The sequence below is a fragment of the Pleurodeles waltl genome, chromosome 6 (assembly GCF_031143425.1).
Source record: "Pleurodeles waltl isolate 20211129_DDA chromosome 6, aPleWal1.hap1.20221129, whole genome shotgun sequence".
Taxonomy (NCBI): domain Eukaryota; kingdom Metazoa; phylum Chordata; class Amphibia; order Caudata; family Salamandridae; genus Pleurodeles; species Pleurodeles waltl.
Window position 1 is genome coordinate 700,398,986 of NC_090445.1, and position 288,358 is coordinate 700,687,343.

The window sequence follows — 288,358 nt, forward strand, 5'->3', positions numbered from 1 at the left end:
GCAACTATGATGCCGTCGGCTTCGCAGCTGAAAATCGATTCTCGCCTGCAACGCGACCGGAAGATTGATGCCCGCGGCTGGAGAAATGACATGCAGCATCGCTGACGGAGGCTGGTGAGATCGCAACCTGCGCTGCATGGTTTTCGGATCACTGTGCCGCTGGATTTCCGACGCAAACACCGCTGGGTGTGTAAAAACGACGCAAAGCCTGCCTGGACCCGAGAGTGCTGACCTGATCGATGAATTGCTCTCCTGTGGAGAGAAGAAACGAAGCACGCCGAGCCAACTAAAGAAGAAACGATGCAAGGTCTCCCTCGTGAGTGGTATTGATGCATCGCAAGCCCTTTTTAATGCACAATCGCCCGTGCAGGGTTATTTTTGACCTGCCCAAGGTCCATTGTTACGTTAACAGCGTTAGCGTTGTGTTTAAAATTACATCAAGACTCTTTTTTCATTTTTAGTAATAACTTGACTTGTGTATTGTGAATTTTTGTCGTTTTGGTCTTGTTTTGTTTATATAAATATTTTCTATTTTTCTAAACCTGTGTTGTGTCATTTTGTAGTGTTTTCATTAAGTTACTGTGGGTGTTGGTACAAATACTTTACACCTAGCACTCTGAAGTTAAGCCTAGTGCTCGTGCCAAGCTACGAAGGGGGTAAGCAGGGGTTAGCTGATGGTGATTCTCGTTTATCCTGACTAGAGTGAGGGTCCTTGCGTGGACAGGGGGTAACCTGACTTCCAACCAAAGACCCCATTTTCTAACAGTATGCAAAGTTAGTATGTAATCCAGGGATCTTTCTAAGACAGTTTCCCAGTTGGCACATAAAAACCATCAGTGCCCCTTCCCCTGTGTTTAACCCCACTCCATGACCCATCCTGCTCCTTTTCCAACCCCAACAACCAACCCTACACCCCTGACACTCACTCACTAAGTGACAAGTTTTCTTTGATGCGGCAGCTCTCCAGCTTCCTCCGGCAGTGTCCGCCAGTCCTCATTCCAGGAGTCAAGGATCTCGTCCTGGTCGGCAGCGTCTTCAAATATGTCAGTTGCACTGGATGACTTCTCCCTTCTTTGTGCCTCGGTTTCTCCATCTTCTTTTACAGTTCTCCTCTTGCTCTCTGTCCTTCCTGTGGTTTTGTCCTTTTCTCCTCCTCCTCCTTTTTTGGATTGGTCCTGGCCAATGGTAATTCTGCCTCTCTGCTCAAAGACATGGTAGTCCTTTGCTGGTGTCAATTGTTTTTTCCTTCGGTAGCTTGTGGAGTCAGCGATGTAGACTTGATGACAAGCGCAAGGTAAGTACGGGGGGTCGAGGCAGGTTTCCTTATGGTTGGGTAGATTTGATAGGGGTGAAGTGAGGTGGATTGGAGTGTTGCAGATTGTTTTGGATTGGAAAAGGTTTTTTGGTACTGGAGTGGGGCAGGGTGGAGTAGTGCAGGTTGGAGTGGGGCAGGTTGTTTGGAATTAAAGCAGGGCAGAGTGGAATTGGGAAGATTATTTTGGATTCGAATGGGGCAGATTGGAATGGGGTAGATTGGAGTGGGACAGATTGCTTTGTATTGGGTGGGGTAGACTGGAGTGAGGCAGATTGTTTTGGATTAGAGTGGAGCAGATTAAAGTAGGGTAGATTAGGTTGGTGTAGGGTGAAGTGGATGGGAGTTGAGTGGATTGTATTGTGGAGAAGTGGAATCTACTGGAGGGGTTGAGGCAGACTGGATTAGCGTGGGTGTATTGTTTCGGATTGGAGTCTGGCAGATTGGAGTGGGAGGATTGGAGGGGACAGATTGTTCTGGAGTAAAGTGGGGCAGACTGGAGTTAGGTGGATTTGGAGTAGAGCCAATTGTTTTGTATTGAAGTGTGGCATGTTTGAGTGGGAAAGGCTGTTTTGGATTGGAGTGGGGCAGATTGCTTTTGATTAAAGTGGAGCAGATTGGAGTGAGGTGGACTGGAGTGGGGCAGAATATTCTGGATTGGAGTGAGGCAGATTGATTTGTATTACAGTGGGATGGGTAAGAATTGGCACGATTGTTTTGGATTGGAGTGCAGCAGATTGCAGTGGGACAGACTGTTTTGGATTGGGGCAGATTGAAGTGGGATAGATGGTTTTGGGTTGGCGTGGGGCAGATTGTTTTCTATTGGAGTGGTGCAGATTGAATAAGGTAGATGGGAGTGGGGTATATTTCTTAGATTGGAATTGGGCATATTGTTCTAAATTGGGGTGGGGAAATTTGTTTTGAATTAGAGCGGCCACATTGTTTTGGAGTGCTGCAGATTGTTTTGGATTAGAATGGGGCAAATTGAAGTGGGGTGGATTAGAGTGGAGTGGGTTGGGTTGGGAGGATGGAGTGGGGTGGGTTTGACTGAATTAGGGTGAGTGGGTTATATTGGAATAGGGTGGATTGGTATGGGGCAACATGGTGAAATTGGAGTGAATTGCAGTGGGGTGTACTGCATGTTGGAAAGTACCATCTTGCCTGGCATGTTACCCCCATTTTCACTGTATGTATGTTTGTTTTTGCCCTTGTGTCACTGGGATGCTGCTAGGCAGGACCCCAATGCTCATAATGTATACCCTGTATGTGTTCCCTGTGTGGTGCCTAACTGTATCACTGAGTCTCTACTAACCGGAACCTCAGTGTTTATGCTCTCTCTGCTTTCTAAAATTGTCACTGCAGGGTAGTGACTAATTCTACCAATTCTCATTGGCACACTGGTACACCCATATAATTCCCTTGTATATGGTACTTAGGTACCCAGGGTATTGGTGTTTCAGGAGATCCCTATGGGCTGCAGCATTTCTTTTGCCACCCATAGGGAGCTCAGACAATTCTTACACAGGACTGCCACTGCAGCCTGAGTGAAATAACGTCCAAGTTGTTTCACAGCCATTTCTCACTGCACATAAGTAACTTATAAGTCACCTATATGTCTAACTCTCACTTTGTGAAGGTTAGGTGCCAAGTTACTTAGTATGTGGGCACCCTGGCACTAGCCAAGGTGCCCCCACATCGTTCAGGGCACCATTACACGTGCACTACACATAAGTCACTACCTATGTGTAGCGTCACAATGGTAACTCCGAACATGGCCATGGAACATGTCTAAGATCATGGAATTGTCCCCCCAGTACCATTCTGGTATTGGGGGGACAATTCCATGATCCCCGGGTCTCTAGCACAAAACCTGGGTACTGCCAAACTGCCTTTCCAGGAATTCCACTGCAGCTGCTGCTGCTGCTGCTGCCAACCCCTCAGACAGGATTCTGCCCTCCTGGGGTCTGGGCAGCCCAGTCCCAGAAAGGCAGAACAAAGGTTTACCTCTGGGAGAGGGTGTTACAGACATCTTGGATTCAGAGGTGCTGGGGGCACACTGGACTGCTCTGAGTGGCCAGTGCCAGCAGGTGACGTCAGAGACCCCTCCTGATAGGTGCTTAACTCTCTTGGTAGCCAAACCTCCTTTTCTGGCTATTTAGGGTCTCTCCTCTGGGCTATTCCTCAGATAACGAATGCAAGAGCTCACCAGAGTTCCTCTGCACTTCCCTCTTCGACTTCTGCCAAGGATCGACCGCTGACTGCTCCAGGACACCTGCAAAACTGCAACAAAGTAGCAAGACGACTACCAGCAACATTGTAGCGCCTCATAATGCCGGCTTTCCCGACTGTTTCCTGGTGGTGCATGCTCTGACCCTCCTTTTGTGACTGTGAGTTCACAGATCTTCTAAGTGACTGCTCCGGTACTTTTGCAGGTGCTGCCTGTTTCTCCGGTGGCTCTGAGTTGCTGAGCGCCCCCTCTGTCTCCTCCTCCAAGGAGCGACATCCTGGTCCTTCCTGGTCCCCAGCAGCACTCAAAAACCTCCACCACGACTCTTGCAGCTAGCAAGCCTTGTTTGCTGTATTTTTGCCTGGAAACACTTCTGCTACATCCAACACGCCGTGGGACATCTTCCATCCAAAGGAGAAGTTCCTAGCCCTTTTCGTTATTGCCGAATCTTTGGCTTCTTCCACCCGGAGGCAGCCCTTTTGCACCTTCATCTGGGGTTTCCTGGGCTCCAGCCCCCCTGGACACTATCGCGACTCTTAGACTTGGTCCCCTTCCTTTACAGGTCCTCAGGTCCAGGAATCCATCTTCAGTGCTTTGCTAGTACTTGTGGTTCTTGCAGAATCCCCTATCACGACTATTGTGTCTCTCTGGGGGTAGTAGGGTAACTTTACTCCTAATTTTCAGGGTCTTGGGGTGGGGTATTTTGGAAACCCGTACTGTTTTCTCACAGTCCCAGTGACCCTCTACAATCTCCCATAGGCCTGGGGTCCATTTGTGATTCGCATTCCACTTTTGGAGTATATGGTTTGTGTTGCCCCTAGGCCTATGTCTATCTATTGCATCCTATTGTGATCCTACATTGTTTGCACTACTTTTCTTACTGTTACTTACCTGTTTGGAGTTTGTGTACATATAACTTGTGCATATTACTTACCTCCTAAGTGAGAGTATTCAGCCTAAGCTGCTTTGCCATATCTACCTTCTATCAGCCTAAGCTGCTAGAAACACCTCTATTCTACTAATAAGGGATAACTGGACATGGCACAGGGTGTAAGTACCACAAGGTACCCACTATAAGCCAGGCCAGCCTCCTACACTGCACAAATGTCATAAATTGCACATAATAAGGTAACAACATCGCATGGCAATATTTCAATCTAGATAATCTTCAGAGAAGAGTGCCCACTAGGAAAACCAAAATCAAACATGAGTGGAAATTGAGAAAATACGACCTGGCAAAATAAAAGAAAGTTCGCCACAAAAATGAAAACTTTACAATTTTGTCTCCCTGGTCACATTTGTGCCAGGTACAAGCCCTCTGCTTGCAGGGTACTAGAAGATACTAGAAGATAGAAATAAGAAAATAGTACCTTGATTACGCTGGGAGCAGAGAACAGGCATTGATTAATTTGAATCAATCAGTGTTAGGTCCCTGAGCAAAGAGAGGAACAGAAACAATGCCAGGCCTGAAGTGGATGAATTATGAGGCTGCAAAGAAGAGTGCCAAGCAAGCCAACAAATGGTGAGTGACAGGTGGGCTCCAAACCCTCTACTGCACACAGCAAAGTCTCACAAGAGAGACGCATGCACTAGCAGATGTCCTCGCTGGCTCCACCCTAAAAGTGTGCGATAGGCTGCACCTAATTGACATAACATACTGAAAAAGTTGAGTACTGTTAACAAAGTGCATTCCATCTAAGGGATGTTTGTTTAGGGCTAAACACAGAGATAGTAGAGCAAACCTATTTTCAGTGAGTGGTGCTTTCCCCCCTAGCTCCTCAAATATTAAATGTAAAGTGTTCCAAACCATATATACTGCACATGCGGCAGTAGTGCAAACTTCCAAAACACACAAGAATGGCTACAGCTAGAGCAGCACAAGTATAATTGTTTCCTAAAACACAAACAACGTATAGCAGTGGTTGCTGTATTGCAAGTTTCCATCACATACTAAAGAAGAATATTATGGGTGACAGTAATGCCCACTTTCTTCACAGGAAAAGCAAGTATTGCAGGAAAATTAGAAAGATAACTACAGGGTCAGAGGTCTAATGTGGCAGCCTCTAACCAGGAACGTGTATGCATGCAGTTGTGGGAAGCAGAGCCTTTGGCTCTCACTATCTGCATGAGAAGGATGGAACAGAGCCTTCTCCGGGAAGTCTGGCACTAAAACAGCATGCTGTATAGAGGGCAGGGAAGTGCCCTATTTTTCTTTAAGATCAGGGGCTGCTCAGAGCTGTGGCTAGATTTTAGGCTCTTTGTTATCCCCAGACATATCTAGAATTGTTTTTATCTTCTGCATGTACCCAGAGGTCATAATCTGGCCACTGGGAGTTCCTCAGACTGAACTATGTCACCATCAGTCAGCACTTAAGATGACCTTCAGTTTGCAATCACAGCTTATGTGTTGGCTTAGCTGGCACTCACATTATCTTGCCTAGTAATCACAATCCCCCATCTAACCCTCATAGACGTTCAGATAGTCCCTAACTACCCAGGCATACCACACATGTTCCTAGACATGACGCCAGCCAACCAAAATCAGTACTTTGGACTCTGCCAGTCCGGAGGCACTCAAAGATCACCCACAAACCTCAAGCACTACAACTGAAAATCCTAGGCATGACCTCAGTCAACCACAATCAGGACTTTGGACCCTCTGTCAGTTCTCAAGCACTCAAAGATCACCTCCAAAATTCAAACACTAAAACGGCCAAGTAAAATCTTTTAGCTAGCTCTCAGTTTATCCATCGGCCTTCAGTCACACACAATAGATGCTCAGACCAAATCAGTCAGTGTTCAAGCTGTCAAAACCCCATCTCCCAGCCTTCTTCACAGATAAACCTAACTTTCAGCCTATAATGGGTCACTTGATGCCAGTCTTAGAAGACTCTAAAGACCTTTTAATGTCCAGAGGCACCCTTATCAGAAACCTGAAAATCCCTTAGCTAGCCACACATTCACTCTGCCTATCCTTGTTAACTACTGGATGGCCTACACAGGCTCAAAGTAAGCTCTAGCTGTCTCGCTTCCCTACCTTTCCATCATTTAAAGCCCAAGAGACCTTTTTTCTCCCTCTTCTGGACTATCATCTTCCCTCAAGGATAGGTCAGCTGGCTCTCAGACTCCTTTTCCCAAAGAGCATTCTTAGATCACCTGTTACCTTTCATCTCCTTAACTTGAGTCTTAATAAATGCATGGCCCGTCCTTTAGGTAGTCATAACACAGGAGACACCATATGTTTGTCCCCAAATCCCCTTTCCTAGTCTTCACAACCCACAAGGCTCTTATCAGCAGACAATATCCATGGCCTGTGCTGATCAGTATATACAGAGTGGTCGTAGAGACTTGCTCAGTTGAATTTCTTTCCTGCTTCAGTCTTGCATTTCCAGGCACGTTTGGCGTGCAATAACTGTTTGTGAACCGCTTGTTGTGAGGCTTCATAGCTGGAAAGTTTGCAGTATACGAAATGCCTAAGTTAATTCTGGACAGACTGCATGTTCCAAAACACTGAGAGGTTATCATGAGATTGGCAATGGTAGCAGCCCTCTTGTATTTATGAAATATAATAAGTTTGAAAGTTTTCTTTACTAGACTTTCAAGAATATTAGTGGCTGGAGTCAGAGTCTTGGTGGCAGAATTTTGAAAATCATTGTGCTTTCATCTGGAATTATCAGAGATGTATTGGGTAAAGAGAAGTACTTTAGGACAACACTAGAAGATTTTGGTTTGCACAATAGTACTGGAGTCATCCTTTCTAATGACTATAAAACCCTAGTTTACTCATTATTTCACAAAAAAGCCAAGAGGAATCCTCAGCATCTGTAGACGTTATTTGGATTCTGTTATGAGAAATGAATGTTATCAAGGTGTTATTAGATATGGGGAAGGAAATGTATAATGCCAGAAAGAAAATAACACCATCAACATCCATTACATTGTAACTGATTACCTTATTAGATTGAGAAGCATTGAGATCACAGACTTGTTGCAAACATCACTGTGGGAGTTGTCTCTATAGAAATGCATATATGAGTTCAGAATATTTCATATAAATATCAAAAAGCCTTGATGTTTCAGCATTAAGATGTCAGAGCGCTTCTACCAACCATATAGAGTTGGTTATAAAGAGATTGTCATAAGATATATCATATTTAGATTACAGAACTGGAATGGAAATGATGAAATACTATGGCTCTCATTATGACCCTGGCGGTCGGAGGAAATATGGTGGAAAGTACTGTCAACAGGCTGGGGGTATTTTTCACCATATTATGACATTGGCGGTTTGGCTGAAGCCAAACTGTCAATGTACCACACCGACCACCACGGCAGTAACGGCTGCCGGGCTGGAGATATTAATCTCCAACCCACCGGCCATCACTGTACCACCTGTGGGATTATGATCCCGCTACCGCCTTGGTTTTCATGGCTCCCTTACCGCCATGAAAACTCACTGATAGAGGTCTTCCCCACCCACATCCCCCTCCCAGAGTCCCACCACCCCCCCTTCCTCTCCAAATCCCCCTTACATTCACCCCCCCTTAACACAGGCACACATGCAAACACACATCCAATCTCACATTCATCCACACTTGCATACATCCATTCACACACACATCTGCACACTTTCATACAGACACGCATTCACAGAACACAACATACACGCACTCACACCTCCATACATGCACACACATTCAACAAGCAACACACACACACATACGAGCACGCACAAAAATACACACACATACCCACACACACACACAACAACCCCACCCATCTCCCCTGTCGGAGCACCCAATTACCTGCCTTTAGAGGGACCTCCAGCAGGAGACGGGACGGGGCGCTGCTGCCAGCAGTAGTGTCCGCCAGCAAAACACCGCCAGGCCATATTATTGGTCATAATACGGCCGGCGGTGGTCTACTGGCGTGGCGCTGCTGCTGGCAGCGGTGCCACATTACAGCCATCTGCCGGCATGGCCACAGCCGGGTTTCCGCCATACTTCTGGCGGAAATCTGACTGTTGCCATAATACGGCGGACAGCTGTTAGCCGCGGCGACGGTCTTTTGGCGCCCATCGCCATGGCGGTAGGCGGTTTTACTGCCACTGTTATAATGAGGGCCTAAGTGTTGGTTCTTGTTGCAGATATCGATGTATCTCTTTAACAGAAAAGATTAAGGTATCCTTTATTTGTCTTTCCCTCTCTTGCCTGGGTCTACTGCTGACCAGCATAACTGTCCTGTGCATGGTTGTAAATGGGTTCAGGAAAATGTGATATTAGCATTGGTCATGTTGGATCTGGTTCCAAAGTTAATGCAATCCAGACACTACTTTATCAATAGCACACAAGCGAATTGAGCTTCCAGTCTCCTGAATGTGTTATACAGGCATGCCCTTCAATAATCTATAGCTGTAAGGGTACCATCTTAGTTTAAATTAAAGTTGGAGAGTTAACCACAAGATAATGATGTGCCCCTTTTGGGCAACATTTATCACACCTAGTATATAAATATATGTGCACACAAATACACATAGGGCTTATTTATATATATTTTTTTCATTGATATACACCTTGTTACAACAATAGCCTTAGAATGTCATGTAATTTTTGCGTGAATATGGCCTACTGGGCATAGGTTTAAATCCTTTGCAGAACTCAGTTAAACTTTTCCTGTTATAGCAATGAAAAAAATAATGCGATTGAGCTTTATACAAATATGTTAAGAGCCACAAACATTTTGTATTGTGGGCAATGTCACTGATTGCATTTATTCATTTACATACATTATATATTATAGAATGGTCATTCTATTTTGTAATATCAATATTATTCTAATTTTCTTTGTAAATGATTTGTCTTTTTTGATACATGTTCATATCCAGGTTTATCACTTACCCTGCTTTTCAAGTGACACTCAGGACCCAAATGTGTGTTGGGTGGCAGAGTAATTCAGGATGCGATACTGCTGTACCCAATTATACCCAGCTCAGTGGACCCAATTTTACTGGCCAGAAATTCCATCTAGTAAAATCATATTTTTTGGACTGCAAGTGCAGTTCAGCCTTAGCACTAACACCCCTGCCACCCCCATCACCCCGCAGAACAAGGGGATCTCTAACACATCCCCTTGTCAACTCACAGCATCTGCTGTCCCGTCTTTCAGCCTCACATTCTCCATCTGCAGCACTCCCTTACTTACATTTACTCCCTCCGCAGAGAAGGGGGTGAATAGAAGGAGATTTCTCCATGCTTGGGGATTTAGCCCACGTAATTCCAGGCACACATGTTATTTCCTATTCCATCGTAAAATCTTGTAATAGACAGATTTCTGTGTGGGGATACTGGCTGGAAAAAGTATTTAGGCCAACATGGTATCAGCACACATAAATCTAGCCATCCTGTAAACGGGGACTCTGGGTACATTTGTTTTTCTTCTGATGATCTGCTAAGGTTGGCTGTTAGATGGAAGTGATGCCTTAAAAAACCTAACCTTTGAGAGAGCGTAGTTTAAATAATACATATATTAAAAAGAAATGCTTATATCAATGCTCAATGATGCTGCATAGAAAACGATAATAATAGTGATTATGCTTAAAAGTGCACTTGAATTATGACTATAATGTGTGTGGCAACCAATGTATACGCAAACTAATGACTCATAAATAAAATTATTAATGCTATGGTTAATTAAGTTATATTAACGATTACGATATTGCATTTATATTGAAAATCTCATAGGCCTTAAGTTAGCGTGAGCTGTGGGTTTTAGCTGCCTGGCTCTCATATTAAAAGCATTTTTCTGTTTTTCAGTGTGCTGACTCGCAAAGTGCCATGACCCAGCAAATGTTCTTTTCTTCAACTTGGAAGATGAATGTATCATTACACTTCTGTTCTCATCCGCATACTAGCTACCTTAGTTTATGTTTTATACACAAGATTGAAACAAATGTAGATTAATGTGATGTACAAGGACGTTTAAACCATGGACAAAGGAACTCATGACCCGAGAAGACGTGCCAAGATGTGAAGTAATCCCCGGATGTGCCACCTCCGAAGACGTCTATTATGAAGACCAATCAAAGTGTTATGAATAAATGTGGGATGACCATTGGAATTGGTGATTTTGAGACTTATTAAAACCATCCTCACCCATAGACTGCCCGATTTTACACTTCTCCTCCTTACGAGGGAAGTGCCCCCTGTTCCTTTAGTCGAGTTTAGACTGATGGCGTTTTGATTGATGTCCTGAAGACGAAGACTGATCCTGTGTGCTGACCTAACCTTTGGAGGGTAATTATGACAATGCAATTTGTAATTTGTCTGTTTGCTTTTCCTTTCTAGGTACCAACTGCTCATTTTGATAGAGACCATAGCTAGAAGTTTTCCAAATTGGTGTTCTAAATTCTTTTGCATGAAGCCCAACATGCTGATGCTAATTAGTGGTTAGGATAGGAGTTCACTTCGACTGACGAAGATAGACAAATGACTGATGTTATGCTATGCTGAACTGACACATATATGACATTTTCTGTATTCTGATCTATGTTTACGCCGTGTTATGTATTGATGTTTGTGATTCTTGCATTAATGAAATCTTATCACAGCTGCCATATTGTGACTATGCTGTTATGCTTCTTGGTATTGAGATTAACTCTTTTGCTCGTAGATTGTAACCAATAGGGAATAAAATACATAAAATTCTATTAAAGGTGTGGTTATTCATGGCTGAAAGGTCATGGTTGCGTCGACAATTTGATTAATGTCTTTAGCCAAAGTAAAGTGTATTGTGGTGATAAATATTGATTACATTATTGATATATTGCTTGACGTATTGATTAGTTATCTCGTCCTACGGTGTCTCTCCACTGGGTCACAAGATTCATTGGCCTAAAACAAGTCCTAATGTGTAATAAATTAACATAAAAGGACGTGTTATCACCTTTAAAACCCATTGATGTAGAGCAATCAAAGAGAGGACAGGGTTTTTTTTTAGTTAATCCTGGGTGTATTCTAAAGGCCTATCCACAGTTTTTAACTGGTAGCAGAGTGACGGTTTTGGCCCATGGGGCACTAGGACGGAGAATCATTGTTTAATTTGTTTTTTTGTGATAATGCAAATTGGAGGTATGATCGGTTTCTAAGTTCACCATGACTTTCCTGGGATCTTGGAGCCTGCCTAAGTGAGTTGGGGATGTTCTCGGTGCCATAATGTGTGTGGTTTAGGGTTCTTACGCTTGCTTAGCTTATGCCTTTTTTCAGGTGATCGTGAAATTTGTGTGTATCTAGGCCAAGTAAATGTTGTTTTAGTAGGAGTGGGCGTACTCCGCAGTATGAGAGTAGGGAAGTCGGCGTACTTCACATGAGTGTGGCGCTTGATACTCAAAATTATCCACGTGGTTGGTTGTTTATGTACGGACCCGTTGTGGTCTAAGACTCCGGAGTATGTTGACAAGTGTAGGAGACACTTGGATTTATGTTGTAATCTGTGCGGTTTAATAGGTCAATCGGGCATGGTTGACAAGTCGAGTTTGAGTTGAAATGTATGTGTGAAACCTTCGATCGAGATTTGGCAAATTCTAAAGTGCACTAGGATGAGCCATTGACAAGTCGAGAGTAGGAATTGCGGGTCGACTTCTACTTGCGTATGCGGGAGCTGATGAGGAGAAAGTAGCGGCTGAGGCTTCAAGTGAAATCTCTGTAAAATTCTGAAGCGAATGAGTTACCCTTCCTGTAGTAAACCGGCAGATTTGTGTTGTCATTTAAGGTGCTCGCAATCATTTACATTAGTTTGTGTGGATTCATTGAAGAGCGGACGAGCCGCAAGACTTTGTCAGCTGCAGTGTGTATGAATGTGACGTCAGTGGTGCTGCGCTGAGATAGGTCAGTTGTCGAGAAGGGTCGCGCACGGATTGGCTGCCGTCCGTGAGAGGCAATAGGTTGAGAAAGGTGGGTGAAGAGTGTCCTGGGAACTAAGTCACTTCTGATTAAAATACAAATAAGAGAAAATTACAAAATGAATTTTGTCAAGGCATTTAAGAGCACTCTGAAAGGAGACGCATATATTGTAGCAACTGATGGGGAGCCTACACCACCCGAAGGTACTCCTGCTTATATAGTCATGGAGGAGAAAGGTGTTGCGCCATGCTTATGGATGAAACAGTGGCGCAAATTGACAGAGAAAGAGGGATGTTTAGCATTCCCAGAACATGGGACGTTCAATACGAGGGTGCTAGAGAATTTGAGGTGGATATTAAGCATACAGAAACCACCTCCGAGGCCAGCTGAGTATGAAGCTTTAGCGGTTTGGGATCTAATGGCTCTTAAACAAAGGCAAGAAAAGTTTCAGAGAAGACTGAGAAGGGCAGAAAAATCCTATGCCGAGGCTAGATGGGATAACGAGAGTAAAATGTGGAGAAGGGGAATTGTTGACGGACAGGGAGAAGACACACAGGGAAAGAAAGCCTCCTGTAAGACAGATAAAGACTCAAAACAATTCTAAAGAAAATAAAAGACCTTGGGAAGAGGAAGATGATTCAGATGATGAGGAATTCATGGACAGGTTATTACATGATCGCCCGCCACCTTATGCGGTGAGCGACAGTGCTCCAAGCACTAGCATGGATCCTGGGAACCAGACGCAGGAAAAGGGAGTTGCTGATACGGTACAGACTAGTGATACGGTTTCGATACAGAATGGTATCAGTGTACCCACTGCACCAGACATACCGATACAGTTGCAGCCTCCACCGCAGATACAGAGAATCTACCCAGACGTCCCAGTACTTGAGACTACTACAAATCTGATAGTGCCGCCAGACCTGATATATACAAAATCAAAGTTAGTGCAGATTGAGTCAACTCCGAAATTGCTGTCCCAGCCACAGCCACAACTGATACCAGGGCACGACCCAGTAGCTGGTCCGCCATTAGTGCCTGTCCCAGGTACTTTGGAACAGACCTATGGAGTTACTGCTCCACGGAGTCTGGGACCAGGTCAGACACCTGCTGCCATATCATTACCAATTACTGTGGGTCCACCAGTGCCATTGTATGCGCAAGGCAAAACTGGCGTATGTGACCAGGGAGTAATGACTCAAGATATGATAAGAGGAGGGTCTATGGGAACTCCTCAGATAATGGCCCCAGGAGAACAAGCAGTTGAAAATCCGAGGTCTTTAATAGACCTTAGTCCAGTGGGAGCACCCATAGAAGCAATGCGTCAAGCAGGGCTAGGGGTTTTAACCCCGCAGACAATGAGAACAAACACTTCACAGTCACCAATGATACATGCAGGGAACATCTCACTGCAGGGTTTCACAGTGCAACAGCTAAACGAATGGCTAGAAAGGACTTATACTTCGCAAAAGGCTGCAGTGAATACAGTCGAGCCAGAAAAGGAAAGGCAAGTTGAGTACCTAAACTTTGTAAGGTTAGGGGCAGAAGCTGCTGAATTAGTGGAAGGCACGATGGGAGTAAATAGATTGGAGTCATACACGGAAGCAGAATTGAGATTCCTGTGCCCCAAGATTCCCAAAGAAGTAGGCAAGGTGTATCAGAAATTAGCGAATCTGGCAGATAAATACAATATTGATATCGGAAACACTAAACACCTGAAAAGAAGTTACAGATTAGATTTTGACTCTAAAGATTTTGAGCACATGAGGTCTGCGGGAATAAGGCACATTTGAAAGAATTGTTGCAAAGTGCACAAATTTAGGGTGCACTGGAAAAATGGGAAGGCAGATGGGCAAAGAAAAGAGATAAGGAAAAGGGTGACAGTCCAGGGTCAAATCAAGCCAAGGCCTCACCCGATGTGGAATCAGTGAAAATATTACCCATGAGAGAAACAGCTGGTGGTGTCTTAGTTCACGTGCCATGGTCCAGAGGAGACATCCTATCTTTTACTAATGATTATCCTAGATTGAGGGAGAAACCGATCGAGTGGTACCAACAGACAGACAGGTTCGTGAAACTTGCAAAGTGTCTTTGGGAATACTTGAATACTTTATTTGAAATAATTGTTCCGCCTGATTTGTGGCTTGAGTGCAAGTAAGGAGTAGTTTGGCCGACGAAGGAGCCGGCAAGGGATAAGGTGACGGGGGCAACCTCTGAAGAAGTGATGAAGTATTATCATAAGGTGATTGTGTTTTTGAAACAAAAGGTGTCGCCGAAGGTGACTGTTTGGCAGAAGATCGACCGGACCTCTCAAGAGGTTAAGGAATCAATACATGCTTACTAAGAGAGATTGCTAAAGGCATTCATACACTACAGTGGTACTGATACTATTGAACCGAAAGACATGAACCATCTTGTGTTTAGGTTCGTCGAAGGGTTGAGACCAGAAGTTAGCGAGATGATTAAGAATCATTTGATTTGTTGGCAAGCGAAGCCGATTGATGAAGTGTTGCAGTATGCAAAATACTGTAGTGATGAGATTGAGCTGAAACAGAAAAAGCTGAAAGAGAAAGTGATGGTGATTCAGATAAGGGCTGCACAGGCAGGAATACAGGGAAATGGAGTTCAACAAATGATACAGCAACAACCGCAAATTAATGGTGCATTTTAGACACTGCCGAGAGGCCGAGGTCGGAGGTTTGTGAATCACGGTCCGGACTTCAATACCGTTGTGGTTCAAAATGATGTACAAGGGGTGAAAAGGATGTCACCATGTCACGCGTGCGGGGGCGTGGGGAACTGGAAACGGGAGTGCACGAATATGGTGCAGGATGGTGTTGTTCAGCAAAGTGCTAATGTTGGTACATTGCAAAATGTAAGAGGCCCAAAAATAAGACACCAAAACCCGAATTTTCAAAACAATCTCGTACAAATGCAAGGGGTACAGCCCATGCAGCAGATGCAAATGCCATGTTCTCAGACAGCGCAAATGCAACCAGTACAACAGCAGATTCCCATGGTACCTAGACAGCAAATGCAATTACCAATAGCTCCGATGGGACAGCAACAGGCGATGCTTCCTCAACAGGTCACAGGTCAGGTAATGAGCCAAAATAACACAGTACAACAGTTTCCATTACGAGGTGAAAATGGCATGAATGGAGAGTGGTCAGATGATAGCTCAGACAGCGAAGAATGTAGGCTTGCAGCATCCTTAGAGGTGGATCAGAGGGGTCCATATGTGGAAGGAAAGGTGATGGGTTACAAAGTCTCATTTTTGGTCGATACCGGAGCTACACGCTCTACGGTCAGAAGTGCAGAGGTTCCAAAATTACCACTTTCGGGACGTACCATAAGGGTAGTCGGAGTAGCAAACCAGTATCTGACAAACCCGATTACAGATCCAGTACAGGTTGAGATCGGCAACTTCCAGTTCGTAGTCTGTGATTCAAGTCCAGTATCCCTACTGGGAAGGGACTTACTGTGCAAGACAAAATGTTTGATTACCTGTTCCAATGATGGAATCAAAGTACAGACAAATAGTGACGATGAAGGAGATGAAGGTCAGTTTTCAGAGGAAGAGACAGGAACAACAAATGAGGATTATCCTTTAATTACCTTGTTCCCAATGCTTACAATGATTGATCTACCTGCCGAGTTGCAGGGAACTGTGACAGAGAAGGTGTGGGATTTGACAGGAAAGGAAGTGGGACTAATAAAAGGCGTGGACCCAGTTAGAGTACAGGTAAAGCCGAATGCAGTGTTTCCCCAGGTGCCACAATATCATATGGCACAAGATGTCCTTATCGAAGTGTCTCAGATAATTGCAGACTTTCTGAGACAGGGAGTCCTGAAAGAAGTCTTGAGCAGTCCATGTAATTCTCCAATAATGGGTTTGAAAAAGCCCTGTAGAAAAGTTCGAATTGTGCAGGACTTGAGAAAAATAAATGAGATTGTGGTAAAATGTTGCCCTATAGTGCCTAATCCAGCAGTGATCATGTTTCAGGTTCCATGTGATGCTGAATGGTTCACCGTTATAGATTTGTCACAAGCATTCTTTTCGATACCCCTTCATGAGTACAGTCAATTTTTGATCAGCTTCAAATTCCTGGAAAAGTTGTACAGTTGGTGCAGAATTCCTCAAGGGTTTTCCGAATCACCGTCCATCTTTAACCAGATACTGAAAAAGGATTTGGAATCCTTAGTACTGCCCTTTACCTCAACCCTAGTGCAGTACATTGATGATTTGCTGATTGCATCTAAAACTAGGGACAACTGTAAATACAATACCATTGCTTTACTGAATCATTTGGGAAAGAACGGACACAAGGTGTCACCTAAAAGCTGCAATACTGTCAGAAAGAGGTGAAATATCTAGGGCATCTGATTGAAAAGGGGTCCAGGAGAATATCAAAAGAAAGGATAACAGCCATTTTGCAGATGAACCCTCCAACGACAAAAAGGGATGTCAGGATGTTTCTGGGAATGGTGGGCTACTGTCGCCAGTGGATACCCAACTTCTCAATCATCTCGAAACCTTTAATAAGACTGACAGGCAAAGAAACCAAGGATGAGCCATATACCATAGCCTTGTCCAAAGAAGAGCTTGAGTCATTTATGGAATTGGGACAATGCATGTGCAGGGCACCAGCGTTAGGCATGCCTGATTATACGAAACCTTTTCTACTGTTTCGTCATGAACGTGATGCTTGTTCTTTGTCTGTTTTGACACAGGTCCATGGAGGTACAAATCGCCCTGTAGCATATTTTTCAGCTACCTTGGACCCCGTCGCAGCAGCCTTACCGGGTTGTTTGCGCGCAGTTGCAGCAGTTGGTCAGAGCCTTACGCAGTGTGAAGGCATAGTCATGGGATATCCCCTAACAGTAATGGTTCCGCATTCAGTTGAAATTTTGTTGACTCGAACCAAAACTCAGCACATGACAAATGCTCGTCTCACTAAGTATGAGACAATCATACTGGGGTACCAAATGTCTCACTAAAACGATGTACTGTATTAAACCCGGCAACTTTACTTCCTGTTGAGAATGCTGAAATCAACAATGAAGAAGAATTCGAACATGACTGTCTTGAGGTAACAGAATTATGTACCAAACCTCGACCAGATATTCAGGACACACAGCTAAAAGAAAATGACTGTATCATGTTTGTCGATGGGTCCTGTTTAAGAGACTCTGTTGGAACACTGAGAGCTGGATATGCCGTATGCACCATAGCTGGTATCATTCAAGCCTCCTGGCTCGAGAGAGTGTTCTCCGCACAAGTAGCAGAATTAATTGCCCTTATTAAGGCATGCCACGCAGCTGTGAACTTGAGAGTCACTATCTATACTGACAGCAGATACGGATTCAGAATTGTACATGATTTTGGCCAACTTTGGTCACAGAGAGGTTTCATGACCTCTTCTGGTTCCCCTGTGAAAAATGGTGAACAAATAAAGGATTTGTTACATGCAATTCAGTTACCTCTTGAAATTGCCGTGGTGAAATGCAATGCTCATGTTAATTCGCAAGACTTTGTGTCCATGGGAAACGGTTATGCAGATCAAGTTGCAAGGTTTTGCGCATTGAACTGCATATCGTTCCAGGATCAGTCGGAATTGTTACCGCAAACTGAAAATGACACATGTTTGAACCTTGCATTAAGGGTGGTTGATACTCTAGATGAGTTAAAAACATTACAAGGGCGTGCAAGCAAAGAGAAAAAAAATTCCTGGCAGAGATTGCAATGCGTTCAGAGGGCTGATGATTTGTGGGTCTCAGAGGAAGGAAAATTAGTCCTGCCAAACAGTCTTCTGTTTCAGTTTGCCAGACTATATCATGGACAGGCTCACCTTGGGAGGGATGCAATGATCAGGTCATTTAAAATTGACTGGCTCAACCCAAAATTCAGACATGCTGCCAAGGTTATTTGTCACAGGTGCATCATCTGTCAACAGATGAATGCTGGAAAGGGGACGGTGGTAACTTTGAGCCACATTGGGAGAGCTGGCGGTCCATTCAGCAAAATGCAAATGGACTTCATTGAAATGCCTGTTTGTGGAGGATTGAAGTACGCGTTGGTGATTGTGTGTGTTTTCAGTCACTGGATTGAGGCATACCCCACACGTAGAAATTACAGTCTTACAGTTGCAAAGCTGCTACTTAGGGAACTAATACCAAGGTTCGGGTTTCCGGTCTCTACAGAGTCAGATAGGGGCAGACACTTCGACAATGAGGTGATTAAACTGCTGTGTGCCGCACTAGACATCGAACAAAAGCTGCATTGTAGCTACCGCCCTGAAGCATCAGGACTAGTAGAGCAAATGAATGGTACTTTGAAATCGAGAATGGCAAAGATGTGCGCAGCTACCAATATGAAATGGCCAGATGCATTGCCCTTAGTGCTGATGTCAATGAGAAATACCCCTGACAAGAAAACAGGACTATCCCCCCATGAGATCCTCATGGGTAGAGCTATGAGGTTTCAAGCAGTACCTGCAAATGCTCTAGTGAATATCACAGATGATATGGTGTTGGACTACTGCAAAGGTTTGGCTGATGTGATTCGCTCTTTCTCTCACCAGGTAGAAGCTAACACATTGCCACCCATTGGAGATCCAGGCCACACCCTACAAGCCGGTGACTGGGTGGTTGTCAAGAAGCACGTGAGAAAGTTTTGTTTGGAACCACGCTGGAAGGGGCCATATCAAGTAATCTTGACAACTACCACTGCCCTGAAGTGTGCAGGAGTTCCAAATTGGATACATGCCAGTGACACAAAGAAAGTGACATGTCCTGCTGATGGGGAACTTGAAGTTTCCGGCACAACAGTCTCAGAAAGAGAAGTCTCAGGGCCAGAAAACAGCCAAGAAGGAACTGAGACTACAGGAGAGCCCACTGAGAACAGCCTCATCCCTCAAACAGTGCATGAGTTCGAGAGAGGTGACAGAGTGCCTATCTCAGTAGAGGCAGCAGGAGAACTAAGTCAAGGAGCGGTTCTCCCAGAAGTAGACAGATACGGGTTAGAACTTGAACCTGTTACAGATCAAGAAGAAGAAGAAGAAGAAGGAGAAATAATAGAAAGAGATCAGAGTGTGCCAGCATCCCCTGAGCCAGCTGCAGGTCCATCAAGTGAAAACACCATATCACAAGAGGAGGGTGCTGTCCAACGTCCTGAAAAGATACATCAAAAGAAGACGCATAAGGGTGATAACTGGCCAGAGAAACCACTCTTAAGAATAAGAAACATACCAAATGAAACAATAACAGAGGAGAACGATACATCCCGAGTGGAAGACCTAAGTGAAGGAGAACAGCAAAGTGAACGAAGGCTGAAAAGAAAGAGAGTCACAAACAGAAGATATACAGGTCCTGAATGGGCATATGCTACAACATCTGAATGGCAACAAGAATTCCTAGCATTCTGTTTTGATCGAGAAGTACCAGGCCAATACTATGGTACCTGAACTAATCCAGAGGAAAGACCTGGTTAAAATTGAAAATCTGAAAACTGAAAAAAAGGGACTTATAAATTACCGAATGTGACATTAGAACCGGATTCAACTTTAGAAACCTGATTATGACAAGCTGCTAACCTGATTTGACAAAGGGGTCCTGGAGTGAGTGAAGACGCTGTAAATATACGCAAAGAGCAAGAGAAAAGTTTAAATCATCCTTAAGTTGATTATTGATCTTCTATCTGATTCTATACAGACATGGCTTACAATAGAGGTAGTAACAAAGGGAGTAAGGTGTGTGGTTGGCTAGGTCTTATAATAGGTATTGTGTGTACAATAATAATTGTGGTAGTGATTGTGGGAATGCCATGGTTAGAGAAAGAGACTATTAACATTACTTCAAAACCTGAAACTACAACACTAACACCGTGGGAAAGATTTGAGCAGGATGTAAGACACTTGCATGAGGGAACTAATTCAAAAGGGGAACTTTCTACTAATGTCTTCTATCGCTTACTGAATGAGTATGTGGAGACCATGGATGCAAAAAACTGTTATGTGTTCACCAAGATTCCTTCATCTGTACAAGAAGGGGTTACCTACCATAGCCTTCCTTTATCTTACGGGATTAGCTGTAGTTTACTACTAACCAGATTCTACAATCAAGAGCATGTACAGTACTTTTATTCAAATTTGGATGTTGTGTTTTCTTTTGTGCCTGTGATCGAATTCCTGAACAAACTAGCTAAGGAACATGATATAAAAATAGTTAGAGGATTCTTTGAGCCGACGCTTACATTCGGGACCGCTTATGCACATCGCAATAATTTGACTTGCTTACTATCACCTGTGGAGAAAAGCTTTTTAGATCATACTGATGATAGACGCAAAGCATTGAAAGAAAGATTAGAAAAAGGATTAGAAAAACGCACATATGCAAATGATTATGATTACACTGCAATTAAAACACAAGGCAATTTAGCTATAGATGCATTACATGTAGTCAGGCTTTGTATATATAGGCCAAAATCTGAGCAGGACAATTTGTTTGTGGGAACGAGTGAATGCAGACATGAATTTTTGTTTCAGAGCAAGTGGACATTGATGTTGAATGGACAGGATGCAGCTATCCCTGGGATCTACTACATCTGTGAGCTTAATGCTTATTACAGTCTCCCTAAGGGATGGTATGGGACATGTTATTTGGGAATAGTTTTACCAAAGATTTACCAGATTGATGACTTAAAACAAATACCTAAAATGTCTGAATTAGAACATGCTAGACAAAAACGAGAATCAGTGGCTGCTGTCATTGGTGACATATTTTAAGCTATAATCCCTTCAGTGGGGGTTATCTTGAATTCTATGAAGATTCAAAAGTTGTCTACTATCGTGGATAACATGCTGACAAACTTCACAGGGGCTATACTCCTGATGGATACTGAACTTGCTGCAGAAAGAGCTATGACTCTTCAAAATCGGCTTGCTTTAGGCATTCTTTTAGCAAAGAGTGGAGGGGTCTGCAAAATGCTCAACGAGCGCCATTGTTGCTCGTTCATTCCGGATAATAGCAAAAAGATTAGAGGTATGCTTACTAACCTAACTAAAGATAGCGTGGATTTGAAGGAACCTGGTGTGTGGGACAATTTTGGAAAAGGAATTGCCAGAGTAGGGAGCTGGTTTACCAATATTTGGAATGGGGTACTTGCAAAAATATTAATGGGTCTGTTAATTGTTCTGGCTTGTCTATTAGGATTATGGGGGGGCATGCAAAATCAATGATAACATCAAGAAAAACTGGACTAAAAGAACCAGAAGAAATGAAGAAAGTGAAAGAGAGAAAATGTTCAATGAGATTTGGGAAAGTTCACATAAAGGGCAAGATGTTGAAATGCGCATTATGCGCAAAGTGAAAAATTAAAAATGAAAGGTCAAAGGGAAAGGTTTGTGTGATGACGAGCGTCATCAGAGGAGGGACTGAGAGAGCCTAGTTAAAATAATACATATATTAAAAAACTACTGCTTATATCAATGCTCAACGATGCTGCATAGAAAACGATAATAATAGTGATTATGCTTAAAAGTGCATTTGAATTATGACTATAATGTGTAGGGCCACCAATGTATACGCAAACGAATGACTCATAAATAAAATTATTAATGCTATGGTTAATTAAGTTAACGATTACGATATTGCATTTATATTGAAAATCTCATAGGCCTTAAGTTAGCGTGAGCTGTGGGTTTTAGCTGCCTGGCTCTCATATTAAAAGCATTCTTCTGTTTTTCAGTGTGCTGACTCGCAAAGGGCCATGACCCTGCAAATGTTCTTTTCTTCAACTTGGAAGATGAATGTATCATTGCAATTCTGTTCTCATCCGCATACTTGCTACCTTAGTTTCAGTTTTATACACAAGATTGAAACAAATGTAGATTAATGTAATGTACAAGGACGTTTAAACCATGGACAAAGGAACTCATGACCCTAGAAGACGTGCCAAGATGTGAAGTAATCCCTGAGTGTGCCACCTCCGAAGATGTCAATTATGAAGACCAATCAAAGTGTTATGAATAAATGTGGGGTGACAATTGGAATTACCTAATGTATAATTTGATAGGTGAAAGATAGTGGGGTATAGTAAATGTCCAATAGAATTTTGGGGGAAGGTATTACGAAAAAGGGATAAAAACCCATGTCACAGAAAGGTCGAGAGAAATAGGTAGGGAATGCTATTGATTGTATCCAGAAACTCTGTCACTCTGTTTGGTGATTTTGAGACTTATTAAAGCCATCCTCACCCATAAACTGCTCGATTTTACACTTCTTCTCCTTACGTGTCACGACTCACGTGCTGCTGGCGCCTGGAAACCGCAGATCTAGTGGCGTAGGTCTTGAGGGTTCGGCTTTGGCCCAGAAAGGGGCGACTCTTTCTAGTAGCCACGGTGCTGCAGGCAGTGGAAACGCCAAGAACAGACCGTGCCCTTTAGAATTAGTGCCAGAGGGAAAAAACCCCAATAAAGGGGAAAAAACCTCCAAAAAATGGATTCCTGAAACGAAAACAAAACCAGGAATCAAACAGGAACAAAATGCAGGTAAATGCAAAATTGAAAAGATTCAGAACCGAAGGCTAAGAATCAGGAGCGAAGACACAATCTGAGCAGAAAGTGATGCAGCGCAAGGAAAGGGAGAAAACAGAGCCCTTATACACCAAGAAACAGGAAGTGACCAACAGGAAGTAAAAAGACACCATTTTAGATAGGGAAAAAGTACATAGGATAGAATAGAACAGGAACCATAGAAAATAGGGGCCAAGGAATGCTGGGAAGAAAAAGGTAACATGGGAAGGGGGAAAGACATAAAGAAAGGACAAAAAATGCCTCGAAAAGGTAAAGAAGAAAAAGTAGAAGAAGAAAGAAAAAGAAACAGGTAAGGAGGGGTCAGGGGAGAACAGGGACACCACAGAAGGCAGAGCGAGGCCCAAAATAATATCTGGGGCCTCGCGCTGTACAAAGAAGACTCGGGGCGCGCCGCGTCCTGAGAACGCGCTGCGCGGCGCGAGCCGAATGCTCAGCTCGCGCCGCACCACGCGGCGCAACAGTAGGTCCCCCCCCCGAAGGTCCAGGTTTGAAGGGAAACAAACGATGAAAACGAGAAATCAAAAGAGGGGCGTGAACAGAAGAAGCATCTTCCCAAGAGCATTCACTAAGAGGATAACCCTTCCAGTGAATCAAATACTGAAGACGCCGGTGAAAAAGGCGAGAGTCACAAATTTCGTGAACCTCATATTCAGGGACATCATTCACCAACACAGGAGGAGGACAAGGAAACTGACGAGAGAAAGGATCAGGGACATAAGGTTTGAGTTGGGATACATGAAAGACCGGATGAATTTTCCAAGTATGAGGCAAGCGAAGACGAACAGTGACAGGATTGAGCAACTGAAGAATACGAAAAGGCCCATAATAGCGAGGCGTGAACTTATTCAGAGAAAGACGAGAGGGCAAGAATTTGGAAGAAAGCCAGACTTTATCCTGAGGGTGATAATCGGGAGTGGGTCCACGTTTCTTATCAGCGATCTTCTTCATATACCTCTTAGTGTGCAATAAATTAGATCTAATGAGCTTATGGAGTTGCAGGAGACGTTTGGAAAAAGATGTAATGGCAGGCAGAGGAGAGGTAGATTGAGGTGCAGTAGGAAAAGAGGTCGGATGATAGCCATAGGAACAGAAAAAGGGAGTGACCTTGGAGGCACTATGGACAGAATTGTTGTAGGAATATTCAGCAATAGGAAGATAAGTGTTCCAGTTGCTTTGGGTGGAATTACAAAAACAACGAAGGTATTGTTCTAGTCCTTGATTCAAACGCTCAGTTTGTCCATTGGTCTGAGGATGGAAACCGGATGATAGTGCTATATTGATATTCAGTGTCTTGCAAAAATGTTTCCAAAACCGGGAAATATACTGGGGACCCCTGTCAGACACAATGGTATGTGGAAGTCCATGGAGACGGAAAATATGGTCGATAAATATCTGGCTCAATTCTTGGGATGTTGGTAATTTCTTTAGAGCAGTAAAGTGGGCCATCTTAGTGAAAGAATCAACAGTGACCATGATAACCTGGTTTCCAGCTGATGGCGGAAGTGAACACATAAAGTCAGTGGAAATAGTATGCCATGGCGTTGGTGGAACTGGCAAAGGCTGTAGTAATCCTGCAGGTCTGCTACGGGGAATCTTGACTTGGGCACATATGGGACAAGCCTGAACATATCTTTCGACATCTGATTTCCAGGTAGGCCACCAGAAAGATCGCGAAAGAAGTTCTTGTGTGGCCTTAATACCTCTATGTCCAGCAACCGGTGAATCATGGCACATCTGTAATGCTTTGTCTCGCACCCTGTTAGTAGGGAGGAATAACAGCTTCTGATGAAAAAAGAATCCTTCTTTCTTGCATAAAAAGGTTCTTAATTTCTCTATTTCGCTATTAGACAGGCTGGAATACTCCAGTTGTACCTCATCCAGAAAAGATTGAGCAACTCCAATGATCTTACTAGGCTCCAGTAGAAACTGAGATGGGGAAGGAGTACAATCTGGATAGCGTCGAGACAGAGCATCAGCCAGAATGTTTTGAGATCCAGGAATATAGGTGATGTAAAAGTCATACTGACTAAAGAAAAAGGCCCAACGCGCCTGGCGACTATTTTGGCATACAAAATTACGTAGACATTGCAGATTACGGTGATCTGTTCTCGCCTCGAAAGGCTCCTTGGATCCCATCAGAAACTGTCTCCATTCGATGCAGGCTGTCTTCAGAGCTAACAACTCTCTTTCTAGTACAGAGTAATGTTGTTCAGCTGAAGAGAGAATATGGGACAAATAGAAAACAGGATGTTCAAGACCATCATCTTCTTGAAGTTGAAGCAAGACTGCTCCAATAGCTTTTTCGGAAGCATCGGTAACTACGATAAACTGTTTATTGGTATCTGGATGTCTCAAGATGGGAGCTTGAGTGAATGCCTTCTTTAATTCTTGAAAAGCTGTTTCAGCCGCCTTGGTCCAGACAAACCCCTGTTTTAGATTTTCCTTCTTTAAGGTATGGGTTATATGGCTGGTCTGTTTAGCAAAGTCTTGAATGAACTGTCGGTAAAAATTTGCTAATCCTAGGAAACATTGTGTTTCTTTGATAGAAGAGGGAGAAGGCCACTCTAGAATTGCTTGTACCTTTTCTAGGTCCATAGCTATGCCGGTGGAACTTAAATGATAACCCAGATATTTGACTTCCGTCTTATCGAACTCACACTTTTCGGGTTTACAGAATAGTTGATGTGCTCGGAGTCTGTGAAGGACTTGTTTCACATGAGAAGAATGGAGTTCGGGGTGTCTGGAAAAAATAAGGATGTCGTCCAAGTAGATTACGAGTGTCTGGTTCAAGAGATCGGAAAATATTGAGTCCATAAACCTTTGAAATATAGCAGGAGTGTTCGTAAGACCAAAGGGCATGACTTTATATTCAAAATGACCGAACGGTGTCCTGAATGCTGTTTTCCACTCGTCTCCTTCTTTTATACGTAAAAGGTGGTAAGCTCCCCGAAGATCCAACTTGGTAAAACGTTGAGCCCCTCTGACTGCCTCTAAAATATCCTTAATGAGGGGCAAAGGATAACGATCCTTTATAGTTATCTTGTTTAGGCCTCGAAAGTCTATGCAAGGACGAAGATCTTTGGTCTTCTTAGGTACAAAAAAGAGAGGAGCCCCTGCTGGAGAAGATGATGGAACAATGAGACCACCCTGTACATTTTCCTCCAGATACTCCTTAAGAACTTCCTTTTCAGGTTCCGTGAGAGAATACATCCTCCCAAAGGGAACGACTGTTCCAGGTTCCAAAGGAATAGCACAATCGTACTCTCGATGTGGAGGTAATACAGGTCTGGATGGTTTTTGAAACACGTCTTGGAACTCTAAATAATGTTCAGGAACCCCTTGGACAGTGTTGATGGAATACTCCGTAGCACTCTTCATAGGTGTTAATCTGTTTGGTGACCAATATTTATCGGAAGCAAAGCAATTTTCTTGACAAAACTGTGAGGATAAAGAAATTGTCCGGGTTACCCAGTTCACATATGGGTTATGTCTAGTAAACCATGGAATTCCGAGAATAATGGTATGGTTGGGAGATGAAATGAGATCAAAAGAGAGGTGTTCTTGATGATTACCAAACTGTAAATTTAACATCAAGGTCGTAGTATCGACTGGACCTGAGGATATTAAAGATCCATCCACGGTGTGTACTTGTTCAGGAATGTCTTTGGGTTGAGTGGGAATTTGCAGATGAATGGCCCATGTCTTATCCATGTATATACCACTAGCACCACAATCCAATAATGCCATAGTTCTTTCTTGGCGGCCATCAGGTAGTTGTAATATGACTGGTAACACGAACAAGTAAGTTGTATTGTCGTTGAATGAGCTGATAGAAGGTATAGCCGATGATCCCGTCCCCTCCCTTCTTACAGAGGACGGGAGGTGGCGTTTCCCAAGGGTCTAGGTGGACGTACAGGACATGTACGAAGCAGGTGACCAGCAGAACCACAGTAGAGGCACAATCCCTTCTTCCGTCTGTCTTCCTTCTCACTAGCAGAGAGTGGCCCTCGAGCAGTATCCACTTGCATGGGTTCCCCTTCTATATCTTTAGCAGGAGGACGAGATTCCTCAGGATGAGGTGGATACATCCGTGAAGAGCTTGGCTGAGACGCTCCTCTACTCCTTCTCTTCTCCATTCGTCGTTCTTGAAGACGATACTCGATGGAAAGTGCTTGATCCATGAGGCCACGAAGATCTTCAACTCTGGTGGAATGTACTAATTCATCCTTAATTTCTTCCTTAAGTCCTCTGCGAAACAAAGTTACCAGGGTACGCTCCACCCAAGTGGTCTCTGCCGCTAATTGACGGAAACGTGTAATATATCGGAGGACATCCTGGGAACCTTGCTGGATATCACATAATGCTTCCTCTGCCGAGGCTTCCAATCCTGGGCGACTAAACATTTGTTTGAAGCGGGTCACGAAGGCAGAATAGTCCGACAATACTGGATCGTTGGATGACACCATCGGGGTTGCCCAGGCCAAGGCAGGACCGGATAATGCACTAATAAGATATCCCACCTTTGTCCTGTCATGAGAGAATTGGCTAGGTCTGAAGGCGAAGTAAACCGTTAATGCATGCAGGAATTCACGCAGTTTAGTTGGTTCACCAGAGAAGCGAGGCGTTGAGGCGGAGATAGTCGGAACATCGCCACTGCGGAGGGCCAAAGCCTGTCGTAAGACCGCATTCTCGTTGCGCAATTGTTGCAATTCCTGAGCTTGTTGTTGAATAGTAGTCAAAAAAGATGAATCAGGATCTGCAGCCGCCGCCACTGTGTCATCCATAGTATCAGAAGATGTCGGAATGGTTTGGCGCTGCATTCTGTCACGACTCACGTGCTGCTGGCGCCTGGAAACCGCAGATCTAGTGGCGTAGGTCTTGAGGGTTCGGCTTTGGCCCAGAAAGGGGCGACTCTTTCTAGTAGCCACGGTGCTGCAGGCAGTGGAAACGCCAAGAACAGACCGTGCCCTTTAGAATTAGTGCCAGAGGGAAAAAACCCCAATAAAGGGGAAAAAACCTCCAAAAAATGGATTCCTGAAACGAAAACAAAACCAGGAATCAAACAGGAACAAAATGCAGGTAAATGCAAAATTGAAAAGATTCAGAACCGAAGGCTAAGAATCAGGAGCGAAGACACAATCTGAGCAGAAAGTGATGCAGCTCAAGGAAAGGGAGAAAACAGAGCCCTTATATACCAAGAAACAGGAAGTGACCAACAGGAAGTAAAAATACACCATTTTAGATAGGGAAAAAGTACATAGGATAGAATAGAACAGGAACCATAGAAAATAGGGGCCAAGGAATGCTGGGAAGAAAAAGGTAACATGGGAAGGGGGAAAGACATAAAGAAAGGACAAAAAATGCCTCGAAAAGGTAAAGAAGAAAAAGTAGAAGAAGAAAGAAAAAGAAACAGGTAAGGAGGGGTCAGGGGAGAACAGGGACACCACAGAAGGCAGAGCGAGGCCCAAAATAATATCTGGGGCCTCGCGCTGTACAAAGAAGACTCGGGGCGCGCCGCGTCCTGAGAACGCGCTGCGCGGCGCGAGCCGAATGCTCGGCTCGCGCCGCACCACGCGGCGCAACATTACGAGGGAAGTTCCCCCTGTTCCTTTAGTCGAGTTTAGACTGATGGCGTTTTGACTGATGTCCTGAAGACGAAGACTGATCCTGTGTGCTGACCTATTATGACAATGCAATTTGTAATTTGTCTGTTTGCTTTTCCTTTCTAGGTACCAACTGCTCATTTTGATAGAGACCATAGCTAGAAGTTTTCCAAATTGGTGTTCTAAATTCTTTTGCATGAAGCCCAACATGCTGATGCTAATTAGTGGTTAGGATAGGAGTTCACTTCGATTGACGCAGATAGACAAAAGACTGATGTTATGCTATGCTGAACTGACACATATATGACCTTTGCTGTATTCTGATCTGTTTACGCTGTGTTATGTATTGATGTTTGTGATTCTTGCATTAATTAAATCTTATCACAGCTGCCATATTGTGACTATGCTGTTATGCTTCTTTGTGTTGAGATTAACTCTTTTGCTTGTAGATTGTAACCAATAGGGAATAAAATACATAAAATTCTGTTAAAGGTGTGGTTATTCATGGCTGAAAGGTCATGGTTGCGTCGACAATTTGATTAATGTCTTTAACCAAAGTAAAGTGTATTGTGGTGATAAAGATTGATGACATTATTGATATATTACTTGACATATTGATTAGTTATCTCGTCGTACGGTGTCTCTCCACTGGGTCACAAGATTCATTGGCCTAAAACGAGTCCTAATGTGTAATAAATTAACATGAAAGGACGCGTTATCACCTTTAAAACCCATTGATGTTGAGCAATCAAAGAGTGGACAGGGTTTTTTTTTAGTTAATCCTGGGTGTATTGTAAAGGCCTATCCAAAGTTTTTAACTGGGACCCCTGGTGAGCGTGCATCACATTTTAAAGACCACTACTTTCGCACAAAAACAAGATTACATAAAGTGCTACTTCACCCGAGGCTAGGCCTCCGATGTCTATAGATGCACTGTCCTGTCAGGTCTCTCAAATCAACTCTACTAATTATCTTCTGTTAGCCACTCCCTGAAATTGCAAATGTGCCCATATCTCCTTGTGAGAGGAGTTTAGTTGCAGGCAGACAATGGCATCTTGTTACAGTGGGTGCTCTACTGTTATCTTCATTCAAACAAAATTAATTGATTTATTAATTGTAAAGAGAATAACGTTGATATGATTGGGGAAGCATGCTTCTATGATTTTTCAAAGTCTTTATTGTTTATATGTTCTATTTTAACAATATGGCATACAAGTATTGAATTAGTAAAAACTGCAGTTTTGATTAAAATACGTCTACTTCTTAACACTTAAAATGATTACTCAATTAATCAATGTCTTAAATCAAGGCTCATTGCAAGGAGCATTATAGGTTGAGATTTTCATTGCAAAGGGGTGCCCTTGTATTTTATTACAGCAGTGACTTGTGATTTCGAATGTAACGTCATCATATTTGTAATGAAGGCAGTAGACAATCAATTTATGTTTAGCTATAAAGGAGCTTCATTGTTCACATCAGATTCAAGTAGCTGAACATTAAGTATAACAGTCCATGCAGAGAAAGGTTGATAATATAGGGAAATAGAACACAAGTCTTCAGTGCTTTAAGGTGGCACACTAAAGCCACAGATGTACTTGTCTCTTCTCATCAGTGGATAATTTGTTTCATTACATTACAATAGATCACTTATTGTAAAGCCTGTACAGCTCCTTCTGGACGTTGTGGTAATGATCCTCCAGGACAGATTTCCATCAATAACGGCAAGGTGTGGTATATTTGCAGATAAATGGAAACTTTTGATCACAGTGTTCATCATTCCAAAGACCAGGAGCTGTGAAAAAAGTACAGTATGTTTTATTGGTCATTGTTTTACAGACTTTTTGTGATTTCAGCATTGGTGTTGACGGTTAACATGAACACGAACTATATATCTCCAAAGAACTTTAAAAAAAACACTGGACATGTCAGTTGGATCGATAGTTACCACCTAGGGATTGCAGATATAAAATAATCTTACTACCATAAAACTTTACCATTTATTTCCGGTGATATATTACCTCTAGCAATGTCAGGGCAGTTATCAGTTTGAGGGCTGAATATTTCTTTTACAGTTTGTGGGACAATTCAAATATATAGTTTCATATTAACCCCTGAGTCTACAAAATTGTGCAGATAAACATGAAACCATTATGATTCCATTATAAATATAGAGCTAGACATCAAGGGCCTGACTTATGAAGTGAAAGTGCCGCCTTTACATAATTATTTGACGCAAAAGCGGCGCAAACTTACAAAATATAGTAATATAAGTTTATGACGCTTTTGCGTCAAAAAATGACGTAAAGGAGGCACTAACGTTTCATAAATAATGCCCCAAGTGCACAATTCACAAATGTGAACTTAGACCTGAAGTCTAATGGACAATTCCCAAAGGCAAACGTAATACTGAAGTCTAAACTTAGACCTGAAGCCTAAGTTTAGACCTGAAGTCTAAGGGCCTGATTGACAAAATTAAACTTTGATTTGAGGATTTTTCTCAAAACTAAAAGTAAAAATAAATAGCCTGTTCTCTGACTATATTTATTGGTGTTAAATGAACCTGTAGATGCAAATTGTGTTTGCACTTATTTGTGTTCTAGTTAGTGGTCATCATGCATAGCTATCGCTGCATCTCTTTAAATGTTTACCATTCCTAAGCATTTGTTAGGGACCTTATACCGCACATTGTTTGTTTCCTCTCCGTTTATTTATACCTTCTGCCTACTTTACTCTCGTTTTTCTTATAGTGTAGCATATTTTGCTGTTTTGCTTTCCATGACAAGCAAACTCTTAACACCTACTACTCCAATTTGAGTACAGATGTGCTGTTTATAAGACTGATTCCTCACCCCCCCTCTCTCCCTCATTCCCTCAGTCCTCTCACATGTGAGGTCTGGCACATTATACAGCCCTCCTGAAGTGCTAAATAAGCCACCAGTATATCATACAGTATTACTCTTGGTTCATGTGTATCAGTGACTGAGTGGCAGGTGGCCTGTGTTATTGAGAGACTATTGGTCTGTGGCCATGGATAAATGTGTGCCTGGTCCTTGTGCATGTGTTTTTGTAGGCATTTTGGTCTGTGTGTGCCTGGATGTCTGTAGTTGTTTTATTCTGTTAGCATATTTGTAGGTATTTACCTATTTTGCAGTTTCAAATTGAAGGTTAAACCATACTCAAATTATCATCCTCAGAAGGATGAAAGACTGTGTTGCCTCTGTCCGGGACATATACTAATGACCTATATTTTGTAGTAGTCTCAAGGGGTCTCAAATTATACCTGTTTAAATAAAGGAAAGAAAATACATTATTGGCTACATTAGGTGTTTTTTCTGCTAGCATTTAAAATAGACTGACTGCTATTATTTTCTGTCCTCAATGACGATGTTGAACCTGTTCAGCACAACACACATGAATCCCTAGATTGCACGCATAAACAGAAATTATGTAACTATTGTTCTTTTCATTCTTACGTTCTTTTTTAATGTATAATGATGCACCAATTTCAAATACAATTTTTAAAAAACAAAACCTTGCCACTGTTGTACATCAAAAATATAGTAATTCTGTTGTGCATATCATAATTTCTGTAGGCCTGCAAGAGAGCCAGGAATCACATCTACTAGTGCTTCTTAGAGATCAAATAGATATGCGTCCATGTTGTCCAGCTACTTGCCAGACTGTAAAAGGCACCTATCCACAACATTAAAAATGACAGAGGAGAAGGAGATAGAGAAAGACAGGGAACAATGGAAGAGATAGAGCGGAAGCAACAGTGAGTGAAGGGTTAAGGGTAGGGATAAAAAACAAGAGAAAAAAGAACAATAGGGAGAGGCAAAGTCAGATAAAGACAGGGAGGGATGAAAAGTAGAGACTAGGAGAGTGAGAGAAAAATATATAACTAGAGAGAGAGAGAGAGACAGAAAGATGAAGAGGTAGGGAAAGATGGTAGAGAAAGAAAAAAAGGAAAGGCAAAAAGATGATCAGACCGAGAGATACAGCAGAAGAGACATGGAACAGTAGAGTAAAAAAAACAGACAGAAAAGTGTTAGAAAGAAATCACGAGAGTGAAACGAGGAGGCAGAAAAAGCCATGTGGACAGAGATGCTGATCGGGAAAGACAGATTAAGGTGGAGTCAGAATACGATACAGAGAGAGAGAAATACAGGAGACCTAATGGTTAGAAAGACAGTGAGAGACATAGACATACAGAGAGAAAAGTTTAGAGAGAGATGACAAGAGAAAGAAAGTCAGACAATAAAGACAGCAACAGAGACAATGGCTAAGGAGAGAAATGGTAGGAGAAGCAGGGGAAGACAGGAGGAGATAGAGGTGACAGGCAGAGAGACAGAATATGGAACCTGCAGGACAGAAAGTGAGAGAGGGAGAGTCAACGGTATAAAGAAAGAAGGTCGGGAGAGCTAAAAATGGAGGGATTGAGGAAGAAACAGGAAGAGACAACTGTTTCTATTTTCATCTAGTTATCTGCCTATCTATAATATAACTACCTTTTTTTGTTTGTTGATATGTGTCTGTATCTCTATCATTCTCTTAGGGCCTGATTTAGATATTGATAGACAAGTTACTCATCACAACAGTGATGGATATCCAGTTTGCCGAAATCTAAATCCCATTACATCCTGTCGGATTTGGATTTTGGTGAACAGAATATACGTCATTGTTGTGACAGAGTAAATCATCCACCAATATCCAAATCAGGCCCTATATCTTTTCTGTGTTGGCATCTGTATCTATATCTAACTGTATGTCTGTCCATCTATCACTAGTTGTATATTCATGTATATCAACCTGCTCATCATAATGGTGGCCCCCAAACAAATCATTGTCAGGACCACTAGAATGATGTGGCAAGGTTATTTAAATTATGTAGCAAAAAAGGGGAATTATGCTGGTTTCTGGTAGTATTATTTAAGATCGTTAGGCTAGAAACCATTTTTGTGAAATATGAAAATTGTGAAATGATGCAGCAAATTAAGTGGCAAGCATGGTAAATGTATAATTACGTTGTAAATGCTGAAGCCTCTAAATTGAAAAACTCCACTGATCCTTCCAATTGCCTTTTTAGCTCTTAATTCATTAACTCTAAACCATAACATTTCCTTTCTAATCAGTGGCTGTTGTTAGATACACTTTGAATCACAAAGGTTTTTCAAACCAACTCTTCAAACTACATAAGGGATAACATCTAGGTAAGTCGGGGCTCCGACATGGGAGGGGTTGTGGGGTGTTGTGTGTGGGGGGGTTGTGGATGTGTGTGTAAGTGTGTGCGTGAATGCGAGTGTGTGTTAAGTGTTGATTGCGTGCGTGAATGCCGGTGTGTGTTTAATGTTGACTGCATATGTGAATGTATGGAAGTGTGAGTGCGTGAATGTATGTAATTCGGAATGCATGTCTTCAAGTATGTTTTGAAGTGTGTGCGGATGTGTGTGTGATTGGATGAATGCATGCATGTATGTATGTGTGAATGAGTGTGTGTCTGCGTGTGTGTGTATTTGAATGGGGGCGTGGATGTAGAGGGGTTCTGGAGTGTTTGGAGAGGTTTGGTTTGGGAATAGGGTGTGTTTGGAGAGGTTTGGGGGTGGGGGCTTTCTATCAGTGACAGGGAATGAATTCCCTGTCACTGATAGGGCCTACCGCCATGGTTTTCGTGGCATTACGAATGCCACGAAAACCATGGTGGTAAGCGGGGTCATAATCCGCGGGGTCATAGTTCGATGGTTATCTCCAGCGCGGCAGCTGCTACCGCCATGGCGGTCAGAGTGGTACATTGGCTGAAGCCAACCCGCCAATGTTATGATGTGGTGGTAAGTAACGCCGACTGCCGGGGTCATAATGTCCCCAATAGTCTTTTTTTACTATTGCAGGGTTCTGATGGCATTAAACATTGAGGTTTATAATGTCACCAAACTCCCCCCCCCCACCAGTATTGGACCATATTACTCAGATCTGCGCAATAAAAGAAACAGGGAACTCTAGGTAGTTCCCAAGTTTAGGTGGAAAGCAGCTCCTTTAAATTTAAATGGGATTTGATTTGCACCCTTCAAAACCACAAACATTCTGAATCTGCTCATCTCGAATGTCTGTTTCTTAACATCATTTTTAATTATAGGGTTAGCATAGTGCCATCCACAATAAGGTAAAAGGTGCCAAAGTCTTGTGCCATTTTTCAGCAAAGTCTTTAAGCGAAGGGATAGCCAGAGCTACCCATGCCAATTTGAAAAATGGCAAATGCCTTTTATCACACCAGGCACTGTATTGCACTTTGGATTGGTAAAATACCTTTCAAGACAACCAGACATGAATACATGTAACTCCTGACATGTTTCATTTTTGTTAGAGCTATTTACTCCCCCCTTTTTCTATCTATTTAAATCTATATAAATAACCATCTGATGCAATTTCTGTGATCTAGGAATATTTTGCCCCCAGATTCACACCAAATGGGACTGCAATCTTGATCTATTTACACAACTTAGGAGAAAAGATACACTGAGAAAGTGACTTGCTCCCATGTTCCAAATAATCTGCTTCCATCCTCATACACTGCATGGACTGTAGTTTGGGCCCATTGACCAGAGCTTATTCTTACTGCTTAAAGCCCAAACAGGAGAGTATTTCTCAATTCTTTAAAGGACGCCTCTACAATATTGTGTTTCAGTCTGGTGACTAAACCACCTTTTTCAAGTTTAAGGGCCATATATGATTTTTTTGTCTGTTTCCAAATATATACAATCAATATTGGAAATCAAAAATAAGAGACATACTTTAAGAAAAATTCCACATACTTCTACCATAAAACATATATACACACTAAACACACTATTACAACAATAAAACATTATAGACGTAACAAGAAGGTAAACAAAGAAGTAACCAGTAAGTCTTATAAAACACACATCTATATATTTTTTTTTAACTCGGCAATACTCCCAACTAACTGTTACCACGAATAATAGTATTGTTTTTAATGGCTTTAGCCATATTTATGTTCAATGCAATATTATCCTTTCCATAGTCGGCCTGTGCCATTTCATTTGTGCATAGTCACCAAAAAGGTGAGTGTATATATGTTTATATGGTAGAGGTATGTGGAATTTTTATTGAGGTATGTCGCTTATTTTTTATTTCCAATATTGATTGTATATATTGTGGGTATCCCTTGTCTGTATGTTAAGTTACTGGTTAAATGTGATAAGTTAATATTAATTGTTTTATGTTTGTGTTTGAATGTATGATTTCTATGTGGGTTCATAAGGTAAGGGTACTACATTTCTTGTATTACAGTCCTGAAGAACTCCTGTTTTGAGGATGAAATGCGTTGGCTGATGTTGTTATAAATATGCTTTAATTGTGAAAGAAAAGAAGAATAAAGAGAAGACAAAAATGAAATGACATTGATTGATTGGACTTTCTTAAATTTATTGAAATTGGAGCACCATCGAAAATTATATACTTTATAGTTCCCTTTTCAAGGATTGTACTTTGGCAGCAGGTGCTGTGATGTGTGCATACATAAGCAAAAATCCAACTTGTGACTTTTTTAAATATAAAACAGGTGATAGGGGTTAGGTGCATGTTTTGTTTAACCCACTGCTATTTGTATTATTAGTACATCATCTGAAGTATTGTTTCAAGTGCCCGAAAGGATGCGTGGACAAATGAATATGTGGTAACAGCAGACAATTCTGAATTCATTGTGCATGGTGAAAGCATGTTAAATGAATGGATTCTTAATTGTGGGTCATGATTTGATGGACTGTGAACAGCCACCTGGTTTGCATTATGAATCATCAGTGAGACAGCATTGCCTCTCAGCACATACTACATGATTCACAAGGCTTCCTCTGCTCACCATGACTGCATAGACACCTCTTTGATTTGGTATTACTATTAGCTCACTGTATCTTCTAGCGCTCTGAAGTTACTGTTAGAGCCATGTAAAACAGCTAACTAAAATTAAATGGTTGTGCACTAGGGAGGAGCAGAAAACTGGGTTTCAGCAGACCTCGCTGTACACTACGGCAAATGGAGATATCATGTAGGGTGCCCAGATGTCACATAGTTGCTGCAATAGTCCCCTTTTTAATTTGTCCTTGTGTCCTGACATTTTTCACGAGTTGGTTTTGTAAGGTCTGAAGAGCACAAAAATGATGTGTCTCACACATCTATCAGGCCTGATTTCATACTCAGCAAAGTGAGAGGATGAGTATCTCTCTACTGCAGCCCTACCAATTTTCCTAGGCGTGTGCATGACTAGCTGCTCTAGACTAGATTTTTTCTTGGCATTCTGGTACTTTCAGTCTTGCTGATCATATTGTAAAATGAGGGCTCAAAGTCACAGAATGAAAAGACAAAAACTGGTGTTGATCGCCTAGTCACATATGGACCGGGTACAAGCAGAGATGCTGCCTTTTGGAACCATTGCTGCATAAAAGGGTGAAAACTGAGCCTGCTAAACATTTGTGATTTGCTTTTCAAGTTATGTCATTGCAATTATGTTTTTGTTTCATGCTATGTTTACAGAGTGTTAGATCGCTGGCGAAAATGACTAAATGTGAGCACACAGAAAATCAGTGCAGGTATTATACTATTCCAAGCTCAGCAGATTTCATAAACCAGGTTCCCTTACAACCCTGACAACCCCATATGTCTGTGCTGAAATGATAAATTTTAAAGCAGTGTCCAACCTTTTCAATTACTTTTTTTAGTATTTCATTAGCAAAAAACAATATTAATGCCCCTAGAGCTGTTTAACACAATAGTGCCTGTGCTCTCAGTACTCATTGTTATATTCATATGCTAACACATCCTGCCTGTTCTAGTTTTAAAAGCCTGGTGATCATACAATTAGAAGAAATAAATGTGGTCTAAACCCTTACTGGGAGTAACAAGATTGGGACAGGCAACCTCAGAATCATGCCTGTGTAACATCTCCCTCACCTAGTGACAGGCATGATCCGGTCAGTGCTTAATCTGACTCAGTGATTGTAGGTTGAGGCCACCGGCACCATTTGTGGGGATGGCCCTTCTTTTTCCTCAAAAGATTTTGATTCAGGGCAAGAGAAACAAAAACACAATGGGGAAAAGTAGGATGAGGAGGAAGATGGAAGAACAGTATCAAAGGGAGAAAGAAGGGTTGAAAAGAACTCTACATAGCCTTTCTTATTCAGCACCCCAACCTTAGTGCTGGCTGTGGGCTTCTGAGCAAAATATTGGACCCACCACTTATTAATATACAAATTATGCACCGGATAGAGCTAATATCAAATAATGTATTTTGCTATACTTGTAGCACTCTGCGCATCACATAATAGCTTCAAAGTATTCCGAAGATACCACCAGTTTAAAGAAACAGCAGAGCAAGCCATGGTGGGAGTGGGCTTTGGCAACCAGTGACACTACCTGCTGCTTCTGGTTGTACTGGTGAGAAAACTGATATAGGTGAGCCACTAAAAGTTGAAGCCACACTTGTGCTAGATGATCTTTATTGTAGCTTCTGCCTTCACCCCTTCTTTGAGCCAGGCACCAAGAATTAAAGCCAACATATTAGCCTTTGATGAAAAACTGGTGAGATAAATTCCTATCTAGGGGCTATTGTAAAACTACTAAACACAGGTCATTCTTAGCGTCTTCACCTGACCAAATTCTGTGATTGTAGACAAAGACTTTGTTTCACAGTGCCAAATTTTTCTTTATTATCGCATATCAGAACACCTTAAAATATGGGATCTCAGTATGCGTGTTATAAAAAACCTACTGTGTTTGATTGAGTAGGCTATAATGTTGCTCCACACACAACAAGAAGATAGAGCAATCAGGACAACTGACTTACCTCTTAGTGTTTACTAACAGCATTGTCATCTGGCCATGGGGCAATAATGTTTACATTGAAGTTTTAATAAATGCCTCAAAATCCAGTGAGTAAAGAGAATCTCTTCTGCTTTCCAAAATTGAGAAATAAAGGCAAATCATCAAGCATTAATGTAAAACAGACAGATGAGAGAAAGATATTCCCATCTAGCTTTTAAACAGCCCATTGTAAAGCTATGAAGCCTGAGATGAACCTCGGCTTCTCCACTTCATCAAACTGTTCAAAAACCTCTTGAGCTTGATTTAATTTATTAGGCCATCATTTTGCTCCATCTATAACAATATAGGGCACATATCACAACTGACTTGACTCTTAGGGCCTGATTAGGAATTCGGTGAGGTTGCTGCCACACTGGCTCCCTCCCCACCGGATCCATTAAGAGTTTCCCACTGGTTCGTGTACACTAAGGGCATTGCATCGGTGGGGAACAAGTGGGGGCTCATTAATGTTTCTAGTTTGAAGTTAAAAATCATAAGTTTCAACAAATTCCTCTCACTGCAGAGATGTAATCTGATAATTTAAAGGTGAAACCCTTTAAGCATGTTTAGGAAATGCACATTTTTGACATAAAGTATCATATTTTTATATTGCTGCATATATTTTTATGGCTCTCTGCTCAATTTATTGGCTCATCCACCTCTTATGAGAAAGGGGTCCTTTCTCATTTTATGTGTCCATGACTTAATTGAAAAGTAGGAGAGGGCATTTGTTAACCAGTTCTACACTTCCAAGGGCCTGGCCGCAGATTCCTTGTTCGGCTGCAGTGCCTTCGCTGCCCAAAGCTGCCCTTGTTACTGGAGCTCCAAGCAATATCATGCAGGTGTACAAGGGGGTGCTGCAAATACTACAATGACAGCTCCTGTAGGACTTAGGGGGATCAGGTCAAGGCAGCCCTGCAGCTCTGTGCCAGCAGAAAGCAATGCATGGATGACAAATGCTATAGGGAGAGGGGGCTCTGGAAGCTGGTGGAAGGTGATATGCTGCATACACGGGCCAGGCCATAGGTGTGTTAAAAAGCAGCACCGGCTTAGGGTCCTCCAGGGAAACTAGCTGTCTCTGAGCTGTGCAGCACACTTATACAGGAGTTGCACATCCAGGATGATGATTTCATTGCAGGCTTGCAAGCAAGGGTCATGGAGGGCACGTCCCACAGCTCCTCCTCTGCCTCTCCTCAGTTTGTATTCTACTCTGGGACCAGAGGGAAACATGCATGGTTTCACTGGCCTTTCTTCAATCTTGGAGGCCAGTCCCCACCCAGCCTGGCCCCTTACTCAATACCCAGAGTACTTTTTAGGGAGGGAGGCACAGAAGAAACATACACTAGCCGGGCCCCACTTGGACCCAATGCAGCAGGTACTAATTTTAAAGCAGCACTTTCTCACATCCTAATCACTCTCTTTCGTAATTTAAAAAACATCAGATCACACACAGAGTGTGGGAAAGTACCATCTTGCCTGGCATGTTACCCCCATTTTCACTGTAGTTATGTATGTTTATTTTTGCCCATGTGTCATTGGGATCCTGCCAGGCAGAACCCCAGTGCTCATAATGTATGCCCTGTATGTGTTCCCTGTGTGGTGCCTAACTGTATCACTGAGGCTCTGCTCAATTCTAATTGGCACACTGGTACACCCATATAATTCCCTTGTATATGGTACTTAGGTACCCAGGGTATTGGGGTTCCAGGAGATCCCTGTGGGCTGCAGCATTTCTTTTGCCACCTATAGGGAGCTCACACAATTCTGCCACAGGACTGCCACTGCAGCCTGAGTGAAATAACGTCATGTTATTTCACAGCCATTTTTCAGTGCACATAAGTAACTTATAAGTCACCTATATGTCTAACCCTCACTTGGTAAAGGTTAAGTGCCAAGTTACTTAGTGTGTGGGCACCCTGGCACTAGCCAAGGTGCCCCCACATTGTTCAGGGCAGAGAGTGCGGGGACACCATTACACGCGTGCACTGCAGATAGGTCACTACCTATGTGTAACTTCACAATGGTAACTCCGAACATGGCCATGTAAAATGTATAAGATCATGGAATTGTCACCCCAATACCATTTTGGTATTGGGGGGGCAATTCCATGATCTCCAGGGTCTCTAGAACAGAACCCGGGTACTGCCAAACTGCCTTTCCGGGGTTTCCACTGCAGCTGCTGCTGCTGCCAACCCCTCAGACAGGATTCTCCCCTCCTAGGGTCTGGGCAGCCCAGTTCCAGGAAGGCAGAACAAAGGATTTCCTCTGAGAGAGGGTGTTACACCCTCTCCCTTTGGAAATAGGTGTGAAGGGCTGGGGAGGAATAGCCTCCCCCAGCCTCTGGAAATGCTTTGATGGGCAGAGATGGTGCCCATCTCTGCATAAGCCAGTCTACACCGGTTCAGGGACCCCCCAGGCCTGCTCTGGCATGAAACTGGACAAAGGAAAGGGGAGTGACGACTCCCCTGACCAGTACCTCCCAGCAGGGGTGGTGCCCAGAGCTCCTCCAGTGCGTCCCAGACCTCTGTCATCTTGGATTCAGATGTGTTGGGGGCACACTGGACTGCTCTGAGTGGCCAGTGCCAGCAGGTGATGTCAGAGACCCCTCCTGATAGGTTCTTACCTCTCTTGGTAGCCAAACCTCCTTTCTTGGTAGCCAAACCTCCTTTTCTGGCTATTTAGGGTCTCTCCTCTTGGCTATTCCTCAGATAACGAATGCAAGAGCTCACCAGAGTTCCTCTGCACTTCCCTCTTCGACTTCTGCCAAGGATCGACCACTGACTGCTCCAGGACACCTGCAAAACCTCAACAAACTAGCAAGATGACTACCAGCAACATTGTAGCACCTCATCCTGCCGGCTTTCTCGACTGTTTCCTGGTGGTGCATGCTCTGAGGGCTGTCTGCCTTCACCCTGCACTGGAAGCCAAGAAGAAATCTCCAGTGGGTCGACGGAATCTTCCCCCTGCCAACGCAGGCACCAAATCTCTGCATCACCGGTCCTCTGGGTCCCCTCTCATCTTGATGAGCGTGGTCCCTTGAACACAGGAGCTGGGTCCAAGTGTCTCCCACAGTCCAGTGGCCCTTCTGTCCAAATTTGGTGGAGGTAAGTCCTTGCCTCCCCACTCCAGACAGCAAACCTGTGTGCTGCGTGATTTGCAGCTGCTCTGGCTTCTGTGCACCTCTCCAAGGATTCCTTTGTGCACAGCCTAGCCTCGGTCCCTAGCACTCCATCCTGCAGTGGTCAACCCGCTGAGTTGGACTCTGAAGTCATGGGACCCTCCTTTTGTGACTCTGTGTTCACAGATCTTCTAAGTGCCTGTTCTGGTACTTCTGCGGATGCTGCTTGCTTCTGCGGGGGCTGTCTAAGTTGCTAAGCACCCCCCGTCTCCTCCTCCAAGGGCGACATCCTGGTCCTTCCACCCAAAAACCTCTACCGCGGCCATTGCAGATAGCAAGGCTTGTTTGTGGAATTTCTGCGTGGAATGACTTCTGCAACATCCAGCACAACGTGGGACATCTTCCATCCAAAGGAGAAGTTCCTAGCCCTTTTCGTTGATGCAGAATCTTCGGCTTCTTCCACCCAGAGGCAGCCCTTTTGCACCTTCATCTGGTGTTTTCTGGGCTCCTGCCCCCCCCTGGACACTATTGCAACTCTTGGACTTGGTCCCCTTCCTTTTCAGGTCCTCAGGTCCAGGAATCCGTCTTCAGTGTTTTGCTGGTGCTTGTGGTTCTTGCAGAATCCCCGTATCACGACTATTGTGTCTTTCTGGGATAGTAGGGTAACTTTACTCCTACTTTCTAGGGTCTTGGAGTGGGGTAATTTGGACACCCTTACTGTTTTCTCACAGTCCCAGCGACCCTCTACAATATCCTATAGGTCTGGGGTCCATTCATCATTCACATTCCACTTTTGGAGTATAGGGTTTGTGTTGCCCCCTAGGCCTATGTTTACCTATTGCATCCTATTGTGATTCTACATTGTTTGCACTACTTTTCTTACTGTTACTTACCTGTTTTGGGTTTGTGTACAATTAATTTGTGTATATTACTTACCTCTTAAGTGAGGGTATCCTCTGAGATATTTTTGGCATATTGTCGCTAAAATAAAGTACCTTTATTTTTAGTAACTCTGAGTATCGTGTTTTCTTATGATATTGTGCTATATGATATAAGTGGTATAGTAGGAGATTTGCATGTCTCCTAGTTCAGCCTAAGCTGCTTTGCCATAGCTACCTTCTATCAGCCTAAGCTGCTAGAAACACCTCTATTCTACTAATAAATGATAACTGGTCCTGGCACAGGGTGTAAGTACCACAAGGTACCCACTATGAGCCGGGCCAGCCTCCTACACAGACCAACGCAAATTAATTAATAAAACAGGTATTTGAGGCATTTAAATGTCTGAACAAATAATATTGCTGAAATAATAGGCCTGGAGAAGGACAGGGATACAGTTAAGCTTAAAGATACATTTTATTAAGATAAATTCAGTTAATACAGCCAGCTGAAATAGATCCCTTTGAAGTGCCCGTGGCATATTAAAACATAGGTACAAATTTCAAGTGGTTCAACAAGAAATATAAAAGTAGTTCCTCAATCACAGTGCATTTAGTGAAAAGACTGCAATCAAGCTGAAGCAATCAGTACATGGTCCATGCTCCAACTAGAAAAAGAGAAAGTGAACCCAACATGCTCGGGCCAATTAGAAGGCATCAAATGGGAGATACAATGAAGCAAACAGATGTAAAGCAATGGGGGGGCTGCAAGCTACTTGTAGTATACAATATTTCCCATAAGCGACAGCAGATGCAGCACATGTTTTGTCGCAGATGAGACCTAAATATTGTTTTTATAGACGGACAGAGCAGAAATGAAGTTGCCATCAATGCAATGCACTTTCAGTGCTCAGGGTTATGAAAATGGATGAGGAGGAGAAGCTTCATGTAAGGGTGTTGTGTAGCCATTTTAGTTATAGCTCCATGCACGTTATTTTAACACACTAGGCCGCTGTGCAGTTTAACCTAGATATATTTTATTCAGCTTCGTCTTATTATTGTTACAATAACCATTTTTACTGTCTTTTTTTATTTTCCATTTATCTAACTGTTTTTGCCTAGGCCAGCGCTCTGTTCTCAAACAAGACATTCTTGATCACTCTGTGCTTCTTCCAAGGCTACAGCACGGTACATTGCCGGTGAACGTGGTAGAAGTTTAATCTCCAACATTCATAGAAAACACACATCTTTACGTAGGGACATTTTCTCAGAACATTAGCTGTGTTATTATAAAAACACTTCCTTGTCTCTTACAGGTTAGAGGGAGATTCCAGCCAGAGAACCACAACTGTATGCTGATTTCTGAATGCTTTGCTACAGATGCTAATGCAGACTGCAGGCCTTTGCTCAGGTATGGGGGTTGATGTCGTCCCAGGGGAACCTGAAGGGCAGAATTAGAGCTTAATATGTTGTGCTCTATCATAGCCTAGGTAGGAGCTAGTCCATTGATTTTAGTGACAATATGATAGTGTTATTTTTATGCTTCACTCTTCTCGTCACAATTCTAATACTGTCATGTTGTGTCGTCCTGGTTATTGCAGCTCACATTTTGCTATCTAAGATGCAGTTGTTTTATTAAACTCATTATTGAAACATATACTGCTTCTGTTCTCCATTTATACATGGGACTAAATTGTAAATGAGAGAAACAGATGAGACCTGAGTGACCACGACTTCCCTGCGAAGCTAGGTATGTCATGCGCTCGGCTGCGCAGTCATCCCTATCCTCAGGTAGAGATGAGGCACTGCTAGTTAGCCTGAGCAAAACCCAGATTAGAGCGACTAATATCATCCGCAGAGGATTAAACTTAGTCTCCCACACTATGGGCGATTCTGCCACTCAAAGTCCAGTAGTCTCATCAGAATAATGAAAACCTATGGGACATGGCGCCACCAACGTTTGGTCATGCTCTATTTTCGGGACCTCCGGAGTATCTCTGTCTCATAATATACAATGACGCCTCAATACTGTATACAGAGACATCCGTGGTGCTGAGAATTTCCACCCCAGCTACGTAGGTTACCCTATCTGAGGCTGGAGGTTGTTCAAGCTTGAACTAAGGAAAACCCTATTTGGTGTGCCTTCTCTGAACATATTGTCTGTCTATAATGTCTACAGCAGATACAAATAGCAGTTAATATGAGACAACCTTTGACTGCACATTTATTACCAAATGGCCTAACAGTCCGGTGGGTCCAGTTGCATTTGTGGTGGATGCCCATGCAGTTGATAGAACAGAACAGTTTTATTCTTTGGTCACATTTCCAGCAGTTGATGGGAACACAAATACATTTCATCATTATACACTTGCAAATACACCTGGACAATACAGAGCATACGCATATTTAGAAATACCATTATCTTATCAAGAACATAATAATTAGCTTGATGGCGCCATTCCCCACACAATTTTACCAGTAAGGTTAGGTCCTCTAAGTAACAACGGTCATACCTGGCCTTTATTGGCCACCTGTACACCACATCCTGCAGATGCTAATTTAGCGGTAGCTGAGGTTCGTCGCTTATATATAGAATTAACAGCGATATATAGACGATTAGTACAATTCGTAATTGTAGGAAAGTCCTTTTTTTTGCCTGATCACCCCCACTCTTTCTGGATAGGTACTGGTGGTTACTGACTCTTGGCTGTGCCCTGGGTACTGCTTACCAGTCCCAGGGCCAGTGCTCTGTGTAAAATGGATATGCAAATTAGGCTAATTATAATTGGCTAAGTTAACCGACCTATAAGTCCCTAGTATATGGTAGGGCATGTAGGTTTAGGGACCACAGCATAGGTGGTGCACACCTAGGTGCATTGCTGAGGTGCCCAGTGTCATTTTAAAAGCAAGCCTGCCTTGCTGGCTGCTTTTAAATTAAAGTTATATGCAAATTCGACTTTGGAATTAAAGGTACTTCCAAAGTCTTAAGCTACCTTATTTTTACATATAAGTCACCCCTAAGGTGTGCCCTATGTGCCCCTAGGGCTGGGTGCCATGTAACTATAAGCAGGGACTTTATAAAAATAGATTTATAAGCCCTGGTGAGGTAAAAACAGCCAAATTCGTTTTTCCCTCATTGAAGTAAATGGCCTTCATAGGCTAGAATGGGCAGACTTTATTTAAAATTTTAAAGTCTCCTTAAATGTTACATACCAAGAATTTGGTATCAAATTGATTGTTATAATAAATCCCACAACTTCCAGTTGTTGGATTTAATATAACTAGTGCAGGTAAAAAGTTTAGACTTTACCTAAAAAGTTGCCAATTTCAGCTCTGCATTGTTTTTGCTGCTGTGCTCTGATTGGCCAGCCTGCAGCAGCTTCTGCCAGGCCACTTTAATGAGGTGTGAAGTGGCCTGGCTTCACACAAAGGAATGTGCTTGGGGGAGAGAATCTCCCCTCAGCAGATGGTGAGGCAGGAAGGGGGAGGGCTGCCAAACTGGTCTTCAAAGGCAGAGAAGGACATCTGGAGCACCCAGCAACACCCCCACATCCTGCAACCCCAGACAGCTAGGTGCCCCCTTGATTAGATTAGGAGAGGGCAGGAGAGGGGTGTGTTTATGATTTTTAGCCACACCAGTGGGTGGGCTCAGCCAGATCTCTCCTCCAAAAATCAGATTCATCCATTTTGGATTTTTAGAGACTGTTGCCTTCTGGGATGGATTTTTGCCACACTTCCCAGGAAGTGGTCATCACAGGGGGACGACCCTGTCCCTGATTGGAGAACCAGGGCCCCCCTGCTTTTCACCCAGGAGCAAGGATAAAACTGGCAGACCTGCACCCACGCCTCAGATCCCCACCAAATTTCAAGAAGAAAGAACTACAAGGAGAAGAAGGACTGCCCTGCTGGACCCCTGGCCTGCACCTGGACCCTGCACTCAGAAAGACTGCACCAGCTGCACACTTGGGCTTCACCACAAGAAGGACTTTGCCTGGCTTCCACTGGTTCAAGGAGGGACTCCCTGTTTGCTACAGGTGAAAAATTGCTATCCAGAGTCCCCTGCACCAACTCCTGAAAAAGTGACCAGCTGACCACTGTCCAGTGGCCAAAAAGGAGTTTGCGCCAGGTGCATTCTGGGAGTTGAAGTCCGCACTTCCCAAGGACCATCACAGAACTTCTGGACCCTTGGGGTGAGCTGTGGACCCCAAAAGAACCTTAAAAGAACATCTGGGTGAAGCCCCAGAAGTTTGGAAAAGATTGGAGAATTTTTGAAAAAAGCTCCATAAAGTGACCGACCCGACGCGGAAATTCTAGCCGGCTTGCCTCAACCGCGACCCGGCCTGACTTCGTGGTTCGTCCCGGTGAAGAAAAACATCCAAAAAAGAGACTAAGTCCGAACGTAAAAAGTTGACCGGGACCTTCCAGCCATCGTATCCGAGAAGGGCTCCACGGACGTCGGATCAAGATCCAGGTTTACCCCGGTCGAAGGATTTTCATCTCGAAAAAACGACTAAGTCCGAAGGTAAAAATCACCACCGAGGAAACCAACTTCGCGTATCCGGACAAGGGCTCCAGGAGGTCGGATCCAACTGGCAGGTTCGTCCCGGGGAAGAAAAACATCAAAAAAGAGACTAAGTCAGAAGGTAACTTTTTAACCGAGGCCTCCCGCGACTTGTAGCCGAGCAGGGCTCCATCGCGGTCGGCCTGAAAGTTTGACTTTGCCCCGGTCCTGGTGCAACCAGATGACCCGATTGGCGCTTTTTGTTTCTAAGCGCTAGAAAATAATAATACTTTAAAAATTCATATCTCCGGTTCCCCTGAACCAATTTTAATCGTTTTTGTGTCATTTTAAAGATAAAAATATAAGCTATTTTTATAAATTGGTTTTGGATTTTTAAACTGTTTCCTGTGTTTTATTTAATTACTGTTTTGTGATATTTGAATGCTTTACACTTTGTCTCCTAAGTTAAGCCTTGACGCTCGATGCCAAGCTACCAAGGGTAGAGCTGGGATTAATTTACTGAGACCTAACTGTACTTATGTGGAGGTTTGTGGCTTGTTGCTAGGTGTAGGTACCTACCTGCCCTACCAATAACCCATTTTCCAACAGTAATGCAAACATTAAATACAAACCCAGCACATGCTTCTCCAGCACATCCCCATGCAGTAACGCCAGGTATAGACCATGTGACTTTACATTCAATTATGGGTAAAGTACCCGCCAAATGAGAGGAAACTCCGTTTTGGTTAGCACAAAAAATAAATGCACTGGAAACAGTATTTCCTCATACGGGACCTCAGGATAAACATATAATTCTAATGATGTGCTTGCCATTTGGAATGGTCCCTACAGTAGATAACTGCAATACTTGGGGCACGGTATTTGCCACACTCTATACTACTGCACACGGTACACCGACACATGCCAATTTACCCAAGGTGTTGAAACAAATTCAAGATGAATACAGGGCTGCCCCCGCCCTAGATTTGGGGATGTAATTGATGGGCAATTTTGCCACAGTATCCTCAATCATTCTAACTAACCTTAAAGGGGAAGCGGTTGCACTGGCAATGCGCATGCAGCTCCGTGACATTCCGCAACAGGATCAGGAATGCGAGCTGCCTAAGATTATCGCAGCGACCTATTCGAGCATTGGTCGAGACAGTTTAGGGGCCAGACCATCTAAAGCACAATTTCAGGGAAAATCTAATAAAGATTTTCCCAAGTAAGCTCCTGAAGGTAATAAGAAATGCTGGGATAAAAAACAACAAACTCCTAAAAAAGAGAGGGGAGAATCTCCACGGATGGAGACCCCACAAAATATATATAACCTCAGAAATAGAGATAATATAAAAACACCTGATAGATATCAATATGCTAATACAGGCCAATCTCATTCCTTTCAGGACTCATCCGAAAAAAGAAATGAGAGATGTGGGCGGTCAGTGCGAAAAACAGAGTATGTGACACCGAGCCAGGAATCACAACGCTCATCGGAGGTTTCTGTTAAAAAGGAAGAGAAACCCGCCCAACAAAAACCTCAATTCAAAAAGAAAAATGTGGCAGTAGTCGCAGTCCGACATGCCACTCAGGAAGAGGGTCCTCCTGAAGAACAAGAAGTGGGCACTAGCACTGCTAGACATCGCGGCAGAGGTCACAACAGTACGCTGGAGTCTTCTAGAGCATCTGGAGGTGAAAGCAACTGATGACTTTATACAAGTAGAAACTGCAGACATGCGTGTCTCCACGCCTGATAGGGTGTATACAGTAACGCTACAGTTAGAAGGAGACATTGAGCACATAATAGACGCAATCTTTTGGGATCGCATAGTAAACATATATGATGTTTTGTTGGCTGAACAAGATTGGCCACCTGAATTTGTCCGTACCTGCCCATATGGAGAAGATGTCACTAAGCCTTCCTTCTCGCCCCTTGCTTCAGAGGAACTCGCTGAATCCTATGCCATCGATTGGGCTTTGGCACAGGCACCTGCATTATACTGAAATCACATAGGATGGGATAAAGAATCCCCCTACCATGTTGTTCCAATCAAAAATGAACCTCAACCTCAGTACCCAATAAAACATGAAGCAAAAGCACCTGTGAGAGAAATACTCACACAGTTAGAGTACCAGGACGTGATTGAACCTTGTATCTCCCAAATGAATAATCCATTGTTCCCAGTAGCTTAACCAGACCATTCATATAAAATAGTCTTGGTCTACAGACACTTAAACAGCCATACACGCACTTATGCTATACAAAACTCACATAGCACAGCACTAATTAACAATATAGGGCAAGATGTAGTAAGCTGTTTGCATGGTGCAAACTGAGAAAATCGCAGTTTGCGCCATGCAAACAGCCTTCTGCGATGCACATTCACAATTTGCGAGTCGGTACCAACTTGCAAATTGTGAATGCGACTCGCACATAGGAAGGGTTGTTCCCTTCCTATTTGCGACTCGCATCGCAATGCAGAATTGCTTTGTGACCGCGAATGCAGTTACCACCAGTGTCACGCTGGTGGTAACTCATTCGCAAAAGGGAAGGGGTCCCCATGGGACCCCTTCTCCTTTGTGAATGTTGCCCAAAATGTTTTTTCAGACTAGGCAGTGGTCCAGTGGACCACTGCCTACACTGAAAAAATGAAACCAAATGGTTTCGTTAATTTTTTTATTTTGCAACTCGTTTTCCCTTAAGGAAAACGGGCTGCAAAATAAATTTAAAAAACTGCTTTATTTAAAAAGCAGTCACAGACATGAAGGTCTGCTTACTTCAGCAGGCCACCATCCCTGTGAGTGCAGGGACTCGCTATGGGGTCGCAAAATGCGACCTACCTCATTAATATTTATGAGGTGGGTCTTTGCGACCCACATAGCGAGTCACAGACGGTGTCTGAGACACCGTTCTGCATCTGCATTTGCGATTCGGAAATTGCAAGTCGCACATACTCACAATTTACGAATCGCAAATGCAGAAGTTGCTACATCTGGCCCATAGTGCATAAAAAATACAAAACAACACTGGATATTTCCAATGGTTTCTTCTGCCAGAATATGGCACCTGAGAGTAACTTAAGACTTAACAAGTTTCAGTGCACTAGGCTCCGAGAAAAAAATCTGTTGTTTACCTCAGGGGTATAAGAACAGTCCAGGACTGTTCACAGCTCATGTGACAGCAGTTTTGCACAAGACTGAGTGACAGAACAGCGCTTTGCTCCCACTGAGAAAATTCTCACTGCTGTACAGATGGCTGTCATCAAAGAGCAACCTCTTGCCCAAGGAAAATGCATTATTGTCCTTTCTCCGATCCCAGCCCTGGAGGCTGTTACAAAAGCCAGTGTTCCAAATGCAAAAGCATTACTTCCACGCTGGATACGGGCTATGTTCCTGACAGCCACTGATGTAGACTACATCTTTGACCCAAAATTACAAACTCCAGAATTTTTGCAGTATGAAATAGAATACCCAGTTCCAGCAAATACATTGCCTATTGAACAATATCATAGAGTCATGTACACCGATGGCTCAGCACAACCTGCAATTGGCACTAAACACCAATATTCTGCTGCTTGCGCTGTCGTAAGCGGCAACATGGAGGACAATAAATTTTGTCCCCTACATACATTTACGCAAACCCTAGGGGATTGCACAGCACAATTGGCAGAGCTAAAAGCACTGTTGATGGCACTGGAACATACGGATCCTGCACAGCCTACGCTGATTCTTTGTGATTCATATTATTTTGTCAAGTCCTTCAAAGAATATCTGCATTACTGGCGCCACAATGGGTTCAGAGATTCCAAAGGCAACACCATTAAACACAGTCTTCTGTGGGGGAAAGTAGCAGGTCTGAAAGAGACGCTACCAAATGTCCATGTTGTACATACACTTGGACACCAGCGCGTTGGGATACACATTGATGAAAATACATTGGCTGATGAAGCCGCAAAGTCAGCAGTGGCTGTGGCCGCTGTAGCTGCAGTGACTCGTTCGAGTTCAGAACCGGACACAGACATATGGGATGCCGTGACAGCTACGGCTGATGGTACGCCCTATCCAAAAGGTTTTCCTGACAAATATTTCTACCGAATGGGAGGTATGCTGAACGCGGAGGTTAAGATACCAGGCATAGGGGTACGAGACATTCCCAATAGAGATATAAGATCACAATTGATTAAAGCAGCTCATGAGGGGGTGGCATCTGCCCATGCTGGTGTGGCGGCTACAATTTCGATCTTGTAAGCCCATTATTGGTGGCCAGGCCTCTATAAAGAGACCAAGCAGTATGTCCTTTGCTGTGACATCTGCCAACAAATTATAGTTTCCACTGCCCAGTGCCCGCCGTAGACACCCCTCTTATTTTCAAACAAACCATTGCAATGTGTGTACTTGGACCATTGCGGTCCCCAAACACAGTATAGTGCATACAAGTATATATTATTCACTGTTGATTCATGCTCCAGATTTATTTGGGTGTGGCCACAATGCTGCGCTGATGCTCAGACTGTTATTAAAGATTTGTGAGTCTTTATCGGTGCATATGCGGTTGCGGCTTTTAGTCGGACCAGGCCCCTGCTTTCACCTCAAGGGCATTCAGGGACGCCATGGCTTCATTGGGGGTCCAACTCCAGTACTCGTCTCAATTTCATTCCGAGGGAAATAGTGTTGTGGAGTGTTTAAATCGTGATTTAAAGCAATCCTTAACAGCCAGAGTCTTAGGTATGGGTCGTGGTTAGCTTAATCACCTGTATGGAGTCCAGAGAGCACTTAACAATCTGCCTAGAAGGTCCCTGGGGGGGTCATACTTCATATGTGTGCCTGTTCGGAACTCAAATGTATGTTCCAGATTTTGATGGTCCTGGCGTGGAGGCAGCAGAAACATCTTTTGACATAAATGAACGTGTCACTGTCTTACATGAATTGCAACAGTTCATTGAAAATAATTCTTCTATCAGTGCTGCCTCCACAGGAATTAACGATGTACCTGTAACATCTACCGGGTGGATTCCCAGTGTCGGGGATCTTATACGTAAAAAGGTTGCTGTGAAAAATGGAATTTGGCCCTTCTTTTAGAGCACCAGTCCCAGTATAGGGGATACAGGGTACCAGAACTGTAATTCTACCACTTTTGCCAGGTGCCAAAGAAAATCGTTTTGTCTCCATCAACAATGTCAAACTACACCATGTGGCCAATTCTGCACAGCAGACCAAGAGGAACATCCAGTAGTTTCTGAATCCCTCTCACTACTGGTCAAGAAGTCCCTCTACATGTTGTTTGCACCAACACTGACACCCCTCCGAGCTTTGGGGGGGTAGAAGATGATCTTGCATTGGTTCCACTAACATTGAACAATACAGAAATAAGTGACAGATTAAATTTGACTCCAACACAAACAGATGGTGCTCTCTATTGTGTGCCACCATGGGAAACACCGACTCCACCAATGACCATGACTCCAGCCTTTGCACGTACTGCTTCTGGATATTTTGCTGACTTTAATGATGACGTCTCAGACTCATTCACCTCTTCGACACCTGAATTGTCAAAAACACGTAAGCTAACGAACTGCCTTAAAAAAACATATTTTATTTTTCCATGGAACTATCTATGGCTTTCTTGGACTGCCCTAGCCTTTCTACTTTGGATTGGTTTTGTTATCAACTTTTTCTTGTTAATACATGTTCATTTTCTCCCTGAAAAATCAACAGTCGGATTGGTGGAGGAGGTCTTAAAACCACATTTTTCATCACATAAGGTCCGAAGAGACTTATCATTTGTGCACATTTCCGCAGTAACAATTCCTGATGGGATTGTTTGGGACAGTAATATTTTATGTATATGGTCACGCACAAGTATTTGAAATACCATATGTGTTCAAAATATCACTGAATGATATTATAATACCAGGCATTGTTTCTGATGATTAGGAAGTGAAAACAGTTGATTATATGATGACTGAATTGCAGTATTATACTGTATTTGAAAACAAAGATGTTTATCAATCTAAAGGGAATTATGGTGATATGTTTTGCTAAAATTATTATGGGCACCATTTCATACATAGAGCGAGCAGTCCCATAACTGTTTTTAACTATACACAATGGGAACATTGTCCGACTCCACCACAAGGGAGTTCCAAAACATATTTTAAAAAGTTTACATATTTTTCTGGGCACAATGTAAAAAATGCTGAGTCATTTTACTTTAAAGTGCCACCTACTAAAGATATACATATGCTATTGACAAATACTAAATTTATATATTCGGAATCCTTTGTTTCCCGATTGTCTATAGAAGGCTATGAATATTGGCTGAAATCGATTGATTTGAAAAGTGTCTGGGGAACTAGACATTGGCAAATAAGGGGAAAGGAAGCTTTATTTAGAGCATGCCTCATACCTGTACAAGTGATATTCTTAAATGAAATAGTACAACAAACAAGTTGTTTAGGCTTAGCTAAAATTAAGGAATTAAAAATGCCCAGTATACCTGCTCCTGCAAAGTTTTATAAGTGGCAAAAATATACAAATGCAACTGAAGATCAGCTCGATGAATGGGTCCAGAATGGTACATTTAGGGGGTCATTCTGACCCCGGCGGATGGCGGGAGCCGCCCGCCTGGAGGGAACCGCCAGAATACCGCTGCGCGGTCAAAAGACCGCCGCGGGTATTCTGGGTTTACCGCCAGCCCAGTGGGAAACACCCCTCCATGAGGATGCCGGCTCCGAATGGAGCCGGCGGAGTGGAGGATATGCGACGGGTGCAGTAGCACCCGTCGCGAATTTCAGTGTCTGCAAAGCAGACACTGAAATTCAGAGTGGGGCCCTCTTACAGGGGCCCCTGCCAACGGCATGGGCACTGCAGGGGCCCCCAGGGGCCCCACGACACCCCTCACCGCCATCCTGTTCCTGGCGGTCGGAACCGCCAGGAACAGGATGGCGGTGAGGGGGTCGGAATCCCCCATGCCATGGGGGACTCCCAGGGCAGCGGAAAACCGGCGGCAGACCGCCGGTTTTCCCTTTCTGGCCACGGCTGAACCGCCGCGGTCAGAATGCCCTGCGGGGCACCGCCAGCCTGTTGGCGGTGCTCCCGCCGAACCCGGCCCCGGCGGTCCTTGACCGCCGGGGTCGGAATGACCCCCTTAATGTTTCACTGACACGTCCTGGCGGGTGGTTATTGTGGCCAGTAGATACCAATTGGTGTCATCAACGTTTTATTAACTCCTCTGGGTGTCTTAGAACTAGTAGACCGGACCCTCGCTATATATCATCAGAACATGCGGGTATAGTTACGACATATGGGGGGTCATTCTGACCCCGGCGGTCTCAGACCGCCGGGGCCAGGGTCGGCGGGAGCACCGCCGACAGACATTCGGTGCCCTGCAGGGCATTCTGACCGCGGCGGTTCTCTGACACCCCCTACCGCCATCCTGTTCCTGGCGGGTCTCCCGCCAGGAACAGGATGGCGGTAGGGGGTGCCGCGGGGCCCCCGTAAGAGGGCCCCACAAAGTATTTCAGCAGACACTGAAATACGCGACGGGTGCCACTGCACCCGTCGCACCTTCCCACTACGCCGGCTCAATTCTGAGCCGGCGTCCTCGTGGGAAGGTTGATTTGCCCTGGGCTGGCGGACGGCCTTTTGGCGGCCGCCCGCCAGCCCAGGGCAAATCCCAAAATACCCTCAGCGGTCTTTAGACCGCGAAGCGGTATTTTGGTGGGGGAACTTCGGCGGGCGGCCTCCGCCGCCCGCCGAAGTTAGAATCAGGCCCATAGTGTAGGGAAATTATGCCACAATGATTAAGAACTTGCTCACTAGATGCGGTTAGAGAAAACATCAGTCTCCTGTCCCATAACACCGATTTACAGGACTTCCTGTTTGGCCCCAGCAAACACCGTAGGAAGTGTTTCTTTTGTGCAGTATATAATGAAATTTGGAAGCATTCCCAACAAGAAGCAGCTGCCTAGTTAAAGCAAATAGACCAGGAAAACTTGAAAAAGGCATTAGCTGTTGTGGATAATGGGATTAATACCTTGACTGACCGGATATATACTTTAAGTAACATTGTTTCTTCTGCTATAGACATCGTACAAACAGATATGTCTTCCTTATATCATGGACAAAGTCAACTAAGGTCCATTATGCAGTTGGGTTGGACACTTCAAACAGGATTTGAGCGACAGGTGTCACTCTCAGTAGATTAGACTTAGGGCCAGATGTATCATCAAGGCCGTTTGCGATTCAGTAATAGCAATTTTTAAGAAATCGCTATTTCCAACTCGCAAAGTGCCATGTATCACATTTGCGAATCGGTAATAGCGATTTCTTAAAAATCGCAAATGCTATTACCGAATCACAAATTGCAATACCGGCCCCATTCGCAGCTATGGGCCTGTTGGCCCATATCTGCAAATTTTTTGCATTTCCAAAATTGCGATTTCCTAACCAGAAATTGCAATTTTGGAAATGCAAAACCCCAGGGTGCGGCCCCCTCTGCTGCACCCCAACATTTTTGGGGGGACATGTAAGGTTCACACATGCCAAAAGGGCATGTGCGCTTTACATAATCACTATAATGGGTAGTCAGGGTGCAAAGCGGCCGCACTCATGGCGAGTGTACATATGAGTTATAAGTCTTGAAAGTAGGGTGAGGTGCAAGTGATCATATGCCCTACTACCCTTAGGCAACAATACTGTGTAGGGTTGGTACACAATTAATATAATACAAGAGAGATCACAGCACACAGTATACAGTAGTAAAACATCAACAAGATTAAGATATTTTGTCGTTGTATGAAATGGTCAAACAGATAAGAGTTAGAGTCTTGTCTTCAGAGAAAAGTTCATTTATTCGGAACGAAGTAGCGTTCAGTGAGACAGAAACCGTTTTTCCAAAAACAGCCAAGCAGCCAACACGTGTTTCGTCACACCAGTGACTTTTTCAAGGCTGTAAATAAACATATACATGTATACCTAATATAAGTATAGTAATTCAGTACAGAACGCAATATAAAGTGTGACTTGATAATGACATTATATACAGAGAACAGATGCGTGAAAAGTGACAAAATTAAAGGCACTGTAAAAGAAGCAAAACCTTGAACCGTAGGGGACATGGCTTCAGCGTGCACCAGATTATTACTGGAAAAATGTTACAGGGCACCCAAGTCAAAAAGATAGTCCAAAAGAAACAAACGAAGAAAAAGAAAACAGCCCAGGTGACCTAAAAGAATCGAGAAGAGAGTATAGTGAAGACAATTATCCAAATGGAGGTAGTCACAACAACTTTTACTGTAGTGGTGAAAACCCAGCAAACCAAGAGGTGTAGTGATGAGAAAATGTTAAAAAGTATATGTGTACATCTCTAAACATACCCGAGAGTTTGCGGAAAGAGTTTTGCGAGCAAAAAGTCCACTGCGTCTTAAAGCTTTATGAAGTCCAAATAATAATTAGTTTTCTAAAAGGGGGAAAAATTATATAATGAGAAAAAACAAATGGGAAAAAGTAAAAATATATGCTTTCGGTGAGAAATATTGTGATGAGCTCAAAGTATTAGTTTGAGTGGAAGATAAATAGGAAAAAGATAACTTTAGGTAGTTTTTTCCAATGCGGAAAATAGGCGATTCAAGGGAAACGAGGGAAATGATCCATCTATGGTAAGGGACCCTGGTAAGTCCGCATGTGATTTTCTATAGGTAGATAAAAGATAACAAATGCACGAGTAAAAACGGGGGAAGAGAAGGAAATTCCATGTAAGCTGAATGGAAATATGAGGCACCGGGCTTGTACCTCTAACGTTAAGCCTTACTTTAAAAAAGGGGGGGAAAGAATGATGAGAAGGTAATTCACCATTCAGTCGGTATACTCTGGGTAAATGTCCAGGTTGTGTAAAGAAACTGGTTATGATATCCCAGTGTAAATTAATCGTGATTTAAAAAAGGTAATGTTTTTAAACTTTGGAAAGGCAGTGATAGTAACATGGGTGGTAGTTGTCAGAAGATGTTAATGCTGTCCGTAATTTCACAAGGGTGTGCGGACACTTATCGTAACTATTCAATAGGACAGAGTCATATAGTCAGCAAAAAGCTGCTACACGAAGACACTCTAACAAATAGACTATAAAGATGCCTACAGGCCGACTATATGACTCTGTCCTATTGAATAAATAAATACATTGTATTTCATAATTATTTATATGGTTATTTAAGTAACCATTCTATGATATTGTTTGTTTCTACTACTACTGCAACTGCAAGAACAATGCCTTGTTTCTCTGATCCTTCTTGCATGTTTGCTTTTAGGTGCATGAAAAGAAAGAGGTATCACCCACAGTACTGCCAGACAGAAAGCCTGTGGTTGAAGTTACACGCGACCGCACTCACAACCACATGGACATCTTTTCAGCTTGTGAAACTAAGTGCTACTGCCAACTGACAGCTTCAAGACCGCCCCAAAGAAAGCTGCTACCAAGAAAGCAGCCAGTGATAAGAAGGGAGTCCCCACCACTGGTATGTCACCCAAGACCTTTTTAGACAAAGACGTGTGCCTGCCTTACCAGCCTCTGGGGAGCAAGCGGGGAGCACCACTCCTGCATCAGCGGCCCCATTCCAAACTAGTAATGTGAACAAAGAAGAGGGTCCCTAAGAGGGTGTCTCTAGTAACAAATTAACTAACCAAGGGGAATTTACAATACGCAAATGAGTATAGCTACTCTTCAATCCTACTTCTTAGATATACAATGCATAACAAAAATGAATGAATGTAATCTTGATAAGTATGTTGAAGAATGATTATATCACAAATCTGAACATATATATATGTGTATATATATATGTGTGTGTGTCACTCATCTTTTATCAATACTACAATTTCAAATGATACATTGGAACAGCCATATATTTGGAAAATATTTTATTTATAGCCATTTCCATTAATAAATGGGTCAAAACACAATGATGTACAATATTTATAAGGACAATGCAGAAACAATATCAACCCCACAAATAAAAACAGACAAAATGCTGAATCAAATCGATACCACATTCACTGGTCCTCATCTTACGCATTCAACAATTTCAATCCCAAGCCTTTTGATATTCTTGCTAGCATTGCAACGTGAAGGCTGCTCCAGGAACCGAAATATACACTCTATGGTGAAAATATAATGGTCTAATTAGACTGTGCTGTAAAATAAACTTCTGTATTGTTGACTGTCCCCAATGGATCGATGTGAAAATAACAAAATGCCAAAAAAAGAAAACCATGATGAATAGAATCAATGTCACATATTTTCCATTTTAATCGGATTAAGCATATGCAAAGCACTATACAACATATAACTATTACCATGAATTGTGCAATTTTCCCTTAATTAACCATAAAGGAAAAATCATAATTACAGATTCCATAACATTAAAAATATCATCCCTAAATCTAACTTACCATTATCAATATCATTATCCTAACCCTAGCCATACCCCTATCTCTAGTCTGTCTATATTTTGCCCTAATCCTTACCAGAGTGTCAGGTGGCCTTGATACCCTGGGAGTTTACTCCGAAGGTGTGGAGTTAATTTAATTTTTTTTTGTTCCACATCCATATGAAAGCTCTGGTGGCAAGGTACTGAAAAACGTTCATCAGATTGTCCGCTCTAAATAAGGCGGCTGGTCTGATGCACCACATTGAGATGTCAGTACAGGGTATCTACCAATGGAGCCTGCTGCGTCTAATGGTCTGCCTGACTCAAAACAGAGTGGGCAGACCATCAGTTTGGTGGCCAATGTACTCCAGTGCGTTTGTGGGAGTGTACCTTTTCTGCCAAACTCAAAAATCAGGCCCTTGTTCTTTATGAAACTCAAAATCCTCTAGTGGGACAAGGTAAAAAGCTGTGCCTTATGAAGTTCTCTCAAAGTCAAATAGTCACTGCATGAGGTCCTTTTGAAGCTATGAGTTTTGGCAAGAAAAAAGTATGACCTGGAACATTATAAAATTTCACATCTACTAAAGTTCACTCATCAGGCGGTTACTTTGCATTTCTTTATTGGTCAATATTTCTAACTTTATACTTATAGACTGATTTTAAGTTTAGTGCCCAGAGTGTTGAATATTATGTCCATCAAACTTATAGTCTGCTCAGTCTATTTTGAGTAGGGTGGACTGTCATATTTTTCACAGTGGTACTCCCAATCGCTCTGCTGGGGGAAACAATACACTGATTGTCTATGGAGTTGGTGTTGTCAGTGTAGGTGCATCAGACTAGCCACGCTTCTAAGTGCAGAATATCTAATGTACTTTTTAGGTCTCAGCTAGACAGTCATTGCACTGTCTCAAAGAGACGTGTAATGTTCAGTCAGTGGTCTTCAGCCTACCCACAAACTTTCAATTTGCTTGATCCATCCTCGCTCTCAAGTCCTTTGTTCCCATTTGTCCATTGCAGAAATACATCATGACGCTCCTGTGTTTGTCCCTCCTCCCAGAGCATGGACCAAGTACATGTAAACATCCACAGATACTATTTGAGGAACTACTTTTTTCTTTTGTCTTGTAGCACTCCATAGAGTTCTCGTATTTTCAGTTCACTCGTTCTCAGTCTTTTTTTTCCAGTACAGTTTTATACAGCGAGAACACCACTAGACTGTATTAGTAAAGCACTTTACCCAGGACACATTTGATTTGTAGGAACAGGGAGATTAAGGGGGTCATTACAACATTGGCGGTAAAAGCTACTTACCACCGTACAGAAGACCGCCAACACACCGCAGCGGCCGCGGAATTCCGCCACAGCCATTATGACCCACAGCTCAGAATCCCCCAAAATCTAGACACCCACACAAGTCTGCCACACCAAAGGTCAGTGATAAACTGGCGATAACAAAACCGACACGTCACGCCAACAGGAATACGCCCACACTATCACGACCCACGAATCCACGTGGCGGTCTTTCAACCACGATATTCCATTGGCGGTACACACCGCTGCGCTCAAAATACACACACTTTTACAAAACACTACCACATTGGAAAAATAGAAATACACACACCTGATACACATACACACACCACTCCCACACACCCAATACACTGTAAAAAACACACCCACAAACCCCTATGACAACAATTGCGACAGAAGGCCAGAGAGAGACACCACCAGAAAGAACAATAGCATCAACAGGCACTGAACACCATCACTCACACAACATTCACGTATCTCACACAACACACCTCTAAATATCACCCCACACATCACAACACACACCACCCCACACATCACCCACACCACCCCATGGCACCGCAAAGACACCCCAGGTTTTCTGAGGAGGAGCTCAGGGTCATGGTGGAGGAAATCATCCGGGTAGAGCCACAGCTATTCGGATCACAGGTGCAGCACACCACCATAGCTAGGAAGATGGAGCTATGGCGCAGAATCGTGGACAGGGTCAACGCAGTGGGACAGCACCCAAGAACTAGGGATGACATCAGGAAGAGGTTGAACGACCTACGTGGGAAGGTGCGTTCCGTGGTCTCAAGACACCAGATTGCGGTTCAGAGGACTGGCGGAGGACCCCCACCTCCTCCACACAACTCACAACATTGGAGGATCAGGTCTTGGCTATACTGCGTCCTGAGGGCCTCGCAGGAGTAGCTGGAGGAATGGACTCTGGTAAGTCAAACCTTTAACTACTTTATCCCCCTCCCTACCTGCATGCTATCACATACCCCCACCATCACCCTCACCCCATCACTCCAACTCCTCACACATGTCCCACTATCACAAACCACACATCCCAAACCCAAGCCCTTCATGTAACACCAAAGCATGGACACCCATCACCAAAGCATGGCCACTGCACAAACCCATACACCCCCTAAACCATTATCACAGAAGGTCCCACACAAGAATGGAATCACTGGGGTACAGGGTCACCCACCCATTGCACACCATGGCACACACAGATGCAATAATCATGCCTTTACACCCCTGCAGGACCCCTACCCAAAGTCACCGGACAGGAAGGTCCAGACATGTCCACTCCACCCACAGAAGAGGCCCACAGGGATGAAAGCAGCTCTGTCCAACTGGATCTAGATGACCAGCCCGGCCCATCTGGGACCTCGGGACAGTTGGTTCCCCTCACACTGGCACGGGCCACTACAGAGCTTCCCCCCTCTGGAAACACCAGTTCAGCACCCACCCAGGGGGCCCATACCTCTGTCCCCAGGACACGTCAAGCAGCAGTGTGTCCACCACTACTGGAACCCAGGCTCATCCACCACACCAACAACACCAGGGACCTGGGGGCAGTGGTAGTGGGCACACGGTTCAGGGGACAGAGGCCCAGGGAAACAGGGGAACTGGGAGGGCTGCTGTGCCACAGGGGGAGGACAGGCCCAGGGAACCCACTCTCCAAAAGGCCCTCTCCAACATCATGGGAGCCTACCACCATTCCCAGGAGAGGATGGCAACGGTACTGACCAAGTTTCAGGAGACCCAGCGGCTGCAGGAGGAACAGTATTTGGGGTTCAGGGAGGAACTCAAATCCATCAATTCCACCCTGGGCACCATTGTAGGGGTGCTGAAGGAACTCGTGAACACCAGGAGGGACACTGTGGCCCAACAAGGGGCCCCTGACACTAGCCTGGACGATGAACTGCCCACCACCTCCACCGGCGCTAGTGGACAGGAGCACCGCCACAGGACCACGACACCTGCACCCCACCCCCTGCAGATGGAGAACCACCCACAAGCGGTCCCTGAAATCCAGGACAAAGACAGAGAACAATGCCATGACCCCCGCCAAGAAACAAGACCACCCTGATTGTCATCCTTCTGTCCCACTTTGTCACCCTGTCCATACTTAAACTGACCAAGCTCCACTTCCTATGTCCCTTTGGACAATGCACCTGTGAGACTAATAGACTGGACCCTGCCATGGACATTCTTCCACCATCACCACTGACCATTTTACAACTACCTCCACTATTTACCACTTAAATAAACACCCTTAAATCACAAAGCAATCTGGAGTCAGTCTGTGCTTTCGAAAATATGTATTAGCAATGACTGTGGTAAAATGCTATATCCAATGTAATGTCAACATACCTATGTCACACAGCTCTAGTCCATGCGGAAACAAATCAGAGGTCACACAGTGGGACCCACATCTGTGAATTTGAAAGGGAAAGTGACAACTTAGTGTCCATACACTGGGTGAAAATGACAGACAGATGAGAGATAGAAGAATTAAATCAGATGTAGCAGGCAGTGTTGTCTTCTTACCTGTGTCTCACTGGAAGTATTGCTGGATCACCTTGTTCCTGTTGTCTATGTCCTCTTCTTCTGCTTCCTCATCTTCACTGTCCACAGGCTCCACAGCTGCCACAACACCTCCATCTGGACCATCCTCCTGCAGAAAAGGCACCTTTCGTCGCAAAGCCAAGTTGTGAAGCATACAGCAGGCCACGATGATCTAGCACACCTTCTTTGGTGAGTAGAATACGGAACCACCTGTCATATGGAGACACCGGAACCTGGCCTTCAGGAGGCCGAAGGTCCTCTCTATAATCCTCCTGGTCCACCTGTGGGCCTCATTGTAGCGTTCCTCTGCCCTTGTCCTGGGATTCCTCACTGGGGTCAGTAGCCATGACAGGTTGGGGTAACCAGAGTCACCTGCAAATGGTGAGGGACAACTGTTAGACACACACTAACTCTGAGGGACATCCCCTTACCCAGACACCTAGTCACACTGTATTCGGTCCATGTCCTCACCTAATAGCCACACACGATGCCTCTGGAGTTGCCCCATCACATAAGGGATGCTGCTAATCCGTAGACTGTAAGCGTCATGCACTGAGCCAGGAAATTTGGCATTTACATGGGAGATGTACTGGTCGGCCAAACACACCATCTGCACATTCATGGAATGGTAACTCTTCCAGTTTCTGTACACATGTTCACTCCTGCAGGGGGTACCAAGGCCACATGTGTCCCATCAATGGCACCTATGATGTTGGGGATATGTCCCAGGGCATAGAAGTCACCTTTCACTGTAGGCAAATCCTCCACCTACGGGAAAACGATGTAGCTGCGCATGTGTTTCAGCAGGGCAGACAACACTCTGGAGAACATAGGCTGGGACATCCCTGATGCTATGACCACTGTTGTTTGAAAAGACCCACTTGCTAGGAAATGGAGTACTGACAGCACCTGCACTAGAGGGGGATTCCTGTGGGATGTCGGATAGCTGACATCAGGTCTGGCTCCAACTGGGCACAAAGTTCCGGGATTGTGGTAGGATCAAATCTGTAGGTGATAAGTACATGTCGCTCCTCCATTGTCAACAGGTCCACCAGCGGTCTGTAAACCGGAGGATGCCGCCATCTCCTCACCTGCCCCAGCGGACGTGCTCTATGGAGGAGAACAGCGAGCAGAGAGTCAACCAACACTGAGGTAGGTAAACACAACTTTATCGGAAAATATTTGAATATCGACATATGGCTGTATTTAAGCAAGGCCTAGATATGTGTAACACAGTCAAAATTAATGCCATGTGGCCACCTGAAATGACGGCTGCCTGACATGTAATGTGGGACAAGGAGATATGAATTAACTGCGCTGGCGTTGTACACCGTCGCAGTAGGCGGTCTAAAACCGTGGCGCAGTCCTGCATTGGTTAACATTGAACCCTATTGGTCCCAGGAGCCAATGACGATGTACGCCTGCGGTGACGGAACGCACCGCCGCGGACGTCACAGCCATTTTCTCTCTGTTCAATCACTTAATACCTGATCTTCGACAGGAGAGGACCTACACTGCAAGTGCTGCTGTGACCTCAGTCTGGAAGAGACAATGGCTCGTGTGTCTGGGGAAAGGGACCCTGCCTTCAGCACGGAGGAGTTGGAGAAACTAGTGGATGGGGTCCTCCCCCAGTACACGCTACTCTACGACAAACAGGTGAGTACACTGTGAGCATGCTATATGGGCAATGCCTGTTTGGAATGGTGTTGATGAAAGATAGGGGGGGGAGAATGAGGCGTGCATGATACAACGGTGAGTGCATGTGCGTCATGGCAAGTGATTTTAGATACTTATGGGACTTTATCAAAGAAAATCCCAATAATGAATGGGCTGCAACAAGGTTATGTCTTGTCCCGCTATTGTTTGCTATATTCCTGTTTGTTTTGCCAAACATATTAAATGAGGCTGAGAGTTTATGCCCAAAAATAGATGGGTCTTTCTTGCTTATAATACGCTAATGATCTAGTAATAGTTCAGATGACAGAGTTGGGATTGCAAAGAAAATTAGATATCTTCTATAACTACTGTCATAGTAAAAAGCTTACAGTTAATCTAGGTACGATGAAAATAATGGTGTTGGTCAAAAAGAAGGGGTGTTTTCCTGGTGCCTGGGAGGTAGAAATGGATGATAAATACAAATATTTGGGTATGTGGTTTGACTCCAAATTAAGATGGAGAGAACATATTGAGCCATTAAAATCTACTGCATTATCATCAGTTCGGAGACTAAATTAATTTAGCCTGAAGTATGAAGACCCATCTCTCCGTCCTATACTTATCTCCATTAATGACATGGTGGGGCCACAATTCCAATTGGGGTGGAATTTTTTACTTTCCTTGGGAAGTTGAATCGGACGCAGTAGAGGGTAAATATGTGAAACGGCTGCTTGCACTTCCCTTTATGATCCAGGCTATGAAGGGTGAATGTCAAATGAGGGTGTGGAGTTACTTAGAAATGCAAGCAGCATTGAAGTTCTGGCTGAGACTGACTAAAGAAGGTATCCTCAAAATTGTGTGCCTCTATAAAAAGGAAATAAGGAAAAGTGACTTGAATTGGGCCTCCCAAGTGAGAGGAGGGCTGGAGAAGATTTGTGTTACTTTGGGTTTAATTGTCGATCAGTGGAACAGAGAACGTCAGATCCCTAAGCAGGAGCTGTGTGCCATGGTGTAGGAGGCTGGCCTGGCTTATAGTGTGTACATTGTGGTACTTACACCTTGTGCCAGGTCCAGTTATCCCTTATTAGTAGGTTCAACTTAGGCTGATAGAGGTAGCTATAGCAGAGCAGCTTAGGTTGAACTAGGAGACATGCAAAGCTCCTGCTTTATCACTTAGTACTATGTCATAAGAAAACACAATACTCAGAGTTAATAAAAATAAAGGTACTTTATTTTAGTGACAATATGCCAAAAGTATCTCAGATGATATACTCCCTTAGGAGGTAAGTAATATACACAACATATACACACACAAACCAAATCAGATAAGTAAACAGTTAGAAAAGTAGTGCAAACATTGTAGAACACAATAGAATGCAATAGGGAGAAATAGTCCCAGGGGCAACACAAACCATATACTCCAAAAGTGGAATGCGAACCACGAATGGACCCCAGGCCTAGTGTAGTGTGTAGAGGGTCACTGGGAGTGTAAGAAAACACTAAGGGTGTCCAAGATACCCCACCCCAAGACACTGAAAAGTAGGAGTAAAGTTACCCTACTACCTCAAAAAGACAATAAAGTCGAGATACGGGATTCTGCAAGGACAACAACTGACTGCAAAACACTGAAGATGGATTCCTGGACCTGAAGACCTGTAAAGGAAGGGGACCAAGTCCAAGAGTCACGCAAGTGTCCGGGGTGGGCAGGAGCCCACTAAACCCCAGATGAAGGTACAAAAGGGCTGCCTCTGGGTAGAAGAAGCCAAAGATTCTGCAACAACGGAAGGTGCCAGGAACTTCTCCTTCACTCAGAAGATGTCCCATGGCGTGCTGTAGGATGCAGAGTTATTTCCATGCAGAAAGACCGCAAACAAGCCTTGCTAGCTGCAAGGGTCGTAGTTGAGGATTTTGGGTCTTGCCAGGGCCCAGGAAGGACCAGGAGGTTGCCCCTTGGAGGAGGAGACAGAGGGGGCACTCAGCAACACAGAGAGCCCACACAGAAGCAGGCAGGACCCGCAGAAGTACCTGAACAGGCACTTAGAATATCTGAGGACGATGGTCGACTCAGAGCAACAAAAGAGGGTCCCACAACATCGGAGTCCAACTCAGTGAGTTAGGCAATGCAGGATGGAGTGCTGGGGACATGGGCTAGGCTTTGCACAAAGGAAGTCTTGCAAAAGTGCACAGAAGCCCTAGCAGCTGCAGGTCACGCAGTACACAGGATTACTGTCTGTCGTGGGGAGGCAAGGACTTACCTCCACCAAATTTGGACAGAAGGGCCACTGGACTTTTGAAGATACTTGGACCCAGCTCCTGTGTTCCAGGGACCAGGCTCGTCAGGATGAGAGGAGACCCAGAGGACCAGTGATGCAGAAGTTTGGTGCCTGCGTTAGCAGGGGGAAGATTCCGTCGACCCACAGGAGATTTCTTCTTGGCTTCCAGTGCAGGGTGAAGGCAGACAGCCCTCAGAGCATGCACCACCAGGAAACAGTTGAGAAAACCGGCAGGATGAGGCGCTACAATGTTGCTGGTAGTCTTCTTGCTACTTTGTTGCGGTTATGCAGGTGTCCTGGAGCAGTCAGTGGTCGATCCTTGGCAGAAGTCGAAGAGGGAAGTGCAGAGGAACTCTGGTGAGCTCTTGCATTCATTATCTGTTGGGATGTTCACAGGAGAGACCCTAAATAGCCCACAGAGGAGGATTGGCTACAGAGAAAGGTAAGCACCTATCAGGAGGGGTCTCTGACGTCACCTGCTGGCACTGGCCACTCAGAGCTGTCCATTGTGCCCTCACACCTCTACATCCAACATGGTAGAGGTCTGGGACACACTGGAGGAGCTCTGGGCACCTCCCCTGGGAGGTGCTGGTCAGGGGAGTGGTCACTCCACTTTCCTTTGTCCAGTTTCACGCCAGAGCAGGGCTGGGGGGATCCCTGAACTGGTGTAGACTGTCTTATGCAAGGAGGGCACCATCTGTGCCCTTCAAGGCATTTCCAGAGGCCAGGAGAGGCTACTCCTCCCAGGCCATTTACACCTATTTCCAAAGGGAGAGGGTGTAACACCCTCTCTCAGAGGAAATCCTTTGTTCTGCATTCCTGGGACCAGGCTGCCCAGGCCCCAGGGGGGCAGAAACCTGTCTGAGGCGTTGGCATCAGCGGTAGCTGCAGAGGAGATCCCGGAAAGTTAGTTTGGCAGTACCCAAATTTTATGCTGGAGACCCGGGGATGCATGGAATTGTCACCCCAATACCAGAATGGTATTGGGGTGACAATTCCATGATCCTAAACATGTTACATGGCCATGTTCGGAGTTACCATGGTGAAGCTATATATATAGGTATTGACCTATATGTAGTGCACACGTGTAATGGTGTCCCTGCACTCACAAAGTCCGGGGAATTTTCCCTGAACTATGTGGGGACACCTTGGCTAGTGCCAGGGTGCCCACACACTAAGTAACTTTGCACCTAACCTTCACCAAGTGAGGGTTAGACATATAGGTCACTTATAATTTACTTAAGTGCAGTGCAAAATGGCTGTGAAATAATGTGGACGCTATTTCACGCAGGCTGCAGTGGCAGTCCTGTGTAAGATTTGTCTGAGCTCCCTATGGGTGGCAAAGGAAATGCTGCAGCCCATAGGGATCTCCTGGACCCCCAATACCCTGGGTACATAGGTACCATATACTGTAGTGAATCCTAGTTCATTTTAATGGGATAGCAGGAGTTAGCTTAGCCTCTGGCTTGTAGACTCGTGCCCCATTAGAACTCCAGACAGATATACTGATTCACGTCCCTCTCGTTCCTTTCAGGACGCACCGGATAGACGTAGCGAGAGAGGGTGCCGTCAAGATAAACGTCCGGAATATGTGAAAGAAAAGAAAGACTCACCACAGTCTACCATTAAAAAAGAAGAAAAGACTCCTCAGCAAAAGCCACAGTTTAAAAAGAAGAAAGTGGCAGCACGGACAGTTAAAAATGCCAGTAGTATTGAGAATACTGTTGAGGAACAAAAGGTGGGGAGTGACTCTGTTGGACAGCGCGGCAGAGGTCACGATATGTCGCCGGATTCTGAAAGATCATCTGGATGCGACAGCAACTAGCGATTACATCGCGGTTGAAACAGCAGATGGCCACGTTCTTCCCCCGATAGGGTTTATGATTTAACCATTCAGATAGAGGGAGAGGTGAAACGCACTATTAGTGTAATATTTTGGGATGAACTTACTAGTGATATCCTATTGGCCGAGAGAGACTGGCCACCTGAACACGTCTGCAAGCTCCCGCATGGGGAAGATGTCATTTTGCCTTCTTTCTCCGATCTTGTTCCCGAAGCAGCAAAAGAAGCCTATGCTGCTGAATGGGCTTTAGCGCAGGCACCTGCACTATACCGTAATCATGTAGGTTGGGACAAGGAGTCTCCTTGTCATATTATTCCTGTTAGGTCTACACCTCAACCGCAGCCACAATACCCTGTTAAACATGAAGCAAAAGCTCTGGTGAAGGAGATACTATCACAACTTGAGTACCAGGGAGTAATTGAGCCATGTACGTCCGCAATGAATAATCCATTATTCCCCGTTGAAAAGCCAGATCATTCATATAGAATAGTGGTTGATTATCGACACTTAAATAGTCATACATGCACATATGCTATACAAAACTCACACAGCACAGCATTGATAAACAATATAGTGCGTAAAAAATATAAAACTACATTGGATATATCTAAAGGATTTTTCTGCCAAAATTTAGCATGTGAAAGTAGGGACCTAAGTGCATTTTCATTTGGCTCTAAGAAACGCTTTTGTCGTTTACCTCAAGGCTATAAAAATAGCCCAGGCCTGTTTTCAGTCCGTATAACATCAATTTTACACGAGATTGATTCCGATGCATTGTCCTATGTGGATGATATCTATCTCACTGACAACGCCCTTGACATTCATCTTGCAAGGGTCAATTGGATCATTTTGGGATTTGCAGACCTCAGTTATAAATTTAATTTTAAGAAAAGCAAGATAACCTTTCTTAGTGTGTTGTTCCTGGGATATGAGCTATCAAACGAAGGGAAGAGCCTGGCCCCGCACTTTCTAGAAAAGTGTGCTCAACTACAGCCTCCAAACACACTTAAGAAATTACAGTCATTACTGGGTTTCTTCAATTTTGACAGAATATACATTCCAGATTATGCAGAAAGCATCAAGCCACTTTATGACTTAATTCAGCCCAATTTTTCCAGCAGATGATGGACGATTGAACACACACACATCCTTAGGGACATGCAACGGGACATGCTAGAAGCTAAACACTTACACACACGTGACAATAAAACAAATTTGATCATCAGAATAATTGCTGGTGCCCTTGGATTTACTTATGTCACCTTTAATGAGGATGACACAGTGCCGATAGCACTGGGTGTAGTGAATCCTAGTTCATTTTAATGGGATAGCAAGAGTTAACTTAGCCTCTGGCTTGTAGACTCGTGCCCCTGTCAACCAAATGACTTTTATCCTACTTAGCTTGCTCTGTCTTAGCCCATTTAATTATTTATTTCTTCTAAGATGGCTGTCTTGTTTATAGTTAGGCCACTTGTTATGAGTTACATTATCAGTGTCACCGTGCCAAGGCGTCAAGCTCAAGCACCAAAGACAAACAAACAGTAGGTGTTCACACTTAGGGATTTTCCCTCTCTATACTTTATAGGGATTGTTGATATTAATTGCCGTCCTAAGCATGCCTGTTATCTATTGTTTAGGAATACACCTACGTCAGGGGACCTTGTAGATCTGTATAAATACATCACACTTTAGACAGATAATCAGAGGGATTCCGACCAGAGGGCATCGCCACCATCGCTGATACCGATGCTGCAGTCATCTTGACGCTGACCCAGTCTTCGTGTCCCTGCGGAGTCTGAGATAGAGACCTCATTCCAAGGTAACGAGGGTTTGGGGCTCCTCTCATGGACACAGCATTGGCAGATTAGGTTTAACAAACCCAGCTCTCCTTTAGGTAGGAGATTAGGCCTTTTTCTTAGGATAGTAGGGAATCTTACATCTCATATATCTTTTCTATGTATTACAAAATGGTGGGGGTCTTCGTAACAATGACTCTTGTCTTCACAATACTGTAACTTGCTATATTCATATATATATATATTCATGATTATCCTAATCATTGCAGTCCATGCAACTTATCGCAAATTGCAGTTCTGTTAAATAAAAAGCTATTATAACTTTACTGCATCTGTTTCATTGCCTGTGTTTGTATGAGACATAAAATATCTGTGAGAAAAGGGTAATCTCCGTTTAACCACGACACTCCCTGAGATGTCTTATTTTTGAGTCCATGCGTAAACGGCTGCCATAAATCACCTTTTACTATTGTGTTTCTGGTGAGGTGCTGCTAGTGAGCCGGTAAGGTTGGGATAACAGTTGCGACTTGTTGTAGGAAAGACGCAGTCGCCTACAAACAAAAGTACTGTCATCCTTAAACCAGCAGTCTTGCCCAGAGCAAGAGTCCAAACTACGACAATACTAGGGAATTACAAGGGTGTTCCAGTGTGCCAATCAGAATTGGTAAAATTAGTCACTAGCCTGCAGTGCCAATTTTAAAAGCAGAGAGAGCATAAACACTGAGGTTCTAGTTAGCAGAACTTCTGTGATACAGTTAGGCACCACACAGGGAACACATACAGGGCATACTTTATGAATACTGGTGTCCTGGCTAGGAGGATTCCAGTGACACATAGGGAAAAACAAACATACATACAGTAAAAATGGGGGCAACATGCCAGGCAGGATGGTACTTTCCTACACATGGTAAATAAAGGTGCCAGAGAAGTGGATTTATCTTATCTAGAGGGTAAAATATCTACCCAGTTAATGGTGCGTGGTTGGAGAAATTAGGATACATTTCATTATACAGAGACCCTGCCTAACCCTAAGTTCAGGAATGTGGTATTAAAATTTATGGTTGAGGTAAACTCAAGGACCTAGAGGACAGAAGCTGCAGGGAAACATCTGCTTTTTTGGCATTCCGGAACAGGCTGAGGAAACAGATGTCAGAACCTTCCTTCAAGATCTTTTCCTGACCCTCACAGGACTCAAATGTATTCCCTCTTTGGAGTTCTAAGGAGTACACAGAATGCGTCCTATATGTAGACACTTGATGGACCGGGTAAGCCCCATAATAGCATGCTTCCTCTGGCATAAACATGTGTTAGACCTGGCATGCTTGACGTGGTCTCCCCTGTATTTTTTTACCTCTACTTCCCATTTTTTTACTGTGGGCTGGACTTTACTTCTGCTGGTTTTGGAGCTCTGGACACTTTACCACGGCTGCCCTGTGCTAAAGTACAAGTGTTCCCTGTGTAAATTGTATATGTAATTAGCTTGTCCTTGATATGCATATTTGATTTACTAGTAAGTCCCTAGTAATGTGCACTAGAGGTGCCAAGGGCCTGTAAATCAAATGCTACTAGTGGGCCTGCATCACTGACTGTACCACCCACATGAGTATCCCTGTTAAACATGGCTCAGGCCTGCCACTGCAGTGTCTGTGTGTGTAGTTTTTAAACTGCCAATTCCACCTGGCAGGTGTACCCATCTGCCAAGCCCAACACTTCCCTTTTTATACCTGTAAGGTACCCCTAAGTTAGGCCCTAGGTAACCCCATGGGCAGTATGCAGTGTATTTTAAAGGTAGGACATGTACTGGTGTGTTTTACATGTCCTAACAGTGAAATACTATCAAATTCGGTTTTCAATGTTGGAAGGCCTATCTCTCTCATAGGTTAACATGGGTGCTGATTTTAAATAACTTTTAAGTGCAGTTTCCTTTTGGGAGCAGATAGAAATTTGGAGTTTGGCGTCTCTGAACTCACAATTTAAAAATATATCTTTTAGTAAAGTTGTTTTTTAGACTGTCAGTTTGGAAATATCACTTTTAGAAAATTATAATTTTATTATCTAAACCATTCTGTGACTCTGCCTGCTTGTGTATTCCTTGTTTGTCTGTCTGAGTCAGACTGACAGTTGGGCTGATTGTAAATCTCCACTAGACAGTGCCACAAAGGGATCTGGTGAGTAGCCTGCATAGCCTTATGGGCCATAGAATGTATGCAGGAGTGGTCATTTACACTCACAATGGCTGTGCCTGCCCTCACACAATGCATCCTCCAACCCCTTGGTGTGAGTCTGGAGCCAGGCCTGCACAAGGCAGGATCTGGTGAACAACGGAGACTTTCCTTTGAAGTTTGCCTATTTCAAAGGCAGAAAGGGGTATAAGTAGTGGACCCAACCCCCCCAGATTTTTAGAACACTTCTGGAACCAAGAGGAACCTCTGCCAAGGAGAAGAGCTGAAGAACTGGAGGAGGAGTACTGACCCTTTGATGTGTGTGCTTTTCTGGGTTGGCCTACAGTTGCTGCTTCTGCCTTGGAGAGGACAAAGACTGGACTTTGCTGTGTATTCTGCTTGTGAAGTTTCTCCAAGGGCTTAGACTGAACTAGCCCCCTGTTCTGAAGTCTCAGGGCAATCAACAACTTTCTCTCCCAGCCCCTGGACTTTCTACTGAAACTCCTACTCTGCCAAGAGCTGCCTAATCAAGTCCCTGGGCCCTTGGAAGGAGAAGCTGGTGAAAAACCAAGAAGAACCAAGTGAATTGACTTTGAACAACTCCGGACCGATGCCACTGCCAGATCCCACCTGCAACTGAAACCGTGGTCCTTGCTGGAGTGTGATGACCCCGCAGGCCCAATGCCGCCACAGCCTTGCTGAAGTCCATGGCTCTATGAGCCCCGAAGTGCTATATGACCGTCGTCCATGACACCCGACTTCGATGCACCATGCCGTGACCGCTGGGTATCGACCCCGCCAGAAGTGCTCAGATCCAATGTTTCGCACCGACGGTGCCTCACCCCCACAACAAGGACCAGATGCATCTGCTCTTTCGTTCTGTGCACCGGAACCAACGCTGCTCTGGATCCAGCGACACCTCGATCACAGACTTGTTTCCGCATTTTCACAAGGTACTATACCTGGGGTCCGTGTGACTCCGTGACCAGCTCTTTTAGCTTCAGATTGTTGGGAACTACTCTGTCACAACACTGTGATATCACTAATTCAAAGCATGTGTGTTTCCAAGCACTATATTGAAGTTTAATCTTTAAAAAATCATAACTTTGCTTATGTATGTTGGATTTTTGTCATTTTTATCATGTTTTACTCAGATAGATCAGATATTGGCTATTTTTCTAACCTGGTGTTAAGTCCTTTTGTGGTGTTTTCACACTGTTACTGCATGTGATTGTACAAATTGCCTCTGAGATAAGCCTGACTGCTTGTGCCAAGCTACCAAGGGGTTGAGCCAGGCTTATCTGAGCTGTGTATCTCCCTTATACTGACTAGAGTGAGAGTCCAGGCTTGGACAGAGTGCATACTGACTGCCAACCAGAGACCCCATTTCTTACAAAAAGTCTGGCAGATCACGGTAGCAGCCTGTCCCCATGGCCTGTATGTTTTCAAAGGACACAAAATACACATTGTTGTTGACTTTTCCTGTGAAACTAATGATAAACTGAGGGTGTACTTGGCCCCACGACCCTAATTGTGCCAGGTGGGTATTAGGTTTGGACTTTTTGAGCCTGCCCGGATGTGGATAACTAACGACGGAAGCTCCAGGGATTTCTTAGATCTTGATGTGCACCTCCTCTTTCTAGGTGGCCTCTCGCACCAATCAATACATCATGCACCGCAGGGCCCGTCTCCCACCTTTCATCATGTGGATACATTCATGCCGCCTTGCATCTACAAAGGCAACCAAACTTTGGAAGACACCTTCAAGTGAGCCATGGTCCTGGATCAACTGCTGAGATCCCAGGATGGCAGAGAAATGACTCTCCAAGTGATGGTGGCCCTGACTGAAGTCCAGGGTCATGACAAGTCTAGATCACCGCTGAAACCTTTGTTTACCAAGGGCTAATATGTAGCCTGCAGCCTGACCCTAGTAATGAGGCTTAGCAATAAACTGATTGTGGCCCCTGTCACCCATAGAAGGAGCACTTGAGTATATCCTTTGAATGTCATTGTCGATTTACCATGAAGCCTAAACTTTTTGACCCACAACTGATTCCTCAGGGATGCCCACTAAATGCCTTATCTTGAGACACAATGAAAATATGCTAGTTATGACTAAACCTCTGCGTACTGATGTGCGACAAAGGGGAGTGGTTCATTGGACTACTTAAGTTTGTTCATGCTTCACACTGTCCTGCCTCTTGCTAATCTAACATGAACGCTAACTGCATGGCACCCTCCAGGGACGCATTCAGGGTTATTGTAATGTATCTCTATTTCTCTGAAATGTAAAGGGTTGCCCTGCCCTGCAAATGCCTGGTTACAGCCTATCCGTTTGACACCTCCTTTGGTCACATCTGGCTAGTATTACTACTGGTGCACATGGTGCCTCTTTTGAGGGGGGGTACTGTTTGCCTTATTATTGGGATGTCCTGCTATACATCACAGCATAGCCAAATCTCTATGACCTTTTGTTAGACCACAAAGAATGGCGTACAGGGTGGTCTCCTCCCTGCTGGCATTGGTGATCCCCATTGTCGCACCTGATGCAGATCCTTCATATGAGACTTCCACATGTCGTGTTCCCAAGCTGTAACAGTGACTCATGTTTTGCTTATACATGCCTCTTCATTATGTTGGGACTTATAGTCTCATAGGATTTTATTACTGTTTTTTGTTCAACATTGTTTTCTGAACTGGTATACCCGCTGCTCTGATGTTGTTTTGTCTCATGGTGTCTGTCCGAACATCCTGAATTGTCTATGTGGCTCTGCTTGACCATTTCCCCAACACCCCCCTCCTCTCTGCAGTCTCCCCTCCTTCATATCCCTATTGCCACTTCCCCCTCTACATGGTTACTGGCCCTACCCTTCAGGAGGGTGATAGATGCTTCCTGCATGACTGACAGGCGTCCTCCCACATACCGTCTTGGTCACATCCCTCCCCCATGATTATGAATACCTGAGACCCTATCCATTCCCAGTGAACCCATCCTTTTTTGTTTTTAGTCCACATACCCAGCTCTAAAATCACTTTATTTTACCCCTGTATACCTTTGAGGCTGCCCTCCCCTCGGGGACTCCAGGAGCATTGGTGGAACAAGTCTAGACCTGTTCACAGTACCTGCTGTTTACAGTCTTTGGCCCCCAATGAGGACCTCCTAGGTCTGGTGCCACTCTTTTTCTGGTTTTCTCTCCCTTCCCCCTCCATCTTCCACCTCATTCCCCATCACCCCAGACCCCGGTAACAACAGACGCATCCTTCTCCACAGAGTCAGAGGGATCCCCTGCATGCCTTTTCTTTGCATTTTCCTCCCCTTGCCCCTTCTCTCCCTACTTGTTCTCCCCCACTCATTCTCCTGCCCCCCTAACCCCCACCAGGTGCCTCCTATCCACCCCTGGACTTCCTCCGGCCCACCAATCTTTGTTATCTCCCAGCCTGATCTACACAGCCTGTGAGCCATGTGACCACACGCCCTTGGCCAGCTCAATGGCCTCCCCAACTCCCATGGATTCCACCTTGTTGTGCACCATATACTGGAATGTTAATTGACTGACTCACTATATAAAACAGAAAAAGGGCTGTCCTACCTGCAGTCTAAACGTGTGGATGGGATTAATCTACCATATCCCTGAGTATTGTTTTTAATCATGTCAGGGGTTTCAGTATTAGAATAAATTTATAGATCTGTTACCTCTAGTCACTTTTAACTATTCTCACACCAATCCTTCATGATTTTTGACCGGTTATACATCATTTCCAAAAGATCTCCGGCAAAGAGCCCCTATGTGGGGCCTGTCAGGCATTGCAGTGCCGGCCTGACGAGGAGCTTGGCCCTATGATGAAGCATGTCACCGGTAGGTGAGTGAGGGCCCTTGCTTCGACCATTTTTGTTTTCCGTCAAATGCAGAACCATTTAGTTTGAAAGAAACTTATTGGTAATTTTTGAACCGTGTGTATCTTTTTTTGATTTATTGACTGTCGGGAGCTTTACACATGGGACCAGGAGTTCTTCCTCCGAATCTCCCACTTTCGCCCCTCCTTGTTGTTTTTTTTTAATGTTTAGCCACCTTCCCTGATGGCATATCTATCCCTTGCTTCAATAGTGATGGCAAGAAGCTACTCAAGTGGGAAATAAGCAAAACTGAGATAGCGCAGGCCATCTGTAGGCTCTCTTACCACAAAGCACCCACGAAGTTCTATAAATGGACAGGCAAGGATACAATGGACTCCTTATATGAAGCCTTCTGCGAGACAGAATGTATGGGCTCTCTGGGCTCCACTTCAAACAGAGCAGTGATATCAGTCCTACCTCTGTGAAAGCTATAGGACCATCTTTTTGCTCAATGGAGACATTAGAATTCTGGAAGATTTACTGGTACGTACAAAGGTGGGCTTCGTCTTGGGTCACTCCTGCAGAAATCATCCTGCATACCTCCAAGAAGTTGCCCTTGCACTCTCTTTAGATGCCAAAAAAGCTTTCAACAGGGTTGAGTGGTAGTGCATTTTTGCAATCCTATTCTACTCTGGGCTGCGGAATGATTTTATTGCCAAGGTTCGCTGGCGCTGTGACACACCTACGGTCCAGGTGAGCTGTGGAGGCTTTCTCTCTGACCCATTCCCGATATACAGGAGTGGACGCAACAGGGTTGCCCACTGTTGTTCCTCTCGGTCATCGAACTCTTGGCAGCCTCAATCCAACACTTGCCGCCTATACATGAAGTCCCTCTTTCAGGTGGCACATCCATGATATATCTCTATGCGGATGATATCCTACTCACTCTCACAGCCCTTCCTCGCTGCCTCCCGGATCTGCAAAATATCCTCATGGACTTTTCGGTGATCTTGTGCTATTGAGTGCATTGGGACAAAAGTGAGGTATTACCCCTTCATGAATCACTACAAGCATGGTTAATTACGGTTTCCTGTTGTGATGGACCCCAACTTGCCTTAGATATCTTGGACTACATGTTGACAGAGCCCTAGATTGAATGGTAGCGGGCAACTTCACCCCCTTGATAGCACACATGAAACTTCATTTTGAGAAATGGTCACACCTGGGCCTTTCTCTCTGGGAGAGGTTCCAAGCAGTGTGAATGGTGACATGACCATGGAATACCTACATCCTGGGCATACTGTCCCTACTGGTCCCTATACCCCTGCTCCGCATTAAAGACAAATGTATATACTCCTTAATCTGCAGGATTTCCCAACCACGCCTAGCCAGCACCAAACTCTTGGCTCATCGCATAAGCAGCAGTTTGGGAATTCCCGCAGTGGAAGACTACGGATTAGCTTTCCACCTTTCTCGATTGACCTACCTGCTATGCAGGATATAGGACTAGTCATTGTGGGTACAAGTAGAATGTATGCTTCCGGCGTGTTCCTGGGGCCTGAACCCACTATATGGGAATAGAGCCACTGTAATTCATCCTGTCAACCCAATGCTGAGTGTGATGAGAAAGTCATGGCATTGGGCCCACCACCTATTCAGTGTGAACTCCAACCTCCAGGAGCATGCCCCCCTTTGGGGCAATGGTAACCTATGCATCGGTGCCCAGCCAATGAACTGGAAAGAGTGGTGCCTAGCGGGCATAGACAGCATCAGTCAGATTCTCACTGGGGGTGCCCTTAAGTCCTTTGCATCACTTCAGGAGATGTTCAGTCTCTTGCAGCACCAGTCTTGGAAATATCTTCAGCTGCAGCACTGCCTTCACCACTGTATGAGGCCTAAACCTTGGGTCATCTAACCCTCACCAGTGGTATCCTATCTGAGAAAGTGGGGACGCTTCTGTGGAGTACCGTTAGGTTTTTACAACCTTTTGACATATCAGCTATTTTCCCTTCTCCTACAGACTAACCTCCACACTAAATGACAGACCATTTTACAGATGGACTATGAAGCGGAGGATTGGACCAAAGTATTGGAGGCCCTCGACCACAGAACGTGTGAGACTTGCATGAAATTCAGACTCTTCAAAACCCTGCAAGACTGGCATGGGACACTGGTGAAACTATGGGCAGCAGGCGTATTGCACCAAGTGAATTGTTGGTGCTGCCCCCATAACCACTGCGATTTATTTTTACCCACTGCGATCTTGTGCACATTCTGTGTGATTGTCCTCCCATCAGAGCCTATTGGGACACAGTCGGGAATATACTACGTGAGACCCTACTGGTTGCACTCACTCTCTCCTGTCATCTGATCTTTCGCCATGATATGATGGAGCCCCCAGACCTCTCATGCCTGCAGCCCCATCTACTGCACATGGCACTTACTACAGCTAAGCTCTGTTTACTTCATCACTGGTGCTCCCCCACACCCCTTTCTCGTGATGAATGGCTGTCGGCAAAGTATTGGACAGCTTCCCATGAGAGAGTCATTTATAGCCTGCAGGACAGGATGGAAGCCTTCAAATATTGGCACCCTTCCTCCGGGGTGCCACACATCCACCCTGAGCTCAGCCCAAGTCCCCCTCCATATGCAGCATCAATGGATGTGGCCAATGGATCTGACATGGTTCTGCTTAGACACATCCATCCTTTCCCTCACTGCTGCTGCAAATAAACGCCCCACCCCGCTCCTCTCCCCTCTTTCTTTTTCCCCCACCCTTCCCTTGCACTATTTCACCCACCCCTAATCCCGGCTTTTCCTTAATCCTCCCCTTACCCTCATCCCGCCTTGGACACTTACCCACTTACTTACCTGCTTACCCACCCACCCACTTTCTCACTTCCCCATGGATGCAAACACGAGACACCCCTATGTGACCACAGCCTGCTCCTCATGGCGACCCAGTGTATCCCTGTATGACCCAACCCACCCTACCCTTCTGCACCATTTATACATCCAAGGGCCGATTCAGGCATCCCTACTTTCATTACTTGACCTTCCTACTAAGCACACTGTATGTCCTACCCCCAGTTGAAAATGTGTGCCATTACAGCACCTGGACATGTTTGCATGCTGGAACTGTGATAGGATGCATCAGCTGTTGTCCTCCAGCTTTAATATGCTCCTCCTCATGTTTCTTTCTTGAATCATTACATCATTTGTTTTTTTACCCCATGTATCCCTTTGTGATGCTCCCCATAAAAAAGAATTGCAAAACGCACAAAAAAAGAAAGTACCAACAACCACTTCCAAAGCTACTCCACAGACTTGCTGGCTTGCCCCCTGTTCTTCCTGGGATCTCAGGGACATCAAAGATCTTGAGTTCAGCATGATTGCTGCTCTCTCCATTATCTCAACCTGTCTCCGGTCTCTGCTTGGTACTACCGTGTCAGATTTACAGCTGGGAAGTGAGCGTGGTATGCGCACTGTGCAGTTGCCAGTTTTATCAGACTTCAATCAACTTATTCTACTTAGACAAAGGTCCCAGCACTTCTGACCTTTGTAACGGGTGGAGCCCCCATCTTCACATCTTGCACTGCTACACACTGGAGGAAATCATTCTCCAGTGTGGCCCCTTTCACCTGCATGCAGCGAGGAGCTGTGCCTGCCCTCACCACATCAAAGGAAAACCTCCAATGCGGCCCAGTGTGGCTGAACCTGGTGCCGAGCGACATCGACACACAGACGCATTGTGGGAGTGCATGAGCGGCTTAGCGCAACTCTGGCTGTGTGCGCTTTCCTGAGCATCAACTTTTGAAATCTGACACATTCCCAGACTTGTAAATCTGGGAATGCATCAGATTCCGTTGGGTTCCATGGGTGTTGTGGGGGAATACAATAGCTTGATTGGATTTTTGTAATTTTGGTCATATTTCTAATAGATAAACAGCATCTATTTTCCTAATACTGTAGGGAGTCTTAATGGGGTTAGTATAGGTAATTAAGTTTGCACCCATGTTTATACAATAAAAATCTGTACTTACAATATTTCAATTTCATCCCAATAGATCCATATTCAAGAAGATCTGCTGGTGTCTTCCAATACCTATCCTGTGATCCTCGCTTCTTTCAACCAGTGGAGACAATGTATTTACAGATTTACCCTTTAATTAGCCCTAGGTCAACAGCACACATCTGATAACAAAATTTGAGAAATTATGCTACTGTGCAACCTTACTGGTGAATTGTGCACCCTGGATCTGCAACTGGTTGGATGCCTTGTATAATTCAGAAAGGGAGCAGGGCAAATTATAGTGTCCCCCATTCAGTATTCAATCTGCCAAGCCCAGGAAGAAAATATACATTTTAGCATCTGAATTTTAGGATTGGTGGATATATGTTCTCTTCATTTTGTTTTTTTGACTTTATATTACAAAAAATGGCAGTACATAAAAATGTAGCAATTGAAAAAGCAACAGGACTAGCTTGTTGTCCTGATTTTGATGTGCTAACTCATGCAAACAAAGGCATGCACAAATCATGCAAAAATCATGCTTGCATGCATTAGCATGTTAAAGTCAAACCTATTAGAAGTGTCAACGATGGGTGTGCCGAGAGTGAGCACTGCAAGACTCCAGTGGCTTTGGCTGTTTGTAAGTGAGTAGTACAAACCTGGATTACCATAAGCTGTTAGCAAGTATCCTGTGAGTGAGCAGATGCTTGTTATTAAGGGCCTGATTTAGAGTTTGGTGGATGGGGTTACTGTCATGGATATCCGTTCCGCTGTACTACTATTCCATAATATGCTATGGAATTCGTAATATGGCAGATTGGGTATCTGTAATGTTTGTGATGGAGTAGCCCATCTGCCAAACTCTAAATCAGGCCCTAGGAGTATTACGAGTAAGTCAAACAAGCATCATTAGATTGGAACAGAATATAGGCCCTGGCAACACACTAAAAATGGCCATCATTAGTGAATCAGATAGGTAAATAAGTGATCCATATTTAGTCATTTTTTAATTTGTAATGACACATTGGATAGGTTTTTTGCCAGCTTTAGGAGACTACATGTATTTGTGCTTGTTACAGTCAATGAAAGTGTTAATATTAGTTAAATCAACAGTAAAATCGGGCCCACAAGGCCAAAATCCTAAAAAAAAAAAAAAGGGCACTCACACTATCAGACCAGTTCCTCGGGCACTACCTGACTGCCTAATATGCCAGTCCAACTTTCCACACAGTTCAACAGTATCATAGGCTGCTACCAGATCTCCTGAGAGTTAGCAGCACTGGCCAAATCTTCTTGCAACAATTCTGTATTTTGCACTTCATTTTCTGAATGGCAAACTTTTATACATTTGTTTGTTTTGGAACCTACAGTTCCTCAGCTATGTAGCCAAGAGATTTGTAATTGTCAGTCTAAAATATTAGCAAATAGTGAGAGGTAAAGACCTTACAAGTAATATCATGGAGGTATTTCACAACATGACTAGAGAGGAGACAAAAACCATGAATTTACTGAAAGCCAGGTTGTTATTGTCATTAAACCAGTAGACAAGGGGGAGGCATAGTTGTCGACTACAACATTGAATTAATGTATAAGACTTCTTCAGTACCCAAAAAACAACAAGATCCTAGAAATTGACCCTACACCAGAGTTGAAGTTGGAGATAAAACAATTGATAGAGTTAAAAATTATAAGATTATATCCATTAAGGGGACGAAATTCCTTTATATCAGTAACCCTGTCACACCATATTCCTACACTCTTCCAAAACTACATAAGAGCAGGAACGCTGCCTCAGTAGTCTCAGGGATTGATTCAAAAGACTTCAGCATAAATGGAAGATACTTACGATCTATTCAATATATTGAAGAAGATTCAGTTTTATCCTGACCATAATCTACTAATGAGTTTAGACATTGAAAGCCTACATACAATTCTACCCCGGGACAAAACCCTTAAAGTCACACATGATACCCTAGAGCAGGGTGACTGGGAATACACAACACCAATATCTTTCATGCTAGAAATAACCAAAAATGTGCTTGAGTATGATGGCACCCTCTGCTTGCAGATACATGGAATTTCAATGAGAAGTACCTTCCCCTAAGTGTGACCTGTTATTATACCCACAATTTTGAAAGCAGATTTATTTTAAAGTCCAACACCACTTTTTAGAAGAGCATAATGTTACGGAAAATATATATTGATGCTGTGCTGGTGATCTGGTCAGGGGATCTTTTGTGTACCTTGCCTTTTTTCCTGTGGCCAAATGGTTGGGACAAGTTTTTAAAGTTTACACACACGGTCCTTGACATGACTATATTCAAATAAGAATGCAGACAAGAACTCAAAACCCTACAGATAAAAACACACTTCTTAAGTTCAATAGTTTTCACCCTCGTCCACTCAAAGAAAACCTACCCTATGGCCAATTTCTAAAGCTTAGGAGGAATTGTCGTAAGATAGTAGATTTTAACCAACAAGCCAAGACCCTTTTGGAAAAATTGTAGGCCAGTGATTACCTGCAGACCATCATTAAAAAACCCTGAAAAGAGCCTGAAATTGAGAACAGAGAAGCACTCTTGGGACATAACACACATAACACACAATGCAGCAGAGATTCCTTTAGCTTGTGTTAAAACCTTTATTGTAGTTTCCAAGCAGGTAAAAAAAAAATCATAAACAAAGATTGGTGAATATTTTACACAGGTTCACATAAATGGGAAAAACGTATGTTTTCTTATAACTGTGCAATACTTCTGAGGGATATGCTGATATCCACTAGAGTAAAGAAGTACAGGAATACTAGAACCATGGTCCTAAACTGCTGGGGGCTCCTAGACATTGCAGGGCACTATCGTCGTGTAAATTGTAGTATTTGCCACCTAACAGTCACAGCGAAGGCTCTGGATCTAGAATTGGATTATTATAAACCATACAAATTGCAGTTCTACACAAGTAATTTATATGACACCTTGCCCCTGTGGGTTATAGTACATTGGCATGACTAGCAGAAAAGTAAATACAACCTTGAATATGTGAGAACATAAGCAACATCCATTGCAAGAGAAGCACCACCAAGATGACAGAATATTTCCTGTCCACAGGACACACCACAAATGACCTGACATGGATGGTTATTGAACAACTTGAAAGTGCCACAAGGAATCCAGATAAGTTATTGTTCGAGAAACAGCAAAAATTTATTTATCATCTATCCACTCACAAAGCTGGATTAAATGAATTGGAACACCCCTTGGAACATGGTTCTAATTTAGGATGATGGTTCTAATTTAGGATGAATATACAATGGGAGAGTGGGGTTTCACCAATGTTCACTGATATTCTCACTGATTAAAGATCTGGCAGATTTTTAGCACTGTATATGATGAAGGAGTGTAGGCGTTGCAAAGTGGATAGACACCACAATCCAAACACTGCAGTTCTGTACCTTTCCTATTCTTTGACTAATATCTGCAATTCAACAATTTCCCTTTGTCTATGAATGGTGAATTGTAACACTACTGTTCTATTTTGACTCAATGCACATTTGTGATCCACACACTACATTGCGTGGATAAGAAGTATGTTTTTACACATGTTTTTTCTCATGAAAGCTGTATTGTGCTCCCAATCGTTTATTTGGTTTGATAGAGACAATGTAAAGAAATAATCAAACGCTTCTACTTTTGAGACTTAATGCCCCTGGTCTAGCTTTGGGTACCACTGCTAAGCCCACAGCATTGTGATGCTTGAAGTCATTAGTGCATTAAGACCAGCAGTTATCTGTTAGAACTGCCGTCCTCACTCTGGTTGGGAGCTACGGTTGGTATAGCGTTGCGACACAATGACACATGTAACACACTTCTCACTGCTAAACATCTCACCCAGAAGATGCTTATTAAACTCTCAACTGCAGGCAAGAGCTAACATGCACAACTTACAGGATACCAAGCAGAACTTTACTGGGCGCATTGGCTTGACGAAGTAAGTATCGGTGAAGGGATGGGGCTTCTTACAGATAGATTAGTGTCTCCGTGAGAGGCACAGGTAATTTAAAGAAAGATCTTAATCCATATACTCCATCTCCAGTGTGTGACTACAGGCGCCGTCTGTCTCCACGGCTCTATAATGATACGGGCAACACTATTTCATGTAGGTCAATTGGCCTGACTTTTTCAGCGTGGTTCTTTGAAATACATGTAATACACTGGTAATGATAAATGCCAAGATCATAAGTAAACTGCTTTTAGGAGTCCCCTTTGTTCTGTTCAAAGGTTGTTTAGGACACATGTAGCAAGCTCTCTCGTTGTTTGGTGGCGAAATTCAAAAGAACATAAGCAGAATAAACAGAAGCACAAGTAGTGTTGCGGCTGCGTAATTGAGCTATTATTGATAATCCTATATCAAAGAGTAACACAAAATTACCAAAATTAATCCTATTACTCATGGGTAATTGGCCTAAAAATGAACAGTGCAATGGATCAATGTCCAAATATTTAAATTATGCTTATCTGATGAGCAATACAGAAAATAAATAATAGTGTTGGTGGCGTGGAAAAGCACTTTATTTGAAGATATGCAGTCGGTAGGAAATGAAGACTGAACTTTCACTGCAGAACAGACGAGCTAATGCAAATTATATATTGTAATTCATCTCCTAACCATCATTTGTTTATCTGCATTGAATGGGAATTAAAATATGTGATATTATAAAAAATAAACTAACAAATAAAAGACTGACATATTGATGCCTGTGGATTTCCTGTCTGTAGTTAGGGACCCCCCAGGCTTTTTCTTTGACTTACTGACAAAGTTGAAGTCGATGCATGGCTCACGACCACCAGTGTTGCTGGGTTCCCATTGGCGCCATTTCTGATAATCCCACTGTGAGCCATCAGTCCATACAAATGATCTGTCCTAAAAGCACACAAAAAGACAATAAATGAATGAGAATCATGCTTCATACATGTGAGCATCTTAGAAAGAAGATACCAAGTTTTCACTACCCAAGTTTCAAAATCATTGACTGTAACATTTTGATCAGTCATGTGGTGCAGTCACCAATTATAATGGTGAACAAGGCCTATTAAAATGCTTTGTCCCCATGTCCTGTAATGGTGGATGCAACTTTTCAGTTAATGCTGCGGCCATCCAGTTAGCTCATTCAGTTGAGATGGGCGACAGGTAAAAGAACTCCTCTCAGCCAATCAAAATGCTATTTTTTGATGGTGGTACTGCAGGAGTTACACATATCCAGATGTGACTAACTTTTTAAACTTAATTTCTTAAAACCCGTGGAATAGATTTACACCAAACCATGTTTTTTATATGAAGATCTACATTTCTGCAAAATGTTGTGTATTTCTGTTTAGCCATTTTTTATTGAAAAAGCTTCTTAAAATATCTATGGGAGGTGGGCAAAATACATTGTTTGTTTGCCCCACCACCTGATGGATCACCTCAAAACTTTCCAACAAGGGAATGAGATGGATAAATGTTTTGGAAAGTTTGATGAACTTTGATCAAAATGCATGAATGTTTCCCATTTAGCGTCCCCCGGGCTAAACAATAAGTAGTACACCCTCTCTCCAAGCCTTACAAAGTGCTAGCTCTGTACCCTTGTCCCGGCGAACCCACCCCTAGACACAGTAATTTTACCCGTCTGCAGGATTGTGGGCAGGGATAGAAGTATGTTTCCTCCTGGCCAAAGCTTTGAAAATGCTCCCTCCAGCTGGGAGAACAATGCTGTTTCCCTGCCCATGCTCTTGCAGGCAGGGAAACTCTGATTTCTCACACTCGGCAAGAGCAATCAGAAGCAGCTGCTCCCACTGGAGCGGGAGCCATCCTGGGTCCCATGTGAGAGCCATCTTGTGCCTTGTGGGCTGCGGGGCTTCCCCTCCAGCCCCCATTCTTAGGATTTGTTGGTGCCTCAAGTGGGCACCGGGCACCAACTTAAACGAAATAAGAGGTGGAGGTTGGCTCCAGGGCCTGGCTTGTAGGAAGACTCTGCAGCCAACCGCCTATAACCACCCAACCCACCACTACACATGGACTTTGGCTGTGCGTGGTATAGGTTGGCTGCAATTAATGGCCGGCAGCCAATTCCTACAGCCAACACCCTATACAACACAACACCACTTAGAATGAGAAATAGTTACTACAAATTGAAAAAAAATGCTCTGGCAAGTAAATCTCCTTTCTCTTAGCGCCTTATATATTTGAAGATGTAAACAATTTAAAGCTGAGAAATGACAACTGACATATCTAGACTGAAACTTGCAACCTTCTGTGTGAGTGTCTGAGTCTAAATTACTAGGCCACAGGTGACTCCTTACTGTGCATTGTCCAGATATATCTATGACATTTGAGCCAAAGATTATTGATGCGGAAAAAGTAACAAGTAAATAAACACACTGCCATAGGATACCAGTATTTGAACCTTTAACCTTTTCATTGCCAGTCCAAGAATTTACCAGTATGTCTGCTGTTCATCAAAATGTAACTATAACATTTGTACCAAACATCATGGTAGTGTGATGCTTTATTGGTAAGGGCAGATACCTACACTTAGCAATAGGCCACTAACCTTCACTTAGGTCCAGTTAGCTCTCAGTAAATTAAACCCAGCTCAACCCTTGGTAGCTTGGCAACGAGCGACAAGGCTTAACTTAGGAGACAAAGCGTAAAGCATTCAAATATCACAAAACAGTAATTAAATAAAACACAGGAAACAGTTTAAAAATAGAAAATCAATTTATAAAAAATAGGAAATATTTTTAGCTTTAAAATGGCACAAAAACTAATAAAATCAGATAAGGGGAACAAGAGATATGAATTCTTAAAGAATTAATGCTTTCTAGCACATAGAAGCAACTAGCGCTCAAAGGGTTAAAAAAAGGTCACACTGGAAAGGGACCAAGTCCAGAGTTCAGGCCACCCACGAGGTAGCACTGTCACACTTATTTTCAGAAGTGTTTGATTCAGGAAAGTGGTCCACAGCACCAGCCAAGGGTTGAGAGGTTCTGGTGTGCCTCTTGGGGTCTGGGACTACAACTCCCACAATGCACCTCTTCAACTTATGGCGTTGCTCTAAACGTCTCCAAACTTCTGGATCTTCTTCCAGATGACCTTTTTGTGTCCCTAAAGTGTCCACAACTTGATCCAAGGTTCCAGAAGATCTGAGCTGCTCCTTGGGAGTTGGGACTACAATTCCCAGAATGCACCTGGTCAGAACCCTCAAATGGCCATTGGACGCTAGTCAGCTGGGCTTTGCTTGCAGGACTTGATGCAGAGGACTCTGGGCAGCTCCTTTGTACCTGTAGCAAACAAGGAGTCCCTTCTTGAAGCAGTAGAAGACTTTTAGTGGTGAAGCCCAAGTGTGCTGCTGGTGCAGTCCTCCAGAGTGCAGTGTCCAGGTGCAGGTCAGGGGTCCAGCAGGGCAGTCCTTCTTCTCCTGTAGTTCTTCCTTTTTGGAATCTGATAGGGAACTGAGGTGTGGGTGCAGGTCTGCCAGTTTTATCCCTGCCCCTGAGTGAAAAACAGGGGGTCCTGGTTCTCCAATCAGGGGCAGGGTCCTTTCCCCTGTGATGAACACTTCCTGGGAAGTGTGGCAAAAATCAATCCCAGGGAGCAACATTCCTCAAAAATCAATCATGGCTGAAAGTGATTTTTGGAGGTTACATCTGGCTGAGCCCACCCACTGGTGCGGCTAAAAATCCTAAACACACCCCTCTCCTGCCCTCTCCTAATCTAATCAAGGGGGCACCTAATTGTCTGGGTTTGAAGGATGTGAGGGTGTTGCTGGGTTGTGCAAATGTCCTTCTCTGCCTTTGACGACCAGTTTGGCCGCCCTGCCCCTTCCTGCTTCCCCATCTGCTGAGGGGAGATCTCCTCCCCAAGTCACATCTCTTTGTGCTGAGCCAGGCCACTTCACACCTTATCAAGGCAGCCTGGCCAGCCTGCCAGAGGCTGACCAATCAGAGCCCAGCAGCAAAAACACTGCAGGGCTGATATTGAATCCCACAACTGGAAGTTGTGGGATTTATCATAACAATTAATTTGAAACCAAACTTCGGGTATCTATTACTAGTGGGATTTTTTCAATTAAAATAATGTCTTTCCATTCTACCCTATGGAGGCCATTCACTATAATGAGGGAAAAACTAATTTGGCTGTTTTACCTCACCAGGGCTTATAAAACTATTTTTATAAGGTCCCTGCTTATAGTTACATGGCACCTAGCCATAGGGTCACATAGGGCACTCCTTAGGGGTGACTTATATGTAAAAATAAGGCAGTTTAAGGCTTTGGAACTACTTTTAACTCCAAAGTCAAATTTGCATGTAACTTTAATTTAAAAGCAGCCAGCAAGGCAGACCTGCCTTTAAAATGACACTGGGCACCGCAGCAGTGCACCTATGGGTGCACTACCTATGCTAGGGTCCCTAAACTTACATACCCTACCATATTCTAGGGACTTATAGGTAGGTTGACTTAGCCAATTATAATTAGCCTAATTTGCATACTGATTTTACACAGAGCACGGGCCCTGGGACTAGTCAGTAGTACCCAAGGCACCATCAGAGTCAGGAAAACACCATCAAGAAGTGGAAAATGGGGGGAAAAAGTTAGGGGGCCTCTGCAATCAGCCCTGTTCTCTCACAGTATGGAGCAAGCATTAAAATTACAATCTCTTTCTCTCTCTCTCATCCATCCCATTAAGGGAGAGAGAAAGTCCTAACTGTCTCCCCTCCTCCTGCGTGAGTCAGCATTGATCCCACATGTTGGAAGCTGCTGGAAATGCAGCTCCCTGAGTGTGGGAGCAATCTTTTCATCTCTTTCCCTGCCCATATGATAGCAGGCAGGTAAAGAGCTAAAAACTCTGCTCTCAGCAAGCGCTCCTGCTTGCTGGGAACAGAGTGATGTTTGCTTTCACTTGGCAGAAGCTCCAGAAGTAGCATGAGCCAGCCTTGGAGGCTGGCGGTACCCAGGGCCATGTATGGCTCCAGGAAGGGGGCTCCCCCCTCCATCATTTTTAAATAGGGTCAGGGGGTATTTGTGTGCCTCACCTCTCAAATTTAGTGTGGTCCTGAATAGGTGGCAGTCCTCAGGGCCCAGGGGTGTCTGCCCACCCTCCTTTTTTTAAAAAAGGGGCAGCTCCGGGATGTTGATGGATCCCAGGGCCTAGTGGTTCCACACACCCTCCTGCAAAATTTGTTTTAGCCCCAAAAAGGTGGTGGTTTCTGGGGGCATCCATGCAGCCCCTGCATAACTATAATGATGTTGCCCCAGGAAGGTGTTAGTATGCAGTGCCCATGGGGGCCTGTGAAGCCCCTCGCATACTTAGTTTTAGCTCTAAGGAGGTGGTGGTCCCAGTGGCCCAGAGGGTCCTCACGGTCCTCCCTGCATCATCAAACAAATAATGCCCAGACAAGGTGGTGGTCCCCGGAGTTTCAATGAGCCCTAGTAGTGGGCCCTGTGTACCCCCCTCCTTTATATTTTGGGAATGCCCCCGGGACCTGACCCACCCAGTGGCAATATTAAAAGCAAGCACAGGGGATTTTGCTTGTTTTTTATTTTTTAAATCACATTGAAATTTGTGAATATTCAGGAAATGTACCCACTTTTTTTTTTTTTTAAATGATATTGTAGCACCATCCTTGGGATAGCGATCCCTCTCTCCGCCAGCTTTTTTTTAATGAAAGCTGGCAGAGATGGGGTTCAGGGGACCTCAGGGGTCCTGTGCACTGCCCTTAAAATTAGCATGGGCAGTGCAGGGTCCCCATGGACAGCCAAGTCACGCTTTTCACTGTCTGTAATACAGACAGTGAAAAGCATTTCGGTGCTGTTGCACCCCATGCACTGCAACATTGCTGCAGGCTCCATTATGAGCTGGCGTCAATGTTGTGGGGTGTTCCCCTCTGTGCCGGTGGGGAACTTGTAATGGAGCCCGAGGGAAGGCGGTCGCACTGGTGGCAACCTGACTGCGGGAGTTTGGCAGGCAGCCTTTTCCACCTTCCAAACTCGTAAAGACCCCCTAAATTATTTGTTATTGAGAGGCAGTCCTTATGAAGTTGGTTCGGTTCTAGATGATATTCAGATAGGTCAACTGATTTGAATGAGATGGTTGTGGAGACAAACTGAAAATTCTAATACAAGCAAGCACAGTTTTAGAAAAAAACTAAAAATAAAATTGATGCATTTTCAACAACTGCAGAAGTTCCTGACAAAGTCTATGTTTGTTGTAGCCACTCATTTCAGATCACAAACCAAAAAAAATTATATTTGTGAAAGCATGGAAGAAAGTGATATAGTACAATGATTTAAACTGGCTCTTTATTTGATAGCTGAAGATTCATTTGACTAGTCAATCAGGCAAATTGTATGTAAACATTGAATTGACAATGTGGAACTCAGTAAACGGCATGCTAGAGGTGTTCATATTAAAGTGGACGTTTTCAAATTCTTCCTGATCTTCAAAACCTAAATCTGTATGAGTGTATTCTCATACAGGTAGTGCATCCCTTCCAAGCAATGGTTAAAAAGGTGTAGTTGTATACTTGCCTTTGAATATGGAAAATATTAAAACTATAGGTGTAGATAGAGAAGAAGAGGAACCACTAGTGGTTCAGGAGATGGAGTGCCTACTAAAGATTAAAAGGCATGGCAGGAACCTGTGAGCACGGATAGAGTCAAGAAAGCATTGCAATATCCTAAAGTACATTACAAAATATGTTTTACAAAGATGTTGATATGGGAGAATATGTAACCTATATCAGAACACAAAGTCCCACCTCAGCTGCTTCTGCATCATTCTGAAGACTCAGATAAAGCAGAAGAAATATATGGACATTACAGCATTCATCATCTACATACAGGAGATATGATGGGTTGTGCTTCAGAATTGTACCAAATGAGGCAAGCAAAAGGAGAACAAGTAAATGTGTGGGAAACAAGCTTAGAAGCATGGTGTTTTCTATTTTTTTCCCAACAGGTGAAGGTGGTCGTTATGATGAATGTTCAATACAGATCCTTTCATCAGAATATGGGTCAAGTGTTATGTTCTGATGATCCCTGAGTTAAGCCAAATATTTCACATATTTTCCACTTTTATTTTACGGTGATCTGTCAGTGCTATCTTATGCTGTCGGCCATGTTATGATAACAGGGACATGGTTTCTCAGGCAAGCTAATGCATCCATTGTAGGAATTCATTTTGAGACTCATGGTGAATTGTTTTCCATTGATCTTGCAAATGTTTGAAAATCATTTTAGCACAGATTTGAAGCCATGCTCCATTTTATCTTTTATCTGTGACAAAAAGAACTCACCACTGGGTGAGGTTGGGACTTTTTCTAGAGAAAAGAATACCAAGCTAATATATCTATATATATATATCTATAATATAGTGTATATATATATATATATATATATATATATATATATATATATATATATATATATATATATATATATATATATGTATATATATACATATATATATAAATATATACACATACAAAATTTTACTGCAAATATTCCATTGATATCATCAATGATGTTATCGAAGATGTCATGAGTGCCGGAATTTGTGGGGTAATTAGCAGTGCATGTCGAGGCCGTGAGTTGTAGTTATCCTAGGGCACAAGTTATAGTTACTAGAAGTAACTCTAACTATAACTGGTGAATTTCTATGCTTTCTTACATTTAAAATGTTAGCCTAACTATAACTTCCATGTAACCTTTGTTTTTTATGTGAATTTGTATGTTATTTTTTTATTCTATTTCCTAACTATAATGTCCCTGTAAACTTTGTTTTTTTTCAGTGAATTTCTATGTTTTTTTAACGTATAGTAATTTTTATTACTATACGTTAATCCAACCTCTGCCACGCATGGCCTGCAGCCAGGCCCTGAGGCCAACCCCTATAAGCACCCAGCCTTGCACCATGCACGGCCTCCGTGCGTGCACAGCGGAGGTTGCCGGCAAGATCTGGCCTGCAGCTAGACCTTGCAGGTAACCAACAAAACCCATGCTGTGCATGGCCCTTTGACTTTGAATGGCGGGAGTAGGCCATGGCCTCTCTGGGTGTGAGAATAGATGTGAGAGGGTATATCTGGGGGTGAAAGTGGCTGTGAGAGTGTCTGTCTAGGTGTAAGAGTGCATACATCAGTGTTTTAGTGGGTGTGTCATTGTATGCGTGGGTTTGTGAGTGGGTGCATGAGGGTGACAATGGATCTGTGAGTGGGTGTGTGAGTCTGAGTGGGTATGTAACTGTCAGAGTGGGTCTGTGAGTGGGTACATGAAGATCTGAGTAGGGCTGTGAGTGAGGGCACAAGGGATTGAGTGGATCTGTGAGTGGGTGCGTGAGTGTCTGAGTAGGTCTGTGAGTGGCTGCGTAAATGTCTGAGTGGGTGTGTGAGTGGGAGAAAGATTGAAAGAGAGAGAGGAAGAAAGTGAGAGGGAGAGAGATAGAGAGATTTTTAGGCTTTGATGTAGGTAATACTTAGAATTAGATATATCTGCACAATTTGAAAAGAGAAATGTGTTTGTCATAAAAACAGTAAGATCACCTTTGAGTACGAGCCTTAAACATTTGGAAACGAGTCAGGGTGGACTCAAACCCTCAACACTCAGTGTGAAGTTCTGTAACCTTCACACTTGAGCTATTCTTTTTTTTTTCAAATATATATTTTTCAGCTCTTCATGGGCTATCTGGGACTGTGGGGGAACCCTCAAAGGTTCCCTTGTGGTCCCTGCAGATTTTTCTTCACAATCTGCCCTTAATGGGTTATCTAGGATTGCGGGAGAAGCCTCAAGGCCTCCCCCCTGGTCCCTGACAATTATTATTTTTTAAAATTTATTAGATGCCCTTTACGGGCTATCTGAGACCGTGGGGGGAACTGTGGGGGAGCCTCCAGGCCTCTCCCACTGACTCTAGCTATGTTTTTTATTATGTGCCCTTTAGGGGTATCTGGGACTGTGGGGGAGCCTCAAGGCTTCCTCTGAGGTCCCAGCCGGCTCCCGCCACCTGCATGAGTCTGTTTGACAGGTCCCGCTGTGAACAAGTGGATTATATGCTGTTACTTGGCTGCAGCTGTCAAAGCACTGAAAAACACTTGTGTACCTCAACTGCATTTCCATGTGATATTGTTGACTACTGTGGTAGTAGTGCACAGTTCACTTTGAATGTGCAACAGGATGCACAGGAGTTTTTAATGGTGAGGCTAATTGTGTTAGAAGATGAGGGAATTGCAATTAACAATGTATTCATAGAACCACAAGTGTGTTAAATGCTCCTATTTAGCTGTGCAGAATAACTGCTGCCCAGACTGCACATCGGAACTGCTGTCTGTAATAGCTTTGATACACAGTTCAAAATATCTTATTCTCATGCAACAAAGATGTAGAGCAGAGGGCGATAAAATCAATATTGATTTCACCAACTTTAAAACTGGTCAGATGTCAATGTGTAGGAAAACATACATTGCTGTTGCCATTAATTTTCACCATGGACAGTCAATCATCTCTGGCCAATACACTGTCTACCTTAAATATTAATGTGGTTGGACTGAATGTGACATGTTTTACAGTTAAGCATAGGATACTGTGGAAACTTCCAAACTCCTATCTCATATTTGTGGAACCGAAATTCTAGAGACAAATAATGTTTTCAAAAGTCAACTTATTAATAGAAACAAAGGTCCTCATTTTGACATTGGCGGTAAGTCCCGCTTACCGCCATGCCGACTGCCACCAACATACCGCCGCCGTGGCGGTATACCGCTACCCATATTAATACCCACACATAGCAATCCGTCACTATACAGACACACACACAAGTCCGCCAGCCCAAAGGTCAGTGATAAAGTGGCGGTAGCAAAACCCACACCGTTATGCCAACAGAACTACGCCCACAGCATTATGACCCACGAATCTCCGCAGCGGACATTCAAACATGATAAACCATTGGCGGTACATACCGTCATGCTCAAAATACACACACACTAACAAAACAATACTACATTAGACAATTCAAACTGCACACACCTGACACACATACACACACCACACCCACACCACTATAAAACATGCACCCACACTACCCACAACCCTTTATGACTCAAATAAATTGACAACAGAGAGAGAGAGAGAGAGAGAGAGACACACACACCAAGAGCACCAACAGAACCAGAGCCACATAACACCATCACCCATACACCATCCATGCACCTTACAGCACACACTCCAATACATCACCCAACACACCCTCACACACACCACAAACACTACACCCATGGCATCACAAAGACACCCCAGGTACGCAGAGGAGGAGCTATGGGTCATGGTGGAGGAAATCATCAGGGTAGAGCCACAGCCATTCGGATCACAGGTGCAGCAGACATCTATTGCTAGGAAGATGGAGCTATGGCGGAGAATCGTGGACAGGGTCAACACCGTGGGACAGCACCCCAGAACAAGGGATGACATCAGGAAGTGGTAGAATGACCTATGCGCAAGGTACGTTCCGTGGTTGCAAGACACCCAATAGCTGTAGAGGACTGACGGTGGACCCCCTCCCCTTCCCCCACAGCTAACAAAATGGGAGGAGAAAGTCTGCATCCTGAGGGTCTGGCAGGAGTAGCAGGAGTACTGGACTCTGGTAAGTCAAATATCTATTACTATGACCCCCCCTACCTGCATGCCATCATATACCCCGCCCCTACCCTCACCCCCATCACCCCACCACCTCACATATACCCCACCATCTCACCCACCTATCCCAATATCAAGCCCTGCATGCACCACCAATGCATGGACATCACTCACAGCCCTGCATGGACACCCAACACGAAAGCATGCATATTAGAGAGAATCACCTAACCCACAAAATCACTACTCACACAAGGCAAAGCTGATAAGGCAATCACAACAATACAAGGCAACACACCCACAAGATGTCACACGCAGAAACAATAGCACTGCATTTACATCCCCACAGGTCCCCCATACAACATCACAAAAGAGGAGGTGCAAGCAACATCCAGTCTCCCCCCCAGAAGAGGCCCACAGTGATGACAGCAGCTCTGGATGCCTGGATCCGGATGACCAACCTGGCCCATCTGGGATCTCCGGACAGTCGGTTACGCAGGCACAGTCCCATACCACCACAGAGCCTCCCCATCAGGAAACACCAGCACAGCACCCACCCAGCGGGCCCATACCTCTGTCCCCAGGACACGTCAATCAGCAGTGTGTCTGCCACTACAGGGACCCCAGGCAACCCCACAAGCACAGGAGGATCAGGGACCTGGGGTCAGTGGGCACACTGTTCATGGGACAGAGGCACAGGACAACAGGGTAGCTGGGAGGACTGCTGTGCAACAGGGGGAGGACAGGCCCAGGGAACCCACTCTCCAGGAGGCACTCACTAACATCCTGGGAGCATACCACCATTTCCAGGAGACGATGGGCCAGAAGTTGCAGGAGACCCAGCAGCTGCAGGAGGGACAGTACCTGGGGATCAGGGAGGACCTGAAGGACATCCACATCACCCTGGTCACCATTGCAGGGGTGTTGGCAAACATGGCCAACACCATGAGGGAGGCGGTGGCACACCACTGGGCCCCTGACACTAATCACACCAATGAACAGCCCTCCACCTCCGCTGCCGCTAGTGGACAGGAGGCTCCAACACAGGAACAACATGCCATCGGTACTCCACCCCCTGCAAAAGGAGAACCAACCCTGATTGTATGATTGGAAGTATGGAGTATGTCAAATTATTTAAGTATGTATTCGTTTAGCAAGGTTTAAAAACTGCAGTACAACTGTACAGTAATGAAACATAGGAATGACCTGTAGTTGGCTGCAGTCAACACACCAGGTGCCAGAGTGGGGCACAGATATCTGAAAATAGAGATGCCAAAGGGTACAGTAAGTGACCACAGCATTAGGAGAATCTGCCTGCCATGTACAATGTCAAATACAAAACTGACAATGCAAAGTGAAGTTACAGGGTCTTATCTGTGTGCCACTGGAAGTACTGTTGTATAATAGCTGTTCTGTTGTCCTCATCCTCATCCTCTGCCTCCTCATTTTCACTGTCCACAGGGTCCACTGCTGCCGCACGCCAATCTCCAGCCTCATTCTCCTGCAGAAAAAGCACCTGCCGTCTCAAGGCAAGGTTATGCAACATGCAGCATGCCACGATGATCTGGCACACCTTTTTGGGTGAGTAGTACAGGGATCCACCTGTTAGATGTAGGCAACAAAACCTGGCCTTCAGGAGGCCGAATGCCCTCTCTATTATTCTTCTTGTTCACCCATGTACCTCATTGTAACATTTCTCTGCCCTTCTCCTGGGATTCTTCACAGGGGTCAGTAGCCATGAGAGGTTGGGGTAACCAGAGTCACCTGCAAATGTCGAGGGATACCTGTTAGCCAAATACTAACCCTTATGGCCAACACCATACCCTTACACCAACATTTACTGAGTGGGAACCATGGGCTCACCTATGAACCACACCTGGTGCCTCTGGAGTTGGGCCATCACATATGGGATGGTGCTAGTCCTCAGGATATAGGCATCATGCACAGACCCAGGATACTTTACATTGACATGGGAGATATACTGGTCAACCAGGCACACTATCTGCAAATTCATCAAGTGAAAGCTCTTTCGATTTCTGAAGACCTGTTCATTTCTCCGGGGGGACAAATGCAATATGTGAACCATCAATAGTCCCAATAATGTTGGGGATATGTCCCATTGTATAGAAGTCAGCTTTCACTGTGGCCAAATCCTCCACGTTGGGGAAAACAATGTAGCTGTGCATGTGTTTAATCAGGGCAGACAACACTCTGGTCAGCACTATTGAGAACATTGGCTGAGACATTCCTGCTGCCAAGCCCACTGTCACTTGAAAGGAGCCAGTTGCCAAGAAATGGAGCACAGATAGGACTTGCACAAGAGGGGGGATACCAGTGGGCTGACAGATAGCAGATATGAGGTCTGCCTCTAATTGAGCACACAGCCCTGTGATTGTGGGCCTGTCCAGCCTATAGGTGAGGATAATGTGCCTGTCCTCCATTGATGCCAAGTCTACCAGGGGTTTGCACATGGGGGGATGTCTCCATCTCCTATTCATCCGCAGGGGTTGTAATCTAGGGGGAAAAACAGTGAGCAGATGGTCAGTATTCCACATTTCCAAACACTACACTGCATTGCATGTTTTGACTGTAACAGTATGATGTTGGATAGGCCCAAATGGTGCCTAGGTGAACTGTGATGCAGTTAGGTGCCATGGCCTGTCCCCTGCCTCCCCCTGAAATGGCGTCCACCTGTCCTGTGTGGATGGACATGTGGAAATGAGGTAATGCCGCTGACGTTGCGCGCTGTTGCGGGAGGCAGTCGAGTACTGCTGTGCAACTCCTTATTGGTTGTCATTGGGCCCTATGGGATACAGTGGCTAATGGTGATGTATGCCGGCGGTGACGGTAGGCACCGCCGCGGTTGTGACTGCCATTTTCTATCTGTTCACTCACTTGCTACCTGACCTTTAACAGGAGAGGACCTACAATGCATGTTCTGCTGTGACCTGTGTCTGAAACCTACCATGGCTCGTGCCACTGGTGAAAGGGCCCCTGCTTTTACCGCTGCAGAGTACCGAATGCTGTATGGGTCTCCGGACCAACAGGTGAGTACACTGTGAGCACAATGCAAGGGGCATGGATGCATGGAGTGCTGTGTGGCGGTTGCCTATCCAGAGCTAGATGGGCGCTTGAGGGCATCACAGCAGCCACAAGGGGGTAAGTACAGTTTCCCAATATTCTACTTGTGTGTGGTGGGGTGGTCTCCGTGTGGGGGAGGTGGGCCTGTGGGTGCCCCTAGGGCAGGCCGGAAATTGCAGGGTAGGTCCCATGTCTGGCAGGGGCTGATGAACACCATTTCCTACCAAGCTAGTAGGCATCCACTACTAGACAGGGGTCTGTGGGTGTCAGGTATGCTGCTTTTGGCGTTAGTCATGAGCTGGTGACTAGCATTATGACTAGTAGTGCTTTGTTTAGTGCATGGGGCTGTTCCCTGTGTGTGTCGTGTACGCCAACTGTGGTGTTGTTGCTGCCATTGACCAGTTGTATCCTTTGTCTCTTCCCCCCTTTTTGTTTTGTCACCCTGTCCTTATGTTCATTAGCAGTATCTGGTGGAAGAGCACAGGCACCGGTGAGGGAGGCAGCTGCATCCCACAGGGCCCAGGAGGCCGAATCCACAGATGGTGAGGGCACCAGTGGGACGGAGGGCGAGAGAAGCACCAGGACGGAAACAGGAGGGGACAGTTCTGACAGTGATACCTCCTCTGATGGAAGCTCCCTAGTGGAGGCGGACACCAACTACAGGTACAGCCGCCACCCCCCTACCAGCACCTTCCTCCCAGCAGACCCTCAGAGTGTTTCCCGTGCCCACTCACCCAGGAATGTAGGCATCTCCTTTGCCCCAGGCACCTCATGCCCTGCCCCAGTTAGTCCTGTTGCCCTGAGTGAGGAGGCTATTGACCTCCTGCGATCCATCTCGATTGGGTAGTCAACCATAGTGAATGCAATCCAGGGGCTGGCAGCCCATTTGCAACAATCAAATGCATTCTTGGAGGGCATTCACTGTGGCATGGCGGCCCAACAGAGATCAAACAGAGATCAATCCAGGCTCTGGCGTCCTCCCTGATGGCAGCCATTGTCCCTGTCTCTAGCCTCCCCCCTCCAACTTCCTCTACCCAGTCCCATTCCCCTCTACCCCAACCTATCCCAAGTACACATTCAGACCAGCATCCTTGCCAGGGTGAAGCACACTGGGCACCAGGCCCCCTCCAGAACCAGTGGAAGAAGCCATCCACTCACTGCATCCTTGCCAGGATGAAGCACACTCGGCACAAGGCCCTCTCCAGAACCAGTGGGCAAACCAACCACTTGTTAAACTGTGGCTTTGCACTCCCCAGGACCACGCAGTGGGCAAACCACCCACTTGAGAAACTCTGGATTTGCACTCCCCAGGACCAAGTAGTGGGCGAACCACCCACTTGAGAGACTGTGGCTTTGCACTCCCCAGGACCAGGCATTGGGCAAACCACCCCCTAGACAGACTGTGGCGTTGCACTCCCCAGGACCAAGCAGAGGGCAAACCACCCACTTGAGAGACTGTGGCTCTGCACTCCCCAGGACCAAGCAGTGGGCAAACCACCCACTTGAGAAACTGTGGCCTTGCTCTCCCCAGGACAGAGTGATGGGCATATTGCCCCCTCCAAGACCAGTGGTGTTGTGCCATCTTCTGGTTTAGGTGCCCCCCCCTTTCCCCGTCCCCTTAAGGTGCCTGTGTATTTTTGACCTGATGCCCCTGCAGTGTTCTCTCCGTGTTGTTGCAGGAGTCAAGTGGGGTCTTGGTCTATGTGTTTGTTGTGGCCCTATGGCCTACGAACTTTGAGGACTGGGTAGTGTCCCTCCATTTGTATATATTTATACACTGTTTTGATTTTGAAGCACAAATTTCTACTATTTTATCTTATTACACTCACTTTAATCAATTCCTTTTGTCCTTGCATTATTCCTGAGGCGTACGGGGTAGATAAGTGATGTTATTTCATCTGTGTGTGTGTATGGTGTTGGGGGTGTTGCATGTGTGTGTCACTCTCTTTTTTCCTTCCTTGTGTGCTAGGCAGAATACTCACTGTGGTCGTCTTCATCGGCGTTGCTGTTTGTAATGCATGAAGAGGTATACAAGCATGAGGAAAATGTGCTACTTGGGCTCCATGGCATTGTGGTTCTTCCTTGAGTCTCCAGAGGTGAGTTGTTTGCCTTCTGTGTTCTGTTTCCGCCATGCTTTTAATGTCATTAGTACCACCCCAGAAAAGGTGTCGGAGAGGCCTGTTGTAATACTGTGGGCGGTACATTCTTTTCCACCTGGCTATTGGCAGTTACCGCCACAGTGCTTGTTCCTACTGCCGTGGCGATCGGTGTGTTAAAGTGTCTGTCTGTGTGGGTGGTTTGAGGGCCAAAGTGTTAAAGTTAATGCTCATTAACGTTATCTGGCCTACCAAGGATAGCAACTATATAATGATGGAACTTTTTTTATTAGTAAAAAATAAATCGATATCATTGCATACTTTAGAAACATCTTACATCACTTTAGTAATGATGTTCTCTTGAATTTGAAAATGCAAATGCTAGTTTGATGCATATAAAATGTGTGGGTTTGTTTTATAAATCTTACTGATTTATGTTCTCCCCTCAGTTCAATGATGGATTGCATCTTAATTAACTAATACTTCTATTTATACCTTATCATGGTATGTATGACATTTATTACATTACGATATTTTCATTGTAAATACAATTTTTGAGAACCACAAAAAAGGTTTTTTTTAAAGAAAGTTAGATACATTTAATATTCACATCATACAAATAGGATAGAGATAAATACAGATACATATACTAAAAATAACTTCACTATCAGGATAGCAAGTGTCAGAGACAATACTATACAGGATTAGAACCCTTCATCACCCTGGGAAGAAGTCTCAGCTGAGAGACAAGCCTTTCTGCACACTGTGCAACTCACATAAAAACACAAAACAATGGTGTACGTATATTACTACAATCTACTACCCATACTACTCACTCAAAACCTCTTACCCAGACAATATAATTAACTCATATTTCACTATTGTTCTTTATAATACCATATTACACAATTATTTGTGACTGGGAAATATTTAGAAGAGAAATTTCTCCTTCTTCACACACTAGTACGAACACCCATCACCTTGAAAGAAGGTGTCATCGGCAACACAATCTCTATGTCCAACCTTCAACATATGTCTAATTTACTTGGGAGACTTCTTAAGAGACAGAGGCCCTCATTCTGACCTTGGCGGTCTTTTCGCAAGACCGCCGAGTTACCGCCGCGGTAAAGTGGCCCGACCGCGGCGGTATGCCGCTGCGCGTATTCCGACCGCTGGGAGCGTTCCGCCGGAATACCGCCAGCAGCCACACTGGCGGTCGGCGGGAAAGTGGAGACTGGTCAACCTCCACCGCCACGCCAGCAGAACACCGCCCCCAGAATTACGACCCACATTTCTGTGTGGCGGTCTTCTATTGGCGGTCACGTCCCTATGGCTCCCGTCGCCTCCCGGAGGACCAACGCACAAGGTAAGTTGATCGTCCGTGAGGGGAGGGGGTGGGGGGGTGTTGTGTGATGTGTGCGTGCATGGGGGTGTGCGTGTGAGTGTGTAGAGGGGGTGTGTGAGTGCGTGCATGCGGGCGGGGAGTGCTGCTGTGCCTATGGGCAATGTGTGTAGTTCGGCGGGTGCGCATGTCGGCATGTATGTGTGCGGGTATGTGTCCCCGTTGTGTATGTGTGTGTGTAGGAGGTGTGTATATGTGCATGTTGGGGGTGTGTGCATGTCGGGGTGCGTGTATGTGCATGTCGGGGTGGGGGTAGGGAGGGGGTTCGTACCACCTCTGGGGGGTGGCAGGGGGGTGGAGGGTGTGGGGGGAGGACTCGGGGGGGCAGTGAGGGGTGGGGGAGACCCCTATCAGTGCCAGGGAAGGAATTCCCTGGCCCCGATAGTGCCTACCGCCATGGTTCGCATGGCGGTTCCCGAACGCCAGAAACCGCGGCGGTAAGCAGGGTCATGATACCGTTGGCGGTCTTGGGTCGACCGCCGGACCGGAGTGCGCAGACTCCAGCCCGTCGGTCATGACCGCCGTGGCTGTCGGAGTGGGGAAGTGGCGGTCGGTCGCGGCGGTGACCGCCGCGGTCAGAATGCCATTTTTAATACCGCCGGTCTGTTCGCGGTCTGACCGCCGCCTCTCCGCCGACCGCCAAGGTCAGAATGAGGGCCAGAGTCTATTGCCATTCTTCTATGTACATGCATGACTGAACAGACAGTTTTTTCAACAGAGATAGCAATGGCTAACTAACTGTTCTACATACAATGATCACACTGGTGAGATGTTTCATAGGAGATATTACTATCTCTACCTACTCTACTATATTCATTCATCATTGACCTGGAGAACAGAACCCTTTCACATTTCTTGTTGTGAAAGACTAGCACATTACAGATGTGTCCCTGCAGCTGTTCTGTCTTGAGGTATACTAATTATTAAAGACCCTCTCAATTTTATAGGCCTTCATGTGTAGCTCAGCATTAGAACAGTGGTTGAGGCCTACAACAACTAATATAATTTTCAGTAGTGAAATATAAGCCAGAAAGCAGACAGATAAGACTCCTCCAGGACCCAACCATACACAGCCATCACCCAACATGGTGTAGAAAGGTGATTTTATTCCTACACTGTAATATGTACACTGATTTCATAAGGCTTTGATTTTACCACTGAGCACCATGTGTTAACATTCTGCGACATATACACATATCATTCAGGGAACGAGTTCAAGCAGAAAAATACTTCCTCGCACCCTATTATACTTACATATCGCCGGCAGTGCATCCTTTTATCATACACTATCATACTAATGCATTCCCTTTAGTAGGAATGTTTGTAGACAGGATGTTCCTCTCCACATCCTAGTATACTCACCTTGAAAATAAAATATTACTTTATATTTAAAAAACACAAGAAAGTCACTAAGGGAAAAACAAAGGTCACCCTGAGAGGAGATGTCAGCAAATAGGTTAGTACCTCTCCATATACATCCATGAATTCAGAGGAGGTGTCACGAAAGAAGGCGGTTCATCCCCACTGTCTGCTACACACAGTGAAATGTATGAGCTTGTGAAAGGCTGCAACTCCCATAAGGGCCTTACTGGAGTTTAACCCTTCACAAAAAAGGGTGGTTTAAAAGAAAATGTTCAGATAATAATGACAATATAAGGTAACTATTAAAAGCACCGTTTTTATTTTTAAATAGTTTGGGGGATTTTCTATTGTTTATTATATTTCTGGGAAAAACAAAACAAATATCTTCACCAAAGAGATATGAAGGTAAACAGGAAATATAAACTTGGAAGTAAAAAAAGGAAAAAAAAAAAAAAGATCTACTTTTCTGGTGGGCATTTGTGAGCTGGCATAAGGTTGTCTAAAGTGTTTCTGCTCAATTCAGAGGCAAAAATAATTCTCCCACAAGGTTGACAGTAAAACACCTTATTCAGATAGGTAGTGGTTCAGCTTGCCACCCTAGCCCAAACCTCTGGAGGTAGAACATCTCCAGGTTGTGCAGTTAATGTAGTACTTGTGCCAGATGATGCCTCAAAACTTTTCTGCATCTCTGCTTGTTAGCAATGGGGTTTTTGGTTGGCAGTCAGGTTACCCTCTGTCCAAGCAAGAACCCTCACTCTAGTCAGGGTAAGTCACACACAATCCAAAATTATCCTGTGCCCACCCTCTGGTAGCTTGGCACGAGCAGTCAGGCTTAACTTAGAAGGCAATGTGTAAAGTATTTGTGCAATAAATCATACAATAACACAATATAGCACCACAAAAATACACCACACAGTGTTTATAAAGATATATAATATTTATCAGGATAATTGTAGGTCAAAACGAATAAAGATGCAATGTGAAATTGTAGAGATATCACTGAAAAGTGATATAAAGTGTCTTAAGTCTTTAAAAAGCAAACAAAGTCTCTTTCAAGCACAAATTACCTGGTTTAAAGTGGAAAGAGATATGTGGAAAAATGGTGTGTGCGTCGATTTCACCCCTGCACACACGGACTTGCGTCATTATTTTTCACACGGGGAAGCTGTGCGTCATTTTTCTGGCGTGCGGACAGTCTCTTTCTGTGGGTAGCGGGATTACCAAATGTCCCGGGGTCTGTGTGTGGATTCTTTGGCTTGTTTTCCGGCTGCGCGTCGTTCCGGGAGGCTGTGCGTGGAATTCTCATTCTCACGGCAGGCGTTGCGTCGATTTCCCCTCTGGAAGTCGGGCGGTGTTGTCCTTGCGAGGCCGTGCGTCGAAGTTCCGGTCGCTCCGAAGGCGTCGCGTCGTTCAGCGTCGGTGTGCAGCGATTTCCTCGCCGCGGAGCAAGCTGTGCGTAGAAATTTTCGCCGCACGAAGAGTCCAAATGAAAAAGAAAAGTCTTTTTGGTCCTGAGACTTCAGGGAACAGGAGGCAAGCTCTATCCAAGCCCTTGGAGAGCACTTTTACAGCCAGACAAGAGTTCAGCAAGGCAGCAGGGCAACAGCAAGGCAGCAGTCCTTTGTAGAAAGCAGTCAGGTGAGTCCTTTAGGCAGCCAGGCAGTTCTTCTTGGCAGGATGCAGGTTCTGGTTCAGGTTTCTTCTACAGCAAGTGTCTGATGAGGTAGGGCAGAGGCCCTTTTTTATACTAAATTGTGCCTTTGAAGTAGGGGTGACTTCAAAGAGTGGCTAAGAAATGCACCAGGTCCCCTTTCAGTTCAATCCTGTCTGCCAGGGTCCCAGTAGGGGGCGAGGCAGTCCTTTGTGTGAGGGCAGGCCCTCCACCCTCCCAGCCCAGGAAGACCCATTCAAAATGCAGATGTATGCAATTGAGGCTGAGTACCCTGTGTTTGGAGTGTGTCTGAGTGAATGCACAAGAGACTGTCAGCGAAACCTAGCCAGAGGTGGATTGAAAAGGCACAGAAAGATTTAACTGCAAAGAAATGCTCACTTTCTAAAAGTGGCATTTCTAGAGTAGTAATATTAAATCCGACTTCACCAGTCAGCAGGATTTTGTATTACCATTCTGGCCATACTAAATATGACCTTCCTGCTCCTTTCAGATCAGCAGCTGCCACTTCAACAATGTATGAGGGCAGCCCCAGTGTTAGCCTATGAAGGGAGCAGGCCTCACAGTAGTGTAAAAACAAATTTAGGAGTTTTACACTACCAGGACATATAACTATACAGGTACATGTCCTGCCTTTTACCCACACAGCACCCTGCTCTAGGGGTTACCTAGGGCACACATTAGGGGTGACCTATATGTAGAAAAAGGGGAGTTCTAGGCTTGGCAAGTACTTTTAAATGCCAAGTCGAAGTGGCAGTGAAACTGCACACACAGGCCTTGCAATGGCAGGCCTGAGACAAGGTTAAGGGGCTACTGAAGTGGGTGGCACAACCAGTGCTGCAGGCCCACTAGTAGCATTTAATCTACAGGCCCTAGGCACATATAGTGCACTATACTAGGGACTTACAAGTAAATTAAATATCCAATCATGGATAAACCAATCAATAGTACATTTACACTTTAGCACTGGTTAGCAGTGGTAAAGTGCCCAGAGTTCAAAAGCCAACAACAGGTCAGAAAAAACAGGAGGAAGGAGGCAAAAAGTTTGGGGATGACCCTGTCAAAAAAGCCAGGTCCAACACTCCTCTAGCCAATGTAGTAAGCTACACTGAACGTATATGGCACCACATCCCAGTGGTAGTAAAATCCTATTGTTTGCATGTGCCACGAGGAAATTCCTCGTGGAACAACTTACATGTCACTGTTGTTGATTAGATTTTTTGTCTCCTTTGGGAAGTGTGAAAAATTGCTGAATTGCCTTTGGAGGCTCAGATGAAGTAGATGTTCCTGACTTCTGATTTGAGGAACTAGAAGAAAACATCAGTTTGGACAATTTTTCTCCAGTATTGATCTATCCACTAAACAATGAAATGAAATACTGAGACCAGAAGTAGATGCGAACACATCCAAACGATTTTCCCAAATGAGGAAAGTAGCGTGTGTGCATCCTGCAATAATGTAAGACATTAATATTAACCAATCAAATCTCTTATATGGGTTGTCTCAGGTGGTCCTCTCTCTTATATGGGTTTTCTCAGGCAGTCCTCTTGTGAGTGTCTCGGGAGAAGATCACAGCAGTGTAAAAATCTAGAAAACGTTATTGTACGTTTGTAATATTGTCATGTAGACTTCTATCATGACTGTTTTGTATGAACAGTAGTATCAAACTTCATTCAGTGTTTCTATTACATACTAGTATAAACTCCTTCTCCTAAATTCAGTCTTGTGAGCCAGTAGTGAGAGTAAAACAGGATGTTCTGCCCCTTGGACTACAGGTAGAGGATTGGGTGCCTGACTTTCACAAGCCTCTCATAAGAGTCATCAACTCTAATCAAATAGAAATAAAATTAATATAGACAGAGCAATTACACCATTCTTCAATATCTGCATTACATATACATACAAGTGATGAATAATCTGTGTTGCAGCAGTATAAAGCTGAGTCAATATGTATACAATCTCTCAAGCCTTTCACAAGAGGTTCATGAGTGTCCTGCGAGAGTAGAAACACACCCAGGAAAAAAACATTTGATTGATTAAAACTAATGCCATGAATTATTGAAGGGAGTAGACACTCTTGTTTTCTCATTTAGTAGCAGGTCTTGAATGTGGAAACCTCTATCAACCCCTAGGAAGATCTTCTCTTCTATTGCCCAGGGGTTTGCTGACATGCCTTCGCCTGACACTGATGATCAAAGAAAAACTGGACCATCTCAACCTCCAAAACCACCCAGGAAATCCATTGCATTGCACCTGGAGGGGAAGCAAGTTAAAAGCAAACTGTGCCACAATGAGTTCAGTAGGGGCACAGAAAAACAGCACAGAATGGGGATAACAGGAATGTTGTGTCACCTTAGGGCAATCTATTCCCAGCATTTAGCTCATGAAAAGATACCGAGGAGTGCAAAGCTAGATGCCTCATGAGGTGCCTCTACATCTTTCTAACCGTGCCAACCAACACCATCTCAAGTTGTGGCAAGTCAGACTACAAACAACCCAGTCTACTTGCATAAAGCACTGTGGGAAAACTAATTTTGGGCCATATTTTACACTTATGCTGGTGCTTTCCTGACTCTGATGGAGCCCTTGGCACAGCTCAACAGTCCCAGGACCTGTGCTCTGTTAAATATGAAAATTAGGCTAATTATAATTGGCCGTGTCAGCCTACCTATAAGTACCTGGTATGTGGTAGGGCATGTAGGTTTAGGAACCCCAGCATAGGTAATGCGCTCATGGGTGCACTACTATGGTGCCCATGGTAATTGTAAAGGCAGGCCTGCCTTGCTGGCTTCTTTTAACTTAAAGTTAACCCCAAGTTTGACTATTCAATTAATTCAATTAAAAGTACTTCCAAAAGTCCTAAGCTAACTTGTTTTTACATATAGGTCACCTATAAGGTGTGCCCTAGTTGCCCCTGGGGTTGGGTGAAGTGTAACTATAAGGTGTTTTATAAGCGTTAGTTGGGGAAAAATAGCCAAATTCATTTTTCCCCATTGTAGTGATTGAGCTCCATAGGCTAACATGGGGAGACTTTATTTTAAAATAATAAAGTCTTATTTTCCACAGAAAGGAGCAAAGTATGGCATGTGTAGTGTCTAATTAAAAGTTATATTAAATCCAAAAACTTGCCATTGCTGAATTTAACATAACTTAGATCTCTTTCTAAAAGTTACCAGTTTCAGCTATGTAGTGCCCCTCTCTGATTTGCCAGTTTTTTGTAGCCTGGCCAGTCTGCCTTGATGAGGTGTGAAGTGCCCTGTGCTGAACACAAAGGAAGTACCTGGTCTGGGAAGGAGAACTGGGGAACTTCCTCAGCATATGGTGAAACTGGATAGAGAGAGAGCAGCCCAGCTGTACTTCACAAGAGGGAAGGACAATTGGGCTAGCAAGTGGACGTTCCTGATTTCTTACAAAACAAGCCAGGTTCCCCCTGATAAGATTATGAGAGGGCTGGAAAGGAGTGTGTTAAGAGAAACTTAGCCACAACAGTACTAGGGCTGAGCCAGACGGAACGTCGGAGATAGAATTTTTGTCATCTTGGATTTTGGGAGAATGTTGTTCCCTGGGATTGATTGTTGCCACACTTCCCAGGAAGTGCTCTCCCAAGAGGGTAGTGGCCTGGTTATGATTGGTCAAGAGGCTCCCCTGCTTTCCACCCCAGGAGCAAGGATGAAATTAACAGAGCTGCACCTCACCTCAGATCCCTACAAGAAACAAGACAAGAAGAAGAAGGGCTGCCCTGCTGAACCCCTGACCTGCACCTGGACACTGCAATTTGAAGGACTGAAACAGCTGCACACTTGGGCTTCACCACTAAAAGGCTTTTTTCCCTGTCTTCAACTGCTTCAAGAAGGGACTCCCTGTTTTCTGCAGGTAGAAACTAAATGACCAGAGTCCTTTGCATCAAGCCCTGAAGAAACTGACTTGCTGACCAGTGAGCAGAGGATATTTTTGGAATTGAGTCAGGTGCATTCTGAGAGATTGGAGTTTTAACCCTCAAGAAGCAACTCAAAGCTTTTGGAACATTGAGGTGAGTTGTGGCCTTCGAAAGGACCTTCAAAGACCTTCTGGAAGAAGAACCAACTGTTTGGAGAATTATGGAGCAACTTTGGAAAACAGTTCCATAAGTGGACCGACCCGAGTCATGAGTCAAGCCGGCTTACATGACCGCCACCCGGCTTGACTTGCAGGTTTGTCCCACTTAAAAGCTTCAGAGCCTCAGACTTTCAGGATTTCACCAAAGGCTCACAAAAAGGCAATGCAACGACGTAGACTCAAAATTGGCTTGCTGTGGAGGGTTGTCCGACATCAGAGAGAAAAAGCTGCAAAAAAGTTTATAAGTCCGAACGTAAAATGATGACCAAAGCTTCCTGAGCATCATATCATAGTTTTACTCTCAGTTTAGAATATATCATTTTTTGAAGTCCCCTTACTTCTGTTTTGCAGTATGCAAAAAACAAAACAAAACCAAAAAATTTATTCCAAATAACCACCCCCCCCAAAAAAAAAAAAACATTTGAAAAAACAAAAAAGGCTCTTTTGGGAAAAACTTACTTTATGAGAAAGATGGGAAAAATGTTAAATTTGGGTTGCATGTCAGGTTTGTAAAGTATTTGAGCTTCTACTGGACTTTTACAGAAGTGTTTTTTTTTATTTAAAAAGGGGGAAGTACTAATACAAATACAGTAGTTAAAGAGAGTATAGGGTAGCTTTAAAAAGTGCCTTTTTGTGTTTTTAATTTTTTTTTTGTATTTTTGTTATTAGAGTTATAAAAGGAGATGTGGAAAATCGGTAAAGCTAGGAAGTGTTAACTTGGAAGAATAAAAATAGGTCTGAGGAGGACACTTGTGCTCTTGCACAAGCTTATCATGATCTGCTCTGCTGAGCTCTGAGAATATTTTTTTTGCAAATGCTGCAATACAGCACTTTATTAAATAAGCTGAATTGTATGTAGTCTTACTCCTGTGTCTGCACCTAATGTGGAGCAGTTTTCCTGGCTGTGATGTTATTGCAGTAGCCTGTGCCCCTTGTACTTTATGAATGTGGTGAGATGCAAAGAGCGCATATGGCACCACATGCCTGTGGCCCCAAAGCTGTACTGTTTCTTGGTACCCCATTAGAACTCCTTGTGACATAGTTTACATGTCACAATTTTGGCTGAGACTTTTTTCTGAAATGTCCAAACATTCTCAAACAAGGGAGTCCTTGTTTGGTGTTTGTGCTTCTAAGCGGCTTGGTCCTGCAACCTCCTCAGGTATCTATTCAGCTGAATCTGAACCAGACATCATGGATATTCCTAGGTGTCCAATGAAGGATCTTCAGTTCAAGCAGTTGATGCTCCTATTTTCAGATGGTCTTGCCAAATGATGGAAGGAGAGTGGAACTTCCTATAACAAAGGATGGCACTGAATTGCAGAGACGTTTGTGTGGTCAGTTATTTCCTACAAACTACTATAAATACAGTAGGGGCATTTTGGTATGGATTAAGGCATGAGTTCTCTTCACAGTGGACACAATGGTTAGTGACCCCGAGGTCCGCCGTGTCTTATTGGACTGGCACCTGGAAGGGTTCCGTATACTGATTGGCTCCATTTATGCTCCTAACGCAGACCAATCAGCATTCCTGGCCCAACTGAGCAGGGTTTTCTCCCACTGGAATGGGATACCATGACTCCTTGGTGGGGACTTCAACAGTGTCTTGGACGTCAACATTAAAAGCTTCTTTCCTCCTCTTCCCTGCACAGTCACGTCAAATGACCAGGGACTGATTGTAGGAGGCTGGCCTGGTTTGTAGTGGGTACCTAAGGTACTTACACCTTATACCAGGTCCAGTTATCCCCTATTAGTGAAATGTAGTCAGTGTCTAAAAGCCAGGCGCTCTAGGGGTAGTGTAGATGAGCAGTCAAGGCCTAACTAGGAGACAAGCAAAGCTCATGCATTACCACTGTAGTCACACAGTACTCACACACATGAAAGAAAATACTCAGTGTTACAAATATAGAGGTGCTTTATTTTGATGACACAATTGCCAAAAATACCATAGAGACTATACTCCCTTAAGAGGTAAGTAAAATACACAATATAAAGACTAGAATGCAGAAATAGTTGTAAAAACAGTGAGAAAGCAGTGCAAATAGTGAAAATCACAATAGTACTAAAATAGTGGAATGCGAAAGTTGCTTTCCCACCTAGTCAAGTGTAGTGTGTAGAGGGGCGCTGGGAGTCCTAGAAAACACGAAAGGTAAGTAATAGAACCCACTCCAGGGTCCAGGAAAGGAGGAGTAAATCACAGGAACTTTCCAACTAAACAGAACAAAATGAGTAAGACGATTATGCAAAAACCAGAAGAGACTGCAAGACACCAACAACGGATTCCTGGACCTGAAGACCTGTGGAAGAAGGGAACCAAGTCCAAGAAGCACTGAAGAGCCCAGGGAGAACAGGAGCCCCTGCTAACCTGGATGAAGGTACAAAAGAAGAGCCATCAGGGAAGAACAGTCAGTACTGCACCCATGAAGACAGATGCGGGTTCCTGGTTGGTGCAGATGATGTCCATGCTGGATAGATGATTGGAGTCTGGTTTGCATTGATGGATTCTGCCAACAAGCCTTGGCACACGCAAAGCTCAGGGTTAGTGGAAAATGGTGATGCCTGGGATCAGGAGGGACCTGGTGGCCTATACCCAGGAGGAGGAGTCAGAGGGGGCTCTCAGCAACTCAGAGAGCCCTCAGGAGACCAGGCAGCTCACACAGGAGTCCCACAGCACGGGGAAAAAGAAAGAGCAAAAGGAGGCCCACGCAGCACCACACAAAGGGATCCAACAACGCCGGAGACCCACACAGGAGGATGTGTATCACAGGAAGGAGAGCTGGTGGCTGGAGCTGCACAGTGCATGAAAAACTTAGTGAAAGGATGCCAACAAGCTTTGGCAGCTGCAAAAAATGCAGTGCACAGGGTACTGTCTTGTGTGGGGAGACAAGTTCTTACCTCCACCAAAGTTGGACAGCTGGACTTCAGGACCGTCGGGACCACTTCAATGCACTACCCATGTTGCTGGATCCACACATTATTTCAGGAGAGGGGACCCAAGCCACCGGTTGTCACTGCCAAGGGGTGCCTGCTGAAGCAGGGAAGTGACTCCTTCACTTCAAGGGAGATTCTGTTGTTCTTCTGGTGCAGGCTGAAGACTAATGTCGCAGAAGTTGTCTTTGCTTCTTTGTTACAGTTTGTAGAGTTCCTGGAGGGTCCAGATGCAGTTTCGTTGGTAAAAGGTGAAGTAAAGGATGCAGAGGATTTCTGCTGGAGTCTTGCAATCTGAATCTGAGGAAACACCCAGAGGAGAGACCCTAAATAGCCCTGAAAGGGGTTTGGTCAGCTACACAGGTAAGCATCTATCAGGGGAGGGCTCTGACGTCACCTGATGGCACTGGCAACTCAAATACTCCCAGAGTTCCCTACCACCTTGGAATCCAAGATGGCAAAACCCAGGGACCCTCTGGAGGAGCTCTGAGCTCCACCCCTGGGGTGGTGATGCACAGGGGAGTGGTCACTCCCCTTTCCTTTTTCCAGTTTTGCTCCAGAGCAGGGACTGGGGGTCACTGAAATGGTGTAGACTGGATTATGCAAGGAGGGCACCATCTGTGCCCTTCAAAGCATTTCCAGAGCCTCTGGGAGGCTACCCCTCCCATGCCTGTAACACCTTTTTCCAAGGGGAGAGGGTTTAACATCCCTCTACCAAAGGAAATCCTTTGTTCTACCTTCCTTGGCTTGTGCTGCTCAAGCAACAGGAAGGCAGAAACCTGTCTGTGAAGTGGCAGCAGCTGGGGCTGCTTGGAAAACCTCAGAAGGCTGTAATGGCATTACTGGGGGTCCTCTAAGGAGCCCCCAGATTGCATGGAATCATACAACCAATGCTTGCGAAAGCCTTGGGATATGATTCAAAAGTGTTTGATACCAAACATGGCCATATTCTGAGTTACCATTGTGAACCTGTATATAGGTAGTGACCTATGTATAGTGCATTCGTAAAATTGCGTCCCCGCACTCACGAAGTCTGGGAAAATGGTCCTGGACACACAGGTGCTTTGCACCCAGGTTGCAATGGCAGTCCTGTAGAAGCCTTTTCATGGGCTCCCTATGGGTAGCAAAAGTACTGCTGCAGCCAGTAGGGATCCCTTGGAACCCCAATGCCCTGGGCACCTAAGTACCATATACTAGGGACTTATAAGAGGTGACCGGTATGTCCAATTTGGGATGAAATAGTGGGTTACCAGTATGCAGTGACAACATTTAATGGAGAGAGAGCATACGCACTGGGGTCCTGGTTAGCAGGATCCCAGTGACAGAGACAAGCACACTGACAACATGCAGAAATTGGGAGTAACGTGCCAAAAAGAGGGTACATTCCTAAACTGATTGCTTGGCTTGGACGCTGGCTGCAGTCCAACACATGGCATCTGTATAGTGCAGGGTCTACTCATTTTATTTACACCCAGACAACCTGCATGTCTGGATAGATCACCAGGTCGTCACACCAGACATCTCTCCCCATATAGCACACATTGACTACTTAGGTTGCTCCCACTCAGACCACAACCTTCAACACCTGCAACTGAACTGGGATACTGACCCCTCCATTCCCCACATGGAGGCTGTAGCCAGAAGCATTGGATGATCCACTATTTCGATCACTATTGCCGAACCTTTTGACATTAACACCAGCACAGCTCCAACTCATTTGATCTAATGGGACGCCTTTAAGTTGTTCATTAGAGGTCACTGCCTGGGATGCACAGGAACTTGTGCTGGACAGTAGACAGGAGCATTGCCCATATGGAACATGACTTACTCTGCCATGAGTCATTAACTCTCCTGGCCCCTTAGCATAAGAAGGGGTTGCTTCTGGTGCCACAGGAGCATGTAGCACTTCTTCAATGCCCCACTGCCTTAATTATGCTGTACACAAAACAAAAACAAATGAGGAAGCAGAGAGGGTAGGCTTACTATTAGCATGACTCATTTACCAAGAACATCCAAGACACCCCATTTTGACACTTCAATCTCTCCTTCATAACCAAAAGACCTTCCACATCAAAATGACACATCGCTACACCTCCATGTACAATTCAGTCAAGCCTATCAACTGAGATGACATTAATTCCTTTTAAGCCTCCATTCCTTTTCCCCACATATCCCGTGCCCAGAGACTTGAAGTAGGTGGTACTATCACCCCATTTGAGATTCATGAGACTATACAGCCTCTTGACCCCGGGCCCTGATATTCTCCGAACTGCATTTTATAAAGTGTACACACTTCTTTTATCCCCCCCAACATCCGACATTGTGCTATAAGACCCTACTCGCCGCCTGCTTGCCAACTTCACTTCATAAGGTACTGCTTATCTAGGTGCCCAAGCCGGATAGGGACCCCACTGCTTTAAGGTTGTATCACCCACTTGCAATTCTTCTTAACACAGACTATAAAATATTGGTCAAAATACTCACAATTGCCTGGTACCCTTGGTACCAACGCTGATACACCCTAATGAAATATCTCTCTTAACTTGCGGAAGTTCTTAGGGATCCAGGAGCATGCCCCTCATTCTTGGCTGTGCTGGATTTAGAGAAGAAGTTTGACTCCCTGGAACAGGCCTTCCTATTTGCGGTCATCCCCATTATAGTTTGGAGTTTGGGCCATAGAGACATCCAACTGGTTCAACTACCTTACAGATGCCCACTAGCTAGAGTCAAAACTGGGGCACTGATTTCTGGCCCTATCCAGATACACAGAGGAACCCAACAGGCCTGCACACTGCCCCCCAGCTCTTCTCCCTTGTCATTGAATCTTTAGCAGCTGCTCTCTGCACAGATGGCCAGAACTGGGGCGTCCTATTAGGAGACAAGTTACATTCCATCTCACTCTATGCTGACAACCTGCTCTTGCCTCTACTTCATAAATTGTACTTGCCAACAACTGAAGGTGGGATGGCTGTTCCAAACTTTAAGCATTACTATCTGGCGTCCCATCTCCAATGGGATGCACGCTAGTTGGCAGGTCTCCAACTATCCCACACTGTCACAATTCCCCCTGCTTGGAGTCTGTCTTGCATGCTGCACCTTTTCCACCCCTGTACTAAAATGCTCACCCCCAAACCTGCACTGCTACATGTGGCACACTATTGTTATAAACAGAGCCTTTTGCTCACTGAGGCAACCCAGTTATACACTCCAATGCTGCTGCTGTTGGGCACCCAAAGAGGAGAACGGACCACCACGGCAAGGGAATTTGCAGACTGGCAGGACGTCGTTCTGCACACAATAGAGGATTTTTACCACAACAGCTTCCTCCTGCCATTTGAGACCCTATTTTCAAATGAAGGACTGCCTCCTGCTTGCTTCCTACTACCTACTACACAACTCTATACTGGAAGCAATAGACTGGGGCGGCATGCAACAAGAGCGCCCAATGCACCTCACCGTTCAATGTCTTCACATTAAGAGAACAGATCACCATCTGACACGGTGGCTCACTAAATGAGTGCACACATACTTTATACTTCCATTAATCCCTCTGGAGTTTATCTCCATTCATGCTAAACCTAATTACTGAACTTGACTTCCTTCCCAGTCCATGATGGCTCCATATGTATGAGTACGAATAACTGACATCCTATGAATGACTTACTGAAATAATCAAGCAAATAAATAAATCAGACAAATAATCAGGGAGAGGCCAGTGAAGATTCTAGACTGTGACAAGGAAGACATGGACTTAGAGTAGTGAAAATTACAGGTAAGTAATCGAGCATTACCTTCTTGCCTGTCTAACAGTTCTCATGTATGAGTATGTACCCAAGTCAAAACTGATTTCAAACAAACCACACCATGAGAAAACAAAAACAGGGGCATTCAAGGAAAAGAAGACCCAAAACAGTACACTTCAGAAGAACCCACAGAACTCAAAAAAGCAGCGGCAAAATCAGAGAATACACCTCCACTCAATTGCAAAAGGGCAAATGGGCAGGAACCCTTGAGGCAAAAGCACGAGACCCCATTTAGCCAGACCACAGGAGACACACAAGGTGTCAGAAGTGTAAAATAAAGCAGTGTGCAGCAAATAGAAAGGAAAGTAAGAGAATGCAAATGTACCACTTCTTCAGACATAGGAGAGGAACAATAAAGAGACAAAAAAAAAAGAGAATCCAAAGGAAATCAGGAAACTACCACAAGGAAAAAAGGAAGCAGCACCACCGAGTCTGAGAAAAACATAAGGAACGGAAGGGAGGACAACAAAGCCCCAATCTCCCCTAGCCATCTCCCAGAGGTAATGGCCACCAGAAACACAACTAGGGCCGACAGAAAAGGAAATCCAGCAGATTGCAGAAGCCAAAATGGACCATCAGCAAACCTTGCAGAACTTCAGGCAAGTCCTACAGAGTCACCGGGGAATGAACATGTGGATGCCACACCAAACAATTGTGCAAAAAGCGTGGTGCCAGAGGAGCAACAGACAAGACACTAGCACCACAAAAAGCCTGGTCTGTAGCCCCCTAAAGGCAGATGGCAAAAATAGCCAAACCCAGGCAAAACTTGCAGAAGGTACTGCAACACTGCCGTATGAGCAGTCCTGATAGCAAATGAAAAAAGGTCCTTAAGGATGGTCAAACGTTGAAAGGACAGACAACAGCTGGGACTGCTGGATTAGTGCACCGTTATCCAAAGAACATCCTAGCTCTAAGAGGGACTGCCTTTCAACTGCCAAGCAGCAAGTCACAACCCCCAAAGCATGTCCAGAGGAGGAAGTAACCAATGCAGCGGGGATGGATAGATCAAAAATACCCAATAGGGTATTATATCCTATAAGTTCTTCAACAATAAACAGATTCCTGTCCACATCTTCTTTTTAGATACAGAAAATGCCTTAGATTGCCAGGCAACACTGGGTTTTACCCTCCTCGAAAACCTTCAACTAATACTATTGGTGTGTACAACCTATGCTGAACTGAGCCTAAGACAATCCAAAAAATGTATGCAACAACATTGGTAGTACAATCAATAACATTTCTGAATTGAACAACATCTCTAGTGCCTTTGTTTAAGTAATGAAAAGCATGAATGTTAAAGGTAAAAGCATGTTAGAGGCTGTATGCAGTAGGGGTAGACTCAACTAAGATGTTTGTGAAGGGATTGGATGATTTTTAATTAGGATATGAATTCAACTGTATGCAAAACAAGTGTATTGTCAACTACTGAAAACAGGAGCAAACTCAGATCGCTGATATGTGTTGGTTTGGTATATAAAATCCACTATTTATTTATTTTATAGCCTTCAAAATGATATATGATCTATGCAGAGTTCTCCAACCTTTCTGTAATAAGAATTGTGGGAAGATTAGGCAGATTGCAGAGGCCTCCTAATGTTTTACCCCATTCTTTACTTTTTGCTGGTGTTTTCCTGACTCTAATGGTGCCCTGGGTACTGCTAATCAGTCCTAGGGCTTGTGCTCTGTGGAAAATGAGTATGCAAATTAGGCTAATTATAAATGGTTAACCTAGGTATAAGTCCCTAGTCTATGGTAGGGCATGTAGGATTATGGACCCCAGCATAGGTGGTGCACCCATAGGTGCTCTATTAAAGTGCCCAGGGTCAATTCAAAGGTAGGCATGCCTTGCTGGCTGCTTTTAAATTAAAGTTACATATAAATTCAACTTTTGGAATTTAAAGTACTTCCAAAGTCTTTAACCACCACTATTTGTACATTTAAATCAACCATAAGGTGTGCCCTAAGTGCCACCATGGCTGGGTGCAGTGTAACTATAAGCAGAGACCTTATAAAATGTGTTTTATAAGCCCTTGTGAGGAAAAATAGCCACATTTGTTTTTCCCTCATTGTAGTGAATAGGCTCCATAGGCTTAAATGGGGAGACTTTATTTTAACTAATAACATCTCTAAAGGATCTATACCTGTCAGATTTGGTATCAAAGTTAATAGTATAATAAACAACAACTTACAGTGTTGAATTTAATATAACTTTCACCTAGAACAGTTTTAGAACTCTTCCTAAAAGTTACCAGTTTCAGCTTCGTAGTGCCCCTCTCTGATTGGCCAGCCTCTGGCAGCCTGGCCAGGCTGGCTTGATGAGGTGTGAAGTGGCCTGGGCTGAACACAAAGAAAGTGCCTGGGAAAAAAAAAAAACTTCCTCAGCAGATGGTGAAACAGGATGGGGGAGAGCAGAAAAACTGGTCGTCAAAGTATGGAAGGGCAGTTGATGCAGCTCAGGACCTAACCCATTTCCTGCAAACCCAGACAACCAGGTGCCCTCTTGATTAGATTAGGAGATGTTTGGAGAGGGATGTGTTAAGGATTTTTAGCCACACTCGTGAGTGGGCCCAGACCTAACCTCCAAAATTCAGTTTCTGCCATTTTGGAATTTTAAGGAATGTTGCCCCCTGGGGTTGATTTTTGCAACACTCCCCAGGAAATGGCCATCCAAGAGGGTAGTGGCCTGCCTATGATAGGACAGTTTCCCCCCTGCTTTTCATACCAGGAGCAAGGATAAATTTGGCAGAGCTGCCCCAACACCTCAGATCCCTACAAGGAACAACAAAAGAAGAAGAAGGACTGATCTGCTGGACCCCTGACCTACACTTGGACACTGCACTCTGAGGGACTGCACCAGCTGCACACTTGGGCTTCATCACTATAAGGACTTTGCCTGTCTTAAACTGGTTGAAGAAGGGACTCCCTTTTTGCTGCATGTGAAAAATAGCTATCAAGGGTCCCTTGCATCAAAACCTGAAGGAACTGACCGGCTGACCAATGGCTAGTGGTCATTTTTAGTTTTGAACCTGGTGCATTTTGAGAGTTGGAGTCCTAACCCTCGAGGAGTAACTCAGAGCTTCCGGAACTTTAGTGTCAGCTGTAGACTCTTAAAGGATCTTCAAAGACTTTCTGGAAGACGATCCATAAGTTTGAAGAAGTTTGGAGACCTTTTTGAAAAAAGCTTAATAAAGGGACCGACCCACGTGGTGAGTCAAGCCGGCTTACCTCAACTGTGAGCTGACCTGGCCTGACTTGCAGGTTCGCCCGCTGTGGCTCTTGGAGCCTGTGGCTCCTGGAAAGGTGATCCGATGACCTTGCATCGAAATAGGTTTGCTGTGGAGGGTTGACCCTCGTCAGAAGGAAACAGCTCCAAAAACGTGACAAACTATGAAGATAAAAGTTGAACAGGACTCCCCACACAGCGTATCCGAGGAGGGATCCAGGGACATTGGATCAAGATTCAATTCTGGCCCAGATGAAGAATTCCATCCTGAAAAATTGTCTAAATCTGAAGGTAGAATTCTTCACTGAAGCCTCTTGCAATGCGTATCCGAGATTGGTGACTTAATTCTGCTGAAGAAAATCTTCAATAAAAAGACTAAGGCCCTCATTACAACATTGGCGGTAAATCCCGCTTACCACCGTGCAGAAGACCGCCAACACACCGCCGCGGCTGCGGAATTCCGCCACAGCTATTACGACCCACAGCTCGGAATCCGCCAAAATCTAGACCCCCACACAAGTCCGCCACACCAAAGGTCAGTGATAAACTGGCGATAACAAAACCTCCACTGTCACGCCAAAAGGAATGCGCTCACACTATCGTGACCCACGAATCCACGTGGCAGTCTTTCAACCGCGGTATTCCATTGGCGGTACACACCGCCACGCTCAAAATACACACAGAACACTACCACATTGGACAAATCAAAATACACACACCTGATGCACATACACACACCACTACCACACACCCAATACAATATAAAACACACACCCACACACCCTTACAATGAAAAATTTGGAAGAAGCAGAGAGACAGAAAAGCAAAGATCACACCAGCATACAGAGGCACACAACACCATCACTCATACACATCCACCCACAAAACAACACACACCCCTAAACATCACCCCACACATCACAACACACACCACCTCACACATCACCCATACCACCCCATGGCACCGCAAAGACACCCCAGGTTTTCTGAGGAGGAGCTCAGGGTCATGGTGGAGGAATTCATCTGGGTAGAGCCACAGCTATTCGGATCACAGGTGCAGCACACCTCCATAGCGAGGAAGATGGAGCTATGGCGCAAAATCGTGGACAGGGTCAACGCAGTGGGACAGCACCCAAGAACACTGGATGAAATCAGCAAGAGGTGGAATGACCTATGGGGGAAGGTGCGATCCGTGGTCTCAAGAAACCACATTATGGTTCAGAGGACTGGCGGCAGACCCCCACCTCCTCCCCGACAACCAACAACATGGGAGGAGCAGGTCTTGGCTATACTGCATCCTGAGGGCCTCGCAGGAGTAGCTGGAGGAATGGACTCAGGTAAGTCAAACCTACCTGCATGCTATCACATACCCCCATCCTCACCCGAACCCCCATCACTCCAACTCCTCACATATGTCCCACTATCACAAACCACACATCTCAACACCAAGCCCTGCATGCAACAACAGAGCATGGACACCCATCACCAATGCATGTCCACTACAGATACCCACACAGACCCTAAAACAATTATCACACAAGGTCCTACACAAGAATATAAGCACTGGGGTACAGGGTCACCCACACATTGCACACCATGGCACATACAGATGCAATAATCATGCCTTTACACCCCTGCAGGACCCCTACCCAACGTCACCAGACAGGAGGTTCCAGACATGTCCACTCCCCCCACAGAAGAGGCCCACAGTGATGACAGCAGCTCTGTCCAACTGGATCTAGATGACCAGCCCGGCCCATCTGGGACCTTGGGACAGTCGGTTCCCCTGACAGAGTCACAGGCCACCACAGAGCCTCCCCCCTCAGGAAACACCAGTGCAGCACCGACCCAGCAATCCCATACCTCTGTCCCCAGGACACGTCAAGCAGCAGTGTGTCCACCACTACAGGGACCCCAGGCAAACCCACCTCCCCAAGAACAGCAGGGACCTGGGAGCAGTGGCAGTGGGCACACGGTTCAGGGGGCAGAGGCCCATGAAAACTGGGGAACTGGGAGGTCTGCTGTGCGACAGGGGGAGGACAGGACCAGGGAACTCACTCTCCAAGAGGCCCTCTCCAACATCATGGGAGCGTACCATCATTCCCGAGAGACAATGGCAACGGTACTGGCCAGGTTTCAGGAGACCCAGCGGCTGCGGGAGGAACAGTATTTGGGGTTCAGGGAGGAACTCAAGTTCATCAACACCACACTGGGCACCATTGTAGGGGTGCTGAAGGACCTTGTGAACACTAGGAGGGACATTGTGGCACAACAAGGGGCCCCTGACACTAGCCTGGATGATGAACTGCCCACCACCTCCGCCGGTGTTAGTGGACAGGAGGCACCGCCACAGGACCATGACACCAGCACCCCACCCCCTGCAGATGGAGAACCACCCTGCAAGCGGTCACTGAGATCCAGGACAAAGACAGAGAACAATGCAAGACCCCCACCAAGAAATGAGACCACCCTGAATGTCATCCTTCTGTCCCACTTCGTCACCCTGTCCATCCTTAAACTGCCCTAGCTCCACTTCCTATGCCCCTTTGGACAATGTACCTGTGAGACAAATAGACTGGACTCTGCCATGGACATTCCTCCACCATCACCCCTGCCCATTTTACAACCCCCTCCACTATTTAGCACTTAAATAAACACCCTTGAATGACAAACCAATCTGGAGTCAGTCTGTGCTTTCACTATTGAAATTGTGTATTTGCAATAACTGAGGAAATACCCAATGTCCATTCTAATGTCTACATACCTATGTAACACAGCTCTAGTCCATGAGGTAACATAGCAGAGGTCACACAGTGGGACCCACATCTGTGAAATGGAAAGGCAAAGTGTCAAATCAGGGTCCATACACTGGGTGAAAGTGACAGACAGATGATAGGTCTAACAATTTTATCAGATGTAGGAGGCAGTGATGTCTTCTTACCTGTGTGTCACTGGAAGTATTGCTGGATCACAGAGTTTCTGTTGTCTATGTCCTCTTCTTCTGCCTCCTCTTCTTCACTGTCCACAGGCTCCACAGCTGCCACAAGACCTCCTTCTGGACCATCCTCCTGCAGAAAAGGCACCTGTCATCGCAACACCAAGTTGTGCAGCATACAACAGGCCACGATGATCTGGCACACCTTCTTTGGTGAGTAGCATAGGGAACCACCTGTCATATGGTAGTACCTGAACCTGGCCTTCAGGAGGCCGAAGGTTCTTTCAATAATCCTCCTACTCCGCCCAGGTGCCTCATTGTAGCGTTCCTCTGCCCTTGTCCTGGCATTTCTCACTGGGGTCAGTAGCCATGGCAGGTTGGGGTACCCAGAGTCACCTGCAAATGTCGAGGGACAACTGTTAGACAGACACTAACCCTTAGGGACAACCCCAGACCCAGACAACTATTCACACGATATAGGGTCCTTGTCCTCACCTAATAGCCACAAACGGTGCATCTGGAGTTGCGCAATCACATAAGGGATGCTGCTATTCCTCAGAATGTAAGCGTCATGCACTGAGCCAGGAAACTTGGCGTTCACATGGGAAATGTTCTGGTCAGCCAAACACACCATCTGCACATTCATAGAATAAAAGCTCTTCCTGTTTCTGTACACCTGTTCACTACTGCGGGGGCGGGGGGTACCAAGGCTATATGTGTCCCATCAAGGGCACCTATGATATTGGGGATATGTCCCAGGGCATAGAAGTCACATTTCACTATAGGCAAATCCTCCACCTGAGGGAACACGATGTAGCTGTTCATGTGTTTCAGCAGGGCAGACAACACTCTGGACAACACGTTGGAGAACATAGGCTGGGACATCCCTGATGCAATGGCCACTGTTGTTTGAAAAGACCCACTTGCCAGGAAATGGAGAACTGACAGGACCTGCACTAGAGGGGGGATTCATGTGGGATGGCGGATAGCTGCCATCAGGCCTGGCTCCAACTGGGCACACAGTTCCTGGAATGTGGCACGATATAGTCTGTAGGTGACTATTACATGTCGCTCTTCCATTGTCAACAGGTCCACCAGCGGTCTGCACACCGGAGGATGCCGCCATCTCCTCACCTGCCCCAGAGGACGTGCCATATGTATGAGAACAGGAAGCACAGAGTCAGCCAACACTGAGGTAGGAAAAAAACAATTGTATTGCACACATTTATCAATACACTATGGGGGTGATTCTCATTGAACCGCCATATGGCCGCTCCGCGGTCGAAAGACCGCGGAGGCCATTCAGGCTTTCCCGCTGGGCTGGCGGGCGACCGCCAGGAGGCCGCCCGCCAGCCCAGCGGGAAACCCCAACCCACGAGGAAGCCGGCTCCGAATGGAGCCGGCGGAGTGGGTATGTGCGACGGGTGCAGTTTGCACCTGTCGCGTATTTCAGTGTCTGCATTGCAGACACTGAAATACACAGTGGGGCCCTCTTACGGGGGCCCCTGCAGTGCCCATGCCATTGGCATGGGCACTGCAGGGGCCCCCAGGGGCCCCGTGGCACCCCCTACCGCCATCCTGTTCCTGGCGGGAGAACCGCCAGGAACAGGATGGCGGTAGGGGGTGTCAGAATCCCCATGGCGGAGGAGCGCGCTCCGCCACCATGGAGGATTCCCCCGGGAGATCGCCGACTTTCCGCTTCTGACCGCGGCTGAACCGCCGCGGTCAGAATGCTCGTGGGAGCACCGCCAGCCTGTTGGCGGTGCTCCCGTGGTCGGTGGCCCTGGCGGCCACCGGCCACCAGGGTCAGAATGACCCCCTATGTGCCTGTCTCTGTGTATATGCAAGGCCTATATATGTGTGACGCAAGACCGCAGCACAATCCTGCATTGGTTAACATTGGGCCATATGGGTCCCAGGAGCCAATGGCGATGTACGCCGGCTGTGACGATACGCACCGCCGCGGACGTGACCGCCATTTTCTCTCTGTTCACTCACTTGACACCTGATCATTGACAGGAGAGGACCTACACTGCAAGTGCTGCTGTGACCTCAGTCTGGAAGCGACGATGGCTCATGTGTCTGGGGAAAGGGCCCCCGCCTTCACATCGGAGGAGTTGGATAAACTAGTGGATGGGGTCCTCCCCCTGTACACGCTACTCTACGGTCCTCCAGACAAACAGGTGAGTACATTGTGAGCATGCTGTATGGGCAATGCCTGTTTGGAAAGGTGTGGATGGAAGATACGGGGGAGATGAGGCCTGCATGATCGGATGGTGAGTGTATGTGCGTCAGGGCAAGGGTGGGAACGTGGGAAAATGACTGTGACGGTCCGGACGGTAAAAGTTTTACATTTTCCCCTGTACTATTCCTCTAAGGTCAGCGGCCACCAGAAGAAGGATATTTGGCGTGCCATCGCCAAGGACGTCCGGACTCTGGGGGTCCACCACAGACAGAGCACCCACTGCCGTAAAAGATGGGAGGACCTTCGCCGCTGGAGCAAGATGACGGCGGAGGCCCAGCTGGGGATGTCCTCCCAACGTGGGAGGGGTGCCTGTCGCACCATGACCCCCTGATGTTCCAGATCCTGGCGGTGACTTATCTGGAGTTGGATGGGCGCTTGAGGGAATCACAGCAGCCACAAGGGGGTGAGTGCACTCTTATTCAGCTGAGTCTGCGCGAATTGGAGGTGTCTGGGTGGGGGAGGTGGGCAGTGGGTTCCCTTAGGCTAGGGCGAGTTTTGTAGGCAAGGACCCTTTGTGAGGCAGGCTAAGTGGCACCCCATCCCCACCAGTGGTAAGAGCCATCTACACCTAGTTAGGGTCCTGTGACTTCCATGTGTGCAGCAATCGGGAATAGGCCATGTACCCCATGTCCCTGTGATTAATTAGGGAACTCCAAGTGCATGGCGTAGTGCAGAGGGCTGCTGTGTCTGTAGTGTCCGCTGACGGTAGCGCTATTGTATGCACTGAACATGTCTTTCTTCTTTCTTCCCCCCCTTTTTGTGGTCTCCCTGTTCTTGTGTGCATTAGCATCATCAGGCGGAGGATCTGTGCCACCGGAGCAGGAGGGAGCTGCATCCCACATGGCCCTGAAAGGCAAGACGACGGAGTCTGAATTCACCAGTGGGACGGAGGGCGAGGGGAGCTCCACGGTGGGGACAGGAGCTGAGACCAGCGACACAGACTCTTTCTCTGATGGGTGCTCCCTTGCGGTGGCGGGACCCTCTGTGCCCCCCGCATCTACAGGTACAGCCGCCCCCCCCCCTACCAGCACCGCCCTCCCAGCAGCCCCTTAGCGTCTGTCCCGTGGCCGTTCACCCAGGAGGGTGGGCATCTCTTCGCCCCTGGCACCTCAGACCCTGACCCAGTCAGCCGTGCTGCCCTCAGTGAGGAGGCTATTGACCTCCTGAGATCCCTCACTGTTGGGCAGTCTACCATTCTGAATGCCATCCAGGGTGTAGAGAGGTGGTTGCAACAGACAAATGCATACCTGGAGGGCATTCATTCTGACCAGGCAGCCCAACAGAGAGCATTTCAGGCTCTGGCCTCTGCACTGATGGCAGCCATTGTCTCTGTGTCCAGCCTCCCACCTCCAAATTCCTCCACCCAGACCCAATCCCCAGTACCTCAGCCTATCCCAAGCACACCATCAGACCAGCATGCACACACCTCAACATACAAGGGTGGCTCTGGCAAACATAAGCACCACATATCCCACAAGCACTCACACACACATCATACCCATGCACACATACCAATATCCACTGCCTCCACTTTGTCCCCCTCCTCCACGTCTCCCTCCTCCCTACCTGTCAGGTCTCCACTCACACCTGCATGCACTACATCTTCAGCCACTACCTCCATCACAGGCACGACTATCACCACACACCTCTCACTTGCACTCACCACCCCCCTACCATTCACACATCCCCTGTGTCCTCTACCAGTGTGTCTGTGAGCCCTCCTCCCAAACTACACAAACGCAGTCACACACCCACCCAACAGCCATCCACCTCACGACAGCCTGCAGCGCATGCACCTTCACCCAAAGTCAGAAAACGAACACCTCCTACAACCACTACCTCTTCCTCCACTCCCAAACCCCCTCCATCTACCCATCCCAGTGTGTCAAAAAAACTTTTCCTCTTAACTTAAATTTTGACCTCTTCCCTACACCTCCCCCCCCCGTCCGTCCCCTAGGGCCTGCCTTTCCAGGTCCCAACCCAGCACCTCAGCCACCACATCACCGGACACAGTGGTGCCAGCAATACCCGGTTTTTGGCGTGAGCCAAGGCTGCCAGTGTCCCAAGGAGAGGCCAAGGACATTCCTCCACCTCCAAAACAGAAAAAAGTTGCCCACATCCCGGAGGGAGAAGGCCAAAACACCTGCCACCAAGGGCGGTTCAGCCAAGACAAGTGTGGGGAGTGGCAAGACAGCTGCGCTAGCATCCAAGGTGGCGAAGGGCCTGAAGCAGAAGGCAAGTCAATGTCGCTGCTAACCTGCACGACGGACAAGACCGCAACCGGCACTGCCACATGCACCGCCGCCAAGGACACCGCCACCAAGGACACCTCCGCCAGGAGCCCAGATACTGAGCCCTTCAGCAGCACCGCAGTCAGTGAGCCCGCCACCAGCACCACCGCTACTGACACCGCCGCCAGCTCTGCGGTCAGTGAGCCCGCCACCAGCACCCCCATTACTGGCACCGCCGCCAGAACCACGGTCAGTGAGCCAGCCACCAGCACGGCAGTCAGTGAGCCAGCCATCAGCACCGCAGTCAGTGAAGCCACCACCAGCACCCCCTCCACAATGACCACCGCAAGCACTGCCGCAACAATGACTGCCGCAAGCACCGCCGCTAATGGCACCACCGCCAGCCCCGCCAGCGGCCCCGCGACAACCTGAACCAGTGGCACCACCGCAGACATGGCTGCCATCCACAGTGGTCATCCGTACGTGGCTGGTGGTCAGTTCCAGGGACCTGGGCAGCTTCCATGTTGCCCCACCGTCAGTGGAGTATCACATCCACTACCTCAGTCCTTGGCAGGATGAAGGACTCTGGGCACAAAGCCCCCTCTAGAACCAGTGGAGAAAGGCATCCACTACCTCAGTCCATGGCAGGATGAAGCACTCTGGGCACAAAGCCCCCTCCAGAACCAGTGGAGAAAGGCATCCATTGCCTCAGTCCTTGGCAGGATGAAGCACTCTGGGCACAAATCCCCTTCAGAACCAGTGGAGAAAGGCATCCACTTGAGAGATAAAGCAGTGGGCAACCCAACCACTGGAGAGACTTGAGAGACTGTGGCTTTTCACTCCCCAGGATACATCAATGGGCATGGAGCCCCCTCGTGGAGCTGTCATCGTGCACTCATCCGGCTGAGGTGCCCCCCCTTTCCTTCCCCCTGAGGTGCCTGTTTTATTTCGATCTGATGCCCCTGCAGTGTTCTCTCCGTTTCGTTTGGGTATCTTGTGTGGGCCTCACCCATGCATTTTGGGCCCAGTGGTCCACGGACTATATAGGTGCAGCACCTGGACTTGAATTCTTGGTGTACATATTTGTTTATAGTGTATATACATTTTTGAATAATGGATGTTTATTGATTACAATTGTTACAATCATTTCCTTTTGTCCTTGCGTTCTTCCAGGGAGGGTCGGGGGGTGTAAATGTAATGTTTCAGCATGTATTGGTGTGTGTGTTGTTGTAGGTGAGGGTGGGGGTGGGGGTGTTGCGTGTGTGTGTCACTCTCTTTTCCCTCCCCCCGTGTCGTATGTGCTGTACTCACCGTGGTCGTCGCCGCCGTCAGTCGTGCTCCTGGTAGAGGAGCAGGAAGACAATTGCAAGGAGTTCAAGCTCCATGGCGTCCTGGTTCCTCGTGGGGTATGTAGAGGTGAGTGTTTTCCCTTCCAAGTCCTATTTCTGCCGTATTTTTGTTTGCGTTGAATCCGCTGCGGAAAAGGTGGCGGATTGGCCTGTCATAATACTGTGGGCGGTACATTGTCCTTCGCCTGTCTGTTGGCGGTGACCCCCATGCTGTTTGTTTGTAAAACCGTGGCGGTCGGAGTGTTAAAGTGGCTGTCTATGTTGGCGGTTTCCGCCATGGTCATAATTCCATTTTTTTTACCGCTGGCCTGTTGGCGGTTTTACCCCCGCTTTACCACCAAATGCCAGGGTTGTAATGAGGGCCTAAGTCCGAAGGTAAAGTTTTGACCATGGCCTTCTGCGTGCTGTAGCCGAGCAGGGCGCCATCGCAGTCAGCCTCAAAGTTCGACTTTGCACTGGTCTAGTTCGACCAGATCACCAGATTGGCACTTTTAGATTCTTTGCGCTAGGAAATATTAATTCTTTAAAAAATCATATCTCTTGTTCCCCTTATCTGATTTTAATTGTTTTGGTCTAATATTTAAGACAAAAATATGTACTTTAGTTTTATAAATTCATATTGGATTTGTATTGTGTTTTGTGTTTCACTTATTTACTCTTTTGTGATTTTTAAATGCTTTATACACTTGTCTCCTACGTTAAGCCTTGTCACTTGTTGCCAAGCTACCAAGGATTGAGCTGGGTTTAATTTATTGAGACTTAACTGGAACTAAGTGGGGGTTAGTGGCCTGTTTCTAAGTGTAGGTACATACCTGCCCTTACCAATAATCCACATTCCAACACGAGTTACTTGTGTTAAATGAAAATCCTCCTTAGCTACTAATATTAGTGAAGCAGTGGTAACCACATCAGTCAAGATTACATTAGTGGTCACCATATGAATGATTACTGACAGTAATCACTTCCCTGCATTAGGCATAGTTGCCAGAAGTAAAGTGAAAAAATGCTTTGTCAAAGCGGGATGCCTTTACATGGGTAATAGTTAAATGTAGTGTACTCAGCATCAAGTTAATATTATCAGTAATAGTCTCCCCATCACTGTGAATTTATTACTCAAATATCAGCGTTAAATATATTTTGAAAATTGAACCATTTTCTTCAAATATCAACCTAATAATTCTGACAATTCAGGCATATAGTTTAAAATACATGCTTTTCAATGTTAGTGCATTATTGTATATTAATTTAACCAAGAAAAAGCTTCTAATTGGGTTCACTGATAGCTGCCAGTAGCTCATGAGCTACTCACTGAAGGAGACTGATCTGTTGCATTCACAAATAGAATGGCTAAGTTTTCTCCAAATAAAAATATAAATTAAAAAAAGAAAGTATTGAATGTACTCCAGAAATATTTGTTTTAGGTTTGCAGATACCTTCTGCAGATTGTGAGAAAAGCCTGGCAAGCTGAATAAGACATGTGGCTCCTACAGCAGCAAAGTCTTGTTAGTCGATTCCCTGGTGTTCTATGACAGATTCTACACAGAGTGAACAAATGCATTCCTAATACAGAATATTCATGGCAAATGTGATGTTACATGTAAATTGTGAACATATCTCCTATCTTGAGGTTAGCAAACAAAAAGTGATTCTAATACAGATATATGTATCTGTCTTATTTATTGTGAATGAATTAATTAATTGTTGGCCTGTTTCAGTATTACCTGGATGTGCTGCAGTGCTGAAGTGCCTAAGGAACCCATCATATGTTACCCCATACACCCACAATCTTTATGAGGAAGCAACAAACTCTCAAACTTAAACAAAGTAATAATCTAAAATTCCACCAGACACTGCTGCCCCTTTTTCTCACTTTTCTGGTTCCTACTTGTTTCTTTTGTGCTATTTTTTTATGCCTTTCTATTACTCCTTTGCTGTTTCTGTGTTTTTCTCTGTCTTGCTCTTGGTCAATAGCCCATGAAACATAATATGTGAATGTACCCACAAATGAGAGCCAGTGGGACACACTGGCAACCACAGGCTCAAATTAAGCACATGGATACTATAACACACAAATACCAATGCTCCAGGTCAGGCTTTATGGCACTAGATGCAACACTCATGAAATCATGAAGTTATCTTCCCTTTTGGATTATTTTAAATGCTACCAAAAACCTGAAAAAACAACATTGTACATCAAGCAATAAATAATTGCAAATAGATGTTGCTATCAACACTTGCCATTTTTACCTTAGACACAGAGGTGTAGACAAACTACAGGGCAGCAACCAACAATTGCAAAAATCACAAAAAATACTTGTTTTAGCAATTCGGGAGAAGGACTCTGGGATACACATCAGAATTCAAAATTATAGAAGATGTATAGTTTAATGGTCAGGTATAAAGCTACTTTTTTGCCTCCACTCTCTTTAATGATTTGCATTTAGAATAAACATTCTTCCCAGCCTGATTCTGTCTCAATTCAAAGTGTTGTTGGTTGTAAAATGAAGTGAGAAAAAGCCACCATAGAACAAATAACATTACAAAGAATGTAATGACAAGTTTCAGTAAATTTATACCCAACAGGAACCTGGGCAGTCTCTCATTGACTGCTAACTGTTGATGAATTGCATTCTTTAAAAAGTGCATCCTGGGTGGCAAGCATTGCAACCATTTCAGCTAAGTTCCTAGACAAAAAACTGTATTTGTTTCTCCTGGTAGAGGCATGGTTCTCTTCTGCTCCACAACTCCTGACAGATATCATCCTTCCAACACTGTAACCTTTTACCACACTTGACCAGGATGTCATTACAGGCAAGAAGCAGCTACCAAGCATAGAAACTTGATACACTTCAGGCCTATATAAACCTATCAATATTCTACCTTCCAATGTCTTAAAAAAGACATTTATATATCATCATACATACATACAAATAAACTAATTTATTACCCACCTTGTGAACATCTAGTTTGTATGTCCATTAAAAGAGCATATAATAGGGCATAACATTTATCAAATGCTAACATCGAATAAATGTATAGTAATTTGTGATCTAATTATATAATGGAATGACTTCCTAAGGTCCTCGGACTTATGGCCTTCTTCTGGGACATAACATGCTCCAATGCAGCCAATGCCCAGCACATATAAAGATGGCACTTGACATTTAGGGCCTGATTTAGAGTTTGACAGAGGGGTTTCTCCGCCACAATGGCAATGGATATCCTGTTTGCTGAAATACAAATCCGTTAGGACATAGTGGGGTTTACATTTGGACTGACGGGATATCCATCACAGTTGTGATGAAGTAACTCCTTTGTCAAACTCTAAATTAAACTCTTAATCTTAGCAGTACTCAATACTTTTAGCTGATAACTCCATTGTCATTGACTGGTCAGATCAAAACTATTTTACACTTAAATACCCCTTGTTAGAAATTGGGTTGTTGGTTGAGTGGGGTGTAACCCTTAGTCAAACAGCAACCATAACCTTAGCCAGGGTAAGTGTCAAACAAACCCTAAAATAACCTTTGCTCACCCTCTGGTAGATTGCCACAGAGCAGCCAGGCTTAACTTAGTGGCAGTGTGTAAAGTATTTGTGCAACACTTCAAATAGTAAAAAGGTGAAGACAGCACACAAAGAGATTTCAGGCCATGTTAGAAAAATAGAGCAAACTTTAATAAATAAACAAGACTAAAAGGAAGAAAATTAAGTAAGTAGAACTTGAGATGTGAATGTTTAAAGAATAAACTGTAAAATAGCACTTAGAAGCAAGAAGGGTCAACTGGCGATATCTGGTCAGGGCAGGTTGGGACAGGGTCAAAATTTCAGGACCAACCGCGATAGAGCGCAGGCTAGATACAGGAACCCAGTGAGGCCCACTGAACAAAAGTACCTTAATATTGGTTGCTTCGACAACAAAGACGCCGGGTGTAACTGAAACAATGCGCTGGTGTCCATCTCCACAATGGAGGAGATTCACTGATTTCCCCCATGCAGTGGGAGGCAACATATTCCGCTTCCGATCCATGCAGCAATGACAATGGGTTGGGTTGCCAGAGAATGCATCAGCTCTGCTGCAGCATGCACATTAAGCCCACTTCCAAGAGTCCAGGACTGGAGTGGCACCACTTGGTAGGGCAGACTCATAACTGGCAGAGTCCAGGTGCAGAAGTAGGCTGGTGGAAGTCTTTTATGTCCCTGAGACTTCAAATTAGGAGACCAGTCAGCTGGACCTTGAAGTCACTCTGGGTTCTAAGATAGAGAGGTGCATGTCCAGTCCTTCTCACTCCCAGCCAAGATAGCAGCAGGCAGCAAGTCAGCACAGCAAATCAGGAATCCAGCAGAGTAACAGTCCAGCAGAGTGGCAGTCCTTGCATCAGCACAACAGTCCTTCTTCCTGGCAGGTTATCGACAGGTTCAGAAGTGTACTGAGTTGATGGTGTCAGAAGTAAAGTACTTACACCCAGTTAGGCCTTTAAAGTGGGGACAAGTTGAAAGGTGGGTCTTTGAAGTGCACAGAGGTCCTGCCCTTCCCGCCCTCACTCCAGACACACCCCAGAGGGGGGGGGTATACAGGCCTTTGTGGTGACAGAACACAGTGCATTCAGGTGTACCTTTGAGGCTGTAGCCACCACCTCCCTCCCTCCATGTCAAGATGGCCCATCATGGCTCGTCAAGTCACATCTTAGCTCCCATTGTGTTTAGCTGTCCAGGAGAAATACATAAAGCCAACCTGTCACCCACCCCAGACAAGTGATCAGAGACAGGCATTAGGCATCAAATGGCTAAAGTAAGGAAATGCTCACTTTCTGAAAGTGGCATTTACAGAATTGCAATTTAAAAACTAACATCATCAAAAAATGTATTTCTTCCAGATTGTGAGTTACACGTATAAAATGTAATAAGTTAATTTCAATATTATCCAATCAGAAAGTTAGGCCTAGCAATAATGAAAAATAACTTTGTAAATTTTCACCACCAGGACATATAAAATTGAAAAGTACAAGCCCTGCTTTTTAAGTACATTGCACCCTGCCCCGTGGGTAGTCTAGGGCCTAACTTAGGGGTGACTTATATGCATAAAAAGGGAAGGTTTGGGTCTGGTCGGCAAAGCAGTGTAAACCGCACTTATAGCCTCCTCAGGCCTGAGACATGGTTAAAGGGCTACTTAAGTGGGTGGAGGAATTAGTGCTTCAGACCTATAAATAGCATTTAATTTATAGGCCCTGGGCACATGTAGTGCACTTTACTAGAGACATAAGCAAATCAAATATGTTAATTTATGATAAGCCAAAGTTACCATCTTTTAAGAAGAGAGCACAAGCACTTTAGTAGTTGTAGCAGTGGTAAATTGCAGAGTCCTAAAGTCATCAAAAATATATTCAGTGGACATTGGAGGAGGAAGGATACGGTTTGGGGATGACCCTGCATAAAGGGCCAGGCCTAACACTCTTCTATTTTGAACACTGAACCAAACCTAACCCTTCTACACATCTCTATTTTAGTATATTCCCTTCGAAATATAGCTCCTCCTTAAAGGTAAATGATAGCCTGATAGAACAACTCTTTTAGAAGACCAATATAGGTGATTATTATTATGTACTTTGAACAAGATAAAAGCCCCTTTATGTAAAACAGGAAAGAAACGTAGCAGCTCTATCGAATGGGATTTAAGTAATCTGAACTCAAATATACAATTTATGCACACCACTTAATATAGCTGAAAATGTACTTAATGTAATGAACCAACATAACAGCTTTTTTAGGTCATAAAAAATCAAGATCTTATAGTAAAATAGTGACACCCATCACTACTGATTACTGTTGGGCTATGTCCAATATACCAACATTCATTCTACCTTCTTTCTTGTCAACTATCCTTTGCCAGGCAAAATGACAACTCTGGCCAATTACCCCTTAAAGTCTTGTTTATAATGCCTAATTTCTATGCACCATCTCGTTGTCACACTGGCTAAGCATAATTAAATTGATCCCTATCATTTATACCTACAGCTATTCTGAAAATAGATACCTCCGAAGCAGTCTTCACCAAAAAAGAAAAGTTAACGTTCCTCCATATCCCTTTCCCCCTTTCTTTTTTTTGTGCAAAACTCCTAGTGTGTAGCTGGGCTACTAAAACAACAGATAAAAAGAATCACTTATTGAACATACTCAATTTCAATGTTATTGGAGGTCATAGCATTGAATCATCTGTGCTAAAAGTAGTGGATAATGATGTAGGGAGATGGTTTCCTTCTCATCCATGTAGGCCTGGCAACAGCCTGTGTGGCATGCTAGAATCAAGGAAAAGCATAGAACAATTCCTATTGATGATGCCAACATGATAAATACAGAGAATCCTTTCTATCCTATCTGAAACAGACTGTAGTATCCATCCTTTTAAAATATATTAGGAACCAAAAGATTTCTTTTTAGCATTATATTCTTCATATACATGCCCATATTATTGTATAGACTCCATGAGGTCTGCTCAACTCCTTAATCAATGTCTCAGCTAATTACAACTTTAGTTGGCACATAGACAAAGTAAATTGAAACATCTAAAAGATAAGATTCCAACTATAGACTCTAAAGAAACCATGTCTGGTATATGTTTCAATACATCTTCAAGCAGCACAAATGAGTGATGAAAACATTACAAATGCCAAATAATTATGCAGAACTGTAGGCTGTGCGATGAATTCAAATTTTTGGAAATGTTGCTTGTCACTATTTGAAGCTACTCAGGACCATAATACTCTTCTTTCTGAAGAAGGATTTCAAACCATGCCATGTCTTGTCATTTCCACTTTGTCTGTGGGAGTTCCTCCTCACAGGATTCTACTAATCGGATCAACTCACTTTCAGAAAGTGTATTCATGCAGCAGGAAGATTCATATCTGATACTAAAAGAAATCCACATGCAACAAATAAGTTATGACTACTAACATGGCTACTAGTTAAAGCTCCCTGAACTTTCAAAATAATATCTGTCAAGCAAGCTGGTAATTTCCAGAGGTCAACAAACTGTATGACACTGCTGTGTCTCAAAACTCCATGCTTCTCCAAAAACATTAAATAAGACTGTTATTGAATTTTCTCAAGTGAAACTATAGAGGAAGCCTGCCATTCCTTCTCTTGCCTTGAGAGATTGCCGTAATGTAGCAGTGTTTTTTAGGTAAGATGATATTCAAGTTCCAAAGAGTAATATTCTGGTTACCTCATCTTTAGATTGTTTTTACCTCTGCATCAGGCAGCTTCGCCTTTGTGCATACTGTTGGAAATTTTGCCTATTTCAAGTCACCACAAAGGCACATGTTGGAGCTTTGCTGAACAGTGGTATTTCTGCAGAAATATCAGAGACCTCTAAGAATTGGCAGGGTGGATCCTGCACCCTGCAGCCCTGACATTGTTTTCAGTCTTCCTTTGAAGCTATGCTTTTTTGGACCCTCGGACCTCTGATAAGGTTATACTTGGGTAACCCTCCACTTTCTTGAATTACTCATTGGCAGACATCCTTCTGATGGATTGACAATTACTTAGGCTGACATGAAGCGGGTCCTGATGATGATCCTTCCATTTTAAATGATTGAACCATTATTGGGAATATACAGACACAGCCTATACTGAAATATGTTGGATTTTATGGGGTTTATCTTTGCTAATGGAAATGTGATACACGTAGGTAGTCATTTTGACACTGGCGGTCTTTTGACCGGCAGGGTAAATGTGGCAGTCCCACCACTAACAGACTGGCGGTGCAGAAAACCACATGCGTGTGGCAGGTTGCCATCCGCCAACTCGCCACATCCCCACTCATACCGCCATGGCGGTCAAAGCCACCGGGCCGGAGATGATCATATCTGACCCGGCGGTCCACAGAAGACCGCCTTTCGTATTAGGAGCCATCTTTCCACCTTGGTTTCCGCAGCAGAAGCAGCACTATGAAAACCATGGTGGAAAGGCTACCAATGATAGGGAATTTCTTCCCTGTCACAAGTAGATGACTCCCCCACCCCCTAGCAAGCACTAGACTCTCCCTCCCCCACCCTCCCACTCCCCCAGCAAGCACTAGACCCCCACCTCCCCTTCAGCCACAGTACTCCCCTTCCCCCACCCCCAACCCTTTCAGCCACAGCGCTCCCCTCCCCGCATACATACACATGGACACCCACATGCCTACACTTACATACATGCATTCACTCACACACATCCATACATGCATTCACAACATCATTCATACACATATTCAAACATGCATCCATACACACAATCACAACATTCATACATCCATTCAAGCATGCATCCATACATGCATTTACAACAACATTCATACAAGCATTCAAACACACATACTAACATGCAGACAAACATGCATATACCTCAACACTTGCATACACACCTTCATATACAATTACATGTAGACATGCATTCACTTCAACATTCACATAACGTATACAACCATGCATGTACACATTCATGCACACCACACACTCATACACATAACACCCTCCAACCTCCCACGTCCTCCTCTGTCGGACGATCACCTTACCTGTTCCTGGCAGAAGGTCATCCGGCAAGAAACAGGAAGGGGCGCTTCCACTACCGGAAGCACCCTACCAGCAGGACACTGCCAGGACATATTATGGTCCATAATAAGGCGGGTGGTGTACTGCAGGTGGGGTGGGGCAGGGCAGGTGGTAGAACCACCAGATAGCCTCTGCCCACTAGCACGACTACTGTCAGTGTGGCAGAAATCCGACAGTACCCATTATATGGTGGGAGGAAGATCGCCAGCACTGGCGGTCTTCATGCGCCAGTGGCTTTGGTAGTCTTTGAACATAGTTTAAGCTTGAATAACATGTATCACACTTTTGCCTTAATACTCTCTTTACTTCCTCACTTATGCCACTTCATGCTTGCATACACCCCACTGTATACTTGTTGTTGCAGTTTTACTTATTACTGGCTTACTATAAATTTAAATATTAAAATGTTGTTTTAATTTCATTATATATGATACTCCCTACTCTCCCCTAGGGACCACTGTTGTTTTTATAATTTTACTTAACTAGGTCCCCTACATATCACAGAGATATCACACTAAGGCCAATATTTATACTTTTTGATGCACAACTGCGCCAACGCAGTTGTGCGTCAAAAATTTTAACGCCATTCCAAAGCGCCATGCGGGTGCCTTATTTATTGGATGACGTTAGCCGGCGCTGCGGACTGGTGTGCGTCAAAAAAAATGACTCACACCAGGCAGCGCCGGCGTAGGGGAAAATGAAGCTTGGGCGTCAAAAAATGGGGCAAGTCAGGTCTGAGGCAAAATTTTGGCCTCAACCCGATTTGTGCCATTGTTTTTGACGCCCAACCCCCATTGAAATGACTCCTGTCTTAGCAAAGACAGGAGTCATGCCCCCTTGCCCAATGACAATGCCCAGGGGACTTATGTCCCCTGGGCATGGTCATTGGGCATAGTGGCATGTAGGGGGCACAAATCAGGCCCCCCTATGCCACAAAAAAAACACACAAAAAAATACTTACCTGAACTTACCTTAACTTCCCTGGGATGGCTCCCTCCATCCTTGGGCGTCCTCCTGGGGTGGGCAAGGGTGGCAGGGGGTGTCCCTGGGGTCATGGGAGGGCACCTCTGGGCTCCTTCCGAGCCCACAGGTCCTTTAACGCCTGCCCTGACCAGGCGTTAAAAAATGACGCAAAAGCGGCTGGACGTAATTTTTTAAGGCCTGCCCACTCCCGTGCGTCATTTTTGCACGGGAGTTTAAATAAGGCGCACATGCCTTAGAGTAATTTTTTAGAAGGGAACGCCTACATTGCATATAATTATAGGTAGGTGTCCACGAAAAAAAATGACGCTAACTCCTAGATTTTTGGCGCTAGACGGGTCTAACGCCAAAGTATAAATATGGAATTAGCTTTGCGTCGGATTTGCGTAATAAAAAACGACGCAAATCCGGCGCAAACAGAGTATAAATATGCCCCTAAGTGCTTCACATGTGCTCAGTAGACCATCTACTCATTTGTAATGAAACAACTGTGACAGAGACTCTCAAAATTGAGTCTTATTCACAGATATTCTTATTGTATGCACGTTTTCATCTTGATGATATCTTAATTGGGGAGATGCAAACATTTTGTTGGCAGAATATATATTTACTATATACTTTTCTCTGAGACACTCTCCCACTACTTCTCCACCTCAAGGCTGACTTCCTTAGAGTGTATTCAGTCAGGTATGATATAAGATAAACAAAAGTTCAATTGAGCTTCAAAATAAAAACTTCATTCCTATCCTGTCCAGGGTACTATATTCTCAATCATGTTTTGACTATAATATGCCTCTTAGTAAGAGATGTTACAGTAATTAATGTTTAGCTACTGTATCTACCTGAATTCCCAGATTGCACATCTGTATAATGTTTGATTATTCTATACTGATATCCACAATCTTGAGCACTTCAAATGAATCTTGCTTATGCATGCAACTCCAAGTGTATCAGCAAAAAATCTAATGACTACTTGACTTTTTAAGACAAAAAATAATGTTTTACCTTGTAGCAGTCACTGCCACCAACCCAGACGACAGGGTAATTACTATTGTTCTTGAAAGTGATTTCTGTGAGGAAGTCATTCTCGTCTTCAGAGTGGATTGATGCCAGGTGAGCACCTGGGTAGAGTTTCTGGCAGTAAAACTGTAAAAAATAATTATATCTTAATAATTTATATGGTGGGTTATTGTGCTTTTTTGTTCAATAAGCAGTGCCAGCTAGTATATGCAGATTGTAAAAAAAAAATGATTTTTTATTTGGGGAGAATGTGAGTCCTACCCAATGAATAAGTCCCCACAGCCTATCAAGTCAAACAGACTGTTTCAACAAGTTAAACCTGGGACCAAACATTGGTAGCTATGGCACACAAGAGAGATAAATATCAGGAAAACAGTCAAAATTCAAAACACAACTCCCACACTCAAGTTCTAAAAAATAAAAAACATTTGATTAGCAAGCATACACCAAAACCACTAAAATCCAATGAGGGGAACTGGGATATGATTTTTTAAAAAGTTTTAAGGCAGAAAAATGTTCATGGTTGACTACTACCTCAGCGTAATTTATGGGCAATCATGATGGAAAGAGGGCTACGCTAAGGGGGGCCCTTCCCAGTTAGATTTTATACATTCTTCCTTTGGGGCTGATTCACAAAGGGCCTCTGTGCTCGTAGCTGAGACCCCACAGTTGTGATGGGTGCCTGTACTTTTGCCAGATGTCCTCAAGGAGTAAAAGCTGTATGAAGGTCCCACCATAAGTGTGGTTTTCCTGTCACTACTGCAGGGTCTCTGCCATAAGTGCAGATGTCCTTTATGAATTTCGCCCTTAGTCTTTTTAATTGTAGTCAAAATCCTCGAGTGGGACAGGTTGAAGTCTGTATCCAACCAAGTTCTCACAAAGTTGTATTGCAAATGGTTTTGGTAGGAACTCCAAGCAGGAAAATTCAAATTTTTCTGAAGTGCTCTTGTTCAGTGGATACTTTTCATGCGTTCTCTCAGTAAAGATTTCCACCATAGTCTGTTTTTTGGAGCTGCAAATTCTTCAACAGAGCTAGACTGATGTTGCATCTGATGAAGTTTTCTTCAAATAAGGTACCTTTGACATGGGATACCAATTTATTTGTATACACATAATATTGATTTCTGGGCCCCTCTATTGACCAATGTCCTAAGGGCGGCCATTAAAGGCAATTTGAGGGACTCATAGAAAGCGGCCATCATTATCCCAATTTTTAAAAAAGGAGATCGGAGTTCTCCCATGTGTTATCGTTCAATCTCCCTATTAGATTCCACTGTAAAGATTCTTGGTCAGGTGATTCTAGATAAACTGGAAACCTGGGCAGAGGCTGTTACAATATGGCTTCAGATCTAGTCTAGGAACAGTAAACCTAGCTCTAAATCTAACTCTTATATGGGGCACGTACATCAAAGCCAGGAGAGGTGCCCTCCATATGGCATTTATGGACCTCTCCTGTGCTTTTGATATAGTGGACTAGGCAATTTTTTTGGACCATATGGACCAGACTGGTATTGAACACACAGTGGTGGATTTGGTGCAAAGACTACATACAGATACAACTACAAAGGTGCGTTACACACTCTCTGGGGAATGTACATACTCAATCAGGTTATCCAGAGGTGTGAGACAAGGTTACATTCTTGCATATTTTGTATTCTTATTGTGCTCAACTCCTTCGATACTTATCTAGAGCCATGTAGTTTGGACATTACACATCTTGGTCTACAAGCAGTCCCGGTCCTCCTCTGTGCAAATGAAACAGTTCTTTTGGCACTAAAAGCTAATGGCACACAAAATCTGTTGAACGGATTTTATGATTTCATGTCTAATTTAAAGCTCAAGGATATTTTTTTTTAAATCATTCTTATTGACCCGTGGTCCCAAAACTACAAAATCAAAGGTTTTTCAGATAGGGAGAACCCACGTAATGAGGGTGCCTTTCTTTAGCTATTTGAGCATTCTGTTTGATGTACGTGGGTCAGGGAAGAGAATGATTGCCCAAAGAGCACTTAAATTGGGGGTAGTATCTGATGCCCTATTTAGATTTGCAAATCAGCTTGGTTGCAAACCCATTAGGGAATTAATGCAGCTGTAAAGAAGCCAATTCCTCTCTCTTGGGGTCCATGGTGCTGGCGTGCAGGGCTGTTCTCCTTCAGGGTGACTACAAGTTGCTGAGAACACATTTTTATGCTGTTTGCTGACATTACTCCAAAGCACAGCTAGCTTGGTTCTCCACTTAGAATTAGAAGTAGACTATATCGAGGACCTCATGAGCACGGCCCCCCTGTTATTATGAATTAAAATTTGAGGCACACTAAAGGCTGCTTTTTCCCGTTTAGTCTTAGCAGATTGCCTAAAGTTGGACAATTGGAAAGCTATCCCATGGGTGGCATATGTTAAGAACAATTGTTATGATCTTGGCCTAAACACTCTCTTTGATTTTCCTGATAAGATTTTCCTCCAAACCAATGATTGAGTAAAAAAATGTTTTTTAGCTCATAGGGAGGAAGGGTGCACCGTAAGGGCTCTTAACATGGCTTCTGTGACAAGTTTTCTGCAGCTCAATAATATTTCCACAAAGGAGGTCAACAATCTCACCCTTATAGTCCACTTCTAATCATTGGTTACGCGTGGGTACAGGGCCAGCCATTCAGGTCTCCAGAAAGTTCATGGACAGCAGGTCAAATCTTCTGGTCTGCCATAGATCCAGAAAGTGTTTTGAGAAGCTGGGGTTAAAGTGCTAATTTCCTTACCAGTTGGAGGGGTTACTCCCTGACCAATGTGTAAAAAAGATTCCATGGGCAGTCTTTCCCACTTTTACAACACATTCTAGTTGCCTGACTGAAAACTATCATGCAGTGCACAATTCTGAGTAAACTCCAATGTGGCAGAACCCTTCTGCCCTGGACAGAGCTCAGGGCACAACTTTCCTATGGTAATGGGCAATGCTCTCCCAATCAACCGTTCAAAATAGGTTGTGGGGCATCTCCTTCCTCCACTGAGACTGATCCCAGGAGGGCTAAAGTTTATCCTGATATAAAAAGACCCCCTCTGCTCCAGCCTTCCCTTATCATTCACTCCTAAACAGTCAAAATCTGTTGCTTGCTCAATTATTTCATATTGTGCTTTAATGCACACCTTCATAGAATTATAGGAGTTAAAGGACATATATTTTGGGCCGTATTTACAGGCCCCTAGCGCCACAGGAGCGTCACTTTTTGTGACGCTCCTGTGGCACTAAGCACTGCACCCTATTAACAAGTTGCCATTCAGCCACTTTTTGTGGCTTAACACCATCTTGTAAATACGGCCCCTTTTGCATGCAGCACTGTGCATGGAAGGGGCATGCAATTTCAACGCTGCCTCCGTTTTACGAGATTTCGTAAACCTGAGGCAGCTCCAAAATCTAACGCCACCCCAGGGGTGACGTTACCAGGGCGCAATGAGGAGGAATACTTTTATTCCTCCTCATTTTTTGCTTTTTCGATGCTTGCTGCATAGAATGAGTAAAATGCCAGAAATGATTGTTTATGTGCGGGAAAGTGTCCCTTCCTGCACATAAACAATCATTTGAAAATGACGCTTTGGCACTTTTGTGTCTGCTACATTGTGCAGCACACACAGAAGTGCCAAAGCTTGATTAGTGTTTATGATAGTGCAGGAAGGGACACAAGCAGGGGTGCGCCATATTCACCTAAATGTAGCGCATCTCTGCATTTCTAACTTGAAACAGCGCAGTGCTGCAAATTTTGGTGCAGCACCGCGCTGCGCAACTTTTCCTTCCATGGCTCTTTGTTTTTTAGCATTCAACTCCATCCCCCTTTCTGATCAAAGTAAAAAAAAAATTGGTCAGTAAAAGCATGCAGCCCTGCAGGATTTTTAGAGATGAGGAGTCTATCATCTGCACACAATAGCACTGGTAAGCATAAGGCTCTTGCTGTCGGGGAGTCATTGCCAGGGAAGTCTAGATATTTCACAACATCATTGATCTATAAAGAGATGAGAGGTAGGGCCAAAATACATCTCTGGCAAACTCCCTCCCCTAATCTAATAGGACTAGTCATCTCCTACTTGGTGACTAGTCCTATTAGTTCTTACTCGGCCATAATTTGTCTCCTGTAGACTTATTGAGATTGATAACATATTGCCAGGGACTCTCATGGTCACCAGAACTCCTCAGAGCTTGTGACAAAGGAATTCATTCAAACATTACTTTAAGGTCAACAAATGCCACATACAAAGGGAACTTTCCTAATATTACTGCTTTCCAGTGAAAAAAGTAAAGTGAAATATCTGGTCAATTGTGCTGGTTTTCGAACCAAAGACTGTTTGGAAATCTAATATAATCTTATTATGATTAACCCACTCAATAAATTTCCCCCAAAATTGGTGACAGAAAAGCTTCTGTAACCAGTCAATTAAACTAATCAGCCTATAATTTCAAGGGTCATCATGACTGCCTTTCTTGTGGATGGGGATAATCAATGCATTGTGCCTAGGGTTTATGTAGCTCACCACCCGTCAAAATGAAACTCATAAGCAGGTTGAGATATGGGCTCCATATAAGATATTACGAAGCATACAGGTCTCCGACTACGGAATTTGATCCAGGGGCCTGCTCAAGAACTATCGAAGCAAGGGCATCAGGGGAGTTCTTCAGGGTAATGTCTAAGGGTCTTAACATGTCATTAGCATTTGGCAACTTGCCAATTTCCAAATACAGACTTTGAAAATGTTCAACCCAATCTTGGGGCTGAAGGTGATGATCAACTTTGGTAAGGAGTGACGGCTGCTGTTGCAACAGGTTCTGCCTCAGCAGTACGACCAGATTTGTTTGCCTTTTTGATCACCCGTTTTTTGTACTTTTTACTGTGGGTGAGCTTCATTACCGGTGTCTCACACACGGTAATCACACATTAAATGGACTGCACATGTTTACCTCCAATGCCCGCCTTTTAAGGTAAGGCCACTGCGACACAGCAAGGGTAAGGGGCAGTTGGCTGGGCACAGATGAACATGTGTGCTCACGCATGGGCACTCATATGTGGGCTGCATGTGGGAGATGACTGTTGGGTGCAGCCCTGTGACAGTGCACAGGTAGCTTGGAGCAATGGGGACACTGTAGGTATAGCTATTCACCTGTAAAAGGCCTCAGTAGCGAAGTGTACACTATTGGGGAGAAGTCAGTGTGCTTTACTGTTTTACCTATAGTGCCACTCTCTTATACACCTAGGGAGCGAACTGCCTTAGAGCCCATCCTCTGGGCCTGGAGAGACCATTGACGTATTGAACTAAAGTATAACCTGTGCAAGAAAATCATAGTTGCCACTTCCAAATTACTAACTGTACATCTTGTGGGGTATTCAGAGTTTTCATATTCCCCAGGCTTAGCTCAGGATCAGAGTCCAGGCCTCTTATCACCCTGCTGTGTCCAGTAATTAAAATCTCTTCAGCAGCAGGAACAAAGACTGCTCCCACACAAAAGGAGAAATTAGCCCGACTTCTCCTTGCTCCTGAGGAGGAAAGGGATGGGTAGAGTGCTCTGTATCAATCGCATATCTGTCGCACTTCTCCAGGGATGGGCCTTCCCAAGCCCCCTTTGATGTACTAGTGTGCAGGTCACCTGTGATGTACTAGTGTACACGTCCCTGGCAGTGATGTCAGTGAAGGGTAGAGGATCTAATGTGACCAGTGGCTCCTTGATGACACCATTTTGAATTGTCCCAACATACCATGCAGGACGGTTGGGAGAGGGGTGGAGAGGGATATGGCACCTCAGGATTGGTTAGGGGTGCCTGTCTTCTACAACCCTCTCTCACCTTTATAACTCTTGCACAGAGGAATACTCTCTCTTACCTGCTTCATTGCTGGATCCTGGGACTGCCATGGAGCACTGGAAGGAGGAACCCGAACCCCAACCTAGGACCCAGGAATCTGTCCAGTTTACCCTAAGATGAGTGTGTCTTCCTAAGGGTCAGTGAAGCTGGCCCCTAACCCCCCCTGAGGACCAGGTGGAGGAAGCCCTGGATGTTTCTACACCCACCAACAAAGCCACAAAGGAGAACTGATGCAGGGAGCCAGGGGGAAAAACTTTTGAAGGCGTAAAGTGCTTTGAGGGTGAGGAGGATTAATGCAACTGGATAGAGCTAACCACCAGGAGTACAATAAGCCAAGGATCGTCCAAATCAGCCTGATGGGTCCGGAGTTATGGCATTCTAAAGTTTAGTGACCTTTGACCTAATTTTCCTAAGAAGCGCGTGGGGCTCTGCTGCAGGACTGGTAAAATTCTCCAGGCCTAGGGACAGTGTAAGGAAGCTATAGTCTGAAAATTGGGGAAAGGTCATGCGTGGGACCACCTCCCCGCTTGCCTATTTAGTCTGGGACGTCATTCCCTAGGTGAATCTCTGTTCTAGGGGCCAGGACCCCATTCCCAGCCCCATGGCATTCCTGAAGGATGGGACGAGGGCCACCACAGCCCCACCCCCCCATGACCTGCACTCCCCGCTTGCCATGGCCATGTCTGGGGGAAGCAGAAGGCGGCCACCTTCAAGCACTCCTGCCCACAAAAGTGGCCAGACACAACCCAATGACTGCCGGCTCTTGTAACGGTCATGTTTTCAGCAGGGGAGCTGGCGAAGGCAGCCAGGGGAGAGCTCCCCTTGTTTCCCTCCAACTGTGACCATCTCTGGGCATCCCCCTCATAAAAGCAAAGCGGGGCAAACCACAGCTCTCCCCGGCAAAGTGGGAGAGCTGCTACTATAATATTCACTGCGCTCAGGAAGCTTGTCCCATAATGCATTGCAGGGCCTTTCTCTGGAATTATACTGTCACCCATTAATCTGCCTGTGGTGGTCCTAGGATGATGGGACCTCCACCAAAACATTCAGCACAACATGCTCTCTCTGTCTAGATCATCTTCTGGGTCCCCACCCAAGGTTGGGAGAAATCCCAAAAACGTCAGCTTCCTTTATTTTTTTCTTCAAGATCTCCTATAGCTGCAGCTTTTGCTATTCAGCTGGGAGTAGTTGTTATTTGTGGGCCTTGAAGGCTTGAGAATGTGTGCATTGTGTCCTCTAGGGGTTGAATATATAATTATACTGTAATGTTTTGGATGTAATTGCCTTTCAATTATATCTTATGTGGTTACCCTTCTAGGAGTTGAATACGTTTTTTTATTACAATGCTTTATAAAACTGTTATTGTTATTGTGCTACCCTCTCTGGGCTGATCCGACCATTACAATGTAGAAAGAATGTCCAAATGCAAGGTTTATTTCTGATAGATGATTTTATTGGGTTTACATGATTATTGCATAAGTTTTATGATTATTGCATATGGTTAATTGATCCATCATTATTTAAATGATGACAATGTTTCATGCCAAGGTAATATCCTTTTTACACCATGATTGTATGAACACTCTTCAAGTGTTTGGGTGAACCCCTTAAGGGGCCACCAGTTCTTGTACAAGGCCAGCCATGGTATGTACCATCTATCAATGTATATTTGTAAATTATTGCGTAGTATTTAGTAGTGTGTGCATAGTAAATGTATTTTCTTTTCTAAAAAAAAAAGGGCTGACTGGACAATCATTTATTGGGTGTTGTTATTGCATGCCAGGGATTGGAGATTGCTAACCAACACCATCTCCATGGAGTAGGCCTTCAACTGCTCCACCTCGCTATCCTGTGAGACACAAACGCTACAATGGGGTGTTTGGTTCCCACTCAAGACAACTGCAGAACTAATATTTGTGCTGGCCACACAACTAATAACCCAATTTCCAACTGCTACCATGAACTGCTATGTTTAAAAATGAGTAATTATCTCCTTTTCTGGTTGTGATCATCAGGTCATTCCATATTTAAGTCTCCCAATTAGATCTTTGGATAACTCTAAATGATTATTTCTCCTTGTCAAATGTATGTGTGCCTCATCTTTGTCCTTAATAGATTTTATTAAGGCTGTCTTAGCTATACTAAAATGTTTGTTGTACCAAGGGTGGTTGGGTTTCTTTTTAGATGTGTCTTTTCATTTCCCAGTGAAGGACTTAAGAAGATAATTAAATAAATCTTTGTGATACTTCAATGAGACGTTCCTCTGTTTCCCATTTGTTCAATGGTATCTGTCACTTTGCTGTAGATTTGGGACATTAAACTTAGTTTGACTTTAGATGGGGCCACTTTAATGCGCTTTATTATTCAAGAGACTTATCTTGCCAAAGAGTGTAGAATTATGTACATAGTAGGTAATTGAAAAGTTTATTTTAATTGTTTGGCCTAGGGAGTTGTGGTCGCTGTCAAATCTCTTGAGGATCTTCATGTAAATCGTGTATCGTCACAACTGAATAGCAATCATAATTTAGTTTATTCTACTTGATAGATTTAACCACTTAAAAGAGTGAACACTTACTACATCAGAGGGGGAAAGGCCATTGCAGGTTCTAAGACCCAAATTAATTTTAATCCCCAATAGTTCGGTAGAAAGGGCTGGTGCACAGTGTAGTTTTAGATTACCCCATATGGCATCTTCTTCCTATGTATTGGTGGATTCTGAATTATCAAATGGCTGAAATGTGTCATTGAAGTCACCTGCAACTATCACAGGCCCCAATGAATGGTTGCAATAATTATAAGACTTAAGGCAAGTGAGCATACTGGACTCCTTATTCTGATCATTGTTCATGTGGTAAATTTTGAAAATACAAAGAGTCTTACAGCCAGTTGAATTGATCAATTGGTTAAGAATATTAGAGAAGTTAATAGAAAGTCTCCTGATTCTACAATGAAATTTAGTATTCATCCAGCTCATTAGCCCACCTACTGGTTTCCTTTTCCCCTGCTAAATAGCTTCAATACAAAAGAAATTAAACCGGATCTATAATCTGCCTCCATGCTCCAAATTTACTGAAATAGACAAATGTCTAATGTCTCAATAAAATTCCCCCAGCTTGTATCTAACAATTTAGATTTCAGGCTAATTATATTCCATAAATCATAAATTTTTGTGAGAGGTAATGAAGAAGGTTCCCGAAATACCACTGTACATAGTCAATCTGCTCTTTCCACAACTGAACAAAGTTCCTCTGAAAGGTCTTGGGGTGATGATTTTAACATCTTGACATTCATCTCTTGCCATAGGTACCTCAAACAAACAGTTGTGGGTACAGGACATATGACTGAGCCTCCAAAGTTATTAGCCCGTCAGCCAGGGCTCTTGATGACAATAATATTTCAACATAATCAAATTTGCCTGCGGGCACTGAGCAGCGTGTGTCCCTCACAACGTCTAAGCAAATCATTAAAATGCATTTATGAACATTACAGTAGATCACTTTGCTATTTAAAGAATCTCTATCTTCTATTGTTCCATGTGAAAATCTGCCCACATTGTGCATATATACAACCTCACCTGAACCAAGATTATAATCCCAAAAGTGTTTAAGAGGTGTTTTCTGGCAAGATGCACAAGACTGAGTCGTGGGCTAGTGGTAGTGCCATGTTCTAATGGATATTAAGCAGCAGATTCAGGCCAGTGTGCAACAGCAATCCTGTCAGCCTTCATAGACGAGTGGGATATTTTGTAGGGAATAAGAAATGGGTTTCTACATGCAGTCTAACTTTTGTCAGTACTAGGAGTTTTCCTCCATGGTGACATCACCTCTTGAGCTGGATTCAGATATTCCGAGTGGCCATCAAAAAGCTAAAGGCAGTTCTTGTCTATTGTACCTTGACTATCATCACCTATGGTAGGTTGATGATTTAGGCAAAGCAGCTGTATAAGTGCTTCAGGCTGGTTATTTACTATTTTGACCTGTGCCCTGAGTTCTGCTATGCCGATCTTAAGGTCATTCATGACCTCAACTATATCAGTAGAACGGATTTTGTTGGGTGACATTTTTAGAAGAGGAGGAGCTATTTGCATTGGTGAGATTAGCAGGATAAACAAGATCTGGCTCAGCCAATATGGCAAAGCGATTTTCACAAACCACAGTAGGTTCACAACGAACAGAAGCAGGAATTGGTTTGCACAATGCCTCAATTTGAAGAGGCGCCATAATGATGCTCATATTTGTAACAACAGAGGGAGAATGTCTGTGTAGGCTAGATGTCTTACATGCCTTGCCTGACCTTTTCACAAATATTTTTGCTACTGGCTTACTTCTAGGGGAAAAATAAAAAGAATGGATGGATCCAAAATTGTCTCATTTTAACAGATTAAATAATTTATTTTTCTCAGTGTATTGCTCTTAGAAGGCTGATTCACATATTTTTTCGATGACACCGTTCTCATCAGAGCCTCAATGTGTTTCTTATCCCCATTTTGTCAGCAAATCTCTCTACAGGACTCAACGCACTGACATCTTGGTCAAAGATATAATTGTGGATTGCTGAAGGGCAAAACATAAACCATGTTGTTGAAACAATCAATCAATCAAAAAATGTATAAAGCGCGGTACTCACCCGCTAGGGTCTCAAGGTGCTGGGGGGGGGAGGAGGTTACTGTTCGAACAGCCATGTCTTCAGTTTTCTTCTGAAGCTCAGGAAATCCTGGGTCTTGCGGAGGTCGGTGGGGAGGGAGTTCCAGGCCTTGGAAGCAAGGTAGGAGAAGGATCTGCCTCCTGTGGTGGTGCGTTTGATGCGGGGGACTGTGGCAAGGTCAGCAGATCGGAGGTGGCGGATGGGAGTGTGGAAGTTCACTCTATGGTTAAGGTAGGTTGGGCCGTCGTTGTGGAGGGATTTGAGCATGTGGATGAGGATTTTGAAGGTAATCCTCTTGTCGATGGGGAGACAGTGAAGGGATCTGAGGTGTGATGAGATGTGTTCTTGGCGAGGAAGATCTAGGATGAGGCGTGCGGCTGTGTTCTGGATTCTCTGGAGTTTGTGTTTGAGTTTGAGTGTGATGCCGGCGTGAAGGGCGTTACCATAGTCTAGCCTGCTGCTGATGAGTGCGTGGGTGACGGTCTTTCTGGTCTCTAAGGGAATCCATATGAAGGTATTTTTCAGCGGGCGGAGGGTGTTGAAACAGGAGGAGGTGACGGCGTTGATCTGCTGGGTCATGGAGAGGGAGGGGTCAAGGATGATAACGAGGTTGCGTGCATGGTTAGCAGGGGTGGGAGCGGGGTCTAGGGTGGTGGGCCACCAGAAGTCATCCCATATGGTTTTGTTGGGTCCAAAAATGATTATTTTGGTTTTGTTGGAGTTGAGCTTGAGATGGTTGGCTGACATCCAGGCTGCGGTGTCAAGGAGTGCGGAGTGGAGGTTGGTTTTGGCGGTAGTAGAGTTGTGGGTGAGAGAGATGATGAGTTGGGTGTCGTCTGCGTAGGAGAGGGTGGTGATTCCGTGCAGTCGGAGGATGTTGGCGAACGGGGTCATGTAAATGTTGAAGAGGGTGGGGCTGAGGGAGGATCCCTGGGGGACACCGCAGATGATTTTGGTGGTGGTGGATTGGAAGGGGGGGATGCTTGCAGTATGCTCTTTTGGTGGTGCGTATGAGTTGGTGGTGAGTGCGAATGGTGGTTATGAGGGTAGAGAAGTTAGTGATTGAGTGTTCCTGTCGCCAGGCTTTCCCAGCTTTGTGGCATTTGCATTTGGAGTCGTGGAGTTCAGTGATGAACAATGGGGCGTTCTTGATGTTGCAGTGGTGATGTTTTTTCTGAGGGGGCGAGTGTGTCTGCGCAGGTGGTTATCCAATTTGTGAGGTTGTGGGCACCAGTGTTGGGGTTGTTGGTGTGGGCGGGGGGGGGTTCTGTGCCAGTTAGGAGTTCAGGTGTTCTGAGGGGATCTTGTCCCACAAGCGGTAGGGCATGGTGTGTAGTTGGTGCTGTGAGGGGGATTTGGCGAAGGAGAAGTGGAGGCAGTGGTGGTTGGTCCAGTGGAGATCGGTGGTATGGGTGTAGGTTATGTGCTGGCTTGAAGTGAAGATTACGTATAGAGTGTGTCCTGCTGAGTGGGTGGGTGCTGTAACCAGTTGTTTGAGTCCGAGGTTGGTGAGCTTGTCTAGGAGGGAAGAGGTGTTGTGGTCTTGGGGGTTCTCCAGGTGACAGTTGAAATCACCGAGGAGGATGTAGTCTGTGGAGATGAGTGCGTGAGGGCTGATGGTGTCGGCGATGGTGTCGCAGAAGGGGGGCGTGGCCCTTGGGGGTCTGTATATGAGTGTGCCTCTGAGGGTGGTGTTATTGTTTATGTGGATTAGGAAGTGCATGTGTTCTGCGCTGACAAGGGTGTTGTGTGTGTTGGTGGTGACCTTGATGGTGTCTTTGTGCAGGATGGCAATGCCACCCCCTGGTTTGTTTAGGCGGTCTTTGCTTTGGAGTTTGTATCCGTCAGGGGTGGCTCTGGCTATGTGGGGCTCAGATGAGTGGTTTGTCCAGGTTTCTGTGAGGAAGACGATGTCAGGTGAGTGTGATGTGATGAGGTCCCAGAGTTCTATGGCGTGCTTATGTAGGGATCAGGTGTTGAGGAGTAGGCAGTTGAGATAGTTGTGGGGGTGTTGTTGTTGTGTTGTGCGGTGGTGTTGGTGTGGGTGCCTGTGGGTTTTGAAGGTATTGTAGTGGAGTGTGTTGGGGTTTGGTTTTTTTGTTGAGGTGGGGCCTGTTGGGGTGTGTGGGGGTTGTGCGTGAGCCTGTTGTATTGAGGTTGTGGTGTTTGGTGTGGGGGTGGTGTGTGGCTTGTGGGTGTCAGAGGTGTGAGAGGTGGAGCAGGAAAAACAACAGACATAACAGGTGAAGGGTCCTTGTGTGTGTGTGGGGTTGGTTCAGGAGCATGCGGGGCGTGCTCCTGGGTTGAGGGAGCGGAGTGTGTCTGTGGAATAGTGTTGTCTGGGGGGGTCTGGACTGGGGGGCCAGGGGTACTGGCACTGGGTGCGGTCCGGGCGTGGACGGGCGCCGACGGGCTTGCCTCTGGCACGCTTCCAGCGTGCTAGCAGCTGCCATTAAGAGGGTGGGGTGGGAAGGTGGAGCAGCTGGGAGAAGGGAGAGAGGGCCAATGGGTGTGTGCAGGGGGCGGGGCCACAGGGGAGGCAGCGGCAGGGGGATCGGAGACCGGCAGTGATATTTGTAATATGTAATATATAATATGTAATATGTAATTTGTAATATGCCCAGCACTCCAGAACCTAGGTCATCATTTACATGAATATGACGCACTGGCCCCAAGCGTCAGATTTGTTATACTGCCTTACGATCCACTAACAATACCATGGATAGCTGTATTTACAATACAGAGCTCCATGGTGCATGTTTTCACAGATGCGTCAGAAATTCCGATGCATCTGTTGGTGCTAAACTCAAGCATTGATGGACTAGTGTAAAAAATATTACACTTCTCCAGCAATGGGAGGACGCCCCATAGAGAAAAGCCCTGCGTTAATTTTATGCCTGCTCTGAGCAGGCAGTACAGTTCTGATACAGTGAAGTCGCAGAAGATACAGTGAACTTTTGTAAATTGACCTACATCAATTCTGTGTGGCTTTTCCCGTGGGAATGCCTACCCTGCATACATCATACCTGGTGCAGGTATAATGTAATGCAAGGGTCTACAAACTAATGGATTGGGCTGAATGCATCAGTTTGTAAATCTGGAGCAGTGTGAAAGACAGCTAACGCCACTGCTGCATCTAAACAAAATGACACAACGGTGGCGCAAAGACCTTGTACATGAAGCCCCTAGTTTCTCTATCTGACCTGAGATCCATTGCACTCAGCCTTAACTTGCATTTAGGTAACAATCAAGCACAGACGGATGACCGGCAGTCCACTTTACACTTTTAGCAATATTTTTAGATTTTAACTTTAGAAATTAATACATCCGGTATCCCCTATTGAATCTTTGTCATTTTGGTGCACTCATTTTATTTGTTAAAAATTACAGTATTTTTGCTGAATTTTTTGGGGATTTTCATGAGGTTTTATTTTTTTGTTTTTTTTGTTTTGGTATTCCATAAACACTTTATTCTAAGCTAAGCCTGTCTTCTCTGTGCCATAGCTCAGGTTAATGTAGTGACTTTAAGGGTTCACCCTGACATGGGTTATGGTTATTGCATGAGGTGGTTACTCACTTCCTTCAACTAATAACCCACAACTTATACCCCAATTTCATATTTTTTGTGTGCTCTTTGGAGCGCATCCTCACAGTCGTGTGTCAGATAGGAGGAGTTGCAGGGCTACATTCACTGTAAATCAATAAAAATCTAGATGGTCTGACAGTGCCAGTATGTCACTAAAAGGGGATAAAACCCATAAACCTTGTATAACTGTGAAATGCTTACATGCAGCCATTATTGATCTCTTTAAACAGACAAAGCCATGGGCACTGCAATGCAATGCTTCATTGACATTTTTGTTTACCTTATTACACACATTTCATGGGGGACTACCATTATTTTTTTTATGTACCTCTGTCAGTCTCCTACCAAGACAGAGACACGTTTCAGTTCATTAAATATCTTTATCTTGTCTACATGAAGAAAGAGAGTTGCTTTGGGAACTTTATGAGGATAGAATCTAAGGCTCCCCACACTACTCCGTCCAATGCAAAACACCAAATAAAGAACACATATTCAGTATCTGAATGTGATATTACTTGCAAGAGTAGTATTAGCATAAAGCAAAAGCAGGTCTTGCTGTTCAGTCTGGCAGGTCGTGATTATCCTGCCTGCTCTTTTAATGTATTTCAATTAACAAGCAGATATTAAATACGCTACCCTATTCAATTAGACCGGAGATTTACAAATAATATCCAATACATTGACTAGTCAGAAGGCGATACTCTAGAAAACACCTCACCACAATGGGCTTCGTTTAGAGTTTGGAGGACAGGATACTCCAACACAGACATGGCAGAGTACCCTGTCAGCCAAAATGACAGCTTACAAGCTATATTTAGAGTCAAACAGATCCTAATTTTACAGCTCATGAATCTACCTCAGAATGTCCGTCCCAAACAGGGCGGACATTCAGAGGTACATTTTTCCTGTTTGAGATCACAAAAAAAGCCTGACAGTCCCCAAACAGAATAAAATATAAATGACACCAAGAATCTGGGAGAAAACACCCAGCTTGTCAGGGTCATCGTTTTTGTTTTTTTACAACAGCAAGCTCTTGAAAAATGCCAGGAGAGGATTTCAGATTGTTTGACAAATCAGGAGCTGGATAAATTAAAGTGTGGGTAAGATATAGGTGAATAGATAAATAACAGGTAAAGAGAATTAATGGGAAACTGGGCAGAATGTAGAGAGCTTTCCTGTGTCTTACCTCAGCATCAGTCCAGCTCTTCGCATTTGGAATGTATTTGTAGTAACTGTTGAAGTGGCAATCCCATCCAGGGGTACAGTCTTCCCCACATTTTTCTGGTATTAGTTGATCTGTAAAACAAGACTGAGCTGTCAAACACTGGATGACTTAATGAAGAAATATAATGTGGCTGTTGTTTATCCTTTTTTTTATTTAACAAGGGGGGATGTAGTGTCATGAGACTATGGGGGTCGTTCCGACCCCGGCGGGCGGCGGGCACTGCCCGCCGGGCGGAAACCTCCAAAAGACCGCACCGCGGTCAAATGACCGCGGGGGTCATTACAACTTTCCCGCTGGGCCGGCGGGCGATCTCCAAAAGATCGCCCGCCGGCCCAGCGGGAAAGCCCCTGCAAAGAGGAAGCCGGCTCCGAATGGCAGATGGCGGATTTGCAGGGGTGCGACGGGTGCAGTGGCACCCGTCGCGATTTTCAGTGTCTGCAAAGCAGACACTGAAAATCTTTGTGGGGCCCTGTTAGGGGGCCTCTGCACTGCCCATGCCAGTGACATGGGCAGTGCAGGGGCCCCCAGGGGCCCCACAACACCCGTTCCCGCCAGCCTCTTCCTGGCGGTGTAAACCGCCAGGAACAGGCTGGCGGGAAGGGGGTCGGAATCCCCATGGCGGCGCTGCAAGCAGCGCCGCCATGGAGGATTCCCTGGGCCAGGGGAAAACCGGCGGGAAACCGCCAGTTCCCCTTTTCTGACCGCGGCTTTACCGCCACGGTCAGAATGGCCCAGGAAGCACCGCCAGCCTGTTGGCGGTGCTTCCTCTGCCCTCCACCCTGGCGGTTTGAAACCGCCAGGGTCGGAATGAGGGCCTATGTGTGCTAGAACCCTTGAAATTCTATACAGGCCCGTGAGAGGAATTACATAACTTGCAGGGAGGAGTTAGTGTGTGGTTAGTAACAGTTATGACTTAATCTGAGTGCAGTGTTTGATTGTATGCTGAGGAATAAAGATGTCTGCTATAGACCTCTGTGTGTGTCGTAATCATTTAAATAATCCAGGGCTGGAGGGACCCTACAATAACTTAGAAGCTTCCTAGGTAGCTATTCTGATTCTGCCTGATTCAAAGTGGGTAGGTTTTTCCACACCCAGTTTTTCTGAGATGGGTAGTACCTATCTGATTTTTTTCTGGCTGGTAATTCCAACTGGAAAAAATGAATTAGGCCTTTTCTGCACCCAAAGCCAAGCCTAACCGCCCTTCTGCAGAAATACATCCTTGCCTTGCCTTCCCTAATCTCATCATTCCATTTCTCGTCCCTCACACCAGCCACAGGTTCCAGCATAAATTTACCATCTGCTCAGAGCAGGCAGAATATGTATGTATTAAACCCACATGCATTCTGGAAATATATATGGTTTTTACGAGTGCAATAATCAATCCCACATGGTAATTCCCCATTCCATGGGTTTTACTTGTAATTGCACAGTAATGATGGGGATTCACAGCAATGGTAAAATCACTTCTGATTTTACAGTTAGCGCAGTACTGTACAAATTGTGATCAGACATAACGTTTTCTGTTTTTTGGCTTTTCTCTTTTAGGTACCTTGGAGGTTGTTTAATTTATTTGCCAGTAGGCAGGCAATAGGAGGTATTTTTTGAGCAATCCCAGGAGTGGTGATTAATAGCCCACTCACAATTGATGTAAAGTTCAACTGGTCAATCTAATGCACTTTTTGCTTTTACTACATGTCCACCAACCTGCTCTATGGCACTAGGACTGGCTGTTTGCGATTGTCTTTTTCCTTGTTTTCCTGCTTTTGGTTTTTCATGTAACCTTTAGGAACTTATCTTCCAAAAGAAGCACATCAGCTCTAGATTTCTATGATCTGCTATAATGGTCTGTGTTTTGCAAATTTGGTTGTGTTTGTTTTGTGTCAAGAGGGTACAGGAGAAGTCCACACTTTAGGGAACCTCAGGGAGTTCTGAGACAAAATCACTGGGGCTTGGGTGCCCCACTTCAGCTACAATGGAGCCAACCTAAGTGCAAGAATGTTGGTCATGATTTTGGCATCAACAATGACCAGTGTTTTTTGTAGCATAACAAGTGGGGACACTCATGCACAATTGAGACCCTTTGAACAACTAGTGAGTACGTAAATTCATTTATTGTTTTTGCTCATTTAAAACCATTACAATTTATCATATTAAACAGTATAAAATATACAAGGTGACTCATAACTCAGTAGAAGAAAATAATTAAAACATTTACTATAAAACCAGTTGATTTCAGCACTATAGTCTTAAATCTGTATGCAAATAATCCCATAGCTGCTTGTTTATGAATATCTAAGTGCATAGTGGTAACTTGAGGTGTTTCATCATGCATGTGCCTAGATATTACAAATACTGTGGCCCTGGTCAACTACCAAAATCACATGGGGGTTGGGTGATATGCAATATGCAAAAACAGGAAGGTAATAGCCTTGTTCTGCAAAAGTACTCTTATGAACTTCCTCCATGCCCTGTACAAACCTATATATTGACAGTACGTATTCCCCCCTAAAAATACACCTGTTATTGTAGCAGAGATAAAAACAGCTGTGCTTCAAGCCTACTGCAATACATTTATAATATAAACTTGAAAATCATCTTGATAAAAACACTATAGACCTCATCACGAACCTGGCGGTCTCATAACCGATAAGTTTGCAGTGGCGGTCGAACCGTCGCCAATGCGACGGTCCGAGTGCCACATTCCAACCACGGTGATTGTGCCACGGTCGGCCTACCAGCACCATCAGGATTAGTTGTCCCGACGGACGGGCCGTCATGGTGGTCCTAATCTGCCAAGGCAGAACTGCCCTGGGGATTCCGACTTTGTCCTCCACCAGTGATTTCATGGTGGTAGCACCACCATGAAAAGGCTGGCAGAGAACGGGTGCAAGAGGCCCCAATGGTGTCCCCGCACCATGCTCTTGGGATGGGAAATGCATGGGCCCCCCTGCCAGCACCATTGCAATGTTTTGCAGACAGTCAACATTGCAAGGCTGCTGGTGCACACTGTGCACTACAGCATTGACAGCAGCTCTATTCCGATCCAGAGACAATGCTGTAGGCCATTTCCTGCTGGGCCAGAGGGTGGAAACTGAGGTTTCTACCTGATGACCCAGCAGGAAACTCATAATGGGCCTAGTGGGGAGGCTGCCAAAATTGTGGCAACTTACCCGTTGGGAGTTTGGCAGGCAGGCTTTTCCGTCCACCAAAATCATAATAAGGCCCTATGCATGTGATTGGGTGCATGAGTGTATGTCTGCTTCTATGAGTGAATGATTTAGTGTATGAATGAGTTTTTTTTAACAATATTTGCAAATTCGTTGCAACATTACATGGGGGCACGCTGAGTGTCACCACCTATTTGCGAATATAGTTTGACGTGAAAAAAGTAATCTTAAGGTCATAATTTCACCTTCAAAGACCCCTATATCACAGCCCTGGGGTCCAGGTACCTCAAACCTGAACCCTTATGCCACTTTTCATTTTATTTTTCAGCCCCGGTGGGACAATGTGCCATTACCTAAAATGGCAGCCGCAACTGTCTGGTCAGGTTGAGACAAGCGAATCACAGCATTACTGTTGGCACGCACATCCGCAAATTCATTGCATTAATTGCAAAAAAATTTTACAATGGTCCGCATCCCTAAATGTAAAATTTGGTTTTCCATAATTTCTCCTAAACCTCTGAACAGTTTTACATTAAATAACGAAAAGCATAATCTGTGTACCAAAAGCTACCTTTCTGCCAAATTTGGTGAAATTCTCCTCAGTGGTTTGGACTGTAGTCATGTTCAAAACTCCTATGGGAACTAACAAGAGAAACGCATGTTTTTTTACTCCCTCTTTTTCTTGGCCACACTTAACAGATGAACCCAAAACTTTCCACGGGCAACACGAATAACCAGCATATTTCTTTGAAGAGTCATTAAATGGTGTCAAAGATTCAAATATATAGACAAGTCAAAAAACACGTTTTCTATGGAAACATGGTCCAAACTATAACTATCTCCTAGACAAGTCAAAAAACACGTTTTCTATGGAAACATGGTCCAAACTATAACTATCTCCTGGTGTATAGTTATTTATATATATATATTAATTTTTTTAAACATTTTCGGGTCATCCGTCAAGCAGGGGCTGACAAAACACTTTTTCCCTATTAATTTTTTTCATAGGGATTTGGAATAGGGATGGTGCCCAAACCACTGGAAACACTCTGTATGGATGAAGTGAAGTTCCCTGTGTGTTTCTACCCACGGAGATGCAGGCTCCCTCTCCATTCCAGCCATGCCTTCTCCCCAAGGAGGTGGGGAGCTGTTTGGGACCACAGGGGTTCTTCAGACTCCCCCTCTGATCCCCGGCATTGTCATTTGATACCCTAGGGGACACCCAGGTCACATGGCCGGGCTGTGAGGGATAGGGTCCCCAGGGCCGAGATCGGCTGGGGGGGGGTACGCAACACCACTTCCCAGAAAACAAAATATATATTTAGACACAACCTCAGGGATGGAGTCCCTGGGACGAGATCGGCCAGGGGAGGGGGCCTGCGCAGCACCACCTGCACCAAAAAAAAGCATTTTAGAATGCTGGGCCCCAGGGAATGTGGTCCCAGGGACCAAAATTGACTGGAGGAGGAGGGTATGCAGACCTGCAGCCAACTACTGCTGTGCATCGCCAAATGCTGTACTCAGTTTGGGGTTGGGTGGTTAGGGGTTTGCCATAGGGCCTAGCCCTAGGCCAGCCCCTGTGCCCAACCATGTGCTGCACATGGACCTCAGCCATGTGCAGCACGGGTTTTGGTAATTATGGGGGCTGGCTGCAGGCCCTTCAGCCAGTTGCCACCATGCACAGCCTTCTGCTGTGGTTGGATTACCGTATAGTAATGAAAATGATGTTATATGAAAAAAAGTGGAAATTCACTGCCCCTCACCCTGCAATGCTAATTACCCCACAAATGATGGCACTCAGGACATTCTTGATAACATCATTGACAATTCAATGTAATATTTGCAGTAACATTTTTGATGAAAAAGCTGTGCATGGTGGGGGCGCGAGTTATAGTTACCTTAGGACACGAGTTATAGTTACTTGAGATAACTCTGACTATCACATGTACATTTCAGTGGTTTGGTAGGTTTAACATGTGAGCCTAACTATAAAATCCCTGTAAACTTTGGTTCTTTAATTGAATTTCTAAGGTTGTTCTGAATTTTATTTCCTAACCACACATATAAATAAAAGAGATGCATATGAAATAAAAAAATATATATGTATGTACATGTATATATATATGTATATATATATATATATATATATATATATATATGTAAATATTTAGAGAGTGAGCGAGACAGAGAAAGAGTGAGAGACACTCTATATATAAAGAGAGTAACAGATATATACGTATATATCTATATATATAATTCTACAGCTTTCAGGCAGCAATAAAAATGTCAAGATAACTCATGCAATTCTGTTCCTGCTTGAGAGAGAGATCAGACTTTAATGACAGTTTTGACACCATCAAGTAGCACAGAAGGTTATTATGCATGCTGGAAAGAACAGATCTGTATTTTATGTGGATAGCAATTAGATTAGTAAAGCCAGTTGGTATTAGTGCGAGGGGGCTATGGAAAGATAAGGGGCACTTTTGCTGTGTGGTAGTGAGGGATTCAAAAGTTGAGGTCAGGGGAGGGGAAGTGTCAAAAAAGATTGCAGCTCTTGGCACCACCAGCTCTAAAGGTTGTGATGACGGGTATGTGGTGTGGTGAAGTATTAGTTTGTGCGTGTGTCTTCATTGTTTTCATCAGTGTCTTTGGAGAACCTGCTGATTGAGGGAAGGAGAAAAAGTAAGGTGACCAACGTTATTTACTGCTGCACACATCTCTCACACACTCACCCACCAACATTTTGCGAACAACATATCTGCCTTCTACTTAGGATAGTGTTTAGAAGGACCGTTTAACCAGTAGCAGAGATGGCATCTCATTGGATGACTGCTGCTCAATCCCTAACTCGGGTTACAGAGGACAGTTCTAAGGCAATAACAGAGACGAGACAGCAGATACTGACACAGCATCTGAGGGAGAGGACAATGGAGCTGATTATGTAAGTGATTTTTCAGTTGGCAAAGTCCCATTCGATGACTGCTCTTCCAGTGATTCCAGGGAGATGATGATGATAGTCATGCTGTCCCTTCACAAGCACACAATGTCCATCGGGACAACAGTAGCAGGTTAGCCTAACCCAGAGAGAAAGCACAAGCAGTAGCAGGCACAGATAGAGTGCTCCCTTGGCAGCCTCCCAATTTAGTTCCATTCCAAAGTCTGCCTTTTACTGGTGACTCTGTGTTGGAAAGTGGATTATTGGTAAGGGCAGGTAAGTGCCTACACTTAACAATAGGCCACTAATAACCACTGGGTTCAGTTAGGTGTCAATAAATTAAACCTCGGTCCACTCTTGGTAGCTTGGTAATGAGCAGTGAGGTTTAACTTAGGAGACAAAATGGCATATTTATACTCTGTTTGCGCCGGATTTGTGTAATTGTTTATGCAAATCCCCACAAACATGCAAAATACTTCGTCACATTTTTTGAGCTTTCCGTCTCTGGCGTCAGAGCCGATTTCAAATCAACATCATCGGATTGCCTTTCCAGGAGCCCCTGGTGAAATCCTGGAAGTCTGGGGCTCCGGAGCTTTTCAGCGGGGCGAACCTGCAAGTCAGGCTCGGAAGCAGTCAACGTAAGTCATCTTAACTCTCGATGGCGGGTAGGTCCCTTTATGGAGCTTTTTACCAAAAGTTCTCCAATCTTCTCCAAACTTCTAGATCTTCTTCCAGAAGGTAATTAAAGATGCTTTAGGAGTCCACAGCTCACCCCAAAGTTCCAGAAGCCCTGAGTTGCTTCTTGAGGGCTAGGACTCCAACTCCCAGAATGCACTTAGCTCAAACTCCAAGATGACCACTGGACAGTGGTCAGCTGGTCAGTTTCTTCAGGATTCGATACAGGGGACTCTGGTTAGCAAAATCCTTCTTGTGGTGAAGCCCAAGTGCGCAGCTGGTGCAGTCGTTCAGAGTGCAGTGTCCAGGTGCAGGTCAGGTGTCCAGCAGGGCAGTCGTTCTTCTTCTGATGTTGTTCCTTGTAGGGATCGGAGGTGTGGGTGCAGCTCTGCCATATTTATCCTTCCTCCTGGAGTGGTAAGAAGTTTGTGGATCCATGCATATTGTATGAGGCTGGCCTGGTTTGTAGTGGGTACCTATGGTACTTACACCTTATACCAGGTCCAGTTCACCCTTATTAGTGAAATTTAGGCAGTGTCTAGAAGTCAGGATCTCTAGGGGTAGCTGTAGCTGAGCAGCCAAGGCTTATCCAGGAGACATACAGAGCTCATGCAATACCACTGTAGTCACACAGTACCCACACACATGAAAGAAAATACTAAGGCCTTCATTATGACATTGGTGGTAAATCCCATTTACCGCCACGCTGACGGAGAGCCAACTTACCGCCGCGCTGGTGTATATCCGTTGACCATATTATGGCACACACCAATCCGACAGAATACAGCCACATACACAAATCCGCCAGCCCAAAGGTAAGTGCTAAAGTGGCGGTACCAAAACCCATACCGTTAGGCCAACAGAACAACGCCCATCACATTATGACCTACTAATCACTACGGTGGATATTCAACAGCGGTAATCCATTGGCGGTACACATGTTGTGCTCAGAATGGACACCCACATACAAAACAACACTACATTGGACAATACCAAATACACACACCTGACACATGTGCACACACACCACACCCACACACAGACACCACTATAAAACACAGACCCACATTACCCACAACCCCTTACATACAACAGTTGCCACCAGGAGACTGAGAAGAACAGCACAGAGACAACTAGACACACACACCATATACACCCATAGGCCCCTCAAACATCCCACATCGCACACCCCACCACTTTACCCAACACACATCACACATCACCCATGGCACCACAAAGGCACCCCCGTTTCACTGAGGATGAGTTAAGGGTCATGGTAGAGGAAGTCATCAGGGTAGAGCCACAGCTCTTTGGTGCACAGGTACAGCAAATATCTATAGCAAGGAAGATGGAGCTATGGCGGAGAATCGTGAACAGGGTCAATGCCGTGAAACAGCACCCAAGAACAAGGGATGACATCAGGAAGAGGTGGAAGGACCTACGGGTGAAGGTACGTTCAACTGCAGCAAGACACCAGCGTGCCATACAGAGGACTGGTGGACGACCCCTACCTCCTCCCCCACAGCTCACAGCATGGGAGGAGCAGGTACTGACAATACTGCATCCTGAGGGACTCGCTGGAGTTGGCAGAGGACTGGACACTGGTAAGTCAACATTTTACAGTTATCACCCCCATACCTGCATGCCATCACACATCCTCACCCTCACTCCCATCACTCCACCACATCCCACACACTCCACCTACACATCTCACTAATCCCAATGCCAGGCCCTGCCTGCTGTACCAATGCATGGACACCCCTCCCAGCCCTGCATGGACACTCATCACTAAATCATGCACATCATAGGGAAACTAACAAGCCTACAATACACCAACATGCAAAAGCTGTCAGGATAACACCAACCATAAAGGGGAAGCAACAGAAGTACGAATGTCATACACTTGAAGCATAATACATCATTTAAATCCCCAGAGGTACCCCAGCCAATGTCAGTGGAGAGGAGGTGCCACCACTATCCAGTCCCCCAACAGAAGAGGCCCCCAATGATAACGGTAATTCTAAACTTCTGGATCTGGACGACCTACCTGGCCCATCAAGGACCACTGGACAGCCGGTCACCCAAGCCCACTCACAGACCACCACAGAGCCTCCCTCATCAGGAACCAACACCACAGCACCCACCCATCGTACCCACGCCTCTGTCCCGAGGACACGTCAGTCAGCAGTGTGCCCACCTGTACAGGGACCCCAGGCCACACCTCAACCACAAGACAATCAGGGACCTGGGGTCAGTGGCAGTGGGCACACCGTTCAGGGGACAGAGGCACAGGCCAGCAGGAACACTGGGAGGACTGCTGTGCACCAGGGGGAGGACAGGCCCAGGGAAATGAATCTCCAAGAGGCACTCACCGAGATCCTGAGAGCCTACCAACATTCCCAGGAGACGATGGGCCTGATCCTAGACAACGCGCAGGAGAACAGGCGGCTGCAGGAGGGACAGTATCAGGGGATCAGGGAGAACTTGCAGGCTATCAACACCACCCTGATCTCCATAGCAGGGGTGCTGACAGACATGGCCAACATCATGAGGTAGGCAACAGCACACCAGCGGGCCCCTACCACTAGCCAGACATCTGAACAGCCCTCCACTTCCGCTGCCGCTAGTGGCCAGGAGGTCCTGCGACAGAGCCCACAGGCCACCAGCATCCCTCCCCCTGAAGCAGGTGGACCACCCGGCAAACGTTCCCTGCGAACCAGACAGAAGCCAGGGACACTTGCCAAGACCACCGCCAGGAAATGATACTCTCCTGATTGTCCTACTTGTGTCCCACTCAGTCACCTTGTCCACCTTGAACTTCCATTGCTCCCATTCCTATGTCCCCATGGACACTGCACCTGTGCTACAAAACAGAGTGGATCAATACCGTGGACTTTCCTCCATCATTACCCCATTCCATCGCACTTTCCCCTCTATATTTTGGCACAACAATAAACACCCTTGGATAAAACTCGACTACTAGTATTTTATGTATTGTAAATTTGTATCGATTGAAACAGCTATAATCATTGCAAAATAACTGTACATAGTGTGAGCATAGAATGAATGACCGATTGCTGGCTGTTGTGATCACATCAGGACATTGTTGTCATATCACCAACATCAGTAAAAATTAATATCCATAGGTAACAGTAAGTGGGGGAAAGAAGTGGGTAACGCCAGCATGCCACTACCACAAAGAATACACCAAAAGCCATAGAAATGTGAAGTTGCACAATCTCACCTGTGTGTCATTGGAAGAACTGGCATATCACCAATGTTCTGTAGTCCACATCCTCATCCTCTGCCTCCTCATCCTCACTGTCCTCATGGTCAACTGCTGCCACAGGGGCATCTCCAGTCTCCTCCTCCTGCAGAAAAGGTACATGGCATCTGAGGGCCAGGTTGTGCAACATGCAGCATGCCACTACTATCTGGCAGACCTTCTTGGGTGAGTAGCACAGGGATCCACCTGTCAGATGGAGGCACCTGAACCTGACCTTCAGGAGGCCGAAGGTCCCCTCAATTATCCTTCTGGTTCGCCCATGTGCCTCATCATAACATTCTTCTGCCCTTTTCCTGGCATTCCTCACAGGGGTCAGCAGCCATGATAGGTTTGGGTAACCAGAGTCATCTGCAAATATTGAGGGACAACATTTAACCACACAGTATCTTATATGGCCATCAGCATAGGCATACACCAACATATACTGGGTGGGGACCAAGGCTCACCTATAAGCCACACCCTGTGCCTCTGTAGTTGGGACATCACATTTGGGATGCTGCTATTCCTTAGGACAAAGGCATAATGCACCAACCCAGAATACCATTGACGTGGGAGATGTACTGGTCTGCCAGGCACACCATCTGAACATTCATGGAGTGGAAACTCTTACGATTCCTGAACACCTGTTCATTTAACGGGGGTGGGGACAAATGCAATATGTATTCCGTCAATCACCCCAATTGTATTGGGGATATGTCCCATTGCATAAAACCCAGCCTTCACAGTGGCCAAATCCTCCACCTGGTTGAAAGTAATGTAGTTGTACATGTGTTTTATCAGGGCAGACAAGACTCTTGCCAGCACTATTGGGAATGTTGGCTGTGACATTCCTGCTGTCAAGCCCACTGTCACTTAGAAAGAACCAGTTGCCAGGAAATGGAGCACTGATAGAATTTGCACAAGAGGCGGGAATCCAGTTGGATGAGGGATAGCTGAAATCAGGTAAGGTTCCAACTGGGTACACAGCTCTGTGATTGTGGCCCTGTCCAGTCTATAGGTGAGTATAATGTACCTGTCCGCAAGTGTAGCGAAGTCCACCAGGGGTCTGTACACAGGGGTATGTCTCCATCTCCATTCATCTGTAGTGATAGGTATCTAAAGGACACAAGAGTGAGTAGGCTGTCACAATTTGAACAACTATACCACAACAGCAGTCCACGTTTTGCAATCATGTTTTGGGACAGTGTAATTTAAATGTATGTGCCTATATATCCTGTGACGCAGGAATAATCGAAAGGCCTTTTCAGCCCCCTGAAATAGCTGCTGTCTGTCCTGTGCAGAGGGACAGGTGGAAGTTAGATAATGCCGCCAAAGTTGTTCGCTGTGGCGGTAGGTCCTCATTGGTTTATATTGGGCTCTATGGGGTACAGTGGCCAATGAGGATCTACGCTGGTGGTGACGGTATGCACCGCCGTGGACGTGCCTGCCGTTTTATTTCACATTCTTCACTTGTTTCCTGACATTCCATAGGAGAGGACCTACACTGCATGTGTTGCTGTGACCTGTGTCTGGAACCTACCATGGCCCGTGTGACCGGGGAAAGGGCCCCAGCCTTCACTTCAGGGGAGTTGGAGTGACTGGTGGATGGGGTCCTAACCCAGTACGGACTGCTGTATAGGCCTTCAGACCAACAGGTGAGTACACTGTGGGCACAATGCATGTGCCATGAATGCATGGACTTATGTGTGAAGGCATTGTGTAATGGGGGTGGATGTCCTCTTGGCGGTGGGCGGTGGGCGCTGGGCGCTGTGTGTGCCAGTGCTTATGCAAACGGGTATGTTTGGCCATTACTGTGACAGGCTGGACTTTTTGTCTAATGGTGTTCTCCTGTCTGTATTGCCTCTGCAGGTGAGTGCCCATCAAAAGAAGGGAATATGGCAGTCGGGGCACCCACTGTCAGAAACGGTGGGAGGACCTGAGAAGCTGGGCACAGAAGACCGTGGAGGCCCAGCTGGGGACAGCCTCCCAACAAGGAAGGGGTGCCCGTTGGACCCTCACAACCCTGATGGCAAGTATACTTGCAGTGGCCTCCCCTGAGTTGGATGGGTGCTTGAGGGCATCCTAGCAGCCACAAGGGTTTGAGTACAGTGGCTATCATTACATCTTATGGCTGGTTTGGTGGTATCTGGCTGGTGGTTGTGTATTAGTGGGTGCCCCTAGGCCAGGCCAGAGATAGCAACATTGGTGTCTGGAGTCTAAGGGTTGAATGGAAAATACTGGTTACCTAGCTTGTTAGTATTCACTTCTAGGCATTGCTGCGTGGGTCCCAGGTGTGCTGCAGTTGGTGGTGTGTGCTCCTCCTCATGGCCTGATGACTAGCCATTTCACTGGTAGTGCAATGCATAGTGCGTAGGCCTGCTCACTGTGGCCCGTATTTATACTTTTTGACGCTAAACTGCGCTAACGCAGTTTAGCGTCAAAAAGTTTAGCGCCGGCTAACGCCATTCTGAAGCGCCATGCGGGCGCCGTATTTATTGAATGGCGTTAGCCGGCGCTAGCAGACCGGCGCTGCCTGGTGTGCGTGGAAAAAAACCACGTACACCAGGCAGCGCCGGCGTTGGGGAAAATGACGTTAGGGCGTCTTAAAATGGTGCAAGTCAGGTTGACGCAAAAAAATCGCCTCCACCCGATTTGCGCCATTTTTAACGACGCCCAGACGCCATTTACATGACTCCTGTCTTAGTAAAGACAGGAGTCATGCCCCCTTGCCCAATGGCCATGCCCAGGGGACTTATGTCCCCTGGCATGGGCATTGGGCATTGTGGCATGTAGGGGGGCACAAATCAGGCCCCCCTATGCCAAAATAAAATATTTAAAAAAAAAAAATTATACTTACCTGAACTTACCTGAATGTCCCTGGGATGGGTCCCTCCATCCTTGGGTGTCCTCCTGGGGTGGGCAAGGGTGGCAGGGGGGGTCCCTGGGGGCATGGGAGGGCAGCTGTGGGCTCATTTTGAGCCCACAGGTCCCTTAACGCCTGCCCTGACCCAGGTGTTAAAAAGAGGCGCAAATGCGGGGTTTTTTGCCGCGCCCACTCCCGGGCGTGATTTTTGCCCGGGAGTATAAATACGACGCATTTGTGTCGCAGTCATTTTTTTGGACGGGAACGCCTACCTTGCATCTCATTAACGCAAGGAAGGCGTTCACGCAAAAAAATGACGCTCTTTCCTCATACTTTGGCGCTAGACGCGTCTAACGCCAAAGCATAAATATGGCGTTAGTTTTGCGGCAAATTTGCGTCTAAAAAAACGACGCTAATTTGGCGCAAACGGAGTATAAATATGCCCCTGTGTGTGAGGTTGTTGTGTACACCAACGGTGGTGTTGGTGCAGTCATTGACCCAGTGTATCCTTTGTCTCTCTCCCCCCTTTCTTGTTTTGTCATCCTGTCCTTATGTGCATTAGCATCATCTGGTGGAGGAGCAGAGGCACCGGAGACAGAGGGAGCTGCATTCCACAGGACCCTGGAGGCAGAATCAACCGACGCCGAGGGAACCAGGGGGACGGAGGGTGAGGGGAGCACCACGGCAGAGACTGGAGGGGACAACACAGACGCTGATACCTCTTCCAATGGGAGCTCCCTGGTGGTGGTTGACACCTCTGTGACCACCCCAGCTGTAGATACAGCCGCCACACCCCATACAAGCAATGCCCTCCAAGTAGCCCCTCAGCGAGTTGCCCGTGCCCGTTCACCCAGGAGGGTGCGTATCTCCTTCACCCCAGGCACCTCAGGCCCTTCCCCAGTGAGCCCTGTTTCCCTGAGTGAGGAGGCTTTTGACCTCCTGAGATCCATCTCTGTAGGGCAATCAACCATTGTGAATGCTATCCCGGGGCTAGCATCCCAGATGCAGCAGTGCAATGCATTCCTGGAGGGCATTCACTGTGGATTGGCGGCCCAACAGAGATCGAATCAGGCTCTGGCCTCCTCTCTGATGGCAGCTATTGTCCCTGTTGCAACCGTCCCCCTCCACTTCCCAGTTCCATTCTCTTCACCCCAACCCATCCCAAACACACAGGTAGACAAGCATGCACACAAGACAACACACAGAGGCAAACACAAGCACCACACTTCATCCCACAGGTACACAACCACCTATAGTTGCAGACACGACAACATCCAAAGCGTCCGCTGTCTCCCCCCTCCTCCTCCACCTCTCACCCAGTTACGTCCACACTCACACCTGCATGCACTACATCAATATCCAGTACCAGCATCATCACCACACCAAGCAAGGGACACACCTCACTGGCAGACGCCTCCACAACATCCATGCACGCGTCCTCTGTGTCCACTCCAAACATGTCTGTCCCCCCTCCTGAAGGATACAAACGCAAGCACTCTGACACCCAACAGCCATCCACCTCACAACAGCATACAGCCCATTCAACTGCACCCAAATCCAGCAGACATACATCTCCGACAACCACTCCCTCATCCTTCACTCCCATTACTCCCCCCCTCTCGCCCCAACGTCCCTAAAAAGCTTTTCCTTTCCTAGATTGGCCTCTTCTCTACCCCTGCTCTGCAAGTATGGGCAGGGTACCAAGGACACAGCCACGCACCTCAGCCAAACAGTCCACGGGGACAGTGGTAGCACCACCTACTCATGGTGGTAGGGATACCTGACCAACAACACAGAAGGGGAAGGAGGCAGCACAACCTGGGATGAAAGGGAAGACTCTGGCACCAGCTGTGAGGAAGGGGAAGGAGCCTGCACCACCTGGGATGAAAGGGAAGAGTCTGGCACCAGCTGTGTGGAAGGGGACGGAGCCTGCACCAGCTGTGAAGAAGGAGAAGGAGCCTGCACAAGCTGTGAGGAAGAGGAAGGAATCTTCGCCACCAGTCAGAGAGGGGAAGAGCCCATCCACCCCTGCCAGGAAGAGTAAGAGATCCCCGACCAATTACCAGGAGGACAAGAGGCAGTATATGCTAGCGGAAGCTGTCAGGCAAACACTGCCACCATCAGCAGCTGTCTCGGGGCCCCAACCACTAGCCGTGTATGTGCTGTCATCAGTGAAGGCAGGGCCTGCCCACGAGCCTCTCCCAACCACCACCAATATGCAGCCATCAGTGAGTGATGGGGCTGCCCAGGAGCCTCCCCAACCACCACCAGCATGCAGCCATCAGAGCCGGTGGACACCATGTAGTCCCCACTCCAGGGGCTACTGTGAGGGCTGCCCCCTCTAGAACCAGTAGGCAAGTGACCCACTCGAGAGACTGTGGCCTTGCACTCCCCAGGACATAAAGCAATGGGAATGTTGCCCCCTCCAGAACCAGTGGGAAAGACAGCCACTCGAAAGACTGTGGCCTTGCACTCCCCAGGAAGAGAGGAATGGGCATATTGCCCCCTCCAGAACCATTGGGGTATTCTCTCACCTGAGAGACTGTGGCCTTACCCTCCACAGGACAGAGCAATGGGCATGTTGGCCCCTCCAGAACCAGTGGGCAAGTCACCCATTTAAGAGACTGTGGCCTTGCACTCCCCAGGACAAAGCAATGGGCATGTTGCCCCCTCCAGAACCAGTAGGCAAGTCACCCACTCGAGAGACTGTGGCCTTGCACTCCCCAGGACAAAGAACAATGGGCATGTTGCCCCCTCCAGAACCAGTGGGAAAGACACCCACTTGAGAGACTGTGGCCTTGCACTCCCCAGGACAAAGAGCAATGGGCATGTTGCACCCTCCAGAACCAGTGGGATATTCACCCACCTGGGAGACTGTGGCCTAGCTCTCCCCAGGACAGAGCAATGGGTATGTTTCCCCCTCCAGAACCAGTGGGGAAGTCACCCACTTGAGAGACTGTGGCTTGCACTCCCCAGGACAAAGCAATGGGCATGTTGCCCCCTCCAGAACCAGTGGGGAAAGTCACCCACCTGGAAGACTGTGGCCTTGCACTACCCAGGTCAGAGCAATGGGCCTGTTGCCCCCTCCAGAACCAGTGGGCAAGTCACCCACTTGCGAGACTGTGGCCTTGCACTCCCCAGGACAAAGAACAATGGGCATGTTGCCCCCTCAGAACCAGTGGGCAAGTCACCCACCTGGAAGACTGTGGCCTTGTACTCCCCAGGTCAGAGCAATGGGCATGTTGCCCCCTCCCGAACCAGTGGGCAAGTCATCCACTTGCGAGACTGTGGGCTTGCACTCCCCAAGTCAGAGCAATGGGCATGTTGCCCCCTCCAGAACCAGTGGGGCAAGTCACCCACCTGGAAGACTGTGGCCTTGCACTCCCCAGGTCAGAGCAAAGGGCATGTTGCCCCGTCCAGAACCAGTGGGCAAGTCACCCACTTGCGAGACTGTGGCCTTGCACTCCCCAGGACAAAGAACAATGGGCATGTTGCCCCCTCAGGACCAGTGGGCAAGTCAACCACTAGAGAAACTATGGCCTTGCACTCCCCAGGACAAAGCAATGGGCATGTTGCCCCCTCCCGAAACAGTGGGATATTCACCCACCTGAGAGACTGTGGCCTTGCACCCCCAGGACAAAGAGCAATGGGCATGTCACCCTTTCCAGAAGCAGTGGGCAAGTCACCCACCTGGACGACTGTAGCCTTGCACTCCCAAGGACAAAGAGCAATGGGCATGTTGCCCCCTCAGAACCAGTGAGCAAGTCAACCACTAGAGAAACTATGGCCTTGCACTGCCCAGGACAAAGCAATGGGCATGTTGCCCCCTCTCGAACCAGTGGGATATTCACCCACCTGAGAAACTGTGGCCTTGCACTCCCCAGGACAAAGCAATGGACAAGTTGCCCACTCCAGAACCAGTGGGCTTGTTCCTGCATCCAGCTGAGGTGCCCCCCCCCTCTGAGGTGCGTGTCTATTTGCAAACGGATGCCCCTGCAGTGTTCTATCCAGATGTGCTCAGGATTCGAGTTGGGCCTTCGACTGTGCCTGTTGCCATGTGGGCCCTTTGAACTTTGGACTGGGCAGTGTCCCTTTTTTACAAGTGCACATATTTGTTTTATAGCCAAATCGGATTATTCATTTTGATGTAGAACTGATTACAATCACTTTCGTCAATTCCTGTTGTCCTTGAATTATTCTGCCGATTTACGGGGTCAAATTGTTTTTCTTCTGCAGCTAGTTGTGTCTATGTTGTGTGTGTGTGTGAATGGTGTGTGTTGTGCGTTTGTTTGTCACTCTCGTTTTCCTCCCACCCTCCTTTGTGTGCTAGGCGGCTGTACTCACCGTCGTTGTCTTCGTTGGCGTTGGTGTTCCAAGTGGAGCATAACATGGAAGATCATCAGGAAAACTTGCAGGTTGGGTTCCATGGCAGCGTGGCTCTTCCCTGTGTCTCCAGTGGTGAATCCTTTCACTGCTGTGCTATGTTTCCACCAGGCTTTTGTTGGTGTCTGTACTGCCCCGGAAAAGGTGGCGGTTTACAGGGTCTTAATATGGTAGGCGGAACTTTGACTTCCGCCTGGCTCTTGGTGGCTACCGCCGTGATGGCTGTTGCTTCTGCTCTGGTGGTTGGTGTGGTACATTGGCTGTCTATCCGAGATATCACCCCCATGGTCATAATTTGGTGGCACTTACCGCCAGCCTGTTGGCGGTATTACCGTCACTTTCTCACCCACCGCCAGGGTCGAAATGAGGGCCTAAGTGTTACAAAAATAAAGGTACTTTTATTTTGGTGACACAAATACCAGAATTACCATAGAGACTAAATTCCCTTAGGAGGTTAGTAATACACAAATCATATACACTAGTATGCAAAAAAAGGTGTACAAATAGTTAGAAAATCACAATAGGTACAAAAGGGCCTGGGGGAACACAAACCATATACTAAGAAAGTGCAATGCGAATGTCGGTGTCACACCTAGGCAAGTGTAGTGTGTAGAGGGTCGCTGGGAGTGCTAGAAAACACCAAAGGTAAGTACTAGAACCCACCCCAGAACCCAGGAATGTGGGAGTAAAATAAAGGAACTTTTCCAGAGCACACAGAAACAAGAGAAAGAAGATTATGCAAGAACCAGAAGAGACTGCAAGACACCAACTATAGATTCCTGGACCTGAAGACCTGTGGAAGAAGGGAACCAAGTCCAAAAGCACAGAAGAGTCCAGGGAGAACAGGAGCCCCTGTTAAACCTGATGAAGGTGCAAAAGAAGAACCACCAGTAAAGAAGAACAGTAAGTACTGCACCCAAGAAGATGGATGCAGGCTCCTGGTTGATGCAGATGATGTCCCACACCGATTGGAGGATTGCAGTCTGGTTTACGTTGCTGGAGTCCGCCAACAAAACTGGACACATGCAAAACTTGCGGTTAGTGGAAAATGTCGCTGCCCGGGATCAGGACGGACAAGGTGGACTCTACCCAGGATGGGGAGACAAAGGGGGCTCTCAGCAACTCAGAGAGCCCACAGCAGACTTGGCAGTGCACACAGGCGTCCCACAGCATGGGAACAAAGGAGGTGCGAAAGGAGGCCCTTGTCGCACTACAACAAAGGATCCCATGCTGCTGGAAAAACCACTCAGGAAGATATACGTTGCAGGATAGAGTTCAGGGGGCTGGAGCTGTACGGTGCTTGAAGAACTTAATGGAAGGATGCCAACAAGCTTCAGGAACTGCAAAGCATATGGTACAAATGGGTAGAGTCTTGCGTGGGGAGTCAAAATCCTACCTCCACCAAAGTTGGACAGTAAGACGTCAGGACCTTCGCAACCACATCAGTCAACCACCCTTAATGCAGAATCAACGCAACTTGTCAGGAGAGGGGACCCATGCTGCCAGTCGTCGATGCAGTTCTGAAGCAGGGGAGTGACTCCTTCACTGCAAGGCAGATTCCTTCACTCTTCTGGTGCTGGCTAAAGACAGGCTGTACTCTGAGGATGCATTACCCGAAAACAGTTGCACTTGCTGGCAGGAGCTAAAGATACAATGTTGCAGAAGTCGTCTTTGCTTCTTTGTTGCAGTTTGTAGAGTTCCTGGAGGTTGATGCAGTTTCTTCGGTGAGAAGGTGAAGTAAAGGATGCAGAGGATTCCTGCTGGAGTCTTGCAATCTGAATCTGAAGAACCACCCAAGGGAGAGACCCTAAATAGCCCTGAAAGGGGGACTGGTCTGCTAAACAGGTAAGCACCTATCAGGGGAGGTATCTGATGTCACCTGCTGGCACTGGCCACTAAGATACTCCCAGAGTCCCCTGCCAACTTAGAATCCAAGATGGCAAAACGCAGGAACACTCTGTAGGGGCTCTAAGCACCACCCCTGGGGTGGTGATGGACAGGGAAGTGATCACTACCCTTTCATTTGTCCAGTTTCACGTCACAGCAGGAACTGGGGGTCCCTGAACTGGTGTAGACAAGGTTATGCAAGGAGGGCACGAAAGGTGCCTTTCAAAACATTTCCAATGGCTTGGGGAGGCTACCACTCCCAAGCCTGTAACACCTATTTCCAAAGGGAGAGGGTGTAACACCCCTCGCCCAAGGAAAATCCTTTGTTCTGGCTTCCTGGGCTTGAGCTGCTCAGGCAACAGGAGGGTAGAAACCTGTCTGAGAGGTGGCAGAAGCAGGGGCTGCCTGGAAAACCTCAGAAGGCTGGAATGGAAATACTAGGGTCCTATAAGGAGCTCCCAGAGTGCATGGAATGATACAACCAATGCTTGCAAAAGACTTGGATTAGGATACCAACATGTTTTATACCAAACATGCCTATGTTCGGAGTTACCATTATGTAGCTGGACATAGGTAGTGACATCCCCCCATTCACAAAGTCTGGGAAAATGGTCCTGGAGATCGTGGGGGCACCTTTGCTAGTGCAAGGGTGCCCTCACACACAGGTACACTGCACCCTACCCTCATGGAGACGGGAGGGCCTGCTATAGGGGTGACGTATAAGTGACCTGGTGCAGTGTAAATGGCAGTGAAAGGGTGCATGGTCCTTTTCACACAGGCTGCAATGGCAGTCCTGTAGAATCTTTGCATGGGCTCCCTTTGGGTGGCAAATTATATGCTGCAGCTGTAGGAAAGTACCATCTTGCCTGGCATGTTACTCCCATTTTTTACTTGTGTGTCAGTTTGTTTTTGCCTGTCTCACTGGGATCCTGCTAGCCAAGACCCCAGTGCTCATAGTTGTAGCCTGAATGTGGCACACTGGAACACCCTTATAATTCCCTAGTATATGGTACCTAGGTACCCATGGTATATAGGTACCAGGGTATCCCTATGGGCTGAAGCATTTCTTTTGCCTCCCATATGGAGCTCAGACCAATATTACACAGGTCTGCCACTGCAGCCTGAGTGAAATAATGTCCACGTTATTTCACAGCCATTTTACACTACACTTAAGTAACTTATAAGTCACCTATATGTCTAACCCTCACTTGGTGAAGGTTAGGTGCAAAGTTACTAAGTGTGACGGCACCCTTGCACTAACCAAGGTACCCCCACATAGTTCAGGGCAATTTCCCCGGACTTTGTGATTGCAAGGACACCATTACACGTGTGTACTACATATAGGTCAATATCTCTATGTAGCTTCACATTGGTAACACTGAATATGGCCATGTAACATGTCTAAGATCATGGAATTGACCCCCCCATGCCAAATCTGGTATTGGGGTGCCAATCCCAGGCATCCCCGGGACTCCAGCATGGACCCTGGGTACTGCCAAACCAGCTCTCTGGGGTTTTCACTGCAGCTACTGCTGCTGCCAACCCACATACATGCTTCTGCCATTCTGGGGTCTGGGCAGCCCAGTCCCAGGAAGGCAGAACAAAGGATTTCCTCTGAGAGAGGGTGTTACAACCTCTCCCTTTGGAAATAGGTGTTAAGGGCCTGAGAGGAGTAGCCTCTCCAGGCCTCTGGAAATGCTTTGAAGGACACAAATGGTGCCCTCCTTGCATAAACCAGTCTACACCGGTTCAGGGATCCCCCTGCTCCTGCTCTGGTGTGAAACTGGACAAAGGAAAGGGGAGTGACCACTCCCCTGTCCATCACCATCCTAGGGGTGGTGTCCAGAGCTCCTCCAGTGTGTCCCAGACCTCTGCCATCTTGAATGCAGAGGTGTGAGGGCACAATGGAAGCCTCTGAGTGGCCAGTGCCAGCAAGTGATGTCAGAGACCCCTCCTGATAGGTGCTTACCTGACTAGGTGCCCAATCCGCCTCTGAGCGCTATTTAGGGTATCTCCTGTGGGCTTCTCATCAGATAACGAATGCAAGAGCTCACCAGAGTTCCTCTGCATCTCCCTCTTCAACTTCTGCCAAGGATCGACCGCTGACTGCTCCAGGACGCCTGCAAAACTGCAACAAAGTAGCAATAAGACTACCAGCGACATTGTAGCGCCTAATCCTGCTGGCTTTCTCGACCGTTTCCTGGAGGTGCATGCTATGGGGGCTGTCTGTCTTCACCCTGCACTTGAAGCCAAGAAGTAATCTCCCTTGGGTCGACGGAATCTTCCTCCTGCTAACGCAGGACCAAACTTCTGCTTCACCGGTCCTCTGGGTCTCCTCTCATCGTGACGAGCATGGTCCCTGGAACACAGGAACTGTATCCAAGTGACCGTGACAGTCCAGTGGTCCATCTGCCCAAATTTGGTGTAGGTAAGTCCTTGCCTCCCTATGCCAGACAGTAATCCTTTGTACTGTGTGAACTGTAGTGGCTAGGGCTTCTGTGCACTTTTGCAAGGAATCCTTCCTGCACAGCATAGCCGAGGTCCCTAGCAATCTGTCCTGCATTGCTCAACTTGCTGAGTTGACCACCGGCTTTATGGGACCCTCTTTTGTAGTGTTAAGACGACCGCCATGCTCAGTTTTTTTTAACCCATGTTCAAGTCGGTCTGCGGGTGCTGCCTGCTTCTGCATGGGCTCTCTCTATTGCCAAGTGCCTCCTCTGTCTTGTCATCCAAGTGGCAACCTCCTGGTCTTTCCTGGGCCCGGGCAGTACCCTTTTTCTTTAACCGTGACCTTTGCTGCTAGCAAGGCTTGTTTGCGGTCTTTCTGCGTGAAAACACCTCTGCATCTTCCAGGATGCCATGGGACATCATCTGTGCAAAGGAGAAGTTCCTGGTATCTTCCGTTGTTGCAGAATCTTCAGCTTCTTCCACCCAGAGGCAGCCATTTTGCATCTTCATCCGGGTTTTAGTGGGATCCTGCCCCCCATGGACACTTTCGTCTTCAGTGCTTTGCAGTCAGTTGTGGTCTTTGCAGAATCTCCTATCACAACTTTAGTGTGTTTCTGGGGAAGTAGGGTCACTTTACTCCTACTTTTCAGGGTCTCGGGTGGGGTATCTTGGACACCCTTAATGTTTTCTTACACTCCCAGTGACCCTCAACACACTACACTAGGCCTGGGGTCCACATTCCACTTTCTTAGTATGTGGTTTGTTTTGCCCCTAGGCCTATTTCATCCTATTGTATTCTACAGTGTTTGCACTACTTTTCTGTTTACTTACCTGTTTTTGGTCTGTGTGTATATTTTGTGTATTTTACTTACCTCCTAAGGGAGTATATCCTCTGAGATATTTTGGCACATTGTCACTGAAATAAAGTACCTTTATTTTTAGTAACTCTGAGTATTGTGATTCTTATGATATAATGCTATATGATGTAAGTGGTATAGTAGGAGCTTTGCATGTCTCCTAGTTCAGCCTAAGCTGCTCTGCTATAGCTACCTCTATCAACCTGAGCTGCTAGAACACTACTAATCGACTAATAAGGGATAACTGGACCTGGCACAAGGTGTAAGTACCATCAGGTACCCACTATAAGCTAGGCCAGCCTCCTACAGCAGCACACAGGGATCCCCTTGAACCCAAATGCCCTGGTTACCTAGTACCATATACTAGGGACTTATAAGGGAGCACCAGTATGCCAGTTGTGGATGAAATACTGGGTTACCAGTATGCAACAACCATAATTTAAGGGAGAGAGCGTAACCACTGGGCTCCTGATTAGCTGCATCCCAGTAGACACAGTCTAACACACTGACAAACATGCCAAATGTGTGGGTAACCAAGCTAGAAAGAGGCTACTTTCCTACACATATCCTGTAGATTACGTCATAGAAATGCATGAAAACTTAGGTCCTGATTATGACTCTGGCGGTCACCGGATCACTATGGTCACGGTGGCGATCGGACCGCTGCGGTCATGGCGGTCCGACCACCACATTATGACAGTGGCAGAGCCACCACGGTCCCACCGCCGATACTGCAAGGCTGCTGCCAGCCTGTAGCTTAGTGTTCCCGGCGGTTGTAATCTGTCAGTACAGCGCTGCAAGTAGGCTGCCTTGGGGATAACGAGTCCCCCATCCGCCAGCCTGTCCATGGTGATTTACACCTCCATGGAAACGCTGGCAGAATTGGGGACTCGGGGAGCCCCGGGAGTCCACTGAACTGCCCATGCACTTGGCATGGGCAGTGCAGGGGCACCCATGCACAGCCCTGTCGTGCATTCCACTTCCTGAATTACGGGCAGTGGAATGTGCAATGGGTGCTGCTGCACCCGCTGCACCATCTCATTGCCGCCGGCTCCACTAGGAGCCGGCTGCAATGTTAAGGCCCTGTTCCCTGGTGGGACAGTGGGCGGAAACACTGTTTCTGCTCGCCGGCCCAGCGGGGAACACAAATTAGGGCCAGCGGGATTAGTTTTGCGAGGGGCCTCCACCGCCCGCCAAACTCATAATTAGGGCCTTAGTGTTTTTATTCAATGTTTCTCCTTTGCAGGAAATTCTGGGTAAGAAAACATTGGGGGATCCACACAAGCAATACCTCCCTGGACTCACCTTTATGTGTACTTTTCAGAAATGTCTTGGTTTGTTAGGTTTCCCTAAATGGTCCCCAATTATAGTTATAGCCACCTTAGCTATCAGTATCGCCACAATACGTTTTGGTACCTTCGCCTGGTGCGGGCACTAGGCCTACCCACAAAAGGCCGGGAGGCCTGTGGGAATGCCAGGTGGAAAGAAGTTGGATGATCCCCTCAGAGTCCCGAACTTTTCATCACAGAAACGTCAGGAAAATATGTTTGTAAAGTCAAAGTTTGAGATTTGCTAGGGAATCTGGGTCAAAGACGTGGTGTGACCCTCGCATGTCAGCCCACCTTGGATACCCTTAGGTGGCTAATTTTCAAAAATTTTCAGGTTGTCTTGGTTTCCGTAGGTGCCGGCTGAGCTCGGGTCTAAAACCTCGAGCTACCCACAATGGAAAAAAGGGCCTGTTTCGTTGGAAAAATGCACTACATCCATGTTGCTTTTTGGGCTTTGCCTGTGGAAGGTGCTAGGCCTACTCACACAAGTGAGGTATCATTTTTATCGGGAGACCTAGGAGAAAGCCAGGGGAAAGAAAGTTTGTGGCTTCCTGCAGATTCCAGAACTTTCCGTCACAGAAATATGAGTAAAATGTGTTTTGTTAGTAAAAGTTTGAGGTTTTCAAGGAATTCTAGATAAAAAACATGGGCCCATATTTATATCCCCCCAGTGGGGAGCCCTTCTTTAGCTATTTGGGGTGGTTTGCGCTTAAGGTTCCATAACTTGTTTTCCACTTGACGCAGAAACGGTGCAAGCTTGCAAAATCCAATTGTATTTTGCAAGATTGCGCCGTTTTTGCATCAAAAAGCGACGCAAATGCGGCTCTAAAAAAGTATAAATATGGGCCATGGTGTGGTCTTTGCAAGTCAGCCTACTTTGGATATCTCAAGCTACCCAAGATGGGGAAAAAGGGTCAGTTTTAGAATGGAAAAATGTGCTGCATACATGCTGCATTTTGTGCTGTTTCCTGTCACAGGCACTTGGACTATCCACACAAGTGAGGTACCATTTTTATTGTGAGATTTGTGGGAGCATAGAATGGTATCAACACAACAAGATGATGGACAGGGTGCTGAAACATTTTAAACATTGGGAAAAAAGGGTCAATTTTAAGTGGAGAAATGTGTTCTATCCATGCTGCATTTTGAGCTCTTTCTTGTCACAGGCATGTGGACTATCCACACAAGTGAGGTACCATTTTTATTGTGGAATTGTGGGAACATAGAATGGTAGCAACACAACACAATGATGGAAGGGGTGCTGAAACATTTCAAACACTCACCCCCAGTCACGGATCTGCATTAAGTCTACTGTTCTTTTTCTCACCATGCCACCCCAGTTTGGACCCAGCCATATGAATATCAGTCTTGACTCTGTCCCCTTGGGAACAGTCTAACCCGAACTGCCAGGCCTGGTCCTCCCTGAACCAGAAACAAGCATCTGGGACCGGTTTCGTGGTATTACCCGTCATCAACCAGGCTAGCTTGAATCCAGTGGTACAGTGAGCAAGGGACCCACGTTTGGGCATACTCATGCCACTTAGGGTGAATATAGAAACACAACAAGATGATGGACGGAGAGCTGAAACTTTTAAAACACTTTTAAAAAACTTTTAAAACACTCACCCCCAGTAGAAACTTAGGGGGTCATTCTGACCTCGGCGGTAAAAGGCTCTTACCGCCGGTCAGAAGACCGCCATTCTACCGCCGCGGCCGCGGTAAACCGCCACGGTCATTCTGACCCACAACTGCCAAGCCGCCAAAAACCCGACATCCACGGAAGGCCGCCTCATCAGCGGGCAGCGATAAACTGGAGATGACCAAACCTCCACCGCCACGCCAACACAAACACGCCCATGCCATTACGACCCACGAATCCACGCGGCGGTCATTCAGCCGCGGTATTCCATTGGCGGTACACACCGCCGCGGTCAAAATACACACCCAGCTCCAAAACCCAGCCACATTGGACAATTTGAAATACACACACCTGATACAAATACAAACACCACCCCCACACATCCAAGCAACTATAAAACACACACCCACATCACCCACAAACCCCCACTAGTTGGAAATCGGAGAGAAGGCGAGAGAGAGAGATAGAGAGAGAAAGAGAGAGAGAACAGCAATCGAAAACCCCAACACACACAGGAACCCAACATCATCAACCACACCACATCTACGCACACATCACCACACACCACCACTCACATCACCACAAACACCACCCTACACCTCATCTACACCACCCCATAGCACCCCAAAGACACCCCAGGTTTTCGGACCAAGAACTCAGGGTCATGGTGGAGGAAATCATAAGGGTAGAGCCCCAGCTCTTCGGCACACAGGTGCAACACACCACAATAGCCAGGAAGGCGGAGCTATGGCAGCGGATCGTCGACAGGGTAAACGCCGTGGGACAGCATCCCAGAAACCGGGAAGACATCCGAAAGCGCTGGAACGACCTACGGGGGAAGGTACGGTCGATGGTCTCAAGACACAACATCGCTGTGTAGAAGACTGGCGGCGGACCACCACCCACCCCTCCCGAATTCACAGCATGGGAGCAAGAGGTCCTTAACATCCTGCATCCTGCGGGCCTCGCTGGAGTAGGCGGAGGAATGGACTCTGGTAAGTCTAGTCTCAACTACTCCCCCCCCCAACCACCAGCATGCCAACCCACACCCCCACCCTCACCCCCAAACCCCCAGCACACATCCTCCCTGACAATGTCTCACCAGCACAACCCACCCAACCCAAAACCAAACCCTGAATGCCAACACAAACCATGGACACCCATCACCTATGCATGACCACTGCACATACCCATCCCCCCCACAAACCACCCTCACAACTCCTGCCACAAGGGAATGCCAGCACTGGGGGACAAGGGCACCCACAAATCGCACGCCATGGAACACACAGAAGCAATAACCATACTCTTTCACCCCTGCAGGGCCCGAACGCCAACACACCGGCCAGGAGGGTCCAAATATGTCCATCCCACCCCCAGAACAGGCCCCCAGTGAGGACAGCAGCTCTGTCGACCTGGAACCTGATGACCAGCCCAGACCATCGGGGACCTCTGGACAGTCGGTTCCCCACACACAGACACAGGCCACAGCAGACCTAACCCCCTCTGGGAATATCAGCACAGCTCCCACCCAGCGGGCCCATGCCTCTGTCTCCAGGACAGGTCAATCAGCGGTGTGTCCGCCACTACAGGGCACCCAGGCTGACCCAACACCCAAACAACAACAGGGACCTGGGGGCAGTGGTAGTGGGCACACCGGCCAGGGAACAGAGGCCCGGGGAAACAGGGCAACTGGGAGGGCTGCAGTGCAACAGTGGGGGGAGGACAATTCAGTTGAAAGGAAATGGGGGGAAACACAGAAAGTAGAGATGCAGGAGGCCAGAAGTAAATGTAAAATGGCGTGGGGGATTCTTACCTGGGTGCTACTGAAAATACTGTTGTATGACTGTGTCCCTGTTGTCCGTGTCGTCCCCGTCGTCTTCCTCCTCTTCACTCTCCACAGGCTCCACAGCTGCTACGACACCACCATCTGGACCATCCTCCTGCAGAAAAGGCACCTGGCGTCGCAATGCAAGATTGTGAAGCATACAGCAGGCCACGATGATCTGGCACACCTTCTTGGGTGAGTACATTAGGGATCCCCCTGTCATATGCAGGCACCTAAACCTGGCCTTCAGGAGGCCGAAGGTCCTTTCTATGATCCTCCTAGATCGCCCATGGCCTCATTGTACCGTTCCTCTGCCCTGGTCCGGGGATTCCTCACTGGGGTCAGTAGCCACAGCAGGGTGGGATAACCAGAGTCACCAATTAGCCACACACGGTGTCTCTGTAGCTGTTCCATCACATAAGGGATGCTGCTATTTCGCATAACATACGCGTCATGCACTGACCCAGGGAACTTGGCATTTACATGGGAGATGTACTGGTCAGCCAAACAGACCACCTGGACATTCATCGAATGGTAACTTTTCCTGTTTCTGTACACCTGCTCATCGTCTTTTGGGGGTACTAAGGCCACATGTGTCCCATCAATGGCTCCAATGATGTTGGGGATATGTCCAAGGGCATAGAAATCACCCTTCACAGTGGCCAAATCACCCTCCTCAGGGAAAATAATGGAGCTCCGCATGTATTTCGTCAGGGCAGACAACACTCTGGACAAAATCTTAGAAAACATAGGCTGAGACATCCCTGATGACATGGCCACTGTTGTCTGAAAAGACACACTTGCCAAAAAATGGAGGACTGACAGAACCTGCACCAAAGGGGGAATTCCTGTGGGTTGGCGGATGGGGGACATCAGTGCTGGCTCCAGCTGGGCACACAGTTCATCTGTAGTGGCTCGGTCAAGTCGGTATCGAAGTATTATATGACGTTCCTCCATTGTCGACAGGTCCACCAGCGGTCGGTACACCGGAGGATTCATCCTTCTCCTAGCAAGTCCCAGCGGACGGTGCCTAGGAAGGACAACATGGAGCACAGAGTCAAGCAACCCACAGGTACGTAACTACAGCTTGCACAGTACACGATTCTCAATGCATTGAATGGCTTGTATGAGTGGCAATGCAAGGCCTAGGCCTGTGTGACGCAGTAGAAATCAGGCCATGTGGGCTCTTGAAATGGCGGCTGCCTGACCTGAGAAGTGTGACAGTGGGATGTGAGGTCAATGCGCTGGCGTGACACACCGTGGCGGTAGGCGGTCGAAGACCGCGGCGCCAAGCCGCATTGGTTAACATCGAACCCTATGGGTTTCACGAGCCAATGACTAGGTGCGCCGGCGGTCGCGGTACGCACCGCCGCGGGCGTGACCGCCATTTTCTATCTGGTTAATCACTCGAGACCTGATCATCCACAGGAGAGGACCTATACTGCAAGTGCTGCTGTGACCTCGGTCTGGGAGATACAATGGCTGCTGCGACTGGGGAAAGGGCCCCTGCCTTCACTACAGAAGAGTTGGAGAAACTTGTGGATGGGGTCCTGCCCCAGTATGCGCGACTCTACGGTCCTCCAGACCAACAGGTAAGTACACTGTGTGCACGTTGAATGGGCTATGCCTGTGTTGTGTATGGTGGATGTAAGATGGTGGGGTGGGGAGACAATGACGAGTGCAAGGCACGACAGATGAGAGCATGTGCCACATGGCAAGGTTGGGGAGGGGGGGCCAATCGCATCTATCATGCGGTAAATTGATGACATTTCAATTTCCACCCTTTACATGTCAAATAGGTCAGCGCCCATCAGAAAGTCGACATTTGGCGTGCCATCGCCAAGGAAGTCCGGAACCTGGGGGTCCACAACAGACGGGGCACCCACTGCCGCAAGAGGTGGGAGGACATCCGCCGCGGGACCAGGAAGACCGCTGAGTCACTGCTGGGGATGGCCTCCCAACCTAGGAGGGGTGCCAGTCGTACCCTGACCCCCCTGATGTCCCGGATCCTGGCGGTGGCCTACCCCGATTTGGATGGGCGCGTGAGGACATCACAGCAGACACAAGGGGGGGAGTACCAGCACATTCAGCTAACTTTACGCGCAGTGGAGGTGCCTGGGTGGGGGAAGAGGGCTGTGGGTGACATTAGGCCAGGGCGCTTTCTGTAGTGTAGTCCTCTGCTTTAGCCATGTCCCTGTGCCCCCGCCCCCCACCTCTGTAGGGTGACAAGTACAGCTATCCATGGTCCTGCATCACCCATGTGCGCGTTTGTTGTCCCTAGACCTGTTGGCCTAGCCACAAGTACTGAGTAGTGTACCCCGATTGCGCGGCTTAGTGCATGAGGCTCCTGTGTAGGTCCTCTCCGCCAACGGTGTTGACAATGCATGCACTCAACCTGTTTTTATGTCTCCCCCCACCCTTTTTCTTTATCTTCTTGTGCATGTGTGCATTAGCATCATCAGGCGGAGGAGAATTGGCACCGGAGCACGAGGGAGCTGCAACTCACAAGGCCCTGGTGGGCCATGGCACAGACACCGAGGCCACCAGTGATACGGAGGGCGAGGGGAGCTTCACAACGGGGAGCCGTGGTGACACCAGCGACACCGACACGTCCTCGGATGGGAGCTCCCAGCACACCAGCCCTGCCCTCCCAGCAGCCCCTCAGCCTTCGCTCCGTGCCCGCTCGCCCAAGAAGGCGGGCGTCTCCTTCGCCCCAGGCACCTCAGGCCCTGCCCCTGTTACCCCTGCTGCCCTCAGTGAGGAGATCATTGACCTCCTACAGACCATCATTGTTGGGCAGTCTACCCTTTTGAATGCCATCCAGGGGGTAGAGAGGGAGGTGCATCGTAGCAATGCATACCTGGAGGGCATTCATTCGGGTCAGGCTGCCCATCAACGATCGTTCAATGCTCTGGCCTCAGCACTGACGGCAGCCATTGTCCCTGTTTCCAGCCTCCCTCTTCTAACTGCCTCCAGCCTGTCTCTGTCTCCTGTTCCTCTGCCTATCCCACCCACACCATCAGACCAGCCTGCACACACCTCAACACCCAAGGGCAGCTCATCCAGACATAAGCACCACATATCACACAAACATTCACCCAAGCAACACCCAGATGCAGACATGCCAACAGCCACTACCACCTCTGTGTCCCCCACCTCCTCGTCTCCCTCCTCCCTCCCTGTGACGTCTCTACTCACACCTGCATGCACACCACCAACAGCCAGTACTTCCATCACCAGCACACCCTCCAGTACAGTCCGCACACGTGCAGTCACCACCCCCACTGCCATTTACACGTCCCCTGTGTCCTCTCCCACTGTGTCTGTCACCCCCTCTTCCAAGACACACAAACGCAGGCAGCCACCCACCCAACAGCCAACCACCTAACGACAGCCTCCAGCCCATGCACCTTCACCCAAGGACAGCACACCTGACTCTCCTACAACCACCTCCTCTTCCTCCACTCCCATAACCACTACACCTACCCTTTACCCTGGTCCTAAAAAGGTTTACCTCTCCACTCTTGACCTCTTTCCCTCACCTGACCCCCCCCTCCATCTGCTAAGAGTCCCAAGAGCGCCTCAGCCACCACCAGCCCGGCTTCAAGGGTCACCGTAGTGCATGGATTTTGGAGTCCCACCTTTGCCAGCAGTGATACATCGGTCAGCAGCAAGGGGACAGCCAGCCCCCCCCTGGAAAGAGGACCCGTAAAATAAGGGGCCGCCGTGGGACGACTGACACGGCTGCCCCCAAGGACCAAAGTTCTGCCACTTCACCTGCCACAACATCCAGGGGAGGCAAGGGCCAGAGAGCCACATCGAAGGAGGGCAAGGGCAGCAGGGCGGAGAAGTCAGCCAGCAGGAGCGCGGACCAGGAGGGCCCCACAAGCCCCATCCCGGGTGTGAGGGAGGACACACAAGGGCCCAGGACACCGTCACCGAAGGGTCCAGCAACTGCACGGTCGGAGGGCGGCTGAGCAGGGAGTCGTGGCCAGGGCTGACTCCCTTGACTTACAGAAAGGCACCGCTGAACAGGGCCCCGCCGTCCAGAAAGGCACCGCTGAACAGGGCCCCGCCGTCCAGAAAGGCACTGCTGAACAGGGCCCCGCCGTCCAGAAAGGCACCGCTGAACAGGGCCCCGCCGTCCAGAAAGGCACCGCTGAACAGGGCCCCGCCGGGAGGAGCACCGCTGAACAGGGCACCGCCGGGAGGAGCACCGCTGAACAGGGGCCCGCCGGGAGGAGCACCGCTGAACAGGGCACCGCCGGGAGGAGCACCGCTGAACAGGGGCCCTTCATCTCAAGCACTGCTCCGCTGGGCCCTTCATCTCAAGCACCGCTCCGCTGGGCCCCGCCGTCTCAAGCACCGCTCCGCTGGGCCCTTCAACTCAAGCACCGCTCCGCTGGGCCCTTCATCTCAAGCACCGCTCCGCTGGGCCCCGCCGTCTCAAGCACCGCTCCGCTGGGCCCTTCATCTCAAGCACCGCTCCGCTGGGCCCTTCATCTCAAGCACCACTCCGCTGGGCCCCGCCGTCTCAAGCACCGCTCCACTGGGCCCTTCATCTCAAGCACCGCTCCGCTGGGCCCTTCCTGTCAAGCACCGCTCCGCTGGGCCCTTCATCTCAAGCATCGCTCCGCTGGGCCCTTCCTGTCAAGCACCGCTCCGCTGGGCCCTTCATCTCAGGCACCGCTCCGCTGGGCCCCGCCGTCTCAAGCACCGCTCCGCTGGGCCCTTCATCTCAAGCACTGCTCCGCTGGGCCCTTCATCTCAAACACCGCTCCGCTGGGCCCCGCCGTCTCAAGCACCGCTCCGCTGGGCCCTTCATCTCAAGCACCGCTCCGCTGGGCCCTTCATCTCAAGCACCGCTCCGCTGGGCCCTTCCTGTCAAGCACCGCTCCGCTGGGCCCTTCATCTCAAGCACCGCTCCGCTGGGCCCCGCCGTCTCAAGCACCGCTCCGCTGGGCCCTTCCTGTCAAGCACCGCTCCGCTGGGCCCTTCCTGTCAAGCACCGCTCCGCTGGGCCCTTCATCTCAAGCACCGCTCCGCTGGGCCCTTCCAGTCAAGCACCGCTCCGCTGGGCCCTTCATCTCAGGCACCGCTCCGCTGGGCCCCGCCGTCTCAAGCACCGCTCCGCTGGGCCCTTCATCTCAAGCACCGCTCCGCTGGGCCCTTCCTGTCAAGCACCGCTCCGCTGGGCCCCGCCGTCTCAATCACCGCTGGCCCAATGACAGTGCCGGGTCTGTGTCGTGCTACTGTTCACGCTGCACTCGGGCCACCCTGCCTCCTCCATTGCCTGTGGAGACTGTTATCCACTTGATGGACTGTGGCTTTGCACTCCCCAGGATATGACAGTGGGCAACCCACCCACTGTAGAGACTTGAGAGACTGTGGCTTTGCACTCCCCAGGATATGACAGTGGGCAAGCCACCCACTTGTGAGACTTGAGAGACTGTGGCTTTGCACTCCCCAGGATATGACAGTGGGCAAGCCACCCACTGTAGAGACTTGAGAGACTGAGGCTTTGCACTCCCCAGGACTGAACAGTGGGCATGGCGGCCCCTTCTTGGATCTGGCGTCGTGGACTCATGTGGCTGTGGTGCCCCCCCTTCCCTTCCCCCTGAGGTGCCTGTAGTTTCATCATCTGATGCCCCTGCAGTGTTCTCTCCAACGGACTCAGGTCTCCTGTGTGGGCTTTGCCCGTGTGTTGATACACTTTGGCCCACGGACAGTTGAAATTTCATTGACTGTGCTGGACTTATTGCCTCTATTTATCGGTTACGCAATGTTTACACTTGGATTTTTTTTATTCATTTTCCTATTTTACCATGACTTCAATGTACCTGTTTTATACATAAATTTAGTTTCTCACTTTAATTATATCTTTTCGTTATTCCGGGGGGTTTGGGTGGGGTCACTTTGACTTGGTGCTCTGCATTGGTGTGTAGATAGTTGGGGGGTGGGTGTAATGCGTATGTGTGTGCCTGTAACCCTTCCTCCTCCCTCCCTCCCCTGTGTTGTAGGTGCGGTACTCACCGTTGTCATCTGCGCCGGAGTTCGTACTCGTGGTAGATGAGCAGGTAGACGAGAGCAGGTAGGATGTTCAATTCGGGCTCCATGCTGTCCTCCATCCTCGTGGAGTGTATAGAGGTGAGCGTTTTCCCATTCGTAGTCTGTTTCCGCCGTGTTTTTATCGGCGGTGCTCCCGCCCCGGAAAAGGTGGCGGGTTGGTGAGTTGTGATAGGGTGGGCGGTACATTGTCTGCCGCCTGCCTGTTGGCGGTGACCGCTGCGCTGTTTGTCTGCCCCGCCGTGGCGGTCAGAGTGTTAAAGTGGTGGGCTCTGTTGGCGGTTCCCGCCAGGGTCAGATTCCATTTTTTGGACCGCCAGCCTGTTGGCGGGTTGGCCGCCGCTTTATGACCGACCGCCAGGGTCAGAATGACCCCCTTAGTCATTATCTATTGGATTTCACTGCATTTATGCCTTTCAAATGTAAGTCAGTGTATAAGAAAGATGACATTTTGAAAAATACACTTCAAATCATATGCTAGTATGGGTACCCACAAATTCAGAGATGTAGAAATCACAACTGCTCCTAAACTCTATATCTTGTGCCCATTTCAGAAATACATATGTTTCCTTGATACCCATTTTTCACTTATTGGTCTATACTCAGTAGTCAATGAAATACCATTTTACAGTGCTGCTCAGTTGTTGGCTCTTGGTACCTTGGTTTCTTGGAGAACCTACAAACTCTGTATATCCCCATTGCGTCTAGAAGACGTAATGGTATACTGCTTCTGTCAATTGGCCATTGTGATAAAAAGTTACAGATGAAAATGTTATCATAGATGCCTGTTTTGTCCTTCTTATTTTCAATAATTCTTTATGTCAACAATTATTTTCCATAGCAAAACCCAGAGAGATCTACACATATGACCCCTTCCTGAATTTGGAATTTTGTCTACTTTTTCGAAATCTATAGCTTTTTGGATCAGCTATGAGTTATATACTGGTTTCAACCATAAATTGTAGGTAGGTTTCTAGCACAACAAAATAAGGAAAATAGACTACCTGTTAGAAAAATGCCAAAACTGTGGTACAAAATATGTTTTTTGGATTTAGCTCTGCAAGTTCCTAAAAGCTGGGAATATGGCGACTTCTGTACAGCAAACCGTTTGTGAATGCCATTCTTAGGAAAAAAAGCAAACACTTTTATGTGGAGCTTTCTTTACCTATTTTTCTAAAAACAACTCAACATTCTGCTGTATCCTGAGAATTTTCTCAGGACCCGCTAGAGGAATCCACAAACCCTGGGTACCTTTACAATTCCCAGGATGTTTGAAAAACTGGACACAGATTTACCATGGATAACATATGTGGAAAACAAGTTATGGAACCTTAAGCGCAAACCACCCCAAATAGCTAAAGAAGGGCTCCCCACTGGGGGGAAAGGTCTAGCAGTTAAGGGGTTAATGATGGTTCTCATTTCACTCTTGAAGGGCACATTCTTCACACATCTAGAATTGCATTGCTATGGAATATGTGGCTACTAATACAGTAGCAAACAACAGTCATGATCTGAGTGTGACCTGTCCAAATAGTCTGAGTGAAAGGAGCATTGAAATTACCCTTTAGTGTAAAATATATACATGTCTGATATACTCTTTAGTGTAAAAATATCTGTACGTCTGGTTAGTTGGAAAGTAAACAAATGAGCCCTTCCCCAGCCAATGGTGGCTCCTTCACAGCTCTGGTAAACAATATTTATATTGCAATGCAGGTAAAAATGTGTTTAAGTTCTCAATGGGCTTGAGGGAGACCATGGCATATATTGCTGTGATTCAATCAAAGGTGCAATTATAATTGCACTTTAACTCACTAACATAGCCTATTTACCATGAAGTGCCTTTATGTCTTTACCACACATGGCAAGTATATAAGGTGTGTGTGCATGTGTGTGTGTGTCTGTGTGTGTGAGGGTGGGTACGTGTGTGTGTATGAAAACTATCCCCTTAACTGCTGACTACCCATCTATAATTCAATATGATATATATGACTCTGACTGAGAACCTCGATCGTTACACCAGATTCTAAATCTGGTAACTCGATGCTATGGTTTAGCAAAAGTTGTTAACAAAACATTTTACCCACTCTTGCTACATCACACAGGCCTTCCTATTCCTGGCCAGACTGGTAGGGTTCTATGAGAGCCTGACAAGGCAGCGCTGACTGTCTGAAAGCAGAAAGCACAGCTGCAGGAGGATGAAGGAACGCAGGGAAGGGAATATGGCCAGTAGGGTATTTATTTTGGCCACTTATCTCAAGGATGAGAAGCTATTTTATGTATGGACCTCATTACTCTTCTGCCCTTGCACAGCAGTTGAAAGCAGGGCCAGATGATTTTGGGCACCATACAGGTCATAAAATTATAGTTGGGTAAAAAGTAAATTACGGGGATGATTTCACCTTGGGTTCTGAGTGACATCATAGGCAACTCAAGCTATGTCTCATTGTCTATTTAAGGGAAACGTCCTTAACAACATGTTGCGAACAAAGGGAAATCTTTTAGGTAGGGCGGGAGGAGGTAGGAGAGAAGAGGAGGAAGGATCAGGAGAGGACGTGGTGAGGTAAGTGGGGTTGGGTCAGGGTTGGTGGGTAGTTTTTAGCGGTGGGGTGGATTTAGGGCTTAGGGTGGGGTGTCAGGGTAGTTTAGTTTTTAGAGTCAGGGATGGGCGGTCAGGGTACTTTTTTTAGGGCTCAGGGCGGGTGGTGGAGTCAGGGTAATTTACTTTTTAGGGGCAGCAGTGGTGGGGTCGAGATTGCTTTTTTAGGGATTTTAGGGTAGTTTACTTATTGGGGGAAGGTTTCAGGGCTCAGGGAAGGTGTTTTTTTTGGAGTAGTTTAGTTTTTAGGGGTAGGGGTCTGGTAGTTTTTCTAGGGTGGTGGGGTGTTGGGGTAATTTAGTCTTATGGAGCAGGGATGAAGGGGTCAGGGTATTTTTGTTTTTAGGGTTTTGGCAGGTGGGGGGGTCAGGGTAGTTTAGCCATGGAGGTGGGGGCAGTTTTGGGCCTCAGGGCAGGTGGAGGAGTTTTATGGCAGAAGCACACATGTAGTTTTGCATACCATTTCCACATATGCCTTTACTAGGCATGCTTTTACAACAAAATTTGTTGTAGAGGCATAAGTGGTAAAAGCATGCGTGGAAACAACGCTGTTGTGGTTCCGACTGCATTGTTAAGGCATACGTTGTTCTGGCATGCATGGATCTGTCATACAACCTCTATTTGATGTTGCTCAGAATCCCTTCGTGAAAAACATCACCCTAACTGACTGTTACCCATCTAAAGTTCTTTATACAGCCCACTGCTGAGGGCTATGCCAGTTGTAAAAGACCCCCCTAACCTTAAGTTATATAGCAAGGCAGAGAGCCTTTAATGATCACTACAGCCTGAGGCAAAAGGGCTATAAAGAGCTTAGAATATTTCACACACTGAGGGTAGAAAAGGTAGAAACACAGGGAACCAAAGGCATATACTAGACATTATTACCCCTGGGACACTTCATTGCCTCCATAGACCTCTCAACATTCCAATATTTTAATAATGCCTCTTTGAGCACTAGAAATGTTCTAGACAATTTTTAAAAAGGTGGAATCTTTCCTCTGTTAAAGAACCATCAACGGGCTTTAATGCTCTAGGCAACTTTAGATAGTCTTACAGTGACCTTCTTTGGAAACAATGGTTGAAATGGTAGACTTTAACCAACTTGTCAGTGTTGTAGAAGACCAAAATGTATTGAACTATGATACAGATGATCTTTTGTTCAGGATACAGCATGGAACTGTAATGATTGCTATTCTTGATACCCTTCCGCTGCTTGCAGACACAGATATTTCAGCGTTACTGGTTTCATAGGATCTTTTGGCTGTGTTTGACACTGTAGACCACAAGTTACTGTTCAACTGGACGGATTAACTGGGGATAGATGGGTGGCCTGGAGTTTGATCAACAGCTTTCTGAATGATAGGGAGACTCATGTGAAACTTGGAAGCTTGGTCTCTGAAAAGACAAAGCTGTCCTGCGGTGTCTTTCATAAATCGGTGTTCTTGCTAATCCTGTTTAATCTATATATGAAACCACTTGTGCAACTAACTGAATCATTCCTCTTTTCAGCATTGATGTATGCTGATGACACACAAATTCTAATCCATTGACAGAGATCCTAGTATCAACATTTGCTAATTCTAACCATTGCATGCCCAAGATTCAACTCTGGATTACAGTGAATTAGTTTATGTTAAATGGTAGTAAAAGAGAAATCCTTCTTACCTATGGCCAGACATCAGTATGGAACCTAAAATTGTGGCCCTTTACATTAGGTCAAAGACCCACCCCAGGGAAACTTGTCAAGAATCTGGAAACAAAATTGAATTCTAAGCTACCTCCGAATGATCAGATAAATTCCCTTGTGCAGCCTTTTTCTTTCAACTGGTAGAACACATTATCTGTCTTTTTTGATTTTTAACAAAATATGCAACTTAATAATGCTTTTGTGTCATCCAGGCTGGAGAATTATAATGTCCTGTATTAGTATTTACCTGCTGAATTGTGAGGCATCCTCTAGAACACTGCTATGAGATTGGTCCTGAAAATTCTGAATTTTGATTTTATCTTGCAAGTGCTACTAAAACTGAACTGTTTGCCAGAAAGCCAAAGGGCAAAGTTCAGATCACTGGTGTGAGTCGCGTACTGCATTTTTGTAATATGTAAAGAAGAAGTATTACTTACTACAAATACAATTCACAAATGTATGAGTGTAAATCTCCATTTCCCCTTCTCCTCTTTTTCACATGAGAAGATTCTCACATGTGTAAGTATATTACCTAACAATAAATGTAGGAAGAAGTAGAAGGAGTAGCTGGAAAAAGAGGCATACTTACTATGAAATGGAAGGAGTTTCAGAAGTGGTAAGGAAGGATTTAGGGAAGGGTACAGAGGGGTTTACAAAGGAACATGCACTCACCCACAAAAGAGTAAGACCTTTGCTATTTGAAAACTGCACTTCTAAATTTACTACAGAAAACAGGCTCAAAAACAGTAAGAAATGTACTTCAGCTCACAACTGGAATATGTTCATAACTACACATGGACAACCACTTGTACTGCTACACCCTCCCATAGAAAATAATGGCGGTAGGAACTTAAAATAAAACAAAATAGTAAATAAATCTCATGTTAGATTAATGTATTTAAATTTGTTAAATACATGTATAAACTTAATTTAATTAATTTTAACTTTGGATTAAAAATCCCATCAAGTTACTAACCTCTGACAAGTATGTTGGTTCAATGAAGACCTACTCTGCTGTGAATGTTGCAAATTCCCACTAACTATTCTACTCCTAATCTTTCGCTAAACCTGCTTCTTTCTGACATATACTCAATACCCAGAACTGCAGGTTTCTAATCCTCCATGCTTTTTTGTTGTGTACCATCTCTAAGAAAGAGTTTAAATTGGAAATCTAAAACAACAGTATGGTTGCACGTGAAGTATACACAGTTTTATTGTTCAACTTATGGCAACAATATGGATGAGGTTTGAACTTTATGACAACGGTAAAAAAAATATAATTTCGAGACACAGGAGTTGCAAAACAATAATATATAAACCTCAGTTCACATAGCACCTTACCTGAACCTTGGTACAATCCTGAGATCACCAGCAGAACCAGTATGTAGGCTCGCAAGTCTGCCATACTGAGCTTGGATTGGAGCAGCTGAGGAACTTGCCTCATATTTATACCCTAGGATAAAAACAAGAGGCTCTTCCCTCTAAAGGAGTGTCTAGGAGAAGTATCTGACAGAGGGAAACAGCCCAGTGGGGAGGGGCCTGAAAGATGTGCAGGGTTAGTTAAAATGGGAGAGGCTTGAACAAGGGTGAAAGGCCTTTTGAGAGGGGAAGCTGATAGCCATGGGTGAACCTGTCAGAGATAAAGTGAGTTGGTACAGGAGGAGGTCCTATGATTGAAAACTCGTTTTATGGTGTGGAAAGTATGCTGGAAGAAGGGGGGTGGGCAGCTGAACTGTCAAAGGGTACATGGTCTAGAACAGCATAAAATGCCTGCCTTTGTGCCCATGCAAGTCCTGGATATATGGTATTAAAGAGGGAGGCGGTTATCAATGATACAGCTGGTGCAGTGGCATGATGGGCTTACTGCACCCATATTATGGCTGTCTTTTACTGTTCATCAAAAGATTTGGGGCCAGTTTCCTTACTTGCATTAGGGTCCATGTAAACCTCGTTATGGCACTGTCAAGAAGATAATTTGTACAAAAGCTGAGACCTTATCTCAGGGGTAAGATGTAATTTGGGGCCAGGTATATCATTATTTTGAATAGTGATTACCTAATTGCGATTTTCTGTGAATCACAATTAGGTAATCACTATTTGAATGTATGAGCCGCCAGGAGTTTCATTTAGCATTTCCTAATAGCCCGCAAATCGAACTACCTTATTAATATTTATGAAGTAATTCACAATTTTCAACCCATTAAGAAACGCTAAAATCATAGGGATAGTGGTCTGCTGGGCGCAGCAGACCACCATGTCTCTGATTGCTTTTAAATAAAGCAATCCTTTTTTTAGTATGCAACCTGCTTTACTTAAAGGAATATTTTATGCATTTAAGAAAGAAAAATGTAAAGTTTTCTGTTCATTTTTTAAGAGAAGACAGTGGTCCGTGGGACCGCTACCTACTCTTACATAATTTTCTTGCATACATTTACAAAGGGGAAGGGGTCCCTTGGGGGCCCTTTCCTGTTTGTGAATGGGCTACAACCTACTCGAAGTAGGTGGTAAAAGGTGAATGTTTAATGATCGCATTTCGGTCACAAAACATTCCTTCATACCACTGCAGTTCTGTATTAGGAAGGGACGCCCTTGACACGCCCCTTCCTGATACCTAATCGGTATATATTCACAATTTCAAAGTGCAATTCGGTAAGTAAAATGCAACGGAATTGTAAATCAGAATTCATACATACCAAATGCATTTTTTCGGTCACAAATGGCCCGATTCCATTTGCAACCGCAAAAATGCATGATACACATCAGCCCTAGTGGTTTTAGCTCAAATTGTAAATATGTGCAAAATAGAAGCAATCTGTGGTTCTATTTGTCCTTTCTCACCAATGTGTCTGTACTCTGTTACCACACACACATTACTTTAGTTGTAACCATAACTTTTGTAGCTATTCACTAAAGTAACTTACACCTGTGATTAAGTTACACATGTATGTTTACTATTGCACTTTATTAATTTTGAGTTTTCAGTATTTATGGGTCCGATTCACTACATTTTGCTGCACGTGAAGTAGTATTACAATAGTACTACTTACTTAATAAAATGCAATTCACAAACCTATGAGTGTAAATCTACACCTCCACTCTGCCCTAAGAATAAATGGAGGTAGGTACTTAAAACAAACCCCATAAGCTAATGTTAAAATAAATAACTTAAACTATTTTAAACTACTTAAACATAACAAATAAAAATATAATATATTATTCTCTATTAAAACCTGTAAATATATTTTTATGAAAATATAATTAAACTGTGTTTCATTAATTCTCTAAATCACCTTCAATATTTTTTACAGAATAAAAATATGTTTTCATTTTAATTTAATAATTTAATATTTTAACATATATTAAATTAGAATGAAGGTAAAAGTCCTTGAATATATTTTATTTTGATTAAAATAAATACATACAATTATTTTACCTTGATATTTAACATAAAAATATTTTTACTATTTTTTTTCAACTTTACTAAACTTTTACCTCAAGGGGTTGAGCTGAGTTAAGCAGCCTTCTTTTTGAGGTTGCTGATGACGAAAAAGAACTAAAGGATACGTTATACCACTATCACCATTTAAGCTGGTAGTAGGGTAAAAATGTAATAACCGCTTAGGTAAAGATCTTAGCCACAAAGTCATAGTAAATCCATTTGGGATAATATTAAGTTTCAATTATCAAATACCTCAACTTGACTGTTAATGCTGAAATGGGTCCAGCAAAATCAAGAGCTATTTTTTTCCATGAACCTTTAGACAGGTGTAGGAATAGGCATAGGAATGGTATTCCTCTGAATTGACTCAAAATTCTCAATACCTTACCCTAAGACAGGGGTTTTAGGTGCAGTGATCTACTGGTTTTCCCTTTTTTGAGGATGGAATGACTGGAATATTAATCATTATACACTGTTCGCAATATGTCAATGTGACTGAAATATTATCCCTGAATGCCTTAAAGTGGAATATTGTCTGTGTGTAAAGGTCTGGTTCATGCAGTTTGTTCTTTGTGTACTAGGGTTAGGGTATCAAGCATAAGAGAGAGCATAAATTATTTTTAAGTAGGCAAGCAGGTAGTCGCGTAGGCATTTCCATTATAGGAAAGGTAAACAAACAAAATGACATCTAGACCTGGCAGCGAAAAAGGGAAGGAATTATAACAACACAGGACTGGATTAGTAGCTTTATAGCCAAGAGATGAGTAGGTTCTTTTATGGGATGTGATGAGGTTTACATATTACATATAAAGGCTGAGGACTATACTGTTTTGTATGACACATGGACTTAAAAAGTGAATTGTATGAGGTTACTCCTGTACCAAATAAAGCAATCTTTCACCAAACTGAGGTTAAGTCTGTGTTGGTCCTTACCATATTGCCCAAGGAGGACCTAAAGTGCACTGCTTCGTTTGTCGAACACATAATTCATGCTTGGTTTGTTTTAGTTTATTCTACAGGACTTCGTGTTGTTTGCTGAATATAAGGCTCAACATCCCGACATAATCGTATCAGCTGGAGTGGAGTGCCCTGGAACAGCAGGCACAGCCATTGGGCTTTTAACAAATTATCTCATTGTTCAGTGTTTTCCAAAGGCCGGATTCGCCCAGTCAAGCATAGTCTTGCAAATGATACCCGAGAAATAACAGTTCATCAGAGCGAGGCACAGCATTGCCTTGTCATGTAGAACGAGGGCCACCACACATTTCAATAGTTCCCAGTTATATAAACCAAAGGGGGACCTGAGATCGGAAAGTTCACTTTTTAGAAATCTATTTTCATACATGCTCAATCATAAATGTATGTTATATTTTACCTTCGTATAAATAAATCACATGAACCCCTTTAAACTCTCTTCCAGTGATCAATTCTACATGGAATTAGCTATTTCGCAAATTCTCATTTTAATTTGAGTTTGGTTTATGATTGTTGTTTAATCTCAGTTGATTGATGCTTTCTTAGTAACAATTTTGTATATCTTGCTTTACATAATTGTTTTTCTCCCTCACACAATAAATTGAACATTGATTCATTCATTTATCGTGATGTTATAGATGAATAAATATACACAGATAAATCAATGTCTTGTCAATTTGCTATTTCATAGTAAAATTACAATTTCTAAGGCACTCTTATGTTAAGATTGTTGGAACCGATTCACTCACATTTCTCTGTGTCTGCAGACAGACTAAAAAAAATCATTTTTGGCTTTCTTTTTTTTTTTTTTTTTTATTGTTTTATTAAGAATACAGGGTGATACATAACATATAGAAATATACTTTCAAAGCATTTTTTTTTTACAGCAAGTGGTTCCATAATAGAAATATAAACTTATACAATCTAACAGATGTTCCGGCTAATTGGTTGAAGGATTGTGAATAGACTTTTAAGAGAGAGTATGTAGAAGAGAGAGGGGAGCAAGGAGAGAGGTTAATCATGGGGTAAGAAAAAGATAGAGATGTCTCGTAAACTAAGAGATAGGAGAAGAAGGTTGAGGAGAGGTTTGATAAGTGGATAGATGAATAAATGAATAGGGGAATAAGGGGGCCAAGGGCCCTGGAGCTAGACTGACAGGACCAGAGTGTGAGTTGTTTAATTGTTCCCCATCTAATGTGAGTTGTCGCATGGAAATGGACAGTGTTGCACATGTACCTAAATAGTTATGATATGAGGCTGAGTAGAGGTAGAGGTTCCAACACCTGCGGAAAGATAGCGCCAGGAAAGGAGTGAACAAAAAAATTGTCCATGGGGGCATGCAAGTTGAAATGGGTTCGTTTAAAGAATGGGTTCTTCTTATATATGTTAAGTTATCAGACACTAGTCGAATGAGAAGACAAGGAGAGGTGTCTGGTTGCTCAGTCCGAGGTCCAGAGTATTTGTCAAGGTGGGAGATCTAGGGAGTAGAAGAAAAGGAAAAGAGAGAAAAGGGGAGAGAAGATAAATGGGAAGAGGGGGAGAGCAGGAGGGGGGAGGAACGGGAATTAAGAGGTTCAGAGAGGGCGGTGATGCTCATCGGCCGTTGACCATTGACCATCCGCCAGCTGCTTCATGGTCTTGTCAGGAAGGGGCCCCAGACTTCCGCGAATAGCGCCGCTTGATCCTGCAGGTTATAGATTACTCGCTCGTGGGTGGCAGTTTGGAATATGGCTGTCATCCATTCTGTCGGTGTAGGGGCAATACTGGACCTCCAATGGCGGAGTATGCATATTTTGGCTGTGGCAATTGCCGTATGAAGTAACTTTTTATGGGTTCGTGATAGGGAAGGGTACGGACGTGTATCGTGTAAACGAATAAGTGATGGCGGAGTCAGACTTGGTATCTGTATGAAGTCTATCAGGGCGTAGCGTACCGCCTCCCATAAGGGCTGGATTGTCGGGCAATGACATAGGATATGAAGTAAATCGCAATGGGTTCTATGCATCTCCAACATTTCACTTGCGCCATCAAGCCTGCTCCGAGAAGTTTAACGGGGGTCCAGTACCATTCTTGAAGAACTTTAAATAGACAGAATTTCAGGCGGGCTTCGCGTACTCCCCTGTCAAGGGCTTCTAGTATGTCTGACCATTCTTCTTCCGTATAGGCAATCTCAAGTCTATCCTGCCATTTTAAGTGCAGCCGTTCAAGAAGAGGCTGCGAATAGAGAAGGTTTGTTAGCTCTGCATATAGACCAGCCATAACACCTCTGTGTCGGCCCCATTTCTGGAGGTAGGTGACAATGGGTGAAGTTTTAAGCGTCCACAGGGGGGCTCCTAATGCTCTACGCATACAATGCCTAAGCTGCATGTATCGCCACTCTTGATTAATGTGGATGCCGAACTCTTCCTGGAGAGAGGCGAAGGTTCGAAAGCTATTTCCGTCTATGATATGCAATATATTTTGGATACCTGGCCATTGGGGCCATCTGAGAAGATTGCCCCCTATTTTTATGCTTTTATTCCCTGCTATAGGAGCCAGGGCATACAGGAAAGGGTGCACACCCAGCAAGCGGTGGGCTCTGTGCCATGCTGTGTTTTGCGGCCGTGAGGATGGGGTTAGATAAGGGGGGGTGATCAGCGTATATCCCTCCCATCTCTGTATACTGTCCTCTTAGGAGTTTCTCTGTGGCTACCCATTGCGGTGGGTCTGGTGTATCTGGGAACGTATACACTAGCTGTGACAGTTGTGAGGCTAATGAGTATTGTTCTACTGAGGGTAGGCCTAGGCCTCCATAGGGTCGTCGTGCCAGGATTGTTGCAGGTTTCAACCTTGGGCGTAAGGAACACCAGACGAAGGTCCTTATGGATGCATCAAACAAGCGGAGCAAAGAGATGGGTACCAGTAAGGGAAGCATGCCTAATACATATGTAAAGCATAGTAGGGTAACCATTCTGACCGCCTGTGTCCTGCCCCACATGGACAGGCCTAATAGCGACCAATTGACAAAGTCCTGTTTCATCTTGTATATAAGGGGGTCTAGGTTGTCCCTGACCATGTGTTCCAGGCCTCGATTAATAAATGTTCCTAGGTATTTAAGGCGGGTCGGGGTCCATTTAAATGGGAGACCATGTATTGCGGCTCTCGTCGTTATGCGGGATAGTGGTAGTGCTTCGCTTTTGTCCCAGTTTACGCGATATCCGGATAGGGGTGCGCAGCCCTCTATGGTAGAGAGCAGTGCTGGTAGGGAGGTTTCTAGTTCGGACAGGATACATTTTGGATAAGCCCCCGGTTATATGGATACCTTTTATCTGTTAGGAGTTCCGTATGGTAGCTGCCAGGGGTTCCATGGCCAATAGGAATAGGAGCCGTGACAGGGAACAGCCCTGGTGTGTGCCTCTTCCGATAGGGAATGGATCTGATAAAAAGCCCCCACAATTAACCTGTGCCGTGGGGTGGTCCTACAATATACATACTTTGAAATAAATTGTTCTCCAAAGCCAAAGTGCTTCATGGTAGTAAAAAGATAGGACCATTCGATGCGCTCAAATGCTTTCTTCGCATCTAGAGATAGGGCTAGGGCTTCTTCAGGTAATTGTAGAGATTCCAGTAGTGTATGGCAGAGAGTACGCATATGGTTTCTGGAGTTGCAGCCCGATACGAACCCCACCTGGGTATTGTGGATCAAAGACGGTATCACTTTGCGTAGGCGTGCTGCTAGGACACTGGCTAGGAGTTTAACATCTCCGTTCAGAAGGGAAATAGGACGATAGCTGCCACAGAGAAGGGGATCCCTCCCTGGCTTAGGCAGGACGACAATCGTGGCCTTGTTGAACAAAGCACCCAGGGAGCCTTCCTGACATGCTTCCGTTAGTGCTTCGTGTACTGCCGTGATTGCCTCTTCCCCGGCCCATCTATAAAATTCCGCAGTGAATCCGTCTTCTCCCAGAGATTTATGGTAGGGGAAGTTTGTTATGACTTGCGTTATTTCTTTCCTGCTTATATCGCCGACTAGGAGGGCTCTATCTGCGTCCGACAAACGAGGTAGGTTAGCCGCATTAAGGAATGCCTCCGTCTGTGTCTGATCAATTGCAGTTTCAGGGCTATAGAGATGTTGGTAGTACATGGCAAATTCGTTCACAGTGTCTTGCGGGCGGGTCAGTACTGCACCTGAGGAAGATGTTATGGCCCGGATGGCAGAGGCAGCCTCTCTTTGCCGGAGCTGAGCCGCTAGGAGACGTCCTGCTTTCTCTCCTTGTTCGTAATGGCGGTCGCGTAATTTTTGCAGTGCGTATTCCGCCTTAGATGTATAGAGTTCATTGTGTGCCATTCGGGCCTGTTCCAAGGAACAGCGCAGCCTGGGAGACGGTTGGGCAGTATATTGTTTAGTGAGGTTCTGAATTGTGGTTTCTAAGGTAGTTTGGCGGGCTATTCTGTCCCTGTTGGCTAGTGCTGTGTGTCACATCATATTCCCTCTCAGGGTTGCCTTTGCCGCTGCCCATAGAAAACTTTAGGAGGTTACAGTACCCGTATTCTCTGTCATGTATGTGGACACGTGGGCTCTTAATTGCTCCTTCCTTAGGGGGGAGTGGTATCTGTGTACGGCGAGGCGCCATGGTTTTCGGCCAGGGGGGGATAAACCTACCTGGACCAGAATTAGTATTGGGGAGTGGTCTGAGAGACCACTGTCTAGGATACAGATGTCCAGCATGTGAGGGATTACAGTGTGTGATACCAAAAAATTGTCCAGGCGCGATTGGGTGCCATGGACAGAAGATAGAAAAGTATATTCCTTATCTTTCGGGTGTTATATTCTCCAGCAGTCAACTAGGCCGACATCTGTAGTTAAGTCCGTCAGAAGGGCCCTGTCATGATTGTTGCCTACATCAATGGGGCCTGTCCTGTCCATTATGGCGTCTTGGGCGAGATTCCAGTCTCCCCCAATTATATAACGAGTAGTTCCGATTTCTGTCAGGAGGTGATTTAGTTGTAGGAGGAATGGGCGTTTTGAGCAGGTTGGTGCGTAAACGGAGCCCATGCATAAGAAGGTATTCCCCAGTTTTAGTTTGTCAAATATATATCTTCCTTCTACAACATTCCATGTTTTAATGATTGTGATCGGAAGGGATTTACGCGTTAGTATCGCCACTCCGCATTTGCGGGGCACGCTGTTTCCAGGCTCTTGGTTCACTGGGCAGCAGCTAAAAGCAACCTTCCCTACGCATTACCGTTTAAGTTTACTGGATTCCAGAATGTCAAGGTGGGTTTCCTGGATCAGGCCGATATCTGCTTTTTTGGATTGAAGATAGGACAATATCTTTTTCCGTTTAACATAACTCGTCATGCCATGTACATTCCAGGAGAGAATCTGCAATGGTCGTGTCCCTTGGGAGATGTTCCACGACATTCTGGGTGGTTGTGTAGAATCACACTTGTTTCGGGTTGGCGCTGGCGGGAGGGAGGGTTACCTCAGCTATTAGGGTAGGGGTTATGTTTGTTATGGTACGTTGGCTTGTGGGGGGGGCAGCTGGCGGAGGCCGGGAGTGCTCTCTAGAAAAGGGGAAGTGAGGGAGGCAGGAGTAAAGGAAGAGAAAACAGAATAGGTGGAGAAAGAGCTGGGGGGAATGTAGAGGAAAAAGGAGAAAAGATAAGAGAAGAAAGGAGAAGAAAAGCAAAGAGAAGGAAGGGGAGTGTAAAGATCGATATATATATTAAGATTAATGAAATAACGAGAAAGGGTGCTGAAAGAGGAAATAAGGAAGAGAGGGATGGGGAAGCTAGGAGTTCAGCCTCCTTAATTAGATCTGTAAATGGCAGGTCCTGTTCCTCTTGCAACTCAAGTGCCGTTGGGGTGGTCCTTGCTGGGGAGGTGAGGGGGGGGTAACAGGCAGCCGGCTATCGATATGACGATGATGAGGAGAAGTGGAGGGTTCATGATTGTGTATAAAGACGGGTCTATTCGACGACGAATGATGACAATTGTAGTGTTTATATAACTAAGGTGTTTACCGGTTTGAGATAGAGGGTCGTTGCCGCGCCTGGGTGATACTTTCGTGAGGTATTATTGGTCGTGCGGGAGAGTTGGTGAGAGAGGAGGGGGAAGAGGTTGATGCAGGTTGATGTTTAATGTGTGATGCTTAATGCATGATGGTGCAGGGGGTGTGGAGTGTGTTGTGAGATTGTAAGGTAGTATTGTAAGGTAAGGACAGAGTAAATGGAAAGAAGAGGATAGACAGGTGGGGGGAGGTTGGAGAGGGGGAGGAAGGAGGTGGGTGGGGCAGTACAGTTCTAGTACAGGCGAAGGTATCTAGAGGTGCAGATAGTACATCCTGAATACTTCTTTTCATCTATAACGTGGCTTTATCACATACTACAACATTTCTGTAACCTGTTAATTCTAATAACATAATATGTCCTAATGCCTTATCACATTGTTATATTATTAACTGTTAAACTAGGTGTCAGGCTATTTATCGCAGAGTGGGAAATGAGGGCTGCCGAGCCCTAGGCTATGCGAGGGCAATGTGTGTCTCTCACTCCATTATAAATACCATGTTATGAATTATTACATCATAATGCTATAAGGTAGAATGTATTCAGATATTGGCAATTTACTAGTTTAGCATGTGATACCATCATGATCGTCCTGTCCTGTATGGGGATTACGGGTGTCAGCGATAGTTATTCTGGGGACGGGTGCGTGTGTTCGATGGGGGTAATTAACAATTTATGTTGTGATATCGTAGTATGGTACATCATATTATATTATGTTATATTATATTATATTATATTAGAGGGGGTACTAATGTACATTGGGTCGTGTTGTGTTGTGTACCCCAGGGTTTGGGTTAGTTTATCTTTGTTTGACCTGATCTCGGCCTCTGGGATAGCTATGGAGGTTAATTAGTTCCGGTATCGGCATTAATCTTATGTGTTGCATGTTGGGGCAAGTTTAGGTTGTACTGTATTGCTTGATGCTATGGGGTATTCTGTAGTACGGTGGGAGCATGTCAGTCTCTATAATAGTTATTTGATAACCCTTGTGCAGTATTGTAAAGCCAGGTCTTGACTCTTATGTAGCTTACGGGAGACGTTGGAATCTAGTCCATGCATTGGTGTGTGTACTCTGTCTTACACTAAAAACAAATTACAATTTACTTGATAGTTTCATATTATAAGACCTTATATCGTATTATGGAGAACATGGGCTTGTTAATCGCCTGACTTTAACAACGACACCAACGACCTTAAACAGTTATGGGAAAAAATACACATATATGATCTGAATAGGTACTCATCCATCCTCGGGGTCGGCGCCGGCTGTATTTTGATATTTAAGCAATTGTCTCTCACATACACAACATCGCGTCGCCTTCTCAAGAAGATGCAGCCGTTGGTTTTAAAGGGGAGTGAGATTTGTCTCTTTCTGATAGCTGAGTGTGAGTTGCTACGGCATGTAAGACCTGACCCCTGTCATCATGCGATCTGGCCAGCCTCTCCATGTCTCTGCCTCTTTGACTGACTTCAGTGTCATTTAGGGCCGTATTCGCTTTCTCCTTTCCTGAGGGGAAGGTTCCGTTACCTTCATTGTCCCCTGCGATATCGTGCGGGCAGTTTGTGCTAGTGGAGTCCATAGGTTGGGATTGGAAGGAGTCAAGGAAGAGTCTCAATTCTTCGGGATTGTAAAAGTCCTTGGATACTCCGTTTTTGGTAACCCACATTCTTGCAGGGTCGAAGAGGCCATATTTCATCTCCAGCTGGCGAAGCCGGGGTCGTAGGGCTAGAAAGGACTTTCTGCGTTCATTGGTCTCCTTGGAATAGTCGGCAGTTATTCGGATGTCATGCTGATCTACTCGGAAAGGACCATGGCTGTGCGCCGCTTGAAATATTTGAAGGGTCTGGTTATGCTGTAGCAGGCAGGTGATGATTGATCAGGGCCTTGAGGAGTTGACGGAGCATTTTGGGCCCACCCTATGTGCCCGTTGGAATTCTAACGGTGGGTCGAAGTCCAATGAGATCAGTTTTGAGATGGTGGAGCTCAAAAAGGCCTGCATATCTGTGCCTTCTTCGTTTTCCAGGATCCCAAGTAGGCGGATGTTATCTCTTCGACTTCTGTCCTCCATGTCCGTTAGTTTACTCCTAAGGTAGAGGAGGTCTTGTTCTCGGTCCTGAGACATGGTAGCCTGTGCTTCTAGTGATCCAATGCGTTGTTCCAGTCCTGTCACTCTAGATTGGAAGCCTGCAATGTCAGATCTCATGGATTTGGTCTCCAGTGTTAGTAAAGTTATAGAGGCGTCCATACCCTCTATGCAGAGACTGACAGTGGTGATCTCCTATAGTATCCGGTCCATAGTTGTGGATTGGTCTTTGTCAGACATCGTGGTAGGCTCAGTTGGAGGTGGCGATATGTGAGGGCCTGTTGTTGTAGGGGTTAGGCGTTTGTGATGGAGCGCTTCTGAAAATAATAGCTGTCGTGCCGGTTTGCTGGTGGGTTTATGATTCGGTTTGCTACCAGGCATCACCTCAGCGGTCTGCAGAGGCTGCCCAATTAAAGCCCCGGTTTTCCTTCCTCAAGGTCCGATAGGGGCATAAGTTTTCTGTGTCAGCCATTTCTTGTTTCTATTCCGTCTCTCCTTTTTTTTCCCCTTTTGTATCTGTTTCCGCCTATTTATTTATTGTTCCCCTCTTTCCTTTTCCCCCTTTATTTATATCCACCTAGCGTCTGTTGCGGGTTGTGGCAATCTGTCATTGTCATCAGGCAGGGGGTGAGGTTACGGCAATAAAGGCTCCGCTGTAGTGGAGTCGGTGGAAGGCCCGTTGTAGCCCAGAGTGTTAAGAAGGCTATGTCCTCTATTCGCCGTGTGTAACTCTCCTGCGATTGGGATGGATTGTGGGGAGCATTAGGAGGAGGGGTGGACGTACCTTTCTCCAAGTCTTTTGCCAGTTGTCCAACCTGGTTGAGGGTATGTATGACTGTGCTCTCCGTCCGTCGTCGCCGGTATCCCCCTGATGTGTGTGGGTTGCGGTGAAGGCGTTAGCTCCTGCTTCTGGGCCTAAGTGTCCTGGGTGGGAGGAGAGAGGTAAGTGATGATGAGGCCCACCTCGGTGTTCTAGCTTGGATCACCTGCCCCTTGCGTAGCTTTCTTTTCCGTGTATCTTTTCGTGTCTTCTTGCCTCATCTTTCTTTTGTTGTTATTCCATCTTAACTTTGGGCATTTTTGGTACACTCCCGTTGTCCTCTGGTCCCCCCCCTTTTTTCCTCTTTTCCTCCTGTTCTTTCTTTTCCTTTTTTTTCCCCATCTTTTTATTTCTAATTATAGTTTCATTGTCGTACTCCTTCTTTCCTCGCCTCCCTCCGATATGTCCTGTGGGGAGAGGGGTATAGGATGTTCGCCCCTCTCTGGATGCGGTTAATTTACTTGTCCTTCTTCTTCTTTTCCTCGCCCTCCTGTCCCTCTGCTCCTCCAGCTCCTTCTGTTCACCTCTCTCCTCTCTACTACCGCACCCTCCACCCCCTTTGGTGTTTCTCTCTCTCTGTTTCCCCGTCTCCTCTCCTTTCTTCCCCTCTGTTCCTCTCTACCTTTCTCCTCCTCTGTTCTTCCCCTCTCTCCTTCTTCTTTGTTGGTATTGTCTGCTTTGTGGGAGGGGAGGAGGGGGGTTGGACTCAATATCCCAGTGGAGGGTTATCAGCAGTGTGGTACAGTGTCTCTCGTCGCTGAGAAGGAGGGGGGGAGCCGTATCTCAACTGCCGATGGTTTTCTCTAGCTGGAAATGCTACTCTGCCTCAGGCTCAAGAGGGGCGGCCCCACCTCTCCAATGAAGCCTCTGCCCTCGCTTCGTTCGTCGGCTTTCAGGTAGCGAGACTCCGCCCCCCGGGCAGGCCTTCTCTGCCGGGGACGAGTCGCAAGTTACAGGCCCTCAGACTTGCATTTAGAGATTCTCCTGGCAAGGGTCTGGAGCACGGCAGCTGTAGAACAGGTTAGCGCCGGGTACGGTAGTTTCTTCAGCTGTCTCCGCACCCCAGACACCCCCTTGGAATCACCGCGGCATGGAGCTCGCACTCTAGGTGGCCATCTTGCTTCGTGGCCCGGCCACGCCCCCTCGTTTTTGGCTTTCTTCAAAGTCATATGTCTGTTAAAAAACATAAAAAAATTAGACTTATTTCCCGGCTAAAGATTGCCTTTGAGCAGAGGGACCAGAGAAAAACTCAAGATAACAAGGTGTATGATTGTTTTTAAGTAGATCAATTGGCCCATAAAAGTCCAATTAAAATAGTCCACTTTGAGAAACGTAACCTTTCCATTTTGTTTGCTGGTCTACACTTGTATCACAGGTAGGCACGCTTTGCTGGGTCACAATTAACATGGTATCTGGTAAGTAATGGGAGCCATGTAATCAACTACATCAAACATCAGAGATCCTGTAGTATTTACTATAGTCCTGTGGTCTTATATGTCAAGGGGCAAGTATAACTCTCCCTTGGCATCGGAGCCATTGCTAAGGTCCTGCTTACGAGTACTGTAGTCTGCTGTGCTAATGATGGCAGTCTGACTGCCTGATTAGCATGGTAGAGGTCAGACCACCACAAGATGGCGGTGGACATTGGAGGTGGGGCTGGCAGTGACACAGCTGTTCATATTCTGACCTGCCTTTCTGCTGATCTTTTTATGGTAGGATCACTGCCATGAAAAGGTTGGTGGAAAGGCAGGGAAAGGGCCATAGGATGGGTCCCAGGATGAATATGCTTGTTTTTTGGACATTGTATTGGCCACCCTGCCAGCATTGTCGGTGCAGGCACTGTTTGCCATGCATGACATGGTGCATGGCAACAGTGTGCCTGAATTTTTGGCTGCACAGCTAGTGCATTCGGTTGGTGTCAGCATGCTCTTACAGCCAGAGCCAATGCTGAATGACTGCAGTGACTGCGCCACCAGCCCTGCAGGTAAGTCATGATGCAGCAGTCGGAAGGCCGTCAGCTTGGCGACGTCCACCTGACTGCGCTGCAGGCTGGTGGTCCAGCAGCCAGTATCAGTCCCTTAATAATTTCATCCTCCAAGCTCACGCAGTCCATAGTTTAAAATAAATATGTGGTTTAGAAGACTGGTTGACCTGTTCTGCAGACAGTTAAATTAATACTGTTTAAGATATCCATCTCGTTGAGGCTACAGACTTTGATTAAAAAAGCTTGCCAACAGATACTGCTCACACCCTTATATTTACCCTTATATTTACCCTTATATTAGAGTCGTCTCATATTGTTATTATAATGATTTAACATTTGTTGTTTCAATTTTCCTCTGCTTGCAAGTTATTGATTTTGTGTTTGCTGTTACTATGTCCAATCAATTGTATTGTTACTCCCTATATCTTGATGCTATTCTCTATATTAATTCTTATTTAAGAAAACTTTTTTTTAACCTAAAAAAGGCTACTGCTCAGCTATAATTCCATTAGCCACACTGCCATTGCTACAATCTGGTTGCCATGCTCCAAAATCAGCAGCAGTCTAAGGACTATACTGTGTAGTGCAAAAAATTACAAATCCACTTGCACCACTTTTGTTGCTTATATAATAAGGAATAGAGAAAACGTTACACCAATCAGGACAGACAAGGAAAAACCTATTTATTACTATGATGGTTGTGTTTACTGATTAAGAAATTAAACTCGGTAAGAAATTAAAAACTTTGTAAGCTGGGACTATATTTGAGGCTGTCTCCTTTCTTCTTTTTTGTTTGCTAATTAGCAACACATTTGTGAAATTAATTAATTCTATGTTTTATTTAAAAAATAGTTATCCATTGACTTGTATTTATGTGCTGATATTGACACTACTAATTTCAAATGATTTATCAGAAATATTTGTACTAGATTTTGTTCCCCCCCTCTTTTAACTCCAGTTTTAGCTTTGACGGGAAAACAATTCCCTATGCTTGACTGTCAAGAAGCCTGTTTGCACCATTATACACTACGCAAGCACCAAACACCCCACTTTGCCAACCAGCACCCGCAGAATACGCACTGTCTGCAAATTTTGCTGGCCAGGGGGTCCCCCAGCACACCCTCTCCGCCAGCCTTTCCATGTTGGTGTAATCAGTCAGGCGGTGCTGAGTTCAGCACTGCCCTGGCTGAGCACAACTCTGATGGCCGTCAAGTCATTGGGAACCATGCTCCCAGCGGGGACGGCGGTCCCCTGGCGAGTAGGCCCCCCGGGGTTGTAATTGGACGGTCAGGCCGCCAAAGATAAGGCGGTCTGACCGTCGACGCGAGTGTGGTGGTCCTCAGACTGCCACACTCATAATGAGGACCTAAGGCCCTGATTTATACTTTTTGATGCAAAACTGCACTAACGCAGTTTTGCACCAAAATGTTTAGCATCGGCTTTCACCATTTCTGTGCACCAGCCGGGCACCATATTTATGGAATGGTGCAAGCCGGTGCAAAGGGTAGAATAGCGTAAAAAAAAATGGCATTAGTCGTGTGGGGCAGGCGGTATGGAAGAAGGTGGTTTTACACCAAAAAATGACATTAGGCAGGTTAGGGTAAAAAGAAAATGACTCTAACCTGCCTAGAGTCATTTTCTGATGCAACACCATCCATACCACATGACTCCTGTCTTAGAAAAGACAGGAGTCATGCCCACCAACCCAATGGCCATCACAGGGTACCAGGGTCCCCTGGGCATGGGCATGGCCATTGCACCCAGTGCCATGTAGAGGGACAATTCCAGGGACTTCAGTGGCACTTTAAAAAAAAAAGACTTACCTGTACATACCTATACTTACCTGGGTTGGGGTCCCCCACTCTTCACAGTCCCTCTGGTGTGGGTAGGGGTGTCCCTGGGGAGGGCATCTGTGGGCTTATTCCATGGTGTTACACCATGGAAATAGGCCCACAGGTCCCCTAATGCCTGCCCTGACCTAGCCATAAAAAAATGGTGCAATCCTCCCTCCCATGCATGATTTTAGCACAGGGGATAAATATGGCGTACCTGGAGTCTGTAGCTCCATAAATTTGGCGCTAGACGGGTCTAACACCAAAGTATAAATATGGAGTTAGTTTTGCACTGAATTAGCGTAAACAAAAATTAAGCATATTCAGCGCAAAAGAAGTATAAATATGCCCCTAAGTTAGTTAAGATATTAAAGATTCGATTAAGGCCCCCTTTATGAGTGGCCTCTAATTGTGAAGGGATTGGTAATTACAGATACCTACCCCATCAAGAATAACATGGATCTGTTTAGTGTCTCCGTGGAGATACTTGCTGCTAAACATTTAGTTGCAGCAATATTAGCGATTACCAGAAGAATTGGACCTAGAATTACAAATGTTGGTTTTTGTCCATCTCAGGGCATGTAGAAACTGGCTTCTAATACCCGAATTGTTCACAGTGAAAATTCACTGTACTGGCAGGGTTTCATGTTCTAAATCACATCTATAGTACATCTTCCCACTTTTGCAGGGTGTTTGAATCAGGAATGCTAACTTGCCCTTAAATATAGGTGTTTGTGCACCTAAGTGAAACGTAGATGAGAAACCACTTCTGTTATTCTGGCACTCAGATACAGCTTATATTGCGTTAATGGAAAAGGTTTTCTTTAAGTTACATGCTTGCGCCTATGGACAATGCCAAGGACTTGACTTGAAACGTGAAAGAGATGTATACTCAATCAAATTAATCATCAGCAATGGGAGTGTAGGGCTGGGTTAAGGAGTCCTGGAGTGCTTGCTGGAAGCAGACATTTGTCATTATACTGTGAACCATTGTATATTATCCATTGTTTTCTGCAAGATCTAAGGATGTGGACCCAGCCAGGCATGCTATTTGAGCGCTGATACACAAGACACACATTGCACCACAAGTTTGTCTCGTGCTTTACTAGGTGACCTAGGCCCTTTGCTGGTGCCTTCAGTTTCTATCTGGTATTGCATGTCTTCTGCACTCACCTGCAGATCTCAACACACTGGTCAATTTCCTTCTCTGTGCAATTTTATTTTCTATCTTGGAGACATCAGGGAACTTCATGGGGCTCACTCTTGTTGTTCAGCCCACACTGTGTTGGTGCCTTTGCTTGGTATTTTTGTACGTGAGGTGTTCTTTAAGGCTCCCTTCTATTCTCTTTGTCCATTTTCACCTGCAAGTCTTATCCTATGTTTGCTTTCAGACAGATTTCTATGATAATGGTAAGCACACATTCTTTTCCTTTTCTTTCACATCTATGGGAACATTTTGCCTTTTTCAAAGATTACCTGAATATTTTACCATCCTCTAGTAATAACCTAACCTTTATCATTCTTACTTTCTACAATCCTGTAGTAAAGTTCACTGTTTACTTTGGTTCAGATTTATCAAGCCTTTCCGGCAGTATAAAGTCAAAAAATGTGATACAAACTAGTGCGAACTGTTGATATACTATTTACTATGCAGCACAAATCCTGATTTGAGCTGAAAAGTGGACCAACAGATAAAAAACAGAGCATTGCACTACTTTGTGGGTCTTTGCATCAAGGGGCGTCACATGGGTAAAACACTGGTGTTTATGAAAAATGAAAGAAAGTATGCCTCCTCAAGTTGTAGAAATGTTTTCTTTCCTCTGAACTTTTCCATTTTCCCTCTGTGCTGAATTGTACATTTCACATATCAACTTAGAAACATTTTAGACTATGTTGAAACTATGTCTAAACATAGACTTTTGTACTGAAAAGGTACCCTTCCACTACAAGCCCAATGCTAAAAATCAGATCCACAGTCAAACAATATGTTTCAAGGGTGTTTGAGTGGAACATAGTAGCCTAAAGTAGGCTAATTTAGGAGGAGAGAGCAACAGAGCAACATCTTAGTAGATGATGCATTGTAAATGCTTTTAAATAGGACTTACTTCTCCTGGCAAGGAGTTGAAGAACTTTATGTGAGTACCATGCTACTTCAGAAGCAAGGATTAGTGGTTAATCCAATGTGTATTGGAATTAGCCCTATGCTCCAAAGGAAATCATTCCAAGCATTTACTCCAATTTCTTTAAGGTTGATTAAATTAATAGAAGTTAGGAGTTGACCACTTGTTTCGGCTATATGAGTACATGCAAGTTGTTGATGAGATTAGTAGCTAGCCTCGGGGAGCTTAGGCACTGTTAGATTGCAGGGATATGGTTTCAAAGGAGACATGTTTTATTAAATAATGTGTGGGAAGTTTGCAGACACTCAGTAATAGAGAACAAGGCAGACAGGTATTCGACTCAGAGTAGTCTATGCTGAGAGAGAGGAGATATACAGACAATGGAGGGCATGAAAAGGACCGCATGGAAAGAGAAAAGGAGAAAGAACAGTTGCAAGTTTATTGCTGTCCTTGTGTTGCCCAATTTCTGCCTTCCTGCTTGTAATCACTCAGGTAGACAGTTCCATCCCATAACGTATGTCAAGTACTCATGCCCTCCTCCTGCACTCCATTAGCCAGCTACCTTCATGGTTCCATAAACCTCTGTTCCCATTCTAATATACACGCTCCCAGCCTGTGCCCCAGGCTTATGGCTATCCCACTATTGTCCCATCCAAATGTTTTTCTATGCCAAAGTAGGAGGCTGGCCAGGTTTGTAGTGGGTACCTTGGGTACCAGGTCCAGTTATCCCTTATTAGTGAAATGAAATGTAGTAGTGTTTTAGCAGCTTAGGCTGATAGAGGTTGCTATAGCAGAGCAGCTTAGTTGAACTAGGAGACATGCAAAGCTCTTGCAATACCACTTATGGTCACAAAGCACTTATACACAAGTAAAGACAATAGTCAGTGTTACCAAAAATAAAGGTAGTTTATTTGGGTGACACAGTACCAAAAATATCTTAGAGGCAATACTCATTCTGGAAGTAAGTGTTATACACAATAAATACACTAGACACCAAAACAAGGCAAGTAATTAGACATAGGATAGTGCAAACAATTAGAAATAAGAAATGCTATAGAATGCAAAGGGAGAAAATAAGTTGAGGGGCAACACAAACCATATACTAAGAAAGTGGAATGCAAATCACAAATTCCCCCCTAGACAAGAGTAGTGTGTGCAGAATCACTGGGAGAGTAAGAATACAGCAAAGGTAAGTAAATTACCCTACCCCAGAGCCCAGAAAAGCAGGAGCAAAGTACTGCAAGTTTCCTTAGGACACACTACAAGTCGTGCTTAGAGTCACTGCAAGAACCAACCAAGTCTGCAAACAACAAATGGTGGATTCCTGGACCTGAAGACCTGCAAAGGAAGGATACCAAGTCCAGAAGTTGAAAGAAGTTCCAGGGAGGACAGGAGCCCCTGCCAACCCAGAAGAGGATGCAAAAGAAGAGTCCCCAGTTGGATGAAGACTACCGAAATACACCCTAGAAAGATGTCAGAGGGTTCCTGCATAATGCAAAGGATGTCCCATGACATGAAGTTGGAAGCAGGCGAGTTTTGGTGCTGGATTTCTCCAACAAGCCTTGGTTCTGGCAAAATTATGTTTTGCAGATAGCAGCCCACTGCCTTTGAGGGACCAACTGTACCTTACAGGCCCTCTCAAGTGCAGCAAACCACTTGTTAATGTCATCCCCCTATTTGTAAGGGGGGACTATCTTATGCAGGTTTCTGGAATCTTGCTCTCTAACAGGATTGCTATCAAAAACATTGCTGCTGCCACCATGGGGAATTAACCCCAATCTCTGCCTTTCCCTCTCTACATCCAGAGATTCACTGTCTAAGGCCAGATGCTGCTGTTTAAGCTTCAGCCTGGCCTCTTCCAACCTCAGCTTTCTGAGTTCCCTTTCCATTAAGTTATCCTCAGGGTGGGAGGCTTGGAAATGGTGAGATACAGAGGAAATTTTGGAATTGGCAGAGAGAGACCTGTCCCTAACTGGCTGGACCCTAGTAACCTGGCCTTTAGGAGTGAAAGGTGTCCTACTAATGTGTGACCCCCTCCCACTACCAGTGTCACAAGGTGGCTTGCTAGGTGGCAGGTATTTGGAAGAACCCTCCCCAGTCTCTTCAGGAAACTCCTCTGAGTCTGACTGGGCTCCCTCCCCTCCTACCTCCTGTTCCTGGGATGCGCCAGACTGGTTCTGGTCACTTTCTAGGAGAAGGTTAAAGAAAAAGTATTTGGGAGGATTCTTGCCAATGCTTAAACCTCTTTCTATGTAGAGACCCCTCAAACTTTTAAAGTTTAAACTCTCATAGGTTGCTTGAACAATTTTGGGAGTGAGTTATTCTGCAGACATGATATAAAAGGTTTAGGACAGAGAGAGAAAAAGTTTTAGAACTTTTGAAAGTACAGAGAAAAAACTTTTTCTAACTTTTTGAAAACTTTAAAAAGTTTTCAGAACTTTTCAGAAACTTTGTAAAAAGTTTTAGAGCAGAACAGTTAGATTGTTTAGTTAAATGTGTATATATTGAAATATTTGGTATACGTTTTTTTCTCATAAAAAGCACCAATGACAAAGTGGTAAAGCTGTTACAAGTACCTATCCCACCGCTGCACCACCAATGTAGGAGGCTGGCCTGGCTTATAGTGGGTACCTAGTGGTACTTACACCTTGTGCCAGGTCCAATTATCCCTTATTAGTAGATTAGAGGTGTTCTAGCAGCTTAGGCCGATAGAGGTAGCTATAGTAGAGCAGCTTAGGCTGAACTAGGACACATGCAAAGCTCCTACTATACCACTTATATCATATAGCACTATGGGCCTGATTCTTACCTTGGCGGTCGGCGGAGAGGCGGCGGTTGGACCGCGAACAGACCGGCGGTCCAAAAAATGGCATTCTGACCGCGGCCGTCACCGCCGCGATCGACCGCCACTTCCCCACTCCGACCGCCACGGCGGTCATGACCGACGGGCTGGAGTTCGCACACTCCGGCCCGGCGGTCGACCCAAGACCGCCAACCGTATCATGACCCTGCTTACCGCCGCGGTTTTTGGCGGTCGGGAACCGCCATGCGAACCATGGCGGTAGGCACTATCGGGGCCAGGGAATTCCTTCCCTGGCACTGATAGGGGTCTCCCCCACCCCCCAATGCCCCCCACGAGTCCTCCCCCCACACCCTCCACCCCCCTGCCACCCCCCAGAGGTGGTACGAACCCCCTGCCCCCCCCACCCCGACATGCACATACACGCACCCCGACATGCACGCACCCCCAACATGCACGTATGCACACCCCCTACACACACACATACACAACGGGGGCACATACCCGCACACATACATGCCGACATGCGCACCCGCCGAACTACACACATTGCCCAAAGGCACAGCAGCACCCCCCGCCCGCATGCACGCACTCACACACCCCCTCTACACACCCCCATGCACGCACACATCACACAACACCCCCCCACCCCCTCCCCTCACGGACGATCAACTTACCTTGTGCGTTGGTCCTCCGGGAGGCGACGGGAGCCATAGGGACGTGACTGCCAACAGAAGACCGCCAACAGAAGACCGCCACACAGAAATGTGGGTCGTAATTCTGGGGGCGGTGTTCTGCTGGCGTGGCGGTGGAGGTTGACCAGTCTCCACTTTCCCGCCGACCGCCAGTGTGGCTGCTGGCGGTATTCCGGCGGAACGCTCCCAGCGGTCGGAATACGCGCAGCGGCATACCGCCGCGGTCGGCGGTCTTTGCCGCGGTGGTAACTCGGCGGTCTTGCGAAAAGACCGCCAAGGTCAGAATCAGGCCCTATATCATATAAAAACACAATACTCAGAGTTACTAAAAATAAAGATACTTTATTTTAGTGACAATATGCCAAAAGTATCTCAGATGATATACTCCCTTAGGAGGTAAGTAATATACACAAAATATATATACACAAACCAAAATCAGGTAAGTAGTAGTTAGAAAAGTAGTGCAAACAATGTAGAACACAATAGATTGCAATAGGGAGAAATAGGCTTAGGGAAAACACAAACTATATACTCCAAAAGTGGAATGCGAACCACGAATGGACCCCAGGCCTAGTGTATTGTGTAGAGGGTCACTGGGAGTGTAAGAAAACACTAAGGGTGTCCAAGATACCCCACCCCAAGACCCTGAAAAGTAGGAGTAAATTTACCCTACTACCCCAGAAAGACAGTAAAGTCGAGATAGGGGATTCTGCAAGGACAACAACTGACTGCAAAACACTGAAGACTGATTCCTGGACCTGAGGACCTGTAAAGGAAGGGGACCAAGTCCAAGAGTCACGCAAGTGTCCAGGGGGGCAGGAGCCCACTAAATCCCGGATGAAGGTGCAAAAGGTCTGCCTCCAGGTGGAAGAAGCCAAAGATTCTGCAACAACGGAAGGTGCCAGGAACTTCTCCTTTGCTCAAAAGATGTCCCACAGCGTGCTGGAGGACGCAGAGTTGTTTCCATGGAGAAAGACCGCAAACAAGCCTTGCTAGCTGCAAGAGTCGCTCTGAGGATTCTGGGTGCTTCCAGGGCCCAGGAAGGACCAGGAGGTCGCCCCTTGGAGGAGGAGACAGAGGGGGCGCTCAGAAATACAGAGAGCCCACGCAGAAGCAGGCAGCACCCACAGAAGCACCTGAACAGGCACTTAGAAGATCTGAGAAAGACGGTCGACTCACAACAAGTGCAGGGACACCATTACACGCGTGCACTATACATAGGTCACTACCTATGTATAGCGTCACAATGGTAACTCTGAACATGGCCCTGTAACATGTCTAAGATCATGGAATTGTCACCCCAATACCACCCCAATACCATTCTGGTATTGGGGGGACAATTCCATGATCCCACGGGTCTCTAGCACAGAACCCGGGTACTGCCAAACTGCCTTTCCGGGGTTTCCACTGCAGATGCTGCTGCTGCCAACCCCTCAGACAGGATTCTGCCCCCCTGGGGTCTGGGCAGCCCAGGAAGGCAGAACAAAGGATTTCCTCTGAAAGAGGGTGTTACACCCTCTCCCTTTGGAAATAGGTGTGAAGGGCAGGGGAGGAGTAGCCTCCCCCAGCCTCTGGAAATGCTTTGATGGGCACAGATGGTGCCCATCTCTGCATAAGCCAGTCTACACCGGTTCAGGGATCCCCCATCCCTGCTCTGGCGCGAAACTGGACAAAGGAAAGGGCAGTGACCACTCCCCTGACCAGTACCTCCCAGGGGAGGTGCCCGGAGCTCCTCCAGTGTGTCCCAGACCTCTGCCATCTTGGAAACAGAGGTGTTGGGGGCACACTGGACTGCTCTGAGTGGGCAGTGCCAGCAGGTGACGTCAGAGACCCCCTCTGATAGGCTCTTACCTTTCTTGGTAGCCAATCCTCCTTTCTTGGTAGCCAAACCTCCTTTTCTGGCTATTTAGGGTCTCTCCTCTGGGGTATTCTTCAGATAACGAATGCAAGAGCTCACCAGAGTTCCTCTGCACTTCCCTCTTTGACTTCTACCAAGGATCGACCGCTGACTGCTCCAGGACGCCTGCAAAACCACAACAGAGTAGCAAGACGACTACCAGCACCATTGTAGCGCCTAATCCTGCCAGCTTTCTTGATTGTTTCCTGATAGTACATGCTCTGGGGGTCACCTGCCTTCACCCTGCACTGGAAGCCAAGAAGAAATCTCCAGTGGGTCAACGGAATTTTCCCTCTGCTAACACAGGCACCAAAAGATTGCATTACCGGTCCTCTGGGTCCCTTCTCATCCTGACGAGCGTGGTCCCTGGAACACAGGAACTCTATCCAAGTGACTCACACAGTCCAGTGATCCTTCAGTCCAAGTTCGGTGGAGGTGAGTCCTTGCCTCCCCATGCAAGACTGCAAACCTGTGTACTGCGTGATTTGCAGCTGCTCCGGCTCCTGTGCACTCTTCAAGGATTTCCTTCATGCACAACCTAGCCAGGATCCCCAGCACTCCATCCTACAGTGCTCAACCCTCTGAGTTGGCCTCTGGCATCGTGGGACCCTCCTTTGTGACTCTGAGCCAACTCCGGTTCACAAATCTTCTAAGTGCCTGTTCGGTACTTCTGCGGGTGCTGCCTGCTTCTGTGGGGGCTCTCTGAGTTGCTGATTGCCCCCTCTGTCTACTCCACCAAGGGGCGAAATCCTGGTCCTTCCTGGTCCCCAGAAGCACCCAAAAACCTCTACCATGACCCTTGCAGCTAGCAAGGCTTGATTGCGGTATCTCTGCGTGGGAACACTTTTGCAACCTTCATCACGCCGTGGGACATCTTTTATCCAAAGGAGAAGTTCCTAGCTCTCTTCGTTGTTGCAGAATCCTAAGCTTCTTCCATCTGGAGGCAGCTTCCTTGCACCTTCATCTGGGGTTTCCTGGGCTCCTGCCCCCCGGACACTATCGCAACTCTTGGACTTGGTCCCCTTGCTAGCAGGTCCTCAGGTCCAGGAATCCGTCTTCAGTGTGTTGCTGCTGTTTGTGGTTCTTGCAGAATCCCCCTATCACAATTATTGTGTTCTTTTGGGGCAGTAGGTGTACTTTACTCCTACTTTTCAGGGTCTTTGGGTGGGGTATCTTGAACACCCTGACTGTTTTCTTACAGTCCCAGCGACCCTCTACAAGCTCCCATAGGTCTGGGGTCCATTCGTGATTTGCATTCCACTTATCGAGTATATGGTTTGTGTTGCCTCTAGACCTATGTTCACCTATTGCATCCTATTGTAATTCTACGCTGTTTGCATTACTTTTCTCACTCTTACTTACCTGTTTTGGATTTGTGTAGATATAACTTGTGTATATTACTTACCTTCTAACCGAGGGTACTCACTGAGATACCTTTGGCATATTGTCATAAAAATAAAATACATTTATTTTAATAACTCTGAGTATTGTGTTTTCTTATGATATTGTGCTATATGTTATGAGTGGTATAGTAGGAGCTTTGCATGTCTCCTAGTTCAGCCTAAGGGGCTTTGCCATAGCTACCTTCTATCAGCCTAAGCTGTTAGAAACACCTCTATTCTACTTATAAGGGATAACTGGACCTGGCCCAGGGTGTAAGTACCACAGGGTACCCACTATAAGCCAGGCCAGCCCCCTACATTTGAGGTGCAGCGGTGGGATAAGTACTTGCAACTGCTTTACCACTTTGTCATGTTGTACTTTTCATAAGAGAATCATATACCAAATAGTTCAGTGTATGTACACTTAACCAAAAAAGTTTACTTTTCTATTCTAAAACTTCTAACAAAGTTCTGATTTTTTTTTTAAAACTTCTAAAAGTTTTCCCAAAGTTTGAAAATGTTTTTTTCTGTGTTTTCTAAAGTTCTAAAATATTTTTCTTTCTCGCTATCCTTAAACCTATACTATCATGTCTGTTGTACAGCCCATTCCCAAAACTGTTAATGCAACATAAGAGAGGGTCTCTGCCTGGATAGAGGTTTGAGTATAGGAAAGAACCCTACAAAAGAGTTTCTCTTTAACATGCTTATTGTAGATGACCAGAACCAGCCTGGCCCATCTCAGGAGAGGTTAGAAAAGAGAGAAGCTTCCCAGTCTGATTCAGAGGAGTCCCCTGGAGAAGCTCGGGAGGGTTCTTACAAGGTTCTGCCCCCAGCAGGGCACCTAGTGATCCTGGTAGTGATAGAGGTTCCCATAACAGTAGGGCATCCTTTATCCCTAGAGGCCAGGTTACTAGGGTCCAGACAGTTAGGGACAGGCCCCCCTCTGAAACATCCCACATTTCCTCTGTGTCAAAGCATTCCCAACCCACCCACCCTGAAGATAACTTGTTAGAAAGGAAACTCAAAAAGTTGAGGGTTGAACAGACTAGACTGAAGCTTAAACAGCAGCAGCTGGCCATAGATAGGGAATCCCTAGACATAGAGAGGGAAAGACAGAGGTTGGGGTTAGTTCCCCATGGTGGCAGCAGCAGTATTCCTGATAGCAATCCTGTTAGAGAGCAAGATTCCAGGAATCTGCATAAGATAGTCCCCCCTTACAAGGACGGGATGACATTAATAAGTGGTTTGCTGCACTTGAGATGGCCTGTATGGTATATGGTACAGTTGGTCCCTCAAAGGCAGTGGGCTGATATTTTATTGCTATCTTTCACTGGAAAGGGTAGGGATAGGCTCCTTACTGTTAGAGAAAGTGAAGCCAATAACTACAAAGTTTTGAAAGATGCACTGTTGGATGGATTTGGCTTAACCACTGAACAATACAGGACTAAGGGGGTCATTCTGACCCCCGGCGGCGGCGGATGCCGCTGGCCTGGCGGGAACCGCCAGAAGACCGTACCGCGGTCAAAAGACCGCGGCGGTCATTCTGAGTTTTCCGCTGGGCTGGCGGGCGACCGCCAGAAGGCCGCCCGCCCGCCCAGCGGGAAACCCCCTTCCACGAGGATGCCGGCTCTGAATGGAGCCGGCGGAGTGGAAGGGGTGCGACGGGTGCAGTTGCACCCGTCGCGATTTTCAGTGTCTGCCACGCAGACACTGAAAATCTTGGTGGGGCCCTGTTAGGGGGCCCCTGCACTGCCCATGCCAGTGGCATGGGCAGTGCAGGGGCCCCCAGGGGCCCCACGACACCCGTTCCCACCAGCCAGGTTCTGGCGGTGAAAACCGCCAGAACCAGGCTGGCGGGAAGGGGGTCGGAATCCCCATGGGGGCGCTGCTTGCAGCACCGCCGTGGAGGATTCCCTGGGGCAGCGGGAAGCCGGTGGGAAACCGCCGGCTTCCCTTTTCTGACCGCGGCTTTACCGCCGCGGTCAGAATGCCCCCGGAAGCAACGCCAGCCTGTTGGCGGTGCTTCCGCGGTCGTTTGCCCTGGCGGTCCATGACCGCCAGGGTCAGAATGACCCCCTAAGTTCAGAGACACCAGAAAAGAGTCTTCTCAAGACTGGACAGGTTTTGTGGACTGTTCAGTGAAGGCCTTGGAAGGGTGGTTGCATAGCAGTAAAGTTTCTTACTATGAAAGCCTGTACAATATTATTCTGAGACAGCATATTCTTAACAATTGTGTGTCTGATTTGTTACACCAGTACTTGATAGACTCAGATCTGACCTCTCCCCAAGAAGTGGGAAAGAAGGCAGACAATGGGTCAGAGCAAGAGTGCACAGAAAAGTTCATTCAGGAGGTGACACGGATGGCAAGAAGAAAGATGGTGAGAAATCTCAGGATAAGCATGGGGATAAGGGTAAAACCAAAGATCCTTCTTCAAATCCTAAACACTCTCCCGGGGGTGGAGCTAAATCAAATTCTTCCTCTTCTTCACAACCCACAAACAATAAAAAGCCTTGGTGCTTTGTGTGTAAAAATAAAGGCCATAGGCCAGTGGATAAGTCCTGTCCAGGTAATCCCCCTGAGCCTACCACCACTAATACATCAACCTCTAGTGCCCCTAGCAGTAGTGTTGATAGTTGTGGGTCTGCTGGCAACAGTCAAAATAAGGGTGTAGTTGTGTTCACTTATGGGTCCATCATAGAAACTGGGGTAGTCAGTCCCAAGACAGTTTCTGTCACACCTGGTGGAACTGGCCTTGCCACACTGGCTGCTTGTCCCCTTAAAATGGGTAAGTACAGGCAGACAGTTTAAATAAATGGTGTTGAGGCTCAGGCCTACAGGGACACAGGTGCCAGTATCACTTTGGTGACTGAAAACCTAGTGTCGCCTGAACAACACATCATTGGACAACAGCACAAGATTATTGATGTCCATAACTCCACTAAGGGGGTCATTCTGACTTTGACGGGCGGCAGAGGCCGCCCGCCAAAGTCTCGCCGGCAGAATTCCGCTGCGCGGTCAAAAGACCGCCGCAGTAATTCTGAGTTTCCTGCTGGGCTGGCGGGCGACCGCCAGAAGGCCGCCCGCCAGCCCAGTGGGAAACCCCCTTCCATGAGGATGCCGGCTCCGAATGGAGCCAGCGGAGTGGAAGGGGTGCGACGGGTGCAGTTGCACCCGTCGCGATTTTCAGTGTCTGCTTGGCAGACACTGAAAATCTTGGTGGGGCCCTGTTAGGGGCCCCCTGCAGTGCCCATGCCATTGGCATGGGCACTGCAGGGGCCCCCAGGGGCCCCACGACACCTGTTACCGCCAACCAGGTTCTGGCGGTCAAAACCGCCAGAACCAGGCTGGCGGTAAGGTGGTCGGAATCCCCATGGCGGCGCTGCCTGCAGCTTCGCCATGGAGGATTCCCTTGGGCAGCGGGAAACCGGCGGGACACCGGCGGTTTCCCGTTTCTGACAGCGGCTGTACCGCCGCGGTCAGAATGCCCATGGGAGCACCGCCAGCCTGTTGCCGGTGCTCCCGCGGTCGTTGGCCCTGGCGGTCCATGACAGCCAGGGTCAGAATGACCCCCTAAGTTTCTTCCCTTAGCTACAGTTCAGCTTAGTTGGGGTGGAGTTACTGGCCGTAAGCAGGTGGTAGTATCACCTAGCTTACCTGTAGACTGTTCTTAGGTAATGACCTAGAGGCCTCAGGTTGGGCTGAGGTAGAGTTTAAGACCCATGCAGCCATGCTGGGTATCCCTGAGGAATTGCTTCCTCTCGTTTCAGCTGAAATGAAAAACCAAAGGAGAGAAAAAGGCCTGAAAACTCAGGATCCTTCTGCAACAACAGGTAAAAAGGGCATCACAGTATCCCCTACCCACCCTGCTATTCAGGATACCATTCCTGTGGTAGGAGAAACCTCTCCTGGGGTGGCACATGTACCAAGGGAAACATCAGCTATCACAGCTGTACTCCCTGAGGTAGAAGTACCTCTCTGTGGGATAACTAATATTGGTGAGAAAAAGTGCACCATTTTAGTTAACACGGAGCATCCCTCCAACCCTCCCAGAGAAACTTTAGTGCAGCAAAACTGCACTGCCTCACAACACTTAGGACAGCAGCCCTGCCCTAGTGTGGAGCTCATAAGACAGCATTCCTGCCCTGCTCCAACTCAAGAGAAACAGCAACCCTGTTCTCTCTTACAGCCATATGGACAAAGTTTTTGCCCAGCTATGGCTTTACTGACACAGCATCCCTGTCTGGCATCCTCATCATTTGATATAGGTCCAGTGGATAATTCCCACTGCTCCAAACTAAAACATACTAATAGGAACTCTGAAAATATGACTTCACATTGTTGGCTACCTAAGAAACTTCAAACAGGGTGGTTAACATCCCCACAGGGAAGTAACCATATAGTGGATGATAAACAGAGTAACCAAGCTATTGCAGAGCTACTCTCTACTTATCACCACTTAGCCAAAAAGACTCAGCTGGCCAAGGTTAGCCTTATTGTCCTTCGTTTGGGGGGGTTGTGTACGAAGGTAGCCTCTTTCTAGCCTTGTTACCCCCAAATTTGGCCTGTTTGTGAGTATATGTCAGGGTCTTTTCACTGTCTCACTGGGATCTTGCTAGCCAGGGCCCAGTGCTCATAGTGAAAACCCTATGTTGCTAGTATGTTTGATATGTGTCACTGGGATCCTGCTAGCCAGGACCCCAGTGCTCATAAGTTTGTGGCCTATATGTGTTCCCTGTGTGGTGCCTAACTGTATCACTGAGGCTCTGCTAACCAGAACCTCAGTGTTTATGCTCTCTCTGCTTTCTAAATTTGTCACTGCAGGCTAGTGACTAATTTTACCAATTCTCATTGGCACACTGGTACACCCATATAATTCCCTTGTATATGGTACTTAGGTACCTAGGGTATTGGGGTTCCAGGAGATCCCTATGGGCTGCAGCATTTCTTTTGCCACCCATAGGGAGCTCAGGCAAGTCTTACACAGGCCTACCACTGCAGCCCGAGTGAAATAACGTCCACGTTATTTCACAGCCATTTTTCAGTGCACATAAGTAACTTATAAGTCACCTATATGTCTAACCCTCACTTGGTGAAGGTTGGGTGCCAAGTTACTTAGGGCCAGATGTAGGTAAGCATAGTTTTGCGACTTGCAATGTGCGAGTCATAGCGACTCCCAAATTGCAACTCGCAAAACCAAATGCTGAAAGGTGTCTCAGACACCTTCTGCGACTCGCTATGGGGTCACAAAGACCCACCTCATGAATATTTATGAGGTGGGTCGCAGTTTGCGACCCCATAGCGAGTCAAGGCACTCATGGGAATGGTGGCATGCTGGAGACAGCAGACCACCATGTCCGTGACTGCTTTTTTAATAAAGCAGTTTTTTGTTTTCTTTTTTCAGCCCGTTTTCCTTAAAGGAAAATGGGCTGCAAAAAGAAAAAATACCGAAACCATTTAGTTTCGGTTTTTTCAGAGTAGGCAGTGGTCCATAGGACCACTGCCTGCTCTGAAAAATAATTTTTTTGGCATTCACAAAGGGGAAAGGGTCCCATGGGGACCCCTTCCCTTTTGCGAATGAGTTACCATCCACTTCAAGTGGATGGTAACTGCGAGTTGGTTTGCGACCGCATTCGCGGTCACAAACCAACTCAGCATGGCGATGCGGTCGCAAATAGGAAGGGAACTCCTATTTGCGAGTCGCAGCCTCAAAGTGCGAGTCGGTACCGACTCGCAATTTGAGGTTGTGCATCGCGTTAAGCCTTTTGCGCCCCGCAAACTGCATTTTTAGCAGTTTGCGAGGCAAAAAAGGCTTCCTACATCTGGCCCTTAGTGTGTGGGCACCCTGGCACTAGCCAAGGTGCCCCCTCATCATTCAGAGCAAATTCCCCTGACTTTGTGAGTGCGGGGACACCATTACACGCGTGCACTATACATAGGTCACTAACTATGTACAGCATCACAATGGTAACTCCGAACATGGCCATGTAACATGTCTAAGATCATGGAATTGTCACTCCAATATCATTCTGGTATTGGGGGGACAATTCGATGATCCCCCGGGTCTCTAGCACAGAACCCGGGTACTGCCAAACTGCCTTTCCGGGGTTTCCACTGCAGCTGCTGCTGCTGCCTACCCCTCAGACAGGATTCTGCCCACCTGGGGTCTGGGCAGCCCAGGCCCAGGAAGGCAGAGCAAAGGATTTCCTCTGAGACAGGGGGTTACACCCTCTCCCTTTGGAAATAGGTGTGAAGGGCTGGGGAGGAGTAGCCTCCCCCAGCCTCTGGAAATGCTTTGATGGGCACAGATGGTTCCCATCTCTGCATAAGCCTGTCTACAAGGGTTCAGGGATCCCCCAGCCCTTCTCTGGCACGAAACTGGACAAAGGAAAGGGGAGCGACCACTCCCCTGAACAGTACCTCCCAGGGGAGGTGACCGGAGCTCCTCCAGTGTGTCCCAGACCTCTGCCATCTTGGAAACAGAGGTGTTGGGGGAATACTGGACTGCTCTGAGTGGCCAGTGCCAGCAGGTGACGTCAGAGACCCCCTCTGATAGGCTCTTACCTTTCTTGGTAGCCAATCCTCCTTTCTTGGTAGCCAAACCTCCTTTTCTGGCTATTTAGGGTCTCTCCTCTGGGCTATTCCTCAGATAACGAATGCAAGAGCTCACCAGAGTTTCTCTGCACTTCCCTCTTTGACTTCTACCAAGAAGCAAAAAGGACAGGGTAACTTGGATCCTGGAACAATGGACCAAGTGCTCCCTAAAGCTAGGGGTAGCAAGGGTAAATCCCTACCCACCATCCCTCCCTCTACAGATGATTCCCCTTTTGAGGAAGAGGAATTCTCTCCCTTTGCAGAACCTACACCAGAGGAGGTGGCAGCAGACACTGCTGAGCTTTTGGGTGGAGGGGGGCCTGCCAGGGAAGAACTGAGTGCGGCACAGCAAACCTGTCCCATATTAGAGGGTCTCAGGCAGCAATCTGTCAAACAGCAGAATGGGTATGTACTGGGAAGACAACCTCTTGTACACAGAGTCAAGGGACCAAAGCCCTGGAGCTATCCGGGGGATTGGTCATTCCCCTGCAGTACAGAGAGCATTTTCTCACCCTAGCACATGACATTCCTTTGGCTGGGCATTTGGACCAGACGAAAACTTGGGAAAGACTTGTCCCCTTGTTTCACTGGCCCCATATGTCAGAGGACACAAAAGACTTTTGTAAATCTTGTATGACCTGCCAAGCCAGTGGCAAGACTGGTGGCACTCCAAAGGCCCCTCTAATTCCACTTCCACAACAATAAGCAGCCTATCCCTACCCTTACCAGTGAAAGATAGCCACAAGAAAGCAACCCACTGCCTTTGAGGGACCAACTGTACCATACAGGCCCTCTCAAGTGCAGCAAACCACTTGTTAATGTCATCCCCCTCCTTGTAAGGGGGGACTATCTTATGCAAGTTTCTGGAATCTTGCTCTCTAACAGGATTGATATCAAAAACACTGCTGCTGCCACCATGGGGAACTAACCCCAACACCTGCCTTTCCCTCTCTACATCCAGAGATTCACTGTCTAAGGCCAGCTGCTGCTGTTTAAGCTTCAGCCTGGCCTCTTCTAACCTCAGCTTTCTGAGTTCCCTTTCCATTAAGTTATCCTCAGGGTGGGAGCCTTGGGAATTGTGAGACACAGAGGAAATATGGGAATTGACAGGGAGAGACCTGTCCCTAACTGGCTGGACCCTAGTAGCCTGGCCTTTAGGAGTGAAAGGTGCCTTACTAATGTGTGACCCCCTCCCACTAGCAGTGTCACTAGGTGGCCTGCTAGTTGCCAGGTCTTTGGAAGAACCCTCCCCAGTCTCTTCAGGAAACTCCTCTGAGTCTGACTGGGCACCCTCCCCTCCTACCTCCTGTTCTTGGGATGGGCCAGACTGGTTCTGGTCACTTTCTAGGAGAAGGTTAAAGAAAAAGTCTTTGGGAGGATTCTTGCCAATGCTTACACCTCTTTCTATGCAGAGACCCCTCAAACTTTTAAAGTTTAAACTCTCATAGTTTGCCTGAACAATTTTGGGAGTGAGTTCTACTGCAGACATGATAGAAAAGGTTTAGGACAGAGAGAGAAACAGTTTTAGAACTTTTGAAAGCACAGAGAAAAAACTTTTTCAAACCTTTAGAAAACTTTAAAAAGTTTTCAGAACTTCTCAGAAACTTTTTAGAAAGTTTTAGAGAAGGACAGTTAAACTGTTTGGTTCAATTTGTATATCTTGAAGTATTTGGTATATGTTTTTTGTCATGAGGAGCACCAATGACAAAGTGGTAAAGCAGTTACAAGTACTTATCCCACCGCTGCAGCACCAATGTAGAAGGCTGGCCTGGCTTATAGTGGGTACCTTGTGGTACTTACACCTTGTGCCAGGTCCAGTTAGCCCTTATTAATAGATTAGAGGTGTTCTAGCAGCTTAGGCTGATAGAGGTAGCTATAGCAGAGCAGCTTAGGCTGAACTAGGAGACATGCAAAGTTCCTACTATACCACTTACATCACTTAGCACTATATCATGAGAAAACACAATACTCAGAGTTACTAAAAATAAAGGTACTTTATTTTAGTGGCAATATGCCAAAAGTATCTCAGAGGATATACTCCATTAGGAGGTAAGTAATATACACAAAATATATACACACAAACCAAAATCAGGTAAGTAACAGTTAGAAAACAAGTGCACAAAATGTAGAATCACAATAGAATTCAATAGGGAGAAATAGGCTTAGGGGCAACACAAACCATATACTCCAAAAGTGGAATGCGAACCATGAATGGACCCCAGGCCTAGTGTAGTGAGTAGAGGGTCGCTGGGAGTGTAAGAAAACAATAAGGGTGTCCAAAATTCCTGTAGCAAGGTAGCCTCCTTCTAGCCTTGTTCTCCACTTTTGGCCTGTTTGTGAGTATTTGCCATGGTGTTTTTACTGTCTCACTGGGATCCTGCTAGCCAGGGCCCCAGTGCTCACTGTGGAAACCCTATGTTTTCAGTGTGTTTGATATGTGCCACTGGGATTCTGCTAGGAGTAAAGTTACCCTACTACCCCAGAGAGACAGTAAAGTTGAGATAGGGGATTCTGCAAGGACAACAACTGACTGCAAAGCACTGAAGATGGATTCCTGGACCTGAGGACCTGTAAACGAAGGGGACCAAGTCCAAGAGTCACGCAAGTGTCCAGGGGGGACAGGAGCCCACTAAACCCCGGATGAAGGTGCAAAAGGGCTGCCTCTGGGTGGAAGAAGCCGAATATTCTGAAACAGTGGAAGATGCCAGGAACTTCTCCTTTGGTTGGAAGATGTCCCACGGTGTGCTGGAGGATACAGAGTTGTTTCCACACAGAAAGACCGCAAACAAGCCTTGATAGCTGCAAGAGTCTTAATTGAGGATTTTGGGTGCTGCCAGGGCCCAGGAAAGACCAGGAGGTCGCCCCTTGGAGGAGGAGACAGAGGGTGCTTAGCAACATGGAGAGCCCACTCAGAAGCAGGCAGCACCCACAGAAGTACCTGAACAGGCACTTGGAAGATCTGAAGACGACGGTCAACTCAGAGCAACAAAAGAGTGTCCCACGACGTCGGAGTCCAACTCAGCTAGTTGGGCAATGCAGGACGGAGTGCTGGGGACCTGGGCTAGGCTGTGCACAAAGGAAGTCTTGCAAAAATGCACAGAAGCCCGAGCAGCTGCAGTTCACGCAGAACACAGGATTACTGTCTGGTGTGGGGAGGCAAGGACTTACCTCCACCAAATTTGGACAGACGGGCAACTGGACTGGTGAAGACACTTGGACCCAGCTCCTGTGTTCCAGGGGCCACGCTCGTCAGGATGAGAGGGGAACTAGAGGACCGGTGAGGCAGAGGTTTGGTACCTGCGTTAGCAGCGTGAAGATTCTTTCGCCCCACAGGATATTTCTTCTTGGCTTCCAGTGCAGGGTGAAGGCAGACAACTGTCAGAGCATGCACAACCAGTAAACAGTCGAGAAAGCTGGCAGGATGAGGCGCTACAATGTTGCTGGTAGTCTTCTTGCTACTTTGTTGCAGTTATGCAGGCGTCCTGGATCAGTCAGAGGTCGATCCTTGGCAGAAGTCGAAGAGGGAAGTGCAGAGAAACTCTGGTGATCTCTTGCATTCGTTATCTGGTGAGATACCCACAGGAGAGACCCTGAATAGCCCACAGAGGAGGATTGGCTACAGAGAAAGGTAACCACCTATCAGGAGGGGTCTCTGACGTCACCTGCTGGCACTGGCCACTCAGAGCTGTCCATTGTGCTCTCACTCCTCTGCATCCAAGATTTGCAGACATCTGGGACACACTGGAGGAGCTCTGGGCACCTCTCCTGGGAGGTGCTGGTCAGTGGAGTGGTCACTCCCCTTCCCTTTGTCCAGTTTCGTGCCAGAGCAGGGCTGGGGGGATCCCTGAACCGGTGTAGACTGGCTTCTGCAAGGAGGGCACCATCTGTGCCCTTGAAAGCATTTCCAGAGGCCAGGAGAGGCCACTCCTCTCAGGCCCTTCACACCTATTTCCAAAGGGAGAGGGTGTAACCCCGTCTCTCAGAGGAAATCCTTTGTTCTGCCTTCCTAGGACTGGGCTGCCCAGGCCCCAGGGGGGCAGAAACCTGTGTGAGGGGTTGGCAGCAGTGGTAGCTGCAGAGGAGACCCCGGATTGTTAGTTTGGCAGTACTCGGGCTCTATGCTGGAGACGCAGGGATGCTTGGAATTGTCCCCCCAATACCAGAATGGTATTGGGGTGACAATTCCATGATCCTAGACATGTTACATGGCTATGTTCTGAGTTACCATTGTGATGCTACATATAGGTATTGAACTATATGTAGTGCACAGGTGTAATGGTGTCCCTGCACTTGCAAATTCCGGGGAAATTGCCCTGAACAATGTGGGGGCACCTTGGCTAGTGCCAGGGTGCCCTCACAATAAGGTCCTCATTACAACCCTGGCGGTTGGTGTTAAAGCGGCGGAAATACCTCAAACAGGCCGGCGGTAAAATAAATGAAATCATGACCATGGCAGATACCGCCAACGTAGACAGCCACTTTAACACTCCGACCGCCACGGCGGTAGAAACAAACACAGCGGCGGTAACCGCCAACAGACAAGCGGAAGACTATGTACCGCCCACCCTATCACAAGATGCCTATCCGCCACCTTTTCCGGGATGGAACCAGTGTGAACAAAAACACAGCATAAACAGTACACAGAAGGGAAAACACTCACTTCTCCACACCCCACGAGGAACCAGGACGCCATAGAGCCTGAATTGCAGATACTGCCGATGCTGGTCTTCCTTCTCTTCTAGCAGGAGCACCAAAGACGGCAGCGATGACCACGGTGAGTACTGCACCTACAATACAGGGGCGGGGGAAGGGAAATGAGAGTGACACACACACATGCAACATGCAACACCCCCACCCTCACCCACACATGATACCTGACTGGAAACAGAGAGGACACTGGAGGGGAATCAGATCAAAATGAAACAGGCACCTCAGGGGGAGGGGAAGGGGGGGCACCTCAGCCAGATGAACGCATGACGCCACTGCTGTACGAGGGAGCTCCATGCCCATTGCTTTATCCTGGGGAGTGCAAAGCCACAGTCTCTCAAAGTCTCTCCAGTGGGTGGGTTGCCCACTGCTTTATCCTGGGGAGTGCAAAGCCACAGTCTCTCCAGTGGGTGGTTTGCCCACTGCTTTATCCTGGGGAGTGCAAAGCCACAGTCTCTCAAGTCTCTCCAGTGGGTGTTTTGCCACTGCTTTATCCTGGGAGTGCAAAGCCACAGTCTCTCAAGTCTCTCCAGTGGGTGGGTTTCCCACTGATTTATCCTGGGGAGTGCAAAGCCACAGTCTCTCAAGGCTCTCCAGTGGGTGTGTTGCCCACTGCTTTATCCTGGGGAGTGCAAAGCCACAATCTCTCAAGTCTCTCCAGTGGGTGGGTTGGCCACTGCTTTATCCTGGGGAGTGCAAAGCCACAGTCTCTCAAGTCTCTTCAGTGGGTGGTTTGCCCACTGCTTTATTCCGAGGAGTGCAAAGCCACAGTCTCTCAAGTGGATGTCATTCTCCACTGGTTCTGGGGGGGACCTGGTGCCCAGAGTGCTTCATCCTGCCAAGGACTGAGGTAGTGGATGTATCTCCCCACTGGTTCTGGAGGGGGCCTGGTGCCCAGAGTGCTTCATCCTGCCAAGGACTGAGGTAGTGGATGTCATTCTCCACTGGTTCTGGAGCGGGCCTGGTGCCCAGAGTGCTCCATGTGCAGTGTGGCCGGTACAATTCACTCACTTGGGTGTGCATGGCACGACATTGGCGAGGTACAGGTAGCATGATATGCCATGGAGGCAGCAACATACCCCACACTACTGCGCTTTCACATTCCACCGGCAGGTGCCAACAGTGATGACAGTAATGCTTCATGGAAGCTGCCCAGGGTCCTGGAACTCACCACCAGCCTCGGAAGACTGACCACTGGGGATGGTAGGCATGTCTGCAGTGGATCCACAGTCTGAGGACATTGTGGGGCCGCTGGTGGTGCTCGCGGCGGTGTTTGTGGTGGCGGTGCTGGCAGCGGTGTGTGTGGTGGCGGTGCTGGCGGTGGGGTCTGTGGTGGCGGTGCTGGCGGTGGGGTATGCAGTGGACCGTGCTGGCGGTGCTGGCGGCGGGGTCTATGGTGGCAGTGCTGGCGGCGGGGTCTGTGGTGGCGGTTTTGGCGGCGGGGGTGTGTCAGCACCTGCTGAGGGAGAAAGCAGGATGTCTCCTACAGCCTCGGACGGCTGCCCACCGGGGAAGTGACCGAGGATTATCGCAGGGGCTGTAGACGTGCCAGAGGCGGTGCAGGTGGTGGTGCAGGTGGCGGTACAGGTGGCGGTGCAGGTGGCAGTGTTCGCCGCCGTGCAGGTTGGCGTGGACGTGGACGTGGACAGAAGGTGTGACACTGGTCCCTCAGGCTGTGCCACCATGCCCTCTCCTGACCTGCCCTTCTGTTTTTGGCCCTTCCCCACCTTTGATGGTGGCGCAGTTGGCTTGTCACTATCCCCTTTCATTTTCGCTGACCCCTTTGTGGCTGGTGGTTTTGGCTTCTCCCTCTGGGATGTGGGCACCTTTTTCACCTTGGCAGGTGTGCGGAATGTCCTTGCAATCGCTACGTGGCACACTGGCAGCCCTGATGGTTGGCGCACTCCATGACCCCGCTGTTGCTGGCACTACTGTGTCTGGGGATGTGGTGGCTGAGGTGCTGGGCTGGGACCTGGAAAGCCTGGCCCTAGGGGCAGAGCGGGGAGGGGAGATGTAGGGAAGAGGTCAATGTTAGCCAGGAAAACACTGAGACGGGTAGATGGAGGGGGTTTGGGAGTGGAGGAAGAGGTAGTGGTTGTCAGAGGTGTACATCTGAATTCGGGTGAAGGTGCATGGGCTGGAGGCTGTTGTGAGGTGGATGGCTGTTGGGTGGGTGTGTGCCTGCATTTGTGTACTTTGGGAGCAGGGCTCACAGACACAGTGGCAGAGGACACTGGGGATGTGTGAATGGTAGTGGGGATGGTGATTGCACATGAGCGGTGTGTGGTGATGGGCGTGCTGGTGATGGAGGTAGTGGCTGAGTATGTAGTGCATGCAGGTGTGAGTGGAGACGAGACTGGGAGGGAGGAGGGAGTCGTGGAGGAGGGGGACACAGTGGAGGAAGTAGATGTTGGTATGTGTGCATGGGTATGTTGCTTGTATGAGTGCCTGTGGGATGTGTGGTGCTTATGTTTGCCTTAGCCACTCTTGTGTGTTGATGTGTGTACATGCTGGTGTGATGATGTGCTTGGGACAGGCTGAGGTACAGGGGATTGGGTATGGGTGGAGGAGGTTGGAGGGGGGAGGCTGGACACAGGTACAATGGCTGCCATCAGTGCTGAGGCCAGAGCCTGAAATGCTCTCTGTTGGGCTGCCTGGCCAGAATGAATGCCCTCCAGGTATGCATTTGTTTGTTTCAAATGCCTCTCAACACCCTGGATGGCATTCAGAATGGTAGACTGCCCAACAGGGAGGGATCTCAGGTGGTCAATAGCCTCCTCACTGAAGGCAGCAGGGCTGACTGGGGCAGGGCCTGAGGTGCCTGGGGCAAAGGAGATGCCCATCCTCCTGGGTGAGTGGGCACGGGAACAATGCTGAGGGGCTGCTGGTAGGGCGGTGCTGGTAGGGGAGGTGGTGGCTGTACCTGTTGATGCGGTGGGCACAGAGGGGCCAGCCACTGCAAGGGAGCTCCCATCAGAGGAGGAGTCGATGTGGCTGGTCTGCTCCTGTCCCCACCGTGTAGCTCCCCTCACCCTCCGTCCCACTGGTGTCTTCAGACTCCGTAGCTTCACCCTCCAGGGCCAACTGGGATGCAGCTCCCGTCTGCTCCTGTGCCAATGCTCCTCTGCCTGATGATGCTATTGCACACAAGAACAGGGAGAACACAAAAAGGTGGGGGGGGAGACAGAAGAAAGACATGTTCAGTGCATGCAACACCACTACCGTTGGCGGACAGAACAGACGGTGAGCAGCCCTCTGCACTACGCCATGCACTTATAGTTCATAGATTTTTCACATGCCCATGGGGTACGAGGCCAATGCTGCAAACCTGAAAGTCACAGGAGCCTGACTAGGTGTAGATGGCTCTTACCACTACTGGGATTGGGGTGCCACATGGCCTGCCTCACAGGGGACCTTGCCTACCAAGATCACCCTGGCTTAGGGGAACCCACTGCCCAGCTCCCCTGCCCAGACATCTCGTAATGCGTGCAGAGTTGAATGAGAGTGTACTCACTCCCTTGAGGCTGCTGTGATGCCCTCAAGCGCCCATCCAACTCTGGATAGGCCACCGCCAGGATCCGGAACATCAGGGGGGTCATGGTGCGATGGGCATCCCTCCCACGTTGGGAGGCCATCCCCAGGTGGGCCTCCACCGTCTTCTTGTTACAGCAGCGCAGGTCCTCCCATCTTTTCCAACAGTGGGTGCTCCGTCTGTGGTAGACCCCCAGGGTCCGGACGTCCTTGGTGATGGCACGCCAAAAACCCTTTTTCTGGTGGGCGCTGACTTAGAGGAATGGTACAGGGGGAAAGGACATTATTCACCCGGCCGGACCGTCATACTCATTGCCCACCAGTTTCCACCCATGCCATGATGCACATACTCTCACTATCCCCACATGTAGGCCTCAGCCACCCCCCATGTATCTTCCAGCCACACCACTCAAACCAGACATTGCCCATTCACTATGCTTACAATGTACTCACCTGTTTGTCTGGAGGACCCCATCCACTGGTTTCTCCAGCTCCTCCATAGTGAAGGCAGGGGCCCTTTCCCCAGACACTGTAGCCATTGTCGCTTCCAGACACAGGTCACAACAGCACTTGCAGTATAGGTCCTCTCCTGTTGAAGGTCAGGTATCAAGTGAGTGAACAGACAGAAAATGGCGGTCACGTCCGCGGCGGTGCGTACCGTCACCGACGGCATACATCATCATTGGCTCCTCGGACCCATAGGGCCCAATGTTAACCAATGCTGAATTGTGCCTCGGTCTTCGACCGCCCACCGCAATGGTGTACAAAGCCACCGTAGTTATCTCATATCTCCTTGTCCCACCTTACTGGTCAGGTAGCCGCCATTTCAGGGGGCCACATGGCATTAATATTAACTGTGTCACACCTATCTAGGCCTGGAATACACACAGTATCAATACATTTCTGCAAATTACATTTTGTGATACCTCAGTGTTGGCTGACTCTCTGCTCGCTGTTCTCGTCCATAGGGCACATCTGCTGGGGCAGGTGATGAGATGGCGGCATCCTCAGATGTACAGACCCCTGGTGGACCTGTCGACAATGGAAGAGAGACACATCATAGTCACATACAGACTTGATCGTGCACCAATCCAGGAACTGTGTGCCCAGTTGGAGCCAGACCTTATGTCAGCTATCCGCGTCCCACAGGGATACCCCCTCTAGTGCAGGTCCTGTCAGTACTCCATTTCATTGCAAGTGGATCCTTTCAAACAACAGTGGCCATTGAATCAGGGATGTCCCAGCCAATGTTCTCTAATGTCTTGTCCAGAGTGTTGTCTGCCCTGCTGAAAAAAACATGCACAGCTACATCATGTTCCCTCAGGTGGAGGATTTGCCCACAGTGAAAGGTGACTTCTATGCCCTGGGACATATCCCCAAACAACATCATTGGTGCCATTGATGGGACACATGTGGCATTTGTACCCCCACGCAGGAGTAAACAGGTGTACAGAAAAAGGAAGAGTTACCATTCGATGAATGTGCAGATGGTGTGTTTGGCAGACCAGTGCATCTCCCATGTGAATGCCAAATTTCCTGGCTCAGTGCATGACGCTTACATTTTGAGGAATAGCAGCATCTCTTACGTGATGGGGCAACTCGAGAGGCACCGTGTGTGGCTAATAGGTGAGGCCAAGGACCCAATACAGTGTGAATAGATATCTGGGTATGGGGTTGTCCCTAAGGGTTACTGTGTGTCTAACAGTTGTCCCTCGATATTTGCAGGTGACTCTTGTTACCCCAACTTGTCATGGCTACTGACCCCAGTGAGGAATCCCAGGATAAGGGCAGAGGAACGCTACAATGAGGCACATGGGTGAACTAGGAGGGTGATCGAACGCACCTGTGGCCTCCTGAAGGCCAGATTCCGGTGCCTCCATATGACAGGTGCTTCCCTCTACTACTCACCAAAGAAGGTGTGCCAGATCAACGTTGCCTGCTGTATGCTGCACAACCTGGCATTGCGACGGCAGGTGCCTTTTCTGCACGAGGATGGGCCAGCTGGTGGTCTTGTGGAAGCTGTGGAGCCTGTGGACAGTGAAGAAGAGGAGGCAGAAGAAGAGGATATTGACAACTGAAACAACATAATCATGCAATACTTCCAGTGAGACACAGGTAAGAAGATGTCACTGCCTCCCACATCTCATACAATTGTTGGAGCTAGCATAAGTCTGTCATTTTCACTCAGTGTATGGTTCCTGACTTGTCACTTTGCCTTTCCATTTCACAGATGTGGATCCCACTTTGTGCCCTCTGCTATATTTCCTCCTGGCCTACAGCTGTGTTACATCAGTATGTGCACAAGTAAATTGGCATTGCTATATTCCATGGTTATTGCAATTACACATTTGTGAAAGCACAGACTGACTCCAGATTGTTTGTGATTGAAGTGTGTTTACTTCTGTGCTACTAAGTGGAGGGGGTTGTAAAATGTGTTGGGGGGATGGTGGAGGAATGTCCATGGCAGAGTCAAGTCTATTTGTTTCACAGGTGCATTGTCCATGGGGGCATAGGAAGTGGAGCAATGGAAGTTGAAGGATGGACAGAGTGACAAAGTGGGACAGACGGGTGACATTCAGTGGGGTCTCATTTCCTGGTGGGGGTCTTGGCAATGTTCTCTGTCTTGTTCCTGGATCTCAGGGACCATTTGGGGGGTAGTTCTACATCTGCAGGGGGTAGGGTGCTGATGTCGTGTTCCTTTGGCGGTGCCTCTTGTCCATTAGTGCCGGCAGAGGTGGAGGGCTGTTCATCGACCAGGCTAGTGTCAGGGGCCCCTTGTTGTGCCACTGTGTCCCTCCTGGTGTTGACAAGTTCTTGCAGCACCCCTGCAATGGTGACCAGGGTGTTGTTAATGGAATTCAAGTCCTCCCTGATCCCAAGGTAGTGTTCCTCCTGCAGCCGCTGGGTCTCCTGAGACTTGGCCAGTACCGCTGCCATTGTCTCCTGGGAATTATGGTATGCTCCCATCATGCTGGAGAGGGCCTCGTGGAGAGTGGGTTCCCTGGACCTGTCCTCCCCCTGTCGCTCAGCATTCCTCCCAGCTTCCCTGTTGTCCTGTGCCTCTGTCCCTAGAACCATGTGCCCACTGCCACTGCCCACAGATCCCTGATTGTCCTGTGTTAGTGGGGTTGGCTGGGTTCCCTGTAGTGGTGGACACACTGCTGATTGACGTGTCCTGGGGACAGAGGGATGGGCCCTCTGGGTGGGTGCTGTGCTGGTGTTTCCTGAGGGGGGAGGGTCTGTGGCGGCTTGTGACTGTATCATGGAACTGACTGTCCCGAGGTCCCTGACGGGCTGGGCTGGTCATCTTGATCCAGTTGTGCAGAGCTGCTGTCATCACTGTGGGTCTCTTCTGTGGGGGGACTGGATATGTCTGCACCTTCTGTCTGGTGACGTTGGGTAGGGGTCCTGTAGGGGTGTAAAAGCATGATTATTGCATCTGTGTGTGCCATCATTTGCAATGGGTGAGTGACCCTCTACTCCAGTGCTTGCATTCCTGGCTTGGTCATTGTGTGATAGTTGGTTTGGGGTCTGTGTGGGTATCTGTACAGGACATGCTTTGGTGATGGGTGTCCATGCACTGGTGTTACATGGAGGGCTTGTTTTTGGGATGTGTGGGTTGTGTTGGTGGGGTATCTGTGGGTTGTTGGGGTAATGGGTGTGAGGGTAAGGGTAGGGTATGTGATGGCATGCAGGTAGGGTGGGGGATAAAAGTAGTAAAGATTTGACTTACCAGAGTCCAGTCCTCCTGCTACTCCGGCAAGGCCCTCAGGATGCAGTATTGCCTAGACTTGCTCCTTCCATGTTGTTACTTGTGGGGGAGGAGGTGGGGGTCCACCGCCAGTCCTCTGTACTGCAATCTCGTGTCTGGAGACCACGGAACGTACCTTCCCCCATAGGTCGTTCCACCTCTTCCTGATGTCATCCCTAATTCTTGGATGCTGTCCCACTGCGTTGACCCTGTCGACAATTCTGCACCATAGCTCCATCTTCCTTGCAATGGATGTTTGCTGCACCTGTGATCCGAATAGCTGGGGCTCAACCCGGACGATTTCCTCCACCATGACCCTGAGCTCCTCCTCAGAGAACCTGGGGTGTCGTTGGGGTGCCATGATGTGGTGTGGGTGATGTGTGAGATGGTGTGTGTTGTGATGTTTGAGGAGATGTGTTATTGTGTGTTGTTTGAGGTGTGTGGATATTGTGTAAGTGATGGTGTTGTGTTTCTGTGGATGCTGGTGTCATTTAGGGTAGTGTCTCTCTCTGGCCTGCTTTCAAATTTCTGTTAGTAAGGGTTTGTGGGTAATGTGGGTGCGTCTTTTATATTGGATTGGGTGTGGTGTGTGTATGTGTATCATGTGTGTGTATTTCAAATTGTCCAATGTGGTGGTGTTTTGTATATGTGTGTGTATTTTGAGTGCGGCGGTGTGTACTGCCAATGGTTTACCATGGTTGAAAGACCGCCCGTATTGATTCGTGGGTCGTGATAGTGTGGGCGTACTCTTGTTGGCGTGACGTTGTCGGTTTTGTTATCGCCAGTTTATCATTGACCTTTGGTGTGGCGGACTTGTGTGGGTGTCTGTATTGTGGCGGATTCTGAGCTGTGGGTCGTAATATCTGTAGCGGAATTCCGCGGCCGCAGCGGTATGTTGGCGGTCTTCTGCACGGCGGTAAGCAGGATTTACCGCCAGGGTTGTAAGTAGGGCCTAAGTAACTTTGCACCTAACCTTCACCAAGTGAGGGTTAGACATATAGGTGACCTATAAGTTACTTAAGTGCAGTGAAAAATGGCTGTGAAATAACGTGGACGTTATTTCTCTCAGGCTGCAGTGGCAGTCCTGTGTAAGAATTGTCTGAGCTCCCTGTGTGTGGCAAAAGAAATGCTGCAGCCCATAGGGATCTCCTGGAACCCCAATACCCTGGGTACCTAGGTACCATATACTAGGGAATTATAAGGGCGTTGCAGTGTGCCAATCAGAATTAATAAAATTAGTCACTAGCCTGCAGTGACAATTTTAAAAGCAGAGAGAGCATAAACACTGAGGTTCTGGTCAGCAGAGCCTCAGTGATACAGTTAGGCACCACACAGGGAACACATATAGGGCATATTTTATGAGCACTGGGGTCCTGGCTAGCAGGATCTCAGTGACACCTAGGCAAAAACAAACATACATACAGTAAAAATGGGGGTAACACGCCAGGCAAGATTTTACTTTCCTTCACCTTGCCCAAGGAGCTGGCCGCCTGTAGGAGGCTGGGCTGGTTTGCAGTGGGTACCTTCGCTACTTACGCCTTACACCAGGGCCAGTTATCCCTTATTAGTGAAATGTATTAGTGTTCTAGCAGCTTAGGCTGACAGAGGTAGCTATAGCAGAGCAGCTTAGGCTGAACTACGAGAAATGCAAAGCTCCTGCAATACCACTTGTAGTTGCACAGTACTTATACACAAGTAAAGACAATACTCAGTGTTACCAAAATAAAGGTAGTTTATTTGGGTGATACAGGGCCAAAAATATCTTAGAGGCAATACTCCTTCTGGAGGTAAGTATTATACATAATATACACACTAGAGACCAAAATAAGGTAAGTAATTAGACATAGGATAATGCAAACAATAAGAAATGCTATAGAATGCAATGGGAAAAAATGGGTCTAGGGTCAACAGAAACCATATATTAAGAAAGTGGAATGGGAATCACAAATTACCCCCTAGACAGGAGGAGTGTGTAGAGAATCGCTGGGAGAGTAAGAATACAGTAAAGGTAAGTAAATTGCCCCACCCAAGAGCCCAGGAAAATAGGAGTAAAGTACTGCAAGTTTCCTTAGGACACACTACAAGTCGTGATTAGAGTTATTGCAAACACCAAGCAAGACTACAAACAACAAATGTTGGATTCCTGGACCTGAAGACCTGCAAGGAAGGAGACCAAGTCCAGAAGTCAAAAGAAGTTCCAGGAAGGACAGGAGCCCCTGTCAACCCAGAAGAGAGTGCAAAAGAAGAGTCCCCAGTTGGATGAAGACACTTGAAATGCACCCAAGGAAGATGTCAGTGGGTTCCTGCATGATGCAATGGATGTCCCAAGAAGAGATGTTGGATGCAGGCGAGTTTTGCCGCTGGATTCGTCCAACAAGCCTTGGTTCCGGCAAAGTTGCATTTTGCATCAAAATGGCGCTATCTGGACCCAGGAGGAACCTGGGGGCCTCAACACTGTGTGAGGAGGAGAAGAGGGCTCTCAGCACTTTTGAGAGCCCTCTGAACACCAGACAACACCCACGGGAGTCCCAGCACATGGGGACAAAGGAGGTGCAAAATGAGGTTGGTGCAGCACTACAAAAGAAGGTCCCACGCCACTGGTGGTCAACTCAGCGAGTTGAGCATCGCAGGATAGAGTGCCAGTGACCTAGGCCAGGCTGTGCACAAAGGAATTTTGCAAATAGTGCCCAGAGGCCTCAGGAGCTGAAGAAGATATGGTGCACAGGGGTACTGTTGTACTCGGGGAAGGCAAGGTCTTAACTCTTCCAAATTGGGTCAGCAGGACCTCAGGACAGTCTGTGTCAAAGTGGTCCACCACCTGTGTTCCAAGGAGCAAGCTTGTCTCCAGGAGAGGAGTCCAGGAGAACTGTTGACTTAGAAGGTGCCTGCGTGATCAGGGAAGTAACTCCACTGGAGATTTCTTCGGTACTTCTGGTGCAGGGTGAAGACAGGGAGTCCCCAGAGCATGCACACAGTTTCTGGCTGGAGCTGAAGTTGCAGAGGAAAAGTAGCCCTTCTGGATACTTTGTTTCTGTTACAGCAGTTCCTATAGCAGTCTGCAGTCGATCTGAGGTCAGAGAATGAAGTAATAGTTGCAGAGGATTCCTGCTGGAAACTTGCAAGTAGAATCTGAAGTGAAACCCACGGGAGAGACCCTAAATAGCCCTGAGAGGGGGATTGGCTACCTTATCAGGTACGGACCTATCAGGAGGGGTCTTTGACGTCACCTGCTGGCACTGGCCACTCAGAGGCTTCCAGAGTGTCCCCGCACCTTGGAAAATAAGATGGCTGAAGTCTGGAATACACTGGAGGAGCTCTGGGCATCACCCCTGGGGTGATGATGGACAGGAGAGTGTTCACTCTCCTTTCCTTTGTCCAGTTTCATGCCAGAGCAGGGACTGGAGGTCCCTGAACCGGTGTAGACTGGCTTATGCAAGGAGGACACCACCTGTGCCCTTCAAAGAATTTCCAGAGGGTGGGGAAAGCTACCCCTCTCCAGCCTGTAACACCTATTGGCGAAGGGAGAGGGTGCAACTTTCCTACACAACCCACCCTCAAACGAGGGACAATAAGGCTAACCTTGCCCAGATGAGTCTTCATTGTCTAAGTGGAAATATCTGGAGAGTCCATCTGCATTGGAATGGGTACTCCCAGGTCTATGTTCCACTGTAAAGTCCACACCCTGTAGAGAGATGGACCTCCTCAACAATTTAGGGTTTTCACCTTTCATTTGTTAAAGCCATAATAGAGATTTGTGGTCTGTTTGAACAATGAAGTGACTCTCAAACAAGTAGGGTCTTAGCTTCTTCAATGCCCAGACCACAGCAAAGGCCTCCCTCTCTATGGCAGACCAATGCTATTCTTTAGGGGTCATCCTCCTGCTAAAAAAAGCAACAGGTTGATCATGGCCCTCTAATTTAAGTTGTGATAGTACAGCCCATACCCCTAATTCAGAAGCATCTGTTTGGACAATGAATTTTTTTGGAGCAGTTTGGGCTCATCAAGACAGGTGCAGAGCACATTGTTTGCTGAAGTTCCTCAAAAGCTTTCTGACAGCTAGCTGTCCATAATACCTTTTTAGGCATTTTCTTTGAAGTGAGGTCATTAAGAGCGGCAACAATGGAGCCATAGTTCTTAGTGAACCACCTATCATACCGAGTGAGACCTAAGAAGGCTCTGACCTTGGTCTGCGTAGTAGGGGGAGCCTAGTCCAAAATGGTCTGAATCTTCTCCTGTAGTGGTTCAATCTGTTCTCCACCTACCAGGTGGCCCAGATAAACCACTTTCCCGTGCCCTATCTTTGAACCCTTGATAGTTAGGCCTGCTTTTTGCAGGGCCTCCAAAACTTTCCAGAGCTGGACCAGGTGGTCATCCCAGGTGAAGCTAAAGACAGCAATACCATATAAGTATATTGCACTGAAAGCTTCCAAACCTTCAAGGACTGTATTCACCAGCCACTAAAAAGTGGCAGGTTCATTTTTCAAACCAAAGTGCATAACATTGAATTGATAATGCCATCCTATGGAGGAAACAGCAGTTTTTGCGTTAGCATCCTCTGACAATTTGATCTGCCAATACCCTGCAGTCAAATCAAATGTGCTTAGATACTTGGCAGAAGCCAGTGTATCTATTAGCTCATCTGCCCTGGGTATAGGGTGAGCATCAGTTTTGGTAACACTATTAAGACCCCTATAGTCCACATAAAACCACATTTCTCTCTTTCCTTCTTTGCTATGCGGTTTGGGGACAAGCACCACTGGGCTGGCCCAGGGGCTATCAGAAGCCTAAATAACACCTAGATCTAACATTTTCTGGACCTCAGTTTTTATGCAATCTCTGACATGGTCAAGCTGCCGGTAAATCTTATTCTTCACAGGTAAACGGTCTCCAGTATCAATTGTATGTTCACACCAGGTAGTTGTACCAGGTATGAGAGAAAAGAGGTCAGAAAACTGTCCTAGGAGATTTTTGCAGTCCTCCCTTTGCTCAGCAGTGAGGCAGTCTGCAAGAACTACTCCTTCCACTAAGCCATCAGCTTCAGTGTTGAAGAAGAGCTCAGGGAGAGGGTCACTCTCTTCCTCCTGTCCCTCATCTGTGGCCGTCAGCAGGGATTAGTCAGCCCTGTCATAGTAAGGTTTCAGGTGATTGACATGAGGCACCCTAAGGGGGCTTCTGGCAGTGCCCAGATCCACCAGATAGGTGACCTCACCTTTCTTAGGGGATCACCCTGGCTTAGGGGAACCCATTGCCCAGCTCCCTTGCCCAGACATCTCGTAATGCGTGCAGAGTCAGCTGAATGAGAATGTACTCACTCCCTTGAGGCTGCTGTGATGCCCTCAAGCGCCCATCCAACTCTGGATAGGCAACCGCCAGGATCCAGAACATCAGGGGGGTCATGGTGCGATGGGCACCCCTCCCACATTGGGAGGCCATCCCCAGGTGGGCCTCCACTGTCTTCTTGCTACAGCAGCGCAGGTCCTCACATCTTTTCCAGCAGTGGGTGCTCTGTCTGTGGTAGACCCCCAGGGTCCGTACATCCTTGGTGATGGCACGCCAAAAACCCTTTTTCTGGTGGGTGCTGACCTAGAGGAATGGTACAGGGAGAAAGGACATTACTCACCCGGCGGGACCGTCATACTCATTGCCCACCAGTTTCCACCCATGCCATGATGCACATACACTCACCATCCGCACATGTAGGCCTCAGCCACCCCCCATGTATCTTCCAGCCACACCACGCAAACCAGACATTGCCCATTCACTATGCTTACAGTGTACTCACCTGTTTGTCTGGAGGACCGTACAGTTGCGTGTACCGGAGGAGGACCCCATCCACTAGTTTCTCCAGCTCCTCCATAGTGAAGGCAGGGTTCCTTTCCCCAGACACTGTAGCCATTGTCGCTTCCAGACACAGGTCACAGCAGCACTTGCAGTGTAGGTCCTCTCCTGTTGAAGGTCAGGTATCAAGTGAGTGAACAGACAGAAAATGGCGGTCACGTCCGCGGCGGTGCGTACCGTCACCGCTGGCATACATCGTCATTGGCTCCTCAGACCCATAGGGCCCAATGTTAACCAATGCTGAATTGTGCCGCGGTCTTCGACCGCCCACCGCAACGGTGTACAAAGCCACCGTAGTTACCTCATATCTCCTTGTCCCACCTTACAGGTCAGGTAGCCGCCATTTCAGGGGGCCACATGGCATTAATAATAACTGCGTCACACCTATCTAGGCCTGGAATACACACAGTATCAATACATTTCTGAAAATTACATTTTGTGATACCTCAGTGTTGGCTGACTCTCTGCTCGCTGTTCTCGTCCTTAGGGCACGTCTGCTGGGGCAGGTGATGAGATGGCGGCATCCTCCGATGTACAGACCCCTGGTGGACCTGTCGACAATGGAAGAGAGACACATCATAGTCACATACAGATTTGATTGTGCAACAATCCAGGAACTGTGTGCCCAGTTGGAGCCAGACCTTATGTCAGCTATCCGCCATCCCACAGGGATACCCCCTCTAGTGCAGGTCCTGTCAGTACTCCATTTCATTGCAAGTGGTTCCTTTCAAACAACAGTGGCCATTGAATCAGGGATGTCCCAACCAATGTTCTCTAACGTCTTGTCCAGAGTGTTGTCTGCCCTGCTGAAAAAAACATGCGCAGCTACATCATGTTCCCTCAGGTGGAGGATTTGCCCACAGTGAAAGGTGACTTCTATGCCCTGGGACATATCCCCAAACAACATCATTGGTGCCAGTGATGGGACACATGTGGCATTTGTACCCCCACGCAGGAGTAAACAGGTGTACAGAAAAAGGAAGAGCTACCATTCGATGAATGTGCAGATGGTGTGTTTGGCAGACCAGTACATCTCCCATGTGAATGCCAAGTTTCCTGGCTCAGTGCATGACGCTTACATTTTGAGGAATAGCATCATCCCTTATGTGATGGGGCAACTCGAGAGGAACCGTGTGTGGCTAATAGGTGAGGCCAAGGACCCAATACAGTGTGAATAGGTGTCTGGGTATGGGGTTGTCCCTAAGGGTTAGTGTGTGTCTAACACTTGTCTCTCGATATTTGCAGGTGACTCTGGTTACCCCAACTTGTCATGGCTACTGACCCCAGTGAGGAATCCCAGGACAAGGGCAGAGGAACGCTACAATGAGGCACATGGGCGAACTAGGAGGGTGATCGAACGCACCTGTGACCTCCTGAAGGCCAGATTCCGGTGCCTCCATATGACAGGTGCTTACCTCTACTACTCACCAAAGAAGGTGTGCCAGATCAACGTGGCCTGCTGTATGCTGCACAACCTGGCATTGCGACGGCAGGTGCCTTTTCTGCACGAGGATGGGCCAGCTGGTGGTCTTGTGGAAGCTGCGGAGCCTGTGGTCAGTGAAGAAGAGGAGGCAGAAGAAGAGGATATTGACAACTGAAACAACATAATCATGCAATACTTCCAGTGAGACACAGGTAAGAAGATGTCACTGCCTCCCACATCTCATACAATTGTTGGAGCTAGCATAAGTCTGTCATTTTCACTCAACGTATGGTTCCTGACTTGTCACTTTGCATTTCCATTTCACAGATGTGGATCCCACTTTGTGCCCTCTGCCATATTTCCTCCTGGCCTACAGCTGTGTTACATCAGTATGTGCACAAGTAAATTGGCATTGCTATATTCCATGGTTATTGCAATTACACATTTGTGAAAGCACAGACTGACTCCAAATTGTTTGTGATTGAAGTGTGTTTACTTCTGTGCTACTAAGTGGAGGGGGTTGTAAAATGTGTTGGGGGGATGGTGGAGGAATGTCCATGGCAGAGTCAAGTCTATTTGTTTCACAGGTGCATTGTCCATGGGGGCATAGGAAGTGGAGCAATGGAAGTTGAAGGATGGACAGGGTGACAAAGTGGGACAGAAGGGTGACATTCCGGGGGGTCTCATTTCCTGGTGGGGGTCTTGGCAATGTTCTCTGTCTTGTTCCTGGATCTCAGGGACCATTTGGGGGGTAGTTCTACATCTGCAGGGGGTGGGGTGCTGATGTTGTGTTCCTGTGGCGGTGCCTCTTGTCCATTAGTGCCGGCGGAGGTGGAGGGCTGTTCATCGACCAGGCTAGTGTCAGGGGCCCCTTGTTGTGCCACTGTGTCCCTCCTGGTGTTGACAAGTTCTTGCAGCACCCCTGCAATGGTGACCAGGGTGTTGTTAATGGACTTCAAGTTCTCCCTGATCCCAAGGTAGTGTTCCTCCTGCAGCCGCTGGGTCTCCTGAGACTTGGCCAGTACCGCTGCCATTGTCTCCTGGGAATTATGGTATGCTCCCATCATGCTGGAGAGGGCCTCGTGGAGAGTGGGTTCCCTGGACCTGTCCTCCCCCTGTCGCTCAGCATTCCTCCCAGCTTCCCTGTTGTCCTGTGCCTCTGTTCCTTGAACCATGTGCCCACGGCCACTGCCCACAGATCCCTGATTGTTCTGTGTTAGTGGGGTTGCCTGGGTTCCCTGTAGTGGTGGACACACTGCTGATTGACGTGTCCTGGGGACAGAGGGATGGGCCCTCTGGGTGGGTGCTGTGCTGGTGTTTCCTGAGGGGGGAGGGTCTGTGGCGGCTTGTGACTGTGTCATGGGAACCGACTGTCCCGAGGTCCCTGATGGGCTGGGCTGGTCATCTTGATCCAGTTGTGCAGAGCTGCTGTCATCACTGTGGGTCTCTTCTGTGGGGGGACTGGATATGTCTGGCACCTTCTGTCTGGTGACGTTGGGTAGGGGCCATGTAGGTGTGTAAAAGCATGATTATTGCATCTGTGTGTGCCATCATTTGCAATGGGTGAGTGACCCTCTACTCCAGTGCTTGCATTCCTGGCTTGGTCCTTGTGTGATAGTTGGTTTGGGGTCTGTGTGGGTATCTGTACAGGACATGCTTTGGTGATGGGTGTCCATGCATTGGTGTTACATGCAGGGCTTGTTTCTGGGATGTGTGGGTTCTGTTGGTGGGGTATCTGTGGGTTGTTGGGGTGATGGGTGTGAGGGTAAGGGTAGGATATGTAATGGCATGCAGGTAGGGTGGGGGATAAAAGTAGTAAAGATTTGACTTACCAGAGTCCAGTCCTCCTGCTACTCCGGCAAGGCCCTCAGGATGCAGTATTGCCAAGACTTGCTCCTCCCATGTTGTTAGTTGTGGGGGAGGAGGTGGGGGTCCCCCGCCAGTCCTGTGTACTGCAATCTGGTGTCTGGAGACCATGGAACGTACCTTCCCCCATAGGTCGTTCCACCTCTTCCTGATGTCATCCCTAATTCTTGGATGCTGTCCCACTGCGTTGACCCTGTCGACAATTCTGCGCCATAGCTCCATCTTCCTTGCAATGGATGTTTGCTGCACCTGTGATCCGAATAGCTGGGGCTCTACCCGGACGATTTCCTCCACCATGACGCTGAGCTCCTCCTCAGAGAACCTGGGGTGCCGTTGGGGTGCCATGATGTGGTGTGGGTGATGTGTGAGATGGTGTGTGTTGTGATGTGTGAGGGGATGTGTTCTTGTGTGTTGTTTGAGGTGCGTGGATATTGTGTAAGTCATGGTGGTGTGATTCTGTGGATGCTGGTGTCATTTAGGGTAGTGTCTCTCTCTGGCCTGCTTTCAAATTTCTGTTAGTAAGGGTTTGTGGGTAATGTGGATGTGTGTTTTATATTGGATTGGGTGTGGTGTGTGTATGTGTATCATGTGTGTGTATTTCAAATTGTCCAATGTGGTAGTGTTTTGTATATGTGTGTGTATTTTGAGTGCGGCGGTGTATACTGCCAATGGTTTACCATGGTTGAAAGACCGCTGCGTTGATTCGTGGGTCGTGATAGTGTGGGCATATTCTTGTTGGCGTGACGTTGTCGGTTTTGTGATCGCCAGTTTATCATTGACCTTTGGTGTGCCGGACTTGTGTGGGTGTCTGTATTGTGGCGGATTCTGAGCTGTGGGTCGTAATATCTGTAGCGGAATTCCGCGGCCGCAGCGGTATGTTGGCGGTCTTCTGCACGGCGGTAAGCAGGATTTACCGCCAGGGTTGTAATGAGGGCCTAAGTAACTTTGCACCTAACCTTCACCAAGTGAGGGTTAGACATATAGGTGACCTATAAGTTACTTAAGTGCAGTGAAAAATGGCTGTGAAATAACGTGGACGTTATTTCTCTCAGGCTGCAGTGGCAGTCCTGTGTAAGAATTGTCTGAGCTCCCTGTGTGTGGCAAAAGAAATGCTGCAGCCCATAGGGATCTCCTGGAACCCCAATACCCTGGGTACCTAGGTACCATATACTAGGGAATTATAAGGGCGTTGCAGTGTGCCAATCAGAATTAGTAAAATTAGTCACTAGCCTGCAGTGACAATTTTAAAAGCAGAGAGAGCATAAACACTGAGGTTCTGGTCAGCAGAGCCTCAGTGATACAGTTAGGCACCACACAGGGAACACATACAGGGCATACTTTATGAGCACTGGGGTCCTGGCTAGCAGGATCCCAGTGACACATAGGCAAAAACAAACATACATACAGTAAAAAAGGGGGTAACACGCCAGGCAAGATTTTACTTTCCTACACCTTGCCCAAGGGGCTGGCCACCTGTGGGAGGCTGGGCTGGTTTTCAGTGGGTACCTTCGCTACTTACGCCTTACACCAGGGCCAGTTATCCCTTATTAGTGAAATGTATTAGTGTTCTAGCAGCTTAGGCTGACAGAGGTAGCTATAGCAGAGCAGCTTAGGCTGAACTACGAGAAATGCAAAGCTCCTGCAATAACACTTACAGTTGCACAGTACTTATACACAAGTAAAGACAATACTCAGTGTTACCAAAAATAAAGGTAGTTTATTTGGGTGATACAGGGCCATATATATCTTAGAGGCAATACTCCTTCTGGAGGTAAGTGTTATACATAATATACACACTAGAGACCAAAATAAGGTAAGTAATTAGACATAGGATAGTGCAAACAATAGGAAATGCTATAGAATGCAATGAGAACAAATGGGTCTAGGGTAAACAGAAACCATATATTAAGAAAGTGGAATGGGAATCACAAATTACCCCCTAGACAGGAGTAGTGTGTAGAGAATCGCTGGGAGAGTAAGAATACAGTAAAGGTAAGTAAATTGCCCCACCCCAGAGCCCAGGAAAATAGGAGTAAAGTACTGCAAGTTTCCTTAGGACACACTACAAGTCGTGATTAGAGTTATTGCAAACACCAAGCAAGACTACAAACAACAAATGTTGGATTCCTGGACCTGAAGACCTGCAAGGAAGGAGACCAAGTCCAGAAGTCAGAAGAAGTTCCAGGAAGGACAGGAGCCCCTGTCAACCCAGAAGAGAGTGCAAAAGAAGAGTCCCCAGTTGGATGAAGACACTTGAAATGCACCCAAGGAAGATGTCAATGGGTTCCTGCATGATGCAATGGATGTCCCAAGAAGAGATGTTGGATGCAGGCGAGTTTTGCCGCTGGATTCGTCCAACAAGCCTTGGTTCCGGCAAAGTCGCATTTTGCATCAAAATGGCACTATCTGGACTCAGGAGGAACCTGGGGGCCTCAACACTGTGTGAGGAGGAGAAGGGGGCTCTCAGCACTTTGGAGAGGCCTCAGAACACCAGACAACACCTTCGGGAGTCCCAGCCCACGGGGACAAAGGAGGTGCAAAATGAGGTTGGTGCAGCACTACAAAAGAAGGTCCCACGCCGCTGGTGGTCAACCAAGCGAGTTGAGCATCGCAGGATAGAGTGCCAGGGACCTAGGCCAGGCTGTGCACAAAGGAATTTTGCAAATAGTGCCCAGAGGCCTCAGGAGCTGAAGAAGATATGGTGCACAGGGGTACTGTCGTACTCGGGGAAGGCAAGGTCTTAACTCTTCCAAATTGGGTCAGCAGGGCCTCAGGACAGTCTGTGTCAAAGTGGTCAACCACCTGTGTTCCAAGGAGCAAGCTTGTCGCCAGGAAAGGAGTCCAGGAGAACTGTTGACTTAGAAGGTGCCTGCGTGAGCAGGGAAGTAACTCCACTGGAGATTTCTTCGGTACTTCTGGTGCAGGGTGAAGACAGGGAGTCCCCAGAGCATGCACACAGTTGCTGGCTGGAGCTGAAGTTGCAGAGGAAAAGTAGCCCTTCTGGATACTTTGTTGGTGTTACAGCAGTTCCTATAGCAGTCTGCAGTCGATCTGAGGTCAGAGAATGAAGTAATAGTTGCAGAGGATTCCTGCTGGAAACTTGCAAGTAGAATCTGAAGTGAAACCCACGGGAGAGACCCTAAATAGCCCTGAGAGGGGGAGTGGCTTCCTTATCAGGTATGGACCTATCAGGAGGGGTCTTTGATGTCACCTGCTGGCACTGGCCACTCAGAGGCTTCCAGAGTGTCCCTGCACCTTGGAAAATAAGATGGCTGAAGTCTGGAATACACTGGAGGAGCTCTGGGCATCACCCCTGGGGTGATGATGGACAGGAGAGTGGTCACTCTCCTTTCCTTTGTCCAGTTTCACAGCAGAGCAGGGACTGGAGGTCCCTGAACCGGTGTAGACTGGCTTATGCAAGGAGGACACCACCTGTGCCCTTCAAAGAATTTCCAGAGGCTGGGAAAAGCTACCCCTCTCCAGCCTGTAACACCTATTGGCGAAGGGAGAGGGTGCAACTTTCCTACACAACCCACCCTCAAACGAGGGATAATAAGGCTAACCTTGCCCAGATGAGTCTTCATTGTCTAAGTGGAAATATCTGGAGAGTCCATCTGCATTGGAATGGGTACTCCCAGGTCTATGTTCCCCTGTAAAGTCCACACCCTGTAGAGAGATGGACCTCCTCAACAATTTAGGGTTTTCTCCTTTTATTTGTTTAAGCCATAATAGAGATTTGTGGTCTGTTTGAACAATGAAGTGACTCTCAAACAAGTAGGGTCTTAGCTTCTTCAATGCCCAGACCACAGCAAAGGCCTCCCTCTCTATGGCAGACCAATGCTATTCTTTAGGGGTCATCCTCCTGCTAATAAAAGCAACAGGTTGATCCTGGCCCTCCAATTTAAGTTGTGATAGTACAGCCCATACCCCTAATTCAGAAGCATCTGTTTGGACAATGAATTTTTTTGGAGCAGTTGGGGCTCGTCAAGACAGGTGCAGAGCACATTGTTTGCTGAAGTTCCTCAAAAGCTTTCTGACAGCTAGCTGTCCATAATACCTTTTTAGGCATTTTCTTTGAAGTGAGGTCATTAAGAGGGGCAACAATGGAGCCATAGTTCTTAGTGAACCTCTTATCATACCGAGTGAGACCTAAGAAGGCTCTGACCTTGGTCTGCGTAGTAGGGGGAGCCTAGTCAAAAATGGTCTGAATCTTCTCCTGTAGTGGTTCCATCTGTTCTCCACCTACCATGTGGCTCAGATAAACCACTTTCCCATGCCCTATCTTTGAACCCTTGATAGTTAGGCCTGCTTTTTGCAGGGCCTCCAAAACTTTCCAGAGCTGGACCAGGTGGTCATCCCAGGTGGAGCTAAAGACAGCAATACCATATAAGTATATTGCACTGAAAGCTTCCAAACCTTCAAGGACTGTATTCACCAGCCACTGAAAAGTGGCAGGTGCATTTTTCAAACCAAAGGGCATAACATTGAATTGATAATGCGATCCTATGGAGGAAACGGCAGTTTTTGCGTTAGCATCCTCTGACAATTTGATCTGCCAATACCCTGCAGTCAAATCAAATGTGCTTAGATACTTGGCAGAAGCCAGTGTATCTATTAGCTCATCTGCCCTGGGTATAGGGTGAGCATCAGTTTTGGTTACACTATTAAGACCCCTATAGTCCACATAAAACCACATTTCTCTCTTTCCTTCTTTGCTATTCGGTTTGGGGACAAGCACCACTGGGCTGGCCCAGGGGCTATCAGAAGCCTCAATAACACCTAGATCTAACATTTTCTGGACCTCAGTTTTTATGCAATCTCTGACATGGTCAAGCTGCCGGTAAATCTTACTCTTCACAGGTAAACGGTCTCCAGTATCAATTGTATGTTCACACCAGGTAGTTGTACCAGGTATGAGAGAAAAGAGGTCAGAAAACTGTCCTAGGAGATTTTTGCAGTCCTCCCTTTGCTCAGCAGTGAGGCAGTCTGCAAGAACTACTCCTTCCACTAAGCCATCAGCTTCAGTGTTGAAGAAGAGCTCGGGGAGAGGGTCACTCTCTTCCTCCTGTCCCTCATCTGTGGCCATCAGCAGGGATTAGTCAGCCCCGTCATAGTAAGGTTTCAGGCGATTGACATGAAGCACCCTAAGGGGGCTTCTGGCAGTGCCCAGATCCACCAGATAGGTGACCTCACCTTTCTTCTCCACAATAAGATGGGGACCACTACATTTGTCCTGGAGTGCTCTTGGTGCCACAGGCTCCAATACCCGCATCTTCTGTCCTGGGTGGTACTCTGTCAGGATAGCCTTCTGGTCATGCCATTGCTTTTGGAGCTCTTGGCTGGCCTGAAAGTTTTTTGTGGCATTTTTTGATGTACTCAGCCATTCTAGATCTTAGGCCAAGTACATAGTACACAATATCTTGCTTTGGAGGTTTTAAAGGTTGTTCCCATTTCTCCTTAACAATAGCAAGGTGTCCCCTAACAGGGTGACCAAATAGGAGTTCAAAGGGGCTGTAGCCAACTCCTTTTTAGGGTACCTCCCTGTAGGTGAAAATGAGGCATGGCAAGAGGACCTCCCATCTCCTTTTGAGTTTCTCTGAGAGTCCCATGATCATGCCTTTGAGAGTTTTAAACCTCTCATCCAGTCCATTTGTTTGTGGATGATAACGGGTGGTGAACTTGTAGGTAACACCACACTCTTTCCACATTGCCTTGAAGTATGCAGACATGAAGTTACTACTTCTGTCTGATACAACTTCCTTTGGGAAACCCACCCTGAAAAAGATTACCAGGAGGGTTTTTGCCACTGCAGGTGCTGTAGTGGTCCTTTAGGGGATAGCTTCTGTATACATTGTTGCATGGCCCACTAACCACAAGGATGAATCTATTGCCAGAAGCTGTTGGATGTTCAAGGGGGCCAACTATGTCAACCCCTACCCTTTCAAAGGGCACCCCAACCACTATCAGTGGGATTAAGGGGGCCTTTGCGGGCCACTAGTCTTGCCACTGGCTTGGCAGGTGACACAGTAGCAACAAAACTCCTTTCTGTCTTCTGACATATGGAGCCAGTGAAAATGTGGAACAAGTCTGTCCCATGTTTTACTCTGGCCTAAATTCCCAACCAAGGGAATGTCATGAGCTAGAGCTAGGCGGAATTCCCTATACTGGAGGGGGATGACCAATCTCCTGGTGGCACCAGGTTTAGGGTCCCTTGCTTCAGTATAGAGGAGATTATTCTCCCGGTAAACTCTGTAGCTGTTATTGACATCCCCATTCTACTGTTTGACAGCTTGCTGTCTCAGACCCTCTAGTGTGGGACAGGTCTACTGTGCCACACTCAGTTCTTCACTGGCAGGCCCCCTTGCACCTAAAAGCTCAGCTGTATTGTCTTCCAGCTCCTCTGGTGTAGATTCTGCACAGGGAGAGGATTCCTCATCCTCAAAAGAGGAATCATCTGGAGAGGAGAGATAGTGGACAAGGGTTTGCCCTTCCTATCCCTAGTTTTTGGGAGCACTTGGTCCATTTTTCCAGGATCCAAGTCTCCCTGTCCTATTTGCTTCTTGGTCTGAGCCCTAGAAAGAGCAAAGAGATGCCCAGGAATGCCCAGCAATGCTGCATGGGCCTCCAATTCCACCTCAGCCCAAGCTGAAGCCTCCAAATCATTTCCTAGCAGCCATTCTACAGGTAAGTCAGTGGCTACCACAACTTTCTTTGGACCAGTAACCCCCCCCCCCCCAGTTGAGATTCACAACAGCCATTAGGTGGCTGACAGTGTTGCTAATGGTGTCTGTCACTTTGTACTGATTACCAAGTAGGTGCTGCTCAGGGGCAACCAGTTTCTCCATCACAATAGTGACACTGGCACCTGTGTCCCTGTAGGTCTCAACCTGAATACCATTTATTAGGGGTAGTTGCTTGTACTTATCCACATTAAGGGGACAAGCAACTAAGGTGGCAAGGTCAATGCCACCATCATAGACTAAAACGGCCTCAGTGGTCTCCCTAACTAGACCAACCCCCACTCCATTACCAGTGGTGAGCCCCATTACACCCTTTGACTAGTTGTGCTCTCCCCACCACCACTGCTATTACTAAGGGCACTAGTGGAAGCAGTTGGGGTTGTGTTGGTGGGAGGTTTGATGTTTTTTTTTTGACAAGTGGGATCACTTACCCCATAACCTTTGGCTTTACAGAGATAACACCATGGCTTTTTATGATTGTGAGAAGAGGATTTGTGCCCACCACCCCCAGAGGATTTTTGTGGACCTGATGAAGACTCAGAAGATTTTTTATCTTTGTCCCCACCCTTGTCATGTGACTTACCATCCTTCGTCTTGCTGTCTTTTTCACCCCCTGTATGAACCTTTCTGTTCACCTTTGTCCTCACCCATTTGTATGTCTTCTTTCTCAATTCTTGGGAAGAGGTCAGATCCGAGTCCACAAGATATTGATGCAACAAATGAGACACACAATTATTCAACATATGCTCTTTCAGAATTAAGTTATATAGGCTGTCCTAATCAGTCACCTTACTTCCATTTAACCAACCTTCTAGGGCCTTCACTGAACAGTCTACAAAATCTATCCAACCCTGTGATAACTCCTTTCTGGTCTCTCTCAACTTTAGCCTGTATTGTTCAGTGGTTAATCCCAGACCATCTTAAAGTGCAGTCTGAAGAATGGAGTAGTTATCTGCATCATCCTCCCTGACAATAAGGAGTCTTTCTCTCTCCTTGCCAGTGAAAGATAGCCACAGGATAGCAGCCCACTGAACTTGAGGGACCCTCTGATCTTTACAGGCCCTCTCAAGGGCAGCAAACCATCCTTCATCTCCATCCTTGTAAGGAGGGACAACTTTCTGCAGATTTCTGGAATCAAATGAGGGTTCTCTAGCATTAGAATACCAGAAATTGCTGCTGCCACCATGGGGAACTAACCCCAAACCCTGCCTTTCCTTTTCCATAGCCAACAGCCCTGTCTAAGGCCAACTGTTGCTGCTGTAGCCTCAGTCTGGTCCTCAGGGTTATATTTGTGGGATATATCTGAGACAGAAGTAATATTTCCCTAACTTGAGCTACCCTAGTGACCTGGCCAGTAGGTGTGAAGGGAGTCCTACTAGTGTGGGAACACTTCCCACTCCCAGTTGTACTAAGGGGCCTGTTAACAGAAAGATCAGTGGAAGGACCCTCCGCAGGATTATCAGTGTGCACCTCTGAACCTGCCTGATATGAATCTTCCTCTACTCCCCTATCTGGCTGATCTGGACCAGTGCTAAGTCCCTGGTCATCCTTCAGGAGAAGGTTTAAGAACAACTCTTTATTGGGGTTCTTCCCAATCCCAAAACTTCTTTCAGTACAGAGACCCCTCAAACCTTTAAAGTTAAGATTCATATAGGTTGTTTTCACAACTCTAGGGGTAGCTTCTACAGAAGACATATTGAAAGAGAAAAAGTTTAGGAAAGTGAGTAAAAAGTTAGTAGACTAACAGAGCTAACTTTTAAGAGAAAAGAAGAAAACCTTTCAAAAACTTTGTAAAACTTTTTTCAAAGTTTAAATAACTTTTTAGAAAGTTAGAAATTAATTATGGGCATAGATTATGTATAGCTCTAAGTATTGGAGCAAGCTTTTCTTGTGAAAGGCACTAGTAACAAAGTGGTAAAGCAATTGCAAGTACTTATCCCACGCTGCACTACCAATGTAGGAAGCTGGCCTGGTTTATAGTGGGTACCTTGGGTACTTACACCTTATACCAGCTCCAGTTATCCCATATTAGTGAAATATAGTAGTGTTCTAGCAGCTTCGGCTGATAGAGGTAGCTATAGCAGAGCAGCTTATTCTAAACTACGAGACATGCAAAGCTCCTGCAATACCACTTATAGTTAAACAGAACTTATCCCCATGAAAAGACAATACTCAGTGTTACCAAAAATAAAGGTAGTTTATTTGGGTGACACAAGATCAAAAATATCTTAATGGCAATACTCCTTCTGGAAGTAAGTACTATATACAATATATACACTAAACACCAAAATAAGGGAAGTAACTTGACATAGGATATTACAAACAATAGTAAATGCTATAGACTGCAATGGAAGAAAAATACCAAACCCAATACCCAAACCATATACTAAGAAAGTGGAATGAGAATCACAAATTCTCCCCTAGACAAGTGTAGCATTTAGAGAATCGGTGGGAGAGAAATAATACAGCAAAGGTAAGTAGATTACCCTCCCCAGAGCCCAGGAAAGTAGGAGTAAATTACAGCAAGAACCAAGCAAGACTACAAACAACAAATGGTGGATTCCTGGACCTGAAGACCTGCAAAGAAAGGAGACCAAGTCCATAAGTTGGAAGAAGTTCCAGGAAGGACAGGAGCCCCTGCCAACCCAGAAGAGGGTGTAAAAGAAGAGTCCCCAGTTGAACGAATACTGCAGAAATGCACCCAAGGAAGATGTCAGCAGGTTGCTGCATGATGCAATGGATGTCCCACGAAGAGATGTTGGATGCGGGTGAGTTTTGGCACTGGCTTCGTCCAACAAGCCTTCGTTCCAGCAAAGTCACATTTTAAGTCAAAATGGTGCTATCTGGACCCAGGAGGGACCTGGGGGGCTCAACTCTGTATGAGGAGGAACAGGGGGTTCTCAGCACTTTAGAGAACCCTCAGAACAGCAGACAGCACCCACAGGAATCCCAGGATTCTGGGACAAAGGAGGTGCAAAATGCAGTTGGTGCAGCACTACAAAGGAAGGTCCCACGGCACCGGAGCTCAACTCAGCGAGCTGAGCATCAGAGGATAGAGTGCTGGGGACCTGGGCCAGGCTGTGCACAAAGGAATGTTGCAAACAGTACACAGAGGCCTCAGGAGGTGAAGAAGATGCTGTGCACAGGGGTACAGTCGTACTCAGGGAAGGCAAGGTCTTACCTTCTCCAAATTGGGACAGCTGGACGTCAGGACAGTCACTGTAAAAGGGGGTCTACTACCTGTGTTCCAAGGAGCACACTTGTCGCCAGGAGAGGAGTCCAAGAGAACTGGTTGTCGACTTAGACGGTGCCTGCGTGAGCAGAGAAGTGACTCCGTCACTCCACTGGAGATTTCTTCGGTCCTTCTGGTGCAGGGTGAACACCGGGAGTCCCCAGAGTGTGCACATTGTGAAACTATTGCAGTTGCTGGCTGGAGCTGAAGTTGCAGAGGAAAAGTAGCCCTTTTGTATACTTTGTTGCTGTTATAGCGTTTCCTGGAGCAGTCTGTGGTTGATCCAAGGTCAGTGGATGAAGTAGTAGTTGTATTCCTGCTGTAAACTTGCAAGTAGAATCTTAAGAGAAATCCACAGGAGCTACCCTAAATAGCCCTGAGAGGGGGATTGGCTCCCTTATTAGGTATGGACTTGTCAGGAGGGGTCTCTGACATCACCTGCTGGCAGTGGCCACTCAGGCCTCCAGAGTGTCCCCACACCTTCAAAAACAAGATGGCTTAAGTCTGGGACACACTGGAGGAGATCTGGGTACCACCCTTGGGTTGGTTATGGACAGGGGAGTGGTCACTCCCCTTTCCTTTGTCGAGTTTCACGCCAGAGAAGGGACTTGAGGTCCCTGAACCAGTGTAGACTGGCTTATGCAAGGAGGGCACCATCTGTGCTCTTCAAAGCATTTCCAGAGGCTGGCAGAGGCTATCCCTCCCCAGCCTGTACCACCTATCCCTAAAGGGAGAGGGTGTAACACCCTACTCCCAAAGGAAATATTTGGTTCTGCCTTCCTGAGACTGAACTGCTCAGACTCCAGGAGGGCAGAACCCTGTCTGTGAGGTGGCAGCAGCTGCAGCTGCATTGCAAGACTCACAGAGCTGGTTTGGCAGTACTGGGGGTTCATAGTGGAGCCCCCAGGATGCATGGAATTGGCTCCCCAATACCAGATTTGGAATGGGGACAATTCCATGATCTTAGACACCTTACATGGTCATATTCGGAGTTACCACTATGAAGCTACATATAGGTATTGACCTATATGTAGTGCACGCGTGAAATTGTGTCCCCTCACCCACAAAGTCCCGGGAAGTGGCCCTGAACTATGCGGGGGCACCTTTCCTAGTGCAAGGGTGCCCTCACACTTAGTAACTTTGCACCTAACTTTCAGTAAATGAAGGTTAGTCATATAGTTGACTTATAAGTTACTTAAGTGCAGTGAAAATGGCTCTGAACTAGTGTGTGCACTATTTCACGCAGGCTGCAATGGCAGGCCTGTGGAATGGTTTGTTGGAGCTCCTTATGGGTGGCAAAATAAATGATGCAGACCATAAGTCTGAGGTGACTTGTGGGGCTCTCACCACATTCTTTTACCCATAATCCTTTGCAAACCTCAAAATTTGGTAAAAAACACCTTTTCATCACATTTAGGTGACATAAAGTTCTGTAATCTGAAAGAAGCTACACATTTCCTTCCACCCAGCGTTCTCCTGAGTCTCTCGATAAAAATGGTATCTCACTGGTGTGGGTGGACCTAGCGCCCGCGAAAGGAAATGCCCCAAAACACTATGTGGACACATCAAAATTATCAAATACTAAACTACCTGTTTTTGGGAGGGGTGGGGACCTGCGTTTTTGGTCCTGGGCTCAGCAGTCATATAGGGAAACTTACCAAATTCAAACATATCTAAAAGCTAGACCCCTGAGGGAATCCAAGGAGGTGTGACTTGCGTCGATCCCCCTCTGTTTTCTTACCCAGAATCCTCAGCAAACCACAACTTTAGCAACAAAATCTAATTTTTCCCATCTTCCTGTGTGGGATCACTGCACCGGGACACATTTCCTACCACCCAACTTTCCCCTCAGTCTCCTGGTAAAAATTATACCTCACTTGTGTAGGTGGGCCAAGTGCCTGTGACAGGGAAGAGCCAAAAACATGTCAAAAGTGAGGGGGAACCAAAGCGGGTCCACAAGGACAGTGTGAAAAAAAAATGTTTAGTCTGAAAAGTGCAGCAGAATTTTTATCGGTATAGATGAGACAATTCTGGGTGGTAGGAATTTTGTGATTTCCTGCAGATTCCCGAAGGTTCAATCACAAAAATATGGGAAAAATGTGTAATTTCCAGCAAAGTTGGAGTTTGTAGGGCATTGTGGGTAAGAAAATGGTGGAGTCCATGTGAAGCACACCACCCTGGAATCACCTAGATGTTTAGTTTTCAGATGTGTCTAGGTCTTTTGGATTTTTCTACATGACAGTCCAAAAAGTACAGCCCTCACCATTCCAATTGGGACGATTTTGAGAGTTAGCCAAGCTCTCATGGCCCAAATGTAAAACCAAAACCCAAAATAATCAAATGACCTCTTGCTTGCTGTGGGATAGGATGTTTTAGTGTGTGAGGGGAGAGCTGAAAAACTGTTACCCCCTTCATTTGGGGTAGAGGGTATAACCAGGCCCATACTGGTTGGTAGCCACCTCCCCACTATTTTTTTTTAAAATTCCCTGGCATATAGTAGACTTTCTGCCCCCCTCCTGGGGTGTAGATTGGGGGTAATTGCCCCATCTGGTGAGAAGAGCAACTTTTGCCCCATTTATTTGGGGTGGGGATATGGCCATACCCCCACCGTCTTATTTTGAAAATGAAATCTTCCCTGGTCTCTCATGGGCTTTCTGCCTCCTTTGGGGGCAACTGGACCTTCCAAAAATAGGCCGATCTGCCCCTTGTGCAGATATGGCCAACAGTAATGTGCCCCCAATGGAAGTGACCCTTGTCCAAGGGGCTGCCGCCCAAACAAAACACACACATACACACACACACCAATCCCTGGTGCCTAAGTGGTTTCTGCCACCCCCCACTGTGGCAGATCGGCCTAATAGAAATAGGCCGATCTGCTCTCCAAGGGAAGCAGAAATGGACTAAAATAAATTTTCCCCTGAGGGGAATTACCCTTACCTAAGGGGTTGCTCCCCTTGCGTGAAATTGACGCAAATAAAAAAAAAATCCCTGGTGTCTAGTGGTTTCTGCTCTCCTTGGGGGAAGATTGGCCTAATAAAAATAGGCCGATCTGCCCCCAAGGGCGGCAGATATGGCCTAAAGACAATTTGCCCCCAGTGGAGCGGCCGTTGCCTAAGGGGTCACTCCCCACATATAAAAAAAAAAAAAAAAAAAAAAAAAAATCCCTGGTTTCTAGGGTTCTCTTCCCCCCCTGGGGGCAGAAATGGCCTTCAACAAATGTGCCCCCCAGGGGAGTGACCCTTGCCTAAGGGGGCACTCCCGATATATAAAAAAAATAAAGTAAACATAAAAAAATATATCCCTAGTGTCTAGGGGTTTCTACCCCCCCACCGGGGCAGATCGGCCTAATTATAATAGGCCAATCTGCCCCCAGGCGGGGTAGAAAAGGCCTAAAAATATATTACCTCACTGGGGAGCGGCCCCTGCCCAAGGGGCTGCTGTCCTTAAGTTTAAATATAAATAAAAAACAAAACTCCCTAGTGTCTACTGGTTTCTGCTCCCCTTGGGGCAGATTGGCCTAATAAAAATAGGCCGATCTGCCTCCAAGGGGGACAAAAATGGCCTAAAAGTACATTTCCCCCCCAAGGGAGCGACCCTTGCCTAATGGGTCACTCCCCACATATATAAAAAAAAAAGAATTAAAAAAATGGATCCCTGGTGTCTAGCTGTTTCTGCCCAATGGGGGCAGATTAGACTAATTATAAAAGGCCGATCTGCCGCCAGGGGGGTGATAAATGGCCTAAAAATAAATTGCCCCCCTGGGAGCGGCCTTTGTCCAAGGGGCCGCTCCCCTCATTCAATGGTATTAAAAACTATTCCCTCGTGTCTAGTGGGTATTTCTGCTGCCCGATCGCATCCCGATCGGGCAACAGAAATGCAGAGAGATACATCAAAGGAAAGGAAAGGCATTTGTTTCCTTTGATGCCTTTCTCGGCCCCTCCACGTGATCTGAGGAGAAATGCTTTTGAAATTTCTCATCCGATCTGCGTTGGAAGCTCATCGTCATCAGATGCCACGGGGGGGGTCAGGTGGGTGGGGGTAGAAGGGGAAGCAATTCCCCTTCCATCTCTGCCCAGGGGAGGGGAGGGGGTAAGAGGCCCCCAGGGGGAGCGCTAGTGCTTCCCCCCAAGGGCCCCTACTTGGACGTAACCATTGCATCCAAAGCACATGAGGGGTTAAGTAGAAGGCAGCACTAGTTCAAGGAAATGAGAGTTATAATGTTCTGAAGCAGCATAATAAAAAATTTAATGAGAACTATGAAGAAGAAGAGAAACTGTCATACAAAAGGGTATAGGTAATAAGGCTTTTGTTTTGAAATGGAAGCTATTTATTTTCTTTGTAAACAAAATGAAAACACTAAAAACAATAGTGTTGAGTCTGAGGAGAAAAAGCCAAAAGAAAAGACTTATAAACAGTACTAACGTCTGCAAAGTTTTTAGTGGGAAATGGAGACATACTTCTAGTACTAGCCTATCTTTATTGAAGAAAGCTGCTTGGAAGAGAACAGACTAGGTCATGCATTTGATGAATCTGGATAGTGTTATGAGATGAAAGATGTTTTTTCTTTTGAAAAAGAGGTTATGGTACCTAGAAATGTTGAGGAACCTCTAGTTGAAGAGGTACAGGGAAGGTGTAGACAGGCTCCTGTATATGAGTGGACTAGTAGCAGTATTTGTAGCATTCGTCAGCAATCAACTGACACACAGAAATGTTTCCTGTAAGTTTACTTGCAAAAGTCTTAAACAGAAAATTACCATTTTGCAAAGATTAGATCCAGGCAAAGTAAGAAAATATACAAATTTACAGGAACCGTCACTAGCATGCTTATCGAAGAAAGTGTACCAAAGCACCTTTCATCATTTTAGAATGTTAGCTCTACACCACTAGCAAATGTAAACATTACTTAGGAGGTTTTATCATGTGAAAAGTCCTGCGCTATGTTTACAAGAAATTAATACAGCTCTTTTGCATGGAACAGTGGCAGAGGTACAAAACGTTTGTGATGATGTGTTTTCTTTCTTTGACTTGAAAAAGAATACAGAGACAAGGAACACTGGGAATATACAGGTGTAGCAGAACAGGAAATAGGCATTACTGTTGATAAATTTCATGACGAGATAAAAAAGTTTAACACAGTCTCCTCTGAGAAATCTGACTTTGTTTGTTTATGCTGTAGACGCACTCACTATAAAAAAACAAATTTGTTATGTTATTGTGTCTTTAAAAAACTGAAGAAGAGAATGGAGATACGTGGCAAGAATATGCAGCTTATTTGTTTGAAGAAGAACACTTTGATTGTTTTATAAATCAAACTATATGTAACTATTGTTATAATATGTTAGAGGACAGTAAAATGCCTGCTAAAGCATTGTAAAACAAATTGCAACTAATTTCAGTTCCAGAGGAGCCTCAAGATTTGAATGTTTATCAGACTATTTTTTATAGAATGAGTACATCTACTTCAAGCTGTGGTCCTTATCGAACCAAGGACTGGAAAGTTACCTCAAACTCTGCTCCAGAAAAGTATTGAAGGTAGAGTTGTGTACTTACCATTAGATTTCAAGCAGAATATTGAAACTGTAGGGGTGCAGAAGGAGTTGGAAGAAGGACTTGTAATTCTAGTCAATGGTGTCCCAACCAAGAGTAAGAAGATATGGCAAGAGTTAGTCAATGTTAGTAAAGTATAGAAAGCTCCAGAAAAGTCTTGAAGGTAGAATTGTGTATTTACCATAAGATTTCAAACAGAATATTGAAACTGTAGGGGTGCAGAATGAGTTGGAAGAAGGACTTGTAATTCTAGTCAAAGGTGTCCCAACCAAGAGTAAAAAGATATGGCAAGAGTTAGTCAATGTTAGTAAAGTAAAGAAAGCTACATTATATCTGGTACAAACTAATATTTACTATAGAAATATAGATGATTGAAAAGATATTACACACCTGGCGAATGCCATCATTTCATCAAGACGTCAAATTGAAAAGATAGTTTGAACAATATGAGAAGAAATTTATGAACACTACAGTAGTCATCCTCTACATTCCAAATAGTTATTGGAGATGCTATTGATCACTTTCAGATTTAAAAAAGTGAAAGATGCTCCCTTTAAAGTGTAGGAAGAAGCCTTACAAGCTAACATGTGTCCCACAACTTTTTCCTACTGGAGTAGGTGGAAGATATGATAAGCTGAATATACAAATACCAGCAGCAGAGTACTGATCAACCAGACTTTACTCAGAGGACCCAAGATTTTGACAGTGTATTTCCTATATGTCTGCTATTTGAGAGTGATTTGTCTGGCTTATATCACACAGTTAATAATATTCTCTCTCTGATAATCTGAAATACAACTTAATTAATTTGATGGCATGTCAACTTGATACCAATGAGACATTAAATACATGTTCAGAAACCTAGGAGCACCTATTTGGTTTCTAACACTGAGTTGTACTAAGTATAAATGGGATGATCTGCTTGATTTCTTAAGAGAAGCACATTTGAATATAAAAGACGTCAATCTAAAGACACTTGGGGAACTCTGCTCATTGGATCCAGAAAATGTGTGCAGATGTTTGAACCACAGGTTTCAAGCAATGAAGGCTTTTATCTGCAACAAAACTAATCCTCCTCTTGGCGAAGTGATCGATTTATTTTAGTGCAAAGAGTACTAAGCTAGAGATGCTCCACATATTCACATGCTGTTATGTGTAAAAGATGGCCCAGACTCTGACGAGTTTGGAATGTCTTTCACAGAATAGTATGTAATGTGCCATCCCAACAGATGTCAACAAGTTCTACAATTTGTGGTAAATACCTTTGTCCAAAATATAGATCTAAAGCACAATTCCACACAATATGTCATTTTGGATTCCAATAACCTGTAATTTCAGAGGGAATAGTGAACAGATTTTTGTCAGCAGTGAGACACACTATAACAAGGAAATCACCAAAAAATGCTTACAATCTCAAAAGCGCAGAAGCATGACTACAACCCTGTTATTCTGAAGATGTGGAATGCAAATATTGATGTTCAATTTGAAGAAGATAACTCTATTGATGTTGTTAGATATGTGACTTATTATATTACAAACCAGAAAAGACAGAGATGAAAGAGATATGGGAGGACATTTCTGCAGAAAAGAGTCTGACAAAGAAATTGTACAGTTTTAGGTTGAAAATGCTTTCCCAAAGAGAAAGTGGATTTTATGAATGTGCAGACAAATTAAGTTCTGCAAATTTGTTCTCCATGTCTAGGGAACTGGGTGAGTACGCCTTGCAAGCAGTCATAATAGAGTATTGAAGTCTTTCCCAGAACTACAGTACATTGTGGAAGTTGATCCCAAGTGTACAGACACCCTAAAAAATAATATGCTTGATCCATACTACCTACAAATCAGTCATCATCTTCAAAACATATGTCTTAATGACATACTTCAGCATTATAAATATGGAGGTAATACAACTGAAATTATAGAAGAAGGAAGGATTACAGACATTGGATGTGATGATTGGTGAGACACAACTAAAGAAACCTAATTAACCACTGAAAGCTTGCTTGCCAAAGAGAGAAGGGCGTTTTTCTAGTTGGCACCTTTGCAACTCTTCATGTCTTGGCGTAGTGAATCAGATTTTCTTGGACAGTATGATTGTTATGAAGACTCATTCATCACTGTAAAAGTGCTCTATATTTCCAACGTACTTGCAGATGTTGAAAGATGAGATTCAACAGGAAGAAACTATTGCTACTTAATAGCCAGTGAGAGTTCTCAAAGCAGCCAATGTTATGAACACGCAAGTCAAGATCCTCTTGGAGAACCAGTAATTCAAAATAAAGCAGCTATAACTATGAATGAGGTGGAGATTTCTATGCAGCAACCAAGAGAGGAAACTGTGGACTATGAACAGTTACTGGAACATCTGAATAATGAACAGAGATAAATGTACAACAAATTTAAAACTTAAGTAGAGTATAGATTTCTGCATGAGAAAAAACTATGTGAATGTTCTATATATAAACCACTAATACTGTTCATCAGTGGACATCTGGTACTTCCAAAGCTTACTTACTAAAGTTCTCAACCAGTTACCTGCAGACGACTACAGATTCAACTTTTTCATGTGTAGTTAGATCAAGAAGAGGATTAACTGCACATAACGTTAAAGGAATTGCCCTCCAGTGACTACTAATGCTACCTGTTGAATATGACAATAAAGTGGAATACCGGAAGTTATCTGGTGATGCTTGCCATGAAGTATCAAGAGTATTGAAAAGAATGACACTTTTGATTATTGATGAAGTTAGCATGGTATCAAACATAATGCTTGCTTTCATACACTTCAGAATGTAACAGATTTTAAGAACAGGCTAGGTTGTACTTTTTGGAGGAAAGCATTCAATTGTCTTTGGAGACCTACTCCAACTTACCCCTACATCAGGACTACCAATTTTATAAACACTTTTGCATAATGAAACAAGGAATTCTCTAGGAAGTATTGGTAATGTGATTTTTTGGTTAAACCTTGAATGCAAAGTATTAGTAAAGAATACATGTGTCAAGCCACTGATATAGAATATGGAGAGATATTTAGAGACATTAGAGCAGGATTCCTCACAAAGGAGGGGAAACCTGCTTTGGAAACTTTCCTAATCAACAGTCTATTACAATCTGAGATTACTGCACCACTACTAATGTTCAATTTAATTAAAGGGGAAAACTCTATGTGTGTTTAGTGCCAACACTTCAAGAGTGCTCATAATTTAATGAAAAATTACTACAACTGGAAAATTTTTGGCAATTACAGCTCTTGATAAAATGGAACATGACGGAGTCACAATACTACTGACAGATGAACTACAAGCCAAATTGGATTCTTTGGTGGAATCAGTAGATTAGAAAAGCATTTACATTTCTGCAAAAATTGTCAAGTTATTTTACAACACAATTTTAATGATAAGGAAGGCTTAGCTAATGGTGCAATAGGTAAATGTAATGTTTTTCATTCATTTTTCAAATAGAGGTGAGGTAGAATATTTGGCTATAAGGTTTGATCACGTAGCTGATTTGAAAAATATTGGTAGGTATTTTTTTTGCTTGTAAATGGCTTATATATCTGACAACAACAGTTTTCTCTGTTTTTAGCATATGCTGTAGCGATCAATAAATCACAAGGTTTAAGTGTAGATGCAACTTTAGTTATTATTAGAAGTTCTATATTTAAAAAAGGAACACCATATATAGCATTGTCGCGAATTCAAACCTTGACCAGTGTGTTTTCGAGTGACTTTGATGAGACAAAAGTTACTGCTGATGTAAGCTGTGTAAGAGAGTAAAATTGCTTAAGAACTTTATGTGCTCCTCAATTAGGCCTGTATCCTGTTTATGAGAAACAGATATTCTGCCCAAAGCGGTAGATTACAATGCAGTCTACAGACAATCAGGAAAAGAAAGGATAAAAAGAGAACACAGAGAGTGCTAAGAAGAGAAAACTGGAAAAAGATGGTGAAAATGTTGATTACCAGTTCGAAAACAGTTCAGGTGTCAACTGCTATGCAAAATTTGTTGTCAATGTGCTGCTCCATTTATCCCAAGTGGTACACCAAATTGAACAAAAATTAGATAAGAGAATGTCTTCAGGATTATATAATTTGCTTTAATGATCAATATGTGACAGAACTTCAGTGGTTTGAGACCTTTTAGATATATGTACAGGATATCACCTATACATGAATTCATGCACACAGTCAATCAACCATAAAGCACTCATGCACTCACTCAATTACCATACATAGGTGGTCATTCTGACCCTGGCGGTCTTTGACCGCCAGGGCGGAGGACCGCGGGAGCACCGCCGACAGGCCGGCGGTGCTCCAATGGGGATTCCGACTGCGGCGGTAAAGCCGCGGTCGGACCGGCACCACTGGCGGGGTCCCGCCAGTGTACCGCCGCCCCATTGAATCCTCCGCGGCGGCGCAGCTTGCTGCACCGCCGCGGGGATTCCGACCCCCCCTACCGCCATCCAGATCCCGGCGGTCGGACCGCCGGGATCCGGATGGCGGTAGGGGGGGTCGCGGGGCCCCTGGGGGCCCCTGCAGTGCCCATGCCACTGGCATGGGCATTGCAGGGGCCCCCGTAAGAGGGCCCCTATATGTATTTCACTGTCTGCTGCGCAGACAGTGAAATACGCGACGGGTGCAACTGCACCCGTCGCACAGCTTCCACTCCGCCGGCTCGATTCCGAGCCGGCTTCATCGTGGAAGCCTCTTTCCCGCTGGGCTGGCGGGCGGTCTGAAGGCGACCGCCCGCCAGCCCAGCGGGAAAGTCGGAATTACCGCCGCGGTCTTTCGACCGCGGAACGGTAATCTGACGGCGGGACTTTGGCGGGCGGCCTCCGCCGCCCGCCAAGGTCAGAATGAGGGCCATAGTCTAATGCACTTAGTCACGCACCTGTACAGTACTCATATACTCACTCACAATTTCACATGCCCTTGCACTCACTCAATCACTCATACATGCACTCCAGCACTCAGTCATAAACCCATACATGCACTTATGAAATATGGCCCTCATTATGACCTTGGTGGTCTTCAGAGAAGACCGCTGAGGTTCTGCCAGACTGAAGACCGCCAGTGTTGGTGGTCTTCCGCCAACCATATTATGACTGCTGGCGACCCTCGGCCATATATTGGTCGGAGAGCTGCCAGCAGCCACACTGTCGATCAGCGGTGCAGTGGAGGTTGCTCCTCCGCCACCACCACGTCATCAGAACACTGCCCACCAAATTACGTTTCATTATTCGGCGTGGCAGTGTTCTGGTGACGGGGTGCTGGTGGCGGAGCAGGCCCCATGGAACCCGTTCCCTCCCGGATGTCCACCGAGGCAGGTAAGGTGATCGTCTGACAGGGGAGGGGGGTAGGGAGTGTTGTGTGGTGTGTGTGTGAATGGGGGTGTGACTGTGAGTGTTTAAAGGGTGTGTGTGAGTGCGTGTATGTATGCAGGGGGTGTGATGTGTGTCGGTGGTGTATCATGTATGTGTGTGTGCATGTGTGCATGTATGTGCGCGTTTTTTAGTCTGAGTGGTGTGTGCATGCATGAATGGAGAGGTGGGGGAATGTCTGTGGGGGCCCATGGGGTTCGGGCAGGGGATGGGAAGGGGCCCTACCACCGTTGTGGGGTGGTAGGGGGGTTCGTAGCTGCTGGGAGGACTCAGGGGAGACCCCAATCAGTGCCAGGGGAGGAATTCCCTGGCACTGATAGTGCCTACCACCATGGTTTTTGTGGCGGTACAGAAACCACGAAAACCATGGCAGTATGCGGGGTCATTATCCCGCAAGCAGACTAGTGATGGACACTGGGCTGAAGACCGTTGTCTCCAGCCTGGTGGTCGCTACCGCCATGGCGGACGGTGTGGTACATTGGAGGTTTGGCATGAGCCAAACCGCCAATGTCATAATTTGGCAGTAATTACGGGCAGCCTGTTGGCGGTGCTACCGCCAACTTAACACCATCCGCCAGGGTTGAAATGAGGGCCTAAGTCATAAACCCATACATGTACTCAGTCACCCATACAAGCACTCATGCACTCACTATTCAAAACATACATTCATGTACACAGTCAATCATCTATGCATTCACTCATTCACTCAGTCAATCACCCAAGCATGCACTCATACTCTGCCAATCATTCATACAGTACTCATACACTCAGTCAATATACATATATGTACTCATGCAGTCAACCAGCCATAATTGCAATCAGTAACTCACCCATATATGCACTCATACCCTCATACACATGCCCATACACCACTTATGTACTTGGTCAACTATACACCTCTCATATACTCAATCACCCATCCACTACTCAAGCACTCAGTCAATTACTCATACCCCACTCAAGCACTCACTGCCTCACTGATGCACTCATCACTCAGTCAGTTACCCATGCATCAGTTGTGCAGTCACTCACTCACTCATACATACATTCTAACTGAGTTCTGCAGGTACTAACACACTCAATCACATGTAGCCACTCACATACTCTTACATTTCATTTACTTATGAAAGCACTTTCTCTTATACATTCATACATAGATATAGTTTACCTTTTTTTAAGCGTGAAAGGCTGTTCAGATGTTTTGTTTTCTTAAACCTTTTTTAGAATTTTTTTAAGTTGTATTTTGTATTTTTTTTTCTTTTCAAAACTAAAATGGCAACTGGAAAAGGCATTCACAGCAGAAACTGCTATCTTCTTTAATTCAGTGATCTATTGGTGAGCTGTTCCTGTATGTAGGTAGAAATAGGGTTACCAGGTGCCACCCTTGCATATTGAGATGTACTGGGAACACCTGCATTACGTGCTCACTGGGCCCTTGCTAGGTGCCTATTATGGTAGGTTTCTAAGTGATAAAGCATGCTGGTGGTTCTGCAAGAATACATCTTTGAAGTTGCCTTTAATAAAATCTTCTCACAAATTTCTAAACTGCTCAAGCTTTGTCAAATGAAAAACTTATTAAGTTCTGTGTTTAAAAACAAAAAAAGCTGACTTCAGCTCAGAGCCCTCCCTCCCTACTACAACCCTTAACACAGGTGGTGGAAGTGCAGCTGCTGACCTCAACATTTTTTAATGAAGGATGTCCTACCAGGAACATTCTCCATAAGGAAATCATCACACCTAGAAGGTTCAAAAGCACAAAACTTTCCTCACTTAATGTTAGGAAACTTAGGGCCTCATTACGACCCTGGCGGCATGCAGTAAGCTGGCGGTAACACCGCCAACAGGCTGGCGGTATTCCGCCAGCTATTATGACCGTGGCGCAATAGCCACGGCCATACTGCCGGCCCCTCCAACATACCGGCAGGTTTCCGCCTGGCGGTCATAATCCCAGGGCAGTGATGCAAGCACCGCTGCCCTGGGGATTATGATTCCCAAACCGCCAGTCGGTCCATGGCGATAAACACCACCATGGAAAGGCTGGCGGTAAGGGAGAGACTTGGAGTGCCCCTCAATTATAAGCCGGCGGCAATGTTGATGTGACTTTTCCGTTGGGCCAGCGGACGGAAACACTTACCGTCCGCTGGCCCAGCGGAAAAGTCATAATAGGGAGCCACATATACCGCCAGCACTGGCGGTATACTGGCGCTCGCAGCCTTGGCGGTCTTGGTGAAAGACCACCAAAGTTGTAATGAGGGCCTTAATCTGCGTCATAATGTATGGAATTAACCAATTCCGCTGAGCTTCATAAGTGAAGTTTTAATTGAACTCACTGTTAATTTAAAATAACTTTATAGAGAGCTTGGAGCATATCTATCAACATTTTGGGAAATTAGCAGTGAACGGTGTGTCTTAAACATGTTAGGGCTATAACAATGGTGAAAAACAAATATAATTTAGATGTAATTTTACAAGGGAAGATCCCACAATGAATTACACTGTCAGCTGGTGAAAAAAGATGGATAGTTCAATTATATTTCATCAGAACCACCAGTCAAAACGGCATGGACTTGAAGCAGACTCTGGCATTGCCATACACCCCTCATACTTACAAGGATGTTGTATGAAAGATGATGCACAAAAGGAGACCAATATTAGACATCAACCAGTAAACAGGTGGGCACGGTAATGGAAAGTTGGCTGTGTGAACTTGGGATTGGTTCATTTGAAGCCTGTGCCCTGGCTGAGGACACTAGTTTCATCTCCAGTTACAGGAGACGTAGATGGGCAGGCAGCAGCACTCCCTCTAAAGCTATGAGTTGTGGTTTCAAGGTTTGCACCTAGTATACTGTGGTAACATCTTTCACTGATGCTGCTTACATGGTACCTCCCATTTGGATGCTTGACAGTCCTCTACGTCCATAACTATGGAAATTCTCCACTCTTTCACATGCAGTAGACTCTTTGCATATAAGCCTCCAGGTGGCACCCTTTATGTGACAAATATTGCTTGGCTGAGCATGTACTTTTCAGAGTGGGGAATGTAGAAAACATGGAAGCCAGACGTTTCCTAGAAACTGAAAATATTTACTTGCAGCAGGATTGTTTTGCCATTATGATAGATGAAGATAAAAGTCAAGCTTCTTGTTATGAAACAGTTTAGAGACTGCCATATTTAAATGTACACTAGAAAGCCAGTTCACCTCCTTGGTAGAACTTGAGCTTCTCAGCAACTAGGTTGTACTTTTCAGTACCTATACCAGCAAATGTACAGATGGTTGATATGCATTAAAAGAGAAGACATAAGCACATCTCACCAGGAGCATATAGTAACAGACTACAAGGGGTGCCACTGTTAAGCAATTTGCAAAACACAATGTGGATCAAGTAACAATGGCTAAAGGGCGAAATTGTGCAGTTAAGTCACATTAGGACAGGTGTATTGGCTAAAACATGATAAATTATGCATATCACTTGAAATCTCTAATCACCTTTTCTTCATGTGAACCTAGCTGTTATTTTGCTCCTTTTCTCTCTCTCTTAATTCCTCTGTTTTCTCCTGATGGCTGACCATGTGCCCCCACTGCCTCTTGCAACCTTTTCCCCGCTACCCCTGTTCTGTTTGCTGCTCCATCTACATTTTAATCCCCGATTCTCCTGCTCGCTGGCTTTTCTATTTACTCACCTTTCATTCTCTCAACCTTCTCAGCATTTCTCTTGTTAGCCCTATTCTCCATAGACAATGTATATTAACTAAAACATTCTCTTGACTGTGATTGGCCAAAGCAGCACCTGCCACCTTTCTTTGCCGACTGTGCTTTTTGCTGGTTCTCAGTACCAGAGGCCCTCCATCCTGCGACCATCTGGAACTGGAGAAGGCCCCTACAATCATGGAACAAAAATGTTATTGAAATATGGCCATCATATCCCTGCAGCTTGTTGTCAGTTTTTGTTAGACAGAATATCAAACTCTATGGATTTGGTGAGTTTTACATGCTTCAAGGCAGATGACTCATTGACGTCCATCACACTACCTTCACAACAGGGTGGACTGCAACTCATCATCCACAGTACTGCAAAAGAAAATGATTCTGGTAAAAATACCAGAAACATTTTGTTTTCCAAAATCAAAGATGAGACATGAGTGTAATGCTTCCCTCTAGTCTGATATTTTATTTTGCTGTATTGTGCAGCAGGCTGATGTTACAGAGCAAAACAAAGGTGATAGCAGGCCAGAGTGATGGAATCTTCAGGAATCAACAAATGTCCTACCACAAGCCTTCCTACACTTCTCTCGACAGCAATAGTGCCCCACTTGTGTGACTTGGCTATGGCCCATGAAAATAAAAGCTCCCTAATCCTCCTAAAACACATGGAAATGCCAGGATTTTAGCCCTGCAAATTGACCCATTTTGGTGATATGGAGTGCTCCCTTATTTAGGTCAGGGCTCGGTTGGCACCCAGAGAAACCCGTCAAGCCCAGACATTTTTTAAAACAAAGCACCTAGGGTAGTCTGATGTGGTGTGGCTTCCATGGATCCTAATATCTCTTCTTACCCAAAATGCCCTGCAAACATCAAATGTTTGCTAAATCACAAATCTCCATCATATTTCAATGAAGGAAGATTCCAGTATCTATGATGATCCATCAAACTCCTACCATCCAGTGTTCCCACACTTCTTCCAATAAAAACACTAATCCAGATGTTCACCACGTATTATAGATTTAGGGCATTAATTCTATAGGTCTTCAATACAGCAATTTATTTGCAAAAAAAAGCTGAGCTAGATTAGATAAAACAGAATTTCAAAAGAGTCAATACATTTCAAAAAGCAAATTCGTTGTACACAGATTTTAAATTACAATACATACAAATCTGAAAATGGTAATCTTTGTTCTGTGGGAATGACTAGAGATAGAGGACAATTATAATACAAATGCCCTGATTATTATTTCCACAATATTTGGTTCAAGCAGGTGAATCCTCAGTGTGCTCACCCTAGCAGGGCTATCTAGATATTCATCTATTTTAGAAAGATAGCTAGTCTTTTATATCAGCCCTTTGTGACATGACAGACAATGTTGGGTTATTTCAGATTCACACTACTGCTAGTAATGGTATTTTTAGACCCCTTTGCAGGAGGCACACTAACCTAACAAATTATCTGGCTCCTGCAAACACAATAAAGATTTCTAGCGCAGTCACATTATCTTGCAAGGCTCTATTTTACAACAGGTGTAGTTTGGACCACTGACTGTCCAATGTAAGTTGTGCCTGATTTTTGATGATCTGCCCTAGCCCAGTAGTCTGATCAAATCACTATGCCATATTGGAATGTGCCTTTTCCTGACTGGACACTGCTTCTGAATGGTTTGTAGGTATAGGTGCTGACTGGTATTATGTATCAGGAATGAGAAAGGTCCTAAGAATTGCTGGTTTAAGAACAACATGACTGGATATCCTGTACAGTTCAATCTTTTCACATAGCAAATTATTGTTTGACATACTGTGTGAGAGAAGAGATGGAGTTCAGCTAATGCCATTGAATGTATGACCCTTCAGCTGTGACTTTGAACTATTGCTTGCATTACTTTTGATATCAGCTTCTCATACAAAATGCTGTGGCAACCCTCAGGGATCCATCATGTCACCTCTATTATTCAACATCTACCTAATCCCCATACCAAATCTGATTAAATCATTCCCTTTCCCCTATAACAGCTATGCAGATGACACCCAAACCATTTTGAGAACGGATGGTCTGGAAGACCCCTATAATGTAAAACCTGATTGACTGCCTTTGCGCGATAAACGCATGGTGAATAACCACCTAAAACTAAGGCCCTCATTATGACCCTGGCGGTGAGTAATAAAGTGGCGGTAATACCGCCAACAGGCTGGTGGTAATTACCTCCAAATTATGACCATGCGGTGATAATTACCATAGACAGCCAGTGTCCCACACCAACTGCCAGGGCGGAAACAACACTCACCATGGAGGTAGCCATCAACAGCCAGACGGAAGACAAAGTACCGGCCACCATATCATGACACACACATCTGCCACCTTTACCGGAGCGGTACCAACACCATCAAAATCCTAGTGGAAACAGAGCTCAGAAGCGAAAGGACTCATCATCGGAAACGAAGGGAAGAACAACGCCGCCATGGAACCCGAACTGCAAGTCTTACCAATGATCTTCTACTTTATGCTCCACCTGGAACATCAATGCCGAAAAAGACGATGACGGTGAGTGCAGCTGCGTAGCACACAATAGAGGGAGGGAGGAAATCGAGAGTGACACACACACACACGCACAACTCACACCATTCACACACACTCCATACACACAACCAGCTACAGATGTAAACCAATAGCACACAACACACGGCAGAATAACACAATGACCAAAGTGCTGATGTAAAGAAAATGTATTAGCATAGCAAAACCCACCACATGAACCAAATATATACAAATGTTCACAAAGGACCAATGCCCAGTCCAAAGTCATAAGGGTACACAGGGCCACAGGGCACAATCCAAGGCCCAACTTGTATCCTGACATCATCCTGAGAGAACACTGCAGGCGCATCAGTTTGCAAGTGGGCAGGCACCTCAGGGGAATGGGGGCACCTCAGACGAATACAGAAACTTCCACACTGCTTCTGGAGTGGGCTACATACCCATTTGATTTTGCTGGGGAGTGCAAGGCCACAGTCTCTGAGGTGGGGAACAAACCCATTGGTTCTGGGGGGGGTCCATGCCCATTTGTCTTTGCTGGGGAGTGCAAGGCCACAGTCTCTCAGGTGGGGAACAGGCCCACTGGTTCTGGAGGGGGCTCCATGCCTATTTGTCTTAGCTGGGGAGTGCAAGGTCACAGTCTCTGAGCTGGGGAACATACCCACTGGTTCTTGAGGGGGTCCCTTGTGCAGCAGTCCCTGGAGGGTGTCCTAGATGTCCCCCACTGGTGGTGATAGCTGCACTGCCTCAGCTGGTGGTGAGTGCTGCTCTGTGGCAACAGGTGATGGTGCCTCCTGGCCTGCCTCTGCTGGCGGTGATAGCTGCACTGCCTCAGCTGGTGGTGAGGGCTGCTCTGTGGCACCAGGTGATGGTGCCTCCTGGCCTGCCTCTGCTGGCAGTGATAGCTGCACTACCTCAGCTGATACTGAGGGCTGCTCTGTGGCAACAGGTGATGATGCCTCCTGACCTGCCTCTGCTGGCAGTGAGGGCACCCCGTGACCACAGGTGGTGGCGGTGGTGGTGGTGGTTTCATGCTCCGAGCCTCTGATGGAGTTGAGGGCTTCATTCCGTCCATGGAAGGAGGTGCGGGCACCTTCCCCTTCCTGACTGTAGGTGCTGGGGGCTCCTTCCCCTTCCTGGCTGTAGGTGTTGTGTGCTCCTTCCCCTTCCTAGCTGTAGGTGTTGTGGGATCCATCCCCTTCCTGGCTGTAGGTGTTGTGGGGTGTTGTGGGCTCCTTCCCCTTCCTGGCTGTAGGTGTTGTGGGCTCATTCCCCTCTCTGGGTGGTGGAGTGGAATCCCTCACAGTCCTGTCTCCATGACTAGGAGGTGCCTCCACTGTCCCCATGGACTGTCTGGCTGAGGTGCTGGGCTGGCTGGTTGGCACCCTGGTAGTATGGGCAGGACGGAGGGTGAGGGGGAGGGAAGAGGTCAAGTTGGGGAAGGAAAAGCTTCTTAGGGACAGTGGGGTAGGATGAGAGTGGAGGTTGAGGGAGTGGTTGTTGGAGGTGTACGTCTGTTGGACTTGGTTGCAGGTGCATGGGCAGTGTGTGAGGTGGATGGCTGTTGGGTGTCTGAGCGCTTGCGTTTGGGTCCTTTAGGAGGGGAGTACAGACACGGTGGGAGAGGACACAGGGGACAAGTGGATGGATGTTGTGGAGATGTCTGATGGTGGATGTTGAGGCAGTGCATGCAGGTGTGAGTGTGGACGTGACTGGGAGGGAGGTGGAGGAGGAGGAGGGGAGGCAGTGGAGGTAGTGGATGTGGTTGTGTCTGCTATTGTATGGTGTTTGTGTGAGTGCTTGCGGGATGAAGTGTGGAGCTTGTGTCTGCCTCTGACACTCTTGGGTATTGTCTTGTGTGCATGCTCATCTGAATGTGTGCCTGGGATGGGTTGGGGTGGAGGAGAATGGGACTGGGAAATATTAGTTGGAGGGGGGATGGTAGAAACCAGAGCAATGTCTGCCATCAGAGAGGAGGCCCGAGTCTGAATCGATCACTGTTGGGCCGCCAATCCACCGTGAATGCCCACCAGGAATGCATTGCATTGCTGCATCTGCCCCTGGATGTCATTCACAATGGTTGATTGCCCTACGGAGATGGATCTCAGGAGGTCAATAGCCTCCTCACTCAGGGCAGCAGGGCTCACTGGGGCAGGGCCTCAGCTGCCTGGGGTGAAGGAAATGCCCACCCTCCTGGGTGAGCGGGATACGGGCAACTCACTGAGGGGCTACTGGGAGGGCAGTGCTGGTACGGGGGTGGCGACTGGACCTGCAGCTGGGGTGGTTACAGAGGTGTCTGCCACCACCAGGGAGCTTACATCGGAGGAGGTATCTGAGTCTGTGTTGTCTCCTCCAGTCTCCGCCATGGTGCTCCCCTTGCCCTCTATCCCACTGGTTACCTCGGCGTCGGTGGAGTCTGCCTCCTAGGTCCTGTGGGATGCAGCTCCCTCTGTCACTGGTACCCCTGTTCTTCCGCCAGATGATGCTAATGCACACAAGGACAGGTTGACAAAACAAGAAAGGGGGGAGACAAAGGATACACTGGGTCAATGACTGCACCAACACCACTATTGGCATGCACATCACCGTCACAACAGGGAACAGGCTTAAGAACTATGCATTCCATACCAGTGACATGGCTAGTTACTATGGCAAGATGAGGACCACACACCGCCAACTGCAGCACTCCTGGGATCCACGATGCCCTGTCTAAAATGGACTGCTAACAAGCTAGGTTACCTGTATTTGCCATGCACCCATTACCCTTCAGTTGACCCACGCTGAAATGTCTGGCCCGGCCTTAGGGGCACCCACTAACACACATCCACCACCCGGATACAACCCCACCAGCCAAAATATGTATTGATACCCACTGTACTCACCCCCTTTTGGCTGCTGTGATTCCCTCAAGCGCCCACCCAGCTCAGGGTAGGTCACCACCAGTATGCAGGCCATCAGGGGGGTCAGGGTCCGACGGGGACCCCTTTCTTGTTGGGAGGCCATCCCCAGCGGGGCTTCCGAGGTCTTCCGTGCCCAGCGTCTCAGTTCCTCCCACCATTTCCGACAGTGGGTGCTCTACCTGCAGTAGACCTCCAGGGTCCGCATGTCCTTGGCGATGGCACGCCATATTCCCTTCTGTTGATGGGCGCTGACCTGCAGAGGCAATACAGACAGGAGAACATCATTAGACAAAGAGTCCAGCCTGTCACACAAATGCCCACCATACCCGTTTCCATCACCATTGGCAAACACCTATCGCAGCGCACAACATGTACACTGCCACTAGACATTCTCCCCACCCCCACCCACCCTTACACGATGCTTGCACACACATATCCGTGCATCCTTCCAACATGCATTGTGCCCAATGTGTACTAACCTGTTGGTCTGGAGGCCCATACAGCTGTCCTTACTGGGGTAGGACCCTATCAACCAGTCGCTCCAACTCCTCTGAAGTGAAGGCTGGGGCCCTTTCCTCAGTCACACGGGCCATGGTAAGTTCCAGACAGATCACAGCAGCACACGCAGTGTAGGTGTTCTCATGTTGAAGGTAATGAAACACGTGAGAAATCAGATGGAAAATGGTGGTCACGTCTTGCGCGGTGTACACCGGCACAGCCGGCGTAGATCCACATTGGCCACTGTAGTCCATAGAGCCCCATATTATCCAATGAGGAATTGCATGGCGGTGCAAGGCCGCCTTCCATCACAACATCAACATCAGCTGAATTACCTCACTTCCACTTGTCCCTCCATGCAGGACAGGTGGTCACCATTTCTGGGGGATGAAACAGGCCTATTGACAATTACTGAGTTACAGATTAGACTGACACATCCTTCACCATTTACACTGTCTCAATACATAAGTGCACCATGTGGTCTGCAGTTGTGGATTTGTTGTTCCAATTGTGACACCCTACTCACTCTTGTGTCCCTTTGATACCTACCGCAGCAGATGAATACGAGGTGGCGACATACCTTGGTGTACAGACCTCTGGTGGACTTGGCTACACTGGAGGACAGGCACATAATACTCATCTATACACTGGACAGGGCCACAATCACAGAGCTGTGTGCCCAGTTGGAGCCTGACCTGATATCAGCTATCCGTCTTCCCACTGGGATCCCCCCTCTTGTGTAGGTTCTATCAGTGATCCATTTTTTGGTAAATGATTCTTTCCAAGTGACAGTGGGCTTGGCAACAGGAACGTCACAGCCAATGTTTTCTTTTGTGCTGGCAAGAGTTTTGCTTGCCCTGGTAAAACACATGTGCAGCTACATAGCTTTCCCCAGATGGAAGATTTGGCCACTGTGAAGGCCGGATTTTATGCAATGGGACATATCCCCAGTATTATTGGTGCGATTAATGGGACACATATTGAGTTTGTCCCCCCCACCAGAATGAACAGGTATTCATAAGAATTTCCACTCAATGAATGTGAAGATGAGATGCCTAGACCAGTACATCTCCCACGTCAATGCTAAGTTTCCTGGGTCGGTGCATGATGCCTTTGTTCTGAGGAATATCAGCATCCCAAAAGTGATGGGCCACCTACAGAGGCACAGGGTGTGTTCAATAGCTGAGCCTTGGTCCCCACCCATTATTTGTTAGTGTATGCCTCTGGTGTCAACCTCATAGGAGTGTGTGTGGCTAAATGTTGTCCTGCAATACATGCAGGTGACTCTGGCTACCCAAACCTATTGTGGCTGCTGACCCCTGTGAGAACTGCCAGGACAAGGACTGAAGAATGTTATAATGAGGCACATGGGCGTACCAGACAGATCATCGAGAGAACCTTCGGCTTCCTGAAGGCCAGGTTCAGGTGCCACCATCTGACAGGTGGATCCCTGTGCATCTCACCCGAGAAGGTCTGCCAGATAGTAGTGGCATGCTGCATGTTGCACAACCTGGCCCTCAGATGCCATGTACCTTTTCTGCAGGAGGAGGAGACTGGACATGCTCCTGTGGCAGCAGTAGACCCTGCTGATATTGAGGATGAGGAGGCTGAGGATGAGGATGAGGAAAACAAACATCAGTTATCCATCGGTACTTTCAATGACACACATGTGAGACAGTGCAGATTAACATTTCTATGACTATTGGTGTATTCTGTGTGGTTGTGGCATGATGGCATTCACTTCCTTTTACTTCTACTTACTGCCACCTTTGTCATTTTGCAGATGTTTGTGATATTACAACTGTGTACTGATGTGCTGACTACAGTCAGCTGCAGGTCGTTATTTCTATGCTCTCACAATGTACAGTACATTTGAAATGGATGTAACTGTTTCCACAAATACACATTTTCATCACATGACATACAAGTAGCCGAGTTGTATCCAAGGGTGTTTATTGTAGTGCTAAGAAATTGATGGGAAAGTGCAATGGAAAGGGGTGATGATGGAGGAAAGTCCAGGTTATTGTTCCAGTGGGTTTGTAGCAGAGGTCCAATGTCCAAGGGGCCATAGGAAGGGGAGCAATGGCAGTTCAAAGTGGACAAGGTGACCGGATGGGAAACAAGGGGGACAATCAGGGGAGTCTCATTTCCTGGCGGTGGTCTTGGCAAGTGTCTCTGGCTTCTGTCTAGATCGCAGGGAACATTTGTGAGGTGGTTCACCTACTGCAGGAAGAGGGATGCTGGTGGCCTCTGGGTCATGTGGTTGGGCCTCCAGCCCACTAGCGGCAGCACTAGTGGAGGTCTGTTCGATGGATTGGCTAGTGGTAGGGGGGCGCTGGCGTGCTGATGCCTCCCTCATGATGTTGGCCATGTCTGCCAGCATCCCTGCTATGGAAATCAGGGTGGTGTTGATGGCCTGCAAGTCCTCCCTGATCCCCTGATACTGTCCCTCCTGCAGCCTCCTGTCCTCCTGCACGTTGTCTAGGATCTGGCTAAGTGTCCTGGGAATGTTGGTCCCAGGATGTCAGAGAGTGCCTCCTGGAGAGTCGGTTCTCTGCTCCTGTCCTCCCCCTGGTACACAGCAGTAGTCCCAGTGTCACTGTTGGCCTGTGCCTCTGTCCCCTGAATGGTGCGCCCACTGCCACTGACCCCAGGTCCCTGATTGCTTAGGGGGCAAGGTGTGGCCTGGGGTCCTTGTACAGGTGGCACACTGCTGATTGACGTGTCCTGGGGACACAGATGGGGGTACGCTGGGTGGGTGGGTGCTGTGGTGTTGGATTGTTATGGGGAAGGACCTGTGGTTGTCTGTGAGTGGGCCTGGGTGACCAGTGGTCCCTGATGGGCCAGGTAGCTCATCCAGATTTAGAGGTCCAGAGTTACTGTTATCACTGGGGGCATCTTCTGTTGGTGACTGGATAGTTGTGGCACCTCCTCTACACTGACATTGACTCGGTGTAGGAGGCTGGCCTGGCTTATAGTGGGTACCTTGTGGTACTTACACCTTGTGCCAGGTCCGGTTATCTCTTATTAGTAGATTAGAGGTGTTCTAGCAGCTTAGGCTGATAGAGGTAGCTTTAGCAGAGCAGCTTAGGCTGAACTAGGAGACATGCAAAGCTCCTACTATACCACTTAAATCACTTAGCACTATATCATGTGAAAACACAATACTCAGAGTTACTAAAAATAAAGGTACTTTATTTTAGTGACAATTTGCCAAAAGTATCTCAGAGGATATACTCCCTTAGGAGGTAAGTAATATACACAAAATATACACACACAAACCAAATCAGGTAAGAAACAGTTAGAAAAGTAGTGCAAACACTGTAGAACACAATACAATTCAATAGGGGGAAATAGGCCTAGGGGCAACACAAACCATATACTCCAAAAGTGGAATGCAAACCACGAATGGACCCCAGGCCTAGTGTAGAGGGTCACTGGGAGTGTAAGAAAACACTATGGGTGTCCAAGATACCGCACCCCAAGACCCTGAAAAGTAGGAGTAAAGTTACCCTACTGTAGGAAAGTACCATCTTGCCTGGCATGTTACCCCCATTTTTAGAGTGCAGCAGATTGCAGTGGGACAGACTGTTTTGGATTAGGGCAGATTGAATTGGGATAGATTGTTTTGGGTTGGCGTGGGGCAAATTGTTTTCTATTGGAGTGGTGCATATTGAATAGGGTAGATGGGAGTGGGGTATATTTTTTAGATTGGAATTGGGCATATTGTTTTAAATTGGGGTGGGGAAAGTTGTTTTGAAGTAGAGTGGCCAGATTGTTTTGGAGTGCTGCAGATTGTTTTGGATTAGAATGGGGCAAATTGGAGTGGGGTGGATTAGAGTGGTGTGGGTTGGGTTGGGAGGATGGAGTGGGGTGGGTTTGACTGAATTAGGGTGAGTGGTTTATATTGGAATGGGGTGGATTGGCATGGGGCAACATGGGGAGATTGGAGTGAATTCCAGTGGGATGTACTGCATGTAGGAAAGTACCATCTTGCCTGGCATGTTACCCCCATTTTCATTGTATGTATGTTTGTTTTTACCCTTGTGTCACTGGGATCCTGCTAGGCAGGACCCCAGTGCTCACAGTATGTGCCCTGTGTGTGTTCCCTGTGTGGTGCCTAACTGTACCACTGAGGCTCTGCTAACCAGAGCCTCAGTGTTTATGCTCTCTCTGCTTTCTAAATTTGTCACTGCAGGCTAGTGACTAAATGTACCAATTCTCATTGGCACACTGGTACACCCATATAATTCCCTTGTATATGGTACTTAGGTATCCAGGGTATTGGGGTTCCAGGAGATCCCTATGGGCTGCAGCATTTCTTTTGCCACCCATTAGAAGCTCAGGCAATTTTTTCACAGGCCTGCCAGTGCAGCCTGAGAGAAATAACGTCCATGTTATTTCACAGCCATATTTCACTGCACATAAGTAACTTATAAGTCACCTATATGTCTAACCCTGACTTGGTGAAGATTGTGTGCCAAGTTACTTAGTGTGTAGGCACCCTGGCACTAGCCAAGGTGCCCCAACATCGTTCAGGGCAATTTCCCCAGACTTTGTGAGTGCAGGGACACCATTCCACATGTGCACTATACATAGGTCACTACCTATGTATAGCGTCACAATGGTAACTCCGAACATGGCCATGTAACATGTCTAAGATCATGGAATTGATCCCCCAGGTCTCTAGCACAGAACCCGGGTACTGCCAAACTGCCTTTCCAGGGTTTCCACTGCAGCTGCTGCCAACCCCTCAGACAGGATTCTGCCCTCCTGGGGTCTGGGCAGCCCTGGCCCAGGAAGGCAGAAAAAAGGATTTCCTCTGAGAGAGGGTGTTACACCCTCTCCCTTTGGAAATAGGTGTGAAGGGCTGGGGAGGAGTAGCCTCCCCCAGCCTCTGGAAATGCTTTGATGGGCACAGATGGTGCCCATCTCTGCAAAAGCCAGTCTACACCGGTTCAGGGATCCCCCAGCCCTGCTTTGGCGCAAAACTGGACAAAAGAAAGGGGAGTGACCACTCCCCTGACCAGCACCTCACAGGGAAGGTGCCCAGAGCTCCTCCAGTGTATCCCAGACCTCTGCCAGCTTGGATTCAGAGGTGTTTGGGGCACAATGGACTGCTCTGAGCGGCCAGTGCCAGCAGGTGACGTCAGAGACCCCCTCTGATAGGCTCTTACCTCTCTTGGTAGCCAATCCTCCTTTGTTGGTAGCCAAACCTTCTTTTCTGGCTATTTAGGGTCTCTCCTCTGGGGTATTCTTCAGATAACGAATGCAAGAGCTCACCAGAGTTCCTCTGCACTTCCCTATTCGATTTCTGCCAAGGATCGACCGCTGACTGCTCCAGGACGCCTGCAAAACCGCAACAAAGTAGCAAGATGACTATCAGCAACATTGTAGCGCCTCATCCTGCCGGCTTTCTCGCCTGTTTCCTGGTGGTGCATGTTCTGAGGGCTGTCTGCCTTCACCCTGCACTGGAAGAGAAGAAGAAATCTCCAGTGGGTCGACGGAATCTTCCCCCTGCTAATGCAGGCACCAAAAGACTGCATCAACGGTCCTCTGGGTCCCCTCTCATCCTCACAAGCATGGTCCCTGGAACACGGGAGCTAGATCCAAGTGACCCCCACAGTCCAGTGATCCTTCAGTCCAAGTTTGGTGTAGGTAAGTCCTTCCCTCCCCACGCTAGACTGCAAACCTGTGTACTGCATGATTTGCAGCTGCTCCGGCTTCTGTGCACTTCTTCAAGGATTCCTTTGTGCACAGCCTAGCCTGGGTCCCCAGCACTCCGTCCTGCAGTGCCCAACCCTCGGAGTTGGACTCCGACGTCGTGGGACCCTCCTTTGTGAATCTGAGTCATCCGCTGTCCTCAGATCTTCCAAGTGCCTGCTCTGGTACTTCTGCGGGTGCTGCCTGCTTCTGAGTTGCTGAGTGCCCCCTCTGTCTCCTCCTCCAAGGGGCACCACTGTGTTTCCTCTAGACCTATGTTCACCTATTGCATCCTATTGTGAATCTACATTGTTTGCACTACTTTTCTTACTGTTACTTACCTTTTTTGGGTTTGTGTACATATAACTTGTGTATATTACTTACCTTCTAACTGAGGGTACTCACTGAGGTACTTGTGGCATATTGTCATAAAAATAAAGTACCTTTATTTTTTTGTAACACTGAGGGGGTCATTCTGACCCTGGCGGTAAAAACCGCCAGGGCCAACGACCGCGGGAGCACCGCCAACAGGCTGGTGGTGCTCCCATGGGCATTCTGACCGCGGCGGTACAGCCGCAGTCAGAAACGGAAAACCGGCGGTGTACCGCCGTTTTCCCGTTGCCCTGGGGAATCCTCCATGGCGGCGCAGCTTGCTGCGCCGCCATGGGGATTCCGAGCCCCATACCGCCATCCTGTTCCTGGCGGTTTTGCCCGCCAGGAAGAGAATGGCGGTATGGGGTGTCGTGGGGCCCCTGGGGGCCCCTGCAGTGCCCATGCCAATGGCATGGGCACTGCAGGGGCCCCCGTAACAGGGCCCCACAAAGATTTTCAGTGTCTGCCATGCAGACACTGAAAATCGCGACGGGTGCAACTGCACCCGTCGCACCCCTTCCACTCCGCCGGCTCCATTCGGAGCCGGCATCCTCATGGAAGGGTGTTTCCCGCTGGGCTGGCGGGCGGCCTTCTGGCGGTCGCCCGCCAGCCCAGCGGGAAACCCAGAATACCCGCGGCGGTCTTTTGACCTCGCAGCTGTATTCTGGCGGGCCCCGCCAGGACGGTGGCTACCGCCGCCGGCCAGGGTCGGAATGAGGCCCTGAGTGTTGTGTTTTCTTATGATATTGTGCCATTTGATATAAGTGGTATATAATGGGAGCTTTACATGTCTCCTAGTTCAGCCTAAGTTGCTTTGCCATAGCTACCTTCTATCAGCCTAAGCTGCTAGAAACACCTCTATTCTACTAATAAGGGATAACTGGACCTGTCACAGGGTGTAAGTACCACAAGGTACCCACTATAAGCCAGGCCAGCCTCCTACACCTACTACCCCAGAAAGACTGTAAAGTCGAGATAGGGGATTCTGCAAGGACAACAACTGGCTGCAAAGCACTGAAGACTGATTCCTGGAACTGAGGACTTGTAAAGGAAGGGGACAAGTCCAAGAGTCACGCAAGTGCCCAGGGGGCAGGAGCCCACTAAACCCCGGATGAAGGTGCAAAAGGGCTGCCTCCGGGTGGAAGAAGCCAAAGATTCTGCAACAACAGAAGGTGGCAGAAACTTCTCCTTTGGTCAGAAGATGTCTCACGGCACGCAGGAGGATGCAGAGTTGTTTTCACACAGAAAGACCGCAAACAAGCCTTGCTAGCTGCAAGAGTCGCTGTTGAGGATTTTGTGTGCTGCCAGGGCCCAGGAAGGACCAGGAGGCCGCCCCTTGGAGGAGGAGACAGAGGGGGCGCTCAGCAACACAGAGAGCCCACGCAGAAGCAGGCAGCACCTGCAGAAGCACCTGAACAGGCGCTCAGAAGATCTGAGGAAGGCAGTCGACTCAGCACAACAAAAGGGAGTCCCACGAAGTTGGAGTCCAACTCGGTGAGTTGGGCAATGCAGGACAGAGTGCTGGGGACCTGGGCTAGGCTGTGCACAATGGAAGTCTTGCAAGAGTGCACAGAAGCCCGAGCAGCTGCAGTTCACCAAGTACACAGGATTACTGTCTGGTGTGGGGAGGCAAGGACGTACCTCCACTAAATTTGGACAGAAGGGCCACTGGACTGTCGGAGACACTTGGACACAGCTCCTGTGTTCCAGGGACCATGCTCGTCAGGATGAGAGGGGACCCAGAAGACCGGTGATGCAGAAGTTTGATGCTTGCGTTGGCAGGGGGAAGATTCCATCGACCCACGGGAGAGTTCTTCTTGGCTTCCAGTGCAGGGTGAAGGCAGACAGCTCTCAGGGCATGCACCACCAGGAAACAGTTGAGAAAGCCGGCAGGATGAGGTGCTACAATGTTGTTGGTAGTCTTCTTGCTACTTTGTTGTGGTTTTGCAGGCGTCCTGGAGCAGTCAGTGGTCGATCCTTGGCAGAAGTTGAAGAGGAAAGTGCAGAGGAACTCTGGTGAGCTCTTGCATTCGTTATCTGGTGAGATACCCACAGGAGAGGCCCTAAATAGCCTACAGAGGAGGATTGGCTACAGAGAAAGGTAAGCACCTATTAGAAGGGGTCTCTGACGTCACCTGCTGGCACTGGCCACTTAGAACTGTCCATTGTGCCCTCACACCTCTGCATCCAAGATGGCAGAGGTCTGGGACACACTGGAGCAGTTCTGGGCACCTCCCCTGGGAGGTGCTGGTCAGGGGAGTGGTCACTCCCCTTTCCTTTGTCCAGTTTTGCGCCAGGGCTGGGGGGAATCTCTGAACCGGTGTAGACTGGCTTATGCAAGTAGGGCACCATCTGTGCCCTGCAAAGCATTTCCAGAGGCCAGGAGAGGCTTCTCCTCCCAGGCCCTTCACACCTATTTCCAAAAGGAGAGGTTGTAACACCCTCTCTCTGATGAAATAATTTGTTCTGCCTTCCTGGGACTGGGCTCCCCAGGCCCCAGTGGGGCAGAAACCTGTCTGAGGGTTGGCAGCAGTGGTAGCTGCTGTGAAAACCCCCGAAAGTTAGTTTGACAGAACCCGGGCTCCATGCTGGAGACCCGGAGATGCATGGAATTGCCCCCCCAATACCAGAATGGTATTGGGATAACACTTCCATGATCCTAGACATGTTACATGGCCATGTTTGGAGTTGCCATTGTGACGCTACATATAGGTGTTGACCTATATGTAGTGCACGCATGTAATGGTGTCCCCGCACTCACAAAGTCTGGGGAATTTGCACTGAACAATGTGGGGGCACCTTGGCAAGTGCCAGGGTGCCCACACTAATTAACTTTGCACCTAACCTTCACCAAGTGAGGGTTAGACATATAGGTGTCTTATAAGTTACTTGAGTGCAGTGTAAAATGGCTATGAAATAACGTGGACATTATTCCACTCAGGCTGCAGTGGCAGTCCTGTGTAAGAATTGTCTGAGCTCCCTATGGGTGGCAAAATAAATGTTGCAGCCCATCAAGATCTCCTTGAACCCCAATACCCTGGGTACCTAGGTACCATATAGTAGGGAATTATAATGGTGTTCCAGTGTGCCAATGAGAATTGGTAAAATTAGTCACTAGCCCGCAGTGACAATTTTAAAAGCAGAGAGAGCATAAACACTGAGGTTCTGGTTAGCAGAGCCTCAGTGATACAGTTAGGCACCACACAGGGAACACATACAGGGCATACTTTATGAGCACTTGGGTCCTGGCTAGCAGGATCCCTTTGACACAGGCAAAAACAAACATACATACAGTAAAATTGGGGGTAACATGCCATTCAAGGTGGTACTTTCCTACACAAGGGTACTTGGGGGGATGTAAGTGATGTATTCTTCTTCTTGTGAATGACATATTGTACTTCCCTGGCTTCCCCTCTGTGGTTGCTCTTGCCCTGCCACCTTTTGTTTGTGTATGGTGATAAATTGTGGGATTGTTAGTTTCCCTATGCTGTGCATGCGTTGGTGATGGGTGTCCATACAGGGCTGGGAGGGGTGTCCATGCATTGGTATAGCATGCAGGAGTTGGCATTGGGGTTAGTCATATGTGTAGTTGCAGTGTGTGGGATGGAGCTAAGTGATAGGAGTGAGGGTGAGGGCGTGAGATGGCATGCAGGTATGAGGGGTGATAGGTAGTAAATGTTGACTTACCAGTGTCCAGTCCTCCGGCTACTCAAACGAGTTCCTCAGGATGCAGTAATGCCAGTACTTGCTCCTCTCATGCTGTGAGATGTGGGGAAGGAGGTGGGGGTCCACCACCAGTTCCCTGTATGGCAAGCTGGTGCCTTGCTGCTATGGAACATATCTTCCCACGTAGGTCATTCCCCCTCTTCCTGATGTCGTCCCTTGTTCTTGGGTGCTGTCCCACGGCGTTTACCCTGCCCACGATTCTCCGCCATAGCTCCATCTTCCGGGCAATGGAAATCTGCTGTACCTGTGCATCAAACAGCGGTGGCTCTACCCTGACGATTTCCTCCACCATGACCCTTAACTCCTCCTCAGTGAAACGGGGGTGCCTTTGTGATGCCATGGGTGTTGTATGTTGTGTGTTGGTGAGAGTGTGTTAAGTAATGTGGTGGGGTGTGTGATGTGGGGTGTGTGAGGGATGTATGGATGTCAGTGGTGTGTGTGTAGTTGTCTTTGTGATGTTGTTGGCTAACTCTAGCAGTGTTTTGGAGTTGGCAAAGGGTTGTGGGTAATGTGGGTGTGTGTTTCATCATGGTGTGGGTGCATGGGTGTGGTGTGTGTATGAATGTCAGGTGGGTGTTTTTAGTATTGGCCAATGTAGTGTTGTTTTGTCTCTGGGTGTCCATTCTGAGCTCAGCGGTATGTACTGCCAATGTTTTAGCGCCATTGAATGTCCGCCCTGGTGATTTGTCTGTCATGATGTGGTGGGCGTTGTTTTGTTGGCATAACGGCATGGGTATTGGTACCATCACTTTAGCACTGACCTCTGGGCTGGTGGATTTGTGTGTGGCAGTATTCTGTCAGATTGGTATGTGTGTGTCATGAAATGGATAATGGATATCTGCCACTGCAGCAGTATGTAGGCAGTCGTCAGTGTGGCGGTAAGCAGCATTTACTGCCAATGCCATAATTAGGACCTAAGTAGCTTAAAGACAGAGATTATGATCAGCCAGCCAACAATGGCAAAAATGCTAGCCTACTGCCATATGGCCTAAAAAACATGAGGCCCCTTCAACAATATCATGCAATGTCAGAAACCTAGGTGTAGCTATGGATTCAGACCCAAGTATCATACCACGTTAACAATGTCAGAGTACCTTCTTCTCAATGAAAACATTAGGTTGCATCGTCCTATACCTTGGATACCAACAGAAACAGCAGGCCATCTTTACACTTGTAATTTCCAAGCTTGACTATGCCAACAGCCTATACCCTGGCACACCCATGTTATTCATACACAAACTACAACTCATCCAAAATGCTCCTGCAAGACTTCTTCTCTGCCTTCACCCCAAGAGAAAACATGACTCAAGTCTTGCAAACACTCCATTGGCTACCTATAGCAAAAAGGGAAATGGTCAAGGTACTTTGCATTGTCCATAGAACATCCAAGAAAAATGACCGCTATACCTATTCACTAAATTCAATTAATACAAACAGGAGAAGGCACTCAGCTTCAGACCTGCAAAACTTACTATTCCACCTTACCATATTAAATCCCTAGGAGGCACTGCTTTCTCAGTACAATCTGCCATGCTCTAGAACTCACTACCAGCCAACATTCAAAGCATCCACATGCATATACACTTCAGAAGAAGGTTGAAAATGTGGGTATATCTAAGTCCATTGCAGCACTATACAATCTGCACCTTGAAAGACAGTCACACCCTGAAGCTCAGTCTTCAACTGACAATCAACAGATTGGAAACAACCCAACCAGCAAACTACTTTTAATAGGTAGATAATTTAAGGGGGCACCGAGTATTATATAATTATATATTTTCATATATAACATTTCTGTCCCACACTAATATTAATACCATAACACTAACAGATTGACAGCCAACTGTAACTTACAACTCTTACATAGACATAAGACATATCTGATATGAGGGTTGGTTATCACCGGTTTTGTGCAGCCAATAAACCAGCCATCACTAAACGAGCACGCAATGAATAACTGAAGAGATCTGTCACACACAGTGCGTCAATTATAAGAATTCCATATAGTCCACAACTGCACGTTCCAAATATATGTATATACATTGTGACCACTTCTTTACATCTCACAATGGCACTAAGATATGGGATGATAGTAAAAATGTACATCACAGCAGATCCCACCACTTCTGTCTCCCTTAAAAAAAAGCCAGCTCAGTCCCAATACTACATACAAAAATCCTGATTAAACAACCGTTGCAGAAACTATATAAGAAGACTATATTCATAAGAAATAGCATAACAGGACCTGCAGAGCTGTTAAAAGCTGCCTGCATACTGAAAAACCATAAACTATATGTATGTGTCTCTCACACCTTATCATCCACCACACTGCTATGTGCTGCGGCCCATAACACTATAATCCCACCTCAGTGGTAAATACACACAACATGAAAAAACATGAAAAAGAAAGACAACACCTTTCCAACCATATACCATCCTACCTGACGTAGTCTGCTGCACCTAAGCACTTAAGGACCATACATATTGTAGTAAGTGGTATACAAATGCTCATTACAATAAAATGCAATACGTTGCATTTGTTTTGATTCTATGAAATTCATTGTTTCCATCATACTTTAGAATTATAAAACAAAATGTGCTTCATTTGTGCTTTCATAACTGATGTTTGTTTAAAAATTTGTCAAATTCAAATCCTACAGTTTTTCTTTATGCACTCTCTGTAAGCGGGGTCACTGAAATTATGCGACTCGCTGCATGAATAAATTGACACATAATCTGTATGCTTTAACCAAAAAATGCTATTTCTTGTATGAAAGGACTAAAAGTTACAAACAAAAAATTATGTAACATGCTACTGCGCAGTTGAGAAATCTGTCACCCAGATTGACTGGTCACCTTTCAGTTACTTTTTCTTAGATTTTTAAATGGAACTGAAACTAATGAAGTGAAAATTTTGGCCAGACAGTGCTGACGTACAAGATAATGTCAACAAATCACAAAGTGTGCTGCATTGACCCGCATAATTTGTGATTTCTTGATGCATAATTTAGTCAACCTTGCTGAATAATTTGGGCCTCCCCTGTCACATAATTCTATTGCCCATGCTTGCTCACATGGGTTACTTTACAATATCCTCTCACTTTGCAGTCAGAGAAAGAAAGGTATACAACATCTCCACATTTACATTTTTTCAGAATACATAGCCTGTCATTTAAACTCATTCTTTGACCTTGCAGAAATTGTAACAAGATAAATAAGGATTTTTTTCTTGAGTCTTTACCTTCTGAAAATCAGCTGTTTCTTTTACTATTACACTGCATCCATTCAACTGTGAATGCAGTGTTTTTTTGTTTCAGAAATACTCAGCCAGCTGCTTTGGTCATTTTGGGGGGCAGAAATAAATATGGGATGGCTCAACCCTTAAATGTCTCTCCTCCTCCAGTGGCTATGGCCTTGCTCTCATCTGAAATCGCAATCTCTTCAATAGTAAAGTCAGTGAGAGAAACATATTCTCTTGAATATTTTTTTTTAAATCTCCTACTGCCTGCATCAAACAATATTTGCACCTTACCACTGGGAATCTGATCTGCCTGGGAGACCTCAACTGCTGGAGGATCCATTCTGCGATCATGAACCAGCCATGCTGCCTTCCACAACAACATTTTTCCACTGAACAAGGGTTGCCATAAAGTTAGAAGACACGAGCTTCAGTAACAAACAAACATTGGCAAAGCCTATAGATTTTGCCTATACTAGAACTATTGGCTTTGGCAATATGTTTGCCATGTTGCACACTAGTGTTGCTGCTGTTAAGCATAGCT

General features: G+C 46.4%; 1 protein-coding gene across 1 annotated transcript; it reads right to left on the minus strand.

Annotated features, from left to right (window-relative positions):
- Positions 1–29,944: 29,944 nt before the first annotated feature.
- On the minus strand, positions 29,945–191,892 carry LOC138301689 (lectin-like). The gene is made up of 5 exons (XM_069242205.1): positions 191,790–191,892; positions 152,789–152,898; positions 137,521–137,661; positions 84,683–84,794; positions 29,945–30,426 (listed from the first exon to the last, which is right to left on the minus strand). The coding sequence occupies exons 1-5, from the start codon at positions 191,890–191,892 to the stop codon at positions 30,347–30,349; spliced, it is 546 nt and encodes a 181-aa protein (XP_069098306.1). The 3' UTR covers positions 29,945–30,346.
- Between the last annotated feature and the right edge of the window lie 96,466 nt (positions 191,893–288,358).

Excerpts from the sequence above, each read along its gene's own strand:
- LOC138301689 (XM_069242205.1), bottom strand. The coding sequence starts at position 191,892 with ATGAGGCAAGTTCCTCAGCTGCTCCAATCCAAGCTCAGTATGGCAGAC. Across the intron at positions 152,899-191,789 it reads AGGATTGTACCAAGGTTCAG|ATCAACTAATACCAGAAAAA; the intron begins GTAAGGTGCTAT and ends CTTGTTTTACAG. Across the intron at positions 30,427-84,682 it reads CATCGACTTCAACTTTGTCA|CTCCTGGTCTTTGGAATGAT; the intron begins GTAAGTCAAAGA and ends CTTTTTTCACAG.